The 264,496-nt window shown below is 42.6% G+C and overlaps 11 protein-coding genes and 1 long non-coding RNA gene across 22 annotated transcripts; 6 read left to right on the top strand and 6 right to left on the bottom strand.

The window, feature by feature from the left end:
- Positions 1 to 63,178: 63,178 nt before the first annotated feature.
- Positions 63,179 to 90,111, top strand: LOC120026475 (E3 ubiquitin-protein ligase RNF34-like). 2 transcript variants are annotated; one of them, XM_038971345.1, is made up of 8 exons: positions 63,179 to 63,284; positions 63,488 to 63,523; positions 80,224 to 80,442; positions 84,151 to 84,585; positions 86,378 to 86,440; positions 86,635 to 86,836; positions 87,051 to 87,086; positions 88,118 to 90,111. In XM_038971345.1, exons 2-8 carry the CDS (start codon positions 63,515 to 63,517, stop codon positions 88,300 to 88,302), a joined length of 1,149 nt encoding a protein of 382 aa, XP_038827273.1. In that variant the 5' UTR covers positions 63,179 to 63,284; positions 63,488 to 63,514; the 3' UTR covers positions 88,303 to 90,111. The 2 variants fall into 2 exon arrangements, with proteins under 2 accessions (XP_038827273.1, XP_038827272.1); XM_038971344.1 differs by having other exon boundaries at positions 86,375 to 86,440.
- Positions 90,112 to 94,923: 4,812 nt separating this feature from the next.
- Positions 94,924 to 151,203, bottom strand: LOC120025936 (lysine-specific demethylase 2B-like). Its single transcript, XM_038970665.1, has 21 exons — positions 151,053 to 151,203; positions 150,254 to 150,398; positions 149,917 to 149,995; positions 149,438 to 149,484; positions 148,350 to 148,528; positions 148,149 to 148,255; positions 140,990 to 141,083; positions 140,426 to 140,579; positions 140,124 to 140,239; positions 129,327 to 129,453; positions 128,601 to 129,022; positions 128,403 to 128,489; positions 103,936 to 104,172; positions 103,641 to 103,784; positions 103,312 to 103,398; positions 102,803 to 103,150; positions 101,455 to 102,527; positions 101,047 to 101,210; positions 100,193 to 100,354; positions 99,702 to 99,920; positions 94,924 to 96,057 (listed from the first exon to the last, which is right to left on the bottom strand). The coding sequence occupies exons 1-21, from the start codon at positions 151,083 to 151,085 to the stop codon at positions 95,876 to 95,878; spliced, it is 4,206 nt and encodes a 1,401-aa protein (XP_038826593.1). The 5' UTR covers positions 151,086 to 151,203; the 3' UTR covers positions 94,924 to 95,875.
- Positions 151,204 to 152,555: 1,352 nt separating this feature from the next.
- On the top strand, positions 152,556 to 154,680 carry LOC120026346. The gene is made up of 3 exons (XR_005473082.1): positions 152,556 to 152,672; positions 154,259 to 154,449; positions 154,530 to 154,680. It is a non-coding gene; the product is annotated as an uncharacterized LOC120026346 (long non-coding RNA).
- A 12,019-nt stretch (positions 154,681 to 166,699) lies between these two features.
- On the top strand, positions 166,700 to 170,384 carry LOC120026399 (calcium release-activated calcium channel protein 1-like). The gene is made up of 2 exons (XM_038971258.1): positions 166,700 to 167,061; positions 167,301 to 170,384. Exons 1-2 carry the CDS (start codon positions 166,948 to 166,950, stop codon positions 167,859 to 167,861), a joined length of 675 nt encoding a protein of 224 aa, XP_038827186.1. The 5' UTR covers positions 166,700 to 166,947; the 3' UTR covers positions 167,862 to 170,384.
- On the bottom strand, positions 169,229 to 176,440 carry morn3 (MORN repeat containing 3). 3 transcript variants are annotated; one of them, XM_038971256.1, is made up of 6 exons: positions 175,099 to 176,439; positions 174,544 to 174,690; positions 171,706 to 171,863; positions 171,400 to 171,559; positions 170,642 to 170,826; positions 169,229 to 170,503 (listed from the first exon to the last, which is right to left on the bottom strand). In XM_038971256.1, exons 2-6 carry the CDS (start codon positions 174,686 to 174,688, stop codon positions 170,441 to 170,443), a joined length of 711 nt encoding a protein of 236 aa, XP_038827184.1. In that variant the 5' UTR covers positions 174,689 to 174,690; positions 175,099 to 176,439; the 3' UTR covers positions 169,229 to 170,440. The 3 variants fall into 3 exon arrangements, with proteins under 3 accessions (XP_038827184.1, XP_038827185.1, XP_038827183.1); XM_038971257.1 differs by having other exon boundaries at positions 176,215 to 176,439; XM_038971255.1 differs by having other exon boundaries at positions 174,544 to 176,440.
- Positions 175,512 to 182,665, top strand: LOC120026397 (transmembrane protein 120B-like). 2 transcript variants are annotated; one of them, XM_038971253.1, is made up of 12 exons: positions 175,512 to 175,659; positions 176,549 to 176,667; positions 176,790 to 176,906; positions 177,001 to 177,060; positions 177,159 to 177,254; positions 177,352 to 177,441; positions 177,565 to 177,630; positions 177,791 to 177,852; positions 178,000 to 178,092; positions 179,922 to 179,986; positions 180,300 to 180,368; positions 180,771 to 182,665. In XM_038971253.1, exons 1-12 carry the CDS (start codon positions 175,597 to 175,599, stop codon positions 180,885 to 180,887), a joined length of 1,017 nt encoding a protein of 338 aa, XP_038827181.1. In that variant the 5' UTR covers positions 175,512 to 175,596; the 3' UTR covers positions 180,888 to 182,665. The 2 variants fall into 2 exon arrangements, with proteins under 2 accessions (XP_038827181.1, XP_038827182.1); XM_038971254.1 differs by lacking the exon at positions 176,790 to 176,906 and having other exon boundaries at positions 175,515 to 175,659.
- A 4,365-nt stretch (positions 182,666 to 187,030) lies between these two features.
- On the bottom strand, positions 187,031 to 191,518 carry rhof (ras homolog family member F). 2 transcript variants are annotated; one of them, XM_038970756.1, is made up of 6 exons: positions 191,410 to 191,518; positions 190,957 to 191,163; positions 190,156 to 190,243; positions 188,702 to 188,811; positions 187,857 to 187,991; positions 187,031 to 187,640 (listed from the first exon to the last, which is right to left on the bottom strand). In XM_038970756.1, exons 2-6 carry the CDS (start codon positions 191,089 to 191,091, stop codon positions 187,476 to 187,478), a joined length of 633 nt encoding a protein of 210 aa, XP_038826684.1. In that variant the 5' UTR covers positions 191,092 to 191,163; positions 191,410 to 191,518; the 3' UTR covers positions 187,031 to 187,475. The 2 variants fall into 2 exon arrangements, with proteins under 2 accessions (XP_038826684.1, XP_038826683.1); XM_038970755.1 differs by having other exon boundaries at positions 191,303 to 191,410.
- A 2,854-nt stretch (positions 191,519 to 194,372) lies between these two features.
- setd1ba (SET domain containing 1B, histone lysine methyltransferase a) lies at positions 194,373 to 219,283 on the top strand. Of its 4 annotated transcripts, none has more exons than XM_038970752.1 (18): positions 194,373 to 195,159; positions 195,603 to 195,719; positions 197,932 to 198,086; positions 198,362 to 198,460; positions 198,896 to 199,166; positions 201,861 to 201,970; positions 207,217 to 208,350; positions 212,470 to 213,213; positions 213,810 to 213,980; positions 214,098 to 214,382; positions 214,553 to 214,628; positions 214,726 to 215,154; positions 215,273 to 216,655; positions 216,963 to 217,129; positions 217,315 to 217,440; positions 217,554 to 217,673; positions 217,942 to 218,079; positions 218,200 to 219,283. In XM_038970752.1, exons 3-18 carry the CDS (start codon positions 197,946 to 197,948, stop codon positions 218,371 to 218,373), a joined length of 5,568 nt encoding a protein of 1,855 aa, XP_038826680.1. In that variant the 5' UTR covers positions 194,373 to 195,159; positions 195,603 to 195,719; positions 197,932 to 197,945; the 3' UTR covers positions 218,374 to 219,283. The 4 variants fall into 4 exon arrangements, with proteins under 4 accessions (XP_038826680.1, XP_038826681.1, XP_038826682.1 ...); XM_038970754.1 differs by lacking the exons at positions 194,373 to 195,159; positions 195,603 to 195,719 and adding an exon at positions 197,566 to 197,751 and having other exon boundaries at positions 215,273 to 215,443; positions 215,876 to 216,655; XM_038970753.1 differs by lacking the exon at positions 194,373 to 195,159 and having other exon boundaries at positions 195,184 to 195,719.
- Positions 219,284 to 222,415: 3,132 nt separating this feature from the next.
- car15 (carbonic anhydrase 15) lies at positions 222,416 to 227,231 on the bottom strand. Its single transcript, XM_038970757.1, has 6 exons — positions 227,123 to 227,231; positions 226,795 to 226,940; positions 226,561 to 226,653; positions 226,383 to 226,449; positions 225,324 to 225,484; positions 222,416 to 222,830 (listed from the first exon to the last, which is right to left on the bottom strand). Exons 1-6 carry the CDS (start codon positions 227,214 to 227,216, stop codon positions 222,606 to 222,608), a joined length of 786 nt encoding a protein of 261 aa, XP_038826685.1. The 5' UTR covers positions 227,217 to 227,231; the 3' UTR covers positions 222,416 to 222,605.
- A 2,506-nt stretch (positions 227,232 to 229,737) lies between these two features.
- On the bottom strand, positions 229,738 to 246,189 carry LOC120025805 (integral membrane protein DGCR2/IDD-like). Of its 3 annotated transcripts, none has more exons than XM_038970480.1 (11): positions 245,890 to 246,189; positions 239,376 to 239,408; positions 237,862 to 237,984; positions 234,714 to 234,800; positions 234,331 to 234,541; positions 234,142 to 234,218; positions 233,817 to 233,999; positions 233,377 to 233,580; positions 232,982 to 233,134; positions 232,520 to 232,756; positions 229,738 to 232,376 (listed from the first exon to the last, which is right to left on the bottom strand). In XM_038970480.1, the coding sequence occupies exons 1-11, from the start codon at positions 245,969 to 245,971 to the stop codon at positions 232,141 to 232,143; spliced, it is 1,626 nt and encodes a 541-aa protein (XP_038826408.1). In that variant the 5' UTR covers positions 245,972 to 246,189; the 3' UTR covers positions 229,738 to 232,140. The 3 variants fall into 3 exon arrangements, with proteins under 3 accessions (XP_038826408.1, XP_038826409.1, XP_038826411.1); XM_038970481.1 differs by having other exon boundaries at positions 232,982 to 233,131; XM_038970483.1 differs by lacking the exon at positions 239,376 to 239,408.
- Positions 246,190 to 247,270: 1,081 nt separating this feature from the next.
- LOC120025582 (testis-specific serine/threonine-protein kinase 1-like) lies at positions 247,271 to 248,350 on the top strand. Its single transcript, XM_038970136.1, has one exon. The coding sequence runs from the start codon at positions 247,271 to 247,273 to the stop codon at positions 248,348 to 248,350; it is 1,080 nt and encodes a 359-aa protein (XP_038826064.1).
- On the bottom strand, positions 248,341 to 254,861 carry LOC120026110 (splicing factor ESS-2 homolog). The gene is made up of 10 exons (XM_038970927.1): positions 254,449 to 254,861; positions 252,854 to 253,022; positions 252,653 to 252,742; positions 251,571 to 251,740; positions 251,275 to 251,392; positions 250,719 to 250,852; positions 250,453 to 250,555; positions 250,159 to 250,268; positions 249,938 to 250,053; positions 248,341 to 249,245 (listed from the first exon to the last, which is right to left on the bottom strand). The coding sequence occupies exons 1-10, from the start codon at positions 254,584 to 254,586 to the stop codon at positions 248,966 to 248,968; spliced, it is 1,428 nt and encodes a 475-aa protein (XP_038826855.1). The 5' UTR covers positions 254,587 to 254,861; the 3' UTR covers positions 248,341 to 248,965.
- Between the last annotated feature and the right edge of the window lie 9,635 nt (positions 254,862 to 264,496).

The following is a 264,496-nucleotide window of genomic DNA, read 5'->3' as shown; positions in this document are numbered from 1 at the left end:
TCTGTCAGGTCATGTTAGAGGTGACCAGAGACAGATGCTGAGGAGATTCACCATTTTTCTCATCGCAAAACGGAATGATCTCTCGAGTGCATCTTCCACCGTTGGTTATATGGAAGATTATATTTGTGAATCGTACCATAAATAAATTAAATGTGCCCTACTTGTTCAAATGAAAGGCAAAAATATTGAGATGATGAATGAATTTGTTTTTTCTTGTGTGCAAACAGTGTGCTGTTTGCACACTTAAATGGACTGAATTGTGAATGAGGATCAGAAGAAGCACGTTACAGGTGTCCATCACCTGTTCTCTTTAGATGTTCTGTTCTGTGTTTATTTTGAGCATTATTTTGTATATATTTTTTTAACTGACATGACTGTTTACTGCAGCTCAACAATAGTCTGCAGAGATAAAGTTTTAAATAAATTATTTATAGTGTGTGTGTACTTGTTTGTGCACTTGTGTGGTTGTCTATGTGTGTCTGTGTGCACATTTGTGTGGGTGTGGATGTATGTGTTTGTGAGTGCTCTGGACATACCTGGTGTCCTCTAGAAACTGTTGTTTACTCGTTCGCACTTTACATACAAGTACAAGTCAATGCCTGTTTAGACTGGCTCTATCCAGTCACAACTCTCTAAATGAATGTCCTCTAGAATGGGTTGATCTTCATCCAAACCGCTGTAGTCACTATGGCTTCCAACATACTGCATTTTTCTCTGCTTCCCACCTCAGTCTACTCTGAGACACCTGAAACCCCACCTCTTTAAGGAATACCTAGGATAGGATAAAGTAATCCTTCTAACCCCCCCCTCCCCCCCCTTAAAAGAGTTAGATGCACTATTGTAAAGTGGTTGTTCCACTGGATATCATAAGGTGAATGCACCAATTTGTAAGTCGCTCTGGATAAGAGCGTCTGCTAAATGACTTAAATGTAAATGTAAATGTACTCTACAGTAACAAATTATAGAATACATGTTATGACTGTTCTTGCTTACTGTAACAAAATAAATACATGTCACAATTCCATGCATGTGGTCATTGTTTTTGTTTGTTGTTGAACTGTATAAACTGACGTCATCTCCCCCAAGGCAAGAACATAAACCAAGAAGTTGAACACTCATATTCTGTGTGGCAGTGGCGACGTCATCTTTTTTTAAATTGGGGGGGTTTGCCTGTTTTGCATGTTATTTTGGCATTAATACGTGTCACATATCAGTTTGCAAAAAAAATCATTTTGGGGGGTATCATTGAGTTAATAAAGCCACATGCCAACAGGCAGCTCCAAAATGCAGGTGTTTCAGCCTAGCTCAGTGCTTTCTGTGGTGGTGGGGCTGGCCAGCAGAAAATGATTGGCTCAGCACTGCACCGTGATTAGCTCAGTGTTCTGTCACTCATGGGGACACTACATTACCCCCCCTTTAGTAAGGGTAGACATCAAGAATGTGAGCCCTTTGGGTGCTGCCATAGAGTTACATTAGAAGTGCCCTTCCGAGAAGGCTCAAGGTCATTGGCCACAGATAAAATCACATTTTATTTGTGGCCAATGACCTTGAGCCTTCCTGGAAGGGCACTTCCAAATCATCTACAGTAGCTTTGATTGGACTGAACATCTTACTTTCAAAATCTTAGCTAGCAATCATCATCATAAACCAAGTAGACAATCTACTGGCAAATCCTTTTTAATCCCTATCATATGAAGACAAATAATGAAGATAAATTATAGATAAAACATATCAGTGCTCATCGGCCATTGGACATAAACAACAAGTTGGATATCGCAAATTCAACAATGAGTTGTTTGGAAGGAATCGGTGATAGTGGCTAACCCGCAAGCATTGCAACTGGGAGGCCAGACTGGGAAAATCCGTTTTGAACTTTTTCTTTGATGACTAAATTTGCTGACAAAGGACCGCCGCACGCACACAAGCTGAGTCCAAAAATGTCTTATATGCTGCTGCATAAATTATGTTATATGCCAGGGAGATATGGTTAGCCATATCAGCAATGTTTTTTAAAAAGGCAGTAAAGGAGGCTGAATGAATTGTTTCGCTGCCAGACAAGGCTCCGCTGATATCCAGGTGTAGCGGTGGTAAGGATTCACTCCATGGTGCTGGAAAGAAAGCTCCGTGTCGGGACAGCTTTATGTAGGCCAGAACCGTTTGTGGGCACCGTTTGTGGCCGTTATAGTGCAATTAATGTATTGTTTAGTGTTGTGTTGTGTAGTGTAGTGGCTTTGCTGGCATGCATCTTTTTGAGTTTGCTCCACCAAGATTTACATACTAAAATCGTTACTGGTATAGAGTGACCACATTTAAAATACCCAAATGCGGGACAAAGGGATGATTTTGCGGGACAGTGTCACCTACATTCATTATTTTTTGTGGCAGCAAAAAATCCCCTTTCCGCTGCACCGAAAATAATTGACAGGGGCCTATAGGCTCCTCAGGAGGCTGAAGAAATTCGGCTTGTCACCAAAAGCACTCACAAACTTTTACAGATGCACAATCGAAAGCATCCTGTCGGGCTATATCACCGCCTGGTACGGCAACTGCTCCGCCCACAACCGTAAGGCTCTCCAGAGGGTAGTGAGGTCTGCACAACGCATCACCGGGGGCAAACTACCTGCCCTCCAGGACACCTACACCACCCGATGTCACAGGAAGGCCATAAAGATCATCAAGGATAACAACCACCCGAGCCACTGCCTGTTCACCCCGCTATCATCCAGAAGGCGAGGTCAGTAGAGGTGCATCAAAGCAGGGACCGAGAGACTGAAAAACAGCTTCTATCTCAAGGCCATCAGACTGTTAAACAGCCACCATTAACATTGAGTGTCTGCTGCCAACATACTGACTCAACTCCAGCCACTTTAATAATGGGAATTGATGTAAAAAATGTATCACTAGCCACTTTAAACAATGTCACTTAATATAATGTTTACATACCCTACATTACTCATCTCATATGTATATACTGTACTCTATACCATCTACTGCATCTTGCCATCTTTATGTAATACATGTATCACTAGCCACTTTAAACTATGCCACTTTTATGTTTACATACCCTACATTACTCATCTCATATGTATATACTGTACTCGATACCATCTACTGCATCTTGCCTATGCCGTTCTGTACCATCACTCATTCATATATCTTTATGTACATATTCTTTATCCCTGTGTATAAGGTAGTAGTTGTGGAATTGTTAGGTTAGATTACTCGTTGGTTACTACTGCATTGTCGGAACTAGAAGCACAAGCATTTTGCTACACTTGCATTAACATCTGCTAACCATGTGTATGTGACAAATAAAATTTGATTTGATTTGATAGTTTGTTAAATAACCTACAGAAAGAAAATAACAAACTGTATGTAGACATATCCCATCTTCGCTAAATACGTTTAACATGTTTGCAGTCAAAATTATAAGAAACCTAAATGCATGGCTTCAATATGGAAATGTTTTGTTAAACATAGCATTCCAACTGTTATAGGGGCTAGGCCTACTTTAAATTGCATTATGTCTGCCATGTCTAAGCAATGGACATGCCAAAGGTTGTCAATAAGCAGGATTAAATGTACTAATGATAAGGCTTAAAAAGACCCACTAGGCACACACTGGTTGAATCAACATTATTTCCACATCATTTCAATCAGATTACGTTGAACCGAAGTGGAATGGAAGTTGAATTGATGTCTGTGCCCAGTGGGGAGAGTGAATAATCACAGGGGCGCAAGTTTGGTTTTAGAAGTGGGGGGGACATAATTATTATTATTTATTTATTGTATCCTATCAGGTAAACACTCCAAACAGCCTACCCGACCGCTCGGAGGCGTCCGCATGGTCCTAAAGCACACCGTTGCCTCGTTTTGTATCACATTCCAATGATAAAACTGGGGGGGACAAAAATGCTATTTCAGAATGTGTGTGGGGGGGGGGGGGGCATGTCCCCCCATATTCATTGAAAGTTGCGCCCCTGGTCAAAGACCATAATTGCTCCCTGTGGGCATATAATATTAAGGTAGACTATGGAGGCGTTTACGCACATCCAAAATAATAAGGGGAGCTGGCTAGAATACTGATTGAAAGAGGATGTCAGCTCACTGTGTTGCTGCTCCCAAACGTGATCTTTTAATAAGCTTTGGTCATTCATATTCATTTCAAAGCAGTCTCACGAGCAAACCCCTTTATTGAGAGACTGCTATTTGGCGATTACATTGGGAAGGACAAAAAAAAGCCTTTATTGAGGGGAGGGGAGGTTATGCTTTGTTTTTAATCTAAACAACAACATTTCTAATTAGGACGGGGTCAGAAGCTTGATATCATAAATTGCATTTCTCGTTCCATGACACTGTGTGCACACATAGGCTTACATTTCTTTACGCATAACATATGTACATCTATACAAAATATTAGGCTCCTGTCAACTGTATCGTTGCTTATGTGCCTTTGACACTTGCACCTCCTTGGCGCCATACAGACTACTAAGAAAAGAAGAACATTTCCATCCACCCTGATTAGAAAACTTTCAAACAATTTGAGTTTGTTGGAAATGACATCTGTCTCTGTCTTTGTTGTCTCTCTCTCTCTGAGGCTGAGAGGAATGGGACTGTTCTTTCCCCATGTCTCTCTCTGAGGCTGAGAGGAATGGGACTGTTCTTTCCCCACGTCTCTCTCTGAGGCTGAGAGGAATGGGACTGTTCTTTCCCCGTCTCTCTCTGAGGCTGAGAGGAATGGGACTGTTCTTTCCCCATGTCTCTCTCTGAGGCTGAGAGGAATGGGACTGTTCTTTCTCCGTCTCTCTCTGAGGCTGAGAGGAATGGGACTGTTCTTTCTCCGTCTCTCTCTGAGGCTGAGAGGAATGGGACTGTTCTTTCCCCACGTCTCTCTCTGAGGCTGAGAGGAATGGGACTGTTCTTTCCCAATGTCTCTCTCTGAGGCTGAGAGGAATGGGACTGTTCTTTCCCCGTCTCTCTCTGAGGCTGAGAGGAATGGGAGATGGTGGAGGGAAGGATGGTTGACGAACCAATTAAATGCAGGGATAGACTACTTGAGAGATGGTTATTAGAAGTAAAGCAATATAAACTCCTGCATTTTGGCTTCAATCAGCATGATGTGTAGTGAGATGGAATGAGACAGTATCAAAACAACAACCAGTGTCTCACATTAGTGTGAGTGGATATCAGATAAAGGCTTGTTGTGTGATTTATACACTGAGGTTGTGTGACTGAATGCATGTTTCTGTGTCACCATATGGAGTTGCTCAATTACTGTCTCTCTATCTGTAGTTGATCCTGGAACAGCTTATCATATTTGTGTTCAACCAGCAGAGTGGCTGAGGAGTCCAGTGAATTAGGGGAGGAAGTGAGAGAGTGTGTGTTTCTCTGATGTGAGACTGAGTGGCTCCACTATGTCCAGGGTCTGTGGCCCCCACTGGCCCCTGCCGGCCCCTGCTGAAAAGGCTGCCTGTTGACATTTACATTTACATTTTTGTTGACCCGCTGTAGTGACAGAATATTATTTTTGGGAAAGCAGGCTCCAGACACCCCCCCCCCCCTCCCATATCCTGGGGAACATATCCTGGGGAACACACACACACACACACACACACACACACACACACACACACACACACACACACACACACACACACACACAAACAGGGCCCACTTTTATGTAGTTAAAAGCATCGACATGGAGGAAAAAGGTGGTTAAACAAATATTGGAGTGAGTGAGTGTGTGTGTGTGTGTGTGTGTGTGTGTGTGTGTGTGTGTGTGTGTGTGTGTGTGTGTGTGTGTGTGTGTGTGTGTGTGTGTGTGTGTGTGTGTGTGTGTGTGTGTGTGTGTTCCCCAGGATATGTTTTAGCAACAGCTTGTCCAACTTTTCCTTGGTAGAGAATCAAGAACAGGACTCAAGGACCTTTATTTGTTCAGCTTCCACAGCTTCAACATGTGGTTTTAGTAGTTGACTATTGTTCCTGATTAATAAATGATTCAATATTATAACATTATTATAACAACCTAATCTATCGATTTAAAGTAACGCAGCTGAGGCTTAAACTTCTGTAATCAATAATCAGAAGTAATTGTTTCTCTGACATCACATCTTCAGTAATCTTTTATTTGAAATTTGGGTTAGAATGATATACACTGAGTGTACAACACATATCATATCCATAGCTACACTGAGTGTACAACACATATCATATCCATAGCTACACTGAGTGTACAACACATATCATATCCATAGCTACACTGAGTGTACAACACATATCATATCCATAGCTACACTGAGTGTACAACACATATCATATCCATAGCTACACTGAGTGTACAACACATTAAGAACACCTTCCTAATATTGAGTTGCAGCCCCCCCTTTTGCCCTCAGAACAGCCTCAATTTGTCGGGGCATGGAGTCTACACGGTGTCGAAAGCATTACAAACCGGTGCGCCTGGCACCTACTACCATATCTCGTTCAATGGCACTTCAAACTTTTGTCTTGCCCCTTCACCCTCAGAATGGTACACAGAGACACTCCATGTCTCAATTGTCTCAAGACTTAAAAATCCTTCTTTAACCTGTCTCCTGCCCTTCATCGATTGAAGAGGATTTAACAGGTGACATCAATAAGGGATCATAGCTTTAACCTGGTCAGTCTATGTCATGGAAAGAGCAGGTGTTCTAAATGTTTTGTACACATTGTAAGTCTGTTATAGGTATGTAAACATTGCTCTCTGGCTGAGTATACAATTATATCAGATAGTCATTGACATTTTAGTCATTTAGCAGACACTCTTATCTAGAGCAATTTACAGTAGTGAGAGCATACATTTTCATACTGGTTCACCGTGGGAAACGAATCCACAACCCTGGCATTGCAAGCGCCATGCTCTACCAACTGAGCTATACGGGACATCATCTCTGGTAGCTTATTAAATCTTGTTAGGGCTAGGGTCCTTTTTTCTCAATTCCCGCCTGACTGACATGCCAAAAGTAAACTTCCTGTTGCTCAGGCCCTGAAGCCAGGATATGCATATAATTGGTACCATTGGAAAGAAGACACTTTGACGTTTGTAGAAATGTTTAAACAATGTAGGAGACTATAACACAATAGATATGTTAGGAGAAAATCCAAATAAAAACGAACCCGGGAATTTTTTTTTTTGGAGAGCCCATGCTCTTCCAATGGAACGTATAGGGAAATAATTAAATCTAGCTCCCAGTATGCAATTCCTATGGCTTCCACTGGATGTCAGTAGTCTTTGTTTAATGTTTCAGGCTTGTTTCTTACAAAACAAGTAAGAAATATCAGTTTTACTACAGGGACACAGACTTAGAAATTCATGTATGCGCGTGCGATGAAGAGGACGCGCACCAGCTAATATCACCTTCCTATTGCACATACTTCTTTCCGTATGAAATATTATAGTTTAATTACATTTTAGGGTATGTGACGGTTCAATAGAAACATATTTTGACTTGTTGAAACAAAGTTTACGGGTAGATTTTCGGATTCCTGTCTCGGCATGTTGAACGAGTGGATTACTCAAATCGATGGCGCCAACTAAACAGACTTTTTGGGATATAAAGAATGATTTTATCTAACAAAACTACACTGCATGTTATAGCTGAAACCTTTGGATGACAAATCAGAGGAAGATTTTCAAAAAGTAAGTGATTTTTTTTTTTTTGTGAATTTATGAAACCTGTGCCGGTGGAAAAATATTTTGATGTGGGGCGCCGTCCTCAAACAATCGCATGGCATGATTCCGCTGTAAAGCCTACTGTAAATCGGACAGTGCAGTTAGATTAACAAGAATTTAAACTTTCAACCGATATAAGACACTTGTATGTACATAAATGTTTAATATCCATAATTTTTATGATTATTTATTTGAATTGCGCGCCCTCCAGCTTCACCGGAAGTTGTCCCGCTAGCGGGACCCTTAGCCTTGTGTTGGGGGAGTGTCTGTTTGAGGTTATGATAGAGGGATCTGTGTGTAGGTAGACGTAAGGGTAAGGTGAGGAGGTTAGGGCTGAGAGTTAAGGATAGGATGAGGAGGATAGGGGTGAGGGTTACGGATGGGGTGAGGAGGATAGGGGTGAGGGTTAACAATGGGGTGAGGTGAGGGTAAGGTGAGACTAGGGGTCAGGACTTGTCAGAGTAAATAGGTAATAGAGAGAGATGGAGAGGAGTGGTTGATGACCTCTGCTTCCTGAGGAGTGACTAAGTAGAGAAGTAAAATGGTGAGTGAATTTGAGATTTCTGAAGCTTTCAGATGTCCATGGTCTAGTGAATCTGGTGTCTCTGGTTTCCACAGCTGTCTCTAGAGACGACTGTTACATCAGAATGGGAAGCATTCATTTCCCATCTCTACTATCATAGATGCTACTGGTACTAACATCTACGATACCCGTCCAGTCCAGCCATCCCAGACCCAGTGTGTTCTATACTGAAGGCCCTTTGTAGGATCCATGGTGGTTAACCTGCAGAGGAACGAATAATACCTCACCCGGAAATAAATACCGAAGTTCACTAACCCAGGAATAAATACAGAAATACGTCACCTAGGAATACATACAGAAATACCCCAATCTGGAATAAATACAGAAATAAGTCACACAGGAATAAATACAGAAATACCCCAATTTGGAATAAATACAGAAATACGTCACCTAGGAATACATACAGAAATACCCCAATCTGAAATAAATACAGAAATAAGTCACACAGGAATAAATACAGAAATACCCCAATTTGGAATAAATACAGAAATAAGTCACCCAGAAATAAATACAGAAATACCTCACCAAGGAATAAATACAGAAATACCTCACCCAGAAATAAATACAGAAATACCTCACCCAGGAATAAATACAGAAATACATCACCCAGGAATAAATACAGAAATACCTCTCCCAGAGATAAATACGGAAGTACAATTAATCTCTCTCTCTCTCTCACACACACACACACACACACACACACACACACACACACACACACACACACACACACACACACACACACACAAGAATAAATACAGAAATACAATTAATCTCTCTCTCTCTCACTCACTCTCTCTCTCTCTCTCACTCACTCACTCACACACATCATTTTATTTTTTTACCCCCCTTTTCTCCCCAATTTCGTGGCATCCAATTGATGGCATCTCATCACTACAACTCCCATACGGACTCGGGAGAGGCGAAGGTCGAGAGCCATGCATCCTCCAAAACACAACCCAACCAAGCCGCACTGCTTCTTAACACAGCGCGCATCCAACCCGGAAGCCAGCCGCACCAATATGTCAGAGGAAACACCGTACACCTAGCGACCTGGTTAGCGTGCACTGCGCCCGGCCCGCCACAGGAGTCACTAGTGCGCAATGAGACAAGGATATCCCTGCCGGCCAAACCCTCCCTAACGACGCTAGGCCAATTGTGCACCGCCCCATGGGCCTCCCGGTCGCGGCCAGCTGCGACAGAGCCTGGGCTCAAACCCAGAGTCTCTGGTGGCACAGCTAGCACTGCGATGCAGTGCCTTAGACCACTGCGCCACCCGGGAGGCCATATGAGACACATTTTCATACCATGTGTAGACACATATCAGAAAATGTGGCACAATCAAAATGTGGATAAGGTCAGGACCAAGGACACATGTTAGCACCAGGTATAAACAAGGCTTTAGTGGCCGTGTGTCTGACAGTATTTGTGGTTGTCTTGGTGACAGGTGTTCCAGGGTAACATTGACACCAACACCCACAGGAAGAACTTCATCCAGCTACCCATATATGGTCTCTTCCTCCGCCTCATCCCTGGTTCTGGTACGGACGTATCACACTCAGGATGGAGCTACTGGGCTGCACAGAGGACGACTGATCATCTCTCTCCCTCTCTCTCTTGCTCTCTCTCTCTACCTCCCTCTCTCTCTCTCGCTCTCTTGCTCTCTCTCTCTACCTCTCTCTCTCTCTCTTCCTCTCTCTCTCTCTCTCTCTCTCTCTCGCTCTCTCTCTCTCTCTCTCTCTCGCTCTCTTGCTCTCTCTCTCTACCTCTCTCTCTCTCTCTCCCTCTCTCTCGCTCTCTTGCTCTCTCGCTCTCTTGCTCTCTCTCTCTACCTCTCTATCTCTCTCCCTCTCTCTCTCTCTCTCTCTGGAAGTGGAGGTGTGGACACTGGTCATTAGAAACACTGGAAAATGATATTTGGATGTAAAGGTCACAATAGGTGATTTTGATTTGATTGGTTTACAGTGTGTTATTGATTTATTGGATTGTAAACCCTACTTCAGCTCTTAAATGTGTTTAACTATATCATCCTCCTGTGTGATACCATTTCCAACTGTTGTAAAGTAGTGTAGTGCCAAAACAATACAGGGTTAACTTTTCCATAGCCAACCTTCGACTGTCCCTCCCTGACTGCTAAGGGCCACAGGTTCTGACGGAAAAACAGCACTCTCAAAGCACAAAGCTCCACTAAATAACCATAACATTTGAAAGGGGACATCCTCCATACATTGTAAATGAAAAGTTACAACATTATTCATGCATTATTGTGAGAATCAAGGTATTTTTTTCAGACAGAAAAAGTAATCCAAAGTGTGCTTACTACACAACATAACCAGTGACATGGAATTTATTGATACTGATTTAATAAAATATTGACTGAAGTAACATATATACTTTCTATATAGTAAAACAAGCAACACAATACTTGTATTGTGTCTGTCTCTGTGTCTGTTTGGGTACCAAATTTAAAGGGGTTGGAATCAGGTGTTGGAATCAGGTGTTGAATGGACTACTGCTACTCTTATGCTCCTCATGGTTCCTCCTGCCCCTCTGGTGGTGTAACAGAGACATCTTCTGGTCAGAGAAGGTTACTGCATGTCTCTATAAATCCTCACCTGTCAGTCATTTGGACATCTCCGTTCAGATTGAGGCTCCATCACTTCCTCTGGTCTTAGTAGTAGGTGTGTGTGTGTGTGTGTGTGTGTGTGTGCATGCGCGTGCACGTGTGTGTGTGTGCGTCAGGTAAAGAGAGAGACCAGCTGTTGGACCAGCTCACTGTTCAAATAAAATAAAATGTTATTGGTCACATACACGTGTTTAGCAGATGTTATTGTGGGTGTAGCGAAATGCTTGTGTTTATAGCTCAGACAGTGCAGTAATATCTAACAAGTAACATCTAACAATTTCACAACATATACACAATACACACAAATCTAAGTAAAGGAATGGAATTAAGAATATATAAATACATGGATGAGCAATGTCAGAGCGGCATAGATTAAGATACAGTAGAATAGTATAGAATACAGTATATACATATTAGCAGAGAAATGCAAGATATGTAAACATTATTAAAGTGACTAGCGTTCCATTTATTAAAGTGGCCAGTGATTTCAAGTCTATGTATATAGGCAGCAGCCTCTAATGTGCTAGTGATGGCTGTAACGGTGGAGAGAGACAAGAGAGACAGTTTGTGATTTGGAAGTTTCTACAAACAGTAGGCCTATACATTGTTGTAACGGTAGTCCTCCTCCTCTTCAACCGAAGAGGAGGAGTAGTGATTGAACCAAGGCGCAGCGGGTTGTGAATACATAATTTAATAAAGACACGACAAAACAATGAAGACAGAAAACGACCTAGACTTGAATAAACTACAAAATAACAAAACCGAAATGTATAGACAGACCTGAACAATACGAACTTACAAATAACGCGAAGAACGCACGAACAGGTAAAAATAGACTACACAAAATGACGATGTACAAAACAAACCGAACAGTCCCGTATGGTGCGACAAACACTGACACAGGAGACAACCACCCACAACGAACACTGTGAAACAACCTACCTAAATATGACTCTCAATTAGAGGAACGCCAAACACCTGCCTCTAATTAAGAGCCATACCAGGCAACCCTTAAACCAACATAGAAACAGAAAACATAGAATGCCCACCCAAACTCACGTCCTGACCAACTAACACATACAACAAACTAACAGAAATAGGTCAGGAACGTGACATAACCCCCCCCTTAAGGTGCGAACTCCGGGCGCACCAGCACAAAGTCTAGGGGAGGGTCTGGGTGGGCATCTGACCACGGTGGTGGCTCAGGCTCAGGGCGAGGTCCCCACCCCACCATAGTCAATCCCAGCTTACATCTCCCCCTACAAATGACCACCCTCATATTACACCCACTTAATCTTTTGGGTAACATCGAGACAAGGGGCAGCACCGGGATAGAGGGATAGCTCAGGACAGAGGGATAGCTCAGGACAGAGGGATAGCTCAGGATAGAGAGGTAGCTCAGGATAGAGAGGTAGCTCAGGATAGAGGGGCAACTCCGGACTGAAAGGCAGCTCCGGACAGAGAGACAGCTCTGGACTGAGGGGCAGTTCTGGATAAATATCCGCTCTGGGCTGAGGGACAGCTCATGACTGGCTGACGGCTCTGGACGCTCATGGCTGGCTGGCGGCTCTGGACGCTCATGGCTGGCTGACGGCTCTGGACGCTCATGGCTGGCTGACGGCTCTGGACGCTCATGGCTGGCTGACGGCTCTGGACGCTCATGGCTGGCTGACGGCTCTGGACGCTCATGGCTGGCTGACGGCTCTGGACGCTCATGGCTCACTGACGGCTCTGGCAGATCCTGTCTGGTTGGCGGCTCTGGCAGATCCTGTCTGGTTGGCGGCTCTGGCAGATCCTGTCTGGTTGGCGGCCCTGGCAGATCCTGTCTGGTTGGCGGCTCTGGCAGATCCTGTCTGGTTGGCGGCTCTGGCAGATCCTGACTGACGAATGGCTCTAGCGGCTCCTGACTGACTAACGGCTCTGACGGCTCGGGACAGACGGGCGGCTCTAATGGCTCGGGACAGACGGATGGCTCAGACGGCGCTGGGGAGACGGATGGCTCAGATGGCGCTGGGGAGACGGATGGCTCAGATGGCGCTGCGGAGACGGATGGCTCAGATGGCGCTGCGGAGACGGATGGCTCAGATGGCGCTGCGGAGACGGATGGCTCAGACTGATCCTGTCTGGCGGAAGGCTTTGGCTGCTCCTGTCTGGCGGAAGGCTCTGTAGGCTCATGGCAGACGGGCAGTTCATGCGGTGCTTGGCAGACGGACAGTTCAGGCGCCGTTGGGCAGACGGCAGACTCTGGCCGGCTGAGACGCACTGTAGGCCTGGTGCGTGGTGCCGGAACTGGAGGCACCGGACTGGAGACACGCACTTCAAGCCTAGTGCGGGGAGCAGGGACAGGGCACACTGGACTCTCAAAGCGTACTATATGCCTGGTGCGTGGTACCGGCACTGGTGGCACCGGGCTGAGTGCACGCACATCAGGACGAGTACGGGGAGAAGGAACAGTGTGTACAGGGCTCTGGAGACGCACAGGTGGCTTAGTGCGTGGTGCCGGAACTGGAGGCACCGGACTGGAGACACGCACCATAGAGAGAGTGCGTGGAGGAGGAACAGGGCTCTGGAAACGCACTGGAAGCCTGGTGCGTGGTGTAGGCACTGGTGGTACTGGGCTGGGGCGGGGAGGTAGCGCCGGAAATACCGGACGGTGCAGGCGTATTGGCTCCCTTGAGCACTGAGCCTGCCCAACCTTACCTGGCTGAATGACCAGTGCGGGGAGGTGGAATAACCCGCACCGGGCTATGTAGGCGAACCGGGGACACCATGCGTAAGGCTGGTGCCATGTAAGCCGGCCCAAGGAGACGTACTGGTGGCCAGATATGTAGAGCCGGCTTCATGGCGCTTGGCTCAATGCTCCATCTAGCCCTACCAGTGCGGGGAGGTGGAATAACCCGCACTGGGCTATGCACACGTACAGGAGACACCGTGCGCTCTACTGCGTAACACGGTGTCTGCCCGTACTCCCGCTCTCCACGGTTAGCCTGGTAAGTGGGCGCAGGTCTCCTACCTGCCCTTGGCCCACTACCTCTTAGCCCCCCCCCCCAAGAAATTTTTGGGTAGTACTCACGGGCTTTTCGGGCTTCCGTGCAAGACGCGTCCCCTCATAACGCCGGTTCCCTTCTCCGATTGCCTCTGCTCTCCTCAGTGCCTCCAGCTGTTCCCATGGGAGGCGATCCCTTCCAGCCAGGATCTCCTCCCATGTGTAGCAACCTTTACCGTCCAAAACATCCTCCCATGTCCATTCCTCCTTCTTGTGCTGTCCCTTCCTCCGATTACACCGCTGCTTGATTCTGGATTGGTGGGTGGTTCTGTAACGGTGGTTCTCCTCCTCTTCAACCGAAGAGGAGGAGTAGTGATTGAACCAAGGCGCAGCGGGTTGTGAATACATAATTTAATAAAGACACGACAAAACAATGAAGACAGAAAACGACCTAGACTTGAATAAACTACAAAATAACAAAACCGAAATGTATAGACAGACCTGAACAATACGAACTTACAAATAACGCGAAGAACGCATGAACAGGTAAAAATAGACTACACAAAATGACGATGTACAAAACAAACCGAACAGTCCCGTATGGTGCGACAAACACTGACACAGGAGACAACCACCCACAACGAACACTGTGAAACAACCTACCTAAATATGACTCTCAATTAGAGGAACGCCAAACACCTGCCTCTAATTAAGAGCCATACCAGGCAACCCTTAAACCAACATAGAAACAGAAAACATAGAATGCCCACCCAAACTCACGTCCTGACCAACTAACACATACAACAAACTAACAGAAATAGGTCAGGAACGTGACAATGGCTATTTAACAGTCTGATGGCCTTGAGATAGAAGCTGTTTTTCAGTCTCTTGGTCCCTGCTTTAATGCACCTGTACTGACCGCGCCTTCTAGATGATAGCGGGGTGAACAGGCAGTGGCTCGGGTGGTTGTTGTCCTTGATGATCTTTATGGCCTTCCTGTGACATCGGGTGCTGTAGGTGTCCTGGAGGGCAGATAGTTTGCCCCCGGTGATGCGTTGGGCAGAACGCACCACCCTCTGGAGAGCCCTGCGGTTGCGGGCGGTGCAGCTGCCGTACCAGGCGGTGATACAGCCCGACAGGATGCTCTCAATTGTGCATCTGTAAAAAAAAAAAAAAATGCGCCTTCTTCACCACACTGTCTGTGTGGGTGCACCATTTCAGTTTGTCAGTGATGTGTACGCCAAGGAACTTGAAGCTTTCCACCTTCGGTGTCCGCGACGTGGCTGGTTTTCCTTTTGTAGTACGGATTGTCTGTAGACCCTGCCACATACATCTCGTGTCTGAGCCGTTTAATTGAGACTCCACATTGTCTATTCTGACGTTTTGTCTGTTTGAATAACTACACTGTTTGTATTCTACCATATTCCTAGTCCCCTTGTCATGTTTAAATGCGGTGGTTCGCGCTTTCAGTTTTGCGCGAATGCTGCCATCTATCCACTGTTTCTGGTTTGGGTAGGTTTTTATAGTCACAGTGGGTACAACATCTCCTATACACTTCCTGATAAACTCAGTCACCGTATCAGTATAGTCGTCGATATTATTCTCGGAATCTACTCGGAACATATCCCGGTCCGCGTGATCAAAACAATAATGAAGCGTGGATTCCGATTGGTCAGACCAGCGTTGAATAGTTCTTAGCACAGGTACTTCCTTTTTGAGTTTCTGCTTATAGGAAGGGAGGAGCAAAATGGTGCCATGGTCAGATTTGCCAAAAGGAGGGCAGGGAAGGGCATCCCTTGTAGGCATCCCGGAAGTTGGAGTAGCAGTGGTGGAGTGTTTTAGCAGCGCGAGTACTACAGTCGATATGTTGATAGAACTTCAGCAGCCTTTTCCTCAAATTTGCTTTGTTAAAATCCCCAGCTACAATAAATGCATCCTCAGGATATGTGATTTCCAGTTTGTATAATGTCTAGTGAAATTCTGTGAGGGCCGTCGTGGTATTGGCTTGAGGGGGGATATACACGGCCATGACTATAACCAAAGAAAATTATTTTGAGAGATAATACATTCGACATTTGATTGTCTGGTATTCTATCAACATAGAACAAAAGGACTTGAGTTCCTGTATGTTATCACAATTACACCATGAGTTATTAATTATGAAACATACACCCTGCCCTTCTTCTTCCTGGAGAGATATTTTTTCCTAGTGACGCAATGAACTGAGAACCCAACTGGCTGGACCGACTCAGACAGTATATCCCAAGAGAGACATGTTTTCATAAAACAGTGTATGTTACAATCCCTGATGTCTCTCTGGAAAGAAACCCTCGTCCTGAGCTCATCAACTTTATTATCCAGAGACCGAACATTACCGAGTAATATACTCAGAAGCAGTGGGTGGTGTGTGCGCGTCCTAAGTCGGACTAGAAGACCATTCCGACTACCTCTCCTTCGCAGGCGTTGTTTTGGGTCAGCCTCTTGAATCAGTTAATTTGCCCTGGGGGGTGCGAACAAAGGATCCGCTACGGGAAAGTCGTATTCCTGGACGTAATGCTGGTAGTGCTGGTGAGGTACCGTCGCTCTGATATCCAATAGTTCTTCCGGCTGTTTGTAATAACACAAAAAAAAATCTGGTCTAATAATGTAAGAAATAATACATAAAAATACAAATACTGCAAAGTTTCCTAAGAGCTAGAAGCAAGGGATCCTTCTCTGTCGGCGTCATTTTTACTATTGATAGCTCAGCTCTGTACTGTAGAGAATCATCTAAGACAATACATGTCCAAACAATGATGGCTTGCAATGTTGTATTTCTTTATTTGAACAATATCAGTCTCAAGTGGTGTCAGAGTTCCATTGGGATAGATTCCCACCATCAATATGAGACAACACCGTGGTAACTGGAAGCTACAGTGGCTTGCAAAAGTATTCACCCCCCTTGGCATTTTTCCTATTTTGTTGCCTTACAACCTGGAATTAAAATTGATTTTGGGGGTTGTATCATTTGATTTGAACAACATTCCTACCACTTTGAAGATGCAAATTATTTTTTTATTGTGAAACAAACAAGAAATAAAACAGAAAACTTGAGCATGCATAACTATTAACCCCCCCAAAGTCAATACTTTGTAGAGACACTTTTTTTCCGCAATTACAGCTGCAAGTCTCTTGGGGTACGTCTCTATAAGCTTGGCACATCTAGCCACTGGGATTTTTGTCCATTCTTCAAGGCAAAACTGCTCCAGCTCCTTTAAGTTGGATGGGTTCCGCTGGTGTACAGCAAATTTTAACGGGAGAGACACTTAAGTGTTTTAGTACTATATCTCTTGACACAATGATGAAAATAATCATGGCCTCTAAACCTTCAAGCTGCATACTGGATCCTATTCCAACTAAACTACTGAAAGAGCTGCTTCATGTGCTTGGCCCTCCTATGTTGAACATAATAAACGGCTCTCTATCCACCGGATGTGTACCAAACTCACTAAAAGTGGCAGTAATAAAGCCTCTCTTGAAAAAGCCAAACCTTGACCCGGAAAATATAAAAAACTATCGGCCTATATCGAATCTTCCATTCCTCTCAAAAATTTTAGAAAAAGCTGTTGCGCAGCAACTCATTGCCTTCCTGAAGACAAACAATGTATACGAAATGCTTCAGTCTGGTTTTAGACCCCATCATAGCACTGAGACCGCACTTGTGAAGGTGGTAAATGACCTTTTAATGGCGTCAGACCGAGGCTCTGCATCTGTCCTCGTGCTACTAGACCTTAGTGCTGCCTTTGACACCATCGATCACCACATTCTTTTGGAGAGACTGGAAACCCAAATTGGTCTACACGGACAAGTTCTGGCCTGGTTTAGATCTTATCTGTCGGAAAGATATCAGTTTGTCTCTGTGAATGGTTTGTCCTCTGACAAATCAACTGTACATTTCGGTGTTCCTCAAGGTTCCGTTTTAGGACCATTATTGTTTTCACTATATATTTTACCTCTTGGGGATGTTATTCGAAAACATAATGTTAACCTGTTTGGGGTGCAGCCCGACACCGGTACACTTATGACAACATCCAGCTCAAAGTGCAGGGCGCGAAATTCAAAAGATTTTTTTTTTTTAATATTTAACTTTCACACATTAACAAGTCCAATACAGCATATGAAAGGTACACATCTTGTGAATCAAGCCAACATGTCCGATTTTTAAAATGTTTTACAGGGAAAACACAATATGTAAATCTATTAGCTAACCACGTTAGCAAAAGACACTACTTTTCTTACTCCATTAGTTTTTTACTCCATCAGTAGCTATCACAAATTCGACCAAATAAAGATATAAATAGCCACTAACCAAGAAACAACTTCATCAGATGACAGTCTGATAACATATTTATTGTATAGCATATGTTTTATTAGAAAAATGTGCATATTTCAGGTATAAATCATAGTTTACATTGCAGCTACAGTCAGAAATTGCACCGAAAGCAGACAGAAAAATTACAGACACCAACGCCAAATAACTAAATACTCATCATAAAACATTTCTGAAAAATACATAGTGTACAGCAATTGAAAGACAGGCATCTTGTGATTCCAGACAATATTTCCGATTTATCAAGTGTTTTACAGCGAAAACACAATATAGCGTTATATTAGCGTAGCCACAATAGCCAGAAACACTTGGGCGCCGACGACCAGTTCACATGCACGACAGATATTAGAAATAGCATCATAAAATGTTTCTTACTTTTGGTGATCTTCCGTCAGAATGTTGGACAAGGTGTCCTTTGTCCAGAACAGTCGTTGTTTGGATCTGGAACGGCAAATTTCCCTCTTGATTTAGCATGGGCACTTGCCAAGTGGCACGGATTTCTCCAACGTCAACAAAGTCAGAGAACGGAACACGGCAAAACTCCCGAAAAAATTTCAATAATCTGATTAAACTATATTGAAAAAACATACTTTACGATGATATGGTCACATGTATCAAATAAAATCTAAACCGGAGATGTTAGTCGTCCATAACGACAGCTAAACAGAAGGCAAATCCATGTCCCCTTTCGCGCGCTCCAGAAACAGGAAATGGACGGTCACGTCATACAAAGAGCTTTAATTCCACCTCAGACCAAGATAAACACGAAATTTCTTCTCTCACCGCCTCTTGATAACCAGGGGAAGGTGTATGAAGTGTACGTAGACTCTTACGTATCATGCCCATGTATAGGCAGGAAGTTGAACAGAGCATCGATTTCTGACATTCCACTTCCTGGTCAGGAAATGTGCTGCAGAATGAGTTCTGTTTCACTCAGAGAAATAATTCAAACGGTTTTAGAAACTAGAGAGTGTTTTCTATCCAATAGTAATAATAATATGCATATTGTACGAGCAAGAATTGAGTACGAGGCCATTTGAAATGGGCACGATTTAACTGGCTACTCAATACTGCCCCTTGCAGCCATAAGAAGTTAACTTTCACTGCTATGCGGATGACACACAGCTGTATATTTCAATGAAACATGGTGAAGCCCCAAAATTGCCCTCGCTAGAAGCCTGTGTTTCAGACATAAGGAAGTGGATGGCTGAAAACTTTCTACTTTTAAAATCGGACAAAACAGAGATGCTTGTTCTAGGTCCCAAGAAACAAAGAGATCTTCTGTTGAATCTGACAATTAATCTTGATGGTTGTAAAGTCGTCTCAAATAAAACTGTGAAGGACCTCGGCGTTACTCTTGACCCTGATCTCTCTTTTGACGAACATATCAAGACTGTTTCAAGGACAGCTTTTTTCCATCTACGTAACATTGCAAAAATCAGACATTTTCTGTCCAAAAATGATGCAGAAAAATGAATCCATGCATTTGTTACTTCTAGGTTAGACTACTGCAATGCTCTACTTTCCGGCTACCCGGATAAAGCACTAAATAAACTTCAGTTAGTGCTAAATACGGCTGCTAGAATCCTGACTAGAACCAAGAAATTTGATCATATTACTCCAGTGCTAGCTTCCCTACACTGGCTTCCTGTTAAGGCAAGGGCTGATTTCAAGGTTTTACTGTTAACCTATAAAGCGTTACATGGGCTTGCTCCTACCTATCTTTCCGAGTTGGTCCTGCCGTACATACCTACACGTACGCTACGGTCACAAGACGCAGGCCTCCTAATTGTCCCTAGAATTTCTAAGCAAACAGCTGGAGGCAGGGCTTTCTCCTATAGATCTCCATTTTTATGGAATGGTCTGCCTACCCATGTGAGAGACGCAGACTCGGTCTCAACCTTTAAGTCTTTACTGAAGACTTATCTCTTCAGTAGGTCATATGATTGAGTGTAGTCTGGCCCAGGAGTGTGAAGGTGAACGGAAAGGCTCTGGAGCAACGAACCGCCCTTGCTGTGTCTGCCTGGCCGGTTCCCCTCCACTGGGATTCTCTACCTCTAACCCTATTACAGGGGCTGAGTCACTGGCTTACTGGTGCTCTTTCATGCCGTCCCTAGGAGGGGTGCGTCACTTGAGTGGGTTGAGTTACTGACGTGATCTTCCTGTCTGGGTTGGCGCCCCCCTTTGGTTTGTGCTGTGGTGGAGATCTTTGTGGGCTATACTCGGCCTTGTCTCAGGATTGTAAGTTGGTGGTTGAAGATATCCCTCTAGTGGTGCGGGGGCTGTGCTTTGGCAAAGTGGGTGGGGTTATATCCTTCCTGTTTGGCCCTGTCCGGGGGTATCATCGGATGGGGCCACAGTGTCTCCTGACCCCTCCTGTCTCAGCCTCCAGTATTTATGCTGCAGTAGTTTGTGTCGGGGGGCTAGGGTCAGTTGGTTATATCTGGAGTACTTCTCCTGTCTTATCCAGTGTCCTGTGTGAATTTAAGTATGCTCTCTCTAATTCTCTCCTTCTCTCTTTCTTTCTCTCTCTCGGAGGACCTGAGCCCTAGGACCATACGTCAGGACTACCGGGCATGATGACTCCTTGCTGTCCCCAGTCCACCTGGCCTTGCTGCTGTTCCAGTTTCAACTGTTCTGTCTGCGGTTATGGAACCCCTACCTGTCCCAGACCTGCTGTTTTCAAATCTTAATGATCGGCTATGAAAAGCCAACTGACATTTATTCCTGATTATTATTTGACCATGCTTGTCATTTATGAACATTTTGAACATCTTGGCTCTCTCTAATTCTCTCCTTCTCTCTTTCTTTCTCTCTCTCGGAGGACCTGAGCCCTAGGACCATACGTCAGGACTACCGGGCATGATGACTCCTTGCTGTCCCCAGTCCACCTGGCCATGCTGCTGTTCCAGTTTCAACTGTTCTGCCTGCGGTTATGGAACCCCTACCTGTCCCAGACCTGCTGTTTTCAACTCTTAATGATCGGCTATGAAAAGCCAACTGACATTTATTCCTGATTATTATTTGACCATGCTTGTCATTTATGAACATTTTGAACATCTTGGCCATGTTCTGTTATAATCTCCACCCGGCACAGCCAGAAGAGGACTGGCCACCCCTCATAGCCTGGTTCCTCTCTAGGTTTCTTCCTAGGTTTTGGCCTTTCTAGGGAGTTTTTCCTAGCCACCGTGCTTCTACACCTGCATTGCTTGCTGTTTGGGGTTTTAGGCTGGGTTTCTGTACAGCACTTCGAGATATTAGCTGATGTACGAAGGGCTATATAAAATAAACTTGATTTGATTTGATTTGATAAGTCATACCACAGATTCTCAATTGGATTGAGGTCTGGTTGAGTTATTCAGAATTTTTGATGAACAAATAAGGTTTTATATGTAAGATGGCTAAATAAATAGCTAAATTATTGATTATTATTATATTATTATTTGTGCCCTGGTCCAATAAGGGCTCTTTGTCACTTCCCACGAGCCAGGCTGTGACAAAAACTCACTCATTCTTATGTTTAATAAATGTATCGTATAGTGTGTGTGGCAGACTTACAATGATGGCAAAAAAAACATTTGAGTGCACTGACCCTGGTGCTAGAGGGGGTACGCAGCTGGAGGTTGAATGTTTCAAGGGGTACGGGACTATAAAAAGTTTGGGAACCACTGACCTAATACATTACTCATCAATTCACTGTAGACACACACTGGGTATACAAAACATTAAGAACACCTGCTCTTTCCATGACATAGACTGACCAGGTGAATCCAGGTGAAAGCTATGATCCCTTATTGATGTCACTTGTTAAATCCACTTCAATCAGTGTAGACTAAGGGGAGGAGACAGGTGATTGAAACATGGATTGTGTATGTGTGCCATTCAGAGGGTGAATGGGCAAGATAAAAGATTTAAGTGCCTTTGAACGAGGTATGTGCAAGGCGCACTGGTTTGTGTAAAGAACTGCAACGCTGCTGGGTTTTTAATGCTCAACAGTTTCAAGAATGGTCCACCACCCAAAGGACATCCAGCCAACTTGACACAGCTGTGGGAAGCATTGGAGTCAATGTCAACATACCATGTAGTCCATGCCCTGACGAATTGAAGTTGTTCTGGGTGCAACTCAATATTAGGAAGGTGTTCTTAATGTTTTGTATACCCGGTGTGTGTCTACAGTGAATTGATGAGTAATGTATTAGGTCAGTGGTTCCCAAACTTTTTATAGTCCCGTACCCCTTGAAACATTCAACCTCCAGCTGCGTACCCCCTCTAGCACCAGGGTCAGTGCACTCAAATGTTTTTTTTTTGTTTCCCTGTTCAATAGTAGACCTCCAAAACTCAGATCTTTATAGTTCTCAGGCTCTGACTCCGCCCAACGACCCCCTGACCCCACACATCCATCTCCATTCTAAAAATCCACAGGGCACGTTCAATAATCTACATTGATTATGGATTCTGGCATAAGTCTCATCAAGATCTTTACAGACATCGCTCCCCTCCTTCTCTTGACACAGTAGACAGGATCAGACATTATTTTGACCTGTCTTCCCCATGGTCACCATGACACTCACCACAGTAGATCTGATCTGGTTCTACACATGGACTGTGATGGTGAATCATATCAGATTGTGGAGAAGCCAACTTGATGAGTTTCTCCTGACCCACCTCAACACTCCTATCAGTGCCCTCTGACCTCTCCTCTCTCGTACCAGTCTCTTCTGCAACACTGAGTGAGCTTCACTGACCTCTTTCAAGTTCTGTCTCAATCTCTTCATTTCTCCATCCATTTCTCCATCTGTCTGCTGAACTCCCACTGCATCTTTGTCTGTGAGATCATGATGTTCCTCTGATGACTATCTTCATCAGATTTCTCTCTGCTTCAACTCTGGCCTCTCCTTCATAGTTTCCCCTCATCAGATCTATCTCCTGTCTGTGTCTTTCCCCCCTCTCCCTCCTCTCATTCTCTCTCTTCTCTCTCTCTCTCCATCTTTTTCTCCATCTCCTCCCTCCTATCAGACTCCCTCCTATCAGACTCCCTCTTCAGCTCCCTCTCCAGCTCTCTTTTCTTCTCCTCGTCCCTCTCTTCTTTCACCTGTCTCTCCAATTCAGTGGTCCTTTCGCTTAGTGTTCTGATATCTCCCTCATGCTCCAGGATCACTCCCTCTATTTTTATCATAGAGTCCTGTAACTCCTTCTGAAGCCTCTCTCGCAAGTCTCTCTTCTCCCTCTGTTTCCTCTCCTCTCTGTCTCTCTGGAGTTTTCCCTCCGTCTCTCTAACCTAGGTCTCTGCCTCCTGGTAGGTCTGACTGCTGTAGAATCGCTCTCTATTTCCTACCACCATCTCCTCTACCTGCTCCAGCAGCTCTGGGATCTGAGTGCCATGGGCTCTGTCCTTAATGTTGAGGACCTGGTACCTGCTCCCACATTTCTCTACAAGCTGCTGGAGATCCTGGCTCCCTGCTTGGAGAAACTCCCCAATGCTTTGCTCTTTCAGGCCATCATCATGGGTGGATAGAATAACAGTATGTGCCCAACAATCCTCCCCAAACATCTCCTCTATTCTCTCCAGCACCCCACTCTCCTCCCTCTTGGAGGGCTCCACAGGTATGACTAGGAGAAAGGTGTGGGGTCCCGGGGCAGACAGACGGACACAGAGCCCCACATCCTGTCTCAGCTCCTCCAGAAAGAGTCCAGGACAGAACCAGTATGGAGTGTCCACCAGCACCAGCAGTCTCCCACACACATCCCCCTCTCTCCTCTTACTCCTCTGGGTCACTCTGGGCCCCAAACTCTTCTCTGCCCAGGATGGTGTTTGCTGCTGCACTCCTCCCAGCCCCAGTCCTCCCCAGCAGCAACAATCTCAGCTCAGACACACTGGGAGACACTGGGGAGTCTGGACTGCTGCTTTCTCCTCCCATTGCAACACAACACACAGCACTGCTCAACATACTATATCATAGCTACATCCATAACTCACTAGTGGATGAATAAAAACCATGTTGTTTCTCCTCCTCAGTGGAAGTGTGGGGTTTTTACCTGAGTTCACTCCTCCCACTGTAACACAACATAGAGAACTGGTCAACATACTGACTCATCAGAGACACATTAAAAAACATAGGACAGAACAGCTACAAATACATTACACATCATAGTGAAATATAAATGATTGGAGAATATAGTGAAAATCAAGATTGATGACAATTTGAGACAACATTGATAACTCACTAAGTGAAGGATAGTCCACTATAGACTGAAAACAGTAGGAGAAAGCAGGACAATATTGATAACTAATTGAGTGGAGGACAATCCATGCTCTGTCTCTTCCTGATTGGGAGTATGGAACCTATATCTGAGGTGTCTCCATGTTCTAAAAAATCAAATAACAACCATTTAGAATGGGAACATTTACCTCAGTGACACATGAAGGCACATAGACCTACTTAAGGGTAGTTCTGGGTTTCTTGTGAAATGTTAATGCTAAGTATCTGTCACGTCCTGACCAGAGTTCTTATGTGTTGTGCTTGTTTTAGTGTTGGTCAGGACGTGAGCTGGGTGGGCATTCTATGTTGTGTGTCTAGTTTGTCTGTTTCTGTGTTCAGCCTAATATGGTTCTCAATCAGAGGCAGCTGTCAATCGTTGTCCCTGATTGAGAATCATATATAGGTGGCTTGTTTTGTGTTGGGGATTGGGGGTGGTTGTTTCCTGTCTCTGTGTTTTGTCTGCACCAGCTAGGACTGCGACGGTTAGTTCGGTTGTTATTTTGTTATTCGTTAAGTGTTCACGTTTATCATCATCATTGAACATGTTGAGCACTGGCTACGCTGCGTGTTGGTCCGATCCCTGCTACACCTCTTCTCTTGAAGAGGAGGAAGGCTGCCGTTACAGTATCACATATTGTGTATCTTACTCAACAGTCATCTGGGCCGAGGTCTGTCTTCTCAGTCTTCACATCACATATCTGTTGAGTTGAAATAACAAAGGAGGACTAGGATCTGAATTCTGTGTTAAAGACTTTAGACAGAGGAGAGTCTACAATAACCTGAGAATTGAGGACATTACAGTAGGCTAAATGTATTACTGGTTGTAATAATCTTACCCAGTTCAGCATTTTCACTGTTGACATCCTCCACTTGTTTATCTCTTTCCTTGAACTGCTTTTGTCTCTCCTGTAGTAGTTTGTCCCTCTCTTCCAGTAGTCTGTCCTTCTCTCCCAGTCTGTGGTTCCTGCCCTCTAGTTGAAGGTATTCTTCCTGCAATAGTTCTCTAAATGTCTCTACTTGGCTGTTCTTGTCCTGCAGGTTCTTTCTAACAGCCTCTAGTTGAATCTCTCTATCATTTAGTTGCTTCTCTTTCTCTTCCAGTTGCTTTTATTTCTCTTCTAATAGTTTATCCCTCTGTCCCATTATCTGGTTCTTCTCCTCCAGTAGTCTCTCTGTCTCTCTCACTTCCTGCGTCATATCATCCAGTTGTCTTTCTCCTCTAGTTGTTTCATCATCTCCTGTCTTATCTCTTTTAATTATTTTTCCATCTTCAACTCTGAGAGAGCAATTAACATGTTTGATTAATGAATTCATTCATTCAATAGTATGCCTCTAAAGACACATTATCATTTGATGGAGGTGGTACAATTATTTTGTTCTACAGTCAACAGTTATCTGACTTGAACCAATCATCAGCTGATCTATTGACTATTTGATACATTTCCAAATGAATAAGTCTGAAAATCGAAATGACATCCCTCATGTTCCTTGAACCAATCCTTCCTCTTCCAGACTCTCTCATACTTACCAAGTTCACCAGCTGATGCCTCCCTCTTCAGCTTGTCCTCCTGGGTCTCACGTTGTAAATACACTGTACCTCTATGGTGTAAAACAGAGAGGTGAGCTCTGTGTGGTAGACTACATCACTATATACAGAACAAACAGGACCAATCAGATTTCTCCTGTCACTCAACCCTCCCTCATGAAGGGACTGTGGGCACCAATGAGATCTGGTTAATTTCATTAATAATGTTATTCTTTTTATTGGCCCATTTCTGTTCAAATTAATTATTTTCATTTTTTGTGATGACCAGCATTGGGCTCGATGGCAGATACTGTTTATTGTGGCAGGAGGCACAATGGTATATACTGTACATTCAGTATAATTTGAAGAATGCCTTTGCATCATCATAATTCAACCTACCTTGAGAACATTTGGGCAGAGTATTAATAAATGTAAAGAAACTGATTTCATGTGTAGCCTTGAAGAAGACACAGTGCTGTTCACAAGGCCTGTGCTTCTTTATAGCATCAGATTAACACTCTGGTCTTGTTCTTTGTCTTGTGTTATTGGTTGTCAATAAACAAAACAGACAAATAAGTAATTACTCACCTGCTACCCGTGCTGATCATCCATTATCCAAGATGGAGAGTCATGAATAATGGTCATGTAAAACAAAATGTATTTGTTTATTATAGTTACATTCAATCCAATTTCTGTCTTGTTACATAATTCAATCAAATACCATACAACATATTGGAATGACTGTTCGTCACAATGATTACTGACGTACATCAATGGAAAGGGATGTAAGCAGTGCTGTGAGCAGTCTGAGAATGACTGTTCGTCACATTCACTACTGACGTACATCAATGGAAAGGGATGTAAGCAGTGCTGTGAGCAGTCTGAGAATGACTGAGTGCTTCATAATAGAACATCAAACTCAAGCTGATTCCATTTTAATGTTGGAGTGTGAAATGTTGAGCTCTATGGCAGACATATTGTGGGAAGGCTACAGTATGTCAATTCAGCAGAATTTTTTCTCAGATATTCATTATAATAAAACCTACTATTGAAACAATTGGGACAAGTGCCGACACATGTAAACAACCATATTTACTTAGAAATCTTGAAGAAGACACACTGATGTTCTTTAGAGTATCAGATTAACACTCTGGTCTGTTCCTCGTCTTGTGTTATTGGTTGTCAATAAACAAAAAAGACAAATTAGTTATTACTCACCTAATGCTGATTATCCAAGATGGAGAGTCATGAATAATGATCATGTGAAACAGAGTGTATTAGTTATTCTCATTACCTTCAATTCACCATCTGTCACATTATCCAATCAAATACCACAGTGATGTGATATACATCAGAGGGGTATGAATGTTCATCACATTCTTTACTAATGGGAATCAAGGGATGTGACCAGTAATGTTGAAATGGTTCTAATGCTTTTAGGACAAATCTCAAATGATTGTAAAATGCATTCTAACTAGTTGATATTCAGAATTAATCTAGTCTACTCATCTGTAACTCCTACTATGAACTCCTACCTACATGATAAAGTAGGAGTGTTTTGTACAGGGAAAGAGACTGGTTGTTATTGTTGTTGTTTAGGTGTTTATAAACATTACTGGAGTTATAGAACACTTACATCCACTGCCCCATAAACCCACTGCAGCCTCCTCCTTCTGTTCTCCATGGATGACCTGACATATGTAGACTCCTCTGTCTGACCTCCTGTAGTCTCTCAGCCTCAGAGACACGTTGCCTCTCTCCGGATTCTGGGTGTTCAGACTCACTCTGCCCTCATAGTCACTCCTCCCTGTCACCCGGCCATTCTTAGACAGGTAAATGCACTCTGTCTTCCTAAACCACCTGATCGTCGTGGCAACAGTACTGGTCTCAGGGGAGAGGTGACAGGGGAGGGTGACATCCTCACCAGGATCACCATTGATATCTCTACCAGTGGTGATGAGTTTAAAGTGATCTGTTCAGAAAGAGAGAACATTTCTCAGTACATTTATAAACACAGCTGAATAAAAACTACAGTATACATACAACAACCAGGACCATGTCAATTCTAAAATACAACACACACAATTCCAGACAGACATATTCATTTGGAAAAAAGTATATATACATGTATATGTCTTAGAAGAATGTGAATGCTACTATCTAGAGTGATATTATCCCATTTGTTCCCAAATCTTTCCCAGACATGCTACTATGACGTATGTTTTATTCTCAGTCACAATTGTGACATACAATGCTCTGCTTATAATAAGATGAAAATACATTTACCCCTATTCCTCAGCCTCAATATCTATATACAGTACCTCAGCCCACTTACCCACACACCTACAGTACACCCAATTACCCACACACCCCAGCCCTATTACCCCCATGCCCTAACCCTGACACCCACAAGTATACAATTAAGTACCCTTACACCCATATCTTAGCCCTAAATGCCCTATTTGCTACTTAAGACCCCAGTTCCTTTGTCAATTCACCTCATCCCTGTTACTTGCCTATCTCAGCCCTGTTAGCCACTTTCCTTAGGCCCGTATTACCCAAGTCACCAACAGTAACCTATATCCATCTATTCGAAGTACACCGCAACACTGTTATTTGCATATCTTAGTCTTGTGACCTCTGACCTGTATACACTAATCATTTCATAGATGAGCTCATAGTACAGTGGTATAGCACATGTGCCCCAGCCCCATTCACTTTGTTTTCCTACCACAAAAGTTGTTGCCAAAAAGGTTTGGAATGGGCGATAGACGTCCATCCAGCGCCATTACCTGTATGAGCTTTGTGTATCCCTACACCCCATTACTCATTTAAACCAGGTAAATCCATGGGCATACTCATATAAAACAGGTCAACCCCAGTACCCAAGCTTCAACATTCATACAAACCAGGTCCACACTTCTACTTCAGCCCCAATATTCTTCCAGACCAGGTGTACACCTGCACATCTAACCCAATATAGAGATCTACTGCTTCATGTCAGCCCCAGTTGTCATAAAATAGATGTACTTCTGCATTTCAGACCCAATATTCATGCAAACCAGGCCTACACCTGTACTTCAGATCCAATTTGCATACATACAAAGTCTGCACATGTGCTTGAACCCAATTAATCAACAAAGCCAGGTCTAAATATGTTGAAGCCTGAATACTCATTAACTGTTAACCAGGTCTACCCCTGCACCTCAGTTCCAGTACAAACCAGGTCTACACCTTTGACTGAGTCCCAATACTAATATAACCCAGACTACATCTGTAAATCTCAGCCAAATACACATACGAACCAAGTTTTACCTGTGGCTATGTCCCAGTACTCTGATAAACCTGCTAGTGACTATTTAGCAAAACTCACATAAACCAGGTTTACCATTGTGTAAGAGACAGTAAACCAACCTGTTGACATTAAATATTTGTTAAATTATACTAATTCAGTTTATCGGTCTATACATGGCCAATTCGCTCTGATGTTTTACAGTAAAAATCACAGATTTAAACATGTGTAAAGGCTAATTGATAATGGTAAAATCATCTGTAAGATCATCTTGATCAAGTATATCCATTACCCAACTCAACTTCAATCTACTGAATAAATAAATAATCTGCTACGATTAAATATATATAATTAGGGCCCCTGTATTTTCCCATTGGTCACAAATGTGTGGCAGGTAGCCTAGTGGTTAAGAACATTGGGCCAGCAACCAAAAGGCCGAAGGTTTGAATCCCTGAGCCAACTAAGTAAAACATCTGTCGATGTGCCATTGAGCAAGGCATTTAACCCTAATTGCTCCTGTACAGTAAGTCGCTGTGGATAAATCATGTAACTTATTTGTTGATAAGTACAAATGTAACTTCTCTAGAGCCTGTGAAGTACAAAGGTGTTTTTTCTTCAGCATTGTGACCGATTAGATTAAATGGGTTATATAATGAAAGGAGATGTTTAGTTTAGTTTATCTTTAAAATGGTGTAAAATACTTGTATGTTTGAGGAATTGTAATTATGAGATTTCTGTTGTTTGAATTTGGCCCCATGCAGTTTCACTAGCTGTTGTCAAATCGATCCCGTTAACGGGATCTCAGCTATAAGAAGTTAAGCAGGAGTGGACTTTTGTGCTCTTTAGTATCAACCAAAGGAATGCCTTTGTCTCTAGAAACTTTTGCTCTCCCAAAACTCTAACGTCCAAAAAGTGAATACCGGAACAATATTTCTAACATAACAATGTGGGGAATGGTCAGTGGGGAACTATGGAAAACAAATGTAATATTGGTTTTCTTTTTGTGATGTTATTAAAAACAGTATGGATGAAATACTGTAACTTGGAAAGTATACCCCCTTTATCTGTCAAGTTTCCATCCAATACATTGTGCATATAATATGAAAAATAATAATTATATTTTTTTTGTTAAGATAGGAATGTGATTTTAGGAGGTATAAGAGAATCTGGTAGTCCCATCCACCAAACTACCAGGTGTGAAAAAGGGAAGGGACTCAGGGGGTATGCTAATTTGGTATAGAGCAGACCTAACTCACTCCATTAAATGAATCAAAACAGGAACATTTTACTTTTGGCCACAAATTCAAAAGTAAATGATCTTAACAAAGGAAAATGTCCTCCTGTGTGCTACCTAAATCCCCCCACTAGAATCCCAATACTTTAATGTAGACAGCGTCTCCATCCTGGAGGGGGAAATCAATCATTTCCAGACCCAGGGACATGTACTAGTCTAAGGCGACAGAACTGGCCAGAACCGGACAAGAACCTGACACCCTCAGCACACAGGGGGACAAACACCTGCCTGGAGGTGACAGCATTCCCTCCCCCATATGCCCCCCTAAACACAACTATGATGACATAACCAACAAAAACGGGTCACAACTCTTGTAGCTCTGTCGCATGCTGGGTCTGTATATAGTCAATGGTAGACTTCGAGGGGACTCCTATGCTAGGTACACCCATAGCTCATCTCTTGGCAGTAGTACTGTAGACTACTTTATCACTGACCTCAACCCAGAGTCTCTCAGAGCGTTCAAGGTCAGCCCACTGACACCCCTATCAGATCACAGCAAAATCCCAGTCTACTTGAACAGAGCAATACTCAATCAAGAGGATTCAAAGCCAAAGGAATTGAGTAATATTAAGAAATGCTATAGATGGAAGGAATGTAGTGTGGAAACCTACCAAAAAAGGCAACAACAAATTAAATCCCTTTTTGACAACTTCCTGGACAAAACGTTCCACTGTAATAGTGAAGGAGTAAACTTGGCAGTAGAAAATCTTAACAGTATATTTGACCTCTAAGCTTCCCTATCAAATCTAAACATTTCAAACAGAAAACCGAAGAAAATGAACAACAATGACAAATGGTTTGATGAAGAATGTAAAATTCTAAGAAAGAAATTGAGAAACCTGTCCAACCAAAAACATAGAGACCCAGAAAACCTAAGTCTACGCCTTCACTATGGTGAATCACTAAAACAATACAGAAATACACTGCGAAAAAATAAAGAACAGCACGTCAGAAATCAGCTCAATGTAATTGAAGAATCCATAGACTTTAACCACTTCTGGGAAAATTGAAAAACACTAAACAAACAACAACACAAATAATTATGTTTCCAAAATGGAGATGTATGGGTAAACCACTTCTCCAATCTTTTTAGCTCTATAAAAAAGAACGAACAGCAAAAACATACACGTGATCAAATACAAATCTTAGAATCAACTATTAAAGACTACCAGAACACACTGGATTCTCCAATTACCTTGAAGGAACTACAAGACAAAATAAAAACCCTCCAACCCAAAAAGGCCTGTGTTGCTGATGGTATTCTCAATGAAATGATCAAATATGCAGACAACAAATTCTAATTGGCTATACTAAAACTCTTTAACATCATCCTTAGCTCTGGCATCTTCCCCAATATTTGTAACCAAGAACTGATCACCCCAATCCACAAAAGTGGAGACAAATTTGACCCCAATAACTACTGCGGGATATGTGTCAACAGCAACCTTGGGAAAATCCTCTGCATTATCATTAACAGCAGAGTCGTACATTTCCTCAGTGAAAACAATGTACTGAGCAAATGTCAAATTGCCGTTTTACCAAATTATCGTACAACACACCACGTATTCACCCTGCACACCCTAATTGACAAACAAACAAACCAAAACAAAGGCAACGTCTTCTCATGCTTTGTTGATTTCAAAAAAGGCTTCGACTCAACTTGGCATGAGGGTCTGCAATACCAATTGATGAAAGTGGTGTTGGGTGACATTGTAATATCCATGAACACAAAAAACAAGTGTGCGGTTAAAATAGGCAAAAAACACACACATTTCTTCTCACAGGGCCATGGGGTGAGACAGGGATGCAGCTTAAGCCCCACCCTCTTCAACATACATATCAACGAATTGGCGAGGGCACTAGAAAAATCTACAGCACCCGGCCTCACCCTACTAGAATCTGAAGTCAAATGTTGACTGTTTGCTGATGATCTGGTGCTTCTGTCAGCAACCAAAGAGGGCCTACAGCAGCACCTAGATCTTCTGCACAGTAAATCTCAGTAAGACCAAAATAATGGTGTTCCAAAATAGGTCCAGTCGCCAGGACCACAAATACAAACTCCATCTAGACACCGTTGCCCTAGAGCACACAAAACACTATACATTACATATCTTGGCCTAAACATCAGTGCCACAGGTAACTTCCACAAAGCTGTGAACGAGAGGCAAGGCATTCTATGCCATCAAAAGGAACATAAAATTTGACATACCAATTAGGATCTGGATAAAAATACTTGAATCAGTTATAGAACCCATTGCCTTTTATGGTTGTGAGGTCTGGGGTCTGCTCACCAACCAATCAACAAAATGGGACAAACTCCAAATTGAGGCACTGCATGCAGAATTCTGCAAAAAATATCCTTCGTGTACAACGTAAAACACCAAATAATGCATGCAGACCAGAATTAGACCAATACCCTCTAATTATTAAAATCCAGAAAAGAGACGTTAATTTCTACAACCACCTAAAAGGAAGCGATTCCCAAACCTTCCACAACAAAGCCATCACCTACAGATAGATGAACCTGGAGAAGAGTCCCTTAAGCAGGCTGGTCCTGGGGCTCTGTTCACAAACACAAACAGACCCCACAGAGCCCCAGGACAGCAACACAATTAGGTCCAACCAAATCATGACAAAAGAAAAGATAATTACTTGACACATTGGAAAGAATTAACAAAAAACTGAGCAAACTAGAATGCCATTTGGCCCTAAACAGAGAGTACACAGTGGCAGAATACCTGACCACTGTGACTGACCCAAACTCAAGGAAAGCTTTGACTATGTACAGACTCAGTGAGCATAGCCTTGCTATTGAGAAAGACCGCCGTAGGCAGATGGCGCTCGAGAGAAGACAGGCTATGTGCACACTGCCCACAAAATGAGCTGGAAACTGAGCTACACTTCCTAACCTACTGCCAAATGTATGACCATATTAGAGACAGATATTTCCCTCAGATTACACAGATCCACAAATAATTTGAAAACAAAAAATATGTGTTGCGTAGAAACACGAAGTGGGTGGCCAGCAGAGATAGATGGGATGGGCTGAGGGAAGCTGAGGGTTGGTATGTGGAATTGGAGACAAGTGGGAGTGGAGTTGCTGTGTGAGAGAGAGAATGATGGTCAAAAGATAAAGGTAAAAAAAAGTCATAATAAAAGTACATTTGAATGACACTAAGTGGCATTGTTTTTACAACTAATGCCGGTTTGCCTGAGGCTGATGCCGTGCAGGTGTTTGTACACATGCATATACACACACTCTCATTCAAATAAACACATACAAGAACACACACATACATGTAATAGTGCCAGACATGCACACAAACATATACAGTTGGCATTGCTGTTATGATTTCAGTTATCCTTGATATCCTTTGTTTTAAATGGTATTATTATTATTACATTTTTTTGCATTGTTGTTTGCTGTTTTCTTCTGTCTTTTGCTATTTTCTCTTTAGTTCATTCTCTAGGTTGTTGTGCACTGGGGGGTTCTTGGGGGTGGGGAATGGAATTAATTGTATTTTTTTTCTTCTTCGGGGGGACTGTGGGAGGGGTCTCGAATGGTTGAGGGACAGCTATTAGGGAACCATTTTTTTTTGTAAGAATTTGAAAACAAACACGATTTTTGTAAACTCCCATATCTGCTGGGTGAAATACCACAGTGTGCCATCACAGCAGCAATATTTGTGACCTGTTGCCACAAGAAAAGTGCAACCAGTGAAGAACAAAAACCATTTTAAATACAACCCATATTTCTGTTTATTTATTTTCCCCTTTGTACTTTAACCATTTGCACATTGTTACAAAACTGTATATATAGATAATCTGACATTAGTAATATCTTTATTCTTTTGGAACTTCTGTGAGTGTAATGTTTACTGTTCAATTTTATTGGTTATTTCACAATTGTATATTATCTACTTCACTTGCTTTTGCAATGTTAACATATGTTTCCATTGCCAATAAAGCCCCTTTAATTGAATTGGATTGAATCTATCTCCTATAAACTGTGCATAAGTAAGTAGCCATGCCCCGAGTGAGGTTGGAGTGCGTGTCAGACGGACGGAACCGACCCCTTTGGCCAGAGTGCATTAAAAGCCTTGGTAACGAAATTAACATTAAACCAGAAAAAGTGTGGAGCGGTAGCACCATGTTTGAAATGGTTGAAACTTTGAACCTCAACACGAAGTAAAGCAATAACCTCACCTTCCTTTAGACCAGAGAGACGGAGAGCTGCAACTCATGTCCATCGTGGTCCGAATCCTGAATACCAACACTAGGAGGAAGAGGCAAGAAGCTCACCTCTCAGACAATCACTGAGACAGCTGTCTTGAGTCAAATATCTAGAAAAGCGAATCTTAGTGAGACTATGCTACTATGAGTCTCAAAGCCCCATATTCACTGACTATCTTCACCAAGGGGAATCGTCGACACAGCTGGCTGTCTTCCAAAGTGAACAACAGTAGAAGAGATACGTCCTGACCCTTACAAGCATGCCGTTGAAAAGCCAAACTTCCTCCTTCCTTCTTAAGAAGGCTTGGTTCCGGCACTCAAAAGTAAATACATTCATGATTTCTCCTTCCAAACGGGCGGCGGTTCGTGTACAAACTATATGATCGTGAGAATAGTAGTAGAATGTGTCCACGATAAGTGTCCTTTTTTCTCTCTCTCTCTCTCTCTCTCCCTCTCTCTCTCTCTCTCTCTCTCTCTCTCTCACTATCTCCATGTCGTTGGGTAAAATGCCATATTGTGTCAGTCCGCTAGGGACTTTTGTCTCATGTAGTAAGTGTGTGTGTGTATTCTGGGTTATTATTTAGTTAGCTAGTCAATAAATAATTAAACCAATTTGTGTAGTACTGAATAATGAGTAAGGCTGGGGTTTTTGCAGATCCAAGAAGGTTAACATTGTTCAGAATGATGATATGATAAGAGGTAATGATTAATAAGATGACTGTTTATCGATGTAATAGGTAAAGACCTTATAGAGTTTAATTCGGGAAATGGTAACTCTTTAAACAACCTCTTGCATGGTGCCCCAAATCCTAATGAGTTAATTGTTACATGATTCATTTAATCGGGTAACAATTAAACATAGTTAGTGGATTAAATAAATAACAAACATCAGATTAATGAAAGTAAAGTCACTACACCCGGTTTAATTAATCATGTAACAATTAATTCATTAGGATTTGGGGCACCACGAGAACGATTCTTTAAAGATTTACCATCTCCCGAATTAAACTTTAACCTCTAACACCTCCCAAACCCGGATCCGGGATCCCCCCCATCACAAAAGCTGACTAGCATAGCCTAGCCTAAAGCCACAGGGATATCATATAATAAAATGTTCATGAAATCACAAGTCCAAGACACCAAATGAAAGATACAGATCTTGTGAATAAAGCCATCATTTCTGATTTTTAAAATGTTTTACAGGGAAGACAAAATATGTAAATCTATTAGCTAACCACGTTAGCAAAAGACAACTTTTTTTTTACTCCACCATTTTCTTACTGCATCAGTAGCTATCACAAATTCGGCCAAATAAAGATATAAATAGCCACTAACCAAGAAACAACCTCATCAGATGACAGTCTGATAACATATTTATTGTATAGCATATGTTTTGTTAGAAAAATGTGCATATTTCAGGTATAAATCATAGTTTACCATTGCAGCCACCATCACAAATCGACTAGAATAACTAGAGAGAGCAACGTGTATTACCTAATTACTCATCATAAAACATTTCTTAAAAATACACAGCGTACAGCAATTGAAAGACACAGATCTTGTGAATCCAGACAATATTTCAGATGTTATAAGTGTTTTACAGCGAAAACACAATATAACGTTATATTAGCTTAGCACAGTAGCAAACCAAACAACAGCATTGATTCCAGCCAAACATAGCGATAACGTATTCACCACCAAAATAATAATTTTTTCACTAACCTTCTCAGAATTCTTCAGATGACAGTCCTGTAACATCATATTACACAATGCATATAGAGTTTGTTCGAAAATGTCCATATTTAGCGGCACAAATCGTGCTTATACAATGCGAAAAGTTGCCAAGCTCCCCAGAAAATTTCGGGCGCCATCTTGGAGAGTCACCTAGTCTAATCAATAAATAATCATAAACTTGACTAAAAAATACAGGGTGGACAGCATATGAAAGACAAATTAGTTCTTAATGCAATCGCTGAATTACATTTTTAAAATTAACCTTACTGCGCAATACTGGGTGCAATACAGGGTGCGATAGCGCAAGGCTACATGGAAAATAATGTCGTCTTATGCATTTTACTTTTTCAACAGAACAACGAATTATCAGCATAAATAGTACTTACTATTAGCTGAACTCCCATCAGAATCTTGGGAAAGGTGTCCGTTGGCCAAAAGAATCGTTGCTGGGTTGGAGAATGTTTCCTTCGACGTTGCAATTAGCAGTACACCATGGCATTCGAGAGAGAGATACCCAACTAAATACAACGTCACAAAATGAAATGCCCGAAAATCGCAATATACTGACATAAACTGATATAAATCGGTTTAAAATAACAAGATTATGATGTCTTTAAAGCCTATATCGAATAAAAACATGACCGGAATTATCTAAGTAGCTAAAACCAGAGCTTCTACAACGACATGGCAAGCTCCTCTTTGCGCCCAGTTGAAGATCCAAAAGAAAGGACACCGTGGTTCCAATCAATTTATAGACTTCCTGAACTACGTAGAGACTCCATTTCAAGGCCCTTTATTCGCTGAGACCCAGGGGAAGGCGTATGCAGTGCATCTCAACCAATAGAAGACAGGCAAAGTTAAAGACAGATCTCAGAGCAGATGAGAAAATTTGCCATTCTCACACAGACATAGGAAAAGTGCTCTAAGTCCAGTTCTCTTTCACTTACAGACATAATTCAAACGATTTTAGAAACTAGAGAGTGTTTTCTATCCAATAGTAATAATAATATGCATATTGTACGAGCAAGAATTGAGTACGAGGCAGTTTAATTTGGAGACGCATTTGTGCTATGTCGAAATGGCACCCCCCTAGTGGCAAGAAGTTTTAAAGGTCTTTACCTGTCACATCCATAAACAGTCAACTTGTTAATCATAACCTCATATCATATCATATTCTGAACGGTCATAACCTCCTTGCATCTGCAAAACCCCAGGCCTTACTTATGATTCAGTACAACACAAATTGGTTTAATTATTTATTTACTAGCTAACTAAATGGTAACACAGGATAAACATACACACTTAATACATTAGAAACAGGTCCCTAGCGGACTGACAACAATATGGCAGCTTGTTACAAAAGACATGGAGAGGGCGAGAGAGAGAGAGAGAGAGAGAGAGAGAGAGACTTAACTTTGGTACATTTTGAAACTACTCTCACTTATACTTTGCACACTAGCCACCGCCCACTTGGAGTAAGAAATCATGAATGTGTTTACGTGGAAATGCCTTGGTTCATCGTGTATCTCTTTCGGAAGCTGGCCTTCTTTGGAAAGAGGTTTGGTTGGGCCTTTTTCTGCAGCACGCTTGTAAGGCCCTGATTGTGCAAAAGGTTTGTCCCCATCCGTCCTCTACTGTTGTTCTCCTCTGCAGTCGTCCAGTATCCGGTGACATGTCGTGTAGTCCTGAACAGAACTACAGAGTTTATTCTACTTCCATTATCTCTGGCAGATGCTTATTGAAGATAGGTTAGCCAGCCGTATCGATGTTTCTCAGTGGGGTGATGAGAGTAGCGTACTACTGTGATTTGAGAAGAGTAGTAGAATGGTCGCACTTAAATTCTAGATACTTTACTTAGGACAGCTAATCAGCCGTACCAGTGATTGTCCGGGAGGGGACTTTATCATCTCTACCTTGTGTTGAGATTTCAGAATTCAAACCACTTTAAACGTGGTCTGATATGTTCATTCTTAACCCATCATTTTATACAGTTCATTCAAAAGGTCAGATCCATCAGGCTGACATGCTCTCTGACGTCACTCAGGGGCGTGGCTTTTATCTATTATATCTTATGGCTCCTCAAATTATGTCCTTCTCTTAAAAAAACACTTTCATCATTTTTCATATTTCATGCACGATGCACGCATCGGATGAACACTTCACACATATAGTGTGTATACTTTTCAAGTTACAGTATTTCCTTTATAACATTTTTAATGACGTCACAAAATAACACACAATATGATATTAGTGTTATTTTAGGTCACCTCTGCCCATTCGTAAGATGTTTTCATTTGTCACATAATTCAGCACAATGTCCGTTTTAAAGGGTCCTATGAGAGCCTTTATAATTATTCTGAGATGACACAACACACCACTTGTTGTTTAGGGTCAGTCAAGCCCCTGCAGACGTATTATTCTCCAGCTCTTGGATGTGTTCAGTTAGGGGCCAGAGGTCAGTGAACAGAATGGGCTTTGCACCAGGGTTTGACAGGTCAACCTCACACTAATTGTACCCATACTTCCTCATTTACCAGTGGACATAGTATGACAGGGGTACTCTCCCTGTCAAGGAATAGTTACTGGAGGAAGCAGTTCATGGAATTCTAGCCCTGCAGTCTAAAAATATGTTTAATGCAATGGAATTGCACTCATCTTCGACTGTGGATAAGCAAAGGGAAATAACTTGTAATGTCAAGGAGTAATCGCAATGTGAAAAGCACTTCATACTTCACACTGTCTTTGGGTCCATGAACATATTCACATGTATTAATGTCTGGTGGTATAAATAAAAAATTGTATTGTTTCACATTACTCTTTTATGTTTATGTGTTATCTTTGCTCTAATGTTGCAATGTAATGGTGTCATCATTGACTCTTGTTTTGTTTTCTGTTTCTTATTCTATATTCTAATGCAGGGGTGTTCAGCGCTTAACCTACTAGCTCAGGAGCCTGCTGGTTTTCTGTTCTACCTGATAATTACACCCACCTGGTGTCCCAGGTCTAAATCAGGGACTGATTAGAGGGGAACAATGAAAAAAAGCAGTGGAACTGGCTTCCAGGTCCAGAGTTGAGTTTGACGGTTCTAATATATTCCAGATGTTCAAGTATCTTTTTCAGAGTCCATTCTCCACCTAGTGGTGATATTGGTCCCATGGCAGCTCATATGGGGTGAGCGACAGGTAGCCTGGTGGTTAGAGCATTGGACTAGTAGCCGAAAAGTTGCTACATCGAATCCCAGAGCTGACAAGGTGAAAACCTGTAATTTTGCCCCTGAACAAGGCAGTTAACCCACCGTTCCTAGGCTGTCATTGTAAATAAGAATTTGTTCTTAACTGACGTGACAGGTAAAATATTTTCTTAAAATGGATGGTCAGAAACCATCGCTACAATGCAACCCCTCACTGACCTGAAATCCAGAGAGGCAGGACTGGTTCACGAGACAGGAAGAGTCTGTTGATTTGCCCTGGTGTAACGCAAGCTGTTTATTCAATCTCATAAACACATGACACTGTGACAAGATAAACATTACCAGTAAAACTAGAGACAAACAGTTCAAAAAAAATGTATTCATAATAAACACAGCTTGTGAGTGCCTGCATGTGTATGTATTTATGTGTGTTTATGTCTGTGTATGTGAGAGTGTTTTGTTAGTTGCACCTAATTACTCAATCTCAGTTTCCCATGGCCCCAGTTTCACAATTCTGACAGGAACAAGAGAGATGGATGATGGGGTTGTTCACCAGGGTTGCCCTGCACAGCTCCAGAGTGTTTTTTGATTCAAACCAATCAGGCTTACTTTGGGGGAGAATAAAGCCTCTTATCGAGGGGTTTAACAGCATGTTAAACCAACAGGGCATGAAACAAAGCCAGAAAAAGACTGAAATTCCAAGACCTAATAAAATCCTATTCTATTCTTGCATGAAAATAGGAATGAATGATCAGTTCCCCAAGTAAATTGCAGAACGGCGCAAATTTCTGTAACCACTCTTCAAGGTGAATAGACTTAAAGGAAAATGTGTAGCTCTCGTAGTCGACAAACTTTTTATTGATAACCCAGCTAGCAATGAGGAATTGTCCCTGAAGCGGCCGTCTTCCGGGAGGCAGGAACTGATTGAATCGGCCCGGAATCGGGTGTCGGACTCGGCCCGGAATCATAATGAATCACTGCCCAGAATCGGCCCAAATACATCGGGCCGTTTCCGTCTACCGGAATTCAGCCGAACTTTGCCGGCATCTTACCAGAATCCTGCCAGAAGCGTCCCGATGCAAATTTAAATAAATGTATGCAAAATTACTCAATTTAGTAATATTAAATATTACTATTATACATTTCATGCATACAAATTATTCCCTTCCACCTCCAAAAAAATTATGTCAGAGGAAACACCTGGTGACCGTGTCAGCATGCATGCGCCTGGCCCACCACAGGAGTCGCTACAGCACGATGGGACAAGGACATCCCGGCCTGCCAAACCCTCCCCTAACTCCAATTGTGCATCACCTCATGGGTCTCCCGGTCGCGGCCGGCATGGGTATCAAACTAGCATCTGTAGCAACGCAGTTTGTACTGCGGTGCAGTGTCTTAGACCAAGGCTCCAGCCACTAAGTTTTTAAAGCTAATCAATTGCCTTGCACAAAGTATCAAAATACTAAAATACTACTTAAACAGAACTCTTAAAGAATTTAATGTAAATGTTATTGTATTTTTTAATCACAGAAACAATGAGAAAATACGTAAAAATTTATAAATAATGAAATGTTATGTAAAGCAGCCCGTGTAATCATCTGCCAGAGAGTAGCCCCAATCACCCCGAGACCCAAGTAATACATTTGGACCAGATAACTCACACCGGAATCGGCCAGAGCCCCAAGTAATACATTTGGACCAGATAACTCACACCGGAATCGGCCAGAGCCCCAAGTAATACATTTGGGCCAGATAACTCACATCGGAATCGGCCCGAGCTCAATCCCCGCATCCTAGCCATAAGTAATACTGCCTAAGGCGGCCCAGACTCGGGCCACAGTCTGACTCTCAGCCGAGTGCCCCGACTCTCAGACGGAATTGGCCCACATCCACTGTGCTAGCTGGGAAGCAACTGTTCCGAGACTCCAAGACTACTCTATGGCTATTCTAAATAATACAAAGTTCCCATAGAGGAGTCGAATAATGGAACATCCAATACTATCCATGGTAGGGATTGTAATAATTAAAATAAAAACAATCAAATACAACAATGATAAAGAAATAAACAAAAAATACACTACATCATTCAAGATAGGGAATGTTGTAAAATAATTAGTATTCGACTTCCTATTCATAATATTTAGAAATAGATAAAAGACAGCCTCAGAAGAAAGGATAATTATTGAAATAATACATCTGGAACACGAAATTTAGGTAGGAATCAACATGGTAGGGATAAAAGCACAGCGAACAGAGGATATAGAAGGCACAGTATGTGGGTATGGGCGGGTGTGTTGTGATGGAAGGTGCGGTGTGTGTTTTTGTTTGGAAAAGTCTGGAGTTAAGTGAGTCAAAACGGAAAATGGTTGCAAATGCCAGAGCCTATGTGTGTCTGCGACCAGGAGTTGTGAGAGAGAGAGCTTTCAATTTCACTGCCTGATACGGCAATTGCTCGGCCTCTGACCGCAAGGCACTACAGAGAGTAGTGTGTACGGCCCAGTACATCACTGGGGCTAAACTGCCTGCCAACCAGGACCTCTATACCAGGCGGTGTCAGAGGAAGGCCCTAAAAATTGTCAAAGACCCCAGCCACCCCAGTCATAGACTGTTCTCTCTACTACCGCATGGAAGCGGTACAGGAGTGCCAAGTCTAGGACAAAAAGGCTTCTCAACAGTTTTTACCCCCAAGCCATAAGACTCCTGAACAGGTAATCAAATGGCTACCTGGACTATTTGCATTGTGTGCCCCCCCCAACCCCTCTTTTTTACGCTGCTGCTACTCTCTGTTTATCATATATGCAAAGTCACTTTAACTATACATTCACGTACATTCTATCTCAATTAGGCCGACCAACCAGTGCTCCCGCACATTGGCTAACCGGGCTATCTACATTGTGTCCCACCCACCACCCGCCAACCCCTCTTTTACGCTACTGCTCCTCTCTGTTCATAATATATGCATAGTCACTTTAACCATATCTACATGTACATACTACCTCAATCAGCCTGACTAACCGGTGTCTGTATGTAGCCTCGCTACTTTTATAGCCTCGCTACTGTATATAGCCTGTCTTTTTACTGTTGTTTTATTTCTTTACCTACGTATTGTTCACCTAATAACTTTTTTGCACTATTGATTAGAGCCTGTCAGTAAGCATTTCACTGTAAGGTCTACACCTGTTATATTCGACGCACGTGACAAATAAACTTTGATTTGATTTGATATGGGATATACATTTTAAAATAGATTATAAATATAGTTTATTTATTTATTGTCTTATCATGATGGAGCAGTCCCCAACCCTGTACCCTAGACACCCACTTGAGCGACCCACACACTAAGGAGAAGCCCTTATCTGTTTTATAGTCCTACTGCAAGTAGCCTATATGCAGCCAAGACAGAAAGATAAATGTGGTCAGAGACCCACTAAAGCCACACTGCCCCCTCAAGAGTCTGAGCCTGCCTGGCAGGGTTGGTCCAACAAAGCCAAAGCACCCGGATGGGTGAGCATAATGTACAAGGAATTTTTCAAAGCTGCTAATGAGAACCTTGACGACATTGTACCTAACTGGTGGGGATTCCAGTGGGGTGCCCCCTCCCACCCAGGTAGTGGCAGTGCAGGCAACACTAGCTGCAGTAAACCATGGGGAGGGGGTCACACTTGGAATTTCAGAGAGGGGGAAAATTATTGCGGCCCTGGTGGCACAAAATAATCAAAAGTGCACAGAGATGCTTGGGAAAATGGTCACAACGGAGGACCAGTGTGTGTGTGTTTCAGGGTAGGGGGGTGTATCTGAGCACCATCAGCTAGGACTTGACATTGGTTCATCAAATCTCCCCATTCTTGCTCAATTGTGCGTGAGAGAATTAGAGAGAGCATACTTAAATTCACACAGGACACCGGATAAGACAGGAGAAGTACTCCAGATATAACAAACTGACCCTAGCCCCCTGACACATAAACTACTACAGCATAAATACTGGAGGCTGAGACAGGAGGGGTCAGGAGACACTGTGGCCCCATCCGATGATACCCCCAGACAGGGCCAAACAGGAAGGATATAACCCCACCCACTTTGCCAAAGCACAGCCCCCACACCACTAGAGGGATATCTTCAAACACCAACTTACCATCCTGAGACAAGGCAGAGTATAGCCCACAAAGATTTCCGCCACGGCACAACAAAAGGGGGGGCGCCAACCCAGACAGGAAGATCACGTCAGTGACTCAACCACTCAAGTGACGCACCCCTCCTAGGGACGGCATGAAAGAGCACCAGTAAGCCAGTGACTCAGACCCTGTAATAGGGTTAGAGGCAGAGAATCCCAGTGGAGAGAGGGGACCCGGCCGGGCAGAGACAGCAAGGGCGGTTCGTTGCTCCAGAGCCTTTCCGTTCACCTTCACACTCCTGGGCCAGACTACACTCAATCATATGACCTACTGAAGAGATAAGTCTTCAGTAAAGACTTAAAGGTTGAGACCGAGTCTGCGTCTCTCACATAGGTAGGCAGACCATTCCATAAAAATGGAGATCTATAGGAGAAAGCCCTGCCTCCAGCTGTTTGCTTAGAAATTCTAGGGACAATTAGGAGGCCTGCGTCTTGTGACCGTAGCGTACGTGTAGGTATGTACGGCAGGACCAACTCGGAAAGATAGGTAGGAGCAAGCCCATCTAATGCTTTGTAGGTTAGCAGTAAAACCTTGAAATCAGCCCTTGCCTTAACAGGAAGCCAGTGTAGGGAGGCTAGCACTGGAATAATATGATACAATTTTTTGGTTCTAGTCAGGATTCTAGCAGCCGTATTTAGCACTAACTGAAGTTTATTTAGTGCTTTATCCGGGTAGCCGGAAAGTAGAGCATTGCAGTAGTCTAATCTAGAAGTAACAAAAGCATGGATTAATTTTTCTGCATCATTTTTGGACAGAAAATTTCTGATTTTTGCAATGTTACGTAGATGGAAAAAAGCTGTCCTTGAAACAGTCTTGATATGTTCGTCAAAAGAGAGATCAGGGTCCAGAGTAACGCCGAGGTCCTTCACAGTTTTATTTGAGACGACTTTACAACCATCAAGATTCATTGTCAGATTCAACAGAAGATCTCTTTGTTTCTTGGGACCTAGAACAAGCATCTCTGTTTTGTCCGAGTTTAAAAGTAGAACATTTGCAGCCATCACTTCCTTATGTCTGAAACACAGGCTTCTAGCGAGGGCAATTTTGGGGCTTCACCATGTTTCATTGAAATGTACAGCTGTGTGTCATCCGCATAGCAGTAAAAGTTAACATTATGTTTTCAAATGACATCCCCAAGAGGTAAAATATATAGTGAAAACAATAGCTGTCCTAAAACGGAACCTTGAGGAACACCGAAATGTACAGTTGATTTGTCAGAGGACAAACCATTCACAGAGACAAACTGATATCTTTTCGACAGATAAGATCTAAACCAGGCCAGAACTTGTCCGTGTAGACCAATTTGGGTTTCCAATCTCTCCAAAAGAATGTGGTGATCGATGGTATCAAAGGCAGCACTAAGGTCTAGTAGCACGAGGACAGATGCAGAGCCTCGGTCTGACGCCATTAAAAGGTAATTTACCACCTTCACAAGTGCAGTCTCAGTGCTATGATGGGGTCTAAAACCAGACTGAAGCATTTCGTATACATTGTTTGTCTTCAGGAAGGCAGTGAGTTGCTGCGCAACAGCTTTTTCTAAAAATTTTGAGAGGAATGGAAGATTCGATATAGGCCGATAGTTTTTTATATTTTCTGGGTCAAGGTTTGGCTTTTTCAAGAGAGGCTTTATTACTGCCACTTTTAGTGAGTTTGGTACACATCCGGTGGATAGAGAGACGTTTATTATGTTCAACATAGGAGGGCCAAGCACATGAAGCAGCTCTTTAAGTAGTTTAGTTGGAATAGGGTCCAGTATGCAGCTTGAAGGTTTAGAGGCCATGATTATTTTCATCATTGTGTCAAGAGATATAGTACTAAAACACTTGAGTGTCTCTCTTGATCCTAGGTCCTGGCAGAGTTGTGCAGACTCAGGACAGCTGAGCTTTGGAGGAATACGCAGATTTAAAGAGGAGTCCGTAATTTACTTTCTAATGATCATGATCTTTTCCTCAAAGAAGTTCATGAATTTATTACTGCTGAAGTGAAAGCCATCCTCACTTGGGGAATGCTGCTTTATAGTTAGCTTTGCCACAGTATCAAAAAGACATTTTGGATTGTACTTATTTTCCTCAATTAAGTTGGAAAAATAGGATGATCGAGCAGCAGTGAGGGCTCTTCGATACTGCACAACACTGTCTTTCCAAGCTAGTCGGAAGACTTCCAGTTTGGTGTGGCGCCATTTCCGTTCCAATTTTCTGGAAGCTTGCTTCAGAGCTTGGGTATTTTCTGTATACCAGGGAGCTAGTTTCTTATGACAAATGTTTTTAGTTTTTATGGGTGCAACTGCATCTAGGGTATTGCATAAGGTTAAATTGAGTTCCTCAGTTAGGTGGTTAACTGATTTTTGTCCTCTGCTGTCCTTGGGTAGGCAGAAGGAGTCTGGAAGGGCATCAAGGAATCTTTGTGTTGTCTGAGAATTTATAGCACGACTTTTGATGCTCCTTGGTTGGGGTCTGAGCAGATTATTTGTTGCGATTGCAAACGTAATAAAATGGTGGTCCGATAGTCCAGGATTATGAGGAAAAACATTAAGATCCACAACATTTATTCCATGGGACAAAACTAGGTCCAGAGTGTGACTGTGGCAGTGAGTAGGTCCAGAGACATGTTGGACAAAACCCACTGAGTCGATGATGGCTCCGAAAGCCTTTTGGAGTGGGTCTATGGACTTTTCCATGTGAATATTATCTGCTATGACTACAAGGTCCGATAGGAATTCAGGGAACTCAGTGAGGAACGCTGTATATGGCCCAGGAGGCCTGTAAACAGTAGCTATAAAAAGTGATTGAAAATACATGCTTCTTTGAAAATACATGCAGTGCATTAGGAAAGTATTCAGACCCCTTGACGTTTTCAACATTTTGTTATGTTACAGCCTTATTCTAAAATGTATTAAATCGTTTTTTTCCTCATCAATCTGCACACAATACCCCATAATGACGAAGCAAGAAATGTTTTATTTTTTTATTTGCACAAAACAAAAATGCAATATGACATTTACATAAATGTTCAGACCCTTTACCTAGCACTTTGTTGAAGCACCTTTAGCAGCGATTACAGTCTCGAGGCTTCTTGGGTATAACACTACAAGCTTGGCACACTTGTATTTGGGGAGTTTCTCCCATTCTTCTCTGTGGATCCTCTCAAGCTCTGTCTTGTTGGATTGGGAGAGTCGTTGCACAGTTATTTTCAGGCCTCTCCGGGGGTTTTTGATCGGGTTCAAGTCCAGGCTCTGGCTGGGCCACTCAAGGACATTCAGAGTTCCGAAGCCACTCCTGCAATGTCTTGACTGTGTGTTTAGGGTCGTTGTCCTGTTGGAAGGTGAACCTTCGCCCAAGTATGAGGTCCTGAGTACTCTGGAGCAGGTTTTCATCAAGGATCTCTCTGTGCTTTGCTTCATTCATCTTTTCCTCGATCCTGACTAGTCTCCCAGTCCCTGCCGCTGAAAAACATCCCCACAGCATGATGCTGCCACCACCATGCTTCACCGTAGGGAAGGTGCCTTTGGCAAACTCCAAGCGGGCTGTCATGTGCCTTTTACTGAGGAGTGGCTTCCATCTGGCCACTCTATCATAAAGGCCTGATTGGTGGAGTGATGCTGTAACGTCCTGACCAGAGTTCTTATGTGTTTTGCTTGTTTAGTGTTGGTCAGGACGTGAGCTGGGTGGGAATTCTATGTTGTGTGTCTAGTTTGTCTGTTTCTGTGTCCAGCCTAATATGGTTCTCAATCAGAGGCAGCTGTCAATCGTTGTCCCTGATTGAGAATCATATATAGGTGGCTTGTTTTGTGTTGGGGATTGTGGGTGGTTGTTTCCTGTCTCTGTGTTTGTGTTCTGCACCAGATAGGACTGTCTCGGTTTTCACGTTTGTTGTTTTTGTATTGTTGTAAGTGTTCACAGTTCGTTATATTAAACATGTTGAACACTAACTGCGCTGCATTTTGGTCCTCTCCTTCATCCCAGGAAGAAAGCCGTTACAGAACCACCCACCTAACCCGGACCAAGCAGCAGCAGCAGGAGAGGCTGCAGCAGCAGCAGCAGCAGCAGCAGGAGAGGCTGCACTATTTGGAGGAATGGACATGGGAGGACGAATTAGACGGCAAAGGACCCTGGGCAGAGCCAGGGGAATATCGCCGCCCCAAAGAAGAGCTGGAGGCAGCGAAGGCGGAGAGGCGCTATTATGAGGCGCTCGCACGGCAGAGCGGCTGGAGGCCCGAGAGGCAGCCCCAAAAATTTCTTGGGGGGGGGCACACGGGGAGTGCGGCAGAGTCAGGAGTCAGACCTGAGCCAACTCCCCCTGCTTACCGTAAGGAGCCGGTCAGGGCGGAATTGGAGGTGAGCGACGCAGAGACAGTGAAGGAGTTAATGGGGAAATTGGAGGAGAGAGTTATGAGGGAGGTGCTGGTTTGGTGCATGAGGCACGACATCCGCCCGACTGAACGTGTCGGGGAGTTGATGTCACCGGGAACAGCTCTCCATACTCGTCCTGAGGTGCGTGCTAGCCGTCTGGTTAAGACTGTGCCAGCCTCACGCACCAGGCCTCCTGTGCGCCTCCCTAGCCCTGCACGTCCTCTGCCAGCTCGGCGCTACAGCTCTCCCAGCCGTGCTTCCAGTGGAGAGAGAGGGCGTCGTACCGGGCAGGCACCGTGTTATGCGGTGGAGCGCACGGTGTCCCCGGTGCGTGTGCTTAGCCCGGTGCGCAACATCTCAGCTCCCCACATCTGCCGGGCTAGGGTGAAGATCCAGCCAGGGCGGATGGTGCCAGCCCTGCTCTCAAGACCTCCAGTGCGCCTTCACGGTCCGGTCTGTCCAGTACCACCAGTGCCTACACCACGTACCAAGCTTCCTGTGCGTCTCCAGAGCCCTGTTCCTCCTCCACGCACTAGCCCTATGGTGCGTGTCTCCAGCCCAGTACCACCAGTGCCTACACCACGCACCAGGCTTCCTGTGCGTCTCCAGAGCCCTGTTCCTCCTCCACGCACTAGCCCTATGGTGCGTGTCTCCAGCCCGGTACCACCAGTTCCGGCACCACGCACCAAGCCTCCTGTGCGTCTCCAGAGTCCTGTACGCACTGTTCCTTCTCCCCGCACTCGCCCTGAGGTGCGTGCCCTCAGCCCGGTACCACCAGTTCCGGTACCACGCACCAGGCCTATAGTGCGCCTCGAGATTCCAGTGTGCCCTGTTCCTGCTCCCCGCACTAGCCTTGTGGTGCGTGTCTCCAGTCCGGTACCACCAGTTCCGGCACCACGCACCAGGCCTACTGTGCGCCTCAGCACGTCTGAGCCATCCGTCTGGCCAGCGCCGTCTGAGCCATCCGTCTGGCCAGCGCCATCTGAGCCATCCGTCTGGCCAGCGCCATCTGAGCCATCCGTCTGGCCAGCGCCATCTGAGCCATCCGTCTGGCCAGCGCCATCTGAGCCATCCGTCTGCCCAGCGTCATCTGAGCCATCCGTCTGCCCAGCGCCATCTGAGCCATCCGTCTGCCCAGCGCCATCTGAGCCATCCGTCTGCCCAGCGCCATCTGAGCCATCAATCTGCCTAGCGCCATCTGAGCCGTTCGTCAGTCAGGAGCCGCTAGAGCCGTCCGTCAGTCAGGAGCTGCCAGAGCCGCCAGCCAGTCAGGAGCTGCCAGAGCCGCCAGCCAGTCAGGAGCTGCCAGAGCCGCCAGCCAGTCAGGAGCTGCCAGAGCCGCCAGCCAGTCAGGAGCTGCCAGAGCCGCCAGCCAGTCAGGAGCTGCCAGAGCCGCCAGCCAGTCAGGAGCTGCCAGAGTCGCCAGCCAGTCAGGAGCTGCCAGAGCCGCCCTCCAGTCATGAGCCGCCCGCCAGTCTTGAGCTGCCCGCCAGTCATGAGCTGCCCGCCAGTCAGGAGCTGCCCTCCAGTCATGAGCTGCCTGCCAGTCAGGAGCTGCCCTTCAGTCCGGAGCTGCCCTTCAGTCCGGAGCTGCCCTTCAGTCCGGAGCTGCCACTCAGTCCGGAGCTGCCACTCAGTCCGGAGCTGCCACTCAGTCCGGAGCTGCCACTCAGTCCGGAGCTGCCACTAGTCCGGAGCTGCCCTTCAGTCCAGAGCTGCCTCTCTGTCCGGAGCTGCTTTTCAGTCCGGAGTTGCCCCTCTGTCGTGTGCTACCTCTCTGTCGTGTGCTACCTATCTGTCCTGAACTACCTCTCTGTCCTGAGCTACCTCTCTGTCCTGAGCTACCTCTCTGTCCTGAGCTGTCTTCTCTATCTAGGGGGGACCTTTGTGAAGGTTCCTAGACCAGGGTCGGGGGCGAGGGTCGCCACTCAAAGGACGCTAAGGAGGGGGACAAGGACAATGGTGGAGTGGTGTCCTCGTCCTGCGCCGGAGCCGCCACCGCGGACAGATGCCCACCCAGACCCTCCTCTTGAGTTTTAGGGGTGTGTTCGGAGTCCGCACCTCAGGAGGGGGGTACTGTAACGTCCTGACCAGAGTTCTTATGTGTTTTGCTTGTTTAGTGTTGGTCAGGACGTGAGCTGGGTGGGAATTCTATGTTGTGTGTCTAGTTTGTCTGTTTCTGTGTCCAGCCTAATATGGTTCTCAATCAGAGGCAGCTGTCAATCGTTGTCCCTGATTGAGAATCATATATAGGTGGCTTGTTTTGTGTTGGGGATTGTGGGTGGTTGTTTCCTGTCTCTGTGTTTGTGTTCTGCACCAGATAGGACTGTCTCGGTTTTCACGTTTGTTGTTTTTGTATTGTTGTAAGTGTTCACAGTTCGTTATATTAAACATGTTGAACACTAACTGCGCTGCATTTTGGTCCTCTCCTTCATCCCAGGAAGAAAGCCGTTACAGATGCAGAGCTGGTTGTCCTTCTGGAAAGTTATCCCGTCCCCACAGAGGAACTCTGGAGCTCTGTCAGAGTGACCATCGGGTTCTTGTTAACTTTCCTGACCAAGGCCCTTCTCCCCGATTGATCAGTTTGGCCGGGTGGTCAGCTATAGGAAGAGTTTTGGTGGTTCCAAACTTCTTCCATTTAAGAATGGTGGAGGCCACTGTGTTCTTGGGACCTTCAATGCTGCAGACATTTTTTGGTACCCTTCTCAAGATCTGTGCCTCGACACAATCCTGTCTCGGAGCTCTACGTACAATTCCTTCAACCTCATGGCTTGGTTTTTGCTCTGACATGCACTGTCAACTCTGGGCCCTTATAGAGACAGGTGTTTGCCTTTCTAAATCATGTGCAATCAATTGAATTTATCACAGGTGGACTCCAATCAAGTTGTAGAGTCCTCTGCTGCAGAGGATAAGTTCATTAGAGTTACCAGCCTCAGAAATTGCAGCCCAAATAAATGCTTCACAGAGTTCAAGTAACAGACACGTCATAACATCAACTGTTCAGAGGAGACTACATGAATCAGGTCTTCATGGTCAAATTGCTGCAAAAAAACACTACTAAAGGACACCAATAATAAGAAGAGACTTGCTTGGCCCAAGAAACACTAGTAATGGACATTAGACCGGTGAAAATCTTTCCTTTGGTCTGTGTTAATGGAATTTATATGTTTAAATTAATGATTAGAATATTCCACCCTGAAACCATATAATTGTATGAAATTGATTAGAATCATAAAATTATTATTAATGATGTGTGTAGTTTTAGTCAGTAAAATTATAATAAATGATATGTGTGGTTTTAGTCAGAATTAGGGTAAAACAATATATCTGTACAATATGTCTTTATAGTATCTTAAACACAGACTGTCTGAGCAAAATTCGGTGCCGACCTTGCTAGGGGCCACTGAGAGATTTGGGAGAGGGCAGGGAGTACTTCTCACGGACTCCCTAATCTTGGGGGAGGACAGGGAGTGCTTCTCACGGTCTCCCTAATCTTTGTCGGCTGGGTAGTGATACAGTATGTGCGTAGCATACCTACTGTTTGTGTGGAAGTATGTGCGCCGCTATAAAATGGATGTCTTTGTATTGTGGACTTCAGAGCGCTCTTGTGAATAAACATTTGACTATTGTAGGCTGGGCCTCTGTCTGTTTTCATTTCAACCAGTATCTTACAAATTCTGGGTTGCAGACTGAGTAGTTAATTGAAGTTCAGTTTATGAACATTGAGAACATAATTCTCTTAACAGTCTCATGAGTACAAATTTGAGATTTTATGTTCCAACCTCAGTGTCTTTATGAGATGCAGAGTAGGTGAACGGATGATCTCCGCATGTGAGGTTCCCACTGTGAAGCATGGAGGAGGAGGTGTGATGTGTGGGGGTGCTTTGCTGGTGACACTGTCAGTGATTTATTTAGAATTCAAGGCACACTTAACCAGCATGGCTACCACAGCATTCTGCAGAAATACGCAATCCCATCTGGTTAGCGCTTAGCAGGACTATCATTTGTTTTTCAACAGGACAATGACCCAAACACACCTCCAGGCTGTGTAAGGGCTATTTGACCAAGGAGAGTGATGGAGTGCTGCATCAGATGACCTGGCCTCCACAATCACCCGACCTTAATCCAATTGAGATGGTTTGGGATGAGTTGGACCGCAGAGTGAAGGAAAAGCATCCAACAAGTGCTCAGCACATGTAGCAATTCCTTCAAGACTTTTGGAAAAGCATTCCACATGAAGCTGGATGAGAGAATGCCAAGAGTGTGCAACGCTATCATCAAGGCAAAGGGTGGCTACTTTGAAGAATTTCAAATACAAAATATATTTTGATTTGTTTAACACTTTTTGGGTTACTACATGATTCCATATGTTATTTCATAGTTTGATGTCTTCACTATTATTCTACAATGTAGACAATAGTAAAAATAAAGAAAAACCCTGAAATAAGTAGGTGTGTCCGAACTTTTGACTGGTACTGTATATATGTCACGCCCTGACCATAGAGAGCCCTTGGTTCTCTATGGTGTAGTAGGTCAGGGCGTGACTAGGGGGTGTTCTAGTTCAATATTTATATGTTGGTGTTTTGTATGGTTCCCAATTAGAGGCAGCTGGTATTCGTTGCCTCTAATTGAGGATCATATTTAGGTAGCCATTTTTCCCACCTGTGTTTGTGGGATATTATTTGTGTATGTGCTTGTAGCACCACTGAGGTTACGTTTTGTTGCTTGTTTATTGTTTTTTGAGAAGTTTCACTGCAAATGAAGATGTGGAACTCAACACACGCTGCACCTTGGTCCCGTCCTTATTACAAAAATGACAGAATATCCCACTAAGCAAGGACCAAGCAGCGTGTGACGGAGGTAAAGGAGTTTTGGACCTGGGAAGAAATCATGGGAGGTTGTGAGACCCGTCCTTGGAAGGAGACACCAAGGAAGGTGGAAGGACAGCGACGACGCCGGGGACCATGGCCACAGAAACCCCAAGATTTTTTTTGGGGGGGGGGCACATGGAGCTGGCGGCTGAGCAGCGGGAATAGCCAGAGACCGTCAAGGAGGAGATGGAGAAGTTGGGAGAGAGAGAGGAGAGAAGTGTTATGTAGCTGTGTTCTGCACGGCATCCGACCTGAAGAGCCTGTCAGCAGTCTGGTGAGTCCTGTGCCAGCTCTCCACACCCTTCCTGAAGTGCGTGTCACCAGTCCGGTGCAACCTGTGCCGGCTCCACGCGTCAGGCCTCCAGTGCGCCTTCCCAGTCCGGTACGTCCTGTGCCAGCTCCCCGCACTCACCCTGAAGTGCGTGTCACCAGTCCGGTGCCACCTGTGCCGGTTCCATGCACCAAGCCTCCAGTGCGCCTCTCCAGTCCGGTACGTCCTGTGCCAGCTCCCCGCACTCGTCCTGAAGTGCGTGTCACCAGTCCGGTGCCACCTGTGCCGGCTCCATGCACCAAGCCTCCAGTGCGCCTCTCCAGTCCGGTACGTCCTGTGCTAGCTCCCCGCACTCGTCCTGAAGTGCGGGTCACCAGTCCGGTGCCACCTGTGCCGGCTCCACGCACCAGGCCTCCAGTGCGCCTCCCCAGTCCGGTACGTCCTGTGCCAGCTCCCTGCACTCTCCCTGAAGTGCGTGTCACCAGTCCGGTACCACCTGTGCCGGCTCCACGTACCAGGCCTCCAGTGCGCCTCCCCAGTCCGGTACTTCCTGTGCCAGCTCCCCGCACTCTCCCTGAAGTGCGTGTCACCAGTCCGGTACCACCTGTGCCGGGCCCACGCACCAGGCCTCCAGTGCGTCTCCCCATCCCGGTACGTCCGGTGCCAGCTCCCCGCACCTGCCCTGAAGTGCGTGTCACCAGTCCGGTACCACCTGTGCCGGCTCCACGTACCAGGCCTCCAGTGCGCCTCCCCAGTCCGGTACGTCCTGTGCCAGCTCCCCGCACTCTCCCTGAAGTGCGTGTCACCAGTCCGGTACCACCTGTGCCGGCTCCACGCACCAGGCCTCCAGTGCGTCTCCCCAGCCCGGTACGTCCGGTGCCAGCTCCCCGCACCTGCCCTGAAGTGCGTGTCACCAGTCCGGTACCACCTGTGCCGGATCCACGCACCAGGCCTCCAGTGCCCTTCCCCAGTCCGGTACGTCCTGTGCCAGCTCCCCGCACCCGCCCTGAAGTGCGTGTCACCAGTCCGGTACCACCTGTGCCGGCTCCACGCACCAGGCCTCCAGTGCGCCTCCCCTGTCCGGTACATCCTGTGCCAGCTCCCCGCACCCGCCCTGAAATGCGTGTCACCAGTCCGGTACCACCTGTGCTGGCTCCACGCACCAGGCTCCCAGTGCGCCCCCCCAGTCCGGTACGTCCTGTGCCAGCTCCCCGCACTCTCCCTGAAATGCGTGTCACCAGTCCGGTGCCACCTGTGCCGGCTCCACGCACCAGGCCTCCAGTGCGCCTCCCCAGTCCCGCTCCAAGGCAGGAGCCTTGCTCTGCGCCGATGCCCAGTCCAGGCACGGTGTCCAGTCCCGCTCCAAGGCAGGAGCCTTCCTCTGCGCCGGTGCCCAGTCCAGGCATGGTGTCCAGTCCCGCTCCAGGGCAGGAGCCTTCCTCTGCGCCGGTGCCCAGTCCATGCACGGCATCCAGTCCAGCTCCAAGGCCAGAGCCTTCCTCGGCGCCGGTGCCCAGTCCGGGTGCGACGTTCAACCCAGCTCCAGAGCCAGAGCCTTCCTCTGCGCCGATGCCCAGTCCAGGCACGGTGTCCAGTCCCTCTCCAAGGCCCGGAGCCTTCCTCTGCGCCGGTGCCCAGTCCAGGCACGGTGTCCAGTCCCGCTCCAGGGCAGGAGCCTTCCTCTGCGCCGATGCCCAGTCCAGGCACGGTGTCCAGTCCCGCTCCAGGGCAGGAGCCTTCCTCTGCATCGGTGCCCAGTCCAGGCACGGCGTCCAGTCCAGCTCCAAGGCCAGAGCCTTCCTCTGCGCCGGTGCCCAGTCCAGGCACGGCGGCCAGCCCAGCTCCATGGCCGGAGCCTTCCTCTGCGCCGGTGCCCAGTCCAGGCACGGCGTCCAACCCAGCTCCATGGCCGGAGCCTTCCTCTGCGCCGGTGCCCAGTCCAGGCACGGCGTCCAACCCAGCTCCAGGGCCGGAGCCGGGGTCTGGGCGGGGGCTACGACCTGCACCGAAGCCGCCACCGACACTAGTCACCCCCCCATTTGGTTTCAGGTTTTGCGGCCAGAGTCCGCACCTTTGGGGGGGGGTACTGTCACGCCCTGACCATAGAGAGCCCTTGGTTCTCTATGGTGTAGTAGGTCAAGGCGTGACTAGGGGGTGTTCTAGTTCAATATTTCTATGTTGGTGTTTTGTATGGTTCCCAATTAGAGGCAGCTGGTATTCGTTGCCTCTATTTGAGGATCATATTTAGGTAGCCATTTTTCCCACCTGTGTTTGTGGGATATTATTTGTGTATGTGCTTGTAGCACCACTGAGGTTACGTTTCATTGCTTGTTTATTGTTTTTTGAGAAGTTTCACTGCAAATGAAGATGTGGAACTCAACACACGCTGCGTCCTTATTACGAACGTGACAATATAAATGTGTATATATATGTTTTTCCCCAAATAAATATATGGGGGATTGGAAATTATGCAGACAAATACATTGATGGAATCCATAATCTATCTGCAATATTAAAGTTGATCTACCCCCTAAAAAATATATAAATAAATAAAAGGATGTTAAAACGTGAGTTTTTTTTACAATAACCCATGTGCCCTTTCCTGTTAGCACAGTGTTCTGCTTCCAGTGAACTCTGCGAGATAGTTGCGTCATGCAAGATTATTATAGTAAACTGAAACTAAAATGAATATCAAATAAAAATCTTTAAACTGATAGAAATAAAAACAAATGTAGAAACACTAAACTATAATAACCATGGTGTCATGTCCTTGATATGTGTTTGGGGGTTTCTGGTTTAGACTTGAGGTGGTGATCCCACTTAGCATAACTCTGTCCCATGTTCAAATCAAAACATTTTCCATATTGGGGACAGTAATAACACAGAGACATGCTAATGGCATCTTAAAGTCTCCTGAATAGCTATTTATACTCAGCAGAATAACAAGATCAGCTTTACGGTAAGCTGTATCTTGTTGGAGTTGTTTCTTACTTCACAGTAAACCTCTATGAGGGCCAGGAACAAAACAATCCTACTCTCACTTTTGATTTGTGTTTGCTAGCCGACATTTTGGCTTCTACAGTGTTGCTGTACTCTTTACAGACTCCCCAGGAGGTCAGAGTGATCCACTTGGGAGGCAGCGAGGGGGAGTAGTTGAGAATATATTTGCCACAATTGCCAGGGGTCAGATCTTTGGCTGAGATTTGAAAGTCTTGGTCCAAAACAGCCCCATAGAGACCTACATTCAACAAACACTCAACAAACTACTACGTTTTCGGTATACTTTATCAGCGCCAAAGGCATTCTCACAACATTTACCATGCATACAGTGCCACCTTATGGCCGTTAGAGTGTACTGTATTGTATTGTAAGCCATATCTTACATGGGTCTTTTCATTTACATTTTACATTTAAGTCATTTAGCAGACGCTCTTATCCAGAGCGACTTACAAGTACATACATTCATACTTTTTTGTACTGGCCCCCCGTGGGAATCGAACCCACAACCCTGGCGTTGCAAGCGCCATGCTCTACCAACTGAGCCACACGGGACCACCTCAGTATTCCTCAGTATTCACGTTCACTGAGTGTAGGGTTAGGGTTGTGGTTAAGGTTAAGGCTAGAGTTAGGGTTACGGTTAAACCAGGATGTGGATATGAAGCTAGGTTTAGGGTTAGGGTTAGGGATAGAGCTAGGGCTAGGGGTTAAGGTTGAGGCTGGGGTTGGGGTTGGTGTTGAACCGGAATGTGGACATGAAGGTAGGGTTAAGGTTAGGGTTAGGGTAAGATTTTCTTTTCCCAATTCTGTCTTTTTCAGTACTTCTGTTGCCATGTAATTTGATACATCCTATTTGAACCTCGACTGGTACACAAGTCCTCATTCTACATACACTTGACACATATTTTAGCATTTATCACACTGCATGACTTTGGGAATGAAGGCTCTTACAGGGTATCTTGCATTACCCCAAAATAGGCTAAGTGAGAAGGGAAAGAGTTTTCTTCAAAGAACAATAGGGTAAGTTGACCCATGTGGGTCAGTTGGCACCAATCACTCTATTTCTTCAGTTGTATCCTTTGTATTTACTTCTAGCTCCACCCCAGGGATAACACCCTTGGTAGCCTACCTGCTTTGAAGATCCACACACAACACATTCCTACATACATCATTTTGAGGTTCAAAACACACTCCTTCTGCTCCACGGACACAAAAAAAATATATAATAAGCCCACTTCTTGTTATTCTCACTGATGCCACCTCATCTAACACATCTATGATTTTCACCAAGACACAAACAGATCTCCCATGCAGAGCCGGACAGACCCGGACAGTTGGGGACCAGAAAAATAAATAAATACATTTTACGAAAACAGATTTTTTGGGGGGGGAAACAGCTTCCTGCATTTCAACATATTTTGCCATGGGGCAGAGAGAAAAACTGGCAATTTTATAATTCTATTCTACACATTTTGTCAGTTATAAAACACGTTATAAAACACGTTTCTTGCAATTCTACACATTTTGCCATTGGACAGAAAGAAAAATGTGCTGTTGTATAGCTCATCTCATGCTATTTTTCACATTTTGCTATTGCTTATGGCGTGTTCATATACGATCTGGGGGCCCCCGACCTCCAGCGGGCCCCCCAACCCCAAAAATAAATACATTTTAGGAAAACAGATTTTTTTAAGGAAAACAGCTAACTTCCTGCATTTCAACACATTTTGGCACGGGGCCGAGAGACAATGTGCAGTTTTATAATTAAATTACATTTTGTCATGACGCTGGAGATAATTTAAGATTTTTAATGGAAATTTCCTGCAATTTTACACATTTTGCCCTGGGACAGAGAGAAAAATGTGCTGTTTTATAGCTCACCTCATACTATTCTTCACATTTTGCCATAAGACTGAGGAAAATTGTGCAGTTTTATGTTGGAGGCCTATTGGTAATGTGCCTACTACAGTGCCTGATGTCAAAGAGGAATGATGTTTTTTTATATGTTTTCAAATTAATAAAACATGATAAGCTGACATTTTTTTAACCCCTTTGTTATGGCAAGCCTAAATACGTTCAAGAGTAATAATTTGCTTAACAAGTCCCCGTCCCCCCCACATTCTGAAATAGCATTTTTGTGCCCCCCAGTTTTATCATTGGAATGTGATTCAAAACCTGGCAATGGTGTGATTTAGGACCGTGTGAACGCCTCTGAGCGATCGGGTAGGCTGTTTGCAGTGTTTATCCGACTGGATGAAAAAATATATATAGTATATGGCCTACCGAGTGGCGCAGCGGTCTATGGCCACGACCGGGAGCCCCATGAGGTGATGCACAAGGCCCAGCATTGTCTGGGTTAGGAGAGGGTTTGCCGGCCAGGATGTCCTTGTTCCATTGCGCTCTAGCGACTCCTTGTGGCGGGCCGGGCACAGGCACGCTGACTTCAGTTGCCAGTTGTACGGTGTTTCCTCCGACACATTGGTGCGATTTGCTTCCAAGTTAAGCGAGCAGTGTGTCAAGAAGGGTCGTGTTTCGGAGGACGCATGGCTCTCGACCTTCCCCTTTCCCGAGTCCCGAGTCCCATTGCTGCAACTCCCGTACGGACTCGGGAAAGGGGAAGGTCGAGAGCCATGCGTCCTCCGAAACACGACCCTTCTTGACACGTACGGATATATATATATATATATATATATATCCAATTACTGTATCTTTAACGTCCCTCAGTCGAGCAGTGAATTTCAAAAACAGATTCAACCACAAAGACCAGGGAGGTTTTCCAATGCCTCGCAAAGAAGGGCACCTATTAGAAGATGGATATCCCTTTGAGCATGGTGAAGTTATTAATTACACTTTAGATGGTGTATCAATACACCCAGTCACTACAGTCGTGGCCAAAAGTTTTGAGAATGACACAAATATTAATTTTCACAAAGTCTGCTGTCTCAGTTTGTATAATGGCAATTTGCATATACTCCAGAATGTTATGAAGAGTGATCAAATGAATTGCAATTAATTGCAAAGTCCCTCTTTGCCATGCAAATGAACTGAATCCCCCAAAAAACATTTACACCGCATTTCAGCTCTGCCACAAAAGGACCAGCTGACATCATGTCAGTGATTCTCTCCTTAACACAGGTGTGAGTGTTGACGAGGACAAGGCTGGAGATCACTCTGTCATGCTGATTGAGTTCGAATAACAGACTGGAAGCTTCAACAGGAGGGTGATGCTTGGAATCATTGTTCTTCCTCTGTCAATCATGGTTACCTGCAAGGAAACACATGCCGTCATCATTGCTTTGCACAAAAAGGGCTTCACAGGCAAGGATATTGCTGCCAGTAAGATTGCACCTAAATCAACCATTTATCGGATCATCAAGAACTTCAAGGAGAGCGGTTCAATTGTTGTGAAGAAGGCTTCAGGGCACCCAAGAAAGTCCAGCAAGCGCCAGGACCATCTCCTAAAGTTGATTCAGCTGCGGGATCGGGGGACCACCAGTACAGAGCTTGCTCAGCAATGGCAGCAGGCAGGTGTGAGTGCATCTCCACGCACAGTGAGGCGAAGACTTTTGGAGGATGGCCTCTCCAGGAAAAACATCAGGGACAGACTGATATTCTGCAAAAGGTACAGGGATTGGACTGCTGAGGACTGGGGTAAAGTCATTTTCTCTGATGAATCCCCTTTTCGATTGTTTGAGGCATCCGGAAAAAAGCTTGTCCGGAAAAGACAAGGTGAGCGCTAAAATCAGTCCTGTGTCATGCCAACAGTAAAGCATCCTGAGACCATTCATGTGTGGGGTTGCTTCTCAGCCAAGGGAGTGGGCTCACTCACAATTTTGCCTAAGAACACAGCCATGAATAAAGAATGGTACCAACACATCCTCCCAGAGTAACTTCTCCCAACCATCCTGGAACAGTTTGGTGACAAACAATGCCTTTTCCAGCATGATGGAGCACCTTGCCATAATGCAAAAGTCATAACTAAGTTGCTCGGGGAACAAAACATCGATATTTTGGGTCCATGGCCAGGAAACTCCCCAGACCTTAATCCCATTGAGAACTTGTGGTCAATCCTCAAGAGGCAGGCTGTCACGTTCCTGACCTGTTTTCTGTTGTTTTGTATGTGTTTAGTTGGTCAGGGCGTGAGTTGGGGTGGGCATTCTATGTGTTGTGTTTCTATGTTGGGGTTAATGTGTTGCCTGATATGGTTCTCAATTAGAGGCAGGTGTTTGACGTTTCCTCTGATTGAGAACCATATTAAGGTAGGCTGTTCTCACTGTTTGTTTGTGGGTGATTGTCTTCCGTGTCTGTGTATGTCGCACCACACGGGACTGTTTCGTTGTCGTTCGTGTATGTAGTCTGTTCCTGTTTGTGCGTTCTTCGTATATTGTAGTTCTCAAGTCCAGGTCTGTCTACATCGTTTATTTGTTTTGTAGTTTGTTCAAGTGTTCATAGTGTTTCGTCTTGTGTAAATAAATCATTATGGATTCAACCTACGCTGCATTTTGGTCCGACCCTTACTCCTCCTCCTCGTCTGAGGAGGAGAACGACTTAGACGACCGTTACACAGGCGGACTAACAAAACCCCACAAATTCTGACAAACTCCAAGCATTGATTATGCAAGAATGGGCTGCCATCAGTCAGGATGTGGCCCAGAAGTTAATTGACAGCATGCCAGAGCGGATTGCAGAGGTCTTGAAAAAGAAGGGTTAACACTGCAAATATTGACTCTTTGCATCAACTTCATGTAATTGTCAATAAAAGCCTTTGACACTTATGAAATGCTTGTAATTATACTTCAGTATTCCATAGTAACATCTGACAAAAATATCTAAAGACACTGAAGCAGCAAACTTTGTGAAAATTAATATTTGTGTCATTCTCAAAACTTTTGGCCACGACTGTACAAAGATACAGGCGTCCTTCCAAACTCAGTTGCCGTAGAGGAAGGAAACCACTCAGGGATTTTATCATGAGGCCAATGGTGACTTTAAAACATATACAGAGTTTAATGGCTGCAATAGGAGAAAACTGAGGATAGTTTAACAACATTGTAGTTACTCCACAATACCAATGTAATTGACAGAGTGAAAAGAAAGAAGCCTGTACAGAATACAAATATTCCAAAACATGCATCCTGTTTGCAATAAGGCACTAACGTAAAACTGCAAAAATGTGGCAAAGAAATTAACACAAGGCCAAGTATACACTGGAGTTGCTTACCAAGACCACATTGAATGTTCCTGAGTGGCCTAGTTATAGTTTTGACTTAAATCTACTTGAAATTCCATGGCAAGGCCTCAAAATGGTTGTCTAGTGATGATCAACAACCAATTTGACAGAGCTTTAATCATTTTTTTAAAGAATAATGGGCAATGTTGCACAATGCAGGTGCGGAAAGCTCTTAGAGACTTACCCAGAAAGATTCACAGCTGTAATCGTTGCCAAAGGTGCGTCTACAACGTATTGACTCAGGGGTGTGAATGTGTTTGTAAATTAGATATTTATCTATTTCATTTCAATAAATTTGCTAAGATTTCTCAAAACATCTTTTCACTTCGTCATGGGGTATTGTGGTTAGATGGATGAGAGAGAAAAAAATCGATTTAATCCATTTTGAATTCAGGCTGTAACAAAACAAAATGTAGAATACTTCAAGAGATACTGTATGAATACTTTCTGAAGGCACTGTATATATAGCTTTTTGTTGTAGGGAACATTTATGGTACAAATGTCCCTAATATTTGGAACAGGCTAAATTTATTTTGGACAGGCTTACTGTTTACCCGTAAGACATTTTTAAAAAGCAACTTCTGAAGTATGTGATTTTTGCAGGTTGTGGGTTATAGTCTACATATGCACACTTCTGTGCATGGAGTATTCTTTGTATGGTTAGTGCTGTCTGCATAGGTTTGTTTATTTACTTGTTCTCTTTTGTGTAGGCCTATCTAAATGTTTTGCTGTGCTGTAATCTCTCTCTCCCGCTCAGCATCTGCAAGCCTAGGGACCATTTGCATTTCTGATCACCCTGACAAACACACAAACACACACTTGTTTCCCCTCCTACTTTGAAGTTTGTAGAGCCAGATGCATAGCCTCAAATTTATTTGATATTGGTTTTATAGATTAGGTGATCTGATTAAGTGTTTTGTGAAATAATACTTATTCAAGACATCAGATGAAAATCATGCAAAATATAGTAGATACTGTATTTGTTTCCCAAAGAAGTATGTTTTGTGTATGCATTACTGATAATCATAGGCGGATCAAATGACCATTCAGAGGTACGCTAGGCTCTATAATTTGTTATAGATTTCTAGTGCAGTGAAGTGATCCGCAGATATGAAGCCACAGGTGTGTTCGATGGCTCTGTGTTTGGCTAAAATTAAATCATAGCCTACTGGGATATAACTCACCTGTGCACTGTGCACTAGTTTCATGTTCACCCCTAAACATGTGGCAACATAATCAAGTTAACATCTTAATAAAAATGCTGAAACAGCGTTTCATAAATTCCCAATATCTAAATTAAATTTCGATAGTGCACGGCGGGTTGCCCGTATCAAGACATGCGCGTGTCTAAGGATAGTTTAGAACGCCTACTATGCGGCAATTGAAAAGGCGATTGGCTGCTAAAGATAACCGTACCTAAGGTTATTTGCTGATTGGTCCAGGGTGACTTGTACGTTGCGTTATGCTCATTCTGCAAATATACAGAGAGCTTCTGAGAGGGAAGACGTAATGGTGTGATTCCTTGTGCCCTTGCAATGGTCATCATTCTAATATTACTCGACAAATTCCAGAACCGGGAGTCGGAATGAAGGTATGGTAAGCCTATTGCAATGTCAAAGTATCTGTGTTGTTATATTTTTGCACAACCGGCTTGCATTCTATCTATTTTACAACTTTCAATTACGGTGCGTCGACAAATATTTAAACAAAATGTCAATTTCATATGCAGTCAAACCCATGCAATGTTATAAAATTACAATACATTCATTGTGTTGTTTGTCGTTTGCTTTAAAGGGTTGCAAACTCTGATTATACGGATACATGTATAAGGTGAGTAACAGTCATGTTTTTACCGGTTGGAATATTTTCTCAGGGTTGAAATATTTATATTGCGTTCTATTTATAATGGCATCCATACATGATATAATACGATGATGGTCATGAGCGCTTTCTGACCCTCAGTCTGACACTAGTGGACTGTACCACAGTGCACCAGTGTCAGACTGGGACCACAGTGCGATGTCTATTCCATTTCCCAGCGTTAATCTGCTATAATGAGATCAGTATACTGCAGTCAATGAGTGAGGGAATATTTTTGAGATTTCTGGTCTGTTGATAAATACCCGTACTTAGTTATCCTTTGGACTCAGTAATCTCTACAACTCACTGACTGGTAGTGCTACAACAGGCGAGAACAATAACAGTGGTGATGGTGAGGTGGAGGATGGATGATTATGAAAAATAACCCCCTTGCACTTTTTCAGTGAGAGTATCCAACTTGCGGGAAAGTTATTTACCTCATTTTAATTAACCACCCCTTTTTAAAAGTCCTGCTTCTTGAAACACTAATGAGTATCAGAGTGTAGAATTTAGAGTAAAGATTTTCTAAATTGAGCAATTATTTCCAATGGTAATGTTTGGCTCCGATCCAGCATATCAGTGTTATGTTATGCAGCAGGCAGTTGTCTTTGAAATTGCAATAGTATCACAAGGCGCTTTGCAAAGTAAACATAAGGAGTTTATCCCCACCCATCGTAGGGAGCTGAATACTTTGCAGTGAAGACATACTGTATCTTCCTTGTATATGCAATGAAGGAACACATTGATATGAGACAAGTGTCAATACAAATGTTGGCTATGATTGGTCAAAGGCCTATCATAAACATATGTGTATTATTGCATGTTTGTGTAACATCTATATCTTCAAGTATTCCATATTGTCCTTGTTGTCTCAGTGCAGGTGAAAGGTCATCTGGTCTTCTTTCTGATCATGACAAACCATAATCTGTCCCAGAGAGAACGCTGTGATGTTTTATTGACTAATCTGGTTCATATTGAACATTTGCTTTTCAGCTCATGAGAAATGGAGGATGATAGCTGAAATACAGTACGTGCAGAAACACACATGAACAGTTTTGTTTTGGTTGCAGTCAGTGTATCATGTGTTTTTCAACTAATGAATTGATACTGCATTCTGTTATTCAACATGACTTCTCTTGAGTTCCATTGAATTGTCATGGGGACTTGTTAGAGACAGGTCTGTTGCTCATTGGGGAATATTGTTTTATTGTGCAAGAGAATTCACTCAGGATAGGTTGACTGCCATGACACAGTTCTGAAGTCCAAAATGGATTTAGAACTGTGAGATGAGCTATGGTCTGTTGGAATGAAATGTGATACATACTCAGAAAGGTAACAGTTTATTAAATACAGCAGTCATACTGTATTTAATATCACAGGAGCAGACACACCACTTTGTTTTTATTTCCTGCAACCAAAATATTCCCTGATCCAAATCACTATTTTTTATTAGTAGGAGCTGTCCTTCCACCCCAAGAGTAAGTGTTTAAAGCAGTTGTTCATCACTTTTTTCCCTGACTGCGTAAGAATGAGCTGTAAGGTCTTATTTCTTGATTAAATGGGCTGATGTGTGGGCTGATGGGCTGATGTGCCAACATCCCATTTAATCTCGTCGGTCACAATAGTGAGAAAAATATGTTGGTACTTTACAGGCTTTAGAGAAGTTAAAGTTGTACTTATCAACAAATAAGCAATATATTATGGTGTCTAGTATGATTCAGAGAAGTTTCATATGATTTCTCAAAATGGTCACAAGACCACAAACATAAATCTCCAAGGTGTCCTTTACTGACGAATTTGGCACCAGAAGTCTGTATTCAACAGCTTAAAAACAAAGAGTTTCATTCCAAATTTGTCTGTAAAATTTGCTTTTATTGTTTAAAAAAATTCTGAAATATATTGGTGTGTTTTTTTCACAATCTAATCGGTATGTTTAAAATCTATCACTTGAAGGTTTCATTTCAGAGAGACAAATAATCATGTTTTTTTTTTTTATATCTGCCTCACTCTGAGAGGAAGGAGTAGTACTACTATACATTGGACATTTTAGTCATTTAGCAGATGCTCTTATCCAGAGTGACTTGCAGTAAGTGCATTCATCTGAAGATAGAGGTAGGTGAGACAACCACCTGTCACAGTCAAATATACAGGATACGAACATTCCATTCCAGCTAAACAAAGGATACTGTATATAGCATTTTGCACACCAAAAATAAAAACATCATCTGAGAATATTTTAAACACACATGAAGGGACCCATAAGCAATAATTGCTGATGTAAAAACACACATTTGAAAAATTGGTAAATACAGCGTTTTGGGAATAAACTCTTCAAATACAATTTTTTTTCTTTTTAAAATATTGTCTTTTGTAAATCTAATGTTTAAAGGGTCTAGTTTAAATATGGGCCTTCATTTTCAATACATTGAATCCATGATGCTTGTGGTATATTACATATCTTAGTGGTCACATTTGTGAACTAATTTATTAATCATTAATCAGTAGATTGAAGTTGAGTTGGGTAATGGATATACTTGATCAAGATTATTTTACAGATCGTTTTTCCATTACCGCCAACATATGTTTAAATCAGGGGGAATTGGCCATGTATGGACCCATAAACTGAATTAGTGTAATAACGTAACAAATATTTAATGTCAAAAGGTGTCTTTAGTGTCTGTTACACAATGGTAAACCTGGTTTATGTGAGTTTTGCTGAATAGTCACAAGGGTTGACCTGGTTTATCAGATAATTGGGACATAGCCAATTATCTTGGTTCGTATGGGTATTTGGGCTGAGATATACAGATGTAGTCTGGGTTATATTAGTATTGGGACTCAGTCAAAGGTGTAGACCTGGTTTGTACTGGAACTGAAGTGCAGGGGTAGACCTGGTTTACAGTTTATGAGTATTCAGGCTTTGCAACATGATATCATAGGAAAACATCATCCTGGCACATTTTTGCAAAAAGATAAAATTTCGAATTAGCTAATGTTTTTCTCAATACATTGCAGTCAATGGGAAAAGATGAGTGTCACAGGTTTGATGTTTTTCTCAATACATTGCAGTCAATGGGAAAAGATCAGTGTCACAGGGTTGATGTTTTTCTCAATACATTGCAGTCAATGGGAAAAGTTGAGTGTCACAGGTTTGATGTTTTTCTCAATACATTGCAGTCAATGGGAAAAGATCAGTGTCACAGGGTTGATGTTTTTCTCAATACATTGCAGTCAATGGGAAAAGATCAGTGTCACAGGGTTGATGTTTTTCTCAATACATTGTAGTCATTGGGAAAAGATGTATGTAATGTAACAAGGTTAATGTTTTTCTAATTTATTTAATGTCTGCCTCTCACTATTTACCTCCTCTTTATCACCCCCTCATTCTCTTCTCACTCCCTCCCCCTTCTTTATAGCTCCTCCCACTCTCACCCTTTCTGTCTCTCTCTCCCCCTCCCTCTCTCTCCCCTTCTCTCTCCCTCCACTCCCCTCCATTCTCTTTCCCTCCGTGCACCTCCTTTCATCTCGCTATCCCTCTCTTCCCGTTCCTCCTTCACCCTTTCCCATTTTTTCTCCCTTTCCTTCGTCCACCTTCTCTCTCCCTCCTCCACCTTTCATTCTCTCTCCCTCCTTCCCCTGCCTCCCCCTCCTCTTGCTCCGTCCTCTCTCCCACCTCTGTCTGTCTGTTGACACTCTCTTCCCCCCCTCCTCCCTCTCCTCTCTCCCTCCTTCACCCTCTCTCCCCCATTCTCTTTCTCTCTCCCTCCCTCCTACCCCTCCATTTGATCCCCCTCCTCTATCCCCATCCCTCCTTCACCGTCTCCCTCTCTCTCCCCCCTCTCTCCCCTCCTTCACTTTTTCTCTCTCTCCTCCCCCCTTCATTCTCTCTCCCTCCTTCTTTTCCTGCCTCTCCCTCCTCTTATCTGTCCCTCTCCCTCCACTCTCCCACAGACAGGCCGATAGACAGACAAACAGACAGACAGGCAGTTAGGCAGGCAGACTGACTGACTGACTGACTCACAGACAGGCAGGCAAGCAGTTAGGCAGACTGACAGGCAGGCATGCAGGCAGGCAAGCAGTTAGACAGACAGACAGACAGACAGACAGACAGACAGACAGACAGACAGACAGACAGTTTCAAGTCAAAAAACAAAACAAATGACCATTATCCTCTTCTGAATTCATTCAGGAATTCATAACAAGGCTCTTAGTTTCTAGACCTGCAAGACAATTGTGTCCAATGGTGGTGAAACATTATTTTGGGTCAATTGACTTTCATATGCCAGGTCCCCCGGTCACAAATATGTACAATTTGGGAAGATTCAACCTTTTTAACCCTTTGAAACTGCCCCTATGACCCCCTATTAAGTAACTTTCTGTAATCATAGGATTAAATGTACAGCCTCCTGGGGACACTCTTTAATGATGCCGAGTTTCAAGTCTTTACGTTAAGAATTGACTGTTCTACAGAGGATGGAAGACAGTGTTTTTGTGTAACTGCAGGGAGAGAATGAAGGACCATGTTGAGGATGAATTAAGACACTTCCTTTTGCCACAGGAAGCTCAACCACAACACAGGGCATCCCTATAAGGTCACGATTGGTTGTGTGCAAGGACGGTTAGCTATCTCAATCGCAGTTAACAGGGCTTTATGATTATGTGAGGGGTGTAGGTAATGCTTTTCTATGGAATAAATGCCTTGTTCTCTGTAGGACCAAGTATTCACTGTGAAGAGTTAATTTCACATGGTCAGATATGGGCTTGGGTTCATCGGTAGTGTCTGTTGAACGATCCCATACGTTCAGTGCCTATGTCACTCAAAAGCACATTAACTCTAGTTCAGGCTTCAAGCTAGGCCTAACTTTCTGCCGTGTAGTGGGGAGATGGGCAAATTAATTAATTGTTAATTGGATTAAGGTTAGGGTTATGTCAATCTATCACATTTATTTATAAAGCCATTTTTACATCAGCAGATGTTTGTACAGAAACCGAGCCTAAAACCCCGAAGAGCATGCAATGCAGATGCAGAAGCACGGTGGCTAGGAAAAGCTCCATAGAAAGGCAGTAACCTAGGAAGAAACATAGAGAGGAACCAGACTATGAGGGGTGGCCAGTGTGTCTAGGGTTGAGGCCTTAACCCTAGCTTCATGTCCACATTGCAGCTCAACCCTAAACCTAGCCTGAACCCTAACCCTAACTTCATATCAACTCCCGGCTTAACCCTAAACCTAGCCTGAACCCTAACCCTAACTTCATATCAACTCCCGGCTTAACCCTAACCCTAAACCTAGCCTCAACCCTAACCCTAACTTCATATCAACTCCCTGCTCAACCCTAAACCTAGCCTCAACCCTAACTTCATATAAACTCCCGGCTCAACCTTATCTGTAACCCTGTCCCTAACTCTAACCTTAACCCACACTTCATTTCCACATTTTGTCTCAACGCTTCTGCCAATGTCACTCAAAAGCACATTAACCCCCTGATCAGGCTTCAAGTGAGGCCTACCTTTCTGCCATATGTAGTGGGGAGAGTGGGAATTTAATTAATTGTTCATTGGATTATGGGGGTTAGAGTGTCTAGGGTTGAGGCCCTAACCCTATCTTCATGTCCACTCCCAGATTAACCCTAACCCTAGCTTCATATCAGGGTTAGGGTTAGGATTGAGCCGGGATATGGACATGAAGCTAGGTTTGAGTTTAGAGTTTGTCTGTCTGTATGTCTGCCTGCCTGCATGCCTTCCTGCATGCCTTCCTGTCTGTGAGTTTATACGTCTGCCTGTCTCTTTGTCTTTCTCTCTCGCTCTCTCTCTCTGTCTGTCTGTGAGTAGATATATATGTCTCTCTCTCTTTGTCTGTCCCTCTGTTTGTCTGAGTTTTTATACAGTACCAGTCAAAAGTTTGGACACACCTACTCATTCAAGGGTTTTTCTTTATTTTTACTGTTTTCTACATTGTAGAGTAATATTGAAGACATCAAAATCTATGAAATAACACATATGGAATCATTTAGTAACCAAAACAGTGTTAAGCAAATCAAAATATATTGTAGATTTTAGTCTTCAAAGTAACCATCATTTGCCTCGATGACAGCTTTGCACACTCTTGGCATTCTCTCAACCAGCTTCACCTGGAGTTCCCACATATGCTGAGCACTTGTTGGCTGCTTTTCCTTCATACTGCGGCCCAACTCATCCCAAACCATCTCAATTGGGTTGAGGTCGGGTAATTGTGGAGGCCAGGTCATCTGATGCAGCACTCCATCACTCTCCTTCTTGGTCAAATAGCGCTGACACAGCCTGGAAGTGTGTTGGGTCATTGTCCTGTTGAAAAACAAATGATAGTCCCACTACGCGCAAACCAGATGGGATGGTGTATTGCTGCAGAATGCTGTGGTAGCCATGCTGGTTAAGTGTGCCTTGAATTCTAAATAAATCACAGACAGTGTCACCAGCAAAGCACCATCACACCTCCTCCTCCATTGTTTACGGTGGGAACCACACATGCAGAGATCATCCGTTCACCTATTCTGCATCTCACAAAGACACGGTGGTTGGAACCAAAAATCTCTCATTTGGACTCATCAAACCAAAGGACAAATTTCCACCAGTCTAATGTCCATTGCTCGTGTTTCTTGGCCGAAGCAAGTCTCTTCATTTTATTGGTGTCCTTTAGTAGTGGTTTCTTTGATCAATTCGACCATGAAGGCCTGATTTCACGTAGTCTCCTCTGAACAGTTGATGTTAAGATGTGTCTGTTACTTGAACTCTGTGAAGCATTTATTTGGGCTGCAATTTCTGAGGCTGGTAACTCCAATGAACTTATCTTCTGCAGCAGAGGTAACTCTGGGTCTTCCTTTCCTGTGGTGGTCCTCATGAGAGCCAGTTTCGTCATAGCGCTTGATGGTTTATGCAAATGCACTTGAAGATACTTTCAAAGTTCTTGAAATTTTCCACATTGACTGACCTTCATGTCTTGAAGTAATGATGGACTGTCATTTCTCTTTGCCTATTTGTTCTTGCCATAATATGGACTTGGTATTTTACCAAATAGGGCGATCTTCTGTATACCAATCCTACCTTGTCACAACACAACTGATTGGCTCAAACGCATTAAGAAGGAAAGACATTCCACAAATTGACTTTTAACAAGGCACACCTGTTAATTGAAATGCATTCCAGGTGACTACCTCATGAAGCTGGTTGGGAGAATGCCAAGAGTGTGCAAAGCTGTCATCAAGGCAAAGGGTGGCTACTTTGAAGAATCTCAAATATATTTGATTTGTTTAACACTTTTTTGGTTACTACATGATTCCATATAAAATAGTAAAATAAAGAAAAACCCTTCAATGATTAGGTGTGTCCAAACTGTTGACTGGTACTGTATATGTATAAGGAATTTGAAAATGATTTATACTTTTACTTATGTATATTTTAACAAGTACATATACTTTTGATACTTAAGTATATTTAAAACCAAATACTTTTAGATTTTTAACTCAAGTAGTATTTTACTGGTGGACTTTCACTTTTACTTGACTCATTTTCTATTAAGGTATCTTTACTTTTACTCAAGTATGAAAATTGGGTACTTTTTCACCACTGCAAAACGCTATATAATAAATTTTTTGAAATATTGATAAATTAACTTTTATTGAATGAAGAACTTATGAAAGAGATTGGTGTTTTTTCACTATCTAATCATGGCATGTGGTTCTTCAATGACAGACATGCATTTGTTTGAAATCTATCACTTGATGGTTTCATTACAGAGATAAATAATCATTTTATTTTGCTGAACAATATCCGCCTCACTCTCAGAGAAATAAGTAGTACTGATAGGTTATACACAGTCAAATGTAACAAAAACTACATTTTGAATAAAGAACTGTACATTTGTGACATCAGTATAAAAATAAATGAAACAATACAGTAAAATGAGAGTTGTAGGTAAAACATTTCCATTAGACATTTTTGTAATTTAGTAGATGCTCTTATCCATATTGACTTACAGTTAGTCCGTTGGTCTTAAGATAGCTTGGTGAGACAATGGCATGTCACAGTCAAATATATAGAATACGTACATTCCATTCCAGCTAAAAAATTGATATATAGCGTTCTTTTTTAATACGCATCTAAATTTTATGAATAAAAAAACGGAGAACAGTAATATTTTACACACACATTAAGGTACCCATAAGCAATCCTTTCTAGTGAAAAAACACAAATGTGAAGAATTGGTGGGTATAGCGTTTAAAGAAAAAAACTTCAATTATTTGCACAGTTTGTCAACCTTGTCTGGTCTTTGTTCTTTAGGGAATGTCATATAGTCTGCAAAAAATGATGATAGAAGTCAAAGGTCAGAAGCATTTAATATCCCAATGCTCATCAGCAGGTCCAGCGCATCATGAGATTGACTGTTTTCTACACTGTTAAAATGTCTAACATGACAGGTGGGCTTAAGGGCCCTAAATGCCCCCCCATCAGATAAAACTGCCCACAACCAGGCATGTTATAGTAATTAATAGTAAATCGTCATGTACAGTAGATGAGATATTAATAAGCGCAAAGAAAGTGTAGATATTGGTAACAGAGTAGTGCACTGTAGTGTAACTCTTGTTTGCAGTTATCTCTTGTATGCTTTGGCAGTCCCTCCCTGCAGAGCTTACTGAGTGCTAATTGAGGTGACAGGGGAAAGCTCTGCCTCTGGCACTGTGCCAGATATGAGTGATTTCATGGCCAGACCGCTGTGCCTCATCCTGGTAAATCTAGCAGAAAAGAGGAGGAAGGGTGTAGTAATGGCCCACTGAGTGACTGTCCAAAGGGAAGGGGCGCATCTGAGTCATGGTGGCTCATTTACATTTTAAAGTCAAGGGATGTGAATACTGTAGGATTGACATACAGTGCATTCGGAAAGTATTCAGACCCCTTGACTTTTTCCACATTTTGTTACATTACAGCCTTATTCTAAAATTTATTAATTATTATTTTTTCCCTCATCAATGACGAAGGGAAAACAGTTTTTTAGAAATTTTGGGAAATGTATTACAAATAAAAAACAGAAACACCTTATTTACATAACTATTCAGACCCTTTGCTATGAGTTGAAATTGAGCTCAGGTGCATCCTGTTTCTATTTATCATCCCTGAGATGTTTCTACAACTTGATTGGAGTCCACATGGGGTAAATTCAATTGATTGGACATGATTTGGAAAGGCAAACACTTGTCTATATAAGGTCCCAGAGTTGACAGTGCATGTCAGAGCAAAAACCAAGCCATGAGGTTGAAGGAAATGTCCGTAGAGCTCTGAGAGGATTGTGTCGAGGCACAGATCTGGGGAAGGGTACCAAAAAATGTCTGCATTATTGAAGGTCCCAAGAACACAGTGGCCTCCATCATTCTTAAATGGAAGAAATTCGGAACCTCCAAGACTCTTCATAGAGCTGGCCACCCGGCTAGAACCTTCCAGAAGGACAACCATCTCTGCATCACTCCAATCAGGCCTTTATGGTAGATTGGCCAGACGGAAGCCATTCCTCAGTAAAAGGCACATGACATGATTATCTGGTCTGATGAAACCAAGATTGAACTCTTTGGCCTGAAGGCCAAGCGTCACGTCTGGAGGAAACCTGGCACCATCCCTACGGTGAAGAATGGGGGTGACAGCATCATGCTGTGGGGTGTTTTTCAGCGGCAGGGACTGGGAGACTAGTCAAGATCGAGAGAAAGATGAACGGAGCAACATACAGAGAGATCCTTGATAAAAATCTGCTCCAGAGCGCTCAGACTGGGGCGAAGGTTCACCTTCCAACAGGACAACGACCCTAAGCACTCAACAAAGACAACCCAGGAGTGGCTTTGGGACAAGTCTCTGAATGTCCATGAGTGGCCCAGCCAGAGCCCAGACTTGAACCCAATCAAACATCTCTGGAGAGATCTGAAAATAGCTGTGCAGCGACGCTCCCCATCCAACCTGACAGAGCTTGAGAGGATCTGCAGAGAATAATGGGAGAAACTCACCAAATACAGGTGTGGCAAGCTTGTAGCGTCATACCCCAGAAGACTTGAGGCTGTAATCACTGCCAAAGGTGCTTCAACAAAGTACTGAGTAAAGGGTCTGAATACTTACGTAAATGTGATGTTTCAGTTTTTATTTTTTATACATTTGCAAAAATGTATAAACCCATTATGGGGTATTGTGTGTATATCCGTTTTAGAATAAGGCTGTAACGTAACAAAATGTGGGAAAAGTCAAGGGGTCTGAATACCCCCTGACTTCTTCCACATTTTGTTGTATTATAGCCTGAATTTAAAATTGATTCAATTGTGATGTTTTTGTCACTGGCCTTCGCACAATACCCCCAACACACAATGTCAAAGTGGAATGATGTTTTAAAATTTTTTAACTAATTAATTAAAAATGAAAAGCTGAAATGTCTTGAGTGATTAAGTATTCAACCCCTTTGTTATGGCAGTACAAATGTGCTTAACAAGTCACATAAGTGGCATGGACTCACTCTGTGAGCAATAATAGTCTTTAACATGATTTTGTTATGACTACCTAATTTCTGTATCCCACACATAAAATTATCTGAAAGTGAATATCAGTCTAGCAGTGAATTTCAAATACAGATTTTACCACAAAGACCAGGGAGGTTTTCCAACTTTTCGCAAAGAAGGGCACCTATTGGTAGATGGGTTAAAATAAAATAAAAACAGACATTGAATATTCCTTTGAGCATGGTGAAGTTATTAATTATACTTTGGATGGTGTATCAATACACCCAGTCACTACAAAGATAACTCAGTTGCCGGACAGGAAGGAAACCGTTCAGGGATTTCACCATGAGGCCAATCGTGACTTTAAAAGAGTTACAGAGTAATGCCTCCCGCGTGGCGCACTGCATCACAGTGCTTGAGTTCGATCCCAGGCTGTGTTACAGCCAGCCATGACCAGGAGACCCATGAGGCTGCACACATTTGGCCCAGCGTCATCTGGGTTAGGGGAGGGTTTGGCCCATCGCGCTCTAGCGACTCCTGCAGGCCGGCTCTGGTTGCCAGTTGTATGGTGTTTCCTCTGACACATTGGTACGGCTGGATTCTGGGTTAAGCAAGCAGTGCAGCTTGGCAGGGTTGTATTTTGGAGGACTCATGGCTCTCGACCTTCGCCTCTCCCGAGTCTGTACGGGAGTGGCAGTGATGGGCCAAGACTACCAATTGGGGAAAAAAAGGGGTAAAAGTAAATAAAATAAAAATATATAATAAAAAATTGTTACAGAGTTTAACGGCTGTGATAGGAGAACTAATGATAGCTCAACAACATTGTAGTTACTCCACAATACTAACCTAATTGACAGAGCGAAAAGGAAGAATACAAATATTCCAAAACCTGCATCCTTTTTGCAATAAGGCCCTAAAGTACAACTGCAAAAAATGTGGCAAAGAAATTCACTTTATGTCCTGAATAAAAAGTGTTATGTTTGGGGCAAATCAAACACATCACTAAGTACCACTCTTCATATTTTCAAGCATGGTGGTGGCTGCATCATGTCATCGGCAAGGACTAGAGTTTTTTAGGATAAAAAGAAACTGATTAGAACAAGCACAGGCAAAAACCTAGAGGAAAACCTGGTTCAGTCTTCTTTCCACTGGGAGATGAATTCACCTTTCAGCAGGACAATAACCTAAAACACAAGGCCAAATATACACTTGAGTTGCTTACTAAGACAACATTTTAATGTTCCTGAGTGGCCTAGTTACAGTTTTCACTTAGGTAATGTGCAAATATTGTATAATCCAGGTGTGTAAAGCACTTTCTTTTTTTCACCTTTATTTAACTAGGCAAGTCAGTTAAGAACAAATTCTTATTTACACTTAGGGACTTACCCAGAAAGACTTACAGCTGTAATCGCTGTCATAGGTGATCCTAACATGTATTGACTCAGGGATGTGAATACTTATGTTAATGAGATATTTCTGTATTTCATTTTCAAGAAATTTGCTAACATTTCTAAAAACATGTTTTCACTTTGTCATTATGGGGTATTGTGTGTAGATGGGTGAGATTTTTGTTTTATTGAACTCATTGTGAATTCTGCCTGTAACACAACGAATGTTGCAATAAGTCAAGGTGTGTGAATACTTTCTGAAGGCAACAAAGCAAAATATTATCAGGAAAACTGGAACTAGAAAGTGAGCTGCTGTGGTTCTTTCTGTTCAGTTTCACAACAAGCTTATTGCTGTAATGTATTTCCGAGAAGACCTTCTCTTTCTCAATGCGGTCAGTTCCACATATTCCATCTAGCTCCTGGATTATGTAACTGCAAGCTGGTTAAGTAGGCAGGCGAGTGAGGTGAGATCACAGAGCACAGGGCAGGCTTGAGTATTGTGTCAGGTCATGGCTGGGCAGAGCTTTATTTGTGGACAGCGGCGACCCCTGCTCCTAAAATACACACTGTCTTCTCTTCTGAACTCAGACAGAGCCACATACTGTATGCTCATGTCAGCTCTTGATTCCCCAGACCGTGGAACAGAAGACATATTCTCTCTCTCCCTGCCCCTCCCTCATCCTCTCATCAGTATGCTCCAAGGGGCTGCGCCCGAGATCACACCATCTTGGGTCTCAGGCTCTGGAGTGGACAGTCTTGCTGTCAGTAAAACATTGATCAGGCAAACATGTCACATGCACTGTACGGTCCTCTTATGGTCCTTGACCACACTAATATCCCTAAGTGCTCGACCAGGTCATAAGGCTGTCATAACTGAAAAATGACCCCACTGCTCCCACAGTAACCATACAAGTCTTTACGTAGAGAAGATGTTTTCACCTTCCTCTCATCAGGTGTTTTTTGTCTATAAGCGTTGTGGTCACTTTCCTGCTGCAATGTTGTTATTTATTAGATAATGGACAGAAATGGATTGATTAATTGCAACATTCCCTTCGGACTAGCTCATTAGGACAGGCTGTTTGGGCTCTGGTGCTTGACTCAGTCATTTTCAACCTCAAACAGACGCAAAGAGTTCTCATAATAATGTATTTGCAGCCCGCTGTAACGATCGTCGTCATATTCCTCCTCCTCGGATGAGGAGGAGCATGGATCAGACCAACACGCAGCGAGGTATGTTGACATAATGATTTATTAGACAAAACGACGAAACACGAAATAACACTTTAGAAATACAAAATAACAAAACGAACTAAACAGACCTAAACTTACGAACTTACATGAAACGAAGACCACACGAACAGGAACAGACAAACCGAAACAGTCCCGTGTGGTAACATGTATTGACACGGAAGACAACCACCCACAACAATCAATGTGAAAACACCTACCTAAATATGACTCTCAATCAGAGGAAACGTCAAACACCTGCCTCTAATTGAGAGCCATACCAGGCAACCCATTAACCCAACATAGAAAACACATAACATAGACTACCCACCCAAACTCACGCCCTGACCAATTAAACACATACCAAACAACAGAAAACAGGTCAGGAACGTGACAGAACCCCCCCCTCAAGGTGCGAACTCCGGTTGCACCCCTAAAACTCAAGGGGAGGGTCTGGGTGGGCATCTGTCCGCGGTGGCGGCTCCGGCGGTGGACGAGGACACCACTCCACCACTGTCTTTGTCCCCCTCCTTAGCGTCCTTTGAGTGGCGACCCTCGCCCCCGACCATGGTCCAGGAACCTTCACTAAGGCCCCTCCTACATAGAGGAGACAACTCAGGCCAGAGAGGTAGCTCAGGCCAGAGAGGTAGCTCAGGCCAGAGAGGTAGCTCAGGCCAGAGAGGTAGCTCAGGACAGAAAGGTAGCTAAGGACAGAGAGGTAGCTAAGGACAGAGAGGTAGCTAAGGACAGAGAGGTAGCTTAGGACAGAGGGACAACTCTGTACTAATGGCAGCTCCGGACTGAGTGGCAGCTCCGGACTGAGTGGCAGCTCCGGACTGAGTGGCAGCTCCGGACTGAGTGGCAGCTCCGGACTGGGTGGCAGCTCATGACTGTAGGGCAGCTCCGGACTGAGTGGCAGCTCATGACTGTAGGGCAGCTCATGACTGTAGGGCAGCTCATGACTGTAGGGCAGCTCATGACTGAAGGGCAGCTCATGACTGAAGGGCAGCTCATGACTGGAGGGCAGCTCATGACTGGAGGGCAGCTCATGACTGGAGGGCAGCTCATGACTGTAGGGCAGCTCATGACTGTAGGGCAGCTCATGACTGTAGGGCAGCTCATGACTGTAGGGCAGCTCATGACTGTAGTGCAGCTCATGACTGTAGGGCAGCTCCTGACTGGCTGGCGGCTCTGGCAGCTCCTGATCCTGACTGGCTGGCGGCTCTGGCAGCTCCTGACTGGCTGGCGGCTCTGGCAGCTCCTGACTGACGGACGGCTCTGGCAGCTCCTGACTGACGGACGGCTCTAGCGGCTCCTGACTGACGGACGGCTCTAATGGCTCGGGACAGACGGGCGGCTCTAATGGCTCGTGGCAGACGGATGGCTCAGAAGGCGCTGGGCAGACGGATGGCTCAGAAGGCGCTGGACAGACGGATGGCTCAGACGGCGCTGGACAGACAGATGGCTCAGACGGCGCTGGACAGACAGATGGCTCAGACGGCGCTGGGCAGACAGATGGCTCAGACGGTGCTGGGCAGACGAGCAGTACAGGCGGCGTTGGGCAGACATCCGACTCTGACCTGCTGAGGCGCACAGTAGGCCTGGTGCGTGGTGCCGGAACTGGTGGTACCGGGCTGAGGGCACGCACCTCAGGGCGAGTGCGGGGAGAAGGAACAGTGCGTACAGGGCTCTGGAGACGCACAGGAGGCTTGATGCGTGGTGCCGAAACTGGAGGCACTGAGCTTGAGACACGCACCACAGGGAGAGTGCGTGGAGGAGGAACAGGGCTCTGGAGACGCACTGGAAGCCTGGTGCGTGGTGTAGGCACTGGTGGTACTGAGCTGGGGCGGGAAGGTGGCGCCGGATATACCGGACCGTGTAGGCGTACTGGCTCCCTTGAGCACTGAACCTGCCCAACCTTACCTGGTTGTATGCTCCCCGTCGCCTGACCAGTGCGGGGAGGTGGAATAACCCGCACCGGGCTATGTAGGCGAACCGGGGACACCATGCGTAAGGCTGGTGCCATGTAAGCCGGCCCAAGGAGACGTACTGGTGGCCAGATATGTAGAGCCGGCTTCATGGCACTTGGCTCAATGCTCAATCTAGCCCTACCAGTGCGGGGAGGTGGAATAACCCGCACCGGGCTATGCACACGTACAGGAGACACCGTGCGCTCTACTGCGTAACACGGTGTCTGCCCGTACTCCCGCTCTCCACGGTTAGCCTGGGAAGTGGGCGCAGGTCTCCTACCTGCCCTAGACCCACTACCTCTTAGCCCCCCCCCCAAGAAATGTTTGGGTTGTACTTGCGGGCTTTTCGGGCTTCCGTGCTAGACGCGTCCCCTCATAACGCCGGTTCCTCTCTCCGGTTTCCTCCGCTCTCCGAGCTGCCTCCAGCTGTTCCCATGGGCGGCGATTCACTTCAACTTTAGCCCATGGTCCTTTTCCTTCCATGATTTCCTCCCAAGACCAGAAATCCTGCTTCGTGCGCTGTCCGTTAACCCGCTGCTTGATCCGGGTTTGGTGGGTGGTTCTGTAACGATCGTCGTCATATTCCTCCTCCTCGGATGAGGAGGAGCATGGATCAGACCAACACGCAGCGAGGTATGTTGACATAATGATTTATTAGACAAAACGACGAAACACGAAATAACACTTTAGAAATACAAAATAACAAAACGAACTAAACAGACCTAAACTTACGAACTTACATGAAACGAAGACCACACGAACAGGAACAGACAAACCGAAACAGTCCCGTGTGGTAACATGTACTGACACGGAAGACAACCACCCACAACAATCAATGTGAAAACACCTACCTAAATATGACTCTCAATCAGAGGAAACGTCAAACACCTGCCTCTAATTGAGAGCCATACCAGGCAACCCATTAACCCAACATAGAAAACACATAACATAGACTACCCACCCAAACTCACGCCCTGACCAATTAAACACATACCAAACAACAGAAAACAGGTCAGGAACGTGACACCCGCATCCACTGTCTTTTTTTGTGTGTCTTTCACCCTGTTCGTTCCAGTCTGAGAGACTATTAAGTCTTTCTTCTGAAGCTCTGTAAACCGTAACATCTGCCTCTGCTGCACCACTGTTCACAGGGCTCTGTTCTGAATACGCCGGCTGCCGCCATGCACTGCTACACAATTTTCAATGCGCTAGGATCCCGGAGACTGTATTACAATACTTCAATGCCTTTTGTAGAGGAACTCAGGAGCCACAAAGGCATGTAGTTCATTGAGGGGAAAGGTTGTTGAGCAGCGGAAGATCACACTGAGGCATTGTGGGATTCAGGGACAAATGACGAATAAAGTGTGAAGTCTGAGATCCTTTCCCTTAGTGATGCGACCTGCAACAAAAGTTGTAAAAAAGGGATGAAATTGGGGCACTGTATTGATTGCATTGCAGGCTACTATGATTTCAGTACTGCCAAAGGCATATTGTTTATGAACCTACTGGGATGGATAATAGGACTCTAAACTAGGCATTCAAACTTGGAGAACAGACGTGCATGCTGTGCGTGTTTGTGTCGTAGGCAGGAGCATCGTCCATGTGGGCATCATGCTGCGGGCTGCTGAACGAGGTGATGGGCACAGGGACGGTGCGCGGGCAGCAGCCAGGGTTCGGGGCCGGGGCGGGGCCCTTCCGCTTTGCCCCCAGCGCCGGGTACTCCACCTACCCCCCCACCAGCTCAGGGAGCGCAGGTCAGCTCTGCAAGGCCTGTGGACTGGCCTTCTCTGTCTTCAGGCGCAAGGTAAGTGGTGAGGAGGATGATGTTTCTAGTGTGTAAAACAATGACGATGATGATGTTGTTTATGATGAGGAAGCTGATGAGGACAGTGTGTAAGAAGATGATGAGGAGGAGGAGGAGGAGGAAGAATGCACCCCTTAAAAATAAACAAATAAAACTAACTTCCATATGAAGTACTCAATCATAATGGCCACACCAGGGCACCAGCTTAGACTGCAGACACGTAAATGGCAGAGTGTCTCTAGGCATTGTCTGACTGTGGCATGCTGGGACAGTGCTGGAAGCCCCTGGAGCGTTCCCCGATCTTCCAGGCTCAGACTGCTCTATCAGCCCGCTCACACCTGTTGCTATGCCGATGGCAGGTTCAGTCCCGGGATATATTATAACCACACGTGTGTGTGTGTGTGGCTCAGCTTGATATTTGTGTCATGAAAGCAGAGGTTCAGGGGGATTAACACTGATGATTGAAGAATAGATCTGTCAGAGTGGTCCGCAGCTCATTTACACACCAATGACATGGAAAAATCTCCATTCAAACTGCCTGTCTGTCAGTCGATTCATCTGAATTGCCTCAGTAAACCGAGATAAGCTTGTGAATGTCAGGAATATCTGGGCAATTTGCCATATAGTATTATTTAGATTTTCTGTGCCAAGAAATGAGATAAAGTCCTCCTCTGTCCTAGAACATGGTGACGTCATAGGGAATCAAATCAAATCAAATGTATTTATAAAGCCCTTCTTACATCAGCTGATATCTCAAAGTGCTGTACAGAAACCCAGCCTAAAACCCCAAACAGCAAGCAATGCAGGTTTAGAAGCACGGTGGCTAGGAAAAACTCCCTAGAAAGGCCAGAACCTAGGAAGAAACCTAGAGAGGAACCAGGCTATGAGGGGTGGCCAGTCCTCTTCTGGCTGTGCCGGGTGGAGATTATAACAGAACATGGCCAAGATGTTCAAATGTTCATAGATGACCAGCAGGGTCAAATAATAATAATCACAGTGGATGTCGAGGGTGCAACAGGTCAGCACCTCAGGAGAAAATGTCAGTTGACTTTTTATAGCCGATCATTCAGAGTATCTCTACCACTCCTGCTGTCTCTAGAGAGTTGAAAACAGCAGGTCTGGGACAAGGTAGCACGTCCGGTGAACAGGTCAGGATAGTTGAAACTGGAGCAGCAATACGGCCAGGTGGACTGGGGACGGCAAGGAGTCTTCAGGCCAGGTAGTCCTGAGGCATTGTCCTAGGGCTCAGGTCCTCCGAAAGAGAGAGAGAAAGAAAGAAAGAAAGAAAGAAAGAAAGAAAGGAGAGAAAGAAAGAAAGAGAGAAAGAAAGAGAGAGGGAGAGAATTAGAGAGAGCATACTTAAATTCATACAGGACACCGGATAAGACAGGAGAAATACTCCAGATATAACAGACTGACCCTAGCCCCCCGACACATAAACTACTGCAGCATAAATACTGGAGGCTGAGACAGGAGGGGTCGGGAGACACTGGCCCCATCCGACGATACCCCCGGACAGGGCAAAAAAGCAGGATATAATCCCACTCACTTTTCCAAAGCACAGGCCCCACACCACTAGAGGGATATCTTCAACCACCAACTTACCATGCTGAGAAAAGGCTGAGTATAGCCCACAAAGATCTCCGCCACGGCACAACCCAAGGGGGGGCACCAACCCAGACAGGAAGACCACGTCAGTGACGCACCCCTCCCAGGGACAGCATGGAAGAGCACCAGTAAGCCAGTGACTCAGCCCCTGTAATAGGGTTAGAGGCAGAGAATAACAGTGGAGAGAGGGGAACCGGCCAGGCAGAGATAGCAAGGGCGGTTCGTTGCTCCAGTGCCTTTCCGTTCACCTTCACACTCCTGGGCCAGACTACACTCAATCATAGGACCTACTGAAGAGATGAGTCTTCAATAAAGACTTAAAGGTTGAGACCGAGTCTGCGTCTCTCACATAGGTAGGCAGACCATTCCATAAAAATGGAGCTCTATAGGAGAAAGCCCTGCCTCCAGCTGTTTGCTTAGAAATTCTAGGGACAGTTAGGAGGCCTGCGTCTTGTGACCGTAGAGTACATGTAGGTATGTACGGCAGGACCAAATCGGAAAGATATGTAGGAGCAAGCCCATCTAATGCTTTGTAGGTTAGCAGTAAAACCTTGAAATCAGCCCTTGCCTTAACAGGAAGCCAGTGTAGAGAGGCTAACACTGGAGTAATATGATACATTTTTGGGGTTCTAGTCAAGGTTCTAGCAGCCGTGTTTAGCACTAACTGAAGTTTATTTAGTGCTCTATCCGGGTAGCCGGAAAGTAGAGCATTGCAGTAGTCTAACCTAGAAGTGACAAAAGCATGGATACATTTTTCTGCATCATTTTTGGACAGAAGGTTTTTGATTTTTTGCAATGTTACGTAGATGGAAAAAAGCTGTCCTTGAAACAGTCTTGATATGTTCGTCAAAAGAGAGATCAGGGTCTAGAGTAACTCCGAGGTCCTTCACAGTTTTATTTGAGATGACGGTACAACCATCAAGATTAATTGTCAGATTCAACAGAAGATCTCTTTGTTTCTTGGGACCTAGAACAAGCATCTCTGTTTTGTCCGAGTTTAAAAGTAGAACATTTGCAGCCATCCACTTCCTTATGTCTGAAACACAGGCTTCCAGCGAGGGCAATTTTGGGGCTTCATCATGTTTCATTGAAATGTACAGCTGTGTGTCATCCGCATAGCAGTGAAAGTTAACATTATGTTTCCGAATGACATCACCAACAAGGACTCATTTGTGAAGGTGGTAAATGACCTTTTAATGGCGTCAGACCGAGGCTCTGCATCTGTCCTCGTGCTCCTAGACCTTAGTGCTGCTTTCGATACCATCGATCACCACATTCTTTTGGAGAGATTGGAAACCCAAATTGGTCTACACGGACAAGTTCTGGCCTGGTTTAGATCTTATCTGTCGGAAAGATATCAGGTTGTCTCTGTGGATGGTTTGTCCTCTGACAAATCAACTGTAAATTTCGGTGTTCCTCAAGGTTCCGTTTTAGGACCACTATTGTTTTCACTATATATTTTACCTCTTTTGGAAAGCTGTTGTCTAGCAAATTTGGCAGATCCCTCTCATTAGCTGTAATTAATATATTTCCAAAAACAGGAAAGTTAAATGACTCCATGATGCCAAATAATTAATTAAATCTAGTAATTAATTGATCAGGAGGAATGGACATGACTGGCTGATGGGATCGCATGTCTTCTAAATGTGTCTGGTGACTCTCCCTCTCTCTACTCCCTCTCTCTCCCTCTCTCTACTCCCTCTCTCTCTCTCTCTACTCTCTCTCTCTACTCCCTCTCTCTCTCTCTCTCTACTCCCTCTCTCTCTCTCTACTCCCTCTCTATCTCTCTCTACTCCCTCTCTCTCTCTCTCTACTCCCTCTCTCTCTCTACTCCCTCTCTCTCTCTCTACTCCCTCTCTCTCTCTCTACTCCCTCTCTCTTTCTACTCCCTCTCTCTCTCTCTCTCTCTCCCTCTCTCTACTCCCTCTCTCTCTCTCTACTCTCTCTCTCCCTCTCTCTCTACTCCCTCTCTCCCTCTTTCTCTCTACTCCCTCTCTCTCTCTACTCCCTCTCTCCCTTTATTCCCTCTCTCTCTCTCTCTACTTTCTCTCTCCCTCTCTCTACTCCCTCTCTCCCTCTCTTTCTCCCTCTCTTTCTCAGCACATATGCTCGGACTGTAAGAAGAGTTTCTGTGCCCTGTGCTCGGTGCTGCAGGAGAACCTCCGCTGCTGCACCACCTGTCACCTCCTGCGTGGCACGGCCTTCCAGAGACCACAGCTCATGGCGCTGCGCGTTAAAGACCTGCGCCAGTACCTGCTGCTGCGCAACATCCCTACAGACACCTGCAGGGAGAAGGAGGACCTGGTGGACCTGGTGCTCTGCCACCTGGAAGCAGGGGAAAACACCTCCACACAAGGAGCTGTAGAGGAGGAGGAGGAGGAGGACACAGACAGCCTGCACTCCCTCCCCCACTCCCTCCACGCCTCGCCCCCCTCAGCCACACGACGCTCCGCCTCGGAGCAGTCGGCGCTCTCTGCCTCCCAGGGAGACGCTCCTCTCAGCCGGAGTGACAGCTCAGGGACCGCTCAGAGCCAGGTGTGACTAGCCACACACACACAACACACTCACACACGCATGCACAGTCGCTCACGCACGCGGACACACACATGCGCGCGTGCGCACACACACACACACACAACTTGGTCCCATTCCCTCACTTCTGCCCTCCGTTACTGCCTTCCCTGCTCCTTTGACATCTGTCCTACTTGTTTCAAAGCTAATTAATGTGAAGCTTGAAGAGCACATGGCACAGATGTGGGAAACATATTTGTCAATGTGAAGTCGTCACAGCTAAGCATAACAATCAGCAGCGTGCAATCTGTTCTAGATCTCTAGTGCTGGTTTGTAGGGCTAGGATTGTCCCCAGTCCTACTGAGAGTAACCCCCTGGGATAACCATATAGGCTAAATCTAGGAGCATGAAAAGCTTCCAAGCAGTATAGTATTGCAGTCAGGCCTTGTTCTTTGCAGCCAGAAAAAACTGTTTGATACAGTCTGGTGCTGTGTGTGTTTGACATGAATGAGGTGCTTCACTCACACAGGGAAAAGCCCAGCACCACTGCAGTGAGCTAACGTCCACTTGACTGACTGCTGGAAACAGCTGCGTTTACAGTGTCACCCTGGGAGCTGGAGCCAGTCAGCAACAGTCAGGGCTTAAACCCTTTGCCTTTTTTTAAGTCTGTTATGCTGAGTCGGTTATGTAACGCTCAGTCGCACACAGGCTGGCTTCTGATTCCTCTCAACGGCACAGCTGTAACTGAAAAGACAGAGAGAAAGAGAAAGACAACAGTGCTTCTCACATCTCTGTCCCTGGGGTCATCTTCGGCATCCCAAACATCAACATCCTCCTATCCTCCACTAGCACTGTCTTTGCTGCTATTGAGGAGAGATGTACTCTGACAGTGATATGTGGTTGTCTCACCAACTATCTTAAGATGAATGCACTAACTGTAACGCCCTCGGCTGGTTATGGGCATTGCTGGTGCCCGGTGCTTGCACAGCGGTTCGGTTGTGGCGTTGCCGATCAATCTGGGGAGGCTGGGGAGGCTAGCACGCCACCAACAGGACTGCTGATGCATTATTAACGCAGGTGCATGCTGGGAGCCTGCGGCTTATTGGTCCAGCGGAATGTGACGGAGGGAGCGCGTGTGTGTGCATGTACAACCAGGGACGGCAGCGTCCCCTGACCCCTACACACCCATCCCTCATTGTGATATCACACCAGAAGAATGCCCGGCGCCTGCACCATTAGCTAATTGCTTTTTGTGCTGTGGTCCGGTGGAGACAGATACGAGGGGAGTCCAGGCTACTCTCTTTATGTTCTCTCTTCGTTGCACATAAAGGGCTGAGTTAATGCAGGGCAATATGCCACAAGCCAAACACATTCTCACCAGACTCACTCTGCGTTTTTGCTGCATCCTGGCCAAGACCATTGAATTCTGGTCGCAGGCAAACTCCTAATAAAGCCATCGCCTTCAAAAGGGAATAATTAACCACTGATTTGAAGATTAGAAGAAGCAAATGATGCTGAATACTAAGTGTAACACAGACTACCTTTTAGAGGATACGCCTCCATACCTAATTTCCTTATCAGACATTTTAAGAGAGCCATCAAATATCAATGTGATTAACTGCAAGTGGAAGTCTAGTGATTACAGCCCACCCTGTGGTGTTTTATAGAAATTCTGATTTGTGGGAGAAAGAGTGAGGAGCATCCTGTAGGAAAAAACAAGTATTTCAAAGCTGCTTATCTGCTTTCATACCATTTCAAAAACTGAATCTGACCATCTTTTTGTTCTATGTTTTGTTTTCTGTTGAAACCCCAGCAGCATGGGGAAGCTCCAACCATCCCTCTCCTGCACCTGGAACCTGCCAGGGAACCTACCATAGAGGTGAGACAGCCAGCTCTGCCTCTGTCTCTACCGCATGTATTTAACTGAAGAGAACTCACTGACCCACTCTTGTGAGAGGATTCACTTTGTGCTACTGCTTCAATGACCATGGCGTTCACTACAAAACCTAGTCGTAGTTGAACTTGTTGGCTTGAACATGTTTTCTGAAGGGCCTCCTCTTTTCTCTCTGGTAGGTCAGTCCAGTGACGCAGAGGAGGATGCGGGCCTCTTTATCTGACCTGGATAATGAGGGGGACATTGAGAGCCTGTCTGTTCGGCAGCTCAAAGAGATTCTGGCACGTAACTTTGTCAACTACTCTGGCTGCTGTGAGAAGTGGGAGCTAATAGAGCGGGTACATCGGCTCTACAGGGAGAACGAGCAGAACAGGAAGTCCAGTAAGCACCATGTTGAATCATTTCCTCCTTTACCAACCAACCTAACCTCAGCTAGAACCCATAGTGATCCTGTTAATAACAACCATTGTAGCTTAAACCCTATTTTGAACAATATAGAAACTGTCCAAGTTTTAAACATCTTTCTTTGATTGGTGTTATTTACAGTTCCAGATACAGCACAGTATTAAATATGCATTTCTTGATTTTATTTTAGTGGAAAATGTCAGTAACATCAACAGCATGACCGCAGGTGAGCATTCAATACTCTTTCGTTGGGTTGTATATAACATGCACATATTTGAGTTGAAGTGTGACTTCTCATTCACTGCTGGATCAGATGACTGTGTACAGGAGTTGTTCTCAGTACTACGTGAGGTGGAAGAATTGGATTAAGAGCTTGTATCCTGTTAGAATCACTAATGGCTCTTTTGGTATGTGCTTTCATTCTAAGTGGTGGCATATCCTCCACCTATATGCAATGGTGCAGTGGGAGGTAAGGCAGTATTGTGTAAAGCATGTCTAACTCCACCATCATCCCACCTGCAAAACCACAGAGTGCTCAGCACTGTCTTCAAATACAACTCTCCATATTGATGCATGCTGAAGTCTAATTTCCGTCGGATCCTGATCACATTTCCCAGCATGGTCCCATGTTCTCATTTCCGTCATCTCATTAGTACTGAAGGCTTGTCGTTCATCCTGGCATTGACGCGGTCCCTAACAACTCTTACCTCGTTGCGACCCGTCATATTATTTGAATCCCATCATCTTCATCAGGTTTCATTGTAGTGCAGGTCTTTGAGACGCCCTTCCTAATAATATAAAGGGCTTGAGGGTGGCATTATACCCTGCTGTTTAACACACTAAGTGTTGTTCTGGAGAGAGACCAGTTAACCCTGCTGTTTAACACACTAAGTGTTGTTCTGGAGAGAGACCAGTTAATCCTGCTGTTTAAACTGGCTATTGATACACTACGTACATCATGTAGCTACTGATCAGAGGAGGCTGGTGGGAGGAGCTATAGGAGGATGGGAACATTGTAATGGCTGGAATGGAATGAATGGAACGGTATCAAACAGATCAAATATATGGAAACCACATGACTCTGTTGCAATTATTCCATTCCAGCCATTACAATGAGCCCGTCTTCTGAGGGCTCCTCCCGTCAGCCTCCACTGCTACTGATGTAGGATATGTGAATGAACCAGAGAAGACAGCCATCATCAGGCTGCGTACTGCGTAGGGTAATGCTGTTTCCTCATGCCTTGTTTCTCTCCACAGACAGTATGAAGGCTCAGCTGGCCTCTGATGATCACCTGTGTCGCATCTGCATGGACGCTGTGATCGACTGTGTGCTGCTGGAGTGCGGCCACATGGTCACCTGTACCAAATGTGGGATGAGGATGAGCGAATGCCCCATCTGCAGGCAGTACGTGGTGCGGGCCGTGCACGTCTTCAAGTCTTAACTCTGCCGTGAGCGAGCGTTTCAGCCGAGGACATTGAACCTGCGGCAGAGTGTGCACATGCTCGAAAAGCTGAATCTGTAGTGAGGGAGTGTGAGTGGGCTGTGCACGTTTCCAAGGATGCAACAGACGTGCACATCCTCCAGTTGAAATGACATGCAGAGCAGACAGCTTCACACAGCCTAACTTCTATTACTAGAACTACAAGTCCCACTCCTCCCCAGTGATGGTCTGGACCCCACTGGCTGCACTGACTGACCTTCTACAAGTCTTTAGTGTAACACACACTGAACTGTTCCAAAAATAACTCTACAATATCTTATTTTACAGTGCTTCATTTCAGTTTGTAGCATTTTTTAAAAACGTATAATTAACCATGGAGCGGAGTTGGTCCCATGGATGCTTGAATTGGATGTGATTGTTCATGGTGAGTGGCTGAGGTGATCAAGGTGGAAATGATGACGATATCCCAGGGTTAGAGTCGATATGGTTTACACACTCCTGTCACACCAGGCTATACTGTACGTATCTCCTTCACTGTTCTTTAGTATGTGCAATATAAAAAAAGAGACTTCTATGTGTGAGTGAGGGACTGTCTGTCTATAAACCAGTCTGTATGTTTCTGTGCTGTTTCGTTCTACACACACATCGTAGGGTGTTTTAGGTGCCAAACTTCACACCACAACTACAGTACATTACTGATGTCTGATTGCGGTTTCTATGCCAAGTGTCACTCCTCACTTCAGGCCATGCATTGTAGATTGGAGCAGCATCCAACCCAAACTCAAATGAATCAAATGTGTTCAAGCTCAATGATTGGTTAGATTGTAGGGAGCCACATGCTATGGGTTAGTAAGGGGCTTCAGTTCAGAGTTGTTCCACCCATCTCTTCTTGCATGTGTTTAGTCAGTCACAAGTGATATCACATTATGATCAATATGTACTATGTTGATGATCTTGTTTGGCTTGGATAAGGCTCCCGTCTACTGCACGCTGTCTACTGTGGTAACATGCCATACACTGTGGCTGGGTCATCCCATGCTTTATACTCCTGTGCTCTGTGTCGCTTTTATTAAAGTCAGGCATGACTGGCAATGTGTCTCTGCCATTTCATTTAATTAAGCAATATCATGCCATTATTTTTCCATAGGTGTTTTGACCGCTTGTGTTGTCCATTGGCCGTGTTCAACTCGAGAAGTAGGTAATAGGTGCTTATACTTAAACATATCTTTTGTCATGTTGTGGGTGTGTCTTGTGAAATCTCTAATATTTTTTTAAGAGAATAAAAAGGAAGCATAACCCAAGTCTATTCTACATGAATCAGTTAATACAATCACACTTCTGTTCTTTCAGATTTGTTGAATGACTTTAAAAAACTAGCTACTGATGCCTGTGGTACGTTATAGCAGAAAAGCTTATTGCTGTAAAATGTATTGCATATGATATCTAATATTGTTGTTTACTGAAATGTAATCTATAGATAAATATATTTTTCCATTTGCTTTGGAAGTCTTATATAATTTATTAGCATTTATTGATATTTGAGAGGTTGAATTGCAATTTTTTTCAAAATGTAAATGCACTTAATTTGATCAGATGAATATGATGCTCTGCCAATCAAAAACAGAGCGCTTACTGATCATGTGACAGCTCACAATTAAAGTTCTCTCCTTTTCCTTTGGGGAATTTCTTGTTCTTACCTGCTAGGATCCATTTATACATCACGCCTCAAAAAAAATCATGACATTTATGTACATCAACGGAGCATGTTAATTTGAATCATTTATGAACTGTGTTCACATGTTTGTTTATTATAATCCTGCTACTTCTCAAAAAGATGTCACTTGTAGGCAGCTATATGATATTAAAGTATAATGAGTTATACGAGCATTCAATGGAATCCTGGATCTTTGAACTTCTTATTTTGGTAATTACAAGATTTATACCATAAAATAATAAGCAAAGATCCCGTAATTTTTTTAACACAATTCTTGCTGTATCCGACTGGTTACCATCAATTGATTGTTTATTCCCAATTTAATGAATTTTTAAATCTTTATTTTAACAGGGAAAACAGACTGAGACCTAGATCTCTTTTACGGCTGTGCCCTGTGTAAACATGTTGACATGTACAGTTTTAGACATACAGACAAGAACATTTCAAAACATACACAATTCAACAGAAACAATCACAGACAACATCATATTGATCCTCCATAAACATTTTAAAATGGGCAAGGGACACCAGAGTGTCTAACTTAAGTTGGATCTGCAGTTTGTTCCATAAATAAGGTGCAAAGGAACTGAAGGCAGTCCTACCCAACTCTGTGGAGACCGCAGGAGTCTCTAATGTAATCCACATCTGTGATCTGGTTTTAAAATTAGTACATCTTGTGGAAATTAATGATGATATATATGGAGGTAGTTTTAAAAGAAGTGCTTTATAAATAAACAAGAGAGCATGTTGCTCTCGCCTCACAGATAGAGAGACCCAACCCACATGTTGATATAGGATACAGTGATGAGTTCTGTAACTATCACCCGTGATAAACCTGAGTGCACAATGGTAAATAGCATCCAGTGGTTTTAATGTGTTTGCCGATGCATGCATATAGATAATATCACCATAATCTAAAACGGACATAAAAGTAGCCTGCACAATTTTTTTCCTATTTACAGAGGACAGACAAGCCCTGTTTCTGTAAAGGAATCCTATCTTGAATTTGAGCTTTTTTCCCAATTCAGTAACATGTTTTTTAAAAGAAAGCCTATCATCTAACCATACCCCTAAGTATTTATATGCAGAGACCTTATTGATTTGAGTACCATCCAAGCTAGTGATTACAAACGTGTTTCTAACTGGGAGTTTAGACCTAGAAAAAAACATGACATTTGTTTTCTTAGCGTTTAAAACAAGTTTAAGCTGTAAAAGAGACCCCTGTAGTATCCTAAAATCAGACTCCAACTGCATTAAAGCTTGGTCCGCTGTTGGAGCAATAGAGTACATAACTGTGTCATCTGCATATAAATGGAATTTACAATATCTGACATCATCACCAATGTTGTTTATATAAAGTGAGAACAATAGTGGGCCAATTATTGAACCCTGAGGGACCCCTTTAAGTAACTGTAAGGGGTCAGACTTGACCCCATCGACCATGACGGCTTGAGTTCTATCTTTAAGATAGTCATAAAACCATCGGCAGGCATCAGTGCCCAGTCCTATAGATGACAGCTTACTCAAAAGGATAGCATGGTCTACAGTGTCAAAAGCTTTTGACAAATCTACAAACAACGCAGCACAGTGCTTTCTATCGTCTAAGGCATTTGCAATATCATTTACAACAAGCATAGTGGCCGATGTGGTACTGTGTTTAGATCTAAAACCAGATTGATTGGTACTAAGAATACTGTTAGCAGAAAGAAAAGATTGTAACTGTTTGTTGACTATAGATTCTAGAATCTTTACCAGACAAGGGAGCCTAGAGATGGGTCGATAGTTATCCAAATCACTACCGTCACCTCCCTTATGTAATGGCAGAACAAAAGCTGCTTTCCACACCTTAGGGATATTTCCTGTGCTTAATGTTAGATTAAAAATGTGTGTTACTGGACCAGCAAAAATAGGTGCAGCACACTTAAGTAAGTACGGGTCTAAATTGTCAGCGCCTAAGGATTTCTTAGTATCAATGGCACACAGGGCAATTAGAACCTCTGCTTCAGTTATTTTCTGGAAACTAAAAACAGGGTTACCATTTTTCAGAGTAACGGTTGAAAAGCAAGACGAAAAATCAACTAACTGGCCAGTACCACAAAGTCCACTTTTCCTTTCAAATAAAAAACCAGCAGAGATGAAATGCTTATTAAAAGCATCACAAATATCATTTTTTTCAGTTAGAATACAGAAGTCTGAGGTAATTTGTTTAGGAAGAGAAACAGCAGAATTCCCCCGTTTCAGTGAATTAACGGTTTTCCAGAATTTTGCAGGATCTCCTGCAGAATCTGTCATAGCATTAAGGAAGTAATTTGATTTTGCCTTTTTGACAGCTGCAGTACATTTATTTCTCAATTGCCTAAAAAACAGCCAATCAGCTGGAGTACCTGTTTTCCTCGCCAAGGCCCAGGCCCGATTCTTTTGCAGGAAAAGACCTGACAATTCAGGAGAGAACCAAGAACTGGTTCGGTTTCTTACTCTGTGATTCTTAAGCGGGGCATGTTTATCAGACATAGAGGTAACAATAGAAGAGAAAAAAGCAAGGGCTAAAACCGGGTCCAGAAAGCAGCAAGTGGATAAAAGCTCAGAGTGATATAAGTCAAGGATAAAAGCTTGCTGTGAGAAATGTTTATAATTTCTCTTAGAGATTATACAGGGATCAGAGTGTTTCAGCCTGGTATCTCTAATACAAGCAATAGGGCAGTGGTCACTGATATCATTTGCAAAAACCCCACTGGCTGTGTATTTATGGGGGGTATTTGTTAGAATAATGTCTAGTAGAGTGGATTTTACTGGGTTCTTAAAGTTGGGACGGGTTGGTTTAGTTATCAGCTGAGTTAGATTTAGCTCAGTACAAATGCCTTTTAATTTATCGGATACTGGTGAGAGCCAATCCAGGTTAAAATCTCCCAAAATCAGTAATTCAGAGTTTGCATAATTCGACAGTATATCAGATAATTTGCATAGAGTACAAGGAGGAGCTGAGGGGGGGCGATATACCCCTGCTAGAGTTAAATGAGCATTATTACCAAGTACCACGTTTAAAACTAGACATTCATATTGCTTTGAGACAGAGGTTGATATGGACACAGAAACATTTAAGCAGCATTTAACATAAATCGCAATACCACCACCTCTACCAACTCTATCAGTTCTATAAATATTGTATCCAATCAACTGAACATCTGAATCTGGCACAGAATCACACAGCCACGATTCAGATACAATCAGAACGTCAACATTTGATTGTGAGACCAAAATTTCAATAAAGTCCAACTTTTGGATCAGGCTTCTAGCATTCAAATGAATTATTCCAATACCATTGCTACGGGAATTCATATCAGATGGAGTATCCAAGGTAGCACCTGAAGCTGCACTAGATGAGCAATAAACCATTTTCGAGCTATTGACAGAGCTCAATTTTATGGGGACAAGATTACTACTAACAATACCTCTCTGCATGTGAGTAGTATTCGCAATACGGTGATTGGACAATAAACTAGGAATTGCAGAAGGGTTGTTAACTGTAGTTTGTTCCATATTTGCAATTGAGGAACTAATTAATGAAACTGGGAGAGGAGCATTGAACATAGTCTGATAGGGGAGCGTACAATCCCAAAAGTCAACCCCCGAGAATACACAACGTCAGGTATCAAAGGCTCTACATGAGGCAAGAGTAAGAGACATGTTGGTGGAGAGGATGCTGGAGCCATACCTGTGTGAATGCAATGTTGACAGAATGGCATACTACTCTAAATTTGATGTTTAAGGTATTTATTTCAGAACCTAAAAAACATTCATAGATATTCCAATGTATGACATTTTAAACATATTTCACACATTTTTTGTTTACATATTGCAGACTGGTTATGAACAAAAAGATAAATTAAGACGATTGCAGGGAAAAAGTGACCAAAAATAGAGAGCTCAGTATTTAGGATGAGTTTTTAATAACTCAAAAGTCACAAACTAGTTTCTCTAAGCGTAAGATTTACAGTATATACAGTTGAACCAATTATATACTAATACATTTCCCAACCACACAGGGAAGACATGGTGATTGGTAGTTAGGCATGTCCACATACAAAAAGGAGATTTATCAAAACATAGATTAGGAGCCCCTAGTAGTCATACTTTTGTCATTTCCTGTACATACCCTTTTGTTATACACTCAGTGTATATAGTCTAATAATAGCCTGCATACACAAAAAAAGCCACTACTTACGACCAGTGTAATTAAGGTATAATATAAAGTAGTTAGTTACCTGTCAGACACTGACCGTATAGTACCCCAGTTCGTATTATTAGATCATATACACTGAGTGTACGAAATACTAGTAACACCTGCTCTTTCCAAGACAGACTGACCAGGTGAATACAGGTGAAAGCTATCCCTTATTGATGTCACTTATTAAATCCACTTCAATTAGTGTAGATGAAGGGAGGAGACAGGTTAAAGAAGGATTTTTAAGCCTTGAAACAATCGACACATGGATTGTGTGTATGCCATTGAGAGGGTGAATGGGCAAGACAAAAGATTTAGTGCCTTTGAACCACAGGAGGCTTGGGCGGGAAGGACGGCTCATAATAATGGCTGGAAAGGAGTCAATGGAATGGGTATCAAACACATGGGAATCATGTTTGATACCATTCCATTTATTCCGTTCCAGCCATTACTATGAGCCCCGCCCTCCCCAATTAAAGTGCCGCCAGCCACCTATACTTTGAACGGGGTATGGTAATAGGTGCCAGGCGCACCGGTTTGAGTGTCAAGAACTGCAACGGCGCTGGGTTTTTCACACAACAGTTTCCAGTGTGTATCAAGAATGGTCCACCAGCCAAAGAACATCCAGCCAACTTCACACAACTGTGGGAAGTATTGGAGCGAAAACATAGACCAACATCCCTGTGAAACGCTTACGACAGCTTGTAGAGTCCATGGCCTGACAAACTGAGGCTGTTCTGAGGGTGTTCCTAATGTTTTGTACACTCAGTGTACGTACATACTGTATTGGTTTCATTCAAAAGCAAGTGTCTACTTAAAACTGGCATCCATAGGTGTGAGAATCCCTTGTAAAAAAACAACACAGACCATGATAATGTCACACCGGCCTAGTATATGGAAACAGACAGATTCTTGGTATGCAGTAGTAGACTTTGAATCAGCCGTATGATGCTTCCTCTTGCAAACAGTCACTGGTGCCTACTCATACGGACTTGATAAACCTTGGAAAGGACAGTAATATTTATTTGTCAAACAGTACAAATAGATTATTTTCTAGATATTTACAAATTTAAGTTGAGTAAAACATGAAAAGGAGAACATATCTGTACTGTACAGACAATTACACGCATAAAACTGAACATCAGCACTTAAATAAATTAAATATAAAACAGCCGCACAGAAAACAAGCTACTGCTCTTGGCATAAATCTACAGTCTAAATAATAAAAACAGAGAGATTGAATACTGTAAACCAGTGCATTCAACACTGCACATAAAAGTACGAAACACTTTCTGATACAAAAATATTGATGTGTAATGCATAAACTGTGCACTGCAACAACAGTACATACTAAACAAAAGAAGCAAATCTTAACCATTGTGAACATACACTGCCTGTTCATTTGCAGAAATAAAAAAATAACTTCAATATCTTGGCAGAGACAAAACGGGGGGGAAAACTTTGTCAAATGTCCAGTAATGCCAGGTGGCCTTACATGTTGAAAATCCTGTTTTGGAAAACATTATTGTTTGTCAAATACAACACTTTCTCCATGGCGATAACGCCACCCTTGACGGTTCCTTATTCTAACGAGTGTCCTAACTAGCGAGTGCATACAGCGCAGTCTCTCTCAACCACTAACAGAGTTTCTGCAGTAGTTTCTCCTCTACAAGTCCAAACTGTACACTCACTGACATCTCAGCAATGAACCGCTCACAGCCCTCCTTGGTCACCTGCTTGCAGTAGCGCAAGTCAATATGACAGATGCTTCCACAGCGCTTGAAGTAGGTCAGCGACTGGTCCGTGACTCTGTTGCACACTGCAGAGGGGAGGGAGGAGGAAGATAGGTTGATGGAATAGGAGACCATTCAGTATCTTCAGTACGTATACAGATAGATAGGCTCCTCCTATATACCTACCGGTCATTTGTTTTCTAGGATATAAGATTCTAACCAAAATCTCACCATAGAGGTCGACCGATTAATTGGAATGGCCGATTAACTAGGGCCGATTTCAAGTTTTCATAACAATAACACCTTTATTTAACTAGGTAAGTCAGTTAAGAACACATTCTTATTTTCAATGACGGCCTAGGAACGGTGGGTTAACTGCCTTGTTCAGAAGCAGAACGACAGATTTTTACTTTGTCAGCTTGGGGATTCAATCTTGCAACCTTACGGTTAACTAGTCCAACGCTCTAACCACCTGCCTTACTTTGCACTCCACGAGGAGCGTGCTTGTTACGCGAATGCAGTAAGAAGCCAAGGTAAGTTGCTAGCTAGCATTAAACTTATCTTATAAAAAACAATCAATCAATCAATCATAATCACTAGTTAACTACATATGGTTGATGATATTACTAGTTTATCTAGCGTGCCCTGCGTTGCATATAATCGATGCGGTGCACATTCGCGAAAAAGGACTGTCGTTGCCCCAACGTGTCCCTAACCATAAACATCAATGCCTTTCTTAAAATCAATACACAAGTATATATTTTTAAACCTGCATATTTAGTTAATATTGCCTGCTAACATGAATTTCTTTTAACTAGGAAAATTGTGTCACTTCTTTTGCAACAGAGTCAGGGTATATGCAGCAGTTTGGGCCGCCTGGCTCGTTGCGAACTGTGTGAAGACTATTTCTTTCTAACAAAGACAGCCAACTTCGCCAAACGGGGGATGATTTAACAAAAGCGCATTTGCGAAAAAAGCACAATCGTTGCACGACTGTACCTAACCATAAACATCAATGCCTTTGTTAAAATCAATACACAGAAGTATATATTTCTAAAACTGCATATTTAGCTCAAATAAATCCAGGTTAGCAGGCAATATTAACCAGGTGAAATTGTGTCACTTCTCTTGCGTTCATTGCAGAGTCAGGGTATATGCAACAGTTTGGGCCGCCTGGCTCATTGCGAACTAATTTGCCAGAATTTTACGTAATTAAGACATAACATTGAAGGTTGTGCAATGTAACAGGAATATTTAGACTTATGGATGCCACCCGTTAGATAAAATACGGAACGGTTCCGTATTTCACTGAAAGAATAAACGTTTTGTTTTCGAGATGATAGTTTCCGGATTTGACCATATTAATGACCTAAGGCTTGTATTTCTGTGTGTTATGTTATAATTAAGTCTATGATTTGATAGAGCAGTCTGACTGAGCGATGGTAGGCAGCAGCAGGCTCGTAAGCATTCATTTCAAACAGCACTTTCGTGCGTTTTGCCAGCAGCTCTTCGCAATGCTTCAAGCATTGCGCTGTTTTATGACTTCAAGCCTATCAACTCCCGAGATTAGGCTGGTGTAACCGATGTGAAATGGCTAGCTAGTTAGCGGGGTGCGCGCTAATAGCGTTTCAAACGTCACTAACTCAGACTTGGAGTAGTTGTTCCCTTGCTCTGCATGGGTAACGCTGCTTCGAGGGTGGCTGTTGTCGATGTGTTCCTGGTTCGAGCCCAGGTAGGCGCGAGGAGAGGGACGGAAGCTATACTGTTACACTTGCAATACTAAAGTGCCTATAAGAACATCCAATAGTCAAAGGTATATGAAATACAAATGGTATAGAGCGAAATAGTCCTATAATTCCTATAATAACTACAACCTAAAACTTCTTAACTGGGAATATTGAAGACTCATGGTAAAAGGAACCACCAGCTTTCATATGTTCTCATGTTCTGAGCAAGGAACGTAAACGTTAGCTTTCTTACATGGCACATATTGCACTTTTACTTTCTTCTCCAACACTTTGTTTTTGCATTATTTAAACCAAATTGAACATGTTTCATTATTTATTTGAGGTACTAAATTGATTTTATTGATGTATTATATTAAGTTAAAATAAGTGTTCATTCAGTATTGTTGTAATTGTCATTATTACAAATACATTTTTTTATATATATATATATTTTTTAAATCGGACGATTAATCGGTATCGACTTTTTTTGGTCCTCCAATAATCGGTATCGGCTTTGAAAAATCATAATCGGTCGACCTCTAATTTCAAGTGCTGTCAATGGGTGAGTGACTGACAGTGGATAAGACATCAGTGGTGCCAGAGACCTCATTAGTCTGACTACCACACGGTTCCCCCTGACTGCCTCATAATGGGAATGTCTGTCTCTCATTGATCCAACCTTTAAGGGCACTACTCAGAGTGGAGAAACATGGGGGGGGGGGGGGGGGGGGTTCAGTTATGGTGTTTGTAGTGGAGCTTCACTCTGGGGGGACTGTGAGCCCTAGTTTTACTCCGCCCCATTGGCTCCAATTGCGCATCACAAATAGGCACAATTAAAGCTATTTATATAGGGCTGCGCAATCTAAAGAATTCATTTGAATGTATGTTTTTGCGCGGTGTTCCAAATGTCTATCACAAGAATGACGTTTTTTTGTTTTTGAGCGTTCTGTCCTTGTCCTGTCTTTGTCCTGTCTCGTGTCCTTCGCACCTTCTGTGCTGCGTGCACATTTCTACTCGCACACAGACCCCAAGTCCCTCCCCTTGCCACTCATGACAAAAGAGCTTCTTCCTCTCTGACAACAATCAGTTTAATCTAGCTATTTGAATTTGAGGTTTGGTCCAACAGAATCGCTATGTTGTTCACACAGTTGGAGACGGACAGGAGGGTGTGTTCATAACAGTTCAACTGTTCTGCCTTTTTAGCAAGCAAATAGATCCAAGTTGGCTAGAGTTGAAATATGAATATTAGCTGGCTCCTCACTAGCACGTGGGCTTGTGTTTGAGATATCGTTTATGAGACCTGTGTTCATTTTCTATAATGTCCGACTCAAGAAGTTCGTCACCATTAGTGAATTTGCATTACGCATGGTTCTGGGAAATTTTGTAACAAAAAGGGCATTGTCATTAACAGACTTGAAAGCCAGATCAGTGATTATTGCAACACCACAAAAGTAGGTTAAACTATTTTAATAAAATAATTCCATTATTAGTGGGTCTTATGGTTGTGGAAGGCTTCTATTTAGCCTAGGTTTAACTTAACAAGCCCTGAATTCATTCGATTATTCCTGACTGTTTGAAATTAGGTGTATTGTCTGTTAATTGTGCAACAAAGCGTATTGATAGAAAACGTTCTAGAAATTGTAGAAAGACATATCGTGAACCACCCATAAGTTAGAAAAATAATCAAGACATGATTTTTAGGCCATATCGCCCAGCCCTATATTTATATTGGCATCCATGGGCTCATTATATGTCTTTATGGGGGGGTGCATTCCTCTCAGAAGGGAACATGCCATGACCTATGCCATGAAGCAACGAATGAACTTTGCAACGAACAGTCAATGGCTGTGTCTGGATTCTAACCAATATGTTCTAACTAGTGACTAGTACTGTTACTGTTAGTAGTAAATACTTTCAGTAAACAGTAGGCTGTAGGGACATTCTGACATGGTCATTGTCTGTAGTGATAGTAGCCATTGTGACACGGCCTTGTATCCTCCTACCGGAGAGGTTGATGTCAGTGAGCGAGTCTCTGGTGGTGGTGCCAGCAGCGGTCAGGATGTTGACCGACTGGTCAGTGACGTGGTTGCAGTAGCTCAAGTCCAGTCTGGTCAGCTGGGGCGTGTAGCGGATGAGGAGGCGCAGGGAGGTGTCTGTGATGTCCAGCCCGGCCAGACGCAGGTCCACCACATTCCGCAGCTTACTCCTGTTGTCCAGCTGACCTAGAGAGGGAGAGACAGAAAGAGACAGAGAGATAGAATGTGTCAAGTTGTTTTTAAGCTTCCTTTCTCGGAGCACAATCAGGTCCAAGTGTTTCCAGCTGTGTGGCCTGTAAAGAAAGCCACAAGGGGGCACCAGAGAGCACAGCAAGACCTGACATGGATGGGCTGCAGCAGCCTGACTGGATCGCAAAACACATGGACATGCTGTTCAAAACTTCCCGCCACGTGTCCAGACGGTCATTCTAACATACTGGAGGATGGTGGGAATATACCTGGTCTGTTGTCTGTGGGGGGTGAGAGCAGGTCCCTCATCTGGGCATCTTTGAGCCCCTCTACCCACTGGACATCTAGGGTCCTCAGCAGTGGGCAGCTGGCAGTGCAGAGGGCAGACACAGCCACCCAGGAGCAGCCTGAGAGCAGCAGCATCCGCAGACCTGCAGGGACAACAGTCAGGGGTTAAAAAAAAAAAGCCTGACTAATACTTCATTAGGGCTCCCTCCCTCCAACTAGGCCAGTCCCAACTAACGTGTAACATTCTCTGCTGCTATTTTCAATCGTTGAGGGGGAGGGGGGGGACTAATTGTGATTTTCCATTAAGGAATCATATTAGTCTCCAACAGTTCGTTAACCTGAGGCTTCAAAAACAAGGAAACAAAAACAATCACTATGCAAATGTAATTATAGTTGCCGCATAAATTAATAAGAAACAAAGCAAATGGGCTGAAACACTTAAGGAAACCCTGGGGATACAAGCGTCAGACATGCCGGAGCAGCTCGCCCAGCCATGGAAACAAAGACGGCATTGCAGTATCGCCAAACATAAACCCATCACAACTAGTCACATTAAATATGTTCCTGTCAATGCCCTCAGTACAGAGAAGCACTGTAATAGACTGTAGTGGTGATATCAGGTTTGCAGTGTGTACCCAGAACCATGGACAGAGATACAGTGTAACAGCTCACTGCATACATACATACATACATACATACATACATACATACATACATACATACATACATACATACATACATACATACATACATAGACAGTTCAGACCATTCTGTTATAAAGGCACAGAGGGATTTACACATTGCCTCAGTTACAACACTGCTGGCTGGTGTTTACCTGGCAGCCTGTTGATGAGCCAGCTGAGCTGCTTCTTGGAGATGTTGGTCCAGCTGAGGTCCAGAGCCACAGGCTGTCTGCGGATGATGCCACTCAGCATGAGAGGAGTGATGGACTTACAGCGGTTCAGATCGATCCGCGTCCACAGCCTCTTATCACAGCACCTGGGGAGGCAGGGGCGAAGGTTAGCACACGATCACACAGCCACCATAGCTACAGCTGTGGAATGACTACACTGAGGTGAGAGCTCTAGGCTAGAGAGCCTTACAGCTTAGCGTTCATACTGTAGTTCCAATGGACAAGGTCCATTATGAGAAGCACAACCCACTATTTCACAAGACTGACTGGTTTAACTTGGTATCAGACCCCTTGCTCTGTCTGATAGCCACAGCACATCTGAAAACTCACCATCTGTTCCAGGTTTTGCAGACGCGCATGCAGACACAAAGGTCTCTGTGTGCGAGGTGCCCGAACACGGCCATCCACACCTCCCTGTGCATCATGTGGGTCTGTCCGTCTTCCAGGGGCAGTCTGTCTGGCGGGGGGCTGATGGGAGGCGGCCGGATCACGTGACGCTCCATCTGGACACACTTGGGCGGTGAGCGGCAGGGAGGGGGGCGTGGGCAAATGGGTGTGATTGGAGGGCTGCGGCTCCACCCCAGGGGAGAGAGCTGGCGTGCCGTCCCATTTAATTCCCGCCCCCTGGGGTGGAGCCAGTCTCCGAGGTCACTGGTGCAGTTGTTGAGTGGCCGCTTGGGCTTAGGCTCCTCCCCGTCGCTCTCAGGCTCTGTCTTCATTGGCCTGTGATTCCGATTGACTAACCTGTCCTCGATCTTCAATGGCCGGCGGTTGTGATTGGATAGGCCATCCTCAGTCTTAATTGGCCTGCGGTTATGATTGGCAGGAGAGTCCTCTATTCTTAGTGGTCTGCGGTTCGGATTGGTCGAGGAGTCCTCAGTTTTCAAGGGTCGACGGCTGTTATTGGCTGGGCTGTCCTCCCTCTTCAGTGGTCTGCGGTTCTGATTGGCCAGGCAGTCCTCGGTCTTCTGAATCTCCAGATTGAGCTCTTTGCTCAGCTCCTTGCTCAGCTCTTTGTTGGGGAGGCGGCGGTGCTTGCGTGCCTTCAGCTGGCCAGGTGTCTTCTCTGGGGCATCGCACCCTTCACTGCTGGGCCCTGCCCGGGGAGAGCTGGAGCAGGACTGGTCACTCTCTCTGGCCGTAGACGTCCGTAGCAGTGGACTCAGCATAGTCTTTACTGTACCGTCTTTACTGTCCTCTACACCACCATCTTTCTCCTCCTCCTCATCTCCATCCTCTTCCTCCTCTTCTCTTTTCCCTTTAGTTGCAACCCTGTCCCCTGTGCATCTGTCCTCCTCTTCATCTTCATGGTCTTTGTGTTCTTCGTCCTCATCTACTTGCTCTTGCTTGATGGTCTTTAACAGCTTGGGGATCAAAAGGTCTTCAGGTTTTGGGGGCTTCTTCTGTAAAGGAACATAGGGAGCAGATCAGTTACTCTAACATTCATTTCTTACAATCCACTTTACAGTTTGAAGTGGCCTTATACATATAATCTTCTACATGTTTCACAAGTAAGGGGTTTACCATTCTCAAATGACAAGGGTTACTGTTTGGCAATTGAATCTTGACTAAATAAACTTGTCAATTTTTCTCAAATCAAGAGGAATGCTCAGTACAGATACTTCATTATAAACGTAATTATCCATGATCAGGCTGATCAGTCTGTTGGATGAATTACCTTTTTCTTGACAACAGGAGGCTCGTCCTCATCTTTGATGTCGAACAGCATCCTCTTCTTCCTCAGAGGGTTGTCCTCAGGCCTTGGTCGGGGCAGCCCGCCCAGAGACAGCATGGGAGAACGTTTCTTCAGAGGAGGAGATTCCTCTGCTTTCGTTTTGGGGGTGTCATCACGCTCCGCCTTCCTCTTCACTGTGGTCACGGTTGCCGTGGTCCCAGTGGGTGATGTTGGCAGACTGGGCGGGTCGGGCTCTTCCTTGATGTCACGGTTCAATCGTGAGTCCTTCAGCAGCGACCCGGGAAGGTTGGACGCGTACTTGAACCCTGGTCCTCTTTTTTGCTTGACGGCCAAAAGGTGAGAAACAAGAGAAGACTACTTTATATCTTTTGCCTATTTGTTTCCGGACACTTTTAAATTCTAAAGTATTTTTACAATACATGTGATGTCTTGAACAGAGCAGAGGCTAGATATTCCGAACATTCCGGTTCCACACCCACATAGATGCTTACTTTCCCTGTCTTCCCTGAATGGTTGCATTTTGGACACTCCCAGCAGTTTGGCAACTCGTCATTTACAACTCCACCGGAATCTTTCACCTGAACAAAAGAGCACAAGTAGTGAGTGGGTGAACGTGATAGGAAGCACAAGTAAAAGTGAGACAGTAAGAAGTAAAGCTATCATTTATCATTTGCAGCATAGAAGTCCTCTATAGGATGAAGGGCAACCATAAACAAATACACTGCAGTAACGTAAGTGCTCACACTGAATCGATCGATCACGTACAGAGAGATATGAGAGGCTCAGTGACAGCATCCACACACTGTATTGAGCCGTTTACCTTGAGGCAGAGAGGATGGACTATCTCATTGCAGATGGAGCACTCCATGAGCATGCGGTTAAACTTGTCCTCCTCTTCCTCCACTGTGTCCTCCTTCCCTGCCTCTCCACACACCAGACACACCGCTGTGTGGGGCAGGACAGGCTGGAGACCACAAACATCATATTAGAAACTCACTCTAAAACATCCACACACATAATGGCCCTTGCAGGATAGTTTTAGTTTGACCATTTAAAACATACCACAATAAAAAGCCAAACAGACTTACTGTAGTTAAGATTAGTCGGAGACCTACCGCTATACACTGCCTCATGATGCAGGACTGTTTCATGCGACCTGGCCCTCCAAACTTCTTCATGTCTTTACAGAAGTGGCATTCTCCACACTCTGTCCTCAGGCACGCCTCGCACTTCCGACAACGCGTCCTCCTCCTCCGGGCGCCAGACGTGCTCCGGCTAGCCGACAGCTTGACTGCCGCCGCAGGAGACGAGGCCGCCATTTTGGGTTTGGGTCTGTTGGGAGGCCGCTGCTGCTGAAAGTAGAAGTAGAGGGAGAGGTGTCTTTATAGCCCAACACTAAAAAGGTACAGAGACAGATGGATCAGGTCTACGGTGTACTCCAGTGTCTGTAATATTGACCCCTGAATTGGCAGCTGATTAGGGAAACCAGGTGAATTGACTCATCTAATCAATGCTAGCGGTTGACCAATTATGTGCTGAGTCATAAGCAGCAGAGCCTTTATTATGACCGGTTGTACTCAGTTGTCTGGTCTAACTAGCTACTTCCACTTTCTATGGAAAACACAGGACCAGGGAAGAAGCCATCATCCGACCGCACTCAAGTGAGAACATGACATTTTTCGAACTCAAATCATCTGCACTCAAACATCTTAAAAGCTTGGTTTGAATGTGTTTCTGTTCACCTAGCAACATTTTGCCAGCAGCATAACACCCTGCATCTCACTGCTGGCTTGCCTCTGAAGCTAAGCAGGGTTGGTCCTGGTCGGTCCCTGGATGGGAGACCAGATGCTGCAGGAAGTGGTGTTGGAAGGCCAGTAGGTAAAAAAAATAGAAAATGTAAATGACCAATGCCGCAGGGCAGTGATTGGGGACATTGCCCTGTGTAGGTTGCAGTCTTTCGGATGGGAGGTTAATCGGGTGTCCTGACTCTGTGGTCACTAAAGATCCCATGACACTTATTGTAAGAGTAGGTGTTAATCCCGGTGTCCTGGCTAAATTTCAAATCTGGCCCTCATACCATCACGATCAACTAATCATCCCCAGCTTCCAATTGGCTCTTTCACCCCTCCTGTCCCCTGTAACTATTTCCCAGGTTGTTTCTTTAAATGATAACGTGTTCTCAGTCAACTTACCTGGTAAAATTACGTTAAAAAACGGTATGCCAAAACATGGACCACTTTAACAAAGTGTTATATAACAGGGAGAGGGCATAGGTTTAAATTCAATTGAAGGCAGTGAGAGATGAGGAGGGGGACTGCTTTGATGTGAAGCACTTGCCATTATTGAGTTTATGTTCTCCTGTTATTACTGGCTGAGCCAACACTGAGACAATACTGTACATGCTGCTCATAAACATGCCCACACACACACACGTTATAAAGATGTATATATAGATATACTGTACGCAAACAAGAACACACAGGCTATGCCTGGCCAGGAGATATTGGCTACTGAGGGTACTTGTGATCTCATCTATATAGGCAGCCTACTGGAGGTTGTTCCTACATCAAAAATATGCTGCAATCATAACCACCCTTTACTCATAGTATAGATCACAGGGACATACTGTACTTGTACTGTACCAAATGGCACATACTGATGTATGGTTATGGCATGACCAATACCCACTTTAAGAGGGCTGTACACAAGAGGAAATTATGTTCATGTGAATTCAAATGGCAAGTATCCAACAGGCACTTGTTTCCACAGCAACCCACAGAAGAATACATGTATTTCACCCATCAGACTATTGTCAAATTGAATCTGGTCTTTACATACAGGGCATTCTGAAAGTATATAGACCGTTAGACTCTTTCCACATTGTGTTACATTACAGCCTTATTCTAAAATTGATTCAATTGTTTTTTTTCTTCTCATCAAGCTACATACAATACCCCATAATGCGAAAGCAAAAATGTTTTTTTTATTTTTTTTTGCTAATGTATTCAACATTAAAAAAACTGAAGTATCACATTTACGTAAGTATGCAGACCCTTTACTCAGTACCTTATGGAAGCACCTTTGGCAGCAATTACAGCCTCGAGTCTTCTTGGCTATGCCGCTACAGTACAAGCTTGGCACACCTGTATTTGCAGACTTTCTCCCAATCTTCTCTGCAGATCCTCTCAAGTTCTGTCAGGTTGGATGGGTAGCATCACTGCACAGCTATTTCCAGGTCTCTCCAGAGACGTTCGATCGGGTTCTGGCTGGGCCACTCAAGGACATTCAGAGACTTGTCCCGAAGCCACTCCTGCGTTATCTTGGCTGTGTGTTTAGGGTCGTTGTCCTGTTGGAAGATGAACCTTCGACGCAGTCTGAGGTCCTGAGCGCTCTGGAGCAGGTTTTCATCAAGGATCTCGCTGTACTTTGCTTCATTAGTCTTTCCCTCAATCCTGACTAGTCTCCCAGTCTCTGCCACTGAAAACATCCCCACAACATGATGCTGCTACTACCATGCTTCACTGTAGGGATGGTGCCAGGTTTCCTCCAGACGCATCGCTTGGAATTCAGGCCAAAGAGTTCACTCTTGGTTTCATCAGACCAGAAAATCTTGTTTCTCATGGTCAGAGTCCTTTAGTCATGTGCCTTTTACTTCTGAGTGGCTTCCGTCTGGCCTGATTGGTGGAGTGCTGCAGAGATGGTTGCCCTTCTGGAAGGTTCTCCCATCTCCACAGAGGAACTCTGGAGCTCTGTCAGAGTGACCATCGGGTTCTTGGTCACCTCCCTGACCAAGGCCCTTCTCCCCCGAATGCACAGGTTTGGCCGGTTGGCCAGCTCTAGGAAGAGTCTTGGTTGTTCCAAACTTCTTCCATTTAAAAATTATGGAGGCCACTACGTTCTTGGGGACCTTCAATGCTGCAGAATGTTTTTGGTGCCCTTCCTCAGACCTGTGCACAATCCTGTCGCGGAGCTCTACGGACAATTCCTTCGACCTCATGGCTTGGTTTTTGCTCTGACATGCACTGTCAGCTGTGGGACCTTAATAGACAGGTGTGTCCCTTTCCAAATCATGAAAAAAATCAATTGAATTTACCACATGTGGACTCCAATCAAGTTGTAGAAACATCTCAAGGATGATCAATGGGAAAAGAATGCACCAGAGCTACATTTCGACTCTCATAGCAAAGGGTCTGAATACTTATTTAAATAAGTTATTTCTGTTTATTTATAATGTGCAAACATTTCTAAAAACCTGTTTTCCCTTTGTCATTATCGGATATTGTGTGTAGATTGATGAGGATGTTTTTTATTTAATCCATTTTAGAGTAAGGCTGTAACGTATTTGTTTTTTGTTTTAAGTCAAGGGGTCTGAATACTTTCCGAATGCACTGTATAGCCTACTAATATACAGTATCAGTCAAAAGTTTGGACACACCTACTCATTCAAGGGTTTTTCTTTATTTTTTACATTGTAGAATAATAGTGAAGACATCAAAACTATGAAATAAATATGGAATCATGTAGTAACCAAAGTGTTAAACAAATCAAAATATATTTTATATATTTGAGATTCTTCAAAGTAGCCACCCTTTGCCTTGACAGCTTTGTACACTCTTGGCATTCTCTCAACCAAATTCACTTAGAATGCTTTTCCAACAGTCTTGAAGGAGTTCCCATATATGCTGAGCACTTGTTGGCTGCTTTTCCTTCACTCTGCGGTCCAACTCATCCCAAACCATCTCAATTGGGTTGAGGTCGGGTGATTGTAGAAGCCAGGTCATCTGATGCAGCACTCCATCACTCTCCTTTTTGGTTAAATAGCCCTAACACAGTCTGGAGGTGTTTTTGCAGTCATTGTCCTGTTGAAAAACAAATGATTGTCCCACTAAGAGCAAACAAGATGGGATGGCGTATTGCTGCAGAATGCTGTGGTAGCCATGCTGGTTAAGTGTGCTTTGAATTCTAAATTAATCACTGACAGCGTCACCAGAAAAATCACGCCCACACCATTACACCTACTCCTCCATGCTTCACGGTGGGAACCTCACATGCGGAGATCCTCCGTTCACCTACCCTGCGTCTCACAAAGACAGCGGTTGGAATTTTAAAAAACAAATGTTTTTAACATTTACTTAACAGAACAAAGGACAGATTTCCATTGGTCTAATGTTCATTGCTCGTGTTTCTTGGCCCAAGCAAGTCTCGTCTTCTTATTGGTGTCCTGTAGTACTGGTTTCTTTGCAGCAATTTGACCATGAAGGCCTGATTCACGCAGTATCCTCTGAACAGTTGATGTTGAGATGTGTCTGTTATTTTAACTCTGGAATGCATTTATTTGGGCTGCAATTTCTGAGGCTGGTAACTCTGATGAACTTATGCTCTGCATCAGAGTTAACTCTGGGTCTTCCTTTCCTGTTTCGGTCAACATGAGAGCCAGTTTCATCATAGCGCTTGATGGTTTTTGCGACTGCACTTAAAACTTTCAAAGTTCTTGAAATGTTCCGGATTGACTGACCTTCACGTCTTAAAGTAATGGTGGACTGTCATTTCTCTTTGCTTATTTGAGCTGCTTTTGCCATAATATGGACTTGGTCTTTTACCAAATAGGGCTATATTCTGTATACCAATCCTACCTTGTCACAACACAACTGATTGCCTCAAATGCATTAAGGAGGAAAGAAATTCCACAAATTAACTTTTAACAATGCACACCTGTTAATTGAAATGCATTCCAGGTGACTACCTCATGAAGCTGGTTGAGGGAATGCCAAGAGCATGCAAAGCTGTGGCAACTTTGAAGAATCTCAAATATAAAATATATTTTGATTTGTTTAGAAAAAATTGGTTGCTATAGTTTTGATGTCTTCACTATTATTCTACAATGTAGCAAATAGTAAAAATAAAGAAAAACCCTTGAATGAGTAGGTGTGTCAACTTTTGACTGGTACTGTATGTGTGGAATTATTTTTGATTGATAATGGCCCACAGAAAATTATAAAAATCTGTAGCCTGCACTCGAATAGCGAATGTAGGTTACGTACGTTTTTAATATGCAAGCATAGGCGGCAAGTTCATAAGGCGAGGGGAAACTAAGCTTTCCCTAAAGTAAATACAATTAAAATGCCAAAACTAAATATCCGAATTAGCCTACTCCTGTCCATAAATAAAATCATTCAAAACAGGGTACTATAGTCATGATTTGACCACAGAGGATCATTATCTTTTAAATGTGGTTGTGTATTCTTTTAAATCGCATTTCCTACAGTCGTAAGGAAATTATTATTGTTGTGTTGCGACTGTCTGAAAAGTAGGCTAGAGACCAAGCCAGGCATATTTCAAAATTGTCAAATACAAATCGCGGGAAAACAGTTTGGAAAGCAAATGGTTATTGCAGGGAAGAAAGAAGACTAATAGGTCTTTTAGTTATCAAAATGATCAACTTAATTGAGCGAATAGTGGAGAGCATAGGCAATATCCCTTGTGAGCGCGCACTGCACATATTCACTATTTATCAATGTTGGGTCAGTGTTACTTAAACGTTTGTTTTTGGACAATAATTTATTCCTGCAGCAGGAAGAAGAAACTTATCTGATATAGCCCAGGCCTACTCTACATGCTCAGCCATGCATTGAACGCTCAGCCATGCATTGAACGCTCAGCCATGCATTGAACGGTCTTTTTTGCAAACAGTGATTGAGTTACATTATTAGCCTAAATTATGACTATCCAATCTACTCATCACATTGCAAAATAGTAGGCTATCTTACACAAGTCTGCAAATGCGATGATACATGGAATGGAATGCTTCATTATAAAAGGTGCATTTATGGTGAAAATTTGCTTCCCCCAAACTTGAAACTCATGCACCGCGCCTATTTATGCCTGGTAGGCTACACCGGTTGGAATGCAGATTAACGTGCTTCATTTTAAGAATTTAGCAATAAATATAGCAGCACAAGAAAGCTGGGATCCTCTTTTGAATGGTGGCCAGTCAAAAATCTGTTTTCACATGCGATTGCGCAATGACTCGGCTTATAAGAACATGTTTCACTAGGCTCTATGTGCTTTCCAACCGTGTTCCAGGGGTCTTAGGCCTAGACTATAGGCTACGTTTGGAGTCACTTGGCCACTTTAGTTGTGATACAAACCTCATCAAAACACAGGCCTACGGGCTAGGCTACATGATGTGTGCGACTATGATTGGAAAAAGTCGCACACAAAGAAATGCGCTGTTTCTTGCCTAATAAAATATATCATTCAAGTGATAATATTGTCACCAATCAGATTATTCTCAATTTACTCTCATCTTTACATATACTAAATAATATATGTGTGAAATTAGTTTAGATTTAGAATGGACCATTATCATGTACCTGTCGGAAAAGGGGCAGAAACAACAATAAATACATGTAATTCGTATGCACTTTAATAGCGAATGGAGGACGCTTTTCCCGCCGTTCATTTTCATTGCAGCCAGGTAGGCTACTCCTGTTGTAAAGCGAAAATATTTGATTAATATTAGGAAAGTTGAGAAATATAGTAGGCCTAGCCTATGGGATCCTCTTTTTAATAGAGGCCATCAAAACACTTTTCTCACGTAATTGCATAGCCTATAGAAATGGGATAACATGAAGTGTTTGATTAGATTTTCGATTGCATTTGCATTGATGTCAGAGTGATTTGAGGGCAATAGTGCCCTGAGCACCAGGCCATTAACAAGTTTGGTAGGCTACTAATGACCGTCAGAGGCATCAGAGAGCAGTTTTGGCGAAGCCTAGTTACCGTGACTAAGCGGTCACGTGGAATTTGACTGCGGTCATGACTCGTGAATGCAGTAATAGGGTCAACGTAACAGCCCTACCCGAGACACCTTTGCAATTTCTGTCCGTACGCAATACATGGTGAAACACTCAAATTGATTGTGATCTTTGTTCAAATGTGTTGTGTCTGACTATTCATTAATGTGAAGACTGTTGTATTATCAAATCCATTTTCTGTGTAATTATTATTATGTGATTAAACTAATCATGTAAACTTTAATTAACTAGGAAGTCGAGGCACCAAGGGAAAACATTTTATAGTTTCTCTTTCCCGAATCGACTCTTCAGATATTTTCATATCTTATCGATTAGTCTTCTATTAATGTATCATTATTACCTATGTTCTCATTACTGAACGTCGCAAACCCTTGGATATCTGCACGAACCCTAGCCTAAATGGTGAATCAGCAATTTACAAATTGGCTTAATTATTTATTTACTAACTAAATAATCACAGAAATACATAAACAGTTGATATTGGTTACTAACACAATGCATTGATAAGTCTCTAGTGGGCTAAACCTGTTTGACGGCTTGGTAGACAATGGAAAGGGGTGGGGACAGATAAAAGAGCGGGAAAGACAAAATGGATTCACTACATACAGTTGATAATTATATTCATTGAAATGCTAATCCTTTGCACATGAACGGCCGCTCATTCGAGAAAATTTGTATGTATATATTTACGTCCAAATGTCGTTGTTGTCTTCTCTGTTGGAATCGCCGGTCTGTCTGCTGGAGAGTCAGTTCATCAGAGAGTCTCTGATTAACTTCCCCAGAAGTCACAATGTCTTTCATAGTTGTCGCTTTCTCAGCGGCTCTGGATAGTGTCTGTTGTAAAGAATATGTCAGGCATACAGATGGTCGTTGCATAGAATAGATGCTTCCGCGGTTGTCGGTATTCTTGTACTAGACTTCATTTCCAGCTGCAGACTAGTAATTCTACGCCTAGGATTTGCTCTTATGCTGTAGTGATCGATAGTCTCAGAGTTTAACCATTTCCAGCCGTGTAGCCAACGCTACACGCTGTATGATCTCCGGGGCCTATAGAGTTGTAGTTCTTAACCATTTCACATGTAGCGTCAGCTGCATGTTTTCTAGTCTTGGAAATTCTACCATTTGCAACCTTAGCTTACACCGTGGTTTGGTGGTCTGGTGTGAATTGCTTCACGGGGGCTTTTATACTTGGGTAGAAGAGGGCCATCTTGTCATATTTGTGCCCACCTGGGCATGGCTACTGACTGTGCATAAGTTACCATAAAACAACCAATTCTTATTTAGAAGACTAAATCACATTGTTATCTTTCCAAAAGTATTCTTATACTTATTCATCTTATACAACCTTCAGATGTAAACCTAACAGCTGGGAAATGTACACATTAAGAGAAATAGTTGTGTGTTTCCTGTCCTTCATGAGATCACCAAACGAAACACACTCGACATAACTGTCCCTTAACTGTCTGCGGACCATTCCCACATTCTCAAAAATATAAATACTATTTAATTCTCCCATTTTGGGGATTAGGAGTTTCTAAAGAGAAGCTCTTTGTTCTCCATAGACTCTCTCCCTCAATACTGCATGGCAGTTTCTACCAGGTATTTACGACCGTTATAAAACCTGATGTGTGAGAAGGGGGGAGGGGGGCACGATATACACCCAAAAGGCCACGTTGTGATAAATGTATATGCATGAAACGTACATTATGGAAAACATGCCTCATACTCAGTAATAGTTAGTAAAATAATAATTGGCAAGAATTTGGCACTGTCAACATTTAAGTATTTGAAACTCAAACAATTTCACAACTGCCTTTTCTATAATCCTGGAGACTATCCTTCTCCATAGCGTAGTCTATCATTCTCCATAGCATAGTCTATCATTCTCCATAGCGTAGTCTATCCTTCTCCATAGTGTAGTCTATCATTCTCCATAGCGTAGTCTATCATTCTCCATAGCGTAGTCTATCATTCTCCATGGCGTAGTCTATCATTCTCCATAGCGTAGTCTATCCTTCTCCATAGCGTAGTCTATCATTCTCCATAGCGTAGTCTATCATTCTCCATAGCGTAGTCTATCATTCTCCATAGCGTAGTCTATCATTCTCCATAGCGTAGTCTATCATTCTCCATAGCATAGTCTATATTCCAATGCATCAAATATTCCGATGCATGCCCACAATAGAATTAGGCAGCTGTTGACATTTGATAACTCAACTGGATTAGAAATCAAAGTCTGGTCATCTTATTGCAGAGCAGTGTAAACATTTCTCCCTGCTGTTTTTAGAGAAGATTGTATGGCAAGGTACGCTATACGTGTAGCATATGCACTGCTGCCAGGCCCTGAGCTCACCTGCGTCAATTGTTGGTTTGTTTATAGTGATATCGCTGAATTTTGTTTTGTCTAAGTCCAACTGCATCGCAAGTTTGAAAGTGGAATGTACGTGGCATGTGTGACCCTCTTAATCTCAATTGCTGTGATATGCAAAAAACTTTACAATCACTACCGGAGGTTGTATGTACAGTGGTTCGTCCTTTAAAAGTTGCAGCGTACTGCGGCACAGCTTGCATGGTGCCGCAGAATTCTATGGCACGTTATTTTAGTGCCAACCACTGGTACCATTAATGCTAGTTAATGCTAGTTTGACCACCAGAGGGCATCTTTGAGAAGCATTTGATAGCCTTCAATAGGGGCTGTACTAGAGAATTTAAAACCTTTTTTGTAAGAACATAGTATATGGGACTGATTTTAAGAAATGTTGCTTAATATTATGGCGTTTCTATAAAAATAATATTTAAAAAAGACTCTAGGTTTCCATTAGGATGGAACGGAAAATATGGCGCTGTACAATGAGACAGTCGGGAGTAGGCTACAGTACTGGGCTATTTAGCTAAAGAATCCCAGTGTCGTGCGGGCACGCGGGAGACCAGTGTTCAATTCCCCGACCGGGAGGAAGGAGTCGGCTGTCCTTGTAAATAAGAATTTCTTAACCGACTTGCCTAGTTAAATAAAGATTATACTAAGAGCATAACATGTATACCAATACTCAAACGGAGATTCAGTGAAAATAAAAATCTCATTGATTTATCAAGACCAGTCCCCATGCTTGTCTCAGAGCAGCGCTAAACGGTGCTAAAATAGTTGTAGGCAATTGCTTCTAACTTCAATATGCTCTTTAAATAAATAAGATCTACACCTACAGTAGGGCTACAGTATATCGAAAACTATGAAACGACTCTCCGCCAAAGAGGATTGGAGGATATTTCTGTAATTCAGTGATATTTATTTCCATAGTAATTCGTTATGGATCCATAACTAAATAAACATCGGCATTTTGAAAGAGTATTTTTTATCATACATTTTATTAGCGAAAGCATAAAGATGCCATTATTAGTTACATTGTTTTAGTTTGAACGTGCAGACTGGCACTAAGCACAGCGGGAATGTTTCCCTAGTCAGCGCCATTATTAGTGCAATGCCCCTTAAAGTGTTGCTCTGTGCTACCCAGTGTGGCGGGGTGGGGGTCCACCCCCCTTCCCCATGAGCTAGGTCTGTCTTCTGTGGCCCATCCCGTGCCCCCTGCCCTCGTGCCTTGAACCTAGTGTGCATTCAGTGGATACAGCTGGAGAACTGCAAGGCAATCCCATTGTGCGCCACTCGGGAGCCATGACCAATATATATTGTCCTGCTAATAACAGGGTTAATAATATACCTGTGAGAATATCCAAGGGGCTTTTATATAATTCTAAATGAATAATAATCGCTTTGTTTAAAAAATAACAATATTTTGGAGATTATTTTGTTTTCAAATAACATAAAATGAGTAAGAAAAAGGCCATTGGGTGAAACATTGTTACTAATTTGTAAATAAAGCCAGTTTGTTATTCAGAACTATTTATTTCTGTTTTTACAGGGAGAGAAACCAAAAACCTTCAGTCATCTCATGGATCTCCCAGTCGTGGCCGGCACGGGTATTGAACCAGCATCTGTAGCAACATAGCTTGCACTGCTATATAGTGTCTTAGACAATTGCGCCACTCAGGCACTGTACAATGTGACCGGTCAGGAGTGGGCTACAGTACTACAGTAAGAGCAAAATGATCCTAACAAAATTTAATTAAAAAAAAACTCAGTGTAACAATTTTAGTAAGTAAAACTGAAGTCGTGCACAATTAATAGTTTCTATGTAGGTTTATGGTCGCCCATTCATTGTCAGTTAGAGACACAGTAGGACCCAAAAGCATAATCAGTGCTCTAACTCCCCCTTGCGCTGGTCTGGAGCAATGAAGTGGTAATGCAGGGTACCGTACTAAACAACAAATTACCTCTAAATCCAGCAGCATAATCACAAAACTTTTAGTGGAGCAACCACTGTAGTCAGTCAGTGAGTAAATCACTAAATCAACCATCATCATTTATTCCTGTGAGTTCCTGCTCCCTTTCCGAGATAAAGCTCGAAAGCAGCCTTGCCTTGTCAAAAAGTAAAGAAGAAGAGGCAGCAGCGAGGCTCAAGAGGTGGTATTAGCAACAGACTACGCAGGTAGGGAAGCCATCACCCGCTCCCCGGTGATCACCCTGTCAAACGTGCAGTCACTACATAATAACCTGGATGAGTTAGCGGCTAAATCCTTTAGGAGAAGTTATCTAAAATCAGCTTTATAGAAACGTGGCTCAAGCAGGACAATATTGATGTGAACATAGATGGATACAATGTTATTAGAACAGATCGAGACAAAACAACACATAAATCAATAGCCCGGGGGGCTATGCATCTTTATAGATAATACAAACCACATTTTATTGGGCACATACACATGATTAGTAGATGTTAATGCGAGTGTAGCGAAATGATTGTCCAAGCAGTGTAATGTCATTGAACAATTGTTCACCAGAGACTGAGATTCTCGTTGTATCATTCAGGCCATTCTATCTACCCCGCGAGTTTGGACAGGTTACCATTACTCTGGTCTATGTGCCTGGATTTAACAATAAGGAAGCTGTTGCCAGGACCACAGACTGTTTCAATGCTGCTCTTTCACCATCGGCTGACCTGACTGTGCTTGAGGATTTTAATACGTTCCCCAGTCTGCAACAGTACGTCACCTGTTTAACTCGCTCAACTACATTGTTATGGCAATGTAGATGACACAAAGAAGGCAGTGTGCAGCGCACCCGAGATACAGGCAGCAGGTGAAACACGAAAAACCTGTAGAGAAATCCATTCAGGTATAGACAGAAGGGGGCAGGGAGGAGCTCAAGGACGGCTTTGACGTCACAGACTGGGAGGTGTTCTTTGATTCGTGCAGGGATCCCCATGAGTTGACAGACAGCATCACATCCAGTTCTGTGAGTATACCGTCATTAACACAAAAACTGTTAAGAGTATTTCCCAATGACAAGCCCTGGGTGTCTAATGACTTGAACATGTGCCTCAATGAAAGGAAGTTTGCTTTCCTGAAAGGAGATGCTGAAAAAGTGAAAAATGAATTCAGGTCAAAAGTCAAAAACAGATATGTATCTTACTTCAGTCTTTGGGGGTTAGCTAGATGATCCTCTTTATCACAGTTTTCACGTGAGCATGTGTTTACATCCTACATAGAAGCAGGCTATCGGCTGCCTTCATCACGAGGGGTATGTACAGGAGTTCTGATTGGGTCCAAGTTTAGCAGTTCAGCAAATTTACCTGAGCAGACAGTGTTGAAATATACTTTTTACGAGAAAATGTGCAAGAATTGAACGTGCCAACAAATGTTATAGTCATCAGAAGAATGTTTTACTGTCATACACAAAGAAATCAGTTCAGTAAGCAACCCAGCTACCACAGAGAAAACACAATCAATCAGCGATTTGATCAGCACACATAAATAAACAGCAGGGTCCGAGGATAGATCCTTGCCTTGTTCTAGACTTATCCTCAAACAAGTGAACACTAAGCAGAGTGTCCAGGCTGGGGTGATCAGAGAGCCAGGAAACAGCCAGAGAGGATTATTTTGGATATTTGGGGAAATCTAAATCGGTGGTGGAATCCGAGGGACTCTGTTAGGACTATAGACTGGGGGTCTGACTGATCCAAGGAACTGCTAAAACTAAACAAAGCATGGACATGTACAGCACAGTGCTCCATGACCTGTCCTGTGTCACCGGTCACCTCCTTGGCAAACACCATATGTACACAAAAGTATGTGGACACCCCTATTTCAGCCACACCTGTTGCTGACAGATGTATACAAATCAAGCACGCTGACATTCAATCTTCATAGACAAACATTGGCAGTAGAATGGACTGAAGAGCTCAGTGACTTTCAACGTGGCACCATCATACGATGCCAGCTTTCCAACAAGTCAGTTTGTCAGCCCTGCTATAGCTGTCCCGGTCAACTGTAAGTACTGTTATTGTGAGGTGGAAATGTCTAGGAGAAACAACATCTCAGCCACGAAGTGGTAGGCCACACAAGCTCACAGAACAGGACTGTTGAGTGCTGAAGCACCTAAAAATTGTCTGTCCTCGGTTGCAAAACTTACTCCCAAGTTCCAAACTGCCTCTGGAAGAAACATCAGCACAAGAACTGTTCGTCGGGAGCTTCATTAAATGGGTTTCCATGGCTCAGCAGTCGCACACAAGCCTAAGATCACAAAGTGTCATGCCAAGCGTCGGCTGGAGTGATGTAAAGCTCGCCGCCATTGGAGTCTGGAGCAGTGGAAAAACACGTTCTCTGGAGTGATGAATCACGATTCACCATCTGGGTTTGGCCGATGCCAGGAGAACACTACCTGCCCCAATGTACAGTTCCAACTGTAAAGTTTGGTGGAAGAGGAATAATGGTCTGGGGCTGTTTTTCATGGTTCGGGCTAGGCCCCTTAGTTTCAGTGAAGGGAAATCTTAACTCTACAGCATACAATGACATTTTAGATGATTCTGTGCTTCCAACTTTGTGGCAACAGTTTGGGGAAATCCCTTTCCTGTTTCAGAATGACAATGCCCCCGTGCACAAAGCGAGGTCAAGATCGGTGTGGAAGAACTTGACTGGCCTGCACAGAGCCCTGAACTCAACCCCATCGAACACCTTTGGGGTGAATTGGAACGCAGACTGCAAGCCGGGTTTAATCGCCCAACATCAGTGCCCGACCTCACTAATGCTCGTGGCTGAATGGAAGTAAGTCCCCGCATAAATGTTCAAACATCTAGTAGAAAGCTCAGAAGAGTGGAGTCTGTTATAGCAGCAAAGTGGTGGGACCAACTCCCTATTAATGCTCATGATTTTGTAATGAGATGTTCGACGAGCAGGTGTCCACATACTTTTGGTCATGTAGTGTACGTCACAAGCAACAAGACACTGACGTATCATCCATCAGATTTCCTTATGTAACCGATTACCTGACATCATTTAGTGATGTTGAAGTTAACCTGCCTTAAAAGAGTAGCTCTATCGCTGTCAGATCATACCTCAGGCCAGAAGGCCAAAGGACCACAGACCTCACATGAGAAAAGATTTTCCAGACAGCCCTCCACATTGTCTCCATAATCACCTTGGTCTCCCACCATGATTGGATGTAACACCCCTTGAAGGGAGAAACGCACAATGAGATTCCTGTAGAGCAGTGACAGAAGGGGTTAAATCTCCCTCGACATAGAGGAAGAGAGTCTCAGTTACCATAATCACGGTCACAGGAAGCTAGGATCACTTTCAGTGACAGATGTTCCTCATCATATTCCAATGGAGATTGTATAGGGAGCATGCCATCTCCTTGCAAGGATATGCAATGACATCCGAAGTGTAGCCTCTCCATCTCATCAGCAACAAAGCCGTTAATGCCTAGTAGTTTGACAACAGGTTTGTTATCTGTAAACTATGTAATGCATTCCCAGACCACAGACGTATATTATGTAAGGTATGAAGATGAGCGTTACTAAGCAGGCTTATTCCTTAGCTCAGCAAAGCTGAGGTTCAGCAGAGGAGTAGAAGCAGATGCCACAGCATAATAATCTACTACACTACAGCTAAGCACAGGAGGACCTACTCAATGTGCATAGGCCATTCCCACGCACTCCCAGTCATACAGTACAAACAGACGTCTGGATCTTAGATAGAATACTGCTGGAAAACCTCAAGAGGAAAAGCGAGCGAGGAATAATAGATGCAGAGCTCTCAGAACCTGAGGCACTGTGATCGCCCAGGGGTACGGTCAGAAAAAGATGAATCGTTATCACGTCACCATATTTATTTTAGGCTACTTCATGAATATTCATGTTAACGGGGATCAAAAAGGCTTGTTGCCAACTGCTATCCAAACATTGACTACACTGACACTTGTATTGTAATCTTCTGGGGGATTTACAAGCCTATGAAACTTGCTCTTGATACAACAAAAACTCAAAAAGGACAAGGAATTCACAAGTGACTGACTGAACAACTTCTTGTAATTTATCTCAGATCAATCTATCCATATCTCATAGCACTGTAAAAACATTTGCAACCAGACCCTTGAAATGGTGATATGTTTTCATCTGACATTGAACATCTGCAAACTTGCACATCCCTGTCAAACAGGAACACCACATACAAACTGGTTGTGTTAATATCTACAGCAATAACGGGGGGGGGGGGATATCTTCCGCCATCTCATCTGTGGAAGGATGGAAAAGAATTCAACTGTATCCAATGACATCACAACCCAGTCTGTGTATAATTGGAAGGGGGTGTGGAATGCAGTCAGGGATATGACTGTGTGGCTGAAGAGCCTGTACACAAACACAATATCTCCCTCACTGTTTACATGCACAATTTGCAGGCGGTGCCAAACCCAATTCATACGATACACATGAACTTAATTTTCTCTCATTACCATACACAATCGCAGGCACAGTAAATCTATTCAAATGCATCTGATTTACTCTTCCCTGTTCATACATGCTTACACAAGCTCATACGAACCATTTAAATATTCATCTCTAATCTGCATCTTTCTGTCTGATCACACACACAACATTCTTGTTGTTTATCTCGTTTTTCTTCCCTGTTCTGGAACAACCAGTAGCTGCCCTGAGGACTAACACTGCTGTCTGAACACTCAGTGCCTTCTTCCTGCACCAGGTACACACACAACCCGTCAATGAAAAGTACAGGGGAGAAAAGAAACAAGAGAAAGGAGATACAGCATCTCTTTAGGTGGCTCTAGTTCCACACAACATCTACCAAAGCTCAGCTCAATTCACCGTGCCTCACACACATACACATTCCTCTCCTTTGCTTTGTCCCGAGGGGTTGGGTTCAGTGCGCTAACCAACCTGCTCAGCCTCTGAGTCGTAATCCTCATCGTCAGCGCTCAGCGACATGGCCATGGCCGGTTTTCATACCCCGACCAGCTCACAGCAAACTGACATGGCTGAAGGCAGCCCCAGCCTAAAGCCTCCTCCTCCTACTGCTGTCTACCCCACGGCCCTCCCTCCTGCTCCACAATCACCAGCAAAGGCAAGGCACACAGCCCTGCACCACAGAGCAGGCTAGCTCATGAGTAGGGAAAAGCTAGGTCTGGGAGGGAGTACAGGAAGACAGTGCAGCCAATTGGAAGACCATATGCAGATAATGTATTTGAATATGTGCAAGGGAGCCCCACTTCTTCCAGTCAGGAGAGAGAATGCAAAACCAATTGGGGGATATTCATGAGCAGGATCACTGGGAAGGAAAACCAGACCAGTCCAGCCAATAGAGAGACAGATGCGGTTTAATCACCAAAGGTTCACACAGAACCACCAGCTGGCATTTAAAGGGACCGACAGACAGGAGGAGCAGTAGACCACAGATTTCTATTCTCAAAATTCTAGCACAATGCAGAGATCTGCTATTGTGTCTCAATCACACTGCTCTGTGAGTGATTGATCTAGTCTGTTGCTTTCCTCCCTGCCCGCTGTATCGGTGGATCTGGATTTGATGGCTCTGCTATGGCATCTACTGTATTTCCAGTAGCTTGGAACTTAACATGCAATACAGGAAGTTAGAGAAGATCAAAGGGCTCCACACAGACCATGTTCTATTATGCTGCCATTCCTTCCCCATTCTGTCTTAACACAGCAGTGGAAATGTGTTATTTGGTATTTTATTAGGATCCCCATTAGCTGTTGCAAACACAGCAGCTACTCTTCCTGGGGTCCACACAAAACATGACATAATACAGAACAGCTCAAGGACAGAACTACATAAATATATTTCTTTTTACAAAAGGCACAGATACAGTGACACAATTTAGCATTTTTGGACCTGCTACAAAAGGATAAATCAGACTTTTTGTCAAGCTGGTCAGTATGCCTAGGTCATCCATAATGTACAGTTATGAATATAACTAATGTTCCCTAAAGGAGGGAACAAGGTACAACATACCATGAAGAGTCAACGACCGATCCTATTCACCTGAATCAAGCTGAAATCACACACAGCCTTCCTGGCTATAATACCGGGGCTTGCATCCATTTTCTCAATTCAGTACCGCTCTTCAGCGAGCCCAAAACCCCTGACGGCGTGGGGCCAAACATGTTATATACCTTGTTCCCTCTTTCAGGGAACAGTAATTATAATCATAACTGTACGTTACCTTTCAGTCGGTGACTCTGTATAACATACTATGGGACACACAATCACGTCATACTATGGACACACAGTCCAAGTCATGCATCCTAAGAGCATGAAAAGTTTTTTCAATTCAAGTAAAAAAATATATATAATAATCTACACATGCAATGACTTGTTCAACTACAAATCGTGACCTTGGGACTACAAGGTTGACATTGTCAAATGAGTTAGTTACATATAACAAAGCTTCAGATGGTTCTTCATACAGTATATCTGTGAAGTTCTATCTGCATAAACCCTGAACTGGGCGCTATAAGTTTCCATCTGCAATGCAATCACAAGCCTGAACAAATACTGACAGACTAATCATAACACGTCTGCCATCTAAATTTACTCCTGAGGTGCTGCACCCTCGACAACTACTGTGATTATTATTATTTGACCATGCTGGTCATTTATGAACATTTGAACATCTTGGCCATGTTCTGTTATAATCTCCACCCGGCACAGCCAGAATAGGACTGGCCACCCCTCATAGCCTGGTTCCTCTAGGTTTCTTCCTAGGTTTTGGCCTTTCTAGAGAGTTTTTCCTAGCCACCGTGCTTCTACACCTGCATTGCTTGCTGTTAGGGGTTTTAGGCTGGGTTTCTATACAGCACTTTGAGATATCCGCTGATGTACGAAGGGCTATATAAATACATTTTATTTTATTTTGATTTGATCTAAGTAAGGTCTAGGGTAGTCTAGCCAGCAATAATGGTACACAAGCAAAAAAGCAACCGTCAGAAAACTTCCGTTAAATGATGTCACATCATTGTTCAGTGATGAGTATCTTTAATTTTCATTGTGAAACCACGTGCTCTACAGCATGGTCGGAGGTTCAAACCCAACTAGTTAGCCTTTTTGAACTTCCTCTCACCACTGGCCATCTTTGTCATGTTTTGTCTTTCATCATGTCTTGTCCCTGTGCTTCCCTCTGCTGGTCTTATTAGGTTCTTTCCCTCTTTCTCTCTCTCTATCGTTCCGTTCCTGCTCCCAGCTGTTTCTCATTCTCCTAACGACCTCATTTACTCTTTCACACCTGTCCCCTATTTTGCCCTCTGATTAGAGTCCCTATTTCTCCCTCTGTTTTCCGCTTCTGTCCTTGTCGGATTCTTGTTTGATGTTTGCTGTTCCTGTGTCCTTGTTCCGCCCTGTCGTGTTCTTTGCCTTCTTCAGATGCTGCGTGTGAGCAGGTGTCTATGTCAGCTACGGCCAGTGCCTTCCTGAAGCGACCTCCAGTCTGTGGTCGCGTCTCCAGTCGTTCCTCTCTATTGACGAGAGGATTTCAGTTCCTGTTTTGGATTGACCATTGATAATATCCAGGAGAATCATTATTTGTTTATTACTGGAATAAAGACTCTGTTACTATTACGTCGCTTTTGGGTCCTCATTCACCAGCTTAACAGAAGAATCCGACCAAGATGGACCCAGCGACTATGGATTCTCTCAACACTGCCGTCGAGTTCCAGGGAGCAATGCTCGGCAGACACGAGCAGGAATTGTTTGCTGCTCGTCATGCCGTTGAGACCCTGGCCGCTCAGGTTTCCGATCTCTCTGGACAGTTTCAGAGTCTTCATCTCGTGCCACCAGCTACTTCCTGGTCTTCCGAGTCTCCGGAACCTAGGGTTAATAACCCACCATGTTACTCTGGGCAGCCCACTGAGTGTCGCTCCTTTCTCACCCAGTGTGATATTGTGTTCTCTCTCCAGCCCAACACGTACTCAAGAGAGAGAGCTCGGATCGCTTACGTCATATCACTCCTTACTGGTCGGGCTCGGGAGTGGGGCACAGCTATCTGGGAGGCAAGGGCTGAGTGTTCTAACGATTATCAGAACTTTAAAGAGGAGATGATACGGGTTTTTGATCGTTCAGTTTTTGGGAAGGAGGCTTCCAGGGCCCTGGCTTCCCTATGTCAAGGTGATCGATCCATAACGGATTACTCTATAGAGTTTCGCACTCTTGCTGCCTCCAGTGACTGGAACGAGCCGGCGTTGCTCGCTCGTTTTCTGGAGGGACTTCACGCTGAGGTTAAGGATGAGATTCTCTCTCGGGAGGTTCCTTCCAGCGTGGACTCTTTGATTGCACTCGCCATCCGCATAGAACGACGGGTAGATCTTCGTCACCGAGCTCGTGGAAGAGAGCTCGCGTTAACGGTGTTTCCCCTCTCCGCATCTCAACCATCTCCTCCCACCGGCTCAGAGACTGAGCCCATGCAGCTGGGAGGTATTCGCATCTCGACTAAGGAGAGGGAACGGAGAATCACCAACCGCCTTTGCCTCTATTGCGGTTCTGCGGGACATTTTGTCATGTCATGTCCAGTAAAAGCCAGAGCTCATCAGTAAGCGGAGGGCTACTGGTGAGCGCTACTACTCCTGTCTCTCCATCAAGATCCTGTACTACCTTGTCGGTCCATCTACGCTGGACCGGTTCAGCTGCTTCCTGCAGTGCCTTGATAGACTCTGGGGCTGAGGGTTGTTTTATGGACGAAGCATGGGCTCGGAAACATGACATTCCTCTCAGACAGTTAGGGAAGCCCACGCCCATGTTCGCCTTAGATGGTAGTCTTCTCCCCAGTATCAGATGTGAGACACTACCTTTAACCCTCACAGTATCTGGTAACCACAGTGAGACCATTTCCTTTTTGATTTTTCGTTCACCTTTTACACCTGTTGTTTTGGGTCATCCCTGGCTAGTATGTCATAATCCTTCTATTGATTGGTCTAGTAATTCTATCCTATCCTGGAACGTTTCTTGTCATGTGAAGTGTTTAATGTCTGCTATCCCTCCTGTGTCTTCTGTCCCCTCTACTCAGGAGGAACCTGGTGATTTGACAGGAGTGCCGGAGGAATATCATGATCTGCGCACGGTCTTCAGTCGGTCCAGAGCCAGCTCCCTTCCTCCTCACCGGTCGTATGATTGTTGTATTGATCTCCTTCCGGGGACCACTCCCCCTCGGGGTAGACTATACTCTCTGTCGGCTCCCGAACGTAAGGCTCTCGAGGATTATCTGTCTGTTTCTCTCAACGCCGGTACCGTGGTGCCTTCTTCCTCTCCCGCCGGAGCGGGATTTTTCTTTGTTAAGAAGAAGGACGGTACTCTGCGCCCCTGCGTGGATTATCGAGGGCTGAATGACATAACGGTTAAGAATCGTTATCCGCTTCCCCTTATGTCGTCGGCCTTCGAGATTTTGCAGGGAGCCAGGTTCTTTACTAAGTTGGGTTCCATCTCGGGACGTGCTGGACCGTTCGTTGATTGATGATTTCCTTCGTTGCCGCCAGGGTTCCTCCTCGAGTGCGCCAGGAGGCGCTCGGTGAGTGGGGGGGTACTGTCATGTTTTGTCTTTCATCATGTCTTGTCCCTGTGCTTCCCTCTGCTGGTCTTATTAGGTTCTTTCCCTCTTTCTCTCTCTCTATCGTTCCGTTCCTGCTCCCAGCTGTTTCTCATTCTCCTAACGACCTCATTTACTCTTTCACACCTGTCCCCTATTTTGCCCTCTGATTAGAGTCCCTATTTCTCCCTCTGTTTTCCGCTTCTGTCCTTGTCGGATTCTTGTTTGATGTTTGCTGTTCCTGTGTCCTTGTTCCGCCCTGTCGTGTTCTTTGCCTTCTTCAGATGCTGCGTGTGAGCAGGTGTCTATGTCAGCTACGGCCAGTGCCTTCCTGAAGCGACCTCCAGTCTGTGGTCGCGTCTCCAGTCGTTCCTCTCTATTGACGAGAGGATTTCAGTTCCTGTTTTGGATTGACCATTGATAATATCCAGGAGAATCATTATTTGTTTATTACTGGAATAAAGACTCTGTTACTATTACGTCGCTTTTGGGTCCTCATTCACCAGCATAACAATCTTACTCAAGCAAAGAAGAACTGGCTACACAAGCAGAGCAGAAAGTAGTTAGCTTTTAGCAAACACAAAAGCCATACCAAGGCCCCAGGCCCAAAACTTGCAACATCTAGGGGGACGAGTACTCTCTCCCCACTAACACACACCTAATTCGGAAGCGAATCTCGTAGCCTTCGTGTGCTTGAAAAGTTTACAAATTGCGTGACACGTTCTTCCTTCAGGCAACCTGAAGAGCGAAGAATTAAGGAAATGGATGCGCCATCTATTGGCCCGTTGGGCGTGATTTCAGTTTGCTTCAGGTGAGCAGGATTGATAGACCGCTGCGCCACATCTAAGGCACTGCATCTCAGTGCAAGAGGTGTCACTACAGTCCCTGGTTCGAATCCATGCTGTATCACATCCGGCCGTGATTGTCCCATATGGCGGCACACAATTGTCCCAGCGTCGTCCGGGTTTGTAAATAAGAACTGGTTCTTAGCTAACTAGCCTAGTTAAATAAAGATGAAAAAATAATAATAATACAAAATAGTTGACTCCCCATAGTATGTTATACCGAGTGACGGACTGAAAGGAAACCATTTATCATTTAGCGCAAAGCTCTTGCTTGGTAAACAAGAACACTTCAAAACAGTGTTAATTATCCAACAAACACTGATGAGGAGACCCAGCTGTGACATGAAGATGAAGAGCAACAAATAGAGAATCTCATTGTCTTCCTCGATAGGCAACCCTGCAGCCCACTAAGTCAAAATTATGGAAATAAGTATAGCCTCTGCTCTAGGGAAGGAGACAATGAAGTGAGAGTGTGACACACACACACAAGCACCAGAAATAGGGGAGAAGGGTAAGTTGAGCCATATTTTACATTCAGCATCACTTCGTCAAAGAAATATAGTATTCTTTCTAACAAAGATATCTGCATATGTTTCCGGATGTTGTGTATCCCTGGAAATAATCAGAATTCATGTCAACATTAGTTTTGAAAACATAGCTTGTCCTAAAAAATGCTCTCTTGGCACAACTTACCCTGGGTAATTTGCCACTTTCAAATGTCTGTACTGAATGAAATATTACTAGGGATACACGATATATCGGTGAACATATCGGAATTGGACGATATTAGCTAAAAATGCCAAAATCGGTCCCGATGTCAAAGCTGACGTGCATACCTATATAAGACATGACATAATGACGCCACGTAAAATTTTGCGCTACACGTGCAACACAGCATTCCTAACCTAGCACACAATGTCTGCTGTGTGAATTGAGCAGACAAGTCGAGTAGTCATTTAAAAGAGTAAGAAAATTTCAGCGAGACAACTCAAAGGCGAAATCGATTAAAGCCAAGATAATGGGATTCATTGCCCTTGAAAATCAACCGTTCTCTTGGATGATGTTGGCTTTCGCCGACTGGTCGAGCACCGGTACACACTACCAAGTGCGCTATTTTTCAGATGTTGCCCTACCGGAGTTGCACAGTAATAGCTACACTGCTATTAGCTTCACGACATACATACATACATACATACATACTATGGAACGCCATTTGGGTCTATGCGTGTCAAAATAGATACAGAAGCACTGTCAAAGCTGTACAAAAAAGTCTGCAAACAAGCAAACACCAGCCACGAATGATGTGTTTACAATACCGCGTTGGTAATAAAGCATAATTTTTCAACCGCAACTTCTGGGGTAGCTAGCTTTAGCTTTGTACCTAGCTAGCACCAATACAACCAGCCTGAAAACAATGACCAGTAAAAACTGCAGTCATTTTCATTATTCTTAGCAATGATTTAGGAATCCTTGTGAGTGTATTAGCTAGGTTACCACTTGTTTGCCTATTGAAATTGAACTTCAGTTCATGAAAATAAATAGCTAGCCAGCTACTTAACCCTGTTGCCCAAAGCTAACGTTATAAGCAGCCAGATAGCGTCATCTGGCTAGTGAGGCTCGAACTGACTTTTATTTTGAAGGCTAACCGCAAAGTCCACTATTGTGGCAAATCCTTATTGTGGCTAGCTTCACATTAATGGTGGTCGAACCCATCTATGTGAAGCTAGCCACAATAAGGGTTTGCCACAATAGTGGACCTTGCGGTTAGCCTTCAAAATAAAAGTATGGCATTGTACTATTTGTATTCATTTACATCACTATTAATGACATACTTTTATTTTGAAGGCTAACTGCAAAGTCCACTATTGTGGCAAATCCTTATTCTGGTTAGCTTCACATAGATGGGTCAGACCACCATTAATCAAATAAGAACTGTCTTATAAATTAGGGTTATTTTAGATGATGACACCTAGCTATATATAGCTAGTGTGTGTGTAACCTATATTTAACTAGGTAAGTCAGTTAAGAACAAATTCTTATTTACAATGACGGCCTACCCCGCCCAAACTTGGACGACGCTTGGCTAATTGTGCGCCGCCCTATGGGACTACCAATCACGGCCGGATGTGATACAGCCAGGATTCGAACCAGGGTCTGTAGTGAAGCCTCTTGCAGTGCCTTAGACCGCTCGGTCCATGTGTGTGTTAACTCTAACTGTACTAGAATGCTTAAAAGGCCACAATTTTTTTTATATCGGTTTAGTTTTTTGGGGGGTAAGGAAAATATCGGATATCGGTATCGGGCAAAAATGTAATATCGGTGCATCTCTAAATATTTCCACTACCTTTTCAAAACCATCTTTATATCCCAAATATAATTCCATACAATCACAATAACTTTCTTGTCTTTTAATAATTGTAAGTATATTTTAACAGCGCTTAACACCTAACAAACACTTTGTACTTTAACATAGGCCAGGCCTTGCTGTTACCTCATATCCCAGCATTACACCTGAGAAGAAAACACTTCAACTTGCCATTGGCTCAACGACACCCGAGGTTAAAAAAAAGGATGCACTTTCATACTAGGTTTAGGACCTCATATTGAAGCTTAGAGAGACTCCAACTGATGTATAGAACATTATTAAAAATGATCTACCTTGGTTTAGATGGAAGCATCATGAAACCTCTAACAAATTAATTTGACTTGGTGAAAATCTAATTTTTGGACCTAACTTGTTACTACTTTTCCCCAGGTGATTTCTTCCTTCACAGACTTCATGAAATGATGACCTCTTTCTAAATATTTGGTCAAATGGTTAATTTTCTGTATGGTTTCCAATAAACAATGGTGGCTCAACTTACCCCACTCTCCCCTAGGACATGCTCCCTACTTCACTGGTCCAAGACAGAGAGAATGAGGATCGGCAGGATATCAGATGAAAAATGAATAACAATTCTGAGGAAACAAACATGCATTCTCACCTTGGCAGACTTCTTAGGCCAGAACACCACAGGTACTCCAGTGGCAGCCATTTTGGGGTCATCATCTTCATGTTCCTTCAAGACAACCTGGGAAACGGGTAGAAGAGTAAAGTATGTTCCTGTGTTTTGTAATGGCTCATCCAGATATATACACAAGACAAAAAAATACATGAGAACTAAGCTGGATGAGACACATACCTTCATGTCCTCCAGCAGGGCCTGGGGGTCCTTGATGCCATCTGGAACACCCTTCTTATTTTCAGGGAGGGCTTCCAGTTTCTCCACAAGGGCCTTGAGGCCCTTCAGTTCAAACTCAGTCAGATGAGTCCATTTACTCGGAGACTCTGAGACTGGCGAGCCAAAGGGGTTTTTGGGGAACTCTGGAGGCTGGGTGGAGGTGGGGATGCAGCTGTCCTCAGAATCATTGGACAAGGCAGCTTTGAGATGTCGAAGGCCGCTGGATTTACCCTTCCTGTTATCAGGAGAGCAGGGATCATCAAATGCTGACCTGTCACCCTGTTCATCTCGTCCCTGCTGCGTCTCGCAGGAGTCCTCCTCGTCCATGTCCTGACTCCGGGAGTCAGAGGAGGGGCTCTCTGTGCTCAGCTTAGTTTCCAAGTCTGAGGAAGACAAGGATGAGAGAAGACGAGGGGACCAATCTGCTATGCTCCATGTGTAACCATTCCGGTCAGATGATAATTTCAGTCACTTTCATCATGCTATCATTTATGTGAGAAGGCAAACTAACTGATTAAGCAGATGAGTTATATCATTGGCTCTTTCCAAAGCATTACCCACTTGTGAGTGGTAATTACAACAAGAGTGCAAGGCAAGTCTCCCCATAAGAGTTCTCAGGATAGAACCAGTATTCATAGACACACTCTGGGTATTGGTTAAATAGCGGCATTAGCTGGGCTCACTCACCGATTAGCAGAGGCTCTCTGCGGAACTCCGGAGTGAGATGGGAGCGCTTGGTCAGGCAGTGCACGTACCTCTCCAGGACATACCAGCACATCTCATGGTAGAATGGGTAGCGGAACTTGGAATTAACCTGAAACAAGTTTGGAGAAACTTTCACAATCTGAGAGAACAAAAAGCTTTAAAAAAAAGACAACAGGGGTTTCATTACCCATGTTTATTCTACTACCATGTTTTTATGATTAACAAGAGTTGATACCCCATCTTTACTGTGAGTCTAGTGATGCATTCACTCTGTTAATACCCAGACAGTAGATCTACTGTGACTGTCAAGTGTTGTAAAAAAAAATATATATATATATATATATATATATATATATATATATATATATATATATATATATATATATATATATATATATATATATACACACACACACACACACACACACATTTAGACAATAGTGACATTTTCAGTGGCTGGAAATTTTATGAAAATGAGAACTAGTTGAAAAATCCAACTTAAAAACAACATGGATAAAAGACAAAGGTTATGAACAGTAAAAAACATGTTTTTCAAGAAATTGGATGATATTTTAAGGAAACCAGATCAAAGTATGATGACCCAAGTATGAAAACTGACTTGCTTGTACATAGATTGAAAGTTTGATCATAAAGTTACTGGTCCCCTCCCCCATGTCAACCACTTGGATTCATTATAAAGGGGACAATGTGACATCACCTTAACTCTCATTTTAATACAGCATGATATTCTCTTACCTAATTTAAATAAGTACTGTCTTGTAACCAACATCGGAGAAGAAGTGTTTGCAGAGTAGCGTAGTTTATATAGCTACTCTTCTGGTGCCAAAAATGTGACTGTATGGTGTCAGCAAATACAATAAAAAAAAGTGTACCCTATTCATCTATGGCAAAGATACTTATATGTTTCCCCTTTCATCTGTGTCTGGTATTAGCTAGTTACTGGCTAGCTAGGTCTTCAGCCAGCCTGGAACAAATGGGGGGAGGTCCAAAACTCAGACGCAGCTGTCAAGTCAACACATCCGTCAGTGCTGCTGTGAACCACATCACAAGATAAATACTAACCTAGAGATGTATGAAATATGTGATATAATTGATACAATTTCAACGTTGTTTGAGTTGCTTTGTGTATCACCAAATTTGCTTGAGATGATTTTACTGCGACACTGCATCCAAGTTGCTTTTGACATATTCGTTTCAATGACTGGTCAGTCAAGGCGAGCTCCTGAATATAAGCTCCCCGCCCACTCAGCCAGGCTTTTCAAACTTCCCAGTAGTTAGCCATTTGAGAAAAAGTACTTTTCAAAATGACTGTTCGGGACCTTTAAGTTAAGCGACACAAATGTAAGACACACTGGCAAACCAGAGGCTCTTCTGAAGGCCAAGCTCTTCCATTCATTCACTTCTCCAGGCAGAGCTTGCCCTCTCATAGACACAGCAGCATGATCTGATTCCCACTCTCCTCTTAGAAACACAGCTATATTTATCTCCCAAAGACAATTTCACACAGATCAACACTTGTCAAAGTGATGATCCTTTCCTTTCTTTAGCTACATTTCTATCTCGAGGTGTAAAAATAGAGCGAGCACAACGTGCCGAGCCCTGGGGAGCATATGAAACTGTCGCCGTTGTTACGCTCATGCCTCTTTTCCAGCAGAAACAAAAATAGTACGGTACTTCCTGCAAAGCTGACTCTTCCTACAATCTATCCATCATTTCTGAGAAAGCCACATTTAGCCAAGTATCCATATAAAATCGCAACGCCTGCAGGACTTGCATCCATATCATTACAATAACTACTCTGATCATATTATTGTAAAGAATATCCGAATAAGAAGAGTGAAATCTGTCTAGAAATCCCTCTATATAGGTCATACAGTACAAACAAACGCATACACACAAAACCAATCTTACACAATATCTGATCACCATAAGAAGACCTTGGGAGTTTGTGTGAAAAGAAGAGATAAACAAATATGCCTACAGGCTTGACCCTCTTTCCTAGAAGTCCGTCTCTGGATGATAATATGAAACAAGCGCCATGATTAAGTTCAGCCTTTGTAAAGCTGTATTCTGATTCAACATGCACTCCTGTCACCGACTCCATTTCCACATGAATATGGATGGCATTTTTTATAAAAGCAGGGGGGCAAAGCCCTCATCCTCATCTGCACCACCATCAGCATCAGTCTGCTTCTCAATTGGATGGTAATGGAAATTACTGCACTTTCAGCACTTGTGTGCCTTACGGTGTCACATTCCTGCACAGTTCCATTCAAATCCCTAGCTTCCCAACAGCTTATTTCATATTACTTAAACCTATCCTGTTCAGATCTGTGAAAACCAAGGAGGTCTGGCTGAGGAAGGGCCTGTATTTCTATTTATTATGGATCCCCATTATCTGCTGACAAGGCAGCAGCTACTCTTCCTGGGGTCCAGCAAAATTAAATGCAGTTACAAATTTTTAAAACATTACAATACATTGACAGATTTCACAACACACTGTGTTCCCTCATGCCCCTACTCCACCACTACCACATATCTACAATACAAAATCCATGTGTACGTGTGTGTATAGTGAGTATGTTATCGTGTGTGGGTGTGCATGTGTTTGTGTCGCTTCACAGTGCCCGCTGTTCCATAAGGTGTATTTTTATGTTTTTAAATCTAATTTTACTGCTTGCATCAGTTACTGGATGTGGAATAGACGTCCATGTCGTCATGGCTCTATGTAGTACTGTGCGTCTCCCATAGTCTGGTTCTGGACTGTGAAGAGACCTCGTGGCATTTCTTGTGGGGTATGCATGGGTGTCCGAGTTGTGCGCCAGTAGTTCAGACAGACAACTCGGTGCATTCAACATGTCAATACCTCTCATAAATACATGTAGTGATGAAGTCAATCTCTCCTCCACTTTGAGCCAGGAAAGATTGACATACATATTAATGTTAGCTTTCTCTGTACATCCAAGGGCCAGCTGCCCTGCCCTGTTCAAAGCCAATTGCAATTTTCCTAAGTCCATTTTTGTGGCACCTGACCACACAACTGAACAGCAGCCCAGTTGCAACAACTAGGGCCTGTAGGACCTGCCTTGTTGATAGTGCTGTTAAGGTAGAGCAGCGCTTTATTATGGACAGTCTTCTCCCCATCTTAGCTACTGTTGTATCAATATGTTTTGACCATAACAGTTCAAATCCAGAGTTACTCCAAGCAGTTTAGTCAACTTGCTCAATTTCCACATTATTTACTACATGATTTAGTTGTTTAGTGAATGATTTGTCCCAAATACAAAGCTTTCAGTTTTAGAAATATTTAGTACTAACTTATTCCTTGCCATCTACTTTGAAACTAACTGCAGCTCTTCGTTAAGTGTTGCAGTCATTTCAGTCGCTGACGTGTATAGTGATAAGTCATCCACATACAGTGGGGAGAACAAGTATTTGATACACTGCCGATTTTGCAGGTTTTCCTACTTACAAAGCATGTAGAGGTCTGTAATTTTTTATCATAGGTACACTTCAACTGTGAGAGACGGAATCTAAAACAAAAATCCAGAAAATCACATTGTATGATTTTTAAGTAATTAATTTGCATTTTATTGCATGACAAGTATTTGATCACCTACCACCCAGTAAGAATTCCAGCTCTCACAGACCTGTTAGTTTTTCTTTAAGAAGCCCTCCTGTTCTCCACTCATTACCTGTATTAACTGCACCTGTTTGAACTCGTTACCTGTTTACTAAGTTTACTAAGGGTTGGCAACAGGCTGATTGGTCGGCTATTTGAGCTAGTAAAGGGGGCTTTACTATTATTAGGTAGCGGAATGACTTTTACTTCCCTCCAGGCCTGGGTGCACAGACTTAGTATTCTTAAATTGAAAATATAGCAAATAGGAGTGGCAATATTGTCCGCTATTATCCTCAGTAGTTTTCCATCCAAGTTGTCAGACACCAGCGGCTTGTCATTGTTGATATACAACAATATTTTTTTCACCTCTTCCACACACACACACTTTACAGAATTCAAAATTACAATTCTCATCTTTCATAATTTGGTCAGATATACTTGGATGTGTAGTGTCAGCTTTTGTTGTTGGCATGTCATGCCTAAGTTTGCTAATCGTGCCAATGAAAAAAATCATTAAAAGTAGTTGGCAATATCAGTGGGTTTTGTGATTAATGACCAATCTGATTCAACGAATGATGGAGCCAAGTTTGCCTTTTTTCCCAAAATGTAATTTAAGGTGCTCCAAAGCTTTTTACTATCATTCTTTGTCATTTATCTTTGTTTCATAGTGTAGTTTCTTCTTCTTTATTATTCAGCTAGTCACATGATTCCTCAATTTTCAATACGTTCGCCAATCGGTTGTGCAGCCAGACTTATTTGCCATTCCTTTTGCCTCATCCCTCAACCATACAATTTTTCAATTCCTCATCATTCCACAGGGATTTAAGTCATTTTCTTAAATGGGTGCATGCTTATTAGTAACTGGAAAAGGCAATTTCATAAATGTGTCAAGTGCAGCATTTGTTTGCTCCTCATTAAACACCAAGGACCAACAAATATTATTTACATCAACAACATATGAATCACTACAAAACTTCTTGTATGACCTCTTATACACTATATTAGGCCCAGCCTTTGAAACTTTCATTTTCCTAGATATAGCTACTATATTGTGATCACTATATCTGATGGATCTGGATACTGCTTTCAAGCTAATTTCTGCAGCATTAGTAAAGATGTGATCAATACATGTTGATTATTTCATTACTGGGCTGTTTTTAACTACCTGGTAGGTTGACTGGTAACCTGGACCAGGCTGCAGGCACTGGTTACAGTTTGAAGCTTATTCTTGAGTGGGCAGCTTGATGAAAGCCAGTCAATATTTAAATCACCCAGAAAATATACCGCTGTTGATATCACATACATTATCAAGCCTTTTACACGTTATCCAGATTGTGACTGTTAGCACTTGGTGGTCTATAGCAGCTTTAGGTGAGGCAGATTAACCTATAGACATATTACTTCAACAGTATTAACATGAGATCCTCTCTAAGCTTTCCATAAATGTGGTTCTGAATATAAAACAGCAACACCTCCACCACTGGCATTTCTGTAAATGTTATAACCTTGTATTGCTACCACTGTATCAAAGTTATTATCTAACTGATTTCAGAAAGTCAGAATATGAATGTCATCTGTTACTAGCAAACTATTGATTTCATGAACCTTGTTTCTTAAGCTACATATAAAATCAAATCGAATTAGTCACATGCGCCGAATACAACAGGTGTAGACCGTACAATGAAATGCTTACTTACGAGCCCATAACCAACAATGAAGTAAAAAAAAATACAGATAAGAATAAGAAATAAAAGTAACAAGTAATTAAAGAGCAGCAGTAAAACAACAATAGCGAGACTATATACAGGGGGGGTACCGGTACAGAGTCAATGTGCAGGGGCACCGGTTAGTTGAGGTAGTATGTACATGTAGGTAGAGGTATTAAAGTGACTATGCATAGAAGATAACAACAGAGAGTAGCAGTGGTGTAAAAGAGGGGTGGGGGGGGCAATGCAAATTGTCTGGGTAGCCATTTGATTATGTGTTCAGGAGTCTTATGGCTTGGGGGTAGAAGCTGTTAAAAAGCCTTTTGGACCTTGACTTGGCGCGCCGGTACAGCTTGCTGTGCGGAACCAGAGAGAACAGTCTATGACTAGGGTGGCTGGAGTCTTTGACAATTTTTAGGGCCTTCCTCTGACACCGCCTGGTATAGAGGTCCTGGATTGCAGGAAGCTTGGCCCCAGTGATGTACTGGGCCGTTTGTAGTTCCTTGTGGTCGGAGGCCGCGCAGTTGCCGTACCAGGGAGTGATGCAACCAGTCAGGATGCTCTCGATGGTGCAGCTGTAAAACCTTTTGAGGATCTGAGGACCCATGCCAAATCTTTTCAGTCTCCTGAGGGAGAATAGGTTTTGTCGTGCCCTCTTTACGACTGTCTTGGTGTGCTTGGACCATGTTAGTTTGTTTATGTGGACACCAAGGAACTTGAAGCTCTCAACCTGTTCCACTGCAGCCCCGTCGATGAGAATGGGGGTGTGCTCGGTCCTCTTTTTCCTGTAGTCCACAATCATCTCCTTTGTCTTGATCACGTTGAGGGAGAGGTTGTTGTCCTGGCACCACACAGCCAGGTCTCTGACCTCCTCCCTATAGGCTGTCTCGTCGTTGATCAGGCCTACCACTGTGTCATCGGCAAACTTAATGATGGTGTTGGAGTCGTGCCTGGCCGTGCAGTCATGAGTGAACAGGGAGTACAGGAGGGGACTGAGCACGCATCCCTGACAGGCCCCTGTGTTGAGGATCAGCATGGCGGATGTGTTGTTACCTACGCTTACCACCTGGGGACGGCCCATTAGGAAGTCCACAATCCAGGTGCAGAGTGACGTGTTTAGTTCCAGGGTCCTTAGCTTACTGATGAGCTTTGAGGGCACTATGGTGTTGAACGCTGAGCTGTAGTCAATGAATAACATTCTCACATAGGTGTTATTTTTGTCCAGGTGGGAAAGGGCAGTGTGGAGTGCAATAGAGATTGCATCATCTGTGAATCTGTTGGGGCGGTATGCAAATTGGAGTGGGTCTAGGGTTTCTGGGATAATGGTGTTGATGTGAGCCATAACCAGCCTTTCAAAGCCCTTCATGGCTTCAGACATGAGTGCTACGGGTCGGTAGTCATTTAGGTAGGTTACCTTTGTGTTCTTGGGCACAGGGACTATGGTGGTCTGCTTAAAACATGTTGGTATTACAGACTCGGACAGGGAGATGTTGAAAAATATGTTACCGTTGGCTATTTTGAGCACTTTTCTTCGAGGATGCTTACTTGTTTTCATTGCTTTACAGTGAAGCTTAGCAGAAGTAGATATGCTCATGTTATTTAGGTCAGTGCAGGGTGAGCTGCACACAGTGGACTTCCTACTAGGGCACACCGCCTCAGTGCTAACAGTATCACTCTGGTTCATAGGCACATGATTACTGCATACAATAGCTGAAGGATCAGCAGAGGCATTCAGGGCAGCTAGAGGGACAAAATTACACAGTTTTTTTATTTATTATTTCACCTTTATTTAACCAGGTAGGCCAGTTGAGAACAAGTTCTCATTTACAACTGCGACCTGGCCAAGATAAAGCAAAGCAGTTATACAAAAAACAACACAGAGTTACACATAAACAATGTGTAACAATAAACAATAACACAAAAGAAAAGACAAATAGAAAAATCTATGTACAGTGTGTGCAAATGTAGAAGAGTAGGAAGGTAGACCATAAATAGGCCCCAGAGGCGAAAATAATTACAATTTAGCATTAATACTGGAGTGATAGATGTGCAGATGATGATGTGCAAGTAGAGATACTGGGGTGCAAAAGAGCAAGAGGGTAAGTAATAATATGGGGATGAGGTAGTCAGATGTGCTATTTACAGATTGGCTGTGTACAGGTACAGTGATGGGTAAGCTGCTCAGACAGCTGACGCTTAAAGCTAGTGAGGGAGATATAAGTCTCCAGCTTCAGATTTTTGCAATTCGTTCATGTCATTGGTAGCAGAAAACTGGAAGGAAAGGCGGCCAAAGGAAGTGTTGGCTTTGGGGATGACCAGTGAAATATACTTGCTTGAGCGTGTGCTACGAGTGGGTGTAGCTATGGTGACCAGTGAGCTGAGATAAGGCGGGGCTTATAGATGACTTATAGATTACCTGGAGCCAGTGGGTTTGGCGACGGATATGTAGTGAGGGCCAGCCAACGAGAGCATACAGGTCACAGTGGTGGGTAGTATATGGGGCTTTGGTGATAAAATGGACGGCACTGTGATAGACTACATCCAGTTTGCTTAGTTGAGTGTTGCGGGCTATTTTGTAAATGACATCGCCAAAGTCAAGGATCGGTAGGATAGTCCGTTTTTTGAGGGCAAGTTTGGCAGCATGAGTGAAGGAGGCTTTGTTGCGAAATAGGAAGCCGATTCTAGATTTCATTTTGGATTGGAGATGCTTAATGTGAGTCTTGAAGGAGAGTTTACAGTCTAACCAGACACCTAGGTATTTGTAATTGTCCACATATTCTAGGTCAAAACCGTCCAGAGTAGTGATGCTGGTCGAGCGGGAGGGTGTGGGCAGCAATCGGTTGAAGAGCATGCACTTAGTTTTACTAGCATTTAAAAGCAGTTGCGAGGCCACGGAAGGAGTGTTGTATGGCGTTGAAGCTTGTTTGTAGGTTTGTTAGCACAGTGTCCAAAGAAGGGCCAGATGTATACAGAATGGTGTCGTCTGCGTAGAGGTGGATCAGAGAATCACCAGCAGCAACAGCGAAATCAATGATATATACAGAGAAAAGAGTCAGCCCGAGAGATTAACCCTGTGGCACCCCCATAGAGACTGCCAGAGGTTCGGACAACAGGCCCTCCGATTTGACACACTGAACTCTGAGAAGTAGTTGGTGAACCAGGCGAGGCAGTCATTAGAGAAGCCAAGGCTATTGAGTCTGCCGATAAGAATGCGGTGATTGACAGAGTCGAAAGCCTTGGCCAGGTCGATGAAGACGGCTGCACAGTACTGTCTGTTATCGATGGCGGTTATGATATCGTTTAGGACCTTGAGCGTGGCTGAGGTGCACCCATGACCAGCTCGGAAACCAGATTGCATAGTGGAGAAAGTACGGTTGGAATCAAAATGGTCGGTGATCTGTTTATTAACTTGGCTTTCGAAGATTTTAGAAAGGCAGGGCAGGATGGATATAGGTCTATAACAGTTTGGGTCTAGAATCTCCCCCTTTGAAGAGGGATGACCGCAGCAGCTTTCGGTCTTGGGGGATCTCAGATGATACGAAAGAGAGGTTGAATAGGCTAGTAATAGGGATTGCAACAATTTTGGCGGATAATTTTAGAAAGAGAGGGTCCAAATTGTCTAGCCCAGCTGATTTGTAGGGATCCAGATTTTGCAGTTCTTTCAGAACATCAGGTTACTTACATTGTGTCTATCAACTCCCCTGGTATAATGTACATTTGCTGAAGAATTATGACAACTCAGCATCACAATGGCAGGGATTAGCTGACCTGGGCTTGAGTCATTGATAAGTCATTGTCTCAATGCAGCCTTACAGTGTTGTGAAAGGATCCAGGAACCCAAATGATTTGGGTGGATCCCATCCTCCTTATAAAACGTGTTTTGTTTCCAAAAAGGTATCGAAATTGTCAACAAAAGTTACACCCATCGAGCTGCAATAATCACGTAGCCAGTTGTGAAGAGAAAGAATCCTGCTAAAGCGTTCAATGCCACGATTCAGAGGGCACAGAGCCAAATATGATGGGTATTTTATTAGCGTTTAGCAGAGTCAATGACCTCTTTAAAATCCAGTTTCAACAGTTCAGAGTTGCCCTTCATAATGTCATTAAAACCCACATGAACTACGATAGAATCGATTTCCATGTCCTGAAGTAGTACATTCGGTAGCAGTTTAGTAATGTCGTTTACTCAAGCTCTGGGATAGGACATTGTTCCTGGTGCAAAAACAGTCACATTTCTTACCATGGAGCAGCCCAAAATCACGGCTGGCGAGAAGGACGAGGACACCCACCCACTCCCATGCCTCGGAGAACACTTTATGGACGGGCGAGAGGCAGGATAACTTGAGCCTGTTGCTCCCGGCGCAGGCCTCCGACAGATGGAGAATCCCCGCTCGATCCAGAGCAGGGACGGAAGGTTGCCGACGTCAACTTCGAAATCGTAGGAGTAGGCACTGCGGCCGTTGACATAGGTACCCCCTGCGACGAAGGTGCAGGAAGATCAGGCTCCAGGACGCCGAAACTATTCGTTGTTTGTATCTGCTACGGGCCTATCGTTGGGAGTGTAGACTGCTTTGCGGGAGGCCGCTGTCTTTGGCTTTCACGGCTCATGACATGCGACCATCATTGGTTGCCTTGCTCCTCTTGCTGTGCCCCTTCGACTCTGCTATCAGATGGGGGAGCTCCAGGCAACGCAGGCCAGTCGGATAATGACAAAAGACATGGCGGAGATGCATCCAATAAGCGCGAACGCCGTCCAGCCACTGGCGTAGAAAAGGTAAACATTCCACTCTGCGTTTTAACCAGTTTCTTAGGTAGGCTGGCGACCTGCGTGATCAAGGAAGCCACCTCAAGCCTATAATCCCCGGCAAGCAAACAATTGCCGCATTGGAACTCTAAGTGATCCGGTTTGTCCTGAAGCAAAGCGTAGTAGACACAGCTCCTACAGCGCTGGAACACTACAATTATTTCTCCAGACAAAGAGGGCTCAATTGCAAAACTCATCTGGGACTAACTTCGTTAGCTTGATGGCAAGCAGCTTAGCAGCTCTGTCAAGCAGGCTTCAACCGGTCTGTTAAGCAGAATTCTGGGACAAGAAATAGCGGTCCTAGCTGTTAAAAGCTAACCACGTCACGGAATCCACGCAAAAACAAGTTTGGTATTTATATTTAACGAATATTAGTTATGTTTTAATAAAAAATAACAAACCGAGTGTTTCCAGCATACAGTTTTCAGCTGCGCACTCTGATGACGTCACAAGGTTGGTTTGACATTCTCACACTCATTGATGCAGCAAACTAAGTGACCTTGACTTGTTTGTATGAGGTGAGGCTGTTTCCCCATCCATCTTCATTGTAGAGACACAGTTAACTTTAACTAATGGTCATAGGTGGAGTGAAGCATCAGTAGTGGGACACCTGTATGACAGCCTACCTTAGTCCTATTCTCTATCTCATAGATGGAGAGTTGCATGGGAATGTTAAAGCTGTGCAGAATGTTGCCTCCAAACACCAGCGTGTCCTCGGGGGTGTAGACTGCATGAATCCAGCCTGAAACAGGACAGCCAGCCAAACATCATGAGAACCGGCTGACCCACTCAAAACAGACATAGCATGCCCAAACATGTCCTCAAACACATGCTTGAATAAAGCAGAGCATGTAATGTATGGTTTGCTACAATAATATTAACGTTAATATGATAGGAATACATCAAAATGAAATGCTAGGCAGTTCACCAGAGGGGATGAAGAAGGTGTAGCCCTGTTTCAGCTCCACCCTCTGGCAGCCATCTGCACGGTCTCCCAGGAAGATGTCACTCTGCTTGCCTGACAGAACCCAGTCCTCATACAGGGCAAGGTTATGAGGCGTCGGAGGCACCAGCCAGAACACCTGGGGACAGGACAGGGTATGAAAAGTTGTGAATGTAGCTTTGGTAGTCATCTAAAACAAGGGTGATATTTCTATGTTAACAGCACTCAATGTTACATCTTATATTAGAGAAGTCAGGACATTTCTTAGATTTGACTATCCTATCACAACATTTCTCTTCCTCTAGCTTGAAATATGCACGTTTATATAATGAGATGCCTCAACAGACTACCTAGCAACAGTCCTGTGATTTCTGCAGCCGTCGCTGAGAAAAACAGGGGACAGGTTCATTTGTAGCGCCTCTGCAGAAATCTGATACATATACAGTACCAGCATTGGGGGAGGGTACATCAGAGCCTCAGGTGGATGCACTGCTGTTATCCACATACTGTTCAAAAAATATATATAATAATAAAAATACATGAACTTACCTTCCCTCCCTTGAAAACGTGATACCACACAGACGTGCCCCCGAAATCAATGTGGAAGTCAGTATAGCAGCCCTTCACGCTCATCAAACAGTACCTACAGAGGAGGGATGAGAGGGATGGATAATGAGACCCTGCATGTGCATAGTTATGATGAACCTGAGGGATCATATAAAGACGGTGGGTTAGATGCTGAGCTGAATGAACATCATGAACAGAAATGGGTAAATAAAAGTATGGTCACCAACTTTGTCAAGGAAGTGTTCAGTGAGCAAATTTTTGTTCACTGTTCTTACCCCAGAAACTATACAGAAAGTGTAGCATTGCAACATTACAGTACATGGAAGCTATTTGGCCGAAAATGTCTATTTATTCCTTCGAAACAAGCAGTTCAACCAATTTGGAACAGCCCCAATACCTGGTTGAAATCTTCTACATCTACCAATACTCTATTCCGACCAACATCAAAAAAATCAATAACCACAAATGTGTTAAGAGAACACACAATACCCCATAATGTCAAAGTGGAATGTTATTTGCAGTTTTCACTAATTAATTAAGAAAGAAAAGATGAAATGTCTTGAGTCAATAAGTATTCAACTCCTTTCTTATGGAAAGCCTAAAGTTCAGGAGTAAATATGTTGCTTAGCAAGTAATATAAGTTGCATGGACAATTATCTGTAAGGTCCCTCAGTCGAGCAGTGAATTTCAAACACAGATTCAACCACAAAGACCAGAGAAGGGCCCTCGCAAACAAGGGCACCTATTGGTAGATAGTTTTTTTTTTAAAGCAGATGTTGAATATCCCTTTGAGCATGCTGTAGTTATTAATTGTACTTTGGATGGTGTATCAATACTAGAGGTCGACCGATTAATCGGAATGACCGATTAATTAGGGCCGATTTCAAGTTTTCATAACAAATCGGTAATCGGCATTTTTGGACACCGATCACGGTCGATTACATTGCAATCCACGAGGAGACTGCGTGGCAGGCTGACTACCTGTTATGCGAGTGCAGCAAGGAGCCAAGGTAAGGTGCTAGCTAGCGTTAAACGTATCTTATAAAAACAATCAATCTTAACATAATCACTAGTTAACTACACATGGTTGATGACATTACTAGTTTATCTAGCTTGTCCTGCGTTGCATATAATCGATGCGGTGGCTGTTAATTTCTCATCGAATCACAGCCTACTTCACCAAACAGGTGATGATTTAACAAGCACATTCGTGAAAAAAGCACTGTCGTTGCACCAATGTACCTAACCATAAACATCAACGCCTTTCTTAAAATCAATGCACAAGTATATATTTTTAAACCTGCATATTTAGTTAATATTGCCTGCTAACATTAATTTCTTTTAACTAGGGAAATTGTGTCACTTCTCTTGCGTTCTGTGCAACAGTCAGGCTATACGCAGCAGTTTGGGCCGCCTGGCTCGTTGCCAACTGTGTGAAGACCAACTTCGCCAAACGGGGGATGATTTAACAAAAGCGCATTTGCAAAAAAAGCACAATCGTTGCACGAATGTACCTAACCATAAACATCAATGCCTTTCTTAAAATCAATACACAGAGGTATATTTTTTTAAACCTGCATATTTAGTTAAAAGAAATCCAGGTTAGCAGGACATATTTAACTAGGGAAATTGTGTTTCCATAACATTGAAGGTTGTGCAATGTAACAGGAATATTTAGACTTATGGATGCCACCCGTGTATTTCACTGAAAGAATAAACGTTTTGTTTTCGAAATGATCGTTTCTGGATTTGACCATATTAATGACCTAAGGCTCGTATTTCTGTGTGTTATTATGCTATAATTAAGTCTATGATTTGATATTTGATAGAGCAGTCTGATGGTAGGCAGCAGCAGGCTCGTAAGCATTCATTCAAACAGCACTTTCGTGCGTTTGCCAGCAGCTCTTCCCTGTGCTTCAAGCATTAAGCTGTTTATGACTTCAAGCCTATCAACTCCCGAGATTAGGCTGGTGTAACCGATGTGAACTGGCTAGCTAGTTAGCGGAGTGCACGCTAACAGCGTTTCAATCGGTGACGTAACTCGCTCTGAGACCTTGAAGTAGTTGTTCCTCTTGCTCTGCAAGGGCTTTTGTTGAGTGATGGGTAACGCTGCTTTGAGGGTGGCTGTTGTCGATGTGTTCCTGGCAGGAAGGGGTGAGGAAAGGGACGGAAGCTATACTGTTACACTGGCAATACTAAAGTGCCTATAAGAACATCCAATAGTCAAAGGTATATGAAATACAAATGGTATAGAGAAAATTGTCCTATAATAACTACAACCTAAAACTTCTTACCTGGGAATATTGAAGACTCATGTTAAAAGAAACCACCAGCTTTCATATGTTGTCATGTTCTGAGCAAGGAACTTAAACGTTAGCTTTTTTACATGGCACATATTGCACTTTTACTTTCTTCTCCAACACTTTGTTTTTGCATTATTTAAACCAAATTGAACATGTTTCATTATTTATTTGAGGCTAAATTGATTTTATTGATGTATTATATTAAGTTAAAGTGTTCATTCAGTATTGTTGTAATTGTCATTATTACAAATAAATACATGTAAATATTTTTTTTAAATAAAAGATTTGTCTGATTAATCAGTATCGGCTTTTTTTGGTCCTCCAATAATCGTTATCGGTATCGGCGTTGAAAAATCATAATCGGTCGACCTCTACTCAATACACCCAGTCACTACAAAGATACAAGCGTCCTTCCTAACTCAGTTGCCGGAGAGGAAAGAAACCGCTCAGGGGTTTCACCATGAGGACAATGGTGACTTTAAAACAGTTACAGAGTTTAATGGCTGTGAAAGGAGAAAACTGAGGAGGGATCAACAACATTGTAGTTACTCTACAATACTAAACTAATTGACAGAGTGAAAAGGAAGCCTGTACAGAATGAAAATATTCCAAAGCATGCATCCTGTTTGCAAGAAGGCACTAAAGTACAACTGCAAAAGTTTTGTCCTGAATATAAAGTCTTATGTTTGGGACAGATCCAATACAACACATTATGGAGTACTACTCTCCATATTTTCAAGCATATTAGTGCCTGCATCATGTTATGGGTATGCTTGTAATCATTAAGGACTGGGGAGTTTTTAAGGATAAAAAAAAGAAATGGAGCCAAGCGCAGGCAAAAGGAAAACTTGGTTCAGTCTGCATTCCACCAAACATTGGGAGATTAATTCACCTTTCAGCAAGACAATAACCTAAAACACACGGCCAAATCTACTGGAATTGCTTACCAAGACAGTGAATGTTCCTCAGTGGCCGAGTTACAGTTTTGACTGAAATCTACTTAGAAATCTGTGGCCGTGGCCAATGGCGCAGTCTCTGAAGGAACATTTTTAAATGCTGTCCTCTTGGCCGCAGAGACTTCCTGCAAATTTTGCCTTCGGAGGGGAGAAAATGTTAAAGTTTTAAGCTCATTTCCTGCAATTCTACACATTTTGCCGAGGCTTATGTGGTGTGCTTATGCAGCGGAGTGAATCAAACATTCTAACAAAATATTCTCATTGACAGTATAGTTTTTATTTTTGTGATTGTCTGTTCTCAAAGATGATCTTAAACAAATATATAACTCCATTATCTTTTCTACATACTTTATATCTGGTTTTAGTAATTTAAAGATGCACTATGCAGAAATCACTAAAATTGCTACAATTCTAATAGTTCGCCAAATTTCAGTTCGTGACAAAACAAGCAAGTATAGTGTAGAGAATCATTGTATCATCGAAACTGCTGTGAAATATCTTATCCATAACCAAAAACAAGTATTTGTATTTTCAGCTGTTGGATGCTGGTGTACAAAACCGAAAGAAAAAGATGCATAAACTAAATTTAAGAACGGGAAGCATAGAAATAGTGCACATAGAACAGATCTACCGCTTCTTAGACATGCTTTCAATGAGAATGACAGATCTATAAAACACACATTTGTATGTGAATTTGGTCGGGTCACCCAAAAAGTTGCATATCGAAGCTTTAAGTTTACACTGAATACGTTTTACAATCCCAATTTCTTCTCCCTCTCAAAACAAAATAAAAATGTACTTAAATAATAATCGGATATTTTGGAGTGGCGGCAACTATTTAGCAGCAGCAGGCCGCAGCTGCTAAATTAATATAGGGAAAACAATGCACATTATGGTTAAAGCCACAGTCATGATTGTTGTAAGATGGTTTGATTTGTATGTAGGCTACTGCAAAATGATGCATCCATTCTCCTGGTATCATTTTAAAGTCAGCACAGGTATTCTACTTGCCAGGTTTCTCAGATCTATACCCTACAGTAAATCAGGCAATATTTTTTTCTAGCTTCAGGTCCATCCATACACTGAATGTTTGATAAAAAAGGTTGTGACATTACTAATTCAAAGCCTTTCACAGGGTTGTAATTCCACTATTCAAGCCATGGGACATCCATCATGAGTGATGAACAAACAATACACCAATTCTATACCAAACACTGATCGCCACAACCCCTGTTCCTGTTGTTGGACAAATAACCTCTCTTGGCAGCACGAGTCCACCAGGGAGCCTCCATAACACCCGCTGATCAATACAAGCTTGTTTGCCTCCCCTGATCCAGTCAGTTGCAAGAGCTCATAAAATACAGACCACTTCCCATCCTGTCAACGCGGCTAATTTCAGCCATACATATTTAATTTGGTCTATTACATAAGTCGGGGGCTAAGATATAGTTCTCCAGCCTCGGCTGGCTCCTACTGTATGAATCTAGTCAGAGATACAGGCTTGTCATCCATCCTACAGCAGTGTATCTGCTCCCTCCCACAGAGAGACCTGAGGAAAGGGTTTACAGGAGTATGACCTTGACCGAGGTAATGGTTTAAACTGCCAATACTCAGAGGGAGAAGGACACATCCATTTAAGTGATAATGCCCAAGAAGCCGGGTGTTTGGAGGATATATTGCCACGAGTGTCGTAGAGGGCCGGCAAACCGTACCAATATATCCTCCAAACACTGGCATCGAGGGCATTATCATTTTTATACAACGGGTTACCAACATATTTAAATAATGATTGACATATTTTCATAAAAAAACATTGTTAATGAATTTATTCATACTATTTCATCCTTCCACGAGATATAGTCCCGACACAAATCTAAGGTTGCTAGCCAAGCCGACTGGTCATTCGTTCAATCGGTTCGGTTGCAAGAGACGCGACCCATCCGTTATTTTTGTTCTCTATCTATGGACGCGACCCAGTCGTTCATTCTAAATGTTCCATTACCATACTGGCTGGCAACGTTCTTATCCCTTGCTTGCTTGCTAGCCAGCTATGGCTAAATTACAGTCACGTCAAACAGTGCAGCCAGAATAACTGCATTTGCGTTTGTTTAAGCTGTTTTCTAGTGACATTTATTTGGATACATCTATAACAATGAGCTAATGGGGCACGATTTCGCCTGGCATAGAAAATGTGTTCTCTCGTCAGGACACTGTTGTTCAGAGGAGCTAGCCAGCAACACAACTAACACAATCACAACAAACTGAAGCTGGAGCTGAAGATTAAAAACAAGCTGCATTTCGTTTTGTTTTACCTGTTTTCTATTGACATGTCTTTGTATATAGCCATAAAAATTATGCCAGCTAATTCATGAATTTAACTGGCTGAGAAAAGTGGTCTGTCTCGTCCCGACATTCATTACTATGGGACAGGTGGAGAACGAATTTCAATATTGAAATAATGTTGCAAATGTCAGAGAGACAGCGAGGTTTATCAAATCTCAGCTGTGGAAAACCAATTGCTTGTCTAAAAGAAATGGGATATAATGTCTAGATGCTTTTTATAGTGGAGATCAAGTTTATAAATTGCCTGGCTGGGTTGATGAGACAGTGAATTGCGCAGTGAGATGGATCAGAGTAAATATGCATTTCAACGTTATAGCTTTAGCCGGTGGTAACTTGTTGAATAGACACCAGTTGGAATGCGGTTTTAAACAATCAGTGTCCAGGATTAGACCCACCCGTTGTATAAATAGACACAAATATCACCTACACTCAATGGAACATGTAGAGACGCATAATACTGTATGGCTTACATACTTCACATTCACTCTCTTTACATTATGAATAACATACTTGTAAACAAAGACAAATAATTACAAAGAAGCACATATAGGCCTCCTACACATTCACAGATGTTTATGATAGAACTATCTTCACCCACGTCTGTTGCAATTATCATAAACTGAGGGCCCATCTGCTGAACCTGTGAGACACAACATAATCACACATAGATCGCCATCCTATTGGCTGCACAGCAGTTTCCCCTATGGACAGAGTGACCAGACCCTGGGCTAAGAGCCCAACATCCCACTACAAACACCACTCACAATCAATCTCAGCAGCCCATAAGCGTCTCCATTAAAGAGGGGGTAAATAAATCGAAGTCAAATGACATGGTAGAGTACTCCCGACATCTCTAAACCCCAGCAGCTTTTCCCAATGAAAGACAGAGACGTACCCGATAGCTATTCCTCTCTCCCTGAGCCGGTTCGCTCAGGACCAGCCCCCCCCCCCCATGCGCTTTTCACCGACCGGACACAAGAGAACTGCTATAGCTTTTATTTCTGGCTTTTATTTCCCTGCCTCTCCATCTGCGGAGGGCTCCATTTAGTAAAGAGAGAGAGTGAGAAACTGGGAGGAGAGAGAATATTATAGTGAAAGAGAGAGAGCAAGATAGAGTGTGAGAGAGAGGGGAAGAATGAGGATGAAAGGGAGGGCACAATTGGCTCTGGAGTGCGGGTTATGCCCTAATGCTGGCAACTGATTGGCTGAGGAGGATCCATAGTCACTTCTGCACCCTGTGAAGAACCGCCCTCCACCATGAAAGAGCCCCGCTGCCTAGCAACCATCTAGAGCCATAAGAGGAAGTGAACAACAGCAGAGCGCAGCGGGCAGAGGGACTTTGGAAAAAGGAGGAGGAGTAGGCTAATATTTCCTCCCAGCAAAGCAGCTTTTTAAAATAAAATGTGGCCTGTGCTTGAGCATTTTCCTGTTAGGTACAATCCACTACATTTTGCAAACAGGTTAAAACATCCAAAGAAACATTCTGGCATTGCATGGGAAATACTATGCAATAACTGAGGACATTTCTAAAATACTTACTTCTGTACTTTGGGGTACTTCATCTCCGAGATGACATTAGTGGCTTCGGTTTGTCTTCGTTTCAGTTTTAGGGGCCACATGTTGTCCACCCAGTCCACTAAATCCACCTATAAGAGAGCTGACAGTTGGCTGGCATTCACTATCAAATTTGCCCTCGTTCATAATGAACACATGAAATAAAAACTGCCAGCGTCATCTCACCACAGTAGGCCTCTTGATGAGGTTCTCCAGTTTGGTGTGGCTGAACTCTAGGCTGATAACATTGAAGAGTTTGTCCCTCTCTTCCTCAGGCGTCTCATAGTAGCGGACAAACTGGGCCATGCTCATCTCAGAGCCTTTCTGGGTGCTCACATCCATCACATCAACGGCACGACGGCTACCTGCAAACACCAACACAGCAGTCTTACGGTAAACCTGGGTACAACTGTACAATTTGTATGCACGTTGTTCATAACTTTTACCAACAGGTGGTTGCTGAACCACAGCGCACATACATTATGTACCATAATAAAACAAGTACACCCTGTCCTGAACACTTTCATCATCTGACATGAGCAGGGCTAGCCTACGCCGAGCAAATAAACTAATGTATGTAGCTCTGTCCTTGAGCTGTTCTTGTCTAATGATGTTCTGTATGATGTTATTCTGTATTTATGTTTCATGTTTTGTGTGGACCCCAGGAAGAGTAGCTGCTGCTTTTGCAACAGCTAATGGGGATCCTAATAAAATACCAAATACGTGTGCACTAAATTGAAAATGTAGGCGCTTACAAAGAAATGTAGGAGAACAATTAAAAATCTTTGAGGTAGTAAAGCTAGAATCCTACATTTGTCTAGGCACTGGTAGTCCTTAATTAAAATTCTAGGTCGCACAGAAAAATATTTAAGCGCATATGCGAGTAAAATGGTCGCACTGAAGAACCCTGCCGAGATCTAATAAGTGGTAATTTAGCCTAAGGAAAAAGTGCTATTTAACTGATGTCAGTCTGATTAAAATATAGAATCTATATGAATAGGCCTATATATATATTTGGGTCTGCAATGCAAATGTATAGAAATTGTCTTGGTACAGTGAGTCATCTCATTTTTGCATTACAGGCTTATAGAAGTTTACATCAACACCCACATACTTTTTGACATAACACCTTTTCCAGTAGCATGCTTTTCATTCATCAAGAAATGCAGGGTACTGTGGAGTACATCAGCACTGCTGTCTAAGATAAGAATTGATGGAGGGAAAGGAAGCATTTAGCAACTTTTTGCTGGCTATTTAAAAACAGATAGACTTACCAACCAAACCTTTAATCTCACTGACGGTGAACTCCGGGTCTGGCATTCTGTTTTTTTTTTAAAGAATATAGTCAAGATAAGCATATTAACGTCAAACCATTCCATAAAGCCTAATATTTAACCAAGAGCATGGTTAATATTTAACCAAGAGCATGTAATAGGCTAAACATGATCAAATCAAATTGTATTTGTCACATGCTCCGAATACAACTGGTGTAGACCTTACTGTGAAATGCTTACTTACATGCCTTTAACCAACAATGCAGTTCAAGAAAGAGTTAAGAAAATATTTACTAAATAAACTAAAGTAAAAAGTAACTGTAAGAGTCAATGTGCGGAGGTCCAGGTTAGTCAAGTTATTTTGTACATGTAGGTAGGGGTAAAGTGACTATGCATAGATAATAAACAGTGAGTAGCAGTAGTGTAAAAACAAATTGATTGTATTGGTCACAGGTCATCATATTTGACTCATGTCTCACCTGATTCCCAGTCCATCTTTGGCTTTGAAAATAAGAGGGGTCTGAAGTGCCTCTCTCTGAACATACTCATAAGTGAAATCTGAGAAGAAAAAAGTGTAAGAGGTCATTGGGCCACTTCTGCATATATATATATTCAGGTAGAGCAATGTTTGATGTGTGTGTATATCATAGAATTGTGAGGACATCCTGCACAAAAACGAATTAACCAACAGGAACTTTTCCCTTATCATGTGTGAATCCATAAAAAGGTAGAAATTCTGCATGTCCAGCCAGTTATGAGTTTGCATGGGGGACTGTGAGTGTGTGGTAATATTTTATGAATGAAACAGATGTGTACCTTTGCCATCCATCAACTGAACGAAATGTGTGTTGTATGAGTCGCTAACAAGTTTCTCCTCCAGATTGAAACCCCTGACATTTGCAATTTCTTCAACGTCAGAGAAGTCCTCGTTTTCGTCATACATTGTCCGGCAGATGGAGCGCTAGAGGAATGAAAATAACTGTTATAAAAGTATATATCAATATCAATATATTAATTTATCACATCTCACTAACAGTGTTTTTAAAAATTGCATATAATGAACATGTATGCATAGCTTGGAATAAGAGCTGTCGTTTCAAATTAGAAAAGAGTAGGCCAGTCTGTGCATTGTTGTGTAGGCTCGAAATAATTCACAATAAAACAGTGGTGCACGTGCACATGGCTAGGCTAAACCTCTGAATGTGTGGTTGTAGATGGGCCTTCTGCTGAAAACACCTTTACAGATGATTAAACAATGTTCGTTATTAACATCAATCGCTGATATCATGCCCCGGATCAACATTGACATAACGTGCTAAGATAGATGCAAAACAATAACAACAACGTTAGAACTGCTGCACTTGCCATAACGTTGCGCTGAGTGGGCTTGTGAATAATGTAATGTAGCCAACTACCTAGCTATATAATTTACCAAACAAGTAAAATGTAAGTAACTACATAAAGTTGAACTTTGCCAACATTTTAACGAAATTGACATGGCACTTCTTCTGACTAATGAGGATCACTGTAACGCTAGCTAGCTATTGATGATAGCTCAGCTAACACGTACACAGTAGTCAAACTAGGCTAGCTATAATAGGGTAATGCTACACACCAGTTTGCGTCCAGATTCTGCACTCGCTTCCATGATCTGAGCCCTTGCCTAGTATATCCGTTTAAACCTTAATTTTAAAGGAAACAAATAATCACATTGAAAGTAATTATCACTTTACGTTTCGACACAAAACTAAGTGGGAACCATATTTGTTGTGTTCTGGATTACGTCACCGATTGAATCAAAACATTGTTGGACAACGTCATCCGTAGTGGCTGATTTCCAACACTACTTATTCATGTCAACTCAAATAGTTGTGAACGTTTATAAAAACACTTAAATTTCTTTCTGCGACCATTCCACTGTCCGTCACAGATCTGCAATTTCACGAACGGCATGGCATACATGCGCGATATCCGCAGCGGGGACATTGAATTATTTAGAAAATCTATTATAAAAATAAAAAAATGTGTGTAACTACAACGTGTGACACGAATGGCTTCGTTATAATCACCCGCTACCATTCAAATAATTTGCAATTGGCTTGGTGCGCATTCTCCAGTATATGTTTCAGATTAGCAAACTAAACTCAACCCCACATGGTGAAGGAAGTTTCTGATGAACTGCAACAGAGCTGAGTAGTGAAAGAGATTTGCGTCAGTTCAAATCTGGCATCAGGACAAAATGTGATTCAGTCACCGAATATAGTTTAAGTATTTTAATTAAACTCAAACGATAAATGGCAAATGCAATTTTCGTATATACGGGTTCACTGGATCTCCGCGCAGGGTAGATCAGAGAACTGTGGAATGTACTCAAAATAGTAGTTTTATACTATGACAAGTTTATTCTCAACTCTTCCAGTTGGCCTATCATAGTAGAGGTTTAGCATGGTTCATACTCTTGCTCCTCCTTTGTGGGCCCCCAAACTTGTCCAAGCCCCTTGGCGTTTTCCTTCTCCACATCTGGTTGTTGGGTAGAGCAGCTCCATCTTATGTCCCCCTCGACCATTCACTGAAACAGTTCCTAATATGGTATTGTCCAGTATTCTAAACTCCTGGTTGGTCTAGAGAGATGCACCCCTCCCCTCTCCAGACTGTCCACAGCTTTTATGGCCTGTGGTGGTCAGTTTTTACACACCCCCTCTGCATTGTGTGTGTGTGTGTGTAACAAAACATCATTCACCTTCCACCAATCTGCTAACAGCCTATAGTGCATAAACATAAATCCTAACAGTAGGGACATATTCACTAGAACGATCCGGCTGCAAAACGTTTCTTAAACAGAACGAAACCGGAAAGAACCTACCTTAATTTGTCTAATATAAACACATTTTTCTTCCATTTTGTTCTTAAAATGGTAAACGATTTTTGTTCAAAAATCGTTGTACCTGTTTGTCCTCTGTATTGCATTTATTTGTTTGCTGAAATGCAAACTTTTTAACAAAACTTTCATCAAATACAACCACCGACCGTTGACTCATTTTCTGCTCTAAAAGGATTCAATGCACATTACTTAACGTAATCTGCGATTGAATATGCGTATACTTCCTGATATGCCATTTTGGAGCAACAGAAACAAGGAAACTGAGGTTGTATTTGACGAACGTTTTATTTAAAAGTATGGATTTGAGCAAACAAAGAAAGGGACACAACTACAGAGGTTAAACATTGGTACAGGGTAAGATTTTAACAATTTACATGTTTAGAAGTATTGACCTTGGGCGAATCGATGTAGTCGGGACTAAATTTCACAAGAAATCATCTTCTATGGTATTATGGCGGTCCGTAAACGTTTGTGGTGTGTGCCGCCACCTATTGGATGGGGTGAAAAGTGATCACTTTAACGCAAAGTAATAGGGAGAAGGGAAGGGTGAAACAATATTTATTATATTCAAAAGTAACCCCCCCCCCCCCCCCCCCCCCCCAAAAAAAGGCATGTACTCATTCAGTCGGACTCAAATGACTTTTCAAATCCCTGCCCATGAACCTGGGAGGGGTGAACCTATTTATTAAGTATTCCCACTAACATGTCAACTTAAGTCCTGGAGATACAAAACTATTTTTGCCGTCTTTACAACGATGTTTAGTTTCTTGGATGTTTTATTAGTTTGTCCTGTCCAATTTATCTCGTGCGCAATGAATGCAACAAAGTCCACCTTCTTCAGTGTTAGTGTTTCTCCTGTGGAGCATCCACTACCACCTCATCTCCACTCGATTCACAAAAGTCAAGGATCCACACCTCCGTTTCCTCCTGAATTTGGGTGCGCAAATACAACACAGTTTACGTTTTTTCGTGTTTTCTGGTAGGGTAAATGAGTCGGATGCCCAGATAGAGACAATAGATAGAAATCATTCCAAGCAAACAGTTTGACACACACTTACTCAATCTCCCACATAAACAATTATACCAAACAGTTTATTTAATTCTCACGCCTTATCAAAAATGAATTTGATATCACGGGTATATTGAGGCAGCAGACGCTGCACCTGCCTACAACCCTAAATTGTTTCACTTTTATCTCGTCTTAATAGATGGTCCGAGATGTCCTGACTAGTAGACCTGGTGGGCAAAACGTATTAGAAGAGTCCCAGACAACCAAAACATTGGACCACAGAACCAGGAGAGATGATTGCCATCTTAGTCAGCCACATCCAGGCTTTATCACATCCGGCCGTGATTGGGAGTCCCATAGGGTGGCGCACAATTGGCCCAGTGTCGTCCGGGTTTGAACAGAGTAGGCCGTCATTGTAAATAAGAATTTGTTCTTAACTGACTTGCCTAGTTAAATAAAGGTTAAATAAAAAATATAAAACATTTAATGAAAGAGATGTGTGGGTAAGCTTCCCATTAGCCAATCTGGACAATAACACTGGATCAAAACAATCAAACTATACATTAATGTTTTTTGGCCTCATTATGAAACTAGAAAGATAGAGTACCTTCATCAACAAAACTTTGCTTAAACATATTTGGCATGTGTATGCTTTACTGTTTTTGAGAAGGAGGCTTCCCACTCGTCAACAGAGAGAACATTATGCTCTTGGAATTATGACCCTTTTCCCTTCTTTGAGAGATCCTTTTCCCCCCAAAGGCTATGTAAGTGCTGGTAGGTAGAGCATGCTTGCTTTAATATGTTGACACGTTCTGTGGACTGAAAGGGGCATCAAACAGTCATAGAATCAAGTCTAAAAATAACAAGTTGACTACCATGTTGGTCACCTTTTCCCACATCTAAGGAACACAATGTTCCTGACACAATTCAGATATCCTTTGCCTATCGGCTGAAGACGGTGTCAAGGAAGACCTCACTTCGACCCATCAAGAAGAGTATTTCACCCCAGTCGGGAGGCCCAACCCATAGGAGGAAGACTGTCCTGGACCACCAGCTTGTTGGTGATGCTTGCAAGGAGGCTATTTATAAAAATATATATATTTTTCACCTTTATTTAACCAGGTAGGCTTCTTTTTTGGGGTTGTCTCTTCATTGTCTTAACATGTGGAGAGTGACTTAAAAAGACCCTTTGTGTGTTACAGTCATGCTGCAGCATTGAAGACCATCTTGATGGGAGCCATGGTCGACAGCCATACCTCCTTGCCGTTGGAAGAAGACAGAGCAAGATTGACAACTACTACATCATGGTGGACAAGAGGCTTGTTTCCTGCCAGGCAACTTTTTATTTAACCAGGTAGGCTAGTTGAGAACAAGTTCTCATTTACAACTGCGACCTGGCCAAGATAAAGCATAGCAGTGTGAACAGACAACAACACAGAGTTACACATGGAGTAAACAATAAACAAGTCAATAACACAGTAGGAAAAAAAAGAGTCTATATACATTGTGTGCAAAAGGCATGAGGGGGTAGGCAATAAATAGGCCATAGGAGCGAATAATTACAATTTAGCAGATTAACACTGGAGTGATAAATCATCAGATGATCGTGTGCAAAAGAGCAGAAAAGTAAATAAATAAAAACAGTATGGGGATGAGGTAGGTAGGTAGACTATGTATAGCTGCAGCGATCGGTTAGCTGCTCAGATAGCAGATGTTTAAAGTTGGTGAGGGAAATAAAAGTCTCCAACTTCAGCGATTTTTGCAATTCGTTGCAGTCACAGGCAGCAGAGAACTGGAAGGAAAGGCGGCCAAATGAGGTGTTGGCTTTGGGGATGATCAGTGAGATATACCTGCTGGAGTGCATGCTACGGGTGGGTGTTGTTATCGTGACCAGTGAACTGAGATAAGGCGGAGCTTTACCTAGCATGGACTTATAGATGACCTGGAGCCAGTGGAGCTGTCTGTGTGCGTTTGATGAACTGTTCAATGCCCACTTTGTCTTTAACCTGACGATGCTCTTGTCAACTTCTACATATTTGTGCAGACAACCATCTACAACATTGATGTAGACAAAAACAAGAGAGGCCCCTAGCATGATAGAGTTAAGGACAAAACTTCTTACCTAGATAAATGTATGTTACGGTGCTTTTGTTGTCAAGCGTTGCACAGAAACAGACAGTCATTGGCATATTATTTGAGAATTAAGCATCATATTTCTATCCCTCCACCAAGTTTAGATTGGTCTGTGCTCAAGATGGTTGTAGATGGCAGTTTAACATACTCCGGTTTCAGAAAACATTTGACTAGTATTCATAAGGATATTGGTAAAGGTAAAGTAGTTGATGCATTCATCTTAAAAGTGCCCTCTCATGTTGCTGATTCTCTAGTCCAGTCAGAAGCTCCGCAAATGGGTGGCAACATTGGTGTCCCACATGATAACACTCAGTGATTGTTTTGAGAAGAATGGACAGTCTTGCTAAAGATATGTGTGCCTCCTTCATTGCCAAGTTGCAAGCTAGTAGTGTTGCAAATAGTGTTGTGTCAACAGCCGTGTGTGATTTAGAAGAGCGTATTACTACCGGGCTGCACTCCCTAATTAAACCAGATGTTCTGTCAGTTATGCCTATGGATAACCCCTCTACATCTGCTGTAAAGGATCGTTTTGAGAACTTTGAAAACCCATTTGCCAGTTTTAACACAGAAACCAAGAGATGTTGTGGACCCAGTAGAAGTAGTGTTGGGAGTTAGATATGATAGCAGGCGAAATAAACAAACAGTCATTTATGATCAAGTCCCAGTGAAAAATACTTTTGTATTCCTATACTGAAAATATTGACGTTCATGTGTCAACAATTCTGAAATCTGTAAGTTATTGGAAAATGCACCTAGGGATAGATCTGTGGAAGACACATATGAAGACTTGTGTTGGAAGTTACTTTGACTCATCCCTTGTTCTCAAAACCTAGAAATGCTTTACAGATACAATTGTACTATGATGACTTTGAAACTGCCAACCTGCTTGGTTCCAAGCGTGGTGTGCACAAGATAGGCGCCATTTATTTTGTCCTCGGGAATCTGCCACCCAAGTTTAACTCTGCTGTGATGAATATTCATTTATTTTCATTATCAAGATCTAAAGAAATATGTATTTTATGCCATTCTAGAGCCCCTGGTTAATGATGTTAAATTGGAGTGATGGTGTAAATGACTTTCAACTGATAGAGTTTATGGCACTATCTGCCAAATACCTGGAGACAATTTGGGGGTGCATGCAGTCCTTTGTTTCAGAGTCCTTCAGTGGTCATTACTTTTGCTGGTTCTGTTTGATAGAGAAGTCTAATGCTCAGGCGGTTTACAGTGAGGATGACCTTTGTGTGGTAAAGATCATTTTGAAATGCATTTGAATCAGTTGCAGTCAGACCCACAGCTCCCGTCTGTGAATGGTGTAAAGAAATTCTAAACTGAACAGTTTGCAGCACTTCCATGTTTGTAGTCATTTTTCTGTGGACATAATACATGACATTCTTGTAGAGGTGGCTCAGTTTGAGTTAAAATTGTTGTTTGAATATGTCTCTGAATTTTTTTTTTTTTAGAAACCTGCACTTCTCTCTAGAATCTACTCGTTTGACTATGGATACATGGAACGCAAAAACCATCCAACTAAAGTCAACCTAGAGAACAGTGGAAATAGCATAGCACTTAATTATTTTCAAACTGTGTCTTGTGAGAAACGTCCCCTTGATTTTGGGTGATGATGTTCCACCAGGAAATGAGAACTGGAATTTGCTGCTCATCTTACTGCAATAATCAGGTTTTTTGCCTTTTCTTAGTGTAACAGTATAACTTTAGTACGTCCCCTCGCCCCGACCTCGGGCGCGAACCAGGGACCCTCTGCACACATCAACAACAGTCACCCACGAAGCGTCGTTAACCATCGCTCCACAAAAGCCGCGGCCCTCTGCAAGGGGAAACCCTACTTCAAGTCTCAGAGCAAGTGACGTAACCGATTGAAACGCTATTAGCGCGTACCCGCTAACTAGCTAGCCATTTCACATCCGTTACATTAGCCAGGGCATGACAGTATCTGAAGCATTTGATAACTGAACATCACACACTTTTCAAACAGTTGTACCCACATAACTTAATACCCACACATCACTTTATGATACATTACCCAGCATGCATAAGACAAAGCAGTCCTTTATTACATATGAGGTTTGAGGCAAAGCACAAAGGCTTTAGAACACCCTCAAAAACTTCAAGAACATTACTAAGTCCCTTACCAAAAAACACCAATTTGCTATAGGTCATCACTGGGAGACATCACCATTGCGACATACGGAGTATGGACCAATGAAAGCATTTTCCCTGAGTGATTTTACTGGTGGTGAGGAGTTGGCAGCGTCACTTCAGGTCACTATGCAGAAAGCCATTTACTCTACCAGCTGGGTTAAGATGGATGGCATGGAGTACAGAGAGGGACTGTTAGTTTGCAGTAAGATGGAGCATGAAATGCCAGTCTTGTGTAAAAATAACTAAGATTATTGTTGTTGGCAATATTGTATACTTATTGCTGGACAAGTTCCATACTGATAATTTCAGTGAACATTACCATGCATTCACTGTGTTTGATGGTGTTGATGACAAAATTGTCAAAGTTGATGATCTGACATTGTATAAGTCTTTTGTCCTTCAAAGTGCTGATGAGAGCCTTTATGTTCCTATGTTTGACATGATTGAGTATTAGTCAGATTATTGGCAAATTTGTCCAGAAAATTGCATACCTAGTCTTAGGGGAACTTCCTCTTGTGTTAAATAGCAACTCTGCAAATACTCCTGCTCTCATATAGTACATGTACTGATGCGCCTGTGATGCACTGATTTCATTCTGATGCGCCTGTGATGCACTGATTATATTCTGATGCACCCTCTCTTTGTGGCCTAAATAAATTAAACAAAGCAGAGTCACTACTCTTGTAACGAATCCTTTATTGCTCCTGTTTAACTCACCTACAACTTGCAGGCTTGAGTGTGTGTGTGTGTGTGTGAGAAGCAGACAAAATGTTTTCTATTTCCTCGTGTGAATATTTAGCACTTCCTGGTGTCAATTCAGCTACAGGATGCATTCTCTAGAGTTGATCCTCAACACTGAAAGGTGTTTCTGCTTAATACTGAGGGTGTTGAAAAAACACACCCATGGGTCATTTGAACAACACCTAAAGTGTTGTATCTTAACACGTGAGAGTGTTTCAATATTAACACTACAAAAAGTGTTAACACTGAGGGGACCTATATAAACACTGGACGAGTGTTAAAATGAACACGCATGGTGTTAAATTTACACTTTCAAATTTGCTGTGAAGGCGAGGTCAATACAGGTGCATCAAAGCTGGGACCGAGAGACTGAAACAGATATCTCAAGGCCATCAGACTGTTAAATAGCCATCACTAGCCGGCTACCACCCGGTTACACAACCCTGCACCTTATAGGCTGCTGCCCTATATACATAGACATGAAATCACTGGTTACTTAAATAATGGAACACTAGTCACTTTAACGTTTACATACTGCTTTACTCATCTCATATGTATATACTGTATTCTATTCTACTGTATTTTAGTCAATGCCACTCCGACATTACTCGTTCTAATATTTATATATTTCTTCATTTCATTATTTTACTTTTAGATTTGTGTGTATTGATGTGAATTGTTAGATATTACTGCACTGTTGGAGCTAGGAACACAAACATTTCGCTACACCCGCAATAACATCTGCTAAATATGTGTATGTGACCAATAACATTTGATATGAATTGAAGAGGGTATTCCATAACTGCAGGCAAAGGATATCAAAGATCTGGAAAGATCCTGTATGGAGGAATAGTCTAAGATCGCTCCGAATGTGTTCCCCAACCTCATAAAACATTTTATAAAAAGGCTGTGCTGAAAGTGGAGGGTACTGGAGTAGGTGACTATCTACAGAAGGGTTTGGTTTGGAACTGGGCATATCTTATATTACCCAAGTCAAGTGCACTGGGTGTGTGACTACGTAATAGGCCATATAATATATTGATGTTAACATTCTTTTGGGACGGGCACGTATACTCTCACTGCACTTTGGGAATGTGTTATGCACTATATTTATGTAGTTGCATGACTGATATGTGGTGTGTACATCAATATGAAACATATAATTAAATTATAATTAGACATTATAATTCAAGTTTAATTTTGGAATCGGTCTCGGTGTAATCAAGATTTCTCTTCAAACTATTGCACACACAAAGCTCTTGTGTTATCTTGAATAAAAGCATAAACATCAAACTGGTTTCATTCGGTGAAGGGAAGTGTGAGCTGAGACGGTGACAATAGTTTTAAGTTTAAACAACATCTTTAATCATCCAGTTCAATTGCAACAGTGAACACATTTAATTAGAATCCCTCAAAGTACACTATAATAGGAAAAAACAAGTATTTTCCCCATTTTAGAGCTGGCATAATATGGGCATGTTATGCTTTGAAATGTTGATGACAATGGATTATTTATCTACTAGTAGCACACACCACAAAACGTCTTTAAAACTGGCATAAAATAGGCATCTTATGATCTACTAGTCAACACCTCAAAGTTCACTGTAATATAGAATAACCAATTATTTTACCCCATGTTTTAAACTGGCATAATATGGCCATCGTATGGTATGCAATGGTCATCACACTGGATTAATGATCTACTTGTGGCACACGTTAAAAATAAATTCTACCAGCCATTTTGAAAGTGTTTTTTTTATATCATTGGGGTCATCAAAGTTCACTGTAATATAACAACTTAAACAAATGATAAAGAATGTGGGGGACCAAGTAAATGTAGTTATTTAACCATTTTGATTTATTTATTTTACACTTTTTTAATGACATACAAAGAGAAAAATATCAAGCACACTAAGATATTGCTGTGTGTGTGTGTGTGTCTATTGTGTATGTCATGACTCATGATTATGGGTGTGTTCCTAAATTCTATCTGGAGTGCCAGAGCGCGCTCAGAGTGCTCTCAGGGTGTTTGTAAATTCAGAACATTGTCAGATTGTCCTTTGGTAAATTCAGAGTGGTTCGCTCTCGGAGCATTCAGAGTGCATACTGGACACTCTGGTCGAGGAGTAGGGTTGATCCGAGCGTTCTGACCTCACAACGGCAGTCAAGCAACCAAGCGAACTGGCTAATGTTGGCTAGCTTGCTAGCTACTTCCAGACGCAAATGAGAGAACAGTAGAAAGCCTAAACAGTATATTTGACCTCTGAGCTTCCCTATCAAATCAAAATATTCAATCAGAGAACCTAAAAAAATAACAACAATGACAAATGGTTTGATGAAGGAAGCCAAAACCAAAGAAAGAAATTGAGAAGCCTATCCAGCCAAAAACATAAAGACCCAGAAAACCTGAGTCTACGCCTTCACTATGGTGAATCACTAAAACAATACATAAATACGGTACGGAAAAAGAAGGAGCGTCACGTCAGAAATCAGCTTAATGTAATTGAAGAATCCATAAACTTAAAAAATAATAATTTCACCTTTTTTTAACCAGGTAGGCCAGTTGAGAACAAGTTCTCATTTACAACTGCTACCTGGCGAAGATAAAGCAAAGCAGTGCGAAAAAACAACAACACAGAGTTACACATAAACAAACGTACAGTCAATAACACCAATAGAAGAATCTATGTACAGTGTGTGCAAATGTAGAAGATTAGGGAGGTAAGGCAATAAATAGGCCACAGAGGCGAAATAATTACAAATTAGCATTAACACTGGAATGATAGATGTGCAGATGATGATGTGCAAGTAGAGATACTGGGGTGCAAAAAGATAAATAACAATATGGGGATGAGGTAGTTGGGTGTGCTATTTACAGATTGGCTGTGTACAGGTACAGTGATCGGTAAGCTGCTCTGACAGCTGATGCTTAAAATTAGAGAGGGAGATATGTCTCCAGCTTCAGTGATTATTGCAGTTCGTTCCAGTCATTGGCAGCAGAGAACTGGAAGGAAAGGCGGCCAAAGGGGCTGTTGGCTTTGGGGATGACCAGTGAAATATACCTTCTGGAGCACTTGCTACGGGTGGGTGTTGCTATGGTGACCACTGAACTGAGATAAGGCGGGGCTTTACCTAGCAAAGACTTATAGATGACCTGGAGCCAGTGGGTTTGGCGACGACTATGTAGCGACGGCCAGCCAACGAGAGCATACAGGTCACAGTGGTGGGTAGTATATGGGGCTTTTGTGACAAAATGGACGGCACTGTAATAGACTACATCCAGTTTGCTGAGTAGAGTGTTGGAGGCTATTTTGTAAATGACATCGCCAAAGTCAAGGATCGGTAGGATAGTCCGTTTTATGAGGGTATGTTTGGCAGCATGAGTGAAGGAGGCTTTGTTGCGAAATAGGAAGCCGATTCTAGATTTAATTTTGGATTGGAGATGCTTAATGTGAGTCTGGAAGGAGAGTTTACAGTCTAACCAGACACCTAGGTATTTGTAGTTGTCCACATATTCTAGGTCAGAACCGTCCAGAGTAGGGGGGTGTGGGGTGAGACAGGGCTTCAGCTTAAGCATCACTCTCTTCAACATATACACTACCGGTCAAAAGATTTAGAACAGCTACTCATTCAAGGTTTTTCTTTATTTAAAAAAATATTCTACATTGTAGAATAATAGGGAAGACATCAAAACTATGAAAAAACAGATATGGAATCATGTAGTAACCAAAAAAGTGTTAAGCAAATCAAAACATATTTTATATTTGAGATTCTTCAAAGTAGCCACCCTTTGCCTTGATGACAGCTTTGCACACTCTTGGCATTCTCTCAACCAGCTTCATGAGGTAGTCACCTGGAATGCATTTCAATTAACAGGTGTGCCTTCTTAAAAGTTAATTTGTGGAATTTATTTCCTCCTTAATGTGTTTGAGCCAATCAGTTGTGTTGTGAAAAGGTAGAGGGATATACAGAAGATAGTGTGTCTTTGTGAGACGCAGTGTGGGTGAATGGATATCTCTGCATGTGTATTTCCCACCATAAAGCATGGAGTAGGAGGTGTTATTGTGTGGGGGTGCTTTGCTGGTGACACAGTCTGTGATTTATTTAGAATTCAAGGCACACTTAACTAGCATGGCTACCACAGCATTCTGCAGCGATACGCCATCCCATCTGGTTTGGGCTTAGTGGGACTATCATTTGTTTTTCAACAGGCCAATAACCCAACACGCCTCCAGACTGTGTAAGGGCTATTTTACCAAGAAGGAGAGTAATAGAGTGCTGCATCAGATGACCTGGCCTCAACAATCCCCCGACCTCAACCAAATTGAGATGGTTTGGATGAGTCGGACCGCAGAGTGAAGGAAAAGCAGCCAACAAGTGCTCAGCATATGTGGGAAGTCCTTCTGTTGGAAAAGCATTCCATGTGAAGCTGATTGAGAGAATGCTAAGAGTGTGAAAAGCTGTCATCAACGCAAGAGGTGGCTATTTGAAGAATCTAAAATCTAAAATATATTTTGATTTGTTTTACACTGTTGTGGTTACTACATTACACCATATGTGTTATTTCATAGTTTTGATGTCTTCACTATTATTCTACAATGTAGAAAACACTAATAATAAAGAAAAACCCTTGAATGAGTAGGTGTTCAAACATTTTTGACCGGTAGTGTATATAAACAAATTGGCGAGGGCACTAGAACAATCTGCAGCACCCGGCCTCACCCTACTAGAATCTGAAGTCAAATGTCTACTGTTTGCTGATGATCTGGTGCTTCTGTCCCCATCCAAGTAGGGCCTACAACAGCACCATGATCTTCTGCACAGATTCTGTCAGACCTGGGCCCTGACAGTAAATCTCAATAAGACAAAAATAATGGTGTTCCAAAAAAGATCCAGTTGCCAGGACCACAAATAGAAATTGCATCTAGACACCGTTGCCCCAGAGCAAACAAAAAACTATACATACCTCGGCCTAAACAATCAGCCCCACAGGTAACTTCCACAAAGCTGTGAAAGATCTTAGAGACAAGGCAAGAAGGTCCTTCTATGCCATCAAAAGGAACATAAAATTTGACATACCAATTAGGATCTGGCTAAAAATACTTCAATCAGTTATAGAACCCATTGCCATTCATTGTCTGGGGTCCAATCATCAACCAATAATCAACAAAATGGGACAAACACCAAATTCAGACACTGCATGCAGAATTCTGCAAAAATATCCTCCTGTGTACAACGTAAAACACCAAATAATGCATGCAGAGAAGAATTAGACCGATACTCGCTAATGATCAAAATCCAGAAAAGAGCTGTTAAATTCTACAACCACCTAAAAGGAAGTGATTCCCAAACCTTCCATAACAAGCCATCACCTAGCGAGATGAACCTGGAGAAGAGTCCCTTAAGCAAGCTGGTCCTGGGGCTCTGTTCACAAACACAGACAGACCCCACAGAGCCCCAGGACAGAGACCCAATCAAATCATGAAAAAACAAAAAGATAATTACTTGACACATTGGAAAGAATTAACAAAGAAACAGAGCAAACTAGAATGCTATTTGGCCCTAAACAGAGAGTACACAGTGGCAGAATACATGACCACTGTGACTGACTCAAAATCAAGGAAAGCTTTGGCTATGTACAGACTCAGTGAGCATAGCCTTGCTATTGAGAAAAGTTGCCGTAGGCAGACGTGGCTCTCAAGAGAAGACAAGCTATGTCCACACTGCCCACAAAATGAGGTGGAAACTGAGCTGCACTTCCTAACCTCCTGCCAAATGTATGACCACACATTTCCTTCAGACTACACAGACCCACAAAGAATTCGAAAAAACAAATCAAATTTTGATAAACTACCATATCTATTGGGTGAAATACCACAGTGTGCCATCACAGCGGCAAGATTTGTGACCTGTTGCCACAAGAAAACGGCAACCAGTGAATAACAAACACCATTGTAAATACAACCCATATTTATGTTGATTTATTTTCCATTTTTACTTGAACTATTTGCACAATCATTACAACACTGTATATAGACATATTATTTTGGTACTTGTGTGTGTTTAATATTTACTGTTCACTTTTTATTGTTTATTTCCCTTTTGTTTATCAATTTCACTTGCTTTGTCAATGTAAACATATGTTTCCCATGCCAATAAAGCCCCTTGAATTGAACACCTCACTTTGACCATTTACTCCCCTTAGCATAACTGTTTTCATGTTTCCTAGAGTATTGATAACTGTGCTAAAACCGGTGTTGACCGTTCTTAAATTCATCAGTATTCTGCGCTCTGGCACACTCAGACGCGAGCGCTCTAAAATCGGAATAGATAGCCAGAGCGAATTTACGAACGCACCCTATAACTAAACACATTTTGCTTTCACAATTTAACATTGCAGTAGCCTCCCTGTGGTGCTGTGCCGCCAATCTCACTCTACCCGTGACGTTAAAGTAATAACATGAAAAAAAGCGTGCTAATTAAAACAAATACGAGTGGGTATACTTTTTATTGTGGAAGATTAAGTGTGTGTCAAACTGTTTGCTTGGAATGATTTGTAGCTATCGTCTCAATCTGTGCATCCGAAAACACGCGATACTGTAAAGTGTTTGTGCACCCAAATTCAGGAGGACACAGATTGATGGATTGACTGCGTTTTGCAAGTGTCGGCTCACTTGGCCGCATTGTCTCATTCAGTGGCGTGCCGTGGGCCTGGGGCCTGGGCCTTCAGTGAGGTATTACACAGTCCCACCCGAATTAATCCACCTCATTATGATGCCATGGCTCTAGACACTATACATTTAGACAGAAACGCAGTATAACCAGGCGTTGCGTCACCTTGAAATTGACAAATTGACATTTTTGGGTAAACAGTGTTTACCCAAAAACATGACACAATCAATGAGTCTTTTCAATATTTCCCTTCACCTTTTCATTGTGCAGCTCCGTTGCCCTGCGCGCGTGTTCTTTGAGCTGTAGATCCACTCCGGTGTCCCCAAAAGTTTTCAAAAGCACCATTGCTTGTAGTGCCCAGCCGTACTTTGGTGTCTCGTTGCTGCCTTGGTTAGACAACTCAAGTTTGCAAAGCCAGTGTGGCTCCAAACACCAAATCGATCACTTGCAAATAATAGGCATTCCCAGCAGTACAGTTTGCAGTGCTTCTCGGAGCCAAGGAGCCATTGACAGCGCTCGTAGTTGAAACTTTGAAATTGGCGAGCGAACGAAGCCCTTTCCCGCCTGTGACAGGCTTTGTGGCGTCGGGCGACCTCTCCTTACAATGTCTAACTTTTCTTGAAAAGTTCGTCTTGAGAATGGCGTTATAATTATATCCTCGACCAAATCGATATCTTCTCCTCCTTCCGCCATTGTGGGTTGAAAAAACAGCTTAGTAGTACGCGAATTAATTCGTTTATCAAATTCAGTTTCCTAGATCTCCATAGGACCTGCCTCTCAATATTGGTAATCCAATCAAAAGACGTGCACGCACTACGCCTGCTAGCTGGCTCCTGTGTAACACTGGAGCCAGCCAGCAGGCGTACAATAGCCAACTCTAAAGCTGATTGGTTGACACTAAATTTTCATTTCCATTCACTATAAGCGACAAGCGCCCGCACTGTTGATTCTGAAGGCCTGAGGGCAGATTTTAGACCCCTGGCAACACATGATGGCTGAATATGATTGGATAAAAGATCTAACATAAAGACAAGCCCTCCAAATCTCAACCTGGGGCTGGAAGCAGTGCAACCAAGAGGAAAGCTATGAAATGAAGAGTATAACTCTTACTCTGGGGAATAATTTAATACATATTTGTGGGAAAATATATTTAAAAAAAAATTATATTCTGATGATGTTTAGGCCAGCAGAGAAGGCCTTGCAGGCCCTGACGGCCCACCACTGGTCTCATTGCATATCGCATATACCCAAGTGTTGCATGAGTCGGAAAAAACGTTTGTCTTGATCAAATTACAATAAAACCGATAGACTTCACTCTTTCTTTCGATCTATCATTCGGGTCAGTCGACGTGCGTCTACCAGTTCTGACATGTTCTCCCTAAACCACGAAGACTCCTTCGAGACGCCAGATAACACCTCATGGCGGTGATCATCTTCAAAATCTTCCTTCATCATAGGGTCAAGTAAACTTGGTGACATTTTGCACAAGTGGCTCTATATGAAAAACAATGACAGTAATCTAATCATTGTACGAACTAGAAAGAGTTTTGTGGTAAATTAGGTAACTACCTTGTTTGTATGATCAACTATAGCAATAACTCACTTATTTTACATAGGCAGACTTGTTCCAAGTTTATTTATCTTTGCCGCAATGGTTTGTGGGTAATCCAGAGTGCAGCCAGCCATCCAGCTCGATCGAAACGGCGGTGCGGAAGAAGTGGAAGTTACAAAGGTAAACATGAATACTAGCGATAATCGTTAGAATGGACCTCACCCGACATTTTTCTACATCGATGTCTGTGGACACCGAGGATGTTACTATCTAGGCTAGCTAATGCCAATTGTTGAACAGCCACATAGGCTACGAGTCAAACAACAATCCGCCCGTTCAGTCTATTCAATTTCAGCAGTGCAATGAGTCTGAACGAACATTCATTACAAGCACTGTCGTGGAGGAAGCTTTACTTGAGTCGAGCAAAACTGAAGGCTTCCAGTCGAACGTCTGCTCTACTGTCTGGGTTCGCTATGGTAAGGAATAAACTGGCCCAAAGTCAGATGCATAGCAGCAGAGGCAATTATTTGATGTGCATAGCATGAGGACCAGTATCATCCAAAACAAGAAACGTTATGTATTCATCATGTTGAATGGATTTCTTGCACTCCCTAGTTTATTTATTTTTGTTCTGCTTCATTTTGGAAGGTCATGTTCCAGACAGCCTGTCTTGTATGCTTATGTCACAATGTTCTTCCCCCCTTTCTTCTCTCAGGTAGCAATGGTGGAGGTTCAGTTGGACACAAGCTATCCATACCCACCTGGTCTCCTCATTGCCTTCAGTGCCTGCACCACAGTGTTGGTGGCTGTTCACCTCTTTGCCCTGATGGTTAGTACCTGCATCCTGCCTAACATCGAGGCAGTCAGTAATGTTCACAACCTCAACTCGGTGAAGGAGTCTCCACATGAGAGAATGCACCACCACATAGAGCTGGCCTGGGCCTTCTCGACAGTCATTGGCACACTGCTCTTCCTGGCTGAGGTGGTGCTCCTCTGCTGGGTCAAATTTTTACCCATTAGGCCTAAGAACCACAACCCCAACAATGGGACCATATCTGCAGGTGTGGCTGCTGCCATCACCTCCACCTCCATCATGGTGCCTTTTGGCCTGGTATTTATAGTCTTCGCTGTACATTTCTACCGTTCCCTTGTCAGCCACAAGACAGACAGACAGTTCCAGGAGCTGGAGGAGTTATCCAACCTGACCAGGCTGCAGAATGAGCTGGACGGTAGAGGGGAGTCCCACTTCCAATCCCCCAGCTCTCATTTCCCATAAAGACTGACCTCTCGTTGATAATGTCTATTTCAAGCCAATCCTTTGTTGCCAATAGTTTTACATTTCTATTAAAACACTACATGATCTGCTCATAATTTCAAAACATTTGAGATGTTACTCACCGTTTCCAAATGTTCACATTTCTAGATATTTTTTAAATTATTTTTCAAAGAATGATTCCAGTCAGTGTTTTTAACTTTTAACTGAAACTATACCAGTTAACACAGTGGTGTCTTAAAGATGCACTCCAACCAATCGCAGCACTCCAATGAATAGCAGCTGTCAGCAATTCCAACACCACGGATAAGCTCATTTTGAAACACATGAAAGCCATTACAAAAACAGACTTTCTATCCAAAAACAAATAGTTTAAATGCCTAAAAAATTGAAAAGTGTGCAGGTACTTGCTACTGTGATTCCTGAAATGCAGAGCCTGTTGAATTATTTTTCTAATTCAAAATTATACTTTAGTTAAATTGTTTGCTAACTCAGCTGCTTAACTAGCTCTGTCTTATTGACCACTCAATATTGCAGTTATTAACTTTTTATTTTAAAACAAAAAAAGCTAAATTAGCCATGCTATGAATACAACTCTCATCTGCTGTCGACATCAGGATACGATTTAAGAGCACTAGTTAGCTCCAAAAGTGGTCAGTAACTTTGGCTGCATGCTGACGGTGCATTCAGAGCTGTCCAGTGGCTAGCCACACTACAACCTTCATTTTACCAGGTTCCCATGAAGCAATTGCAATGACAGTCAACCACAACATACCCGAGAGTCTCCTGATTAGCACGGGGTAGTCTGTGTTTAATTTCATTGTGTATTAAAAACACAGTTTGTCATTGTGAGGGGATTACGCCAGTGGTTCGAAGGGGGAATTAGGCTTCCTGGGAAAACGTGGTCCAAGGTTGCAACAGTAACCAAGGGGGCCGGGGGCTTAGCAAAGGGTCATTTGGATTCGTAACATACCACACAAATTGCTAAATCGTATGAAATCATACAAATTGCTATATTTGTAACATATCACACAAAATGGATGACATAGCACACAATTGGATGAAGTCGTACACAAAAAACGGGTAGCACTTTTGTCTCGTGACCAGCACTTTCAAAACTACTGGCTGAAGTTATACAAACGTTTGAGAATGCATCTTTCACTGGCACTTGGAGCATTTAGGCCAGTTTTGTTATTTGTTTTACCTTACAGGTAATGGTAGGAGGGGGCTAAAGAGGCCTCTCATTAAAGGGATAGTTACAAAATGACACTGGTTTCCTTACCCTCTAAGCAGCCCAAGGACAAGGTATGAAAGCAATCTATGCTTTGGTTTCCCTGGCACTGTTTCCACATGTTAACGTTTTAGCATTTGTGGCACAAATCACATTGATGGGTCGATATTAGCAATTTTCGCGCATCGTGTCCAAATCATAAGAAAGTATCTCAAATTGATAGTAAAGCTCAAAAGTCACTTAGAAGTTTTGAACATGATGTGCAAAAAATTACTTGAATGGGATTTGTGCCTCAAATGCTAAAACGTTAGCTTGTGGAAACAGTCCCAGGGAAATTAAACCAAAGAATGGATTGCTGTAATACCTTGTCCATACTGCTTAAAGGGTAAGGAAACCAATATGTCATTCTGTAATTTGGGTAAACTATCCCTTTAACTACTACATTGTGACAAGTTGGCTTGCCTCATTGTATTCTATGAGCACCAATGAACGGGCACGTACCTCTGCCCAGGCGTTGCTGATGCATGCCAGATCTTACAATGCCTGGATAGGTATTTTAAGTACCAGCTAACCACTTTTGTTATAGCAATCTGGTGTCCGAAGGCACAGTCGACGATGTGGCACGCAACCATTGGTTGATGCATGCAACGTCTGACCAGCGGAACGCGACCATTGTCTTCTGTCAGTTCTGTATTCAACCTAAGGTTCAGGTTTCAATTCATGTTTGAGAGATTAAATGTAATCAGCCTGCTTATTAAGTTATTTTTAGTCTAATCGGTTGGCCAAATGTTGCTGCATAAACTCTACAAAAAGTGTTTTCATAGTTGTAAACTGTGGTATTGAAATAGCATTTTGTACCATGATTATTTGGTCGGAAAATATGAATTTGTGACTAGAAAAGCGTCAAGTTATTTTCACTGCTGCTTAAACAGTGAATACAGAGATTAACTGCACATGTTCTTTCTGAACACAATTGGCTTTGTAAAAGTGTTATTTGTTGCTTTAATTTTCTGTTCAAAGTGCACCCTTTGTGACTTGTTTGTACACTGAGTGGGTTGGTCTTGGCAAATGTAACTGTTTACTTTTTGTTTTGCTTCTAGGAATGTTTGTAATACCTCGAGTTGCCACTGGGGAATGATATCCAGATGGCACCGTGATCTCATTACAAGTCAAATCATGTTCAGTGGTCCCGTTTCATAGAAGTAAAATTACTAAAAAACTTCCTCATGATGATGTGCTCTCTTTATTCGTTACATGATGGCATTTAACAGCATGGTAAGTGAGCATGGTGTCCAGAGATCAGCAGAGATGGAGCACTTTAGGGTGTTCTGATGTTCTTCTTTGGCTTGTCCTATTCACTGTGGTATGTTGATTGTGTTTCCATTAAAACTGATCTCACATCCAACAGATGTACCTTAAATAGAGAAAAGGGGGAGACCTCACCATACACTGAATTGATATTCACATAAGCAGGTAAAGTGGCTTGGCTCAACACTTGCAACACCCGGTAAAGACAAACCTCTTAAAACACTTCAAAAGACAAAGTATGTACCTTAGGAATCGGGTATATTGTGGGTGTTGGTGCCTCAGCTCTTCCAAAGTCAGACACTGTTCCACATTTGGCCACTCCGTCCACCCAGAAGCCCTCATAAAGCTGACCTTTGTCCAGGTAAAAGAACTTTCCATGCCCATTCTTCTTCCCATACTTCCAGTTGCCTTCATACCTGTTTTCGTTGGCTTCAAAACAAATGAGAGAAGTCGCAACCTGACATACTGTATATAGTCTACGGCTAAATCCATTCAGACCCAAACAGAATTCATTCAAACCAAATGACAACTTTTTTTTCACCAAAAAAACATTGTATTAACGAATCACTGTTGGCACAGTAGTAAGACTTGTGTGCAATATTTATTTCTTAGTGTTTCATTGAATTACATCCATATTGTCAAAGTACACTAATGAAGATGCAATAAAATGTAGTCTACAATTACTTAATCTCTCACCCCTCCACTTGCATACTCTGGAAATCAACTTTTTTTGTCTTGCACACACCCCTGACAAGTTAACTTTTTTTTTTAATTGTTAATTTTTTTATAAATGTAACCGGTAAGGCAAATTCTTCTTTACAATGACGGCCTACCGGGGAACAGTGGGTTAACTGCCTTGTTCAGGGGCAGAACGACAGATTTCTTGTCAGCTCGGGGATTCGATCCAGCAATCTTTCGGTTACTGGCCCAACGCTCTAACCACTAGACTACCTGCCGCCCCAGTCATGAGATAGTCTTAACTGTAGAATAATGTGCCCTTACCGAGACGAAGCATGCCCTGTCCGTGATGTTTGTTTTTCAGCCATTCTCCCTCATATATGTCCCCATTGTCATAATACATCCTGCCCCAGCCACTCCTCTGATCCTCACTCCATTCTCCCTCATAGCAGGCAGTGTCACTGTAGAAGTAGGTCCCAAACCCCTAAGGTAGATGAGAAGACATATAGAAACTTGCCCTTGTTTCACTGAGGCCAGGTGTCTTATAATAAATGAAGAAATAGAATAGACCTAGGTTTATATTATTTACATTCTCAGCCTAACAAAACAAACTTTGTCCTGTGTACATACATGCTTTTTGTCATTTTTCCATCCACCTGAGTATTCCCTTGAATACTCATTGGTTACAGACAGGAGTTTGCTGTAGGTCCCATATCCATCACGTTTGCCATATTTCCAGTCTCCATCATAAATGGCCCCGGCCTTCTTGCAAATTTGAGTTCCTTTGCCTAGAAAAATTAAAGGAACAGTGAGAAAAGCCACCCACATATTCATTGCACATTAAAAAAAATAGGTCTAGCTGGTAACAAATTAAGTGGTGACCAACACTATTGAAGTTATAGTGGGAAAGAAAAAAAGTTATCTTACAGTACCTGACAACTTTGGACACACCTACTCAATCCAAGGTTTTTCTTTATTTTTACTATTTTCTACATTGTAGAATAATAGTGAAGACATCAAAACTATGAAATAACAGATATGGAATCATGTAGTAACCAAAAAAGTGTTAAACAAATCAAAATATTTTATATTTGAGATTCTTCAAAGTAGCCACCCTTTACCTTGATGACAGCTTTGCACACTCTTGGTATTCTCTCAACCAGCTTCATGAGGTAGTCACCTGGAATGCATTTCAATTAACAGGTGTGCCTTGTTAAAAGTTCATTTCTGGAATTTCTTTCCTTCTTAATGCGTTTGAGCCAATCAGTTGTGTTGTGACAAGGTAGGGGTGTTATATAGAAGATAGCCTTATTTGGTAAAATACCAAGTCCATATTATGGCATGAACAGCTCAAATAAGCAAAGAGAAATGACAGAACATCATTACTTTAAAATATGAAGGTCAGTCAATATGGAACATTTCAACAACTTTGAAAGTTTCTTCAAATGCAAAAACCATCAGGAGCTATGATGAAATTGGCTCTCATGAGGACTGCCACATGATTGATTTGATTTGGATCTCTTTTAGTCCTCATTTGGACTAATCTTCAAAGAGTCCTTAAACATTAAAATAGAATTTATAATATGATCACATTTTCACATATAACACACTGTTACAAACAGACATAATACACTGACATATTGACCAGGTAAATACTCTAACAGTCTAAAAAGATAGATTGATTCTTCATCGACCATAGTCCAGCACAACTTTCCTATGTATTATATTGAAATGGTTTTAAAGTATTGTTTGAATTTATATATTGAAAGGTTTCTGGTTTGCTCAGCTAAATTATTCAATTTCTTTATTGGTCTAAATCGAAATGTTATTTTGCCTATTTCTCTTTTCTGTCTGGATAACACATGGATAACACATGGTGGACAATCTATTCCTAGTATTTACTGAATGTCTGTCTCTTACCAACATTCTCTTTTGTCCAAATGATTTAATGATCCACGAAATCAAATGCTGCACTAAAATCTAAAAAGAGTACTCCACAAACCTGCCATTATCCATAGCATTGAGCCAATGGTCAGTCATGTCAACCAATGCAGTGGTAGTGAATGTTTTTTGCGATAAGCATGCTGATTGGCTGTAATCAGATAATTATTTTCCATGTACTCCCAAATTTGTCTACTCACAATACCCTCCAATATCTTACTGAGTGAAGGGAGTAGACTAATTGGTCGACTATTGGGAGGAGTAATTGGTTCTTTGCTGTCTTTCGGGATAGAACACAGTTTAGCATGCTTCCCTACATTTGCAAATGTCCCTTTTTCCAGTGACCAATTAAATATGTATTTCAGTGGAGCTGCTATCTGGGGAGCAGCATAGTGAAGTAAAAAATTGGCCATAAGATCATAACCTGTAGATTTACCATTGGGTAATGACTTCAATAGGTTTAACACCTCTACTGAGACTATATCCATGAATGTTAATTTGCCCATCATTTACAGATCAGGAAAGGAAGACCCAGAGTTACCTCTGCTGCAGAGGATAAGTTCATTGGAGTTACCAGCCTCAGAAATTGCAGCCCAAATACATGCTTCACAGAGTTCAAGTAACAGACACATCTCAGCATCAACTGTTCAGAGGAGACTTTGTGAATCAGGCCTTCATGGTTGAATTTCTGCAATGAAACCACTACCAAAGGACACCAATAAGAAGAGACTTGCTTGGGCCAAGAAATACGAGCAATTGACATTAGACTGGTGGAAATCTGTCCTTTGGTCTGAGGAGTCTAAATTTGAGATTCTTGGTTCCAACCGCTGTGTCTTTGTGAGACGCAGAGTAGGTGAACAGATGATCTCCACGTGTGGTTCCCACCCTGAAGCATGGAGGAGGAGGTGAGATGGTGTGGGGGTGCTTTGCTGGTGACACTGTCTGTGATTTATTTAGAATTCAAGGCACACTTAACCAGCATGGCTACCACAGAATTCTGCAGCGATACGCCATCCCATCTGGTTTGCGCTTAGTGGGACTATCATTTGTTTTTCAACAGGACAATGACCTAACACACCTCCAGGCTGTGTAAGGGCTATTTGACCAAGAAGGAGAGTAATAGAGTGCTGCATCAGATGACCTGACCTCCCCAATCACCCGACCTCAACCAATTGAGATGGTTTGGGATGAGTTGGACCGCAGAGTGAAGGAAAAGCAGCCAACAAGTGATCAGCATATGTGGGAACTCCTTCAAGACTGTTGGAAAAGCATTCCAGGTGAAGCTGGTTGAGAAAATGCCAAGAGTGTAGTATTCTACAATATAGAAAATAGTAGAAATAAAGAAAAACACTTGAATGAGTAGATGTGTCCAAACTTTTGACTGGTACTGTACATTCTTAGAATCTGTTGAAAGATTTTTTTTTAAATGGAGAGAACCAGTCACAGCCCATGTGTCTGAACGGTGACACAGTAAGCCTAGGCCTAATACTTGGTGTGTGCAAAATCTATGTCATGCTACAGTAGTACCATGCTTCTTGCTGTCTAGCCAATCCCCGGTGTATTCATCTCCATTGACTGAATAAACAGTGTGTCGCAGTCCACACTTTTGTGCCTTTCTGTCCCATAATTTTGACAGGGGCTCCACTTTTTGAGGTTTCTTCAGATGAGGCATGGCTGTAAGCAAAACATACATTATTTTCAAATTTGTTTGAAAAAGTTATTAACTTAAAGGCACAATCCTTAATCAATTTACAGCATAACTGCAGCCCCACCACCTGGTTTGGAGGATGCTGTAGAAATACATGTATCTGGTAACCTCTAGACTACAGCTATGGATGCAAAGACTTGACAGTCCATTCATGGTACAGGTAGTTGAAAATAGTTTATAATTTGAAGCTAGCTATAGCTACATTGTTTGTTTACAATGACTGATCAAATGACAACCAAAACAGAAACAAAATTAGAACATTTCGCAGGTTATGCCAACTAAGCTTCAAATTAAATTAGCTAACTAGCTAGCTAATGTGGCATTTTTATACATTACTTTTACAGCTAAAAATAATTTATTAACTCAAATTGTACCTCGTATGTGTCCAAGCGAACGACTCCTTTTAGCTCAATCCACTTGTCTTTTCAATTTTCAAAGTGAAGTAAAATTTAACATTAGGTCAACATAGCTGGTTAGCTAGCTAGGTGGTAAAAGACATGCGAGGCAACAATGACCAAGCGTCCTCTCCCCATAGCAACCAACTTGCATAGATGTAGAAATACTAGATTTCGTTCGGGCTGAGAAACTTTCTCAGTTTTTGTAAATGTGTCATTATATTGCCCTCAAAATCATTATTCAAAACATTCATACAAATACAGTTCTGTTCATGAAAATGTTACTGTAGTAGGGGTTCCTGTCTAGTAAGTTTATTTCTGCACTTTAGAACAAGTGACGACACAAATGTACATTTGACAGTAGTAGGCGGTCGGACGCATGCGCTCTAAATGAAATAAGAAAATAATCGTGGACAGCTGTACTAGCGGTTGGAGGTTCTGTACAGTGGGAGTCGGCGAGTGCCGCTTACTGACACAATGTCACTGCAAAGGTGTCAAACTGAATGGGGAGAAATTGACCAAGAATATCAACAGTTACAGGTAGGCCTATGTGAAGCCAGTTTGATAACTAGCTAGGTGCGTGGCATGACGTGGACTACCGCCAGTTCAGAAAGAGAGGTTGGAGGATGATAACTGATATAACGTTACTATTGTCAGTTCAGCTAGCTTTCTAGCTAGTTTAGCTAACCCAGCCAACATGGCTAGAAGCTAGCTAGCAAGCAAACTAACTTGATAAAGGGTTATCATCAGGTATTTTTGTACACAATATGTTGTATTTAGGAACTTTCCAATATAGCTAGTTCGTATACTGCGGTATGTATCTGCAAGTCAGATTTACTTGAAGTGGTACAGTTAGTTTTTAATATCCGCACATTTGAACAATGAATGTCGAATGTTAGCTAACGTTAATTATCTAGCAATAATAACGTTAGCCTGTTAAAGTCCTTATAACCAGCAAGCTAGCTAGCTAACTCCTATTAATAACAATGATTAGGTAACGTTAGTTGTGTTTTAGTGAAATCCACCAAGTTTTCACTACGGCGCAGTTAAATCAGTCAACCAATGCGCATAAGTAGCAAATAAGTGTCACTTAACTCTGGGTGTAGTCGTGTCTTCCTCCCCTCTTAACGTTATTTCCTTCTTAATTGCTACCAGTTGAAACGACTGGAGAGGTTTCAATGATATTGTAATGTTGCCTTCCATCCACCTGTCATATACTGCTAGATCAGGGACCATAGAGAGAGGAAAGAAAGAAAGTAAGCCACTGAGACAGCCTCAAACTGCAAGAATAAAAGAGGGGATCTGTCCTAGACCTTATCCATCACGGCTTGTCTAAATTTGGAGTTGAAAATAATTGCCTGACAGTTATCAACATATTTGAATACTGGTGAGCAATGTGCAGTCATTTGTTTTCCATTTTTATTTCTAGGAAACTCACAAAGTGTACAGACAGAAGCTCGACGAGCTCACCAACCTCCAGGCAACATGCAGCAGTGCCATTAGTAAACAGAGGAAGGGTCTAAAAGACCTCCGGCACAGTCTGCGCAAGTAAGTAGCCTACTATTAGTGCTGGCAGCTTGCAGTTATTGACAAAGAATGGTCCAGTCTTGTTTTCCTGTACCAAAGGTCCTCATAATTAGGACCTGAGCATTTAGTGTGTTCTCCTACAGATGTACAAAAACAAGCGATGAGAAAGAAACGGAATTGATCAAAGACATCCAAATGCAAATTAAAGACAAAGAACATTTCTTCTTTGATATGGAAGCCTATTTGCCAAAGAAGAATGGGTCAGTGTATTTGAGGACATGGTTATTTTTTGGTTGGTTACAGATTTTACGCAGTTTGTCATTAGTGGGTGTAAAAGTATGTGTCTCTTTTCAGATTGTACTTAAATTTGGTCCTTGGCAATGTGAATGTCACACTCCTCAGCAACCAGGCTAAGTAAGTGTGTTGCTTCAGCTTTAACAAAATATCTGTATTCTGTCACATCCGTTTGGTTGCTGCATCTGATTCCTTGTTGCTTCTTTTCGCTCGAGCAGATTTGCCTACAAAGATGAATATGAGAAGTTCAAGCTTTGTATGACAATAATATTGATGTTTGCTGCCATAACCTGTCTCTTCTTGTTCAATTACCGGTGAGTTGGTTATATTATACATTTTGATGTTTCCTCGTAGCATCTTTTAATGTTTCGTTAAAGCAAGGTAGTTGTAAATGTCTGTGTTTTGTTTCAGTGTCACAGATGAAATCTTCAACTTCTTGCTGGTTTGGTACTATTGCACTTTGACCATAAGGGAAAGCATCCTCATGAGCAATGGGTCCAGGTGAGCTACTAAGCTTTTTATGTGACTGAATTATTTATTTACTCCATGAGATTCAAATACTAGACTAGCATGTCGACCTAGTTCTGCTTCTTTATTCTAATTCCACTCAATGTGTCCTTTCAGGATTAAAGGGTGGTGGGTCTCTCATCATTACGTCTCTACCTTCCTATCAGGTGTAATGCTTACCTGGTAAGTCCTTTTTATTTATTTTCAACTTTGAACACTTTCATTAATTGCTGTCGGTCAAAATCGATTGGCAGTTACCCTCAAAGGTTGCCTGACGAGCAGTTTGATTGATAAATGTTATTTGATCGCCTGTATTGATTGGTTCCTCTGTTTCTTCTCAAAGGCCAGAGGGGTCCATGTATCAGATGTTCAGAAGTCAATTCCTTGCCTTCTCCATTTATCAGAGTAAGCATCTACTTTCTAATTTTATCTTCATATGTGTAGAGGTTTTTGAAAACAAGTCGCACAATGTAAGTCCATGTCATTACTCATACATGATTGATTGTAAAAGTATTTGATTCATTTGTTGAAATTCATCCCTGTGTTTTTCAGGCTTTGTGCAGTTTCTTCAATATTACTACCAAAGTGGCTGCTTATACAGGTTACGAGCTTTGGGAGAAAGAAATCAGTTGGACCTCACAGTAGGTAAGATGAGTTCCTTTTCAGTTAAGACAGTTTCTAAGGCTTGCTTATTGGTTATGACTTGGGAAAGCTTTTGAACCATTAAGTCACAACCAAAATTATTGGCACCCTTGAAAGGTTTATTTTTATTTTTTAAAGGCTGTATAAAATAAATAATACAAATACTGAGCTATATTGTATGCTAAAAAAAAAAATAGAACATTGTGTGTTTGCATTTGTTGGATGACATGAAAATAGAGCTCTTTGGCCACGCACACCACGCGCATATACAGAAAAGAACTCCATACCTACTGTAAAATATAATGGGGGTGTTTTGCTTAATTAAATTGTCGCCAGCAGCACAGTTAGTCACCAACGCTCTGGTTAACATTGTAAACAGCCTAACCAGCTCTGCTAGGTCAAGTAAAATGGTCAGAGTGAGGTGTTCTCTCATTTACATCTGGAAGTAGCAAGCAAGCTAGCTAACTTTACCCAGTTAACTTGGGTGCTTGACTGCCGTTGTGAGGTCAGAACGATCAAATAAACCCTATTCCTATTCCCGCACAGGGCGGGGTTGAGACCCAGGGCCTCAAGCTTAATGATGAGCTTGCAGGTTACTATGGTGTTGTAGGTTACTATGGTACTATGGTGTTGAATGCTGAGCTGTAGTCAATGAACAGCATTCTTACATGGGTATTCCTCTTGTCCAGATGGGATAGGGCAGTGTGATGGTGATTGCATCGTCTGTGGACCTATTGGGGTGGTAAGAAAATTGAAGTGGGTCTAGGGTGGCAGGTAAGGTGGAGGTGAGTCTCCCAACGCAGTGCTACTGGGCGATAGTCATTTAGTTAAGTTACCTTTGCATTCTTGGGTACAGGAACAATGGTGGCCATCTTGCAGCATGTGGGGACAGCAGACTGGGATGGGGGAGATTGAATATGTCCGTAAACACACCAGTCAGCTGGTCTGCACGTGCTCTGAGGACGTGGCTAGGGATGCCGTCTTGGGGGGCAGCCTATTGAGTGTTAACACGTTTAAATGTCTTACTCACGTCGGCCATGGAGAGGGAGAGCCTGCAGTCCTTGGTAGTGGGCTGCGTTGGTGGCGCTGTATTATCTTCAAAGTAGGCAAAGAAGGTGTTTAGTTTGTCTGGAAGCAGGACTTGGCTGGTTTTCTTTTTGTAGTCTGTGATTGCCTGTAGACCCTGCCACATACGTCTCGTGTCTGAGCCGTTGAATTGCGTCTCCACTTTGTCCCTATACCGACATTTCGCTTGTTTGATTGCCTTGCGGTGGGAATAACTACACTGTTTGCATTCCGCCATATTCCCTGTACAAGACATTTGCATGTGTGTTAATAGTTCTTACAAAGAAGTGGGCCACAAGCAACCATGACTGGAAAAATGGGACAAAGGTGGTGTTTTACCCTTGAGCAAGTTGCTACTCTTCTAATTTGAGTGATGTCCCAGTTGTCGGGATGCCCTGCATGAGTTCACACACGTCCTCTTTTAATCAAAGTTTACATTTCTACTGCCCAAAATTCCAATTATGATATACTGTAGAAAAATATATTTAGTGAAATCTTGCTGACCAGAGGGAGCTAATGGACAACATTTTGCAATCAGTTTGCAGCTGCCCTTTGAACATAGTATTGGTCAAGAGGATAAAGGTTTTGTCCCTCTTGTTTAGCTGTTTTTGATATAGCTTACTTTACTCTACCATGTGTTTTAGTCTAATGATTAACCTGTACTCCTGACAAAGCCAGTTGAACTGGATGTAAACATACTGTCTTTCGGGAAGTTTATGCATTATTCAATGTTCTGGATTTTCCACCATGTATTAATTGTTTTGCAGAGGGGTTCCAGTCATGGATGTGGAGAGGGCTCACCTTTGTCTTGCCATTCCTCTTCTTCGGACATGTAAGTCTAACACAACTGTACTAAAATGGTTATCCAGGGATGAGGTCTGGGTGTGTGCCAGCTTGTTTCACACAGACTAGGATGAGGCGTTATGGGGGAAGAGAGTGGAGTGGGGAGACTTGAAGTTAAAAGATGGTATTGCAAAATCTGTCACACTTGTAAAATAAGTGTTGCCCAACATGATTGCAAAGCTTACATTTTGTTCCTTATTTCAGCTGTTTATACTTTTACATGTACACACGCCAGCTGCCATGCTTGTGTTCTTGAATAAGGTTTTAGGTCTTAGACTGAGCTTTTCTCTCTCCATTCACAGTTCTGGCAGCTGTACAATGCGTTGACCCTGTTTCGGTTGGCAGGACATAAAGACTGTAAAGAGTGGCAGGTAAGGACAGAAATACTACCACCCAATCTCTGTAAAATCCCTTGTTTTCAAATAGAATACAGTACAACATGCCTCTACATCCATCCTTGTCTCGTTACAAGACTACTCTCTACTCAGTCACTGGCCACATCATCATGATGCAAAATGCATCCATTTTGTGTCATCATGAAGTAGCTGGTGACACTTTGCTTCTTAAAAGCTCAATATCTTGAAAACTTCTCTACTGACATGCCACATTTTTGGAACAGTGTATTAAAATAAAAATCCCTTTAAGAATGACACCTGTGATGTCATTGTACTAGATGTCATCAATGGAAGGTTTAACTTCCAGTGTCAGTAGTCTTGTAAAGATTTTCAGCAAAAATGTGATTTCTTCTTTTAATGCCTTTTTGTGTCTTTCAGGTGTTTATGTTGGCATTGACATTTCTTGTCCTATTCCTGGGGAATTTTCTTACCACATTGAAAGTTGTTCGCCAAAAAGTACAGGAAAACCCAGAGAAAGTGCAAAAGCAAGAGTGAATACGAGTCTGACTACAGCTCAGACTCCCAAGTGGCCAGTGACCATGAAACAAAATGGCACTTTGAAACGCACAATCGATGGAAATATGGACTGCAGGGGGTTTTTGCCAGGATAAGACGGAGTGAAGAGACCGATGTGTCTCAGCCTTGATGTCAGTTGCAACATTAACCAATAACCTTGGCTGAATGTGCTTTTGTTTCCAATAGTTTGTCGTTGTCCTTGCTACACATGCAATCACAACACAGAGCGGCCTTCTTCTGGCAGATGAACCACTGGACCATTTGAGACTTGATCCTGTAGATTTAGAGTAATTGGACAGACTTATTCATTATGGTGTGGATGTATTTAGGACAGAACATGTACTACATGTACAGAGATCCACTCTTTAAACTATATGCAACTAAACAAAGACGGGTAGCATTAGGTCATGAGAAGAGGTTAGATTTACCTACAAAGTATATGTACTGTCAATACTTCACACAGCTGTTTTCGGTATGGAATATTTGAATGCATCCATGGCACAGCAATTTTGACTGTTCACAACTACAAGTGTCTGTCGTTTTGATATATTTTTCAGTAAAGATGCATTGAACTATACAATTCTCCCGGTGTGCTGTTTGAAAGTAAACCTGTTTCTTTTCTCTGGATATTGACATGTTGATGCGGGAACATCTTATATAAAAAAACTAATGTCTGCTTTTTATTTCAGCAATGTACCAGCCAGAACTTGTTAACTGATCATAGACATTTACAAACTTTAACAGCAGCCATTTACTACCATTGTTTGGGTTGTTTTGGCAACCATAAATTACAGCTGTTCTATTTTTAAATAAATAATACTATTTTAAATAATGAATATACTAATAAATGTCAAGGTTTTAGTATACAAGGATTTTCTTTCCCTTCTGTAATGCACCTTGTTAAACTGAGTTCCTGGTGTCATAACTTAGTCGATTCAGAATTAAGACACAAATCCATCTTTAAATAAATCCTGTAATCCAGTTCAAAATGATAACCCTTTCAATTAATGGTTATTTGAGACCTGTCCAATTCAGGCTGTGCTGGTTGTTTTGAGTTCACCTTTGTCACAGTATGCTGTAAATGTCTACTTCAAACAATTGCTGCTATGATCACTGGTACTTTGAGCAAATGATTGGGAATAATGTCTTCAGTACAAATATGCTGGCGTGATCAAGTTCTATAACTCTGCTAACATACCGTATGTATTGTAACGCATCAACTCTGAACTAAGGCAAAATCTCATGAGCTTGTGTGTATCCCTTTTCAGTGTCATTTAATTTTGAACTGTAGTATTAGATCTGAACAACTTCAGTACTTAGTGACAGCGCTCTCTAATGCCTCATCTCTCCCTGTAGCCTGTCACAATTACTTGATTGATTTTTTTGTTCCATTTGGAATCAAGCGTTCTGTTTTGTTATTGAGAAAATCTAAGTTCTTGGATATTAGTCTTGTTTCCGTAAAGAAGGAAAATCCATTCTACGCTTGAAGGGAGCCACTCTTTTTGTTATACTTGTAGGCAAAAGCCTGTTATTGACCATTAGTCCAAAATGTTACATTCTGTTTGTAACATCAACTTCCGCAATGCACTACACAACCGCACCTATTTCCTCATATGTTGTGGTATTGGTTTCATGTCATGGATTGTCCCATAAGACTGTACCTTGTGCCTAAACGTATCACTGTAACAAGAGACAGTGGACTAAGTGATTTCATTGATTGTCTCTGATTACATCTGATTAAAGAATGATATCTGAGAGGAATTTATTTACATTGATAAGGCCCTGTGTTTTGGATGGAACTAACATATTAATTGATAAGTCATGTAACAAACGTATTTGCTTAGCAAAGAAATATATACATCAGCTTTCACATTTTATTCAGTTGCCTATCTACAGTACTACTGTAGGACACATTGCTATGTCAGTGTTTTTTCATAGCAACCACCACTAGTGGGCACTGTCATTAAACTTTAGAAAACTGCAATAGATATTTGTCCAGACTACAGCTCTGAAAGGAACTGATGTCTATCAGCTTTCAACCACAGTAGTAAATGGTTGTAAATTGTCCTGACAATGTAAAAGGTGCAGTCTACTTATCATCCTCTGCAGAAAGGGTAAGTCGCTTACATGAACATGTGTAATGGCAGTGGTGTAAAGTACTCAAGTAAAAAATACTTTTGGAGTATCTCTACTTCACCATTTATGTTTGACTACTTCTACTCCACTACATTCCTAAAGAAAATTATGTAATTTTTACACCATACTTTTTCCCTGACACCCAAATGTACTTGTTACATTTCAAATGCTTAGCAGGACAGGAAAATGTTCAAATTCACACACTTATCAAGTGTAGGCCGTCATTGTAAATAAGAATTTGTTCTTAACCGACTTGCCTAGTTAAATGTTTTTCTTTAAAAACACCCCTGGTCATCCCCACTGCCTCTGATCTGGTGGGCTCACTGAACATATGTTTTGTTTGTAAATTGTCTTAGTGTTGGAGTGTGCCCCTGGCTATCTTTTAAATAAAAAAAGAAAACCTTGCTATCTGGTTTGCTTATTTATTACAAGGAATGTGAAGTGATTTATACTTTTATTTTTGATACTTACAGTACCAGTCAATCGTTTGGACATCTACTCGTTAAGGTTTTTCTTTTTACTCTTTTCTACATTGTAGAATAATAGTGAAGACATCAAAACTATGAAATAACAGATATGGAATCATGTAACCAAAAAAAGTGTTAAACAAATCAAAATATATCTTATATTTGAGATTCTTCAAAGTAGTCACGCTTTGCCTTGACAGCTTTGCACACTTGGCATTCGCTCAACCAGCTTTGAGGTAGTTACCTGGAATGCATTTCAATTAACAGGTGTGCCATTTTTGGAATTTCTTTCCTTCTTAATGCGTTTGTGCCAATCAGTTGTGTTGTGACAAGGTAGGGGGGTATACAGAAGATAGCCCTTTTTGGTAAAAGACCAAGTCCATATTATGGCAAGAACAGCTCAAATAAGCAATGAGAAACGACAGTCCATCATTACTGTTGGAAAAGCATTCCAGGTAAAGCTGGTTGAGAGAATGCCAAGAGTGTGCAAAGCTGTCATCAAGGCAAAGGGTGGCACCTTTGAAGAATCTAAAATGTATTTTGATTTTGTTTAACACTTTTTTGGTTACTACATAATTCCATGTGTTATTTCATAGTTTTGATGTCTTCACTATTGTTCTACAATGAAGAAATAGTACAAATAAAGAAAAACCCATAAAAGTTTGACTGGTACTGTAAATATATTTAAAAACAAATGCTTTTAGACTTTTACTCAAGTAGTATTTTACCGGGTGACTTCCACTTTTACTTGAGTCATTTTCTGTTTGGGTATTTTTACTTTTACTCAAGTATGACAACTGGGTACTTCTTCCACCACTGTGTAATGGGCAAACTATTCCTTGAGTGGGTATATATTTATAGACGACTTCGTGAAACAAATCTTGCCAGGTGATAAAGTGATCAGTGGAACCAAGCTCTTCCTAGAAATTGAACTGCGAAAGAAAATGACATTCAACCTCTCAATGATGGATGGTGAGACAAGCTTAAATGTTAAGTCCCCTATTTAGGGGTCTATGAGCAGTTCTTGGACCGGTTCCGACTGACATTTGTGTGTACGAGCGCTCTGTGAACCACGCAACATGTACAGGCAGAATTGACGCGTTCATGTAAGCCAATGATGAGATCATAGAGATCCTATTAAATTCAAATTCTATGGCTGAGATGCAGTAGGTGTAATCTGACACCTCATTTGCATAGAGAGCAACACGTCACATTTTCTGGCCTATCCAGACAAGGGATCGATTTCCTCTGGCTGTGAACCTCGCAGCTCAGCTTACAATATGGCATATGAAACGGGAAAACAACTGCAGCAAAAGCAGTGTCATCTTGCTGTGATGTTCTTAGATGGATTTAGAGATCAACATGAAAAAACCCAATAATTTCGTAGAATTCAAACAAGAGCACTTTTTCTTGGTCACAGGGGGACTAAATCACTTTGTGCTTAAAGCTGAAGTTGTAACGAGTTAGCAGGCATTTGAATGGCGTCTTTGAGCAGAAATGGTACCAATTTTGTACTGCAACTAAGTACAGTTGAAGTCGGAAATTTACATACACTTAGGTTGGAGTCATTAAAACTCGTTTTTTAACTCCTCCACAAATTTCTTGTTAAGAAACTATAGTTTTGGCAAGTCGATTAGGACATCTACTTTGTGCATGACACAAGTAATTTTTCCAAAAATTGTTTAAAGACAGATTATTTCACTTATAATTCACTGTAACACAATTCCAGTGGGTCAGAAGTTTACATACACTAAGTTGCCTATGCCTTTAAACAGCTTGGAAAATTCCAGAAAATTATGTCATGGCTTTAGAGGCTTCTGATAGGCTAATTGACATTTGAAACAATTGGAAGTGTACCTGTGGATGTATTTTAAGGCCTACCTTCAAACTCAGTGCCTATTTGCTTGACATCATGGGAAAATCAAAAGAAATCAGCCAAGACCTCAGAAAAACAATTGTAGACCTCCACAAGTCTGGTTCAATTTCCAAACGCCTGAAGGCACCACGTTCATCTGTACAAACAATAGTACGCAAGTATAAACACCATGGGATCACGCAGCTGTCATACCGCTCAGGAAGGATATGCGTTCTGTCTCCTAGAGATGAACGTACTTTGGTGCGAAAAGTGCAAATCAATCCCAGAACAACAGCAAAGGACCTTGTGAATATGCTGGAGGAAACAGGTACAAAAGTATCTATATCCACAGTAAAAAGAGTCCTATATCGACATAACCTGAAAGGCCGCTCAACAAAGAAGAAGCCACTGCTCCTAAACCGCCATAAAAAAGCCAGACTACAGTTTGCAACTGCACATGGGGACAAAGATCGTACTTTTTGGAGAAATATCCTCTGGTCTGATGAAACAAAAATAAAACTGTTTGGCCATAATGACCATCGTTATGTTTGGAGGAAAAAGGGGGAGGCTTGCAAGCCGAAGAACACCATCCCAACCGTGAAGCACGGGGGTGCTTTGCTGCAGGAGGGACTGGTGCACTTCACAAAATAGATGACATCATGAGGGAGGAAAATTATGTGGATATATTGAAGCAACATCTCAGGACATCAGTCAGGAAGTTAAAGCTTGGTCGCAAATGGGTATCCAAATGGACAATGACCCCAAGCATACTTACAAAGTTGTGGCAAAATGGCTTAAGGACAACAAAGTCAAGGTGTTGGAGTGGCCATCACAAAGCCCTGACCTCAATCCTATAGAAAATTTGTGGGCAGAACTGAAAACGCGTGTGCGAGCAAGGAGGCCTATATACCTGACTCAGTTACACCAGCTCTGTCAGGAGGAATAGGCCAACATTCACCCAACTTATTGTGGGAAGCTTGTGGAAGGCTACCGGAAACGTTTGACCCAAGTTAAACAATTTAAAGGCAATGCTACCAAATACTAATTGAGTGTATGTAAACTTCTGACCCACTGGGAATTTGATGAAAGAAATAAAAGCTGAAATAAATCATTCTCTCAACAATTATTCTGACATTTCACATTCTTAAAATAAAGTGGTGATCCTAACTGAGCTAAGACAGGGAATTTTTACTAGGATTAAATGTCAGGAATTGTGAAAAACTGAGTTTAAATGTATTTGGCTGAGGTGTATGTAAACTTCTGACTTCAACTGTATGATCATATTTATTTTCTATTTAGAAGGTGAAACAAGTCATAATTTGATTGTTATTATATTTAGAAAGCATTTCAACCATTTCCAGCCCTATTCACCCACTTTTGTTGAATAGGGGAAAAATCATATATGATTTGTCATATTTCTATCATATTTGTACTGTGTACATGAGCTTGTGTCCTCAAAAGTGATTACAACTCAGCAATTTCTAACTATTTTTACCGGAAAGGTGAGATTTTAATCTTTCTGGCAGTATAAGCATTACTTGGTATTGTTTATGGCTCTCTCATGATAAATAATTACTTTTGGTATGTCTATTTACGCAGAAATCTACATTTTGATATTACATTTAACTGGTTAAAAATAAACTAATAAATCACAGAAGACCAGCAATGGGTACAACAAATGATTTATAAAAGTAAAAATAGCAATTCAGTAACTGATAAAAAGGATATTTGACAAAATTCTATGATACACAATCTCGATCTACTTCTATCATATTCCCACTTATACTTTGGCCTAACGTGGAGACAAAACCACTCTGGAATCCCAGGATAGACCTTGCACCCACAGAACTAGCAGGATTACCATCTTGACCCTAGCAGACATTAGTTCAGTGTTGAATATTATTGTCCAGATCCCAAGGGCATGAGTTGGCTGGGGATGGTGTCTCCAGACAGGCTCTTGATGAAATTGAATTAGGATGACCCAGGATGTGGCAAGCAGTTGTTTATAATAGACAAGCAGCATATGGTGTAGATTTGACATGTAAGAGCAGTGGACCGGGTGTCCTGTTGTGTCAATTGACTTCAAGCCTCTGTCCTTTCACTAAGAGGTCACAGGACGACACAATGCCTCTTCCTCGTACGGTGTTTTGCTCTGCGGCTGGATGCCAGGGCTTTTTTAGTGGCCTCTCTGAAAATGTCCTCCACGTTTTCACGATATTTGGCTGAACACTCCAGATAAAGCTCAGCACTCATGTGCCGCCTGGTCTCCTCACCCTGTGGAACCAAACAAAGAGTATTCATTGGAAGACAGGGGAGTACTGGATCAGAATTGGAGACTGACACACAGGGCAAATCAGGTGGACTAGGATCAAACATTTGAGAAGCAATTGAAGGCCATCATCCATAATTCAAATGAAATGATTCAAGCAATGCTGCACACTGTAAGTTATGTGGATAAACCTGTCATCAGGAGGACAGGTTGATCCTCACCTGTGTGTAAGTAATGGGAGCCTGGTCCATGGCTTTGAGCCTCCTGGTACGTTCCTTATCCTTTCTCAGGTCAGTCTTACAGCCAATCAGAATGACAGGAACATCGCGACAGAAGTGGTTCACTTCCGGGTACCACTGTGTGAGTCAGCAGATCACAAAAGTGAATGTAGGGGTCAGAGGTCAAGGAGGAAGGTGGTCAAAATATCACATTGGGATCGCAAAAAACACTCCATAGACAGGTTGTTTGGTTTGGCTCTACGTCCATTGCATCACACACCCAGGTATCGGTTCTACAAATAGGTGTGTTTTCTTTTGTGTTTACCACCCCCCTCCCTTGCTGTAGTGTTTTATGCTTACAATGTCTCACTCTGACTGCATTCCACATGTCTTTATCACACTGTTTGCATTCATGGCTCTGTATTGACATTTCCCTGCTCATTGAGGGAGGCTTCCAGCACAGTCCCAGTTTGTGCTGTGGTTGATTCACATGTAGCGAGGGGAGTCAAAAGAAAGTACACCACTATATCAAAGTCAATCATTTACAATCATTCATCAAACTAAATTCCTACCTAGACATGACGTCTAACCACTGATAAGAGGTGAACTCGCACAATCCTTTTCCACCTCTCTGTAGTGACTAATGTTGGGTTTGTTGTACAAACCACACTCAGTTAATGTTAGGTTCATTATGCACTGTACTGGGATCCTAGCAAAACACACCGGCCTGTCCAATTCACTCTGTAGTCAGCTGCTTTAGCATTGGATATTGTTGGGCAGAATATGAATGTCATTGGCTGTCACTGCATAATGTAATATCGTTGATGAATCATGGTCAGTGAGCTTACTTTGATTAAGACATTTTCAAAACTGGTGGGGTTGGTTACGTCATAACAGACTAACACCAGGTTGGCATTCTGATAGGAGAGTGGCCTCAAACGATCGTAGTCATCTTGGCCTGAAGAAGGTACACAGAAATACACAATGTTAAGTGTTTGATTATTTTTTTTAAAGAAAATAGAGACAATGGTAAACAAGGATCTGATCTATTGGGCTTATCCTAGCAGTCCAAGAATGAAAAAAAATGGCACATTCATAAAATAACAATGTTAAAAGTATGTGAAATTAAAATGTTCCACTTTTATCTAAAAAAAACAACAACTCTAGTATGGAACAAGTTGATACAGAACCATGCTGGGGGTGAGTTATAAAACCACATCCTGGCTTCAACTTCCATTTCCTGTAAAATAAAGTGGCTGGTGCAGCAGTTAGGGTAAGCTGATGACTCATGTGAACACTGTGGTGGGACGTGATACTATGTTCCAGGAACAACCTAAGTAGATCATTCTGCCACTTAATAGTCAATACGTGTCATGTAAATATCTAGAGGGGAGTGGAATATCCAGTATTGATAGAGAGCAAGTATAAAGTCATTTCTGAAACTAATTTCTCAGGAAGCCAAGTATCCTACGAGTCTGGATAAAACCCCAAAATCCATAACAAGGATTAGAAATCAAGTTTGACATGATCCTAATCAAATAAAAAACTTTTCAACAGAGTAAAGCATTATTTTGAAGCTACTTGCAAGTAAGTAACAATAAAACAAAGATGTTCAATTCAATCTAGCCATTTCAGCTGATAATCTGAGGTTTCATTGACAATGTCTAGTTAAAAGTTTCAAAGACCAGTCAGATGACAAACACAGATAGAAACAGCATTTCTGTCTATAGATGAGCCTAGGCCACATCCTGTCACAATAGCTTTCTACAAAACTGCTGCTTATCAGTCCTGCAGGAGGGCAAGGTGTAATGCTCAGTGAGATGTCGTGTCATACTCATAGTTTACCAAAAATGTTTTATTAACTACAAAGTCCGACAGTTCTACAATAATTATTCTACAATAATCCACTATGACATTACAACACAACACCTTGTTCGGGAAAAAGGAGCCAGTCAGAGAAAGTCATAAGACATGTTCAGTGCTCATCCTAGTCCAATGTTAGTTTTTACTGCTTATTCTCCAGAAAACAAGAGTATCTTTTTAAAACAGATGGCTATATTAGTTTCTAATTGAAACCCTTTCAGGATCTCTGTTTTGAAACCATTGTTTTGAATGCATTGACGTCTGACACAATTCTATCCTTCTCTAGCTTTATGTTCCACCTAGCTGATCAAAAATCTGCTATCAGAATACCTCTGCTCAAACATGACAGGCAAGGTGACTCCACATTCACACCCTGCATATCTGCCCACGTGCAGAAACGTACACTCTGTTAGATATATAGATACTTAATAATACTTACCAGCTGTGTCATAGAGGTTGAGTCGAATCTCTTTCCCTCCATACTTGACTGTGGTGACATATTTCTCAAACACAGACGGAGCATACTTCTGTTAAACAGAAATGACAAAGGGAGAAAGAAATTCCGTATTTCAATCATTTTGCATTTCCTCCATGGGATAATATTAAAGCACAAAATTGAGACATAATAGAACCAAAACTGGATACAGTGCCATAGAACACTACATGTATTCAAAATCTGTCTAGGACAATACCCTAATTATGTAACAACGTTATCTTTGGAGATGGAAGCCTATATTTAGAATAGTGTTATTTCTCTGTTCTCAAATACCATGATTTTGTTTGGGAGTGTTAATGCAGTGTAAAAGGAATATATTTGCCTTAATTAATTATTCGAAAGGTTCATGTTTATGCTGGAACTTTGGCATTACACGCATTTCAGTCTGAACTTGTATAATGAACTAAACATACATCTGCTGACCAAAATTAAATAATGGAGATGTCAATAGAATAATTGTTTTATTTGTATTAAGACATTTTAGTAAGATGAAATATATAAACAATATACTTTTATATTAATTTCATGATAGAGAAGTGGAGATAATCATTAGGCTACTCATAACATTTTAGTTTCACAGCCAGCCTCTGAGTATGGCTTGGTGATGACACCCTCAACAGGGCACAAATGAATCATGACTGCATAATTCAATATATTTTTTAAAGGGTGATTATCTTAATCTAAACAATAAAATTCAAACACATTTACCTTCTTATATTTAAAGAGATGCCATGCTGTCCTTACCTCTGGAAAGTCTCCTTTGGCATAGACCATTAGAAGGGATGTTTTCCCACAACCCCCATCACCCACAATAACAATTTTGAGTTCTTCTCCCTTCTTAGCGGTGCCATTGCTTGTCATAGTACCGTTCTCAGTCATATCTCTTCCGTACGGTCCAACAGGTCGCCGTCAGACAGAAGTCAGGGTAACGTCAGTTCCTCCAAACTGAGTCTAAACACATGTCAGTGTTGCACGATAAGTTAATTGAAAGAAACTGAGCTTGGCTAAGTAAGAAGAATAAGTGAGTAAAAAAGGGAAAGGAAGAAACAAAGTTCAGGCTCATCTTAACCAGGTCTTTCCCTCTGCTCACCACTTCTTGTTCCTGTCCAAACACTTCTCACCCACATCATTTTGTTCACCGGAAGAGTCTCTGTGGTAAGACCTGTCATGCAATAGTCAACAGCAGTGCTCTCTCACCTTCCCGCTCTGTAGTCATCTGGCCTGTCCCATAACATCACTAGGTGGGGCTGAGGCTCACACAGAGGCATTGTCTCTATTTAAAAAGGTGTATTGAGTCTGCTTCAGCAAAGTTCTGAGTAGTTCACTCTCCTCTGTGCCCTCCTCCTCCCTCTCAGAGAAGAAATCAATAATGATCAGTGGTATCTGAGAAGTATTGGTGCTCTGTGATATAGAGGGCTATTATTGTAAGGACTCTGATGAAGAGTGGGGTTAGATGGGGTCAGGGATCACACAGGCCTAGTAACCTTTGACTTGATGGATCTGTGCCACCTTGAATTCTAGAGATCTCTTATTTTACTTAGAGTTAGGGACATAACCACTATGGATGAAAAGGCTATTCTATGTCACCCTGTGTGCCTTCACTGGGCCTCAAATTATACTGAAAATGTGACCACTAAACCACAATAAATGTAAGTTGGCAGTTTAGTACTAAAGATACTTTTTTCTTAGCGTAAGATGCAATTCTCTTTTAGAAATCATAATCTCTGAGATGTCTTCTTCATTTTGACAGTTGTCAGTATTTTAAACCACCAACAATTTCAAAAGAGCAAAGACAACACAAGACAGACATCTTATTGATTTATATTTATTTGCAATTCAAAATTATATTTTGATGAACATTTCAAAAGTAAGAGCAAGCATGAAAGACCATTAGGCAAGCAAATATATTTTTTAAACAATTTCTTACAAAAGTAACATTATATTTTGATTAACATTTTATAAGAGAAAGTACATTTGAAAGACCATTTGGTAAACTGTTAAACATTTTTTTATGTTTAAATGCATACTTTTATGTAACTCTTTTCAACCTAGTGCTTCATTGCCACCTACAGGAATGCCACCAAAAGGGATATTTCATTTTGGCTTCTGACAGGCAGTATGCGTGTGAAAAACAACAAGTAGAGAAAAACTATATTAGACATCTATTTGGTTTAGATAGCATACAGTTTGTGGCAAAATAAATAGACCCAAAGAAAAATAAAGGCAATTTCAATATACACACAATATCTACATTTGTATCAGTGGATTTTGTCATGTTTTTCTCATCTAAATTATGGGACTTATGTGAAGTGATATGTTATATGAATAATAACGTTGGCTATATTCTGTTATTATTGCACCAATAACAGTTAATCAATTTCTCTTATATTTATTCAGCCCTTTGGAGAAGACAGGCAGCTGCCCTTTTGAAGGACAAGGCCTATAACACTCATATGCTCTCAAGCGGTTATGGAACAGGGAAAAGACTATTCAGAAAAGAGAGTGAACGCATATGAATAATGTAGGGCCTATGTTTAAACACATGCATAAACATTCAATATTCGCATTAAATTTGAGTAAAATTAGGTTTTGACTAGCGGTACTAAAATGGCCGCTCTCTCTCTTCTGTCCATTTCGTACTGTGCGCAAATGGTGACGCTGGAGTCGAGGCCAAACTCGAGGAAATCTTGACAGCCTCCACATAATGTATTCGCCTCCAACACTATCCAAATCAAAATTATCCATGGGATTCATTTTGATTTGGATAGTGTTGTAGGCGAATACATTTTAAGCAACATTTTTGTTTAAATCTTACAATTGTATCTTTATTTTCCTGTGGCATAGGCCTACTGAATTAACACAATTTATGAGCTAAAATGCCATCGTGCACGCAACAGAAATCAACGGGAGTAGCCCAATTTGATCATTGTAAAGCCCTCCCTATAATCGGTTATATTTCTGTGGGACTGCAATCCAGATTAGAATGGTCAAAATGTGATTCGAGAAATAGACGTGTTGAATGTATAGTCTATGTTAAACGTTTATAACGGTAAATATACATTTTGTAACTTTTAACAGTGTTTAGTCATTTGGCAAATTATCTAAATTACCCTGGGTCTATTTATTTTGAAGTCAATTTTATTTTGTCTATAGGCTCCAGGCGATGAATGCTGGTTGAATACGTTTAAATGTATTATTCTAAATGAAATGCAAAAAAATGGTGCAGTAACCTGTGTCCAGCTCTCCAAATATATTCCAAAACATTTTATACAACTATCGAAAGCAGCATTATCCCCAAAATATATAAACAATGATTGAGTTATGCTATCATTTTAACTATTAACAGATTGACATAAAGGCCTAAATAGATACCCATCTTGCCTGCATAGAACAGCTTGACGTGCAACGGTCCGAGTATTAGGCTCTGTATTTACGAATGTGCAAAGAGAAATTGTGAAGCCTACTGTACTGCGAGCAGTCGTTCATCTTTTGCACAAGAGGCCCATTCCCTTTTCCCCCCTGGGTGTGCGTTTGTGTTCCTTTTATGCTTGCGTAATGCTAACATTGCACAAAAACAGCTGGCCGGCTTTGCCATACAAAAAAAACTTTACTATGATTCAGTCGGATTTTTAATAGAGGTCTACCGGTCATAGAAATACATTTGTGTAACACTTTTCTTTTTTTACATTTTACCTTCCACTCTAGTTGCTTCTATAATAGTAAAAACACGTCCAGCAATAATTTGAGCACTGAGGAACGAATGGAATTGTCTGCATGGTTATATTCTATATGTCATATTCTCTACAAGAAAGGCCCATCAATTGCTGGTATCTGGTATGCCCAACGCATCAATTTTGTTTTCAGAGGGTGTAAACAACGTCGTTGGATGGCTGGTTTAGACTAGTTTAGCCTCGTGACCTTATGGTTCGACGATCATTTTACCCTTGGCCAATTACGCAACAATTGTGCAATGGGTATTGAACCCTTCCTGGAAAACCCAGCTCCTCAACAGTTGACTCTAAAACAGTTCCGACATGTAGACTATGTTCTCTGTTTTTGACAGTGAGGTTATTCAACCGCTGTGTTGATCAAGAGACTAAGATTGATCAGCATGATGTATGGCATAGACTACTGTACGCATAGCAACTGTAGCCAGACGAGCACACCTGGAGACCCTTACTCAGGAAAACAACCTCACCACACACACACACAGCTTTGTTCCTATTGTTCTGCTTTACCTATAGGATGGATTACATCTTGCTTGTCTGACATGTAACATCTTCTGAGTAGCTGATCAACACCTCGAAATACAACATCGAACCATTATCTTGAAGGGGAAATAGAGAGCACGAAGAAGTCTGAAATCCCCTTTGAGTATCCTGAACGAAATACAGCACTATGTTCGAAATCGTTTCTTCTGACCTTATATGGCTGTGTGGGTGCAGTTCTCTCAGACGCGTGGCAACCGGCCAGATTCTCAGATTACTGTCGTTCGCCAAAACCGGTTTAGATCTACCAGTAACTAGACTGAATGTGCCATATTTCTCCGCTCTGTCGTTTGAATTCTGCTGTAGCCTACACTCTTTTACACACACACACACACACACCCGTTGAAGTCATATTTCTTGCGCACCATTGATATGCTACATTTCCAGTGAGCAAACAGAGACCTGTGTGGGAGACTCAGTTATTTTTTGCGACTGACTATTTCGCCCAGCAATGGCGCAGCAACATAACCAGCACATAGTGATCTCGTTTGTCTGTGAAGAAGCCATTTTGAAATTGAGAACAGAACAGCAGAGAGAAGCCATTAAACAACAGTACATATAAAAAGGTCGTTTTTGGACAAGTGGGAGCAATGAGATGTCTACAAGATTAATGACCCCTTAAAGCATTTCAGTGCTCCCAATAAGACATCTTTCTATTGGATTACATGTTTAATTAACTGTAAGTGTATGATTAGTATTTAATTCCAACAATATAATTTCACTTTTATTTCAATATAATACTTGTTAAGATAAACTTGGATAAATACATCCTTGGTGAACCTGCTTCTTAAAACAATCAACTTTCCCATTATTGTTGTTTAGAACTATAGCCTATGCTTTGAGACAGCTCAAAAACCATTACCTTTCAAATGACAAGATTTCCATGGCAGTATGTTATGTCGTGTAGCTAGCTTCACTTTTAACATCTTCAAATTCGAGGGTGAGGGATTTGACTGCAATTCTGTCTTCAGGAAGAGAGAGGGGAGTTGGTTTGCATACTGCTCTCACTGATGCTGATGGAAGATTTTCAGCATTTGTTATTCGTTGGTCAAATAGCAGTAAAGACTAAGTCAAAAGCTTCAATTGAAATAGTTTTGGGCTAATTGTTTTCTTCCTTTTTAGGTGTTGCATCCCCACCCCTCCCTTAAGCCAATATTAGAGGATCCGAAGATGGGAATGAAAACGTTCCATTTCCCCCTGCATTTAGGCCTGATAAATGTATTTCGTCACAATGTTAAGGTAAATATTTTCATTAGTTTCATTTTTCATCTGCTTCCTGTTGGATTCAGTATCTATGTGGTTAGCCTTTGGGGATACTAATAAGTAGGATTGTGTCTGGAATTCTACAGAAATAAAAATATGCCCTTGAAGTAAGGTCAGGTAAATGTTACCCTCACATTCGTTCTGTCTAATGCCCCCAAAAAATTAGGCCTATAGCCTTCTCCTTACTATGAACCTTTATCATTTGACACATTTAGTGCATGAGCCATCATTTGAAGGAAGAATACTTACTGACTTTCAGGGCATTAAAGGTATCTGTTGTGTAACTAGATGCTGTAGCCTGCCATGTGAAAGATGTGAAGCAACCACTCTTTAATGTAGAAAAAGGGGGTTAGTTGAGAACAAACAGCCAATTTCCAGATTCAGCATTTTTGAGAAAGGCCATTTGATCTCTGGCCTGTTTTGTGCTGACATTAGAGCAGCAAATATACTTAGCCTCTGATGGATATAGTTAAAACAGCATGCAAATTAATGTATTGAAGAGGTGGCAATTCTACTGACACCATTACTCATAAATGATCAATGTATGATAGAAGTCAATGAATAAACAGAATTGTGATATTTTAATAACAGTAACTGCACATTTCCTACATTTTAAAATTTACAAAAGTTAATAAAATGTAATTTACAAATGCTATCATACATGGCCATTTACAGTGCAAAATGCCATTACAATGTCATTATACTTTTTCTCTTCATAGCAACTACAAGCTGTTTATTCACTATTTTTTACTTTAGAATCACAAATACTTTTATGGGTGTGCCATGACCTAGTTAGGACAAAGATGGATTCCAAGCAGAGGAGAAAAAAGGTAAAAAATGTCAAAGGGATAACATCCAGTATTTTATCTTCCTTCTTCTCAATCCTGTCAATGAGGAATCATTGTAATTTATCATAGTCCATAAAGAGATGAGGAAATCAAGTATAAGATCCCTTTTGGAACAAAGGAAACCCATATTGGCCATTGAGTCCCATTTCAGGAAAATGGCTGCTGAGCGCGCGCTCAGCCCTTTCTGCTCACTGTTAAAGGATTCCTCAGCCGTGCCTCTAATAGCAGGAGCTAAAATGGAGCTTCGCTCTGATTGGCCAGTGGAACTGCTACTGTTAACCAGCCAATTGCCCAAGCACCGCAAAATATCATGCAATGGATGGTACATCTCCTTAGCATACTTAACACAAAAGCTCAAAAAGGCAATTGAACAGATTAATAATGCAAAACGTGTCGGCTAAGATAAATGGTTACTTTAAAATCTCCCCATATTTGGCTTTTGGATATTATAAGGGTATTACAGACTATAAGTGCATAGGTTATAATGTAGTCCTAGTCTGCAGTCGCAAACTGTTTTTGAGTAATGTTTTATTTACGTAATATATTGTAAACAGACCCAACAGTTTTCCTGAGAAGCACCATTAGCACAGCTGTAGGGTCAGGTTTTAAAATTCCTTTGGCTAACCTTTTCAATCAGGAATTAAAACGTAATACTGACCCTAGATCTGTGCTTAGACAGAACTTGCGTCTGCCTTCTATGTCCATCTTGTTTGCCGTTTGAGTAAATGTAGGCGGTAGATTCAACACTTATTACATGCCCAATGTGCGAGCTATAGCTACTATACAATTACTTTTAATATTTACATTAAAATGCAATACATATCTTGATTTATTAATGTGATTTTGTGTTTAAAATTGTCCCATAATATTCCAAAATATACGCATACGTAAAGAACCTCGAATCGAAAGTGCGAATGGTATGAGGGAAGGGAAGCTCAATAGTGGTGTATTGTGGGAGAGACCGAAACCCCAGACTGGAGGCACAATATGTGTTGGCTCGCAAAAAGGAGGCAGTATCCTTTAAATCATGTAGTGTAATCAGTGGGAGGTAAACGATCTCGCCGTTTGATTATTAAAATATCGTTCGATCGGATAAATCATGTCCAAGCCAGGGGAAAGAAACAGGCTAAACGAAGACCATGGCAGAAAGCAGAGTTCAAGTAAGCCTGCTCTTTTTTTTCTTTCCTCTGTAATGCCTGTTTCGGTTACTGGGATACTCTTCTGACCCCCATTTTCTTCCTCAATATTTGCAAATGCAAGCATCTACTACTGTAGGCTATCGCTACAATGTAACGAGGGTTCGAGTCTGTTGTTCTCATCTTCTTGAAATTTCTACACAGGTTTGGCGAACGGCATGGACAACCACCATCCCGTTTGCAGTTCGGGAGAGAAACGAAGTCACCATTGGAGAAGTTTCAAGTTGATTATTGACCCAGCTTTGAAAAAGGGATCGCACAAACTGTATCGTTACGATGGAACGACTTTTAACATGCCCGTAAGTGTTACATCCGTATTAGAAAAGAGAAACCCCTTCACTACATTGTTGCATAGTGTTCGCCTCAAAGATTGACACAATGTACATTGTTAGTGGGCAGGACACGTTACTTTCTGCACCTGACACAGTGCATCAAAAGTGTCACTATCCCGTCGCTACAAACGCAGTCAAGGGTTTATGTGGGGGAAAAACTCCAATCAACTTGATTGATCGGTAATATTCCTCCTTGTCAGAACTTTGAATGGTTAGGCTACATTTTATCATTCATTCTACAGAACCCTGGGATGCCACCCGTCGATATCGTCCGAGACCCGAGAATCGGTCGTCTCTGGACAAAGTACAAGGAGACCGATCTGCCGGTTCCGAAGTTTAAGGTAGGCTAATGAGTTAAACACTAAGATCTTAACCGAATGTGCAATGATTTAGACATTTTCGGGCTGTTACAGCCTTCTAAAGTTCTGAAGTTTTAGGTATGCAGACACACCCCCTTGCTGATGTTGATTGTGTCATGTTTTTTATTTAGGATGTAGTGCGCCAGGCAGGCAACACATGCTACTGTCCCTTTTATAGAATACACATTTTGCATGTTGTAGCCTATGTCAACACCATTCTATAGTGGTTATTTGTTTTTTTTTAAATGTGAACAGCAGCTGTCCTAAAAGGATGATATTTAATCAGGTATACATGCATTTTATTTTTGTTTGTAACATTGAAGCCTGTAACGCAGGTTTCAATGGCTAATGGATACATATGCTGTAGCCTGAATAATGTAACATTCATCATTTAATGCAACTATTTTATTTCTCCAGATTGACGAATGTTACATCGGCCGTGTTCCACCCAAGGAGGTGACATTTGCTAGGCTGAATGATAACATCAGAGAAGGTTTTTTGACTGACATGTGCAAGAAATTTGGAGACATAGAAGAGGTGGAAATTCTCTACAATCCGAAGAACAAAAAGCATTTAGGAATAGCTAAAGTTCTTTTTGGAACTGTAAAAGCAGCCAAGGATGCTGTCCAGACTCTACACAACACGTCTGTCATGGGCAACATCATCCACGTGGAGCTGGATCCTAAAGGTAAGCAATCTTTGCATGGGGTAAATATATGAGAGTATTTATAAATAATGTGCAATTAATTCTGTTGTAGAAACTACATTTACGTTTATGTGGTAACTTGATCCTTTATTTATAAGGTGTCACTAATTAAACTTTTGAAGGAGAACATTTAGTCACGTGTATACATTTACTCTGGTTGCTTGGTTACCAGTGTAATTGCATCTCAATGTCAGTACGATTTACATGGAATTCAGCCCACGAGCATCAAAACGGTATACAAACTGCAGAACGGTATTTTTTAGACTAGAATACAAATACAGATGAAACACTGTTAGGCCTATATCGGTTTTGACTTGTTTATTTGATTTATATCTGATTATTGCAGTAATCATTGAATGAGTTATACTTGTAGTTGTTTCTTTCTTTCTGTGCACAGGGACGGCCTATAATCAAACAATTAGGCTTGAAATAAGTTAAACTATAGCCAAAATATAGTTGCTTAATTTCAGCATATAATTAAACAATATTTTACCTGTTCATGCTAGCTGCATTTTACAATCTTAATATCTTTGGCTGTAGCCATTAATATCGGTAATGAAGGACATCATGTATCTTATTTAAAATTGACACATCAAGAACCTGTAACAGTTATATTCTCTTAAAGAGACAGTGGTTCCTCTCATGTCAGCAGAAGGTGCTCAGTGATGCATTTGGTTTATAGGCCTACTGGTAGCCTATATAGAAAGGCTGGAGATAAAGCAGAAAATCTTAGGCCTGCTGAGTACTGTCAATTTGTTATTATATTTTCACCTGCCAGCAGTAGTAGGCATATATCCCTGAAATAATTTTTTTAATTAGGCTAATGACCTCCATGTGTAGCTGCTGATTTAAAACTTCCATGAAATGTCACGAGAAAATGTCTTGTTATAAATCATGCAGAAACTCCTCCAAACCATAATTTTCTGTTCAAGTTTTATAAAATAAATTGAATAGTAATGTCTTCAGAAAGTATTCATACCCCTTGATTTATTCCACATTTGATTGTGTTTCAGCCTGAATTCATGTTGGATGAAAAAATATATAATTCTCATCCATCTACACACAATACCACAATACCTAATGACAAAGTGAAAACATGTTTTTAGAAATGTTTGCAAATCTATCTAATTTACATAAGCATTCCTACACCTGAGTCAGTAGAAGCACCTTTGGCAGCGATTACAGCTGTGTCTTTCTGGGTAAGTCTCTTAAGAGCTTTCCACACCTGGATTGTGCAACATTTGTCCATTTATTCTTTTCAAAACTCTTCAAGCTCTCTCAAATTGGTTGTTGATCATTGCTAGACAACCATTTTCAGGCCCTGCCATGTATTTTCAAGTAGATTTAAGTCAAAAGTTATTTGGACACTCATGAACATTCACTGTGTTCTTGGTAAGCAACTCCAGTATAGATTTTGCCTTGTGTTTTAGGTTATTGTCCTGCTGAAAGGTGAATTCTTCTTCCAGTGTGTGGTGGAAAGCAGACTGAACCAGGGTTTCCCACTAGGATTTTGCCTGTGCTTAGCGGCATTCAGTAAAAAAAAATTATCCTGAAAAACTCCCCCATCATTAAAGATTACAAGCATACCCATAACATGATGCAGCCACCACTATGCTTGAACATATGGAGAATGGTACACAGTAATGTGTTGTATTGGATTTGCCCCAACATAATTTTGTACTCAGGACAGAAAGTGTATTGCTTTGCCACATTTGTTGCAGTATTTCTTTAGTGCTGTTGCAAACAGGATGCATGTTTTGGAATATTTGTATTCTGTACAGGCTTCCTTCTTTTCACTCTGTCAATTAGGTTAGTATTGTGGAGTAACTAAAATGTTGTTGATCCATCTTCAGTTTTCTACTATCACAACCATTAAACTCTAACTATTTTAAAGTCACCATTGGCCTCATTGTGAAATCCCTGAGAGGTTTCCTTCCACTCCGGCAACTGAGTTAAGAAGGACACTTGTTTTTTTGTAGTGACTGGGTGTATTGATAAACCATCCAAAGTGTAATAATTAAATTCACCATGCTCAAAGGGATATTCAATGTCTATTTTTTATTTGTACCCATCTACCAATAGGTGCCATTCTTTGAGATGCATTGGAAAACCTCCCTGGTCTTTGTGGTTGAAATTCACTGCTTGACTGAGGGACCTTATAATTATCTGTATGTGTGGAGTACAGAGCTTGAAGTAGTCATTCAAAAATCATGTTAAACACTATTATTGCACCTAGAGTCCATGCAACTTATTATTTTAATTGTTAAGCATATTTTTACTCCTGAATTGTATGCTTTCCATAACAAAGGTGTTGAATACTTATTGACTCAAGACATTTCAGCTTTTCATATTTTATTTATTTTTTGTAAAAATGTCAAACAACATAATTCCACTATAACATTATGGGGATTTTGGGTAGGCCAGTGACAACTCAATTGAATCCATTTTAAATTCAGGCTGTAACACAACAAAATGTGGGAAAAGTAAAGGGGTGTAAAGGCCCTATATATCACATATTATTGCATATACATTATTTTGTATTTATTGCTGTGCATGATGTTCTTTTTACTCACCACCTAAGGTGTCAACTAAAGGGTAACTGAGAAATATAATTTTCTATTTCAGTAAGGTGCCACCAAACCTTTATTGTACCATATCTTAACCTTATCCATTCAGGAGAGAATCGCCTTCGATACTTCCAGTTACTTCTGAATGGCACCTTCACCCCTCGGACACTTCCGGTGGGAGGAGAAGTGTCCCCTCGTAGCCTGGCAGAGGCTCTTCTGGTAAGACCACCATTTTTGTGTTGTTGTTTAGCAGCACTTATGTTGTATTTGAGAAAATGTGCAAGTGTTCCATAACAGGCTCACAATAAAGGTAAGCATGTTTAATTTGTCTGAACATTCTATTTGATGTACCTTTTGTAGTACTTGTCTCTCTGCAGTGCCCACTGATAGACAAGGCCTTAGTCCCTTGAATTGATTGTAAAGTTCTGAGCATAATCCTGAGTCTCCCAACTTTCAAGGAAAACTCCAACCAAAAATGATCTTTTGGTGTTTGTCCATTGTTGACTTAGTTTTCAAGATATGTAATTTTCAAAATGCAGAAATCATCCCTGTATGTTCCATAGTCAATATATACTGCAGAATAGCCAGTGTATCTCACCAGAAATGTAGTTCAGTTGAAGACCTAGTTAAGTAATTACTGTCAGTAGTTTTTCCAGCTTCCAAAGGTTTGTTTGGTGAATCATTTTCCTCTATGCCTGAGTCATTTACCCATTTCAGACAGATGTGGTTTATTACATCTAATAAAGAATATATGTATATACAGTGGGGAGAACAAGTATTTGATAACCTGCAAAATCGGCAGTGTTTCCTACTTACAAAGCATGTAGAGGTCTGTAATTTATCATAGGTACACTTCAACTGTGAGAGACGGAATCTAAAACAAAAATCCAGAAAATCACATTGTATGATTTTTAAGTAATTAATTTGCATTTTATTGCATGACATAAGTATTTGATACATCAGAAAAGCAGAACTTAATATTTGGTACAGAAACCTTTGTTTGCAATTACAGAGATCATACGTTTTCTGTAGTTCTTGACCAGGTTTGCATACACTGCAGCAGGGATTTTGGCCCACTCCTCCATACAGACCTTCTCCAGATCCTTCAGGTTTCGGGGCTGTCGCTGGGCAATACGGACTTTCAGCTCCCTCCAAAGATTTCCTATTGGGTTCAGGTCTGGAGACTGGCTAGGCCACTCCAGGACCTTGAGATGCTGCTTACGGAGCCACTCCTTAGTTGCCCTGGCTGTGTGTTTCGGGTCGTTGTCATGCTGGAAGACCCAGCCACGACCCATCTTCAATGCTCTTACTGAGGGAAGGAGGTTGTTGGCCAAGATCTCGCGATACATGGCCCCATCCATCCTCCCCTCAATACGGTGCAGTCGTCCTGTCCCCTTTGCAGAAAAGCATCCCCAAAGAATGATGTTTCCACCTCCATGCTTCACGGTTGGGATGGTGTTCTTGGGGTTGTACTCATCCTTCTTCTTCTTCCAAACACGGCGAGTGGAGTTTAGACCAAAAAGCTCTATTTTTGTCTCATCAGATCACATGACCTTCTCCCATTCCTCCTCTGGATCATCCAGATGGTCATTGGCAAACTTCAGACAGGCCTGGACATGCGCTGGCTTGAGCAGGGGGACCTTGCGTGCGCTGCAGGATTTTTATCCATGACAGCGTAGTGTGTTACTAATGGTTTTCTTTGGGACTGTGGTCCCAGCTCTCTTCAGGTCATTGACCAGGTCCTGCCGTGTAGTTCTGGGCTGATCCCTCACCTTCCTCATGATCATTGATGCCCCATGAGGTGAGATCTTGCATGGAGCCCCAGACTGAGGGTGATTGACCGTCATCTTGAACTTCTTCCATTTTCTAATAATTGCGCCAACAGTTGTTGCCTTCTCACCAAGCTGCTTGCCTATTGTCTTGTAGCCCATCCCAGCCTTGTGCAGGTCTACAATTTTATCCCTGATGTCCTTACACAGCTCTCTGGTCTTGGCCATTGTGGAGAGGTTGGAGTCTGTTTGATTGAGTGTGTGGACAGGTGTCTTTTATACAGGTAACGAGTTCAAACAGGTGCAGTTAATACAGGTAATGAGTGGAGAACAGGAGGGCTTCTTAAAGAAAAACTAACAGGTCTGTGAGAGCCGGAATTCTTACTGGTTGGTAGGTGATCAAATACTTATGTCATGCAATAAAATGCAAATGAATTACTTAAAAATCATACAATGTGATTTTCTGGATTTTTGTTTTAGATTCCGTCTCACAGTTGAAGTGTACCTATGATAAAAATTACAGACCTCTACATGCTTTGTAAGTAGGAAAACCTGCAAAATCGGCAGTGTATCTCATACTTGTTCTCCCCACTGTATATATATATGGCAATGTTTATATAACCTCCTTTCATACAGCCCCTTTACCACGTTTGCAAATTGTGATGAGTGGTGTGTGTTGTAAAATCATGGGGGCTGTTGGCATTTCAAATTAGGAAGGTGTTACATTTTATTTTACCTTTATTTAACTAGGCAAGTCAGTTAAGAACAAATTCTTATTTACAATGACGGCCTAGGAAGATTGGGTTAACTGCCTTGTTCAGGGGCAGAACGACAGATTTTTACCTTGTCAGCTCGGGGATTCGATCTTGCAACCTTTCGGTTACTAGTCCAACGCTCTAACCACTAGGCTACCTGCCGTCATGTTAATGAATTTACCTACAAAAAAAGCACAGAACCATTTACACAGACACAATACCTGTATTTTGGTTACATGGTCTGAAAATGCAGGAATCATGTCTAGGTCTTTAGGTGGCTTTTCATTTGCTATGTTGTATTTTACCCATTACCCCTTTCAGATCTAACAAAAAGCATGTGAAAAGAAGTAAGCATGGTAAATTAGTGGGATTTTGGTCTGTGTATGAAAGGGATAATTGTTATTGCCCTGTACTCAAGTGAGTCCCAGTGAACCCCTAGCCAATCTAAACTGACACCCTTATCTCCAATCTCTATCAGTGCAGCAGGTGGTAAAATGGGGCCCAGGAAGGAATGTTGTCAAGAACGTCTGCCTGCCTGCCTGCAGAGAAAAGGGGCTGCCTGTACTTTGAGCTGTGGCCCTACTGCCCAACTGCTCCTGCAAGCACTGCTAGGCTGTCTTTAGCTGTTTTATTTAATACATATTGGGAAGTGTTGCAAAAACTCAAATTTGACCATACATCTTTAGATATAACTGTTGGCCTGTTAAGTGAAATCATAACTCTGGCGCTGATAATCTGATGTTATATACAGTCAGGCCCAAAATTATTGGCACCCTTGATTAGCAAAAAAATATTGTATAAAATAAATAATACAAATACTGAGCTGTATTGTATGCACATTTTATTTACAAGGAATATTTTATTTTAATGGGAGTCAAAATGAATGGCACCTCTGTTTTTCAATACCTCACCATGTGCGGATAATGACACTGAGCCTTTAAAAAAAAAATATATATATATATATATTTGAGTTTGGAGAACACACTGGGTGGGATCTTGAACCATTCCTCTGTACAGAATCTTTCCAGATCCTTGATATCCTTTGTCTGCGCTTATGGCAGGGACGTCATTTCAGCTAAACCTAGGGTATGGCAAAGTGACGGGGGGGATTCAACCCGCTAATACTGCTAAACTGCATTTGCCTTTTAATCGGGATTAGAATGATTTAGTAGCCTATTTTACATTGCTGGTGTTGAGCTAGGGTATGGCGACTGCCATAACCAATTTACGCCCCTGGCATATGGACTGTCCTCTTCCATTCAAACCACAGGTTTTCAATGGGGTTCAAGCCGAAGACTGAGATAGCTATTGTAAAATGTGGATTTTTGTGGATTTTAATGTGTTCTTGGTTATTGTCTTGCTTGAAGATCCACTTGTGGCCAAGTTTCAGCCTCATGGTAGAGGATACCATTTTTTGGGGGCTAAAATGCCCTAGTACTGGTTAAAGTTCATGATGCTGTTGACCTTAACAAGGGCCCCAGGACCAGTGGAAGCAAAATGGCTCCATAAGATAAAAGATCCACCACCATATTTTACAGTAGGTATGGGGTTCTTTTCTTCATATGCATTTTTCTTGTGACGCCAAACCTACCACTGGTGTGCGTGGCCAAAGAGCTCTATCTTCATGTCATCCAACAAATGTAAACGCCTGGAGATTGCTAAACGGGATAGACACTTGGATTTGCACCTGTGCAATGGTCAGATTACATGGAAGTGGATCTCTATGGCCACACAAACCATGTTTCCATCCACAGTTTTTATGCAAATAAACTCGTATCGTATAATTTTTAAAAATCTGTGATGGAAACAGGCGATTTCGGTACAATTTTCTAAATGCCGACCGATTTAATTGTTCGTTCGACATGGGATCCTTTTGTGTCTCTAAAATTATTATGTGAGAAATGGCAGTAGAAATGCCTTGATGTGCAAATATTTCAATAATAACCATCATGTCGAGGTAAACTTGGAGTCACGCGATGATATGGTGTGTGTGGTCTTTCCACTACGACTCGAGAAACCATGCAGGTTAATAGACTTCACAGGGTGGTGAAAGTTCATGGTGATGAGCTTGATGCTCCTTTCCAATAAATATCTAGGGTCATATTCTGATGCCATGATGCTTCACTGCCATTTGATAAATTCAAATATTCTTGCTCTTATCCAAAATAATCTCATGCAGACTTGCCTACCCGCACTGTATCTGCTAGTTCTTGGCTAGAGCCCCCTTGCCAAGACCAGACATGAGTTATTTAACGCAACAGTTTTTGTTAAACTAGTTGAAATGCGATGGAAACACATTGACCTTTATATTTTTATTCAGTACATGAAAATGTAAGCGAAAAAATGACATTTTCTGTGCACTACGTCATCACACTTTTTTAAATAATTTTTTTTAATCCGCAAGTCAGTTTTGTGGAAACACACCACTGGTGGGTAAATGCATACCTTTTCTTTATGCAGATTTGAGAATATTTGCATGCAAATATGTCGCCCATTGGATGGAAACCTAGCTACAGAGGGCAGTCCATAAGCGCAGACTAAGGATATCAAGGATCTAGAAAGATTATGTATGGAGGAATGGTCTAAGATCCCTGTGTTCTCCAATCTCATTAAACCTTTTTATAAAAAAGGCTGTGGCATTATCCTTGCAAGGTGAGATATTCAAAACAGGGGTGCCAATAATTTTGACCTATCTTTTTGAGAAAAATATGTATTGCTTGTTAAAATATATTTCTCTGAGCAATTGTATAAAATAATATAATTACCCAATTTTCTTTTTAGCATACTGCACAATAAAGCTCAGTATTTGTATTTATACGGTTATTTTGTTTTGCTCATCTTTATCAAGGGTGGAAATAATTTAATTAATTTGACCCGACTGTTTCATCACTGCCTTCTGTGAGTGTGTTTCCTAAGCAGATTTTGGTGTGTCCCTCCCCAGGCCTGTGAACCCTTGCGCCGGCTCTCTGAGAGCAGCTCATCTGCTGCAGTGGGAGGCACAGTGATCCCCAGCGGCGCCGCCACCAACACCACCCCACTGTCCCAGGACACGGCTTACTCTAGCCTAAGGCAAGACACGCCGCAGTCCCAGGGCACCCCTCATACCCCTCGCCAGACCAGCACCCCCTTCTCTCAGGACTCCAGCTATTCCAGCAGACAGGGCACCCCAGCCTACCAGTCTAGCCGGGCCGAAGGCTCCGGAAGCTACAAGTCTCGCAGACACGAGAGCAAGTTCCAGGATGCCTACAACCGGAGACCGGAGAGGCGCTACGTCCATGGTGCTGGGGGATCGGGATCCTCCTCATCCTCCTCCTCTTACCGAGGCAATTTTGAACAGTCTGCCTTTAAACAGCACCAACCTGCACCACCTGAACCCCCTCCCTCTGCCTCATCCTTTGCCCACACACCTCCTCCCCCTACCAGTGCCAGCTTTAAGTCAGCCTTCTCCCCCTACCAGCAGGCCCCCATGCCCCCTGCGTTCCCCCCCTCAGAACCTCCGATCCACCAGCCCGTCCAGCGGGAGGCGGAGTACCGGAGACCCCCTCAGCCCCCCATGGCCCCTGCCACTGACTTCATGCCAGTCAAGGATAAGCCAGGTACTCCACCCATTCCAGAACCCCCACCTGAACCCAAGGCCCACCCCAGCACCCCCCTTGCCCGGAAACTAGAGCACTGCCCACCTTCTCCCGGCACCCCGACGCTGGAGTCAGAGCGAAATAGCCTGGACTCCCGTATCGAGATGCTGCTCAAGGAGAAAAGGACAAAGCTTCCCTTCCTTCCTGGAGGCGACTCATCAGACACTGAGGTGCGTATGGAGGGGAGCCCCATCTCCTCCTCTTCCTCTCAGCTGTCCCCCATCCCTCCTTATGGGGGCACCCACACCTCTCGGCCCTCTAGCACAGGCCTGGAGGACGTCAGCCCCACGCCCCTGCCTGACTCCGATGATGAGGAGCCCATCCCAGGAACAGGCTTGCTCCTCGAGAGGGTCATCTCCCCAGACCATCTCCATGGGATGAACACCAGTGACCTGAAGGATGGTCGCCTCGGAAACCACACACCCACAGACAAATTGGAGGTAAGAACGAACAGTATCATCCTAACTTTGGGTAGATGCACTGTTTTTAGAAAGTTAGGGATGGAAAGGGTGAATAGAGGGTCCATTCCATACATGACATGTTATTTGCCAGAGTAGTAGTATTGCTATGGAGATGTCTGCTTGCAGCCTGATCTATTTGGCAGTTATAGAGGGGGCACAGGAAGTAAACATAGGCCTGCACTTTGTCTTGTTTCATTCTTGTGCTACCAGAGGAAATGGTTTATACTGGTTTCACAGTAAACAGTGACTTATTATATGGGTTTCTTCCAAACTTGGTATGCTGTGAAGTTATCAACAACCTACTGTGATACAGTAGTTTGTTTTTCACCTGCCATCAGAACTCTCAAAGAAATACACTTCATACACTCGTCATGTACTTTGACAATCTGTTTCCATGGTCTTTCTGTTTGTTTGGCTTTGTGTTTAAAAACCATGTATTAATCATTTTGAAACAAATGCAAAGCTCCTAAAGTTGCTAGTTAATTCTCTACATAGCACAATTAAACATTGCAGCCAGCCCTCCAAAGTGTGGACATGTATCAGAGAAACATCAAACAAAGGCTTTAAAACCTGATCCCAGAGCAATTTGACAGGCAAAGTAAGTGGCAGTACAGTTGCGGTACACTTTTAGGGCCTAATAGGGTACCTCTATCGGTTCAACTAGTCTTTGATAGTCAAAGAAAAATACTTTAGGAAGTAATTATTCTCTTGATGAGTAAACAGTTATTTTCCTCATGTTTGATACTCACTGTTTGTAACTAGCTTGTGCCCTGGGAGTAGTAGACCCACACTCGGTGATGTGACTGGGAAAGAGAAATCGGACTCCTGCTGTTGGGGAATAGAAAACACTTTCACTTCCTCTTTTTAATGCTCATGGGACACGTCTGCTGCCAGTTGGCCCCATTCAACACTCAACACTTACTGGTTCTGTTGAGCCTGACATTCAGGATTGGCCACAGCCCTGTATGTTTCATGTTATCACAAAGCAAACATTTCAATAATATCACCAGTTTGGCACACACACGCCACTCCCCAGGCTTTTTAAGTCTTTGTGATTTTGTTTGCTTCATGAATCAGGATTTCATTGCCACCCAGATATGGTTTGTTTAACAATGATGGCTATTATTAATGGGTTGGGGGAAACATTTTGTCATTTTATTCACGCTTGTGTTCAGAATCCATTTAAGTTACTAGGGTGATTCCGGTGTTTTGGGCATTGCATTTTTCACACAAATCACTACTTTAATGTCTCACAGAATGGACAAGCAAAATGTAAATGAAACTTTTGATTTGTGCGTTAATAGTAGCCCTTGGGGGAGTGTATACCCCAAAAAAGTGGACCTGTAAATATTGACATGTTAGAGAAATAAAGCAATTAAGAAGTGCGTTATGGATGTTACGTGAAATGGACAAGCTTTTTGGGGAGACTGAACATATTAGCAAAAGTCTGAGTTGGTAAGTCTTAGGTCCAACAGAACAGATAGATGGCAATAAAAACAATACCATAGAGGCTCAGAATAAGTTAGAGGAAAAACAAAAAGAAATTGAGGAACTTATTCAACGAAGATCAAGTGTAATATATTATAATAATAAAGCATACTGGATGGAAAATGGGGGAAAAATACAAAATATATATATATTTTTTTTTTTAAATCTTCATCGTAGAAATGCTACCAAAAAAAGCATTGACTAAAACTTCTTACAAATGACGGGGTCACCTATGATTCACCAAATTACATTTTGAAAGAGGAAGCAAAGTACTTTAAGCATATGTTTTTATTTGTTGCCTCCATCTATTAATAATGTAATATTAACAGCCATACAGAAATACTCATGTGAAGGTGAAATAACAGAGGAGGAACTTCTTGATGCAATTAAAGCCTTTAAGTCCAGTAAAACTCCAGGGCTGGATGGTATACCAGTTGAGGTATACCAAACCTTTTTTTGATATACTCAGAGGACCGTTATTAGCATGTTTTAACCACTCCTATAAAAATGGTAGATTATCAGACACTTAAGGTCTGATTTCATTATTACTGAAACAGGATACAAGTGGGAAATAGAAAGATCCAGTCCATTAAAAAAAATTGGAGGCCTTCAGTGTTGTGATGCAAAATGTATAGCGCATAGGTATTGTCGGACATTATTAACTCTAATCAGACAGGTTTTTTACATGGACGATACATTGGAGAAAATATAAGGCAAGTACTGTAAACAATAGAACACTATGAAAAATCTGGGAAACCAGGCCTGCTATTCATAGCAGACTTTGAAAAGGCTTTTGATAAAGTACGACTGGAGTTTCTATATAAATGTCTGGAACATTTCAATTTTGGAGAATCTCTTGTAAAATGGGTTAAAGTTATGTATAGTAACCCTGGTGTAAAATAGTAAATAATGGCTACTTCTCAGAAAATGTAAAACTGTCAAGAGGAGTAAACCAAGGTTGTCCACTATCAGCGTATCTATTTATTATAGCCATCAAAATGTTAGCTATTAAAATCCGATCCAACAATAATATCAAGGGATTAGAAATACAGTCCTTAAAAACAAAGGTGTCATTGTACGCTGATGATTCATCTTCTTTTAAATCCACAGCCTCATAGAGGATATAGATACTTTTTCTAACCTCTCTGGATTTCAACCAAATTATGATTATGATACATATGTATTGAATCACAAAAAAATTATACTTTTACTTTACCATGTAGTTTACCAATAAAAAGGTATGATGTGGATATACTCAGTATACATATAAAATAAATATATGATCCCACTCCAATAAGTTTTTTTTTTTTTTTTAATAGAAAGTTAGCAAAAGTAGATAAGATCTTGCTACCATGGAAAGGTAAATACCTTTTGTGGAAAAATCACCCTGATTAACCCTTTAGTCATATCACAGATTACCTACTTGCTTATGCCTACACCTAGCGAACATTTGTTTAAATTATATGAGAAAAAAATATAAAATGTTATTTGGAACGGCAAGCTAGACAAAATTAAACGGGCCTATTTATATAATAAATATGAATTCGGAGGGCAGAAATGATTAAATATTAAAGCATTAGACCTCTCACTAAAGGCTTCAGTCATGCAAAAGTTATGCTTAAATCCAAACTGGTTCTCTAGCAAATTAGTAAAAATGTCTCCCCCTATGTTCAAGAAAGGCCTTTTTCCCTTGATTCAGATTACAACCTCTCACTTTCAGTTATTTTAAAAGGAAATCATCTCTCAAATATCATTATTTTTTAAAAATAAGCCATAGAAAGTTGGTTGCAATTTCAATTTAATCTACCAGAAAAGACAGAGCAAGGACTATTGTGGTCAAACTCAAATATACTAATTGATAAAAAAATATCTAAAAACTAGTTTTTGCTTTGTCGTTATGGGGTATTGTGTGTGTGTGTGGGGGGGGGGGGGGGGGGGGGGGGGGGGCACTATTTAATCCATTTTAGAATAAGGCTGTAACGTAACAAAATGTGGAAAAAGAAAAGGTGTCTGAATACTTTCCGAATGCACTGTAATAATGAGTGACATAGGCCTAATTGGGCCTCAACCCCATTAAACACCTTTGGGATGAATTGGAACGCTGTCTGAGAGCCAGGCCTAATCGCCCAGTCAGTGCCCGACCTCACTAATGCTCTTGTGGCTGAATGGAAGCAAGTCCCCGCAGCAATGTTCCAACATCTAGTGGAAAGTCTTCCCAGAAGAGTGGAGGCTGTTGTGGCAGCAAAGGGAGGACCAAATCCATATTAATGCAGATGATTTTTGGAATGAGATGTTTGACTAGCAGGTGTCCATATACTTTTGGTAATGTGGTGTATTTATAATGTTGTAGACGATAACCATCTGATAAAGTGTTTGTTAAGCTGCATTTGAAGTGGCATGTGATTTGCATCCACTGCTTGGTAAACAAAGATATTTCTGATGTCAAACTGCACGTGCAACTTTTCATGACACGGCTCGGGAAACGGGTCTGTAGGGATGAGTAGAGAAGCTGGGACCTGTGCTCATTGTGTGGAGGCTTCCCATTTGACTCTATCAGGTCATGCACTGTATAGAGATGTCCTAACACCTTGTCCTTTCCCTCTCCCACAGAGCCATCAGTCTTCTGGGGAAGACATGGAGATCTCGGATGAGGACGACATGCCAGGCACGCCCACGCACAGTGGCGACTGTGCCAAAGGCATCGTGGTCCACTCTGCTGTGTCCCCCATGCAGTCTATGCCCCTCCCACCCCCCGGCTTTCATCCTCTACCTCCCCAAGCGGGCTTCGGTCTTCCACACCACCTCTCTGCCGTTCCGGGCCCACACCTGGCATCTGGAGTGCCCCACCCCATGCTGCCTCACCTCTACCCCCATGGCATGGTGCCCATGATGCAGATGGAGCTGATGAGCTGCCTGCCTCAATGGGGCAGCGTTCACATGTCCTTCCAGATGCAGACCCAAATGCTGAGTCGCATGGCCCAGACCCGGGGGCCCTACCCCTACCCACCCTTCATGAACACAGGAGGGACGGCTTCAGCTGGGTCAGCAGCCATGCAGTTTGGGGGTCCCTACATACCCTTGTCCATGAGTAGCACCCCAGCTGCCAGTGCAGGGGGCCACGGGCAGCAACCTTGGCCCCATCCTAGCATGCCCAAGTTCAACCCTGCCGTTCCTCCACCGGGCTACGAGGCTAAGAAGGAGGATCCTCACAAGGCCACTGTGGAAGGGGTGCTGCTGGTCATCGTCAAGGAGCTGAAGGCCATCATGAAGAGGGACCTCAACCGTAAGATGGTGGAGGTGGTAGCCTTTAGGGCCTTTGACGAGTGGTGGGATAAAAAAGAACACTCAGCCAAGGTGAGTCATACTTCAAATCCAGCTCCTATCTAGTCTCACTTCAGTCTCACGTGAACAGTCAATTCTGAGATTATGTGGATTACATTTTTTTTATTTATTATATATATATTTTTTAACTAAGCACCGGCCTGTCAATGTTGGTTTAGCTCAAATATATATCCCTCAGTCTTTTTGTGGCCATTGTTGCTTGGATACAAAATGTATGTTTTTAGGAAAGCCTCATTTAGAACTCCTGGAATGTTTTGTATCAGAAAAGCTCAACTAACCTCATATTTTTGCGAAGTCGAAGGTTATGAGTGAGAATTTATTTGAATGCGTTGAAATGATGGACTCTTGACAACAAGGTAGGTATATCAGAGCTATATATTTAGAGAATTTGGTTAGTTGAATGAGTTTGGTTAATTGAAATGGGTGAAATCGTTGAGTGCAAAGGACATTGCTGTGTGAACTGGCTAGGTTGTTGTACTTTGCTATTTCACAAACTCTAGCTACCATTTAATTGTAATGACATGACTATTCAAGCTAGGTATTCTCCTGGGTTAACTAGCCAGATAGCAAACAGGCTTGTGAGTACCATGTTGTTGTTCATCCCCCAGGCGTCCCTGACCCCGGTGAAGGCTGGCGAGGAGGAGAAGGAGAAGCCCAAGCTCAAAGAGACCATGGGCTCCAGTCTACTGGAGAACTGGAACAAGGGAGAAGGCCTAGGCTATGAGGGTATGGGCCTGGGCATCGGCCTCCGAGGAGCCATCCGCCTGCCCTCCTTCAAGGTACCACCAGCCACTTTTAGGATTGATTAAGAATATGTCTAAAGGGCTCTGGTGCTTTGTAAAATCGTTCAACAATTGTGTTTGTCAGAGATGATTAATGTGTGTGTGTGTCTTCAGGTGAAGAGGAAGGACCCTCCTGATGCCACCTCCACCGGGGACACTAAGCGAGCGCGACCCTCCACGCCTGTGGACGATGAGCTGGAGGACATAGCGGAGCTTCCAGAAGACGGGTCCAGGATGGACGAGGACAGCGCGGCATTACGGAGGCGACATGCGCGGCCGCTGGAGCTGGACAGCGAGGGAGAGGAGGAAGTAGAGACTTCTGGGAAAGAGGAGTCTCTGTCCGATAGGGAGGAGGAGCCTGACGAGACAGAGGCCTCTGAGAGGTTGTCATCGGGCAAGGTGAGCTGTCAATCAATCAGGACCACATGTCCTAGAATGGTAGATGAACTGTTAACCATCACAACCTTCAACAGGTGCTTCAGCTCATTGGGAGAAGGCAACCTGAGGCATCATACTGTAGACCAATGTTTTTAATAATAGCTTTTAACCTCTGTGATTGGACCTTTCAGGAGAGTGGAGAGGATGAGGACGAAGATGAGGCGGCCTCAACCAGTGATGATGAATCATCGGAGTCGTCGGATGAGGGTAAATCCACGCTTATGTCAAAGACCATAGTTATTTGGTACTGTATGTAAACTCTGCCTCTGTAACTTGTCCTATTCTCTCCTCCTCGCTCCCACAGACGTTGCCAGTTCAGCATCCTCGAAAGTTGTCTCTGATTCCTCTGCGAGTGGGGACTCCTCTGACTATGATTCCAGTTCAGAGGAGGAGGCAGAAGAAGAGGAGGAAGAGGAGGAGGAGGAGGCGGCGGTAGATGTGGAGAGTCTACCGGATAAAGACGAGGACCGGGTTCGGACATCTTCGTCCTCATCCTCCTCTTCGTCTTCCTCATCTGAGGAGGAGGTGGAGCCCAAGGCGCCCAGCACTCCCTTAGGTCCTCCCCCAGAGGACGAGCCCTCCGAGCTGGCTTGTTTAGAGGAAGACCAGAGGCCTAGGGAGGGGCTGAAGCTCAAGCCCAACCACAGATCCCTCAGCGAGGTGGCGGGAGCAGTGGAGCCTGGCCGGACCAGCCTGGAGGACCTCCGGCCCCCTTCACCCAAAGGAGTCCCAGGTCTTAACCCTCTCCTGTTACCTAACCACACAAGCTTTGTGTTTCAGATGCCATTTCAGATGTTACACTCTGCATATTTTAACTGACAGATTGTCATGACATGTTGGTTGTCTTTCAGCTGAGGAGTCGGACCTTGACCTGGAAGTCGCCATCCCTGTATTGAAGACAGAGCCCCAGGATGATGTTACTAACCTGCGGCCGCCCACCCCGACAGGCTCCCTGGCTGACAGCGACCAGGACTCTCGACCCAAGGCCCACACAGAGGACAAGGATCTGCCCTGTACGCCAGGTAGAGGGGCTTCCACATCCCTGGAGCGCGACACAGCCCTCCTAAGATCCCTAGTAGTCCCACCTATGCACCTCCCCCTCCCCCCTTACCCAGCCATGGGAGGCCACTCCCTCCTGCTACCGCCTCCCGGCCCCATGCCGGACCTCCCCCTCCCCTTTAGGGCCAGGCTGTCCACAGACGAGGATGTGCCCCGCACCCCTGGCAGGGACCTGATGGACCGGGCAATGGGCCTGGGCAAGTCCCAGAACAGCACCGAGAACGTGCCCGTCACGCCTGGCAGCGATGCCCCTCTGACTGGCAGCAGCCTGGTCAGCCTCAGCTCCCCCCACATATCCGGCAGCCCCTTCTCCTACCCTGCCCAGTCCCCTGTCCTGAGTGCAGGTATCCCCCGAACCCCCGGCAGAGATCTGACCTTTACCCCTGTCTTCCCAGACCCCACAGCCCTGGCTGCTGGCCTTCCCATCCACCGGAAAGCCTCTTCAGAAAGCCCGCTGTTCAAGGAGCCTCCACTCAGCACCTTGGCCAGTCAGACCTTGCCCCCCGGCTCCCTCCAGGGACAGGCCTTAACCAGCGTGCCAAAAGACCTGCCTGCTGTCCCGGCCTTAGACCTCCCAGTGCCCCCAGACATAACCCCGCCTAAGAGGAAGCCTGGGAGACCCAAGAGTAAAAAGGCTGCAGCTCTGGCAGCTCTGGCAGCACTGACTTCTCCTAAGACTGAGCCTATGGAGCTCTCGGCGACTCCCACCTCCATGCCCCCCTCTTTGCCTCACGATGCCCAGCTCAGAGAACTCTCTGCAGACACGGCTGCTGCAGCCACTCTTCCTGACATCCCCGGCTACGTTGGGCTAGACTCCTCCACAGTGGGCCTGGACTTCCGGGAAGGGGAGCCAGAGCCGCATACGGCTCTGCCCCTTGACGACCGGTTCCTCCCCTATGAAGAAGAGGAGTGTGTGCAGAAGCCTGCCCGTAAGGTGCGGCGAGGGTGTGAAAAGCTGCTGCTGGCCAGCCACTCCCCTGCGACCACGCCGCCACGGCCCCACTACGTTCCACGTCCACGCTCGGAGTTTGAGGAGATGACCATCCTGTACGACATCTGGAACGACGGCATCGATGAGGAGGACATCCGGCACCTGCAGGTCACCTATGACAAGCTGCTGCAGCAGGACAACGGCAACGACTGGCTCAACGACACGCTGTGGGTCCAGCACCCTCATATCCTTTACTGTTGATAATATTACTGCCCATTTTATTGCTAGTACATTCATATTTGCCTTTAACTGTATAGCAATGATAGGGCCATCTGCTGCCTCTCTACTCGAATACAAACAGGTTAGTCTGTTTTTGTCCTGAAGTGTTGTTCCTTTATTGTCCTTTTTTCCCCTGTTCTTTTTGGTATTGCTTAGTCATCAAGCAATTTAGATAGTTGTACATTTAGAAATGCTTGGTCATGGTTCGACCAACCCAAGGTTTAGCCTTCTCCGAAAGCCTTTTAGAATGATTTCCCTTGACTCCCCTGTACCTACCAACATCCCAGCGGTGAAGAGGAAGAGGAGGGACGATGGCATGAGGGATCACATGACTGGCTGTGCCCGTAGCGAGGGCTACTACAAGATCGACAAGAAGGACAAGATCAAATACCTCAACAGCAACAAGCACCTGCTGGAGGAGGGGCCCATAGACATGCAGGTGGGTTTCAGCAGAGAGTGGGCTGATGGCCTTGAGTTCACATCAGCAAGGGTGTCTGTTCATCTGTGCGTTTGTGTGTCTCGACGCGTCCGTTTGCCTTGAGTAGGAGCTCATTGTGTCTTCCTTCTTAATTTCCCCTCTGTCACTCAATCTCCTTCTCTCCCTTCCTCCGTCTCTCTCTGCAGGGCAAGAGCATTCCCGCGCAGCCCCTGGTCTCCACCAGAGCTGGCTCTGAGCGGAGGTCTGAACAGCGCCGCCTGCTGTCCTCTTTCAGCTGTGACAGCGACCTGCTCAAGTTCAACCAGCTGAAGGTACCAAAGGCCAAACACAGCCCACACACAACCACTGTTATTTTACTCTTGTTAATGTGTCAATGCAATACTGTCACTTCAATTTGTCCTGTTTTTTTAAACTCTTTCCCCAGTTCCGTAAGAAGAAGATTCGGTTCTGTAAGTCGCATATCCACGACTGGGGTTTGTTTGCTATGGAGCCAATTGCTGCTGACGAGATGGTGATTGAGTACGTGGGTCAGAACATCCGGCAGGTGAGTAGAACACAACTGTCTCCTCAGTCTGAGGGAGGTTATGCGCAGACGGGAAGCATTCTAGAGATTATCCGACAACACAAATGTGTACTTTGTGCCGGCTGCAAATCGTCATGTCCTACAGGTGACTGTTAAGCAGGCTAAGTGTAAACCCATCCAATCCTATGACCAGGTGACTGTTAAGCAGGCTAAGTGTAAACCCATCCAATCCTATGACCAGGTGACTGTTAAGCAGGCTAAGTGTAAACCCATCCAATCCTATGACCAGGTGATTGCTGACATGAGGGAGAAGCGCTACGAGGACGAGGGCATCGGGAGCAGCTATATGTTCCGTGTGGACCACGACACCATCATAGACGCCACCAAGTGTGGCAACTTCGCCCGCTTCATCAACCACAGCTGCAATGTAAGTGTCTCCTCTCAATCAAAACTGAATCTAGTCAATGTCAATTCGTTGACCCAATTTCACATTGCTAGGCTAGCAAACACGTTGACGCTAACACCTCTGTTTTGTTCGTCTTCTCAGCCCAACTGCTACGCTAAGGTGATCACAGTGGAGTCCCAAAAGAAGATCGTCATCTACTCCCGACAACCCATCAATGTCAACGAGGAGATCACCTACGACTACAAGTTCCCCATCGAGGACGAGAAGATCCCCTGCTTGTGTGGGGCAGAGAACTGTAGGGGAACGTTGAACTAACGTTAGTCCCTGGCCAAGGGGAAACTCCCGGAAAACAACAAGCACTGTTACCAACCAACGTTGTTCCCCCATTCCCTGGACACACACACAGAGACACCATGCTAAAAACACAAGGACAAAAGAGGAGGGGTGGAAGAACCAGGAGATGGGTAAACAACCCATCGTCTGGATACAGTGCAGCTACCGGTCTGGGACTCTTTTTATACACGCAGATATTTACTCAAGATTGTTTACGATTCCAGGTGCTCTTTAAAATGGACATAAACATGGGTTTTCTACTACTCTGCCAGTGACCCTTTGAATTTCCACAATGCTGTACACCATCTGGCTTCCTGGTGCAGCACCCTTAATTGTTTTGTGTTCTGTTCAGCATGGTTCCCCCCAGGTCTGGTCTTGGCTTGTACAGTTTTACCTACTCCAGCTTTTCTCATAAGCTTTACGGAGACCATGTGGAACGTAGCCCCCCATTTTCTATGTACACACACACTTCTAGCTGCTCATTAATACTGTTGACGCGCACAATGAAAACACTTGGCCGTGGGAGGGACACCGCTTCCCCCGTGGGAGATGACACTATTCTCACCATTTTGGTGGTCATAGTGGCACATACAGGAAGTAGGTTTGGGGTCTTGAGAACTGGGTTTACCACCCAAGGAGAAGCCTGCGGGGATGCCTCCATTTGCTTAACCCACCCTTTTTGTTTTCATAGTAAATGCAGAAAACTGATGTAATTGAAGCTACAGAATGAGTCATTGTGTCATCAATTCACCAACATGTGGAGATCACTGGAGTGCAGATGAATCCACACCTGCTCATTCCAGCAAACAATATAGAGTATGCTGCTGTCTGTTACTTTATTTAAACATGAAGGAATATGTTTTCAGAGATTTGTTAAATGTTATTCCAATGGTTTTGTCATCCTTTGTTGTCATTCAGAAATGACCCTTCGTACCGTCTTGTCTTCCCCCAAAAACACTATTGTATTTTGCTTGCAATGAGTGAATGTACTGCCCTCTGTAGGCCATACTGTAGAAATAGGGAATATAATGCAAGATGGGTTCCTTAAAAAGTTAACACAATTGAACCTTTACACCATAGTGTAGTATAGTGTTTCCAAAAGCAACCATAGGCACATCATTCCTTCCATAGCAAACTTTGTTATCCCTGCACAGTGAGACTGCTGATGCAGATTGTATTGAAATGTTTTGACTTCATGATGCCTTCTTACCTCCAACATGACATCCATCCATGTCAATCTGGTTGCTGAGGTTACCATGTTATAGAGGTGATTGACCATTTAAAAGACTGTTCTAAGGAAGGGTTCCGATCCGTACAGCTGATGAGTGAATAGCAATTTGAACTAGTATTATTAGGTTTAGGCTTTTCGTCATGCTTAGATTTATTCCTAAAGCTTATCCAATGTTGTCTGGAAGCCATACAGATGTCCATTGCATTTCCAGTGTTAAATCTTGAGAGAAGCATTTATTCAATGCTCTATAAAGTTGACAACAGGAAAATGATAGTAAAAATAGGTGAAACCTAGATAAATGTAATTCCAATGTTCTCACATGACTGCAGTTAAGAGGAACTTTTTACATTATAATTACCTTGACAAAAGCCTTGGACTGTGGGGGTGTGGCTAGAAAAGAAGGCAGTTTATAAACGTAAGTTAAATCACAAGTGTCATATACATGTCTACGCTTCTGGGGTTTCCATGACTACAGGGCAAAAGTGTTTCTGAAATCTGCCGCTTGCAACTGTGTTAATGCGCATGCACTATTATGAAATGCTGTCTACTTTCGCCTGTGTGAATGTGTTTGTATTGTATGACATGAATGTGTGTGGTTTACGTGTCATTGTTTTTATTTTACTGGCTGGTGGTGTGTTGGTGATTACTGGTTTAGGTGTTCTCACCCCATGGTGCTTCTTTGTAACATGTCTGGTCCCTCACGGTACAAGTTCAGTATTCTACTCGGCATACAGAAGTGTTTCTAATGTAAAACAACCCAATAGACCTTGCACTATCACCACCACACTAAGAACCCCAAGCTTCAATCTTCTGTGTGTGTTTGTCTCTTGTCATTCAGTTTCATGAATCATTGCTGTTTTTGAATGCACTGGATGCTTGCACTTCTGCTTACGCCTTCCGAGCCAATCAGAAGTCTGACGACCAAGTAATTCATTGCTTCTCATTCAGTCGGATAGTTCATAGTGCTTTTTTTTAACAACCGTGATGTTTATATTGTACAGGATCACTTGTATAGAAAAATACCTGAAGCTTTTTTTTTTTTTTATCTATCGTCATGGGGAATACATAAAATGATGCATCTTTTTTTTTTTTTTTTACAAAAAAGATTGAGTATTTGAAGTGGTCTTTTCAGGGATCAGTAAAAAAAAAGTTATCTAAAAAAAAAACATTGGTTTAATTGTTTATTTAAAGGAAAGGTGCATCTTGTACAGAGAAAAAATCTCCACTTCCCTTTGAAAGATTGTTTCTTGTAGAAACGTCTTCATTTTTTTCTGCCCATTTCCTTTGTAATCTTAAAATGAATAAATACTTTAACTGTGAATATATATATATATTTTTGTTCCGGGGGATTTGCTACAGAAATACAGCTGAGAGATCTGTGTCAGACAGAGCTGGTGAAGCTGGTGGCAGTATTTTCAGCTTGTGTCAAGCTTTATTTAGTATTTTTTGTTGTAAATTCTATGAAAACCTGTTTGCAGTGTGGAGAAAGAAAAAAACATGGTGCAGAAATGACATGGGAATGGGGTGGAATCATCAGCCTGTTCCTCATGTCTATTTATTACACAACAAATGTATGAAAAATAAAATCATAGAAAATAAAGGCATTTTTTTCAAATGATTGAGTTAATACATTAAATTTCAGTGCTCAGACAGCAATTACTGGATGATTGTTTATGTACAGTAAACCATTAGTATCAACTGACACACAGGACGTTGGACAAATAACATTTCCATCATGTTGGAAACGTCAATGGAGAATGCCTGCATACCTTCACCCATAATAAGCAACATGAATAAACCAACATTCAGAAATTGAGAAATGTTGTCCTTTTGATAAAACAATGTCCTACTGTCTGTCAGTGTGTAGGCTACAGTTTGGTTCAGGACCAAGTCATGTGATTTCTCCCCCATGTCAAGCAGTCAGGCAGTGTCAATTCTAGGGATCCTATGGACTCCCAACAGTATTAAATCAGTAAGTGTATATCAATAGCATCAATCTCCAATCATAGCAATAGCATCAACCACTTAATAGGTATGGTCAGTAAAGAAATGTAATAAAACTACATATGATTGAGGCCCCCCATGACGCCAGTGATCTCATTCTCACCCAGCCAAGTCCTGATAGTCACACTCAACCATCCGGACTGACGGAGACAGAGTGGCCTCTGTGTGGCTGCCCTCTGCCACCCCAAGTCAGTGACAGGAGGTGGATGGTGTGACCAGCAGTAGGGGAACAATACAGTCAGCATGGATACACAGGTCAGGCTGTCAGGCTTCCCAGGATCACTATTGGATTTGGTCAACTGCCAGAACTGGACAAAGTGTGAGATGTTGTAATGCCACTACTTTATCAATCCACATCTCACTCACACAACCCCCCAGTATAAGCATGTCACACCAGTCATTCTGAGTGAGTCACCCCTGGTAGCTGCAGAGTAGTGGTGTGACGTGGGGAATATCTTCTGATGACAGTTTCAAGTGGATCAAATTCATACAAAATAAAGGGAGGGAAGGCAGGCAGGGAAATAATATCTCTGCTACCTGCCCATAGCAGTTGCTGAGGGAATATACAGCAATGTCATATGGCCACCAGGGGGGATGTAAACACGGTGAGTTCAAATTCAATTATCTGTTTAATTAACATGAATATAGTAGGTTAGGTAGTGATTGAATGCAGTACAATCAGAGATGCATACACGGTAGCATTGATGAACGAAATGTTTGTACTGTTACCAGTACTAGATCTAGTCTACACAATGTTATGAATTGAACTGTTAAACATGTAATGAAACATTAAACCATTTCTAATTGAACGCAATGACAGTAATATGATGAAAACATAGAGGTCAATCACAGTAAACAGTACTCTTATTTTTCACAGTATTTTATGTATCCTCTGTTAAAAAAAATCTCGGCTATGATGCTGTCCCACAAGTAGAGAGAGTGTAAAGCTAGCATCAACAAAACAGCCCTGAGCAAAGAGCTAGAGCCCATAGATGAGCCCAACAGTTAAAGTCAATTGAAGGAGAAGTATTGAGAGTTCTGGGCTATAGAGGTGATTGGCCGTCGCTGTAAGCAGCTTGGCATCTTTGGAGGCGTAGACGCTGCGACTGAAGGTGGGATGGATGTGTCGGAAGTTATCATGGAGATGTGCTACAAATTCTTCATCCTCCTCTGTGGAGAAAATCCCAGTGACAAACTGTTCAAACTAGGGAAGAAAAAACACATTTACAGGATGGTTATTTATAAACTGTGATGTAATTAAGCATGATCATTCATTAGATTCATCAGATCATTCATGGTATTGTTTTCCATCACTAGTAACAATCCTAGTATAGCTCTTCGCCCAGGGTTGTTCCATGGTGAAAGTATCCTGGTGGAACACAACGATCAGGCTGGTTCTACCAGGCTATGGTGAAAGCATAGATTCAGGACTTTTTCACTAGCACAGACTGGAATATGTCCCGGGATTCATCCGATAGCATTGAGGAGTTTACCACATCAGTCACCGACTTCATTAATAAGTGCATCAACAACGTCGTCCCCACAGTGACCATACGTACATATCCCAAACAGAAGTCATGGAAAGCTGATGCTTTCAAGGATCGGGACACTAATCCGAACACTTATAAGAAATCCTGCTACGCCCTCAGACGAACCATCAAACAGGCAAAACGTCAATACAGGAACAATATCTAATCATACTACATTGGCTCTGACATTCGTCCGATGTGGCAGGGCTTGAAAGCTATCACAGATTACAAAGGGAAACCCAGCCGCGAGCTGTCCAGTGACGCAAGCCTACCAGACAAGCTAAATACCATCTATGCGCTTCAAGGCTAGCAACACTGAACTATGCATGAGAGCACCAGCAGTTCCGGACGACTGATCACGCCCTCCGTAGCCGATGTGAGTAAGACCTTTGAACAGGTTAACATTCACAAGGCTGCAAGGCGAGATGGATTATCAGGACGCGTACTCAGAGTGTGCGCTGATAAACTGGTAAGTGTCTTCACTGACATTTTCAACCTCTCCCTGACCCAGTCTGTAATACCTAAACGTTTCAAGCAGACCACCATAGTTCTTGTGTCCAAGATTGCCAAGGAAATGACTATCGCCCCATAGCACTACCATCTGTAGCCATGAAATGCTTTGAAAGGCTGGTCATGGCTCACATCAACACCATCATCCCAGACACCCTGGACACACTCCAATTTGCATACCGTCCCAACAGATCCACAGATGATGCAATCTCTGTTGCACCTCACACTGCCCTTTCCCACCTTCACAAAAATAACACCTACGTGGGAATGCTGTTCATTGACTACATACAGCACAGCTCTGCGTTCAACACCATTGTGCCTTCCAAGTTCATCACTAAGCTGACCCTAGGATTAAACACCTCCCTCTGCAACTGGATCCTGGACTTCCTGACGGGCCGCCCCCAGGTGGTGAGGGTAGGCAACAACAAATCCGCCCTTTGAGGCCCCTCAGGGATGCGTGTTTAGTCCCCTCCTGTACTCCCTGTTCACCCACAACTGCGTAGACGCACACGACTTCAACACCATCATTCAATTTGCTGCCTACACAAAGGTGGTAGGCCTGATCACCGACAACGATGAAACAGCCTACGGGGAGGTGGTCATAGACTTGGCAGTGTAGTGCAAGAACAGCAACCTCTCCCTCAACGTCAGCAAGACAAAGGAGCTGATCGTGGACTACAGGAAACGGAGGGCCGAGCACGCCCCAATCCACATCGACGGGGCTGTTGTGGAGCAGGTCGAGAGCTTTAAGTTCCTCGGTATCCACATCACTAAGAAACTATCATGGCCCACAAACATCAGCGCAGTTGTGAAGAGGGAATGACAATGCCTCTTCCTGCTCAGGAGGCTGGAAAGATTCAACATGGGCCCTCAGATCCTCAAAAAGGTTGACAGCTGCATCATTGAGAGCATCTTGATTGGTTGCATCACCGCTTGGTATGGCAACCGCTTGGCATCCGACCGCAAAGTGCTGCAGAGGGTAGTGCGTACGGCCCAGTACATCACTGGGGCCAAGCTTCCTGCCATCCAGGACCTCTATACCAGGCAGTGTCAGAGGAAGTCCCTATATATTGTCAAAGACTCCAGGCACACCAGTGATGTACTGGGCCGTACGCACTACCCTCTGCAGCACTTTGCGGTCGGATGCCAAGCGGTTGCCATATCAAGCGTTGATGCAACCAGACTGTTCTCTTTGCTCCCGCACGGCAAGTCTGGAACCAACAGGACCCTGAACAGCTTCACCCCCAAGCTATAAGACTGCTATAGTTAGTTAAATAGTTAACCAATAATTCCCTGGAATATCTGCATTGACCCTTTTTTAACTCATCACATACGCTGCTGTTACTGTTTATTATCTATCCCGTTGCCTTTTCACTTTATCCCTACCTATATGTTCATATCTACCTCAATTACCTCGTACCTCTGCACATCGATGCGGTACTGGTACCCCTTGTATATAGCCAAGTTATCATTACACATTGTGTATTTTTTCTTTGTGTTATTTTTTAAATATTTTTCTACTATTTCTCTTTTGTTTTTCCTCTGCATTGTTAGGAAGGGCCTGTAAGCAAGCATTTCACTGTTGTTCACAAAGCATGTAAAAAATAAAATTTGATTTGACTTGAGATTAAACCCATTCCATGTGTGTGCTTGCTTACCTGTGACCATGAGATATAGGTGGGGACTTCATACATGGTCCATATAACGGCTTGAGAACAAGGTGGAGTGGTGAGGCTACCATGGTAGCGGTAGTACTGGGACAAATGGCTCTCAGGCAGAAGGCCGATCAATGGGAATGGTTTGACTGTAGCCGTTTGACCTAGGCGAGGGAGAAAGACCTTTATTAAACGTTTATTAAACGCTACATGGGACTGAAGCATGTTCACAGTCACCACACTACATCTATACTGAACAAAAATTTTAACGCAACATGCAAAAATGTCAACGATTTTACTGAGTTACAGTTCATATAAGGAAATCAGTCATTAGGCCCTAAACTATGGATTTCACATGACTGGGCAGGGGCGTAGGCCCACCCTCTTGGGAGCCAGGCCTACTCACTGGGGAACCAGGCCCAGCTAATCAGAATGAGTTTTTCCCCACAAAAAGGGCTTTATTACAGACAGAAATACTCCTCAGTTTCATCAGCTGTCCGGCTGGCTGGTCTCAGACGATCCCGCAGGGGAAGAAGCCGGATGACGAGGTCTTGGGCTGGCATGGTTACACATGTTCTGCAGTTCTGAGGCCAGTTGGTCGTACTCCCAAATTCTCTAAAATGACGTTGGAGGTGGCTTATGGAAGAGAAATGAACATTCAATTATCTGACAATAGCTCTGGTGGACATTCCTGCAGTCAGCATACCAACGGCACGCTCCCTCAAAACTTGTAACATCTGTGGCATTGCATTGTGTGACAAACCTGCACATTTTAGAGTGGCCTTTTATTGTCCCCAGCACAACATGCACCTGTGTAATGATCATGCTGTTTAATCAGCTTCTTGATATGCCACACTGGATGGATTATCTTGGCAAAGGAGAAATACTCACTAACAGGGATGTCAACAAATTTGTGCACAAAATTGGAGAGAAATTCTTTTTTTGCTGATGTGAAATTTCTGGGATCTTTTATTTCAGCTAATGAAACATGGGATAAACATTTTACAAGTTGCGTTGATATTTTTGTTCAGTGTACATTAGAGTACTTATGTTCCTACAGACCTTTGTAGGCAATGGAGGGAAGTAGTCGTGATATGCGTCCAAAGTGTACATTTTCAATGTAATAAAGCTGCAAGAAGTTAGAGGTTTAGAATATATGACTTCATCATGACAAAATAAACTGATATTTTTATAAATACACTCTCAAATGAACTACATAAAGTATTTAACTATAGTTTACATCAATAAAGAACGCAAGAACTGCAAGGCCAGTTGGGTCATCCAAGGCAGATGTCAAATTGGGGTGACTTGACTTCATGTTGACTATGTGCATCTGCAAAAGAAAATGCACTGACAATGAGATATAAAACCAGGATGCAGGCACTGACTGCTGCTATTTATTTTGTTCACCAAAGATATCCACCCTTCAGTGTAAAGTTGACTGGATGTAGAGAGGACCATCACCCACACTTACCTCCATTGGATACCTGTGCCTGTCTACAGTGTGCTCTGAGCCGTTGGTGTTGAGGCTTCCCCAGTGAAAGTGGAGCTGGATGGTGTGGTACGTCCCTGGAAGACCTCCACCACTCACAGACATCCCATTCTCAACCTCCAACACAACTGCATACAAACACGCAGAGCACTTATAAACGTCTACACAAAATGCACAACCCATTCACACACATACGTTCTCACAAGCACACATAATAAGAAACGGGACACATAGGCTAAAGTCTCTAAGCGGAAAATAACTACTCAGTAGATACACCTCCTCACAAATCAATTTCTATGGTAATACTCACCAGAATGCCCATTGTTTTTCAGTTTCCAGTGTCCTGTATGAACAGCATGAAAACCATCCAGACGTAAAGCCTCCAGTGACTCATTTCTGGTCATATGATGATCCAGGTTGATTGGAGAGTGATGTTCTTCAAGTATTGGGTGGCAGGATGGGAACGCGTCTCCCCATGCATATGGATCTGAGGAGGACACAAAAACACAAGCTGATGACATTCAAAGTGTAAGTCTACAGTCACCATAGAGTTAACACGATAAGAATATTATTATATTTTATTACAATATTGATTTGAAATCTACCAAAAATAATTTATGAGAAAAAACAACATTTAAAAGTGCATTGTCTCTACTTTTGATACATTGAATAAACACAGACACTTACCACAAAAACTCTCATCATAACAGAAGTCCACTGAAATGGTAAAACAAAGAGGATATCAACTGTAAAGAATTCTTACCCATGACGTAATACACACACAAACAGCTGCCTACCTTGGATAATATCAAGGACAAGCCGGATACTCACCGGTGTGTGAACCTGTAATAAACATCACTAGGAAAGTTATGATTGCCCAAATCATTTTTGCATCAATAAATGAGCACAGCATTTCAATAGGTCTAGTTAATGTCTAAAATAAAAATCACAGAGGCAGGCCTAATCGGTGCTTAGGAATCTGTGCAAATGCCAAGCTTAAATAGGACTGGGAAAGTGAATGCTGAGCGCTTTTTTTTCTTTCTCTGTTTGGTCAGTGGAGTGTGTCATTGCCAGTGGTCTTTACTGATGAATGTCACATAACGGGACATTGATGCGATGAAAGCTTGCCAACTCTCGGCTGAGCACCGATGCCCCCAAGCGGTAAGGTCAATTGTTTTTTAGAAAAACGATTAAGTAGCAGGTTGGAATATGTCAAATGTTAGCACTGTTTATTTTGTCAATGTATCTCCTAGTGGTCTGCCGATAAAGGGTGCCTGTCGAAGGAACAGACAGGTATAGGTGTATAGGCCTAATTTCAGGTGAAAACATATGCTGTAATAGGCTACTGATGCTTGACATGGTCTGAATAATAAATCGTACATCTTTTGGTTTCAGCCTCACTGTGAAGATAAGTTGCCTTATTGGAGCGAAGACGGATAAACCCATCTCCTATAGCCTGGGAGGAGAATTAACTTACAGGGCACCCCTTATTCCCTTCTCTATCAGCAACACACAACTGACCGTTTAGGGATTTCCCACATCTCATCTTAATCCCCCTGACATTTGGTTACAGCGGCTGAGGGATTTCCTTGACAAATCAAGAGAACTCAGTGAAATGCAGTACCTTCGGAAAGTACGCAGACCCATAGCAAAGGGCAAACTTTTTCTACATTTTCTTACATTACAGCCTTATTCTAAAATTGATTAAATAACATCCTTAGCAATCTACACACAATACCCCATAAAGGAAGAAGCAAAAACAGTATTTTTTTGTGTTCAAATTTATATAAAAAAAAAAAACAGAAATACCTTATTTACATAAGTATTCAGACCCTTTACTATGAGACTCGAAATTGAGCACAGGTGCATCCTGTTTCCATTGATTGTCCGTGCGATGTTTCTACAACTTGATTGGAGTCCACTTGTGGTAAATTCAATTGATTGGACATGATTTAGAAAGGCACACATCTGTCTATATAAGGTCCCACAGTTGACAGTGCATGTTAGAGCAAAAACCAAGCCATGGCGTCGAAGGAGTTGTCTGTAGAGACAGGATTGTGTCGAGGCACAGATCTGGGGATGGGTCCCAAAATAATTATGCAGCATTGAAGGTCACCAAGAACACAGTTGCCTCTATCATTCTTAAATGGAAGAAGTTTGGAACCACCAAGACTCTTCCTAGAGCTGGCCGCCCGGCCAAACTGAGCAATGGGGGGGGGGGGGGCCTTGGTCAGGGAGGTGACCAATAACCGATGGTCACTCTGACAGAGCTCTAGAGTTCCTCTGTGGAGATGGGAGAAACTTCCAGAAGGACAACCATCTCTGCAGCACTCCACCAATCAGGCTTTATGGTAGAGTAGCCAGACGGAAGCCACTCCAGAGCCAGGACATTAATCCAATCAAACATCTCTGGAGAGACCTGAAAATAGCTGGGCAGCAACACACCCCATCCAACCTGACAGACCTTGAGAGGATCTGCAGAGAAGAATGGGAGAAACTCCCCAAATAAAGGTTTGTCAAGCTTGTAGCGTCATACCCAAGAAAACTCAAGGCTGTAATCGATGCCAAAGGTGCTTCAACAAAGTACTGCGTAAAGGGTCTGAATACTTATGTAAATGTGATAGCAAAAACAGGATTTATATAATTTTTTTCTTTGTCATTATGGGGTACCGTACGTAGATTGGGGGGGGGGGGGGGGGACAATTTAACCAATTTTAGAATAAGGCTGTAACGTAACAAAATGTGGAAAAAGTCAAGGGTTCTGAATACTTTCTGAAGGCACTATATAGCGTAGGCAGAAGCAGGTACCCCTATTCACCCACTGCGGTCAAGTACGCAGTCAACCATCTATGGTCTCAAGTTCTCTGCTAAAACTACAGGCTTAACCTTCTCAGAGTCCTTACCCAAATTGAGACAACAGGCATCTGTCCTTCATGATACAATTTATTTGGCATTTGGTTAGATGTACATCTAACTCAGAAAAATACACAAAAGCCCCCTGCAAAAGAAGCAACAAAAATTTTAGAATTTAAAAGCTATGAAATTAAAGAGAATACAATTAAATGTATCAACAGTTGCATTTTACATGTTCTAACTCATTGAACATGTTGATAACAAAATCAACTACAGTTTAAATCCAGCAGTTGGGGATGGAGCAGGGGTTCCAATGCATTTATCTATATCAACCTGTAGGCAAGCCTCTGAGCTAAGCCTGGGCAAAGATGAGCAGAACTTTGTTTAAATTATAAAATCTGTTGGAAATCTCAGCATGCCTAAAGACTAAAACATGCACTATAGGCCCTAAAACAAGCTGAAAACGCACACAAACCAAATATTGAGATCTGACCCCCAAACACGCATGCACACACCAAAGTTTAAGATTTATTTTTTTAACAATTCAAGACATGATTTTCTTGGATAATCCACAAAAGGATTGTCTATGCTAAAAAAAACAAAAACAACTTGAGACCTACCAAAGAGAGAGAAAAAAAAATTGCTAGAGACAACCATACATAAACACATAGTACACACAAAGCTGCAATTCTCAAGATATATCTTCAACCATTTCATTGCTGCTGGTGATAGACTAAAGCCATATAGATGACCATGCTATGCAGATCCTGGCTGGTAAGGGCTTGGACTAAACTGACTCCAAAACCCTCATAGGGGCCTTTGTGCTTTCATAGGCCTGGCATTGTAGCCTTCCAACTCCTATGACCATTCAACACCACAGGTGAACAAGCAACAGGGCTCTCACAGGTCTACAGTATATACATCAGGAGTGTAAAGAATGATTGTCATAATGGGGACAAATTGTGGTTTTCCTAGTAGCTTTTTCACTACTGCGTTAGACTTTCCTGTCCGTCATCATGAAACAGGAGAAAGGGGGTTGACCACTCAATCCCATATAGGCTACTATTAAAACCTAAACAGGTAAATCCCCAATGTCATGTTATAGTCTGAATCTTAAATACACTGACATGACAATGTACATTGGTAAGAAAAGAAATACAGATCCAATGGCTTCCAAAAATGAGAATTGATGAATGTGTACATAAACCCTCACACATACATACAGACAGTTGAAGACAGAATTCATTTAGTATTAATTGTTATTATCATTTCACGAGAACACTTTTTTTAGCTTAAGAAGTTTACTTTTACAAATTTCATGAGGGGGTATAAAACAGTAAGTTACCCTTACACATCGCTAGGAGCTACAACTGAAAAGCTAACCTTCATTCACCATTCTCTTTCATGATGTGAACTCATTGACCAATGGTGGGGGGACCCTTTAACAATGTTCAGATCCCACAACAAACAAGTCACAGCCTACTTCTTACCCAAGAAAAGGGCACAATACTCAACCTACTTCAATTAGAACTCATAAAATGAAATTCAATACTGTAGCAAGATTATTTGAAAAGTTGTAGCATTTAACTCAGAAAACACAGTAATAGCAGTGTGTTAGTTGGAGCTAACACTAACCGTACCTAAATATTTTTGCAAGTTTAAAAAAACTTTTATAGCAGAATCTTTCATTTTCCTATTCAAATTTGTGCCATCAATCTGGAAGACGTCTTAGCATATCAGATTGATTGGAGAGCCCAGAAATCCCAGTTCGGAGGCGGTGCTTGTGATGGAAAAATAATGCATTTCATTCGTGGAGGAGACTTGGAGATCTAGTAGGGAGGGAGAGCAGAAGCACTCGATGCTTTGAGTTGTGTGTGATGGTCTCTAAGTCCAACAAATGACAATCCAAGCTCTGCCTCCAGGATATAAGCAAAAGGACACAAGCCATCTACCCCCTCCATTATTACCTGGTGTAATGCCCGAGGGAGTACTTACATCAGGAACATCAAGCTCAAACAACACAATTGAAAAGCTTTGTCCAATGAAAACTAGAAGCAGAAACTCAACCTCCTCGGCCCGGTGTAGTGCTGTTAGTTCTCTGTACAGAATAATCAGTCTTCATCAGTCTTCCAGATCCTTCTTCACCGGTCTGTGTTCACCTGTAGGAAAGTGGTCTGCTTCACACCATTTTCTCCAAGTTCAACTGACAGACACCCGACCGGTTTCAGTTTACCTGTTTAAGAAACATACCAGTCCGATTCTCCTCACCGCTGCACACCTCAAGGAATAGACTGGTCCCTCAATCCATCCTGATAGTCTCTACCCTCTACACTTTGCCATTCCAGTCTCTTCTCACCCTCTCCTCTAACTAAATGGACCAGTCCGCCCTCCATATGATGGACCTGTCTGACACTGTCCACCTCTCTCAATCTGTGGGTCCAGACCATAGCAGTTCCCCTCTCCCTCATCTCAGTCCTATACCATGGTGCTGAGGGAAGAGCTGCTGCTGCAGTCTGCAGGCATGGAGTCAGGGACGTGGCCGTCAGTGGGGGTGTCAGGCTCCACCAGGAGGGTACTGCTGTCGATGGAATCTTCCCGCTCCTGGGAGGACATTGGCACAGAGTCTGGCTCGGGGACAGGTGGTGGGGCATCTGTCATGGCATCTACCACATCCCTCATCTGACTTGGAATCATCTGAACTCCATGGCGTGCTGTGGAGAACAGTGAGGACAGGGTTCAGAAACAGCTAGATACTTAACATTGTATCTAATAATAATCACAACTGTTCAATTACAGGAAGTGAGTAAATCATGGTAACAACAACAGGGTGGTCCATAAGTTATTTTAGGCCTACCCAGGTCCATATAGAGAAAGCTGTCGGGGTTGATGGAGGCTTCGTAGGGAGGAGGGGGGTCGTCTGGGTGCTGGATGTCTGGGTATTTGTAGGCAGCGTAGGGTGGGGGAGGTTCCTGGAAATGAAATGCACCTCCCTCTCCATCATCAGAGAGGTGCAGGGGAGTGAGACCAGTGCCAAAAGCATCTGGGCCATAGTCAAAGCCTGGGACTCGCCGCCCAAGGTTGAAATGATGCACTGAAGATAGAGAAGGAGACAACATTTCCAACAATTTGAAACCAATGTAGATGGATACTCACAAATAAAATGTGAATACACTAAAGTACCTGAGACTAATACAGGCTAGCTAGGAGAGGTGTTCCGGGTTTTCTAAAAAGGCCAAAAAGGGTCGTTTTTTTCAAGGGATGGCAGTGAGCTTGGTGACATACGTTGTTCGTATGAGTGCGATTATATGCTGCTTACGGTTTCCTCCAATGAGTGTTTCGATGCGCTCGCGTCTGCGCTGCCGGAGCCTGTGCACCATGAACAGCAGCAGAGAGAGGATGAGGAAGGACGAGACACAGCTGACGATCAGACGCATCCCACTGGCCATGGAGTCAAACAGGTTGCTGCCTTCTGAAAGACAGTGTCCAGATTCTAATACAATTCAAATGTTTTCAATTTCTTATACAACCGTTTCTCAACTTTTGTCCTTTTACTTCCATCTTCTGAAACTACAGGGACAAACATTGAGGCACATGACAAGTGAGATGTGTTAAGAGCGCCACCTTGTGTGACATTCACAAACATCCAGTTTCTTTTTTTCCCTTCTTTTTTAATTTTTTAAATAGGGAACTGTGTGAGTATTTAGGCAGTACCTGGGTCCAGGCAGGTGAACTTGCAGCACTCCTTGGGGTCCTTGCCGAAGTGCTTGCAGCCCTCCGGCCGATTACACAGTGCGGCCACACACATCTCTGGCTCGCCGTCGTGACATGTGCAGCTCAGGCACGGGTCTTCCCCCTTAGGCGTGAAGTAGTACCCCTCAGTCACCACCTGGTCCTTTATGTCCACACATGTCTGCCCTGTTAAAGAAAATCAAAGGTTTACAACCAGAACCAAACAAAAACTATACCTACACTAACTGAGGATGCTGGACTTCCCTAATTTACATACGCATTACAGCACCCAATATTTTTGATACAGAATTATGACTCAAACAACCAGATTTCCACTGAGCATCTACACTTGTTACAATCAAGCAACTTTGACCTCTTGTGAAGCTGCATAGGTCATTGGGTTTTAATAAGAGCAGACATACTCCTCTTGCACAGGAAAGGGAACTTCTTGTAGCAGTTCTCGGCATGCCAGCTGTGAAGGCCGCGCTCGTTCATGCTCTTGATCTGGAAGCGCTGCAGCTGGGCACAGAATACGTTGTCCTGGGTCGGAGATGCCTCTCCAAATTTTGTCAGGCCCTCCGGGGGGAGGAACACCTGCATCGACCCTGAAAAGGAACAGAGAAGGGAACAAGATTAACCTAAACCAAATACAGGTTTATTGCTTTGGTTGTTTGAGCATGACCATGAGTGCTCCTTGAGTTCAACTAATCCCTTTTGATAATTTTCATTCATTTTAACTGCACCCACCTTTATAAGCCACCTCCCAACGGCCCTCCAGTGAATGGTTCCGATTGGTTATGACATACTGGTAACCCACCCAGAACCTGAATCGGAGAGAAATTGGATGAAATAAAGACTATGGGACAGTAAAGCATCAGCCTTCAGATGAACACTATATCACATCATGTAACCCATCCTTAGCAAACACATACTCACTTGCACTGGTCTCTGCGCTCGCACACTTTCTCGTCAAAATCCACCTCGATCTTGAGGATGAACTGCAGTTCCTCGTTGGTAACGAAAGTCGCCAACGAACCATTGACTTTCTGGCATGTGTCCACAGCTTGCCAGTAGTTCTCATTCCTCAGGTATACCTTGTAGCAGCTGGCTGTCTTCTCGTAGTGATGCCACCCACTTGGGCACTTCTCTGTGGAGGAGAAAAGGTGCTTTAGCACTCCTACAGTGTCCAGTAACAAAGCTTTCTATCTGTTCTTTTAGCAACACTTCCAGTAGTTTAGATATTGTTTTAAAATCTCTCTAGCTCATCTTAGATGAGTACTGAGTGAATGACTGATGGAGGTAGTTAGGTGGGGTCTTACTGTTAAAGCGCATAGGCTGGGCCACGCCGATGACATCTTCCACTTGGTCAAACTCATTGGCAAAGTGAAACGTCTCATCCTTCATGGCTGTAAGGGGGGATCCGAGAGAGAGAGAGAGAGATACCAGAGTAAGCAGTGTTTCCGTAAAAGGAATGTAGTGGCTACTGGCTGAAGATCATAAAAAACCTTCTGAAGACAACTTTGTTTGGACTCAAGGAACTTCTTATTAGGGGATGGAGAAACTGCCTTTTTAGCCCAGTCACAGGTCATCAACATTAGTTATTTCTCATGCCAAGAAATAGTCAAATGTTGACTGCTTTTGCTACAATTTATCAAATAATCTAATATGTACACAGTCCAGATGAAACAAGATGGCTGTTTTTTGGAGGTCAGATGCTGTGTGTGTACCCAATCCTTTCCAGAATTCCTATGATGCAGCCAGCGATCAGCGCTAGTTCAGGAATTAAGTAGCGGAAACAATAGGATTTCCTTCTATCGCTTACTACTGCCATATCTAACCACATTAAAGCTCTACAGCTGCACCATTGAGAGCATCTTGGCTTGCTGCATCACAGCTTGGTATGGCAACTGCACAGTCCTCGGTCGCAAGGCGTTACAGAGGGTGGTGCGGACGGCCCAGTACATCACTGGGGCCGAGCTCCCTGCCATCCAGGACCTCTATACCAGGCGGTGACAGAGGAAGGACCGGAAAATTTGGCAAAGAGCCCAGCCACCCAAGCCATAGACTGTTCTCTCTGCTACCACACAAAAAGCTGTACCGGAGCACTAAGTCTAGGACCAAAAGGCACCTGAATAGCTTCAACCCCCAAGCCATAAGACTGCTGAAGAGTTAATCAAAATGGTTAACCAAACTTAATACCCTGTTTTGCACCGACTCTCTTACACGGACTATGCACACTCACTGGACCCTACCCACTTGCTCACACTCTCCACATAAACAGAGTAACAGCAGTGTATCTATCCTGATTGCATAGTCACTTTAACCCCTACCTACATGTACATATTACATCTACCTCATAGCCCTGCACATTGACTCAGTACTGGTACCCCTTGTACAGTGGGGAGAAGAAGTATTTGATACACTGCCGATTTTGCAGGTTTTCCTACTTACAAAGCATGTAGAGGTCTGTCATTTTTATCATAGGTACACTTCAACTGTGAGAGATGGAATCTAAAACAAAAAAATCATAATGTGATTTTCTGGATTTAAGTAATTAATTTGCATTTTATTGCATGACATAAGTATTTGATACATCAGAAAAGCAGAACTTAATATTTGGTACAGAAACCTTTGTTTGCAATTACAGAGATCATACGTTTTCTGTAGTTCTTGACCAGGTTTGCACACACTGCAGCAGGGATTTTGGCCCACTCCTCCATATAGACCTTCTCCAGATCCTTCAGGTTTCGGGGCTGTCGCTGGGCAATACGGACTTTCAGCTCCCTCCAAAGATTTTCTATTGGGTTCAGGTCTGGAGACTGGCTAGGCCACTCCAGGACCTTGAGATGCTGCTTACGGAGCCACTCCTTAGTTGCCCTGGCTGTGTGTTTCGGGTCGTTGTCATGCTGGAAGACCCAGCCACGACCCATCTTCAATGCTCTTACTGAGGGAAGGAGGTTGTTGGCCAAGATCTCGCGATACATGGCCCCATCCATCCTCCCCTCAATACGGTGCAGTCGTCCTGTCCCCTTTGCAGAAAAGCATCCCCAAAGAATGATGTTTCCACCTCCATGCTTCACGGTTGGGATGGTGTTCTTGGGGTTGTACTCATCCTTCTTCTTCTTCCAAACACGGCGAGTGGAGTTTAGACCAAAAAGCTCTATTTTTGTCTCATCAGATCACATGACCTTCTCCCATTCCTCCTCTGGATCATCCAGATGGTCATTGGCAAACTTCAGACGGGCCTGGACATGCGCTGGCTTGAGCAGGGGGACCTTGCGTGCGCTGCAGGATTTTTATCCATGACAGCGTAGTGTGTTACTAATGGTTTTCTTTGAGACTGTGGTCCCAGCTCTCTTCAGGTCATTGACCAGGTCCTGCCGTGTAGTTCTGGGCTGATCCCTCACCTTCCTCATGATCATTGATGCCCCATGAGGTGAGATCTTGCATGGAGCCCCAGACTGAGGGTGATTGACCGTCATCTTGAACTTCTTCCATTTTCTAATAATTGCGCCAACAGTTGTTGCCTTCTCACCAAGCTGCTTGCCTATTGTCTTGTAGCCCATCCCAGCCTTGTGCAGGTTTTACAATTTTATCCCTGATGTCCTTACACAGCTCTCTGGTCTTGGCCATTGTGGAGAGGTTGGAGTCTGTTTGATTGAGTGTGTGGACAGGTGTCTTTTATACAGGTAACGAGTTCAAACAGGTGCAGTTAATACAGGTAATGAGTGGAGAACAGGAGGGCTTCTTAAAGAAAAACTAACAGGTCTGTGAGAGCCGGAATTCTTACTGGTTGGTAGGTGATCAAATACTTATGTCATGCAATAAAATGCAAATTAATTACTTCAAAATCATACAATGTGATTTTCTGGATTTTTGTTTTAGATTCCGCCTCTCACAGTTGAAGTGTACCTATGATAAAAATTACAGACTACATGCTTTGTAAGTAGGAAAACCTGCAAAATCGGCAGTGTATCAAATACTTGTTCTCCCCACTGTATTTGGCCTTATTTATTGTGTAACTTTTATTTTTGTTTGCAAATTCCTCTTTCTTTTTTTTTTTACATGTTTTGCAATGTTGGGAAAGGGCTCGTAAATAAGCATTTCACAGTAGTCTACACCTGTTGTATTTGGCACGTGAAGTTTTTTTTTATTTTTTAAATTTGATCTTCCCAAAACTGATTAAAAATTACAAAGCTCTAAATGAAAGACATTAACAAAAAATACGCACGTATGAGTTTGTTGGTTCCCATGACATTTAGAAAGTTGTTTTCTAAGAAATCTAGAGCTGCTCTGACTGCTGTTCAAGATGAGCCTTATAGTATTGTGGGGAATGTACGAAATCTCTGTCCTTCACTTTGGAGCATGCAACACAATATAAATGGACATAGAGTATCATGATTGTTAGGGAGGGGGACTAGAGTTCAGGATGAGGTCTAGGTACAGGGTTGAAGAGGTGTTACTTACGGGGGCAGTCCAACTCATCGCTCTTGTCCTCACAAGCAGTCCAGCCATCACACTGCCAGGACAAGGGGATGCATTGCATCTTCCCACTGAGGCAGGCAAACTGCCCAGGGCTGCAGCGCAGCTCTGAAACACAGCACAGAGGGAGGCTAACATCACACAGAGCCCCCAGTAGTTTTGACATGGCCACTACAACACAGCTCTTGGTCTCTCAGTTTTGCTTACCAACTATAAAAACATGAGTCTGGAAGATTGAGCATTTCCAGCTTTTAGGATCATTACTTAGACACCTGCCCATGTCTAGTGATAAATAAGAAATAAGGGTTTCACCATTTATCATAAACATTACATTAACAATGCAACCGATGCTTAAAATAATGAAAGTTTTCTGGGAAACAAAATTAATAAAAGAAAGCATCAAGGGAAAAACACAAAATATTTATTGGAATTCAGTTATGCAGCAATCTCTCTCAAGTATTCTGACGGAGATCAATTCAGGTCTGGTGGTTAAAATAAAATCAGAGTAGATACTAGCTATTAAACAAGACGAAAATCCTTATAACTAGAAACAAACAGGGGTCATCATTGTGAGTGCTTTGGAGAACTGCGATTAGAAACAAAAATATGAGAAACAGGAGAAATGAGGGACATGTATCAGGGCATAACAATTATCTAAAATAGGCCACTATAAAAAAATATATTTAAAAAAAGATGTAGCTTAAAGCAGTCATGACAGGCAAGACATAGGCCTACTATATACCCTTATTTAGTGTCTAGCCATAAATGTAAGTGCCAAAATAAAAAATGTATGAGGGATACAAAGTATTTTGAAAGCAGGTGATTCCACACAGGTGTGGTTCCTGAGTTAATTAAGCAATTAACATCCCATCATTCTTAGGGTCATGTATAATAATGCCCAGTTGCCCATTAAATTTGGCTACAATGGCTAGAAGAGAGGGATCTCAAAGGAGCATAGGGGGTTTAAAGGGTGTATGTCTCAGTCAGAGTTCCACACACTTCAAATCTATGCCATGGCACACTGAAGCGGTTCTGGTGGCTCAACGCCCTATTAGACGCTTGTTGGCATTTCCTTTATTTTGGCAGTTCTGTATATTCCTTAGTAACAGAGAAGCAGAGTTAAGTGGGTCAGCGTCTCTGCACTATGTGTGATTAACATGAGACGTGCCACTGCATCAGGGGTTCTCCTGTGAGAAGGTATTAGGCCTAGCTTTCTAAAGCAGTTAGAACTCTTCTCACTATGGCCCTGAGCAGATATAGGCCTGGCGTCTAGACAATCACACTGGATACTTTGAAGGTAGTTCAATATTGTTAAAGGAGTTGAAAGCATATAAAAAATAACTGTTAGAGTAAATATCTGAGTTCAATGGAAAAACAAAGCACTGCTGTGAATGGGAAGATTCAACAGAGGCACAAGCTGAGGATAGAGATGAGTAACCAAAATAGCTGGAGCCTGGCAGACCTATACATCCACTGCACTAAAAGGAGATGCTGCTTACCCGACAATAATCTTGCCAGAGCTAGCCGTGGACCTGAAACAAAACAAAAAAGCAATTTCTGATGAACTAACCCTTTGAATCTCAAAATTCCCAGTTTGGAATGTTCCACCACAAAGGGAAGGGAAAATTTTGGAGGGAACTGTATGATGACAGAAATGACAACATGTGAAAAAAGGTTTTACAGAAAATGTCATTCGTATTTCACGTCGCATTCACTAGATACCATTTCTGAGCAAAGATCAATGTAACCGAGGAAACTTTGGGTATTTAACCATCTGTTATTTTGATGTTTGAGTTGACCCAAAAGTCACCAGGACCACACACTCTTCCAATAAAAGTTGAAAATTTGTGTTCTGTCTTTTTGTAATAACATCCCGTTTACATGGACGCATAGAATGTAACCTAGGTTGGAGCCATACATTGTGTGTGTGTATATATAAATAAAAGAATGTAGCCTAGGCTATTCACAACGAAGCAAGTCGGCCAAAACCACCCGTGTTTGTATTTATTAAAGGCCCCAATTAGCAGCAGCTACTCTTCCTGGGATCCAGCAAGCTTAAGGCAGTTGTTATATATTACATTTCATAACACTTTACCCAATACATTTAGTGTTCCCTCAGGCCACTACTCCACTATCCCATATTTACAATACAACATCCATGTGCACGTGTGTAGAGTGCGTGTCTTATCATGTGTGCATCTCCAAGTCCCCGCTGTTCCATAAGGTGCTTTTTTTTTTTAATTTTAACAATCTGATTCTACTGCTTGCATCAGTTACCTGATGTGGAATAGAGTTCCATGTAGCCATGGCTCTATGTAGTACTGTGCGCCTCCCATAGTCTTTTCTGGACTTGTTATAATCTCCACCCGGCACAGCCAGAAGACGACTGGCCACCCCTCAGCCTGGTTCCTCTCTAGATTTCTTCCTAGGTTCTGGCCTTTCTAGGGAGTTTTTCCTCGCAACCGTGCTTCTACACCTGCATTGCTTGCTGTTTGGGGTTTTAGGCTGGGTTTCTGTACAGCACTTTGTGACATCAGCTGATGTAAGAAGGGCTTTATAAATACATTTGATTGATTGAATAGACCTCTGGTGGCATGTCTTGTGGGGTATGCATGGGTGTGCAAGCAGTTTAAACAGACACCTAGGTGCATTCAGCATGTCAATCTCTCCTCCACTTTGAGCCATGAGAGAATTACATGCATATTAGTAATGTTAGCTCTCCGTGTACATTTAAGTGCCAGCCGTGCTGCCCTGTTCTGAGCCAATTGTCATTTTCAGAGGTCCCTCTGTGGTACCTGACCACACGACAAAACTAGAACCTGTAGAACCTGCCTTGTTGATAGTGTTGTTAAAAAGGCAGAGCACCACTTTATTATGGACAGACTTCTCCCGATCTTAGCTACTGTTGTATCAACATATTTTGACCATGACAGTTTACAATCCAGAGTTACTCCAAGCAGTTTAGTCACCTCAACCTGCTCAAATTCCACATTATTTATTACAATATTTAGTTGAGGTTTAGTGAATGATTTGTCCCAAATACAATGCTTTTAGTTTTTGAAACATTTAGGACTAACTTATTCCTTGCCACCCATTCTGAAACTAACTGCAGCTCTTTGTTAAGTACTTCAGTAATTTCACTCGCTATAGTAGCTGATGTGTATAGTGTTGAGTCATTTGCATACATAGACACTGGCTTTACTCAAAGCCAGTGGCAATTCATTAGTAAAGATTGAAATAAGAGGCCTAGACGGCTGCCCTGTGGAATTCCTGATTCTACCTGGATTATGTTGGAGGCTTCCATTAAAAAGAACACCCTCTGAGTTATATTAGACAGGTAACTCTTTATCCACAATATAGCAGAGGTGTAAAGCCATACCACAGACTATGATTGATAACCAATCAGTTATTTGTGTAAGTGCCATGCTTGTTGAATGTCCTTCCCTATCAAGCTCTCACCCGGCCCCCGAATTAAAACCTTGAGGTTAAGTCAATAATAGGTTCTTCCACCACTTGCAGTTTAACAGGCGATGGTTTATGAGGTTAGACAAATACACTACTTGGACAAAAGTGTTTGAACACCTGATATTCCAAAATCATGGGGATTAATATGGAGTTGGTCCCCCCTTTGCTGCTATAACAGCCTCCACTCTTCTGGGAAGGCTTTCCACTAGATGTTGGAACATTGCTGCGGGGACTTGCTTCCATTCAGCCACAAGAGCATTAGTGAGGTCGGTTACTGAAGATGGGCAATTAAGCCTGGCTCGCAGTCAACATTCAAATTCATAACAAAGGTGTTCAAAGGGGTTGAGGTCAGGCTCTGCAGGCCAATCAAGTTCTTCCACACCATCAACAAACCATTTCTGTATGGACCTTACTTTGTGCAAGGGGGCATTGTCATGCTGAAACAGGAAAGGGCCTTCCCCAAACAGTTGCCACAAAGTTGGTAGCACAGAACTGTCTACAATGTCATTGTATGCTGTAGCGTTAAGATTTCCCTGCACTGGAACTAAGGGGCCTAGCCCGAATCATGAAAAACAGCCCCAGACCATTCTTCCTCCTCTACCAAACTTTACAGTTGGCACTATGCATTCGGCCAAGTAGAATTATCCTGGCATGTGCCAAACCCAGATTAGTTCATCGGATTGCCAGATGTTGTCCGGAGTGATGAATCTCGCTTCACCGCGTTTCCACTGCTCCAAGAGTCCAACAGCGGCAAGCTTTACACCACTCCAGCTGACGCTTGGCATTGCACATGGTGAACTTAGGCTTGTGTGCGGCTGCTCGGCCATGGAAACCCATTTCATGAAGCTCCCGACGAACAGGGGCAGTTTGGAACTGGCTAGTGAGTTTGCAACAGAGGACAGACAATTTTTACGCGCTTCAGAACTCAGTGGTCCCATTCTGTGCGCTTGTGTGGCCTACCACGTCGTGGCTGAGCCGTTGTTGATCCTAGATGTTTCCACTTCCCAATAACAGCACTTACAGTTGACCGGGGCAGCTCTAGCAGGGCAGAAATTTGACGAACTGACTTGTTGGAAAAGTGGCATTCTATGACGGTGCCACATTGAAAGTCTCTGAGCTCTTCAGTAAGGCCATTCTACTGCCAATGTTTGTCTATGGAGATTGCATGGCGGCGTGCTTGATTTTATACACCGGTCAGCAACGGATGTGGCTGAAATAACAAATCCACTCATTTTAAGGGTTGTCCACATACTTTTGACCAAAAATAATGTTTCAAGGCAACAATCAACAATAGCTAGTCTAAATTATCTTTAGGTTACTTATTGGGACAATGAAACAATAGCTAACAAAAAACAGCAGATGGCCCAGTCTTGTGTTGCTCCTGCGACATAGCAATCTAAAGTTTGCTTTGCGTGCCTGTTTGCTAGCTGAAATGCAGCTTGCAAATTACACTGAACAAAAATAAAAAAGCAACAAATTAATTAATTAGGCTCCAATCTATGGATTTCACATGACTGAGAATACAGATATGCAACTATTGGTCACAGATACCTTAAATAAAAAAGGTAGGGGCATGGATATTGCCGGGAACTGGAACACGCAGTCATGCACGTCGATCCAGAGCATCCCAAACATGCTCAACGGGTGACATGTCTGGTGAGTATGCAGGCCATGGAAGAACTGGGACATTTTTAGCTTCCAGGAATTGTGTTCAGATCCTTGCAACCTGGGGCTGTGCATTATGCTGAAACATGAGGTGACGGTGGTGGATGAATGGCCCAAAAATGGGCCTCAGGATCTCATCATAGTATCTCTGTGCATTTATAAAAAATAAAAAAAAAGATTAATCAGCTGTCCTGTTGGCTGGTCTCAGACGATTCCGCAGCTGCCAGCTAAAATCAATTCACTAACGTAGCACTTTGCGATAATATGCAAACCATAGCACAAAATATGCTGATTGATTTCAAAGCTGATTGACAACAAAAAAACATTAACTTATTCGATCTCTCTCCCGCTCACGTTTCTCCCAAAGATTATCGCCGATCTCCTCTCGCCTAGAGAAAAACAATTAATTGTCCCAATGGAAGGAAAACTGATTGTCATCTGTAGCCCCATGTAATCAGCCAAAACAAGCTCAATAAGCCAGTGCATGCATGCATTCCTATTGAATATGCATTCAACGGTATTGTGGATAGGCTACATCTTGTTTATCAATAGAGATTTACCATTCAAATAAATGCTTACCATATTGTTATGTAGTTAGATTGTTTTTACCAAAGTCAAATTGATTGTATGATTGCATAATTGATTCATTAATGCATAAATGGCTGTCTCTGAAAAATGACGTATGATTTTTTTCTCTCCAATGTAATGATATTGAACTCAAAAGATGTCCAACAATTGAACAGGGCCCAGTTTCCCGATAGCGATGGAATTTAGGCTTACGATTGTTTTAACGATGCCTCGTTCCAACAATGGCCGAAGACTTAACATGCATTTGCCAAAACACCAAGCAGGGAGAACATTCACTAGGTGCGTCGCTGAGGCATACAGTCTATACTGATAGGAACGAAAGAAAGTCAGCGCTGCTCTCAGATCAGCTTTATCCATTCAAATCTTACCTTAACATTATAATTATTCCACAATACTGACAATGGGTCTGCTCCTACAAAGATATTACCACGGCTGCAAATTCTGAGGCGGCTTATTCTAATGCTTAGTTTACCCTATAATAATGCACTAAATAAAGATTTGGCACATCATTGCACACCTGTTGTTACACATCATGAAACAGAGGTAAAAATGACAGACAGTAGGCAGCCTACAATTAGCAAAATAGATCTCAATTGAATGAAAATGAAATTAATTTCAATATTGTTGAATTATATATGCTTATGTAACCTTTCTGAATGCAGTCATCTCAGTTCTCATTTGAGGCATATTTTTATCATTTGTTTGCAGTGCAGAGTGACTAACTGAAATGTCAGTTATTTTTTGGTTTTTAAACTAAATATTTGAATTCCCTTTAGTTTTTTGTTATTTTTTCCCCCTGTGAGCCCAATGTGAACATTGCCCAGTTTCTCTAGAGATAAAAGTCAGACCTAGCCTGAACTGTGGGATGTTGTAGGGAGTTTCCAACATGCCCATATTCTACATAGTTTTGCGCATAAACCGTGGTAATTAACTGTAATGACAATAATCCATTGAGCATCTACTTGTCCAGTCTGTTGTTCTTTTACGACTGCTACTGAAGAGACAAGAATGTGCGATTGTGAGGGGATATAGAGAGCAGCTGTTGCTTCGCCAGGTATCTCTACCTGAAAAATACAGTATCAATGTGATAGATTGTTGGTATTCAGCCGTCAAAAGTTAGTTTTAGTTACTTAGTTACTTTGAAGAACTGCAAAATAGTGATTGTCAGACAGCAAGCAGCTCTATAGAGATCAGATGACTTGGAATTAAATAAAGTAATCAAATAAAATAAACGTAATATAGAAAATTGAAATATTTTATTCATGTAAAGTAATGTAAATAAATGGTTAATAGGTGATAAGCAATAATGGGCAGTCACTACCATCATTGGACTTAATTGTTTTAAACCCAATCGAAACTGAACACGTGATTATTTCTTAATAATCGAAACGAACTGATTTTTTAAAAACACTAACCACTCAGCACTATTCGCTTGTTTGTAACAATTGCAAAGTCTTTGGCAACTGTCTTTGTAGTCAACTTCTTAAAATCATAGGCGGTCAGAGACAGATAAACATATTGATTATATGTTTAGCAGAGATCTGTGGTGACCCGGTAGGTGGGGAACGCGCGTAGTTAGTTATTCTACTGGCGGTCCGTAAATAACGAACGTTTTCATGTGCAACTTTAGTAACATAACGATGGGTTTGGGAAACAGCTCGGAGATTTTTTGATAATCGGGCCCAGAGCAGTAACGTTAGCTAATTTACAAGCTGAGTTTGTCTGGATCAAGTGCGATTCCATGACTAATATTTTTTGCCGTGGTATCGTTTTGGTATCGAGTATTGTGATACTAAACTTGTTATCGAAGTCAAAATGCTAATAAGGTGACAAGACTAGATAGTACTGGGTTCTGGAAATAAAGTGCAGCAGCTACAGCTAACGACGTTAGCTAACTAAAGCTGCTAACTAGTAACGTTAATGCTAAACTTTCATCAGGCTAGCTATAACTTGTAAACGTTCTCTCCAGCAAAGTGTAAACCATACTGAAGATGGAACTGCAAAATATATCTAACTAGTTACAACTCAATATTGAAATATGTCCCCATAACTCATTTTAAAATAAAATGATATACGTTAACGTTAGATAACTACGCAGTAAGTGGGCTAGTGAGCCCACACCGCGCGCTGTTCACTAAAGGCGGCGGCAAAAATTGAGACCAGTGGATAAGCTAGCTAGAAACGCCATTTACACTAGCTAAATTCCCGTACAATTAGGCCTACCATAGCTCACGGGTATAACGTTACATACAAAAGTAAGCTAGCTGACAACCAATTGCATTTCACCGGTCTTACCTGTTCGTGGTGGGTCTGTTAAAGTGAGGACGAAGAGCAAAGAGAGAAGGACGTAACTGCTGCTGTCAGCCTTTGGCAACATTTATCCTCCATTCATAGTAACTCCTCTACTCAGAAATAAATTAAACCGAGATCCAACGTTTGCTTCCGACCTATCAGCGCCAAAGATAGTTCCTAGCCATTCAAAAACATGAAAATATATGGTAGATAACGAGCTACATCCTTATTATTAAGCCCTGTTTTTCATTCGGCCTGTCCAACAATGTATTCCTGAACGGAAATAAAACAAGATGGCTCCGTCCTCCCATCACAACAATCCCAAACGGCCACAAAGCCTATCAGCTGGTGGGTTGGAGGCGGAGTTTTCTAAAGTTATTGTCATACAGTCATTGGTTATTGTATACGAAATGTGTTACGGTCAATGACTGTATATATGAACGTTACAGTAACCTAATTGTGTCCAGAGTGATACAGTATTCATTTTATATTAATCGGTTTGTTTTGAGTCATTGCAAATAATGCTACACCTTAACCTAATGGACAGCAGCATTTTTTTTTACGTTTATTTTATCAGGGAGTCATACAGAGACCAAGGTCTCTTTTACAGATGAGCACTTAACTACATAAAATAGAGACATCAAAGTATAAATATAAATGCCAGCAGAAAGAAAAACACGATAATAAAAAACAAACACATCGATAAGGTCCTCAATCAGCTTTCTGAATTGCTAGAGGCACCAGAACATCAAATGTAATATATTTTTTTAAAGATTGTTAAACAAATAAGGTGCAAGACCAAAGGAATTTCCAGAGTTGGCTATCCCTGAGACCGGATGGGGTAACTCGTATGTCTAAAGTTTAGTACGGATGTTAGGTACCGTGGGACTGGTACAGGGATCTATATAGGAAAACAGCAATGTATCAACAACCTACGTGACATCAGAGTCCAACCAACTTTCTGGTAGAAAATGCAGTGATGAGTACTACAATTACCGCTTTTATAAGTATTGTAAACATATTTATCATGGCTATTAAAATGTCATGAATCATTATGAAAATGGATGACGCCCGAGTTTCCGATTAGTAATTCCAAATTGGATGATCGTTCAAAAAAAATGTCCCCGTCCGAGCTCATTTTCCCCCCACCGAGTTGTCATGAACGCACCATTATGGCATACATAAATGGCTCTGCTTTTGAGGAATTAAACGTTCCATTATGACACAAATTGATGTCATAGAAACAAACTTCATACGTAATTGCCCACGTTTATGATAAAATATTGATTAGTAACATTGACCCCATGTGTATCTTTGATATTCAACTATGAACGGAGTTCAACATGGTGTCGATAATGGTGTAATAATTCAGGTCTGACTAGCCATGGATGACTCATTGGTGCTGAAGAAACGGGGATATACACTGGGCATCAGTTTAGGCGAGGGGTCATACGCCAAAGTAAAATCCGCTTATTCTGAGCGTCTGAAGACCAATGTTGCTATCAAAATTATTAACAGAAGAAAGGCGCCGGCGGATTTTTTGGAGAAGTTCTTACCCCGGGAACTGGAGATCCTTGCATCCCTAAATCACCGAAACATTGTCAAGACCTTCGAGATATTCGAGACTTCAGAAGGGAAGGTGTACATGATTATGGAGCTTGGTGTGCAAGGGGACCTACTAGAGTTCATCAAATTCAGGGGTGCTTTGCCCGAGGATTTCACCAGAAAACTGTTCAAACAACTGTCACTTGCAATACAATTTGCACACGACCTAGATGTTGTTCACAGAGACCTGAAATGTGAAAACCTGCTATTGGACAAAGACTTCAACCTCAAAGTGTCGGACTTTGGATTTGCCAGGAGGATCAATTATGATGACGCTGGACAAATGATTCTCAGCAAAACATTCTGTGGCTCTGCAGCCTATGCAGCACCAGAGGTATTACAGGGGCTCCCATACAACGCCAAAGTGTATGACGTTTGGAGTATGGGGGTCGTTCTATTCATCATGCTCTGTGGGTCTATGCCCTATGATGACTCCAATATTAAGAAGATGCTGAAGATTCAGAAAGAGCATCGCGTTGACTTCCCACGCAGCAAAACTGTCCCTACGGAGTGCAAAGACCTGATGTATCGCATGCTTAACCCAGATGTGGCCCAGAGGATAGAGATCGATGATATCCTTGAGCATGTATGGGTGCAGTCAAAATCCAAATCACATGATGGTAGTAAGAGACGAGAAGATGGGCCTTCATCTGAAGCTGCTTGCTCCAAAAAAGAAAAGGGTGAAAGTAGTAAGCATCCTCATGGCAATGAGAACAAGAAAGGGGAAAAAGTGGAGGTTGAGGCCAAATTGGGCCCTAAACTTTCTGTGGAGGGCAAAGAGGCAGCTGAATCATCTAAGCACACCAAGAAAGAATCATCCCCAGATGCAAGGAATGACATCCCCGCTGATTCATGTTGAAATGCTGGATTTATTCCACCAAATTAGTTACAAATAAATGAAGCATACATCTTTGTTAAGATTAACCATATAGACTGAGTTACATTTCTTCAGATGTTGAGTCTGCTATGATAAAAGGTGAGTGTCAACATTTCAGGTTTACAAACAAATCACTCGAAGGCATTTTTTTAGGTTGAAGACATATTATATTGCAGAAAGAGGCATACAAAATAGAGGCTTACATGAACATTATATTTACAAAAATCAATGAAGCCTCATCGTAACATTCACTAAAATTCTAATCATTTTAGTCTATGTACAATTATGGATCTCTCTAGAACCCACAGATTTCAGTAATCCAGTCTTGGAAGGTTTCTAACACAGTACATGCTATGCCTTTCTTTCCAACACCCTAAGAACAGTAATGACCTGAGCTTTGCAACTATCCTTGAATTCAGAGTTTGCATTTCAACTCTTTGCCCTTTGTGCACAGACTATTCCAGTCATAAAAGTCAAGTCCATAAAATCCAGAGGGAGGGCATGGGGTGGGGTAGAGAGAAACACCCCATGGCCAGTAATTTGCTTGAGTTCACTTCCTCAAGATAACTGTTCTTTCTCAATTTTGCTTCACCACGGTCAGAAGAAGTCAGAGGCTTTCCTCCTCTTGGGGAGCTGCAGTAGGTCGTCTGTGATGGACGCTGGGTCCTGGGAGGCAGGGGTCCTGGCTTTGCTTGGTGTTGGAGTGCCTGAGGGAGTGGCTGGACCACCCAGGGGGGTTTTGGAGCCTGCTCCTCTGTGTGTGGGAGATGGGGTGTAGCTTGCCCTTAGAGCTTTATCTGTGTATTTGCTGGAGGTCCGGTTTACAAGCCTCTGAAGGGCAGGGGTCAATGCTGGGCTCAGGCCTTTTGGTGTGAGACTGCAAGACAGAAATTAGGTCCAAAATAATTAATACAATCATTTAAAAATGACTAAGAATTGTGTATAACCATTGGTGGAAAAAGTACCCAACTGTCATACTTCAGTAAAAGTAAAAGATACAGTAATAGAAAATGAGTCACCCAGTAAAATACTACTTGAGTAAAAGTCTAAAAGTATTTTTTTTTTTAAATATACTTAAGTATCAAAAGTACATGTAATTGCTAAAATATACTTAAGTATCAAAAGTAAAAGTAAGCAAACCAGCAAAACATTTATTTACGGATAGCCAGGGACACTCCCCAACACTCAAATCATTTACAAATGAAGCATGTGTGTTTAGTGAGTCCGCCAGATCAGATGCAATAGGGATGACCAGGGATTTTCCCTTTAAGAGTGTGAATTGGACAATTTTCCTGTCCTGCTAAGCATTCAGAATGTAGTAGTACTTTTGGGTGTCAGGGGAAATGTATGGAATAGAAAGTACATTATTTTCTTTAGGAATGTAGTGAAGTAAAAGTTGTCAAAAATATGAACAGTAAAGATATCCAAAAAGTATGTATAACAAGAGGTCATAGAAATGAGCTATGGAGGGGGGAATTAAAAAAATTAAATTAAAAATAATAATTCAACTTTTGCTAAATACAAATGACCAAAGCAATGCACTTATGTAAATCATCCATCAGTTTTTACCTTGCAAGATTTTCTGTGACCTTTCGCAATGCTTCTTTCTTCTTTGCCCGGTTTTTGGCTGCAGCCTCATTGGCCATTTTCAAACCCAACCGCTCTCTTCTTCCTGGTTCTGGAATCTGTGTGTGAAATTCTCTCAGGTTAATCAATTAGTCCAAACAAACCATTTTGGGGAGCAAACGCAGCAAAACAAAAATAAAGAACTGTCAGTCATCGGCTTGTACCTTGAACGATGGGCCAATATTCCGCTCTTGAAACGGTGAGTCAGACCCATCCAAGCGAAAGGGGGTGCTCTCTATCTCTCCCCAGGTCATCAGGGGGGACTCAGCCATACCTGATAGGACAATATCAGGTTAGAGGAGTTTGGTTTTTATGCAGTTGAGTGTTTTATGGAAGCCTCTAACATCACCAAATGCTGGAAAAACATCTATTACCCAAAATCCAAGTATTTCTGACAGTTATTTTCTAGTTGATAATATTGAAAATGATCTATACTTGAACATAACATAAATACTTACCTGGGGAAGGGCAGGGAGTTCCTTCAAACCCATATCCGTTAACATTAGGGGAATCCTGGGCATTAAGCTCTTTGCCATCTGGGCCTACTTTACCCTGTTTGAACTGGAGAAACACTAGCAATGTCAGATAAGTCATTCAGGATCAATCCACTTCATTTGATCTTTAGATACCCTGATCTTAACATTTCTCAACTTTAAATCCCTTCACTAAAAATAGAATAAAACCATTTACTTAAAACCAATAACTTGTCAGACAAGCACTTTACCTGTGCATTGAGGGCTGCAGCCTGCTGAAGCTGGCATTTGTTAAGGGCTTTGCTGAAGGGGTCTCCCACAAAACGAGTGTTCTTGTGAATCACCTCCCTCGGCTTCTTGAAGAGGGTGTCATCATCCTTGACACCTTATTAAAAAAGATAAACTCAAGTAATTCAACCTCAAACACAATTAATTCAATCATGTAAGTACTAGCTTATCCAACACATACAGTGCATTCGGAAAGTATTCAGACCCCTTCACTTTTACACATTGTGTGACGTTACAGCCTCATTCTAAAATGGATTAAACACACATCTTTCCTCATCAATCTACACACAATATCCCATAATGACAAAGCAAAAACAGGTATTTAGAATATTTGCAAATGTATAAAAAATACATAAGTATTCAGACCCGTTAATCAGTACTTTGTTGAAGCACCTTTTGGAATACATTGCATGGTGTTGGTAGGTATGACTCCATGGCTTCATGCACCTCATACAGAACACATTAAAATCAAGCAAGATAACAGGAACATTTCTCATGCAGGGAAACATCAATCCTCACCCTCTGGATAGTACATAAGGGCATTCTTTGCTTTGTACTCCCAGGTCTCTAGTCCTGCCTTTACACACTCAAGGGCTTGCTTCTCTGATGACGGCAGGGCAAGGTTTTCTTCATGCCGCTAAAAACAACAGGCTGTTATATAATCTCTGTTAATTGACGGTAAAAAAATAACATTGCTTTCAAATCAAGACAGAACACTCCATGAGCATTACATACTTACACATTTGAGTAGTGTGCAATTCACATCAACAAAACAAGAGTTCAAACTATCAAAGGAGCGATTACGCCAAGTGTACCTGTTTAAATTCAGCCTCCGCCTCATATAACCACGAATGCCTCAACTTCTCCTTGTCTTCTGCTAGATCCATGATCTGCTCAAAGGATGCATTATCCTCGCTTGTGTTCTTAGCCAGGAAACGATCAAGACATGGCAGCTCTTTCTCCTCCTCATCTCCTTCCTTATTCACTACAAAATACACAATATCAACAAACACAGGGATTAAGTATTATTGCTGTAATTAAGTTTGTCACAGATAGATGAAGGGGTTGAGTTGAAGGGTGGGATTAAAAACAACAAGATAACTAATGTAAAATATACTATGTCTGTAAAATATATATAGGTTCAGAACTTTTGTGAAACAGCACTGTTTAAAATATATGGCAACTGGATGGTCTTCAGAGATAGATGAGAGGGGTTGATGGTAGCTGAAGGATGGGATTAAAAAACAAACAAAAGGTAACTATTGTAAAATACATTGTGTCCGTAAAATGTATATATAAACTGGTTGTAGAAGCCAAAGTGTTGTTGTCCATTAGTTTACTCCAATTAGGGGAGAGGTGGTAGGGTTAGGAGAAAATATATATAATTTTTAAATATGGGGGATTGGAAGTGATGCAGACAATTACATTGATGGAAGCTACAATCTGCAGTATTAAAGCTGATCCAGACCCTAAAAATGTGTGTGTGTGTGTGTATATATATATACATATATAAAAAGACCAATAAAAAAGTTATTTACATAGTACTATATAATAAATCAACTTTACATAGTACCATGTCCCGTGTTGCTCAGTTGGTAGAGAATGGCACTTGCAATGCCAGAGTTGTGGGTTTGATTCCCATGGGGGACCAATACGAAAAAGTATGCCCTCACTACTGTAAGTCGCTCCGGATAAGAGCATCTGCTAAATGACTAAAATGTATTATATAATAAATCAACAATCCAGTGACCACTAGATCATTACAGCAGGAAGAGATACTTTCTACATAGTCTTGAGAGCTAATGTAATGGTTTTCATAGTTAAAGTTTAATGTCCTCAGACTGAGTAGCGCTGTGAGTTGTGCCATTCTCAGTCACTATAGTGAACAAGAACTTACCACCGTCTGCTCCTTTCTTGGTTTTGCCCAGTACAGAAGAGGGCGATCCAGGACGACCCTCTGGCGTCTCAAAAGAAGCTGGAGTAACATCTAAACAATCAAGAGGGAGGGGATATTAGTATAACACCACTGCTGCATTCATAGACAACAAGTACATTATGTGAAAAAGAGTATAGTGGACAGTTCACTTATCTTACTCACATGGGGCATTGGAGAGTGGTGTGGACTTGGCTACAGATGACCCATATTTAATGGATATCTCCCTCATCTTCCCAAGATCCCCATTTTCCTCAGCTTCAAGGTAGTCCTTCTGCGCTTGTAACTTTGTCACATCTGGAAAAAAGTCCCTCTGGATGATCTTCTCTAAATTCTGTTGAAAGCCATATAAACACATGAAAACAAGTTAGGAAGCCATTGGCAAATGTCAAAAGTATGTGGACACCTGCTCGTCAAACATCTCATTCCAAAATCATGGGCATTAATATGGAGTTGATCCCCCCCTTTGCTGCTGTAACAGCCTCCACTCTTCTGGGAAGGCTTTCCACTAGATGATGGAACATTGCTGCTGGGACTTCAAGAGCATTAGTGAAGTCGAGCACCGATGTTGGGCGATTAGGCCTGGCTGGCAGTCGGTGTTCCAATTCATTCGAAAGGTGTTCGATGGAGTTGAGGTCAGGGCTCTGTGCAGGCCAGTCAAGTTCTTCCACACCGATCTCAACAAACCATTTCTGTATGGACCTTACTTTGTGCAAGGGGGCATTGTCATGCTGAAACCGGAAAGGGCCTTCCCCAAACAGTTGCCACTAAGTTGGAAACACAGAATTGTCTAGAATGTCATTGTATGCTGTAGTGTTAAGATTTCGTTTCACTGGAACTAAGGGGCCTAGCCCGAACCATGAAAAACACCCCCAGACCATTCTTCCTCCTCCACCAAACTTTAAAGTTGGCATGCATTGGGGCAGGTAGCGTTCTCCTGGCATCCGCCAAACCCTGATTCATCCATTGGACAGCCAGATAGTAAAGCGTGATTCATCACTCCAGAGAACGATATTCCACTGTTTCAGAGTCCAACGGCGGCAAGCTATACACCACTCCAGCCGGCACTTGACATTGCACATGGTAATCTTAAGCTTGTGTGCGGCTGCTCGGCCATGGAAACCCATTTCATATAGCTTCCAGCAAACAGTACTTGCAGATTTTGCTTCCAGGGGCAGTTTGGAACTCGGTAGTGAGTGTTACAACGGAGGACAGACAATTTTTACGCGCTACGCGCTTCTGCACTCAGCGGTCCCATTCTGTGAGCTTGTGTGGCCTACCACTTCATGGCTCGGCCGTTGTTGCTTCACAATGACAGCACCTACATTTAACTGGGGCAGCTCTAGCAGGGCAGAAATTTGATTAACTACCTTGTTGGAAAGGTTGCATCTTATGATGGTGCCACGTTGAAAGTCACTGAGCTCTTCAGTAAGGCCATTCTACTGCCAATGTTTCCCTACGGAGATTGCATGGCTGTGTGTTCGGTTTTATATACCTGTCAGCAACGGGTGTGGCTGAAATTGCCGAATCCACTCATTTGAAGGGGTGTCCACATACTTGTGTATAACATCACTAGTATGTGTTTTTAATCACCTTTACCTGTATTGACCTTTTAAAAAGTCATATTTGCACTAACACTATAGGCTTACTGCATTATAAGCCAACTGCAGGTAACGTTAGGATGCACTGGCTAACGTTAGCTACCTACTGTAATATAACTCAGCTGTCTGTTCCACAACGGTAAATTAGGTTAACGTTACCTCTATGTAGTTCTCTTCATCGAGCACCTTTCGATTTGTTTTCTTTGTTTCCTCGGGTGGCTGTCGAAGAGCAACTGTTGTTACAGGATTAGCTGGGACAAGGGTTCCAGACATCAGCGCCTTTCCAAATCCTTCCATTGTTGGTGGCTACTAGAAGCTAGAGAAATGCTCTTGGGGCCTTGGCTTCTGTTTGTTAGCAAACGTCAGCTAGCTAAATTAGACCAAACCTCGCTGGAAAAACACGGATTATAAAACAAATCCCGTTATAAACTCTAAAGAGCACCTGAAAATAGACGTCTGTGAATACCTTACTTTAATTCGCGTAGTAAAACTATCAAGAGTTCTTAGCTAATGTTTTGCTAATCAAGGAACCTCATGCGAACAACGTACACAACTCGACTGCGTGACTTCATCCGAAATTCTTCTTCTTCGATGAGTTTTAAGGCTGGTTGGCATCCAATAAATATTGCATTACCGCCACCTACTTGACTGGAGTTGGTGGCGGCATATAAATAAATGCCATAAATAAATAACACACTCCACTATTTAAATCTATTTAGTCCTACTTCAGGCCAACAGCCTGAAAGAATGAGACACCACCACTTAGCACCCTGTAACTCTTCTAACATCAAATCTTGCACAGCCAAATACCTCTCTGCAGCCTCCACCACAACCTCTATTTTCTGCGACTTATGTACCATCCTTGCAGTACAGTTGATAACCATTGTTTAAATGCCAAGTCCAATCTTACTGAAACATACAGTACCAGTCAAAGGTTTGGACACACCTACTCATTCAAGGGTTTTTCTTTATTTTTACTATTTTCTACATTGTAGGATAATAGTGAAGACACCAAAACTATGAAATAATGTAGTGGTACCAAAAAGTGGTAAACAAATCAAAATATATTTTATATAATGTGCTACCCTTTGCCTTGATGACAGCTTTGCACACTCTTGGCATTCTCTCAACCAGCTTCACCTGGAATGCTTTTCCAACAGCCTTGAAGGAGTTCCTACATATGCTGAGCACTTGTTTGCTGCTTTTCCTTCATTCTGCGGTCCAACTCATCCCAAACCATCTCAAATGGGTTGAGGTCGGGTGATTGTGGAGGCCAGGATATCTGATGCAGCACTCCATCACTCTCCTTCTTGGTTAAATAGCCCTTACACAGCCTGGAGGTGTGTTGGGTCACTGTCCTGTTGAAAAACAAATGATAGTCCCACTAAGCGCAAACCAGATGGGATGGCGTATCGCTGCAGAATGCTGTGGTAGCCATCCTGGTTAAGGATAAATAAATCACTGACAGTGTCACCAGCAAAGCATCCCCACACCATCACACCTCCTCTTCCATGCTTCACGGTGGGAACCACACATGCGGAGATCATCCGTTCACCTACTTTGCGTCTCACAAAGACACGGCGGTTGGAACCAAAAATCTCAAATTTGGACTCATCAGACCAAAGGACAGATTTCCACCGGTCTATGTCCATTGCTCATGTTTCTTGGCCCAATCAAGTCTCTTCTTCTTATTGGTGTCCTTTAGCAGTGGTTTCTTTGCAGCAATTCGACAATGAAGGCCTGATTCACGCAGTCTCCTCTGAATAGTTGATGTTGAGATGTGTCTGTTACTTGAACTCTGTGAAGCAATTATTTGGGCTGCAATTTATGAGGCTGGTAACTCTAATGAACTTATCCTCTGCAGCAGAGTTAACTCTGGATCTTCCTTTCCTCCTCATGCGAGCCAGTTTCATCATAGCGCTTAATGGTTTTTGCGACTGCACTTGAAGAAACTTTCAAAGTTCTTGAAATTTCCGCATTGACTGACCTTCATGTCTTAAAATAATGATCGATTGTCATTTTTCTTTGCTTATTTGAGCTGTTCTTGCCATAATATGGACTTGGTCTTTTACCAAATAGGGCTATCTTCTGTATACCACCCCTACCTTGTCACAACACAACTGATTGGCTCAAATGCATTGAGAAGGAAAGAAATTCCACAAATTAAGTTTTAACAAGGCACACCTGTTAATTGAAATGCATTCCAGGTGACTACCTCATGAAGCTGGTTGAGAGAATGCCAAGCGTGTGCATAGCTGTCATCAAGGCAAAGTGTGGCTACTTTGAAGAATCTCAAATATAAAATATGATTCCATTTCTTATTTCAGTAGGTGTAGGTGTAGGTGTGTCCAAACCTTTGACTGGTACTGTATATATAAATATATTTTAATTACCCTATCAATTAACTCTATACTCATTCAAACCCATCACCTTATTCCACTACTTTAATAACCCCATCTGATCCTACCCCAGGCCAACAGCCTGAGAGGACAGGACACTACCACACGCTGTAACTTTTCTGAAGTCAAAACTCGTACCCCCAAGTACTTCTCTGTAGCTACCACCACAACATCTAATTTCCGGGATTTACGTTCCATTTCTGCGGTACAGTTGATAACCATTGCTATGAACTCTAAGAAGCCAACCTTACTGAAGCATATTTCACTCATTGGCCTATCCTTCTGTGCTGGCACAGATCTACTATTCACAGGATCCCTCACCCTTGACCCATCCTCCTCTACTTTCTTCACTGCCTCAGCATATGACACCTTCTGCACTACTCTGACTCTAGCCACCTCAACCTGCCTCTCTCGCACCGGACACTTACGATCCCCAGCAACATGGGAACCCCTACAGTTGACACACAAACTTTATCCACCGAAACTACACAATCCTCTATCCCATGCCCTCCTGCACACTTCCCACGTCTTAGAATCTCCCTCCTACACACAGCTGCTACATGACCATAAGCATTGCAACTAAAGATTCTTACTGAAAATTCAAAAGGACTGCGGTGACTCCTCTGTTTCACCATACTCACCACTGGGTCTGTGTCGCACCAAACGGCAGGCGTCACAAACACCGGGAATCTTCAACTTCAATTGCTCCATCTCCACACTTAACACTACCCCAGAAACCACTCCTTTCAATGGTGCCCTGTTCCTAAGAGCAAATAAGGAAACAGATCTTGACCCAAGTTGCGTGACATGGAGCACCCGCTCCCTCTGGTCAGAAGAAACACAAACACATATCACAAGCCAGCTACAGGTTATCTTCACTGATTCAACTGCACCCAACTCCTTTCCCACCATGTCTTGTTTTGCACAAAATAATAAAATTAAGTCCGACAGGATCTTTCTAAACGTAGCTCTTTATTAGCTAGCTATAACTGGCATGTTCATGTGTCTCCGGCCATGATCAACTGAAAATGACTACAATCGTATCAGAGCGCAGTATGATATGACGGTAGAATGCAACCAATTACAATTCAGTATGTTGATACATGAATATTACATACCCCTTCTATAAAAAATAAAAATGTTCGACATATGTTCTCTGTAGTTTGAACTCAAGGTAAGTAACCATTTAAACTGCATACTGCACCAATTGCATCAGCATAACAGACTCTGAAACAATGATTCAACATACTATTACTTTTAGAACAAAGATTTCTCAGCAACTCAGGTTTTCACTGTATCAATGACATCTCAACATATCAAACAAATACAATACCAAAGCATTTCAAGTTAATTTGTCAACAACAAGTTTACAGTCTGGAACTCTTGTATGGCAGCGATCCGCCTATACCCTTTGACATTTCACAGGTATAGGACAGCTCTAGGCTTGACCTCTCTTCCTGACCTTGTGTGATATGATGCTGAGCAAGCTTCTATGTCAGTCAACTGTTCTTGTGGTGTTGCAGGTAAGTATGGTGTATGTTGTGCTGTGTGCGTGTTTAGTCCATCACGTTCTCTTTCAGGGAAACAGTTAATCACGTCAGTGTGTTGTTCTTTTGTGTTCAGTAGGTGATGACGATTACGGTGGTACACCGCTCCTTCTGCGGTGCGGACGTGATATGAATGTTCAGTGTCAGCTGAACGACTGCTGGCTTCTAGTGGCCATGCTCCAGGATTCTAACTGACTCTCCGTTGTTCAGTGGTGGCAGTGGTCTAGCTGACCTGACGTAGTATCGCTTCTGGTGTTGTTGTCTCTGTGCACGGTTTGCATGCATTTCCTTGTAGCTGACGACCTCAGGTTGGAGCTGCTGGTTGGTGCTGGGAAGGATTGAGCGAAGTCTGCAGCTCATCAACAGCTGGGCTGGTGATTTGAAGTTGTCAACTGGAGTGTTGCGGTATTCAAGGAGACTGAGGTAGGGGTCTCTCATGTCTGCTTTTGCTTTGTCCATGAGTGATTTAGCAATCTGCACAGAGTTTTCAGCAAGGCCATTACTTTGAAGGTAATGTGGGCTTGTGGTGACGTGTTTGAACTCCCATGCTTTTTTGAAGGATTCAAACTCCTTTGATTTGTAACAGGGGCCATTGTCAGATATTAAAGTGTCTACAATGCCACGCCTGGCAAAGGCTGCTTTCAGCTTGTGGTTCACAGCTGCAGGTGTGGTGCTGTGAAGCTTGTCGAGTTCGAAGTATCTGCTGTAGTATTCCACTGTTACGATGTAGTCCTCGTTGTTCCAGGTGAACACATCGGTTGCCACGTCCTGCCAGGGTCAGTCTGGGATACAGTGAGGTAACATTGGCTCTTTGGTGTTTGAGGGGAGTCATTCAAGACAGGTGGGGCATTTACCATCAATGTCCTCTATTTGTTTGCACATTCCGGGCCAAAACAAAATGTCCCGTGCTCTCTGTTTGCTCTTTCCCATGCCCACGTGTCCAGCATGGATCTTTGTCAAAATCTCTTCTCTGAGACTGGTAGGAATGATGATTTTCTCTCCTTTGAAAATTATTCTGTTGATCTGCGATAGTTCATCACGATGGTTCCAGAACTCTGAAATGCTCAGAGGGCATTTTTTCCTCTCCTCAGGCCATCCATCCTGTATGACTTTCCTCAGCTGTGTGAGTTGTGTGTCCTTTTCTGTTTCCGCTCAGATCTTCTTCAGTTTTGTGTCACTAACTGGTAAGTTGCTGTACACAGTGTGCACCTGCATGTCCATGTCTTCACTGAGGCTGCTGTCAGTATAGGTAAGAAACTTCCTGGAGAGCGTGTCTGCTACAAGGATGTCTTTGCCTGGCACGGTGAGTGATTGTGAAGTCGTATTTTTGTAGTTGAAGGATCATTCTCTGTGGCCTTGGCGGGGCTGGGCTAGCGTTTTCCTTATGACTGACTCAAGGGGCTTGTGGTTGGATTCCACAATGACTTGTCGTCCATAGACGTCCTGATGGAAACGCTTAGATCCTAACAGAATGGCGTACAGGTCCTTTTCGATTTGAGAGTAGTTCATTTCACTACTCTCAAAGAGATTTGGAAGCGTAGCCGATGTGCTTTCCTTCTTGCAGTAGCACTGCACCTAGTCCATACTTCACCACATCCACTTGGAGTCTGAGCTCTTTGTTGGGGTCATAGTAGGCAAGGATTGGTCTTGGTTCTCTTGTAATCAAGTCTTTCACTTTCTGGAAAGCAATGTCGTGTTGCTTGTCCCGGAGGAACTCACTGGACTGCTTTAGCAGCTGACGCAGGGGTGCATTAGCATTGGAGAGGCTGGGTGCAAACTTTGCTAAGTATTTGACCATGCCAAGCACTGTGTCCAGCTCTGCGCGGTTCTTTGGTGGCCCCATTTCCTTTTTGGATGAGATCTTCTGTGGGTCTGGCTTGATTCCATTCGCTGTGAGAAGATGTCTGAAGTAGCTGACCTCTGTAGCGCCGACTAAGTGTCCATGTGTTGTAAATGTCTCTCCCCTTTTCACCTATCCACAGGAGCAGGTAGCTTCACTTCTCCTCTTCTCCTCTTTCCTTCAGAGGACCAATGAACATTAGCTCCACATGCTGTTTGAACTTACGCCATGCAGTGGGTAAGTTTGTAGACCGCCAGTCCATTCGAGGTGAAGGAACTCCAGCAAAATCCATATTTTCATCCTTTTACTCTGACACCATGTCTTGTTTCGCACGCTTTGTACAAAATAATACAATGCAGTACGACAGGATCTTTCTAAACGTAGCTCTTTATTAGCTAGCTATAACTGGCACATTCATGTGTTGCCGGCCATGATCAACTGAAAATGACCTTAAGACCTGGGTGGTATTAACCAATCATAGCGCAGTATGATACAACCGTAGAAAACAAACAATTACAATACAGTATGTCGACATATATGAAAGTTACACCACCCACCCTGAATCCAAAAATGTCACTTCTACTGGACCTAACATTTCTTTATCAAAACCATGTTTATCAATACAAGCTCCTTGCAACACCTTCTGCCCCCTCCATTTCACCTCCAGATCTAGAACTGGCTTCCAGCTCACTCTGTTTGAACTTGACACCAATCTTCCTTAACATACCTTCTCCCTTCTTTTTGCTAGCTTCAACAGATTCAAACCCATCCTCTGTCCCCCTTAGTCTTTTCAACCTCCTCTCTCTTTCCCTCCAATCCTCTTCCCTACTCCTGAAAATATATAACTCTTCCAAGCCAAAATCTACTTTTAGCCTCCTTGAGAGACATGCAAAGCCCTGTACTCCCTCTACTTCAAACTCGAGCCTCCTTTCTACTCTCATTATCCAGTGACAATTTCTCTGTCACCGGAAATGTCTGTCAGTGACGCTTTTAGAATTATTCTAGCCTTCATCATTGCATTGGATAAAGTATCCAAAAATGTCTAGAAAATGTCTACAAGTGCATAATACGGTACACCATTTTCTAGTCTTCCAGGTCTTGCACACCAAATGCTGTTCTTTTTTGTCGCCTCCACTTCGCTCTTCGGTTTTTAAACCATACCTATCGAAATAAAAGTAAATTAGGCTACATTGACAAAACGTTTTGAAACTTAATGAAACAAAAATATTTATAAACAGACAAAAAAAACACACAAGGAGCCTACCTCTACTCGCTCTTCGCGTAAATGGGTGCGTTGTGCCAGTTTTTCCCTCGCGTTAACATCTGGATACTGGTTCTGAAGGAACAGCTCCTCCAGAGCCTCCAGCTGGTCCTCAGTGAATATGGTGCGGTGTCGCCGTGTTCGCCTCTGGACCTGACTGAAGGATTGCTCCTTTCTGTTAGTGTTTCCTCCTGGCCTGCATGGCTCCGGAAACATTCGTCTGGACCATGCATACTGCCAAGCTGAATTAAAATAACTTTACATGTAAGTGTTTGGCACACTGATTTCAGGTCAACGCATAAACGTCTATACACCTACCTGGCTAATGGTAAAAACAACTGATCTGCTAGACATAATCATCAAACAAACATGAGAGAGAAAAATTAAGAGTGATCATAGTTTCAAAATTGTCATAGGTTTAGGTCTTACTTTCAGGAGGATAGTCAGCCTGGAACACCTCTCCACAGTGGGAGCAGTACCAGCAGCATGAGCAGGTGTGCTGTGGAGGTTCTATGTGGCTCCCAGCAGGAATACTCTCTGATCTTACTCCATCCTCACCTGGTACAGTGTTGTGGGTTGCATCAGACTGCCTGCTCTCCTCATTGTTAATTGGAAATCTGTTCAGTATATTGTCAATGGTGAATGGAAACTTCTGTCTCTCCATCCTACTTGACCCCTCCATGACAAGATTTCTGCCCAAAGAATTCACTTAAAATTCAACCTAGTGTTTAAAGTGCCAGCCAAGGCAGTCAGTTAATGCTTTTGGGTGAAGCATATACCTTACAGTGTGGCTCATTCTCCACTGTGCTCAACCACAGACACACTCATTCTGATTTTATAACAAAAATGTAGGAAGTTAAAAAAAAAGAGAGCAAAAAAACATAATCCCCCTATGGACTAGACAAATACAAAATGGTTTAATCTTAATTCCCAGCTAATCTGGGCAGTTTTGTGAGGGGGTTAGGGAGGATGGGACTTCAGCTAATCTGGCCCCATTGCTTTACTTTCTGAAAAAGAAATCAGATTTCTCTGTATTAAATTAGGGGTAGAGAGCTTCTAAGATCCTTATTGTTGTGGTTTTAGAGAAAAATAGATTGCTTGGTATTAGAAACCTGGTCTTAAAGATTAACCCTTTGGTGTAACCAAGGACCTATTGGGGATTAGCCCCTGAATTTGAACACTTGCAGTCCTCGTTGATTTGTGCTCAGAGTTTATTCCTAGACACGAGGCTACACATCTGGTTTTCAATCAATCTGAATCATACAGTTCCAATACAAACGTCTACATGTTTACAATCTTTATTTATCCACTAAATAGAGACAATGGAATTTGGTGATTTTTTTGCTGTCACAGTACCAATCCTCACCACACAACACACATGGCAGGCTGGGAGCAGCAAAGGGTCAGCTGTAGAGCAGCGTGCGTTCAGCATGTTTGAACATTACAGCCATTCACAAAGGGAGCATATTCAGAGGTGAAATATCATTCAGAATGTACAGGTATGGATAGCCACGGCTTCTGACAATCTCTCTCTGTTAGTATTCACAGCATGAGAACTAGACCTTATCTATGAAGTGCAGTCATTCAGCCTGACTTTTCTGACAATGTGCACGGCTGAGGTAAAGCTATTACAGGTTGTATTTATTCTCCAACAAATCCTTTGATTTCATATAAGGCAACACAACACCTTTTTATCAAAGAATTAATGGATTTTCAAAATCTGTCCTAAGCTCCTCAGATAAGGGTTTTTTGAAAACAGATAACAATAAACATCACCTCATCCCTTTCACTGGGGTTTAATGGCCAGCAGATTGTTGATGTATAGTTTTTAGAGCTGTTGAGATAGCTATCTCTGGTCTTTGTGATTTTTCAATGAAAGACATTGTATCACATCCACATAGGTTTAATGGTGTTAAATTCATTACTGGGGATTAGTAAGATAGAAGCGCCTTATATTGTTGTTGTCAAAGGCAATTGGTTTGTAAAAACTTCGAATCCTCTTGTGGAAAATATAAAATAAACATAAAACAACACATCCTTGCCCAACGGCACAACCTAATGGTGTAAGATCTAGCCGGAAGATTGATTTGACCAATATTATTTTCTAGACTGCAAGAGGATCAAATATGTTAAGCATAACTTCTGAACTAAATAGCTGAGAAATGACATATGGATGTAAATTAAATAATACTCTGTGTTTGCAGTTACCAGCAGCCAGTTATTAGGTGGATTATGGTTATTTATAAACTCTGAATGTGGTGCCAAATGATTGAAATTGTCACATATTTTCTAGTGAATGTGGAATGGTTTGCATACGGTTCAGTAAGCCTAGCCTGTAATAAAACAGTGTGAGGCAGATTACGAAATTGCTGCAATGCCACCTAACTTTCTAAACTGACAAACTTTCATGTTGTCCGTTGTGTATCTCGTTAGGATGCCTTCTTTTCAGTGGGGCCCAATACAATGGAGAGCTGCAGGTGACAAGTCAGTGGCCAGAGGTGCCTGAACTGGCTCAAAGCAACCAGAGGTCTTAATTCAACAGTTCACCTTGGCATTGAAGAGGGTAAAACTTTTTCAGTGTTTTTAGATGTTTCTTTTTCAAAACATTTGAATATCTGTTTTTTTATTATTATAGATCAGTAGTCCAACAGGTTTTTATTTAGTACGATGCCCACAAATACAAGCTGAGATACAAATACATGATATCAAGCCATTTGCAGTTTCAACTGTAAACAATACAATCTTTGAATAGATAGAATGTAAAGGGAAGGTGTGATCTGCAGAGATGATGCCTGCTTCTCTCTACACTGCTTAATGTCAACATTTTGTGTCCCTTGCTTTTTGGGGCTACTTTGCTTTTTTCTTAGGAGGACCTTGGGATCACAAATATTACCGCAACCCAGAAGACTCAGAGAGCCTATGGTGCTTTGTTATTGCCAACAGGAAACTATACAAAGACAAACTTCTGCCAGCGACCTCTGCCAATGTATTTTTGATTATCTACACTCAGATTCTGGGGCCTGGTGTGAAGAGCGCTCTCTAATGATAACTTGATTGTTTTCAACCCTATTATTTGAGGTCAATCAGTTCAGTCAACAACTTGGTCTCATGTGTTTTGGTGGGAAAGCTTTTCACGTACCACCACAATTTCTAATCTCAC

This window comes from Salvelinus namaycush, chromosome 31, assembly GCF_016432855.1.
Source record: "Salvelinus namaycush isolate Seneca chromosome 31, SaNama_1.0, whole genome shotgun sequence".
Taxonomy (NCBI): Eukaryota; Metazoa; Chordata; class Actinopteri; order Salmoniformes; family Salmonidae; genus Salvelinus; species Salvelinus namaycush.
The sequence above is the reverse complement of the archived record's forward strand: the minus strand, read 5'-3'. Positions and strand labels throughout refer to the sequence as shown.

Bases quoted from the DNA above. Each gene is read 5' to 3' on its own strand.
- morn3 (XM_038971255.1), bottom strand. From the start codon at position 174,709: ATGTATGTTTTGCTTACAGCCATGCCTCATCTGAAGAAACCTCAAAAA. The intron at 171,864-174,543 runs GTACTACTGTAG...TAATTTTTCTAG, and splicing joins GCTAGACAGCAAGAAGCATG to GCAAAGGAACTCAAATTTGC. The intron at 171,560-171,705 runs GTATGTACACAG...CATCTACCTTAG, and splicing joins GGAAAAATGACAAAAAGCAT to GGGTTTGGGACCTACTTCTA.
- LOC120026399 (XM_038971258.1), top strand. From the start codon at position 166,948: ATGAGTCTGAACGAACATTCATTACAAGCACTGTCGTGGAGGAAGCTT. The intron at 167,062-167,300 runs GTAAGGAATAAA...TTCTTCTCTCAG, and splicing joins TACTGTCTGGGTTCGCTATG to GTAGCAATGGTGGAGGTTCA.
- LOC120025582 (XM_038970136.1), top strand. From the start codon at position 247,271: ATGGATGACTCATTGGTGCTGAAGAAACGGGGATATACACTGGGCATC.
- LOC120026475 (XM_038971344.1), top strand. The intron at 84,586-86,374 runs GTGTGACTAGCC...TTGAAACCCCAG, and splicing joins CAGGGACCGCTCAGAGCCAG to CAGCATGGGGAAGCTCCAAC. The intron at 87,087-88,117 runs GTGAGCATTCAA...TTCTCTCCACAG, and splicing joins CATCAACAGCATGACCGCAG to ACAGTATGAAGGCTCAGCTG.
- LOC120025805 (XM_038970480.1), bottom strand. From the start codon at position 245,971: ATGTTGCCAAAGGCTGACAGCAGCAGTTACGTCCTTCTCTCTTTGCTC. The intron at 239,409-245,889 runs GTAAGACCGGTG...GTTTTGTTTCAG, and splicing joins AACAGACCCACCACGAACAG to GTCCACGGCTAGCTCTGGCA. The intron at 232,377-232,519 runs GTAGGCCTAAAA...TGTTCTCCACAG, and splicing joins CTTTCTCTATATGGACCTGG to CACGCCATGGAGTTCAGATG.
- rhof (XM_038970756.1), bottom strand. From the start codon at position 191,091: ATGACTGAGAACGGTACTATGACAAGCAATGGCACCGCTAAGAAGGGA. The intron at 188,812-190,155 runs GTAAGTATTATT...TACCTTCTTCAG, and splicing joins CAACCTCTATGACACAGCTG to GCCAAGATGACTACGATCGT. The intron at 187,992-188,701 runs GTAAGCTCACTG...TGACTCACACAG, and splicing joins TTGAAAATGTCTTAATCAAA to TGGTACCCGGAAGTGAACCA.
- setd1ba (XM_038970751.1), top strand. From the start codon at position 197,691: ATGTCCAAGCCAGGGGAAAGAAACAGGCTAAACGAAGACCATGGCAGA. The intron at 215,155-215,272 runs GTCTTAACCCTC...GTTGTCTTTCAG, and splicing joins TTCACCCAAAGGAGTCCCAG to CTGAGGAGTCGGACCTTGAC. The intron at 217,674-217,941 runs GTGAGTAGAACA...TCCTATGACCAG, and splicing joins TGGGTCAGAACATCCGGCAG to GTGATTGCTGACATGAGGGA.
- LOC120025936 (XM_038970665.1), bottom strand. From the start codon at position 151,085: ATGGAAGCGAGTGCAGAATCTGGACGCAAACTG. The intron at 129,454-140,123 runs GTAGGCTGTCAT...AACTTGTTTCAG, and splicing joins AGATAGAGAATAGGACTAAG to GTTAATTCCAAGTTCCGCTA. The intron at 102,528-102,802 runs GTAATTCATCCA...GTTCCTTTACAG, and splicing joins CTCCTGTTGTCAAGAAAAAG to AAGAAGCCCCCAAAACCTGA.
- car15 (XM_038970757.1), bottom strand. From the start codon at position 227,216: ATGACCAGAAATGAGTCACTGGAGGCTTTACGTCTGGATGGTTTTCAT. The intron at 226,450-226,560 runs GTAAACTATAGT...AACTTCTTGCAG, and splicing joins TTCTTGCGTTCTTTATTGAT to CTTTATTACATTGAAAATGT. The intron at 225,485-226,382 runs GTCTGTAGGAAC...TCCCTCGCCTAG, and splicing joins TCCCTCCATTGCCTACAAAG to GTCAAACGGCTACAGTCAAA.
- LOC120026397 (XM_038971253.1), top strand. From the start codon at position 175,597: ATGTCACTGCAAAGGTGTCAAACTGAATGGGGAGAAATTGACCAAGAA. The intron at 175,660-176,548 runs GTAGGCCTATGT...TTTTATTTCTAG, and splicing joins AAGAATATCAACAGTTACAG to GAAACTCACAAAGTGTACAG. The intron at 177,853-177,999 runs GTAAGCATCTAC...TGTGTTTTTCAG, and splicing joins TGCCTTCTCCATTTATCAGA to GCTTTGTGCAGTTTCTTCAA.
- LOC120026110 (XM_038970927.1), bottom strand. From the start codon at position 254,586: ATGGAAGGATTTGGAAAGGCGCTGATGTCTGGAACCCTTGTCCCAGCT. The intron at 250,054-250,158 runs GTACAAGCCGAT...TTTCACACACAG, and splicing joins ATATTGGCCCATCGTTCAAG to ATTCCAGAACCAGGAAGAAG. The intron at 249,246-249,937 runs GTAAAAACTGAT...TCTGTCTTGCAG, and splicing joins GTCACAGAAAATCTTGCAAG to TCTCACACCAAAAGGCCTGA.